The 288,358-nt window shown below is 44.2% G+C and overlaps 1 long non-coding RNA gene and 1 pseudogene across 1 annotated transcript; one reads left to right on the forward strand and one right to left on the reverse strand.

The window, feature by feature from the left end:
- Nucleotides 1-115,172: 115,172 nt before the first annotated feature.
- LOC123448642 lies at nucleotides 115,173-119,630 on the forward strand. The gene is made up of 5 exons (XR_006631878.1): nucleotides 115,173-115,495; nucleotides 115,590-115,884; nucleotides 117,000-117,129; nucleotides 118,830-118,910; nucleotides 119,265-119,630. It is a non-coding gene; the product is annotated as an uncharacterized LOC123448642 (long non-coding RNA).
- Nucleotides 119,631-273,263: 153,633 nt separating this feature from the next.
- LOC123446488 lies at nucleotides 273,264-273,966 on the reverse strand (annotated as a pseudogene).
- Nucleotides 273,967-288,358: the final 14,392 nt, after the last annotated feature.

Consider the following 288,358-nt stretch of genomic DNA (forward strand, 5'->3'; position numbering starts at 1 on the left):
GCTTATATAGAGTGCGCTGCCCTTCATAATGGCCCGGTGGACAGGGGTGGAATAGCGATGAATAAATGCTTACATTACAGGTAACGTAAGCCTTAAATGTTAATAATGGTGTATGAAAACGTGTGACCATTGCCCTCCTGGGAGGTTACGATGTACAGAGTGGAATCCAGTCGGTACGTTAAATACGCTCCGAGTGCTCGTCACCGACTGGATGATGGGGGAGTCCTTAGTTCAGTCGGAACTGTCTAAGGGCCTTGTCCTTTATGAAGGGTAGTCCTTGGGTAGGACTTATAGGGCAGGCCTATGACCCTACCCTAGGACTATAACCCCATCATTAGTCCCCGAATGGATCGGGGTTGGAACGATGAAGTGATGTCTGGAGTATGGATCCGACTGGTATGGATGTGACTTTGGCGTTGTTTGCCTCGATCCATTTTATCCTTCCAACCAGTGATTCGAGTGAATATACCAATGAAACGAACCGTCAGGGACTGAGTGCTTCCGCGGAATCTTTCGATGTGACCGGTCAAACTGACAGTGGCGGATTTTCCGGGATCCTCAAATTTCGGTTGCCGCACGCTCAGCGGGGATGACGACATCGCCATCGAGTAGGTTTTGCCGCCTCGATTACCGCGCCTTTATCTTCTCCTCTAACATCGCAGTAGCCGGTCGGGGAGATAAGATTTCGGGTCCACCTTTTAGCGACTCAGTCGGAAGCCTATTTAAGCCCCTCCGGAGGGGATTTCCTGTTGCGCTGCTCATCTTCCTTGCATTAACCTCGCTCCTCCCGCAGCTCCCTGCGCGCCCCAAGCCTCCTCCTTCCTCTCCTCCTCTGCGGATCTGTTGCCTTCGCCATGACGAAGGGGTAGACCAGCAAACTCGAGTCGTAGAAGAAGAAGAAGAAGGGGACGGCCCCTGCTCAGCGGCGACAGCGGGCATTGCCGGCGGGTTGGATCTAGGGGGATTTCCTCCCCTCCACGGTGACGCAGGACGACTTGCTGGAGCTGGTGGAGCACGGCATGATCGTCAACAAGTCCTGGCGGCTGCCGGAAGGCGAGACGGAGCTGGCGCCGAAGGAGGGGGAGCGCGTCCTGCTGCTCAGTCATGTGTTCAGGGGCTTCTCCTTGCCTCCCCACCCCTTCTTCCGAGGTATCATGACCTACTTCAGGGCGCAGCTCCATCATTTTCCTCCAAACGCAATAGCCAACCTTGCTGCATTCGTCACCCTTTGTGAGTGCTTTATTGGATGTCCCCCTCACTGGGTGCTCTTTAAGTACGTCTTCTCCGCTAGATCCCAAACCGTCAAAAAGCTTAGCCAGTCGGACGATAAGACCCTTCTCCTCCAGCTCTGCGGGGGTTTAGGTTTCCAGAAGAAAACAAAGAGTAGCTACCCCCCCTCTAGTTGTCCGAGTCAGTTAGGAACTGGCAATCGACCTGGTTCTATTGCCAGGACATTGCCTGTCCGAATGCCTCGAGCGGGTTGCCACCTTTTAGCCTAGACCGCCCGGGCCCTCCCAGGAAGCTTGCGCTCTCTAAGGGGGAAATGATCCAGATCTAGCCTTTGGTCGACGCGCTGATAGCTGTCGTCCGCAAGGGAGTCACCGGCACGGACCTGCTGGAGACTTTTCTGGGTCAGCGCATCCAGCCGCTGCAGGCCCGACACCACGCCATGTGGAACTACACGGGGCCTTCGGACTCCACTCGGTCTCATCCATAGTGCGTGACCGGGGAGACTGTGAGGGCGTGGGTCCGCGGCATCACCGGCGCGTGTGATAACCCCCAAGGAGCCCGGCGGGTGAAGCCCTTCCGCGCCGACAATCCTCCTCGGAACGAGGTAAGCACATCTTGTCGAGTGCTTTTAATCTTCTTAGATTTATTACTTTTCTTGTCCTGCTGATTGCCGTTGCCGACTCTATTTTGTGCAGGAGTGGACTAACTGGTATTCTCCTGTCTCGAACGAGAATCTAGCCGAGGAAGAGGAGGGCAGCATGGATAGCGCCGAGTACGTCTCCGACAGTGGGGAGACGGAGGAGGAGTCGGAAGAGGAGGAGGAGGAGGAGGAAGGGGAGCAGAGCTCGCCACCTCCACCACCAGAGCACCGAACTAAGCGCCGTCACGATCCTGCTGCTCCGGTGGCTCCTCCGGCGGCCCCGAGAGCTCCGCCAGCCCCTCCCGTGGCTCCGAGTGCTCCGCCAGCCCCTCCCGTGGCTCCGAGTGCTCGGAGTGTAAAGAGGACCGGGGACGCGGCTGCCGAGCCCACGGACCAGCCGTCTAAGGTGGCCAAACCCAGTGGGCCTAAGCCTCGGAAAGCTTTGCCTCGGATGAGGATCGCTGTTCCAGTCGCCTCAGCGTAAGTTTCTTGTTCTTCTATCTTCCTTCAGTATCTGATTGAACTCATGCTTACTTGTCGAGTGGATTTCACTCAACAGAGCTGCTACCTCTGCCACCTCTCTTCCGCGCCAGGACGATGACCCCATGGACACGGATAACGCTGCCACGTCCCAGCAAGGTACGTTGTCATGACTCCGAGAGTTTGTATTATTGATTCTTGAGTGCTGTCTTTGATCTTGACCTTTTTCTGTAATTTCATTTTGTTCAGTCAAGCTTCCTTCGGAGGTGATCCATCTGGAGGACGACGACCAAAGGGGGTCGGAGCCAGCTTTGGCGCCTGTCCTTGAGGTTGTCCCATCTATTGCTGCTCCCACCATGACTGTGCCGCCGACTGAGATGGTGCCCCTCACGGCGGGACCGACTGGAGTTGAGCTCGGGATGCCCAGGGAGTCTTCTGTCGCGCCAGGTCCGTCAACCGTTCAATATGACGCCCGACATCTCCCGGAAGACTAGGTGGGGGCCGCCAAGGACGCCATGGTGCAGGTGGAGCTGATGGTGGGTGATGCCAAGGGAGCGTACGACTCCATCGCGTCTTTGTACAAGAAATGCTTGGAGCTCCGGGACGATATCCGAGTAAGTGCGGTAGTAAGTGTTTACTTTCCTCTTGTCACCCACTGGGGGGTTTCAATGATATACTCGGATATAGTAGGATGATTTTGCAGTGGGTTCACTCCGAGTGAACCCAGTGGGTGTAGTCCCCGAGAATTCTGTCGAGTGCTTGCACCGGCAGTTGTCTTCATATGTATTTTCCGTGACCTGAACAGATCAGAGCTGATCTGCCCGAATGGTACCAGTGGGGGCGCTCCGAGTGCACCCACTGGGTGTAGTCCCCGAGAGTAGTGTTACTCAGGTCGGGTAATAGTAGTCTCATAGATTTGTCTGTTTGTCATGTAGCTCAATAGGGCCGACCTATTCGAGCTTCATGCCAGTGGGGTCACTCTTAGTGAACCCACTGGGTGTAGTCCCCGAGACCGCTATCAATTGCTTGCATCGGTAGGGGTCTGAAGAACTTTGAGCTTTGATTGTTTTGTCATATGTGTCTCTACTTTTTCCTTGTGGAATGTGTCTGATCCTCCCTTTACGCTTATTTGGCAGAAGACTTGCGAAATGGGATCCGCGTACAATGCTCTGAAGCCTGAAAAAATTCAGCTTGCTGCGGACTTGGAGGCGGTGTGAGTGACCTGGCTGGTGTGAAGGGGGCTCTCGCTGACCGAGAGAAGTCTTTGGAGGAGTCCCGGGAGACCAACAAGGCATTGGTAGCCGAAACTGAAAAATTGAAGAGTAAAAGAACCGAACGGATGGGCTAGCTGAAGTTGATGAACACTCGGTGCATGGCGCAGGAGAAGTATGTCAGCGACTGGGCAAGGAAGATGGTTGCACTGCTTGGTGGTAAGTCTTTTGCCGAGTGCTTCTTGACTTTGGAGTTCATTCTGCGCTTACTTTCTGGTTGTCTTTTCTTTGCAGATTTTTGTCTGGACGCTGAGGCTGAAGCAGCCGACATTGAACGGTCGGTTGTTCCGAACGTTCCACTCGGTGACGAAGCCAACCGGGACTTGCTTCGAGCGCATATTCGCCTTGGCAGAGTGGGACCTTTCATTGGCCGCCTGAGAGAAGTCATCGGTCGGATCGCCAAGGAGCTGTGGCCCGAAGACGATTCCGGCAAGAAATAGATGGGTTGATGACTCGGCTGGAGGACGTCCCGAATAGAGTGCAGGCATGGAAGAAGTCTGCCGCTCGTTGTGGTGCGGACGTGGCGCTATCTCTGGTCCGAGTGCACTGCAAGGAAGCTCGCGAAGAAAATCTGAAGACGTTGCAGGTCACCAACACCAAGAATCTTCGATTCGAAGATTTCATGGAGACCTTCCTCGACACAGCCACTCGCATCGCAGACGGGATCGACCTTGACACCTTTGTGGATCCTGCCAGTCCCGGTGACGCTTGAAAAATTTATGGTGAACGCACATTTACCTCGGTATGCCGAGTGGTATCTGTATCAAACTTTGGCCACTGCTGTTGGCCGTCACATTCGTGGTTCCAACTTTGAACTCGAATCGAATATTTCGCTCTTCTTTCGCTAAGTTTTTTTGACACGATTTTGGCTCGTGGTTTTCGTTTGGCGTTTCTTGGTGAAGTCGATGACAAACATGTGGAGCATGTAGTTTTTAGTTGTCTTCACATCCACATGAACCTCAATGAGGGTCTGCTAAGCCTCTGAGTGGATCTCGAGAATACACTCGGAGGAAGCTTTTTTACTTTGGCGACTCTGAGTCGCAGCTAAGTCCCCGAGTGTGACTTTTCGTGCGCACTCGGAGTGAGTTGATACTCATGTAGTTGTCAGTTGTCTTCACATCCACATGAGCCTCAATAGGGTCTGCTAAGCCTTCGAGTGTATCTCGAGTACACACTCGGAGGAAGCTTTTTACTTAGGCAACTCTGGATCGCAGCTAAGTCCCTGAGTGCGACTTTTAGTGCACACTCGGAGCGAGTTTGTACTTAGGCGATTCTGGGTCGCAGCTAAGTCCCCGAGTGCAACTTTTAGTGCACACTCAGAGCGAGTTTGTACTTAGGCGATTCTGGGTCGCAGCTAAGTCCCCGAGTGTGGCTTTTAGTGCGCACTCGGAGCGAGTTTGTACTTAGGCGATTTTGGGTCGCAGCTAAGTCCCCGAGTGCGACTTTTAGTGCACACTCGGAGCGAGTTTGTACTTAGGCGATTATGGGTCGCACCTAAGTCCCCGAGTGCGACTTTTAGTGCACACTCAGAGCGAGTTTGTACTTAGGCGATTCTGGGTCGCAGCTAAGTCCCCGAGTGTGACTTTTAGTGCGCACTCGGAGCGAGTTTTTTACTTAGGCGATTCTGGGTCGCAGCTAAGTCCCCGAGTGCGGATTTTAGTGCGCACTCGGAGCGAATTTTTTAGACCGGAGTCTGCAAACGTGGAAGAATTTTGAACCCGCAAGAAATCAATCTGCTTTGTATTACTTCAATGATACTTGTTCTTTACATTGTCTCCGTCGGTGGTCACGTGTAGAAGCGTTTCAGGAGATCTCCATTCCATGCTCGCGACTCGTCCGTTTCCCTGTCGAGGTTGTAGAGTTGATACGCTCCATTGTTCAGCACCTTAGATATGATGAAGGGTCCTTCCCAGGCGGGAGCCAACTTGTGAGGTCTCTGCTGATCCATTCGGAGCACCAGGTCGCCTGCTTGGAATGTGTGACTGGTGACGTGCCGCGCGTGAAATCGCCGTAGATCTTGTTGATAAATTGTTGAGCGAGTTAGTGCTATCTCGCGCTCTTCTTCTAGAAGATCTACTCCGTCTTGCCTGGCTTGCTCTGCCTCGGCTTCGGAGAAGAGTTCGACTCGTGGAGAGTTGTGAAGCAAGTCACTCGGAAGGACTGCCTCGGCTCCATAAACGAGGAATAACGGGGATCGCCCTGTAGATCTATTCGGAGTTGTGCGGAGGCCCCACAACACCGAAGGCAGCTCGGTGACCCATGCGCCGACGACATGTCCAACTTCTCGCAGGATTCGAGGCTTCAACCCTTGAAGAATAAGTCCATTCGCCCGCTCTGCTTGCCCGTTTGTCTGGGGGTGCGCCAAAGATGGAAAATCTAGTCGGATACCTTGGCATGTGCAAAAACCTTTGAATCTGTCCGAGTCAAAGTTTGTGCCATTGTCGGTGATTATGCTGTGCGGAACCCCGAATCTGGCGATGATGTCTCTGACAAATTTGATGGCCGTAAGGGCGTCGAGCTTCTTGATGGGCTTAGCTTCAATCCACTTGGTAAACTTGTCGACTTCTACCAACAGATGAGTGAATCCCCCTTGGCCTGTTCTGAATGGTCCGACTGTATCTAATCCCCACACCGCGAATGGCCAAACAAGAGGGATTGTCTTCAGCGCAGATGTTGGCTTGTGGGACTTGTTTGAATAGAACTGACAACCTTCGCATCGGTCGACCATATCTTTTGCCATTTCATTCGCCTGCAACCAGAAGAAACCATCTCTGAATGCTTTGGCGACGATTGCTCTTGAGGAGGCATGATGGCCGCAGGTTCCCGAGTGAATTTCTTCCAAGATTAACTGTCCCTCCTCAGGGGAGATGCACCGCTGAAGGACGCCTGAAACACTTTCCTTGTACAACTGGCCATCAATGACGGTGAAGGACTTCGACCTGCGGACGATCTGCCTAGCTTGGACTTCGTCTTCTGGTAACTCTTGCCTCAGGATGTACGCAATGAACGACACAGTCCATTCGGGGACAACGGCAAGAATCTCCATAATCAAATCAACCACAGCGGGGACCTCGACTTCAGTCAGATCTGTTGAACTCTTCGGTTGTACTTGTTCCTGTGTAAAAGGATCTTCTTTCACTGAGGGGAGATGTAGGTGCTCGAGGCAGACATCACTCGGGACTGGTCTCCGAGTGGATCCAAGTTTTGCCAATTCATCAGCTGCTTGGTTTTTCAGTCGGGGAACATGGTGAAGTTCCAGACCTTCAAACTTCTTCTCGAGCTTCCTTACTGCGTTGCAGTATGCAGTCATGGTGGGGTTCCTTACATCCCATTCCTTCATCACTTGATTAACCACCAGATCTGAATCGCCATAGACCATCAGGCGACGGACGTCGAGTGTGATGGCCATGCGCAATCCATAAAGGAGAGCTTCGTACTCTGCCTCATTGTTGGAAGAATCGAAATGTATCTGCAACACATACTTGAGTTTATCACCTTTTGGCAATATGATCACTACGCCGGCGCCGGAGCCATTCAACATCTTGGACCCATCGAAGAACATAGTCCAATGGGCCGAGTAGATGTGAGTCGGTTGCTGTTGTTCTACCCATTCCGCTATGAAGTCAGCCAGAGCTTGAGACTTTATAGCTTTCTTGGCTTCGAACTTGATGTCGCAGTATAGCATCTCCATTGCCCACTTTGCCACTCGGCCCGATGCATCTCGATTGTGGAGAATTTCCGACAACGGAGCATCATATATGACAGACACCGAGTGGTCTTGGAAGTAATGAGCCACCTTCTTTGCAATCATGTAGATCCCATAAATAAGCTTCTGATAATGGGGATACCTCTGCTTGGAAGGAGTCAGGACTTCGGAGACATAATATACTGGCTGCTGAACCTTGTATGCTTTGCCTTCTTCTTCGCGTTCGACTGTCAGAACGGTGCTGACGACTTGATTTGTAGCCGCGATGTATAGAAGAAGGGGTTCTTTATTGAGCGGGGCAGTACGAACCGGCTGGGTGGAAAGCAGGGCTTTGAGGTCGTCGAATGCAATTTGGGCTTCGTCTGTCCACTCGAAGGTATCTGATTTCTTCATGAGTCGGTACAGAGGTAACGCCTTCTCGCCGAGTCGAGCGGTAAACCTGCTCAAAGCCGCTAGGCAACCTGTGAGCCTTTGAACATCATGTATTCTTACCGGCCGTTCCATTCGGACGATGGTACCGATCTTTTCGGGGTTGACATCGATCCCTGGTTCGGAAACGAAGAAACCGAGTAACTTCCCGCTGGGAACACCGAATGAACACTTGGCTGGGTTGAGCTTGATATCGTACCTACGTAGGTTGGCGAATTTTCTGCCAAGTCAGTCAGCAGGTCGGAACCTTTGCGCGACTTGACTACGATATCGTCCATATATGCCTCCACATTTCGACCGATCTGGTCAAGGAGGCATTTTTGGATCATGCGCATAAAAGTTGCTCCTGCATTCTTCAAACCGAATGGCATAGTGATGTAGCAGAAACACCCGAATGGGGTGATGAAGGCTGTTTTTAATTCATCCGGACCATACAGACGGATCTGATGATAGCCCGAATAGGCATCAAGGAAGGATAAACACTCACAACCCGCAGTCGAATCGACAATTTGATCGATGCGGGGGAGCGGGAAGTGATCTTTCGGACAGACCTTATTGAGATGCTTGAAATCAATGCACATACGGAGAGACTTGTCCTTCTTGGGCACCATGACCACATTAGCGAGCCACTCGGAGTGGTGCACCTCCCGAATGAAGTTGGCTGCCAAAAGTTTAGCCACCTCCTCTCCGATTGCCTTCCTCTTGTGCGCGGCGGACCGACGCAGGCGTTCTCGGACGGGCCGAGCAGCAGAATCTACATGCAGTCGGTGCTCAGCCAACTCCCAGGGTACACCTGGCATGTCAGCGGGCTTCCATGCGAAAATTTCCCAGTTCTCACGGAGGAATTGGATGAGCTCGGCTTCCTATTTTGGATCAAGGGTGGTCGAGATGTTCGTCGGGGCAGTGGTGTCGTCTGTCGGGTGGATGCTGACTTTCTTTGCGTCGCCCGCTGACTGAAACATGGACTCGGAAGCTGGCTTCTTTGAACGCATCAGGTTAGCGGGGTCGGCGGTCTTCTTGTACTCATCCAGCTCGAGAATAGCCATCTGCTGATCGGCAATCCTCGACCCCTGCTGCAAACACTCCTCAGCTCGCTGCCGATTGCCTGTAACCGTGATCACACCTTTGGGACCTGGCATCTTCAGCTTCAAATACACGTAACATGGACGGGCCATGAAACGCGCATATGCCGGACGGCCCAGAATCGCATGGTATGCACTGTGGAAGTCCACCACCTCGAATGTCAGCTTCTCCTTACGGAAGTTCTTGTCAGAGGCGAAGACGACATCCAACGCGATCTGACCGAGTGACTTGGCCTTTCGTCCTGGGACGACTCCGTGGAACTGCATAGTGCTCTCGCTAAGTTTGGACATCGGAATGCCCATTCCCTTGAGAGTGTCGGCGTACATGATGTTCAAACCGCTGCCGCCGTCCATGAGAACTTTGCACAGTCGGACTCCTTCCACCACCGGGTCGACGACCAGAGCTTGCCTCCCTGGGGTGGGTATGTGTGCTGGGTGGTCCGACTGATCAAAGGTGATCGCAGTCTGTGACCACTTGAGGAACGTGGGGGTGGTAGGGGTTTCCATGTTCACCTCCCGGTTCACCAGATTCAGTCGACTTTTGCTTTCCACATCAGCAAAAATCATCAGCGTTGCATGCACTTGGGGGGAACGGATCCTCCTTGTCCTCATCATCCTGCTCGGTGTCCTTTTCACTCGGCTGGCCCTCACCGAATCCTTGGATCAGGAGGCGACATTGCCGAGTGGTGTGCTTCAGGAATATGGCGTTGCCTTCTTCGTCCATCTTCGTGTGGATTGGACATGGCTGATCCAGGATGGAATTCCCGAACTGTTTCTTCTTGGGGGTGTACTGAGCTTTCCCCTTGCCCTTGAACTTGGCATTTGTAACGGCTGCTGCCTCTGCCTGCGGAGTGGATGGAGCTTTCTGCTTCTGCTTCCGATTGCTGTTCCCATCTCCATCGGCGACTGCCTTATGCTTGCCGCTACGTACGCGGTCCTCCTCTTCGCCATTTGCATAGCGTGCGGCTATCTCCATCATCTTGCTCATGGAGATGTCGCCTGTCCGACCGAATTTCAGGTACAGATCCCTGTACCGCACGCCTGCCTTGAAGGCGCAGACTGATTGATGCTCCGTGACGTTCTCCACCGTGTGGTAGAGGGTCGTCCAGCGCTGGATGAAATCGCGCAAGGGCTCGTTCTGCTTTTGGATGCAGTGTTGGAGCTCCACGAGACCAGCACGGCGTTTGCACGTGCCCTCGGAGGTCCTGATGAAGACTCAGGACAGATCTTCCCAGCTGTAGATGCTTGACGGAGCCAACTGGTTCAGCCAAGCTCGCGCCGAGCCGTCGAGCATCAGGGGGAGATGTTTCATGGCGACCTGGTCATCTCTGCCACCGATCTGGACCGCCACTCTGTAGTCGTCCAACCACGTTTCTGGCTTGGACTCTCCCGTGAACTTGCTGATTACCGTCGCCAATCGGAAGTTGGGAGGGATGTCAGCTGAACGGATGGCCCGACTGAAGCACTCGGGACCAGATACGATGGTCCTGCTTCCACTCGGACGGTCTCTATCGTGACCATCACGGTGGGCTCGACTCCTGTCGACCTTCCTCTGGGCGATGTACCCTCTTGCGTCGGGCCTTGGATCATGCGCGTCGCCGACTGAACGACGATCATCATGATGCCGCAGTCCGTAAAGTCCACCCCGCGGAGGGGTGCGAGAACGGCGACGATCTTCGGGATTCCTGGAACGGCTGCCCCCTCTGCGTCGCTGATGAGAGTCGGGGCTGAAAACCAACCGATGCGTGCTCGCGTGAACAGAACTGTTGTGGATCATGTTGTGCGACTGGGAAACCGCCGAATTTTGCTGCTGCGCCGTATGCAACAGGGCACGGATCTGCTCGATCCCTCTGCCAGCCTCCGAATCAGTCGGCTGGAGAGAATCGACTATCCTGGCAGCCGCAGCCAGATTGAGGATGGGTGTGCGGAACACCTCGACGTCGCTCTGACGAGTGCGTCGACTGGCAGAACGACGGTGTTGACGACGAGCGCCGGATGATTCTCCGACCCCATGCTCGTTCCGACCAGTCCGGAGGGGACTCTTATGGGGATTGGCCATGAGAACTTTGGCTGTAGGCCCGCGACCCAGGTACTCGGAAGGTAGCTCAGTCAGAACTGAGTCCAAGCATTGGGACGGCGGCGCGACCACAACTGATTCGAGCACCGCCACTTGCGAGGACGTGCTCTATCGCGCCTGGGCCTGTCGCACCCAACGCTGGAGCTGGGGGCGACGGGACCGCTTGTTGCGGCGCGTGACGAGGGCGAGGATCGACACCGGGGCCGATGGTTGGAGAAGAAGAATGCCGTGGGAACCGACACGGAAGTGTGTAGCCCCGCGACCGGGGAGCGCCTCGACGTCGAGAGGCGCGTCCCGAAGCCATGCCGAATCGTCGATGATGAAGGAGAGTGCGCCAAAGAGGATCTCGTGACCCATGCATAGATCTCCGCCGAACGACATGATGAAAATATGAAATCGCAAACTCGCTGGAAGTCGCTTAGACGCCTGCCCCACGGTGGGCGCCAACTGTCGTGGGTATAAGTCTGACAGTAGAAGTGTTGGGTACGAAAGGATGGGCAGAGCCTTAGCTACGGCGAGGATGTATGAGTTCAGGCCCCTCTACGGTGGAGGTAAAAGCCCTACGTCTCAGTGCTCTTGGGAGCTTAGTGTCGAGTGGAATATAGGATTACAGTAAAAGCCAACCCCTGCACCAGTGAGGAAGGGCGGCGTATATAGAATGCGCTGCCCTTCATAATGGCCCGATGGACAGGGGTGGAATAGCGATGAATAAATGCTTACGTTACAGGTAACGTAAGCCTTAAATGTTAATAATGGTGTATGAAAACGTATGACCATTGCCCTCCTGGGAGGTTACGATGTACATAGTGGAATCCAGTCGGTACGTTAAATACGCTCCGAGTGCTCGTCACCGACTGGATGATGGGGGAGTCCTTAGTTCAGTCGGAACTGTCTAAGGGCCTTGTCCTTTATGAAGGGTAGTCCTTAGGTAGGACTTATAGGGCAGGCCTATGACCCTACCCTGGGACTATAACCCCATCAGCGTGGTTGCAACTTGGATCGAGACCACGGAGGAGGATGTCTTGTCTTTCTTCGACTGCTTGTTGGAGAAGTGTAACGACCAAGATGCAGTCGTTTCCGATCTGGGGGTCGAGGCCCCCGAATAGGAAAGAAGCGCATCTAAGCGTTTCGCAAGCAAGTAACATAGCACAAATAATAATAAAAGTAGACAATTCGGGATTCAACTGTCTTCTTAATAATAACTCAGAGTACAACACAGATACAATCAAGGTAGTTCCGCTACGGACTAGAAAACATGGAAATGCTATGCTACCCTGCCTGCAGGCCCACGATCACGACCACGCCTCAGTCCTCTAGATAGTTCACGTAGAGGCGGTCTGTCTCCTCGTCGTACGGCCACGCTAGCTGGGTGCCGTCGGGATCATCTGCCTCTGCGGTACCTATACCTGCTGGGAGTTTTCGGAGGAATCCGTGAGCCACGGGGACTCAGCAATCTAAGACCTTGGTGCCAGAACTAGTCACGTTATTAGGTAGGGTAAGGGTGAAGTGTATCAGGCTGTAGCATGCCAAGCTTGAGAAGGTGGCTAACTTACGCAAAGTAGAAATGAAGGTGGTCTACACTAGCGGTCGGGACTACTTGATCACTAAGTGATCCTGAACACCTACCTACGACATTCATAACCCCACCGTGTTCCCGATCGAAGAGAGATCTTCGAAGGGACAGTCACGGTTACACACACAGTTGGCAATTTTATTAGTTTATGTTTAAGTTCTCTAATATCGGATGTTAACAAAATATTCCAAGTTGCAACATAACCGCGGGCACGGCTTTCCGAAAGATTAAACCCTGCAGGGGTGCTCCAACTAGTCCATCACAAACGAACACAAGCCGCAAAGGCATCCTCTATCACGAATCTCGTGATCTCGTCGGATTCCTTAGAGGAAAACCTCATCTCTGGGGGAAACCAAAGCTTCACTGGGATTCCTATACGCAAGATATACCGCTAAGGTAAGGCAAGGCTAGCAGGACCTCCCGACGTGTCGACGACCCCGATAAGAGCCGCGTATCTTAGTCTCAGGACACACCGGATGAGCTACGCATACAGTGGCCTGATAGAAATCTCTCAAGTTGCCCTGAGTTGGCCCCGCACAGTGCTCAGTTTGGACCAACACTCATGAGGAGCACTGGCCCGGGTTGTTGATTAAAGTCCTTGGGGTAGCTATTCCCTATGCAGTTTATTATTAAGTGATTAGCAAATTATCACCAATGTTGGGTCCTGCTGGACAAGCCTTAGCACTACGCGATTTATCGAGGGGGTCCCCATAACAACCCCGAACGTGTTAGGAGCGATCATTATGGAATCAAACACCGGTAACCGGTGACTAAGGCAGCAATAACGGAACAAAGCACCCGGAAAAAGGCTAGGCCTCCCGTCATTTACCAAGTATATAGGTGCATTAATTGAATAACCGAATTTAAGATAATGATATAAAAGCTCATGTTATCACATGAGTCAAAGCACCTGCATCTAGCAACGCTAACATTAGTAGCTGAGCAAGCCTACTTAGCCATACAAGTTTGCTAGGAAGGAGAACGGTGTTTGGGCTCATGGCATTTCAAGAGGCAATTTAATTCAGTGGTAGGCAGCGAGCAACATGACATGGAAATGAAAACTATCATAACAAGTCTAGAGATGGAATCAAGGTCATATCATCTTGCCCGTGATATCCTCAGCTTGGAATGGTTCTGGTTCGTCCTGCACGTACTCTCCTGACTCCACGTATTCGTTCTCCGATCCCGGTGCTACCCAACATAAGAATAACAGCCAATAAACAGCAGCACCACAAGATGCAACAATCACATGATGCATGAGATGAAAAATGGGCATGCATCACTAATTCTATCACTAGCACAAGCAAATTAAACTACTGCAAGTTTCTGGACAGAACTGTACACTAAGCTATTTTGACATGCATGAGGATGACATGAACAGATGCGGCTCGCGAAAACGATGCAAAACTATATAAAGAACATTGCAAACGGAGCTACGGATCAACGGGAATCAACGAAACAAGATATGAAGCTCTACGTGGAAGAATCAACACCACACTCACAATTGGCACTAATCTGGTATTCCCAAGTTGCCAAGACATGTATCATACCAACATGAATGGAATGGAGCAAGGAAGAACACCACAACATCAACTAAACACCCACAATCATCAAAATGACAAAACTACATAAGCTGCCATAATCTGCATCTTAGCACTTTGTGAGCTACATGCAACATAGCTATAGGCCTCCAAACATGACAAATAATATATGTGGCTGTAGCCAACCAAGAACACTACTAGCACCAGCAAGAATCACAGAAAAAGGAATTCAACTCTAGAAGATACAAGGCCACAAACTTTCCCAAAACCATCAGATCTCAGGGACTTTGTGAAAATTCCTGCACCTGAGTTTCTGTCTTTGTTCTGAAGCTTTTTGACAGCAACAAGAACACAACCTACTGGACTCCAAATGATTTGAAATTTTACAGGGAGCTTCACAAACATACCAGGTTAAAATTCCTTGCACTGAACTAAGGATAGTTCACAATACAATAACCAGCACATCCTCATCTATAAGAGAAGAAAATGTTTCCAGAATCCCAGACTTAGTGAAATTTCAGATTTCACTAAACTGGAATTTTTCGGCCACATGCCCACTTTGTCTAGGCATAGTTTGCACACACATAACACCAAGTGATAAATGACACCACTTTGATGTAGAGCAAAACCCCTACTACTTCCACACAAAAACTCATGCCCTTGGGCTCCACCTATTCCATGGAATCAAGGAACAAACTTGCAACAAATCTGAATATGTCAACTCCATAAATTACCCTAATAGAAAAAAAAAGTTCACCACTGGATTCCTTGGGAGATTCTACCCCAAAATCATATATAATATGTGGGCACTTACTTGGAACAAGTGACCACAAATTTAAGGGAGCGTTAACTACTCCAAATCATGCCTAGGGAATGGGCATCATTTCATGTAATTCCTACTAAGACAACAACTACAAAGGTGGTGTTCATGTGGACAATGGCAAAGTGACATGGGGGTTTGAACCCCATGTTTGTGTCATGCACATCAACTTCACAACCCCTACTACCAAGCTATCCACACAAACAACATACCATGCCCTCTCACATATGGTCATGTGAAGGTGCAAAGCTTGCTTGCAAAGGTGGAATGCCTCTCACCACACATCTACTCCACATCACCCACAATCACATCTTGCTCTAGACCAAAGCACATACCTAAACATGTTATTCTTGCAATAAACTCTAGAACAAGCTCACACATACAAGATATATGTGGTGAGGGAGGGAACCCCTTCACTCACACACAAACTTGCACAAGGCCACCATCATGAGGATGACTAGCACCCACATGCTCTAGCCTAGCAAGGAACTCAAGTAAACTCACAAGTAAAGCACACACTTGCATACTTATACTAGCAACACCTCATGTGTGTGCAACACTCTCACACACATGCACATATCTTGCCACCTATCTAGACAAACAAGCAAAAGAACACACCCCATCTACACTTGCAACAACTACAATGGAGGCACCACACACACTTGCACATTTGGCAAGCATCAAGTGGGTGCACACACACATGCACATTCTCTCACAAGAACACATACACACATCACCTCAAATGGCCATTCTATAGCAGTAAAGAAAAACAATAAAATGCCCTCTGCCATCTAAGTTTAATGCACAAACATCAACTAAGCAAAAGAGCAAAAGGAAAAAAAAATAACAGGGAAAAAATAAAATAGAAGGGCATCCTGGGGGTCGAACCCCTGTGCCTCTGGTGTGCAACTCCGCCGCACACCACTGGGCTGAGAGGCCCTGCTCGACAGAGAAGACTAACTAAGCAGGATAATCTGCACTGCTGCTGTAAACACTACTGTCAGGCAAAAATGGAAAAAGGGGGAGGTATATCCCGTGGGATTCGATCCCGGCACCTCGCGGGGACAACCCCAAGACGTCAACCACTACGCTACGCTGCTGCTACTAACAGAGAGGAGGGGGCCCCTCTGAAGATCAACGTCTCTACTATGAACGTCTCGCCGGCGACCGAACCAGAGGCGGACGGCGGCGCCCACCACGCAAGCCTACATGCACACATCACTACGGGGTTGGAGTAGGATCCAAAGGGGATCCATTCCCGCCTCTAAAGGCACCTGCCGTTGCATCTAACGACGAGCACAACCGCTTCTCTACTGCACTGCTAGCTGCCGTTGCACCAGTGCACAGCACCTCGGTGACGAGCTCGAGCTACTCCTGGCTAGAGAGGGAAGTTGCGGGACGACGACTGCTCACCGAGGGGGAAGGAGAGGAGAGAACCCCGGCGTCGTGGAAGAAGACGCAGCGGTGCTGGTCGACGCAGGAAGACGCCGACCGACCCGAGGAAGGAGGTGCACGTCGGGGACGTCGAGGAAGAAGCTCCGGCTCCAGCTCCGCGCAAAAATGGAACCCCTGCTGGGTCCTCTTGCTTGCGCAGGTGCGGGGAGACGACGAGGTTGGCGTTACACCGGCGACGAGGTTGACCCGGAGTTGATCATGGCGTTGGGAACGACCTTGAGGTCTCTGGCGGCGCGGGAGGAAGAAGAGGAGGGAGAGGAGGAACCCTAGCTACCTAGGGGAGAGGGAGGAGCGTTATATGAGCCTTGGGGGACGAGCTTGAACCGCTGGATCAAGCTTACGCTGATCGGGGGGCTGCCAATTGATCGTACATGCATGACGTCGGGAGGAAGAAGATGCGTCTCGCCTGGGATGCTACAGGGAAGGGTTTACTGGGCCTGGGAGGAGTTGGGCTCTTGCTGCCAGGAAGAGAGGGAGAGAAAATCTGAGGCCCTCTCTAATTAAAGTACAACATCACATGCCACTAAATTCCTAGGAAAAACTAAGGGCATAACATTAGAGATAAAATATCCATGGGCATAAGGGAATTATGCCCCAAATAAATAAAATACCAAAATGGCTAATTGGGCAACTAAAAATAATTGCCAACCAGATTTAAGTAAATCTGAAATAAAGAAAAACCTCAAGCAAAAGAGGTTTTAAAAACCCCTCTCCTACATGCCCACACTTCAAATAAAATGGACTAAAGGTGTAACATTTTTAAAACAGCCTAGGAGCAATTAGGTTTTGAACTTGAGAATTAAAGAGAGAAAGGTTGGAACTAACAAGGGGTTGAAAACAAAACAATGCCAAACACCACACTCCACTAAATCACCCCACAACTTCACTTATGCAACCACACATGTAATCACAAGATCACAAAATCACACCTAGCAAGATATGTGCACACAAGACATGACATGGAGCATCATGGTTTGCATGCATGCAAGGGAAACTAAAAATAAGAGACACATGAAATCACAAGGACAAGGAGATGACATGATATGTTTTGCTATGCATGCATGCAAGGAAGATATGCAAGGGACACAAGGTGACATAGGAAATCATAGACACAAGTGACATCATCATATCTCTGGCAAGGTGGACCCACATGCAATAGGTTCCAAATATGGCAATTACACACTTGGGGCATTACAAACTCTCCCACACTACAAAGAAGATCTCGCCCTCGAGATCTAAGACTGAAATAAATCGGGAAATTCGGAACGAAGGTGATCCTCGCGTTCCCACGTAGCCTCTTTATCGGAATGGTGAGACCACTACACTTTGAGAAATTTGACAGTCTTGTTACGGGTCTTGCGCTCAGTCGCCTCGAGAACCACAACTGGATGCTCACGATAAGAAAGGTCAGGCTGAAGGTCGATATCTTGAAGATGCAGAATGCGCTCGGGGGTCTTGAAACACCTCCGAAGATGAGAAACATCGAACACATCACGGACATTTGCAAAGGTTGACGGAAGCTCGAGCTGGTACGCATGGTCGCCCCTCTTGCCAACCACTCTGAACGGGCTAACGAAACGAGGCGCAAGCTTGCCTTTGATGCCAAAACGCTGCATACCCTTCATAGGCGACACCTTGAGATAGACAAAATCATCAAGCTCATACGACATGTCACGGTGCTTGCTATCGTAATAGCTCTTCTGACGGGACTGAGCTGCTCTGAGGTTGTCGCGAATGATCCGACACATCTCCTTAGCTTCTTCTATCATATCATTGCCAAGGATTTGACGCTCGCCTGTCTGGGACCAGTTGAGCGGAGTACGACACTTCCTGCCATAGAGAATTTCAAACGGAGCCTTGCCAGAACTAGCTTGATAACTATTGTTATACGAGAACTCCGCGAAATGCAGAGAATCTTCCCACTTCATGCCAAAAGATATAACACAGGCTCTCAGCATATCCTCAAGAACATGATTCACTCTCTCCACTTGACCACTAGTCTGAGGATGGAACACTGTGCTGAAGCGGATCTTCGTGCCCATAGCAGACTGAAAGGAGTCCCAGAACTTGGAAGTGAAGATACTTCCGCGATCTGACGAGATCATCATAGGTACGCCGTGCAAAGAGACAATCCTGGAGGTGTACAACTCTGCCAACTGAGCTGCTGGAATGGACTCCTTGACTCGAAGGAAATGCGCTACTTTACTCAATTTGTCGATGACGACGAAGATAGCGTCATTGCCCTTCTTGGACTTCGGAAACTCGGGAATCGGAAAAGGCTGCAAGAGGCCCGCTGGTCTTCGATGTTCTGCTTTCACACTTCGACATACATCACACTCGTTTACGAATTGTGCAATTTCACGTTTCATACGAGTCCACCAGAAAGTCTGCTTCAAGTCATGGTACATTTTGGAACTTCCAGGATGAATAGAGAGCAGAGAGTTATGAGCTTCTTCCATGATCACCTTCCTGAGATCACCTTTTGGGACGACAAGGCGATCCTCGAAAAACAACGTGTCCCTGGCATCAACAGTGAAATACTTATACTTGGGAAGACTCTTCCCACGCCAATCTGAAGGTTCGCAAGAAAACCCTGAGGAACTAGCTGGAGATTGAGCTTCCTGAAAGACTTAGAAAGACCCGGCTGGAGAGGTTGCAGAATCAGACTGTTGCAATATGCCTTCCTGCTCAATGCATCTGCCACAACATTTGCCTTGCCTGGCATGTACTCAACACTCGGATTAAACTCCTGGAGCATTTCCACCCAACGTGTTTTCCGAAGATTCAAGTTAGGCTGAGTGAAGATATACTTGAGACTCTTGTGATCGGTGAAAACTTCAACCTTACGTTCCAACAAGAGATGTCTCCAAGTCATCAAGGCGTGCACAAAAGCTGCTAGCTGGAGATCATGCACAGGATAGTTCTTCTCCGCAGGCTTCAGCTGCCTGGAGGTATAAGCAACCACCTTCCTATCTTGCATCAAGACTGCACCGAGACCCTGGAGAGAAGCATCGCAAAAGACCTGGTACGGCTTGGAATCATCCGGAGGGGCCAAGACCGGAGTGGAGATAAGCTTCTCTTTGAGTGTATCGAAAGCCAGTTGACACTCTGGAGACCAAACATACTTGACACTCTTCTGAAGAAGACTAGAGAGCGGTTTGGCGATTTTGGAGAAGTTCTCAATGAATCTTCTGCAATATCCGGCAAGCCCGAGAAAGCTTCGAAGCTGCTTCACATTTTGCGGAGGTTCCCATTCAACAATGGCTTGAACCTTGGACGAGTCAACCTTAATGCCCTCGGCAGAGATAATATGCCCAAGATAAACCACTTCTTTTAGCCAGAACTCGCACTTGGAAAACTTGGCATACAACTTGTATTCTCTCAGTTTATCAAGCACCAACCTGAGATGTTTCTCATGTTCTTCCTCATCCTCAGAAAAGACCAGAATGTCATCGAGATAGAGAAAGACAAATTCATTCTTGTATGGTGAGAAAATATAGTTCATCAATCGACAAAAAGTCGGAGGAGCATTAGCCAGACCAAAAGACATGACCGTATACTCATACGAGCCAAAACTAGTCCTGAATGCCGTCTTCAGAATGTCTTCCTCGCGAATGCGAATCTGATGATAGCCCATTCTGAGATCAAGCTTGGAGAATACTTTAGCACCTTTCAACTGTTCGAACAACTCAGTTATGTTCGGAAGTGGATATTTGTTCTTGATTGCCTTCTTGTTCAATGGGCGGTAATCGACACACAGCCGGTCCGAACCATCCTTCTTCTTGACAAATAGAACACCACATCCCCACGGAGACGAGCTTGGTGTGATCAAACCCAAACGCTCCTGCTCATCGAGTTGCCTCTTGAGTTCCTTCAACTCTTCTGGACCCAGCTTGTATGGCCATTTGCACACTGGCTCTGTGCCTGGCTCAAACTCAATGACGAACTCAACTTCACGGTGCGGAGGCATACCTGGCAGCTCTTCAGGAAACACATCTTGATATTCGCAGACTACTGGAACTTGCTCAATAGGATTGATCTCACCCTTTTCATTCAAGGAGAACAAACGGATTGTGTCATCGCGCGCCGCGAATATAATCACATCCTCCGAAGAGTGGGTAAGCTTGACTTCTTTAGCTTCACAATCAATTGACGCCTTGTTCATGGCCAACCAGTCCATACCAAGAATCAAGTCGATGTCGGAATTGCCCAAGACAATAGGAGATGCCAGAAAAGCATAAGCACCCATCTTGACAGAAACATACGGAATCACCACATTAGAGCTCAACAATGCTCCCGGGGAAACCACACGAAAAGGTTTGTCCAAGGTCTGAGATATGAAATCATGATTCCATGCAAATGGTCTAGACATGAATGAATGAGAAGCACGAGAATCGAATAACACTTTAGCAGGAATATCATTGACGAGGAGGTTACCCGTGATCACATCAGAGGAGTTGTCTGCTTCAGCTGCATTCACCATGTTGACTCGAGCTGATCTGGGGTTGAATTTGACAAGAGCGTTGCTTGGAGGTTTGCCTGGAGGAGGAGGCGGCAGACGGAGCTGAGAAGTACATTTGTTGGCATAGTGACCCTTCTGCCCACATTTCTCACAAATGACATCTGCTGGCTGCTAGAACTGAGTCTGAGGAGGCCCTTGCTTCTGATGCTGGTATCTCTGCTAGAAGCCAGGGTTGGCTGGGTGGGAAGAACCACGTCCACCTGAGTGCTTCAGCTGCTGTGAGTGCCAAAGAGGAGGAGAAGAAACCCAAAACTTCTGTTGCTTCTGAACCACTTGAGTCGAGGAAGAGCTGGAATCTCTGAAGCGCTTCTTGGAGCTCTCCACCCTGAGCAAGGCTGCCTCTTCTTGGAGAGCTAAGTTGTAGAACTTGTCAAACTCCTCAGGATCGTGCAAAGCAAGCGCTAATTGCAAGTCCTCCTTTAAGCCACCCATGAACTGATAGATCTTGCTCTTCTGATCCGGGACATCCTGCAACGCGTAACGGGACAACTCGTGGAACTCGACATTGTACTTGTACACAGAATTGCTGCCCTGCTTCAAACGCCTGAACTTCTCACGCATCTCCTCAACAAAACTGCAAGGGATGTAGCGGGACCTGAAGTCACGACAAAACTCGTCCCAAGACATCACCCTGTCACCTGTGGAGTCCTTAAGCTGCTGCCACCAAATAGAAGCCTGACCCTTCAACTGAAACGTTGCAAACTTGACATAATCCGCAGGACGCACATTGCTACACTCGAAATGCTTGTTCATATCACGGATCCAATCTTCCGCATCGAACGGCTGGTCGCAAGAAGTGAACGTCTTAGGCTGGTTTGACATAAACTGACTCAGATTGGCGAAGTGATTGCCACCCTGCTGGAAATTGCCCTGCTGATGATTGGCTCTCTCCTGGATCAACTGCAACAACATCTGAGTGTTTGCATTAGTAGCTGCCATCATCGCCTACCAGGCCTCTGCAGGAGGAGGCGGCGGCGGAGGAGGAGGAGGAGGTGGAGGCGGCACATCCTCACGCCCTAGGGTCTGACGAGTCGGTGGAACCATCCTGAAGATGGATAGCATATTAGTCCATAGAATAATTGAAGATACTGCTGAATCAAAAGACAGAATATCTAAACAGAATTTAGCATTGCACTCGAATAACATAGCAAGAGTGCATCCTCAAAGTAACAGACGACAAAATCCCGATAAGGACCACTTCAAACAAGTGTGAGCTGGAACTGCTCGGAACAACCATATGACCGAGATTTCCCAAACCTCAATCAAGCGTCTATAGGAAGATAGTCCTATAAGATACTACTAGATATCCCACCTATGAATTCCCGAAATAACTGGTCATGCAATCAGGTACACGGATACAAGGAGTATTTCACACAACTCCTAAACTAACCCGTCACCTGTTTCACATCCTTCAACACACAACCAGCATCTCGGACCTTCATCTACAACAGATCCTCGTGATCACAACGATACCAAGTGTGGTAATACCCCCGAACAATCTACACTAGTACTGGGGAGATCGGGGTTATCTCACCACTACCTGTATTGAAGCAATAACGAACACCCTTCGTTCTTAGATACTCAGAAATCTGAATGATGGTGATGTGCGCAAGAATCCGTGGAGCTCAACTCCCCTGATACTTAGAGCAGATAGGAGGCACCAGGACAGGATTCCGTCACATCGAAATCATATAGATTTCACAAATACCCGCGTGATCCTAAAAAAAAATTTTGAGCGAGAAAAAGGAGTAGAGTTAAAGATTTCCTAAGACGGAAACCTCACCAGAGCATAGAAGAGGAGAAAAAAGAATCCTACTCTCTGATATAACTAAGACTCAAAACATTTTCTAGACTTGACTCGGCCAAGTACGATCACACAAAGGATCCTATGGTCGTAAGGCTCTGATTACCAACTTGTAACGACCAAGATGCGGTCGTTTCCGATTTGGGGGTCGAGGCCCCCGAATAGGAAAGAAGCACATCTAAGCGTTTCGCAAGCAAGTAACATAGCACAAATAATAATAAAAGTAGACAATTCGGGATTCAACTGTCTTCTTAATAATAACTCAGAGTACAACACAGATACAATCAAGGTAGTTCCGCTACGGACTACAAAACATGGAAATGCTATGCTACCCTGCCTGCAGGCCCACGATCACGACCACGCCTCAGTCCTCTGGATAGTTCACGTAGAGGCGGTCTGTCTCCTCGTCGTACTGCCACGCCAGCTGGGTGCCGTCGGGATCATCTGCCTCTGGGGTACCTGTACCTGCTGGGAGTTTTTAGAGGAATCCGTGAGCCACGGGGACTCAGCAATCTAAGACCTTGGTTCCAGAACTAGTCATGTTATTAGGTAGGGTAAGGGTGAAGTGTATCAGGCTGCAGCATGCCAAGCTTGATAAGGTGGCTAACTTACGCAAAGTAGAAATGAAGGTGGTCTACACTAGCGGTCGGGACTACTTGATCACTAAGTGATCCTGAACACCTACGTACGGCATTCATAACCCCACCGTGTTCCCGATCAAAGAGAGATCTTCGAAGGGACAGTCACGGTTACGCACACAGTTTGCAATTTTATTAGTTTATGTTTAAGTTCTCTAATACCGGATGTTAACAAAATATTCCAAGTTGCCACATAACCGCGGGCACGGCTTTCCGAAAGATTAAACCCTGCAGGGGTGCTCCAACTAGTCCATCACAAACGAACACAGGCCGCAAAGGCATCCTCTATCACGAATCTTGTGATCTCGTCGGATTCCTTAGAGGAAAACCTCATCTTTGGGGGAAACCAAAGCTTCACTGGGATTCCTATACGCAAGATATGCCGCTAAGGTAAGGCAAGGCTAGCAGGACCTCACGACGTGTCAACGACCCCGATAAGAGCCGCGTATCTCAGTCTCAGGACACGCCGGATGAGCTATGCGTACAGTGGCCTGATAGAAATCCCTCAAGTTGCCCTGAGTTGGCCCCGCACAGTGCTCAGTTTGGACCAACACTCATGAGGAGCACTGGCCCGGGTTGTTGATTAAAGTCCTCGGGGTAGCTATTCCCTATGCAGTTTATTATTAAGTGATTAGCAAATTATCACCAATGTTGGGTCCTACCGGACAAGCCTTAGCACTACGCGATTTATCGAGGGGGTCCCCATAACAACCCCGAACGTGTTAGGAGCGATCATTATGGAATCAAACACCGGTAACCGGTAACTAAGGCGGCAATAACAGAACAAAGCACCCGGCAAAAGGCTAGGCCTCCCGTCATTTACCAAGTATATAGGTGCTTTAATTAAATAACCGAATTTAAGATAATGATATAAAAGCTCATGTTATCACATGAGTCAAAGCACCTGCATCTAGCAACGCTAACATTAGTAGCTGAGCTAGCCTACTTAGCCATACAAGTTTGCTAGGAAGGAGAACGGTGTTTGGGCTCATGGCATTTCAAGAGGCAATTTAATTCAGTGGTAGTCAGCGAGCAATATGACATGGAAACGAAAACTAGCATAACAAGTCTAGAGATGGAATCAAGGTCATATCATCTTGCGTGTGATATCCTCAGCTCGGAATGGTTCTGGTTCGTCCTGCACGTACTATCCTGACTCCACGTATATGTTCTCCGATCCCGGTGCTACCCAACATAAGAATAACAGCCAATGAACAGAAGCACCACAAGATGCAACAATCACATGATGCATGAGATGAAAAATGGGCATGCATCACTAATTCTATCACTAGCACAAGAAAATTAAACTACTGCAAGTTTCTGGACAGAACTGTACACTAAACTATTTTGACATGCATGAGGATGACATGAACAGATGCGGCTCGCGAAAACGATGCAAAACTATATAAAGAACATTGCAAACGGAGCTACGGATCAACCGGAATCAACGAAACAAGATATGAAGCTCTACGTGGAAGAATCAACACCACACTCACAATTGGCACTAATATGGTATTCCCAGGTTGCCAAGACATGTATCATACCAACATGAATGGAATGGAGCAAGGAATAATACCACAACATCAACTAAGCACCCACAATCATCAAAATGACAAAACTACATAATCTGCCATAATCTGCATCTTAGCACTTTGTGAGCTACATGCAACATAGCTACAGGCCTCCAAACATGACAAATAATATATGTGGCTGTAGCCAACCAAGAACACTACTAGCACCAGCAAGAATCACATAAAAAGGAATTAAACTCTAGAAGATACAAGGCCACAAACTTTACCAAAACCATCAGATCTCACGGACTTAGTGAAAATTCCTGCACCTGAGTTTCTGTCTTTGTTCTGAAGCTTTTTGACAGCAATCAAAACACAACCTACTGGACTCCAGATTTGAAATTTTACAAGGAGCATCAAAAACATACTAGGTTAAAATTCCTAGCACTGAACTAAGGCTAGTTCTCAATACAATGACCAGCACATCCTCATCTATAAGAGAAGATAATATTTCCAGAATCCCAGACTTAGTGAAATTTCAGATTTCACTAAACTGGAATTTTTCAGCCACATGCCCACTTTGTCTAGGCATAGTTTGCACACACATAACACCAATTGATGAATGCCACCACTTTGATGTAGAGCAAAATGCCTACTACTACCACACAAAAACTCATGCCCTTGGGCTCCACCTATTCCATGCAATCAAGGAACAAACTTGCAACAAATCTGAATATGTCAACTCCATAAAATATCCTAATGGCAAAACAAACTTCACCACTGGATTCCTTGGGAGATTCTACCCCAAAATCATATATAATATGTGGGCACTTACTTGGAACATGTGACCACAAATTTAAGGGAGAGTTAACTACTCCAAATCATGCCTAGGGAATGGGCATCATTTCATGTAATTCCTACTAAGACAACAACTACAAAGGTGGTGTTCATGTGCACAATGGCAAAGTGACATGGGGGTTTTAACCCCATGTTTGTGTCATGCACATCAACTTCACAACCCTACTACCAAGCTATCCACACAAACAACATACCATGCCCTCTCACATATGGTCATGTGAAGGTGCAAAGCTTGCTTGCAAAGGTGGAATGCTTCTCACCACACATCTACTCCACATCACCCATAAGCACATCTTGCTCTAGACCAAAGCACATACCTAAACATGTTATGCTTGCAATAAAATCTAGAACAAGCTCACAGATACAAGATATATGTGGTGAGGGAGGGAACCCCTTCACTCACACACAAACTTGCACAAGGCCACCATAATGAGGATGACTAGCACCCACATGCTCTAGCCTAGCAAGGCACACAAGTGAACTCACAAGTAAAACACACACTTGCATACTTATACTAGCAACACCTCATGTGTGTGCAACACTCTCACACACATGCACATATCTTGCCACCTATCTAGATGCACAAGCAAAAGAACACACCCCATCTACACTTGCAACAACTTTAATGGAGGCACCACACACACTTGCACATTTGGCAAGCATCAAGTGGGTGCACACACACATGCACATTCTCTCACAAGAACACATACTCCCATCACCTCAAATGGCCATTCTATAGCAGTAAAGAAAAACAATAAAATGCCCTCTGCCATCTAAGTTTAATGCACAAACATCAACTAAGCAAAAGAGCAAAAGGAAAAAAAATAACAGGGAAAAAATAAAATAGAAGGGCACCCTGGGGGTCGAACCCCTGTGCCTCTGGTGTGCAACTCTGCCGCACACCACTGGGCTGAGAGGCCCTGCTCGACAGAGAAGACTAACTAAGGAGGATAATCTGCACTGCTGCTGTAAACACTACTGTCAGGGAAAAATGGAAAAAAGGGGGGAGGTGTATCCCGTGGGATTTGATCCCGACACCTCGCGGGGACAACCCCAAGACGCCAACCACTACGCTATGCTGCAGCTACTGACAGAGAGGAGGGGGCATCTCTAAAGATCAACATCTCTGCTATGAACATCTCGCCGGCGACCGAACCAGAGGCGAACGGCGGCGACCACCACGCAAGCCTACATGCACACATCACTACGGGGTTGGAGTAGGATCCAAATGGGATCCATTCCCGCCTCTGAAGGCACCTGCCGTTGCATCTAACGACGAGCACAACCGCTTCTCTACTGCACTGCTAGCTGCCGTTGCACCAGTGCACAGCACCTCGGCGACGAGCTCGAGCTACTCCTGGCTAGAGAGGGAAGTTGCGGGACGGTGGCTGCACACCGAGGGGGAAGGAGAGGACAGAACGCCGGCGTCGTGGAAGAAGACGCAGCGGTGCTGATCGACGCAGGAAGACGCCGCCCGAACCCGAGGAAGGAGGTGCACGTCGGGGACGTCAAGGAAGAAGCTCCGGCTCCGGCTCCGTGCAAAAATGGAACCCCTGCTGGGTCCTTTGGCTTGCGCAGCTGCGGGGAGACGACGAGGTTGACGCTACGCCGGCGACGAGGTTGACCCGGAGCTGATCATGGCGTTGGGAACGACCATGAGGTCTCTGGCGGCGCGGGAGTAAGAAGAGGAGGGAGAGGAGGAACCCCAGCTGCCTAGGGGAGAGGGAGGAGCGTTATATGAGCCTCGGGGGACGAGCTTGAACCGCTGGATCAAGCTTACGCTGATCGGGGGGCTGCCAATTGATCGTACATGCATGACGTCGGGAGGAAGAAGATGTGTCTCGCCTGAGCTGCTACAGCAAAGGGTTTACTGGGCCTGGGAGGAGTTGGGCTATTGCTGCCAGGAAGAGAGGGAGAGAAAATCTGAGGCCCTCTCTAATTAAAGTACAACATCACATGCCACTAAATTCCTAGAAAAAACTAAGGGCATAACATTAGAGATAAAATATCCCTGGGCATAAGGGAATTATGCCCCAAATAAATAAAATACCAAAATGGCTAATTGGGCAACTAAAAATAATTGCCAACCAGATTTAAATAAATCTGAAATAAAGAAAAACCTCAAGCAAAAGAGGTTTTAAAACCCCCTCTCCTACATGCCCACACTCCAAATAAAATGGACTAAAGGTGTAACATTTTTAAAACAGCCTAGGAGCAATTAGGTTTTGAACTTGAGAATTAAAGAGAGAAAGGTTGGAACTAACAAGGGGTTGAAAAGAAAACAATGCCAAACACCACACTCCACTAAATCACCCCACAACTGAACTTATGCAACCACACATGTAATCACAAGATCACAAAATCACACCTAGCAAGATATGTGCACACAAGACATGACATGGAGCATCATGATTTGCATGCATGCAAGGGAAACTAAAAATAAGAGACACATGAAATCACAAGGACAAGGAGATGACATGATATGTTATGCTATGCATTTCATGCAAGGAACATATGCAAGGGACACAAGGTGACACAGGAAATCATAGACACAAGTGACATTATCATATCTCTGGCAAGGTGGACCCACATGCAATAGGTTCCAAATATGGCAATTACACACTTGGGGCATTACAAGAAGCCCATCAGAGAAGAGACCGGCCTCGTCCGTGAGACCACCGACCAGGAGATGGCGTACATCGCGAGCCAGGCCGAGGCGCGGGCCCTTGCCGAGGCGGTGGGGAGCGTCGGCTTCTATGATGAGGGAGGGCCCGATGAGGAGGCGCTGCAGGAGGAGGAGGTCACCGGAGTGCCCAGCAGCTTGGCGACCAGGGGCCCTTCGGAGGGACGGGCGCCCGATGCAGAGGAGGAGGAGGAGAAGGAGGAGGGGCCTCTAGATCGCAGGAGGTCCAGGCAAGTGCTTCGACACGCTGGCTCCAACATCCCCGTTCGGCAAACTCTGCCTGCCGCGCCCGCCAAGCGTCCCCGATCCGCGTTTCCCCCAACAGATGCCGAGGAGGACGTGGATTTTGATTTCTCGGCCTTCAGCTCGGGGGAGGAGGAGGAGTAAGTGTTTGACTTTCACCCCCTTCGAACCCCTTGCCTCGGGATCTTACTCATCAGGTGCCGGTTCTTCTTCTCAGGGACACAAAGACGTTGGCCCTGAGGATGGCGAAGAGGGCCAGGGTGTCGGCAGGTGGCGGTCCTTCAACAAGCGCCTCAGAGGCGCCACCGGTAGCTTCCATGCGCGAGTGTCCAGCCCCCGACAGAGCCCCAGGGGGAGTCGCCGAGGCCTGTGACGCTCGAGGACGAGCCCCCGGCAACCGATGTTATCGGAGAGGGGACAACTGCCCCTCACCATCTTGACGAGGGTGAGTGTTCAGGCAGAGGACGTCTGAAAGTTTCTCCACCTGTTTTCTTGGATGTTTGCCTCGTTCTAATCGTCCTTTTCTTTATCTTGTACCCCAGGCTTCTCCTCGGCGAAGGAGATGAATGTCGACTTCGTCATGGAGGAGACCACGCGAGATGCGGCTGCTGAGGTCGATGAGGTTGCCGTGAGCGAGTCTGCCATGGAGGCGCGGGACCGGGCTACCCAGGAACCAACAGGGGAATTCGCCAAGGGCCCCGGGGCGCGCACCGGTGATCCTCCTGCAGTTGAAGGTTTGGGGGCAGCGCTGGATGAGGGTCCCCATCTTGCCGGTGAGGATGCTGGTGGCGACTAGCCTCCCACGCCAGGGCCTCCTCCAGCCAGTGAGGATACTAACAGCGACCAACCTTGCACGTCTGGGCCCCCGCCAGCCAGCGAGTATGTTCGCGCTGGCGAGGGTCGGTACATCAATCTGCTGGGGGTGTGCCGTACCAGGATAGCCGTGGAGGGGGAGAGCTTTGACGCCAAAGTCTCCACCAGTGTAGGGCTTGGGATCGTGGACGGACCGGGGGCCCACGACAGGAAGCTCACCGAAGAGTAGCTCTTCCAGTCCACGAGGGACAACGTCAGCCATCTCCAGGCCCTTTACTAGGCCTGGAAGGAGAAACTGGACTCCTAGATGACGTTCGTAGAGGCAACAGAGAAGGCCTTCGAGAAGCACTTCGAGGAGATGCGGGTCCACTTCGCTGAGGCTCACCAGGGGTTGAAGGCGGATTGCGAAAAGCTGAGGGCCGACCAGGATGAGCTTCTCCTGAAGTCGTCTGACATCCGGAAGGAGGAGGAAGAGGCTCAGCGCCGTATCTCCGACGAAGACGCTCACCTCAACGCGCTTCGGATCAGCCTCGAGTCCCATGAGGAGGAACTTGTCGATCGCGAGAAAGCGCTCGATGGCAGGCTCCGCGCCAAGGATGAAGAAGTTGAGAAGCTCGTGGCGGGGCGCACCCAAGAGCTCGTGGACCAGCATAAGGACGCCCTTGCCGCCCAGGCCTCGGAGCACGCGGTGAGTTGTAGGAGGTTGTCGGCAAGGCTCCCAGCGCCGAGGCTGCCAGGGAGGAGCTTGCCGGCAAATTGAAGAAACTGGAAGAGGATCTTGAAGGCCTCGGCAAGAAGATCTCCGCCCTCATAGTAGAGAGAGAACAAGCTCTCTCTAACTTGGTGGAGACCCAAGCTATTGTTTTCGACAAGAGTGCTTAACTCAGCTTCGCCAACGCCTCCCTTGTCGCCTTGCACGATAAACTAGCTCCTCTGGAGCGGGCTCTTGAAGAAAGCAAGGCCCGCGAGGAGGTCTTGTCTCAAAAGCTCCTTGACGTGACGAAGCAGCTTGAGGCCGCCTCTGCCGCCAGCGAGGGTTATACGCGCGGCGTGGAGCTGTGGACCGAGCGTCTTGTCAATGCCGCGGAAGGGATCAGCGCGCAGCTGTCTTCTGTGGATCTCCAGGGTTTCGGCTATTCCCCTGACCCGGAGGTGTATTCAAGCGCCAAGCTGACCCTGTTCTTCGAAAGCGTGATCGACGCTTTGAGGCAGATTCGGGCCGGTGAGGCGACGCGCCTGCCGAACGAGTCTCGAAGGTTGTGACGAGGCGCCCTCCTCAAGGTCCTGACCAAGTTGGCGTACAAGAATCCCGGCATCGACCTCTCACTGGGGCATCTGCCAAAAGAGGTGAACCTCAAGGAACTCGAGAATCTGGTCATGCCTATTGTCGACAAGGTGGACGAAATCAAGAGGCAGGCCCCGCGTCGGGATTAGTTCTTCTTCTGCTGCGAGAGCTGTTGTACCTTGTTTAATACTGTTAGTATTGTAATATACATTTTTCAATGAGTTCTTTTTGCATGGTTCGTTCTTGTGTTCCGCTGAGGGTTCGCTAGCTCAATTGGCTTTGCCGCAAGCGCTCCTGAGGGGTGGCTCTTGCCGGAGTCGTCAGTGTCGGTAAGGTGCTTTGCTTCCCTCTGGGTTTTCCCATAGGTTGTCGAGCATACTCCCTAAGCGAAAAGGGCACGCGAGGTGGGCCGCTAAAGCTATCGGGCGCGCTTCGAGACAACGTTTAGGAGGCTTGCGGTGGAGTTCCCACGCACACAAGTTTCCCATACAAAAAATGCGTTGGTGACATGTAAAGGGCAGGGTCGTGTCTACCCAAAGACTTACTTGAAGTTTTCGCAACTTATCTTTAGGCCGCAACTCTTCTTTCTATCTTGGGTAGACCGTCCTTGTTCTTTCTGTTGCCGTGGGCGTCCCCACTATCTCCACCCCGACAAATTTGTGCGCGGGGTTGCATCTGTATTTTAAGAAAAAGAAAGAAGAGAAAATATGTGTCGGGACCTTGGTAGTTCGTTAGCTCAAGCGTTTCACAAAATCTCAGATTATGCATGCATATGATCTAACATGAAAATCTAGATGATGCTGCGGAACGCTATGTTTTATTCAACTACGCACAGGGTCTTCGTCTGGCTTTGTACAAAGGATCACATGCAACTTCGGCAAGACTTGTACAAAAAGTGGTCGCCGGGAGGCCCGACAACCTCTCCCTACAGGTAGAACTTTCGAAGATGTTCAATGTTCTAGGAGTTGCTCACCGGTGTGCCATCTTCGGTCTCCAGGCGGGCAGCTCCATGCCTGGTGACTCGTACTACCCAATATGGGCCTTCCCACTTTGGCGTCAACTTGTTTGAATTCTTGGCCGACCGAACGTGCCGAAGAACAAGGTCGCCTTCCTCAAGACTTTTGGCTCGGACCTTGCAGCTATGATAGCGATGCAAGGCTTGCTGATAGCGAGTAGCCCGTACAACTGCCTAAATCCGGGTTTCCTCGAGGAGCACTGCGTCGTCTTGGCACAATTGCTCTTGCTCAAGCTCATCATAAGCGAGCACTTGGGGTGACCCAAAGATGAGTTCTGCTGGAAGAACTGCCTCCGCCCCGTAGACCAGGGAGAAGGGTGTCTGACCAGTGGCTCGATTTGGCGTCGTTCTGATTGACCAAAGAATCGCCGATAGTTCATCAATCCAGTGCTTTCCATGCCTCCTCAGCTTGTCAAAAGTTCTTGTCTTGATCCCCCAGAGTACCTCGACATTTGCTCTTTCAACTTGGCCATTGCTACTTGGATGGGCAACAGAAGCGAAGCTTATTTTGCTGCCGAGGTCTTGGGCGTAGTTCATGAAGGCATGGCTCATGAACTGGGTGCCATTGTCCGTGATGATCCTGTTCGGGACTCCAAAACGGCAGAGAATTCCTATGAAGAACTTGATGACTGACTGGGCGGTCACCTTTCTCACCGGCTCCACCTCTAGCCACTTTGTGAACTTGTCGATTGCGACATACAAGTACTCAAAGCCCCCGACAACGCAGGGAAAGGGGCCGAGAATATCGAGCCCTAGACCGAGAATGGCCAGGATAGAGGGATTTTCTGGAGAGCTTGGGCTGATTGATGAAGCTTCCTTGAATGAAACTGGCACGCTTCACACTTGGTTACTAGTGTAGTCGCATCCTGGAGGGTCGTGGGCCAGAAGAAGCCTTGCCGGAATGCCTTGCCAACAAGGGCTCTCGGCCCTATGTGGGAGCCACATATCCCCCATGTATCTCGGCGAACAACTCCATGCCTTCCTCTTGCGGAATGCACTTCAGTTTCACACCATTCAGTCATCTTCTGTATAGGGCATCATCCACGAATTGATACATGCTGGACTGACGGGCTACTCTTTTTGCTTCTTCCTGTCCTTCAGGCAGGTCCCTAGTCTGGAGGTACTGGACTATGTGGTGCGCCCATGCCAGAGCCTGAGGTTCAACGGCTAGGACTAAAGGCATCTCCTTTGTTGGGATGGTGTCTTTCCCAGCATGCTCTGTATCTCTCCCGTCTGCTTCCTTTCCGGCAAGGTCCTTGCCGGGGTCTCTTGGCAGGTCTGCGGGAAAGTACTTGCCAGAGTTTAGCCTTCTCCTCTTTTCCGGCTTGATGGATGGTGATACACAAGGTTGAGTCGGTCATAGCACGAAAGTTCCTGGTTCCATAGGTAACTTAAGGGTTGCGCGCTTCGATAGGTCGTCGGCGATGGTGTTTTCGGCACGAGGGACGTACTCTGCCTGTAGACCATTGAAGCGCTCTTCCAACTTCCTCACTTCCTCGACGTAGGCTTCCATCAACGGGCTCTGGTAGTCCTTGTTGACTTGCCTGACTACCAGTTGAGAGTGTCCCCTGACGACGAGCTTCCTGATCCCTAGGTCTTCCGCAATCCTGAGGCCGGCAAGAAGCCCTTCGTACTCAGCGATGTTGTTGGTGGACTTCTCCCAGGGAAAGTACATCTATATTACGTACTTGAGGTGTTCTCTAGTAGGTGCAACTAGTAGCACACGGGCTCCAGCACCTTGAAGTGAGAATGGTCCATCAAAGTACATGATCCATTCTTGGTTGGATTCTTTGCCGGGGAGGGTTGATTCTGGTATTTCCTCGTCTGGCGTTGGGGTCCATTCGGCAATGAAGTCTGCCAAAGCCCTACTTTGGATGGTTGACGTGCTTTCGAATTTGAGGCCGAAACTAGACAATTCCAACGCCCACTCCACGATCCTGCTAGTTGCATCGGGGTTCCGCAAAACTCTTTGCAGCGGAAAGCGGGTGACGACGGTGATCTTGTGTGCTTGGAAGTAGTGGCCCAGCTTCCTCGAGGCCATGAGAAGGCCGAAAAGCAGTTTTTGCACCCTAGAGTATCTCGATCTGCCCCCTGTAGGAGGCAACTAACGAAATAGACCGGGCGCTGCACCATCTTCTTCTTCTGCACTAGCTCGCTTGTTGGCGGGGGTTCCTTCTGATTACCCCTGGATTCTGCCGGGGCTCCTTGGTTGCCGGTGTGCGCTTCCTCATCTGGTGGCGTCGCCTTAGCTGGGGTACCTTTGTCGTCTTCCCTCTATGCCACCAAGGTGGCGCTAACCACCTGGTTGGTTGCCGCTAAGTACAGGAGCAATGGTTCTTGTGATTTGGGTGCTACCAGGATTGGCGCAGAGGAAAGGTATCGCTTCAGGTCTTGTACATTCTTTCCGCCTCGGCGGTCCACTCCATTGGTCCCGCCTTCTTCAAGATTTTGAAGAAAGGCAGGGCGTGTTTGGCGTACTTGGAGATGAACCTGCTCAGGGCGGCTACACAGCCGGCAAGGCGTCGCACATCCTTGACGCGCTTTGGTGCCTCAATTTGTTCAATGGCCTTGATCTTGTCGGGGTTAGCTTTGCTCCCGCGTTGAGACACAAAAAACCTGAGAAGCTTGCCGGACGGGACACCGAAGACGCACTTTTCGGGGTTGAGCTTGAGGTTAATCTTGTGCAGGTTGGCAAATGTCTCTTCCAGATCTTGCACGAACGTTGACCTCTCTTTGGTTTTGACCACTATATCATACACGTAGGCTTCTAGGTTCCTTTGGAGTTGGGGCTCAAAACCAATCTGGATCACTCTTGCAAAGGTAGAGCCGACATTCTTCAGCCCGAAGGGCATGCGTACAAAGCAGTACGTGCCACAGGGGGTGATGAAAGTGGTTTTCTCTTCATCTTCCTCGGCCATGTAAATATGGTGATACCCTGAATAGGCATCGAGGAAGGATAGCAGGTCGCAACCAGTGGTGGAGTCGACAATATGGTTGATGCGCGGCAAGGGAAGAGGGTCTTTTGGGCAAGCTTTATTGACATCGGTGAAATCGATACAGAGCCGCCACTTCCCGTTTGCCTTGCAAACTACAACCGGATTGGCCAACCAGGTGGGATGGATGACTCCCTTGACAAGTCCTGCTGCTTCTAACTTCTTGATTTCCTTGGCGATGAACTCTTGCTGCTCCAAGGCTTGCTTCCTCACTTTCTGTTGACCGGCCGCGCGTGGGGGAAGACAGCGAGGTGGTGCTCAATCACCTTCCTGGGAACACCGGGGATATATGATGGTTTCCATGCAAAAACATCGAGATTCGCCCGCAGGAAGGCGATGAGCGAGCTTTCCTATTTGCTTTGAAGGGCGGAACTTATGGTGAAAGTTCCACTCATGCCGTCCTCCCGAGCAGGTACCTTGTTGGTCTCTGGTGGGGCAACCTTGGACTTCTTGTTCTGGGCAGTAGAGCTTTCCGGTGCGTCTTTAGCGGCAGCAGGGTACTTCGGAGAAACGTGCTTGCCGGGATCAACGCGGGAAGCCCTCTTGCCGGGATTCTTCTCTCCAGGGGACAGTGCCTTGGCGGCAGGCGCTGCCACCGCCTCTCGGTAGAGGCGGTTGGCACACACGAGCGCGTCCTTCTTGTCTGCGTTGATGACGATGACGCCGATCGGCCCGGGCATCTTCAGGGTGTTGTAGGCGTAGTGGGAGGCTACCATGAACTTAGCCAGTGTAGGGCGCCCTAGGATCCCGTTGTATGCGAACGGATTGCCAGCAACGTCAAAGACGATCTTCTCCGTTCGGTAATTCTGGTCGCTGCCGAAAGCCACCAGCAACGTGATCTTCCCCGTTGGTTGGATCTTCCCTGGGTTGATCCCTTGGAACGCTCCCATTTCCTTGAGATATTCGTCGGGGATCTGTAACCTCCGCATCACGTCGGGGGAGATGAGGTTTAGACCCGTCCCGCCATCTACCAACATCTTCGTCACTTTGAGGTTGCGGATCATTGGGGAGACCAACAACAACAAACATCCGACCGCTATAACGCGGTTTGGGTGATCCTCTGAATCGAAGATGATCGGTGTGTGTGACCACTTCAAGGCCCTATGAGTGCCGATAGAGGGATCCACCGTTCTCACCTCACGCGCCCACTACTTCAGTTGACGGTGGGAAGAGTGAAGTGATGCCCCTCCAACGAGGCACATCATGTCTGTGGCCTTCTGGAACTCATGGTCACTGGAGTCGTCGTCTCGGCAATCTACATCCTCCTCTTCCTCCTTCCTTTCCTGCGCTGGCGCGGGCTTCGCCTTCTTGTTCTTGAACTTGCCGGGGGGCCCCCTTGGCCGCCCTTCTTCCTGTCTGATCCTTCACCACCATCTCGGGCCTTTTCTTTGTCGCACCTCTGGTACTCTGCTATCTGCTTCTCGGCAAGTTGTTCGACTTGCCGGCAGTGTTGGAGGTCATGACCCTTGGTGCGGTGGATCTTGCAGTACTGGGCGTCGGAGCCCTCCTACTTGTCGACGGCCGCCAAGGCTTGGCAAGAGCCGCATCCATCAGCATCTTTGCCGGAAGCCTCGACCTTCATCTTCTTGGAGGCATCCGCGCTGCCGGATGTTTCGACGGTGAACACAGCTTTCCCCTTCCGTTTCTTGTTGCGCCGCTTCCCCCTCTTCGTGGGGGCGTCGTCGTCTTCATCTTCGGAGTTGGCCTTCGCACCGGCGTCTTTGCCGGGAAGCCTTCTCCCTTCTTCCACTTGAGCACACTTGTCCGCCAGGGCGTAAAGCTCGGCGACATCGCGGGCCTTATTCATCGCAAGCTCCTCACACATTTTCTGGTTCCGCACGTTCTGATGGAACACGCCGATGACTGCGGGTGGGTGAACATTCGGGATGTTGTGCTATATCTGGCTGAATCTATGGATGTACTTGCACAAAGTCTCGCCCTCCTTCTGGGGGGTGATGTGCAAGTCGCTCTCCTGGCCAGGGGCCCGATGGCTGCCCGTGAAGGTGCCAACGAAGTCCTGACACAACTCCTTCCAGGAGGAAATGGAGTTCTTGCGTAGGTGCATCAATCACGACCTGGCGTTGGGCTTGAGCACCAATGGGAAGTAGTTGGCCAGTATCTTGTCGTCCCGTCAACCAGCAGCATGCACCGTGATGGTGTAGATGCTTAGGAACTCGGACGTGTGGGTCTTGCCATCATACTTCTCCGGGATTTCTGGCTTGAAGGTACGGGAGATGGGCCACTGGACCTGCCGCAACCCGTGGGTGAATGCCGGACATCCCACCTTGTAAGGTAGGTTGCCAGGATATCCAAACGCGGGAGCGTCTGCAGCGGCTCCTGCTCGTCTTTCTGACTGTCGGTGCATTTCTCGCCGTCGCTCGATGAGAGTGCGCATCTTCCTTGCACCGCTCGTGAAGGACATCACGTTGATCGCGGCGGGTCCGTGGGTCGGATGACCCGGTCCAATCGTGAGAGACGATAACCCTTTGCCGCCGCCGTGGGGGAGAGTGCACCATGGCGGTGGCAGCTCCGGCCTTCTCAGTGCGATCGTGGGCGCGTTTGCTGGAGGGTCGTTTCGACATCCCCGCCTGCTGGGGCCCATCCCCATTGGCAAGGGCGACGAGACTCTGGATGGTAGCCCTCCACTCCTCGAGCCCGTCCGCTGTTGGTGAGAAGTCCAAGAGTAGTTGGGCTCGCTTCAGGGCTTCCGCCGGTGTGGGCGGCGGCGATATGTGCGAAGACCGCGAGGGGCTCTTACTTCTACCCACGTTAAAAGGAGCACCCCCTTGGTCCCGCGGTGGCGCGCTGCCCTGGCCGGTCGCGGAGCGTGTGTGTCGGCCCTGCGAATCTTGGGAGCGGGGTCCCGGAGTCCTTCATGGGGGCGGTGACCCGTCGCCGCTCCGGCGTGTTCCGCCGTGTGCGCCCTGGGAAGGGCGTGGCGTTTCCATCCATGTCATTGTCCTTAAGGATGTCCTCACATCCTTCGGCGTAGCGGCACCACCCGTGGGCTGCGCAGCTGCATCTTTCGATGTTCCGGCACGTGGACGGTCGCCGTGGTCACGGATGATACCACTCGCGTGGGTCTGTTCTCCAGAGTGTTGCGGAAGTTTGGGACCTCTGCCTCCTTGTCCTGCGCCCTCACCCTCGCCTGCCCGCGCCGGGGCAGGAGCGTTGGGCGCGGGTGTGTGTGTCACCGGAGCACCCCTCCTCTTGGGGGCCATGGCGGTGAAGAGGAACTAGTGTGCTGACGGCTAGGTCAGATCAACGGAACCTTCTCCCCCTACCTGGAGCGCCAAAGATGTCGGGGAAACTGACACCTATGGGAAACTCGAGGAGTCCCTTGATCGTTTGGCGGGGAGATAGAGGTACGGCGTCGAGAGCGGAACTAGCGATCAACACCGACAAGGTCCTTTTTACCCAGGTTCGGGCCGCTTGGCGCGTAAAACCCTACTCCTACTTAGTTTGTATTGTGTGCTTACTATAGGGTGGTTTTGCTGCAGTAACTTAGTAGGTGATTAGGGAGTCTTTGGTCTCCAAAAAGTCCAACCCCTAGGAATGAACCTTGGGCCTCCTTTTATAAGCAAAGGGGTCACCAATAGTGTGCTCACGGGATGTACAATGAACAGTGTTCACCGCTCTACTTCTTCGGTGGTGTTAGGGGCAGTAAATGCCTTGTCTCACTCCTGACCTGCCGCAAGATGGTTGCGACACGTACCCAGGTGAATCAACACCTAGGCCTTGTGTTGGCACATGAGGGATGTGCTGGAGCGGTCGGATTGTGGTAGAAACTGGGGGGGCACGAGGCGAGCGAACAGGGGCTTGCTGGCCTGGAGTCCCTGTCGGGTGACTTGGCCACCTTCCCGACAAGGAAGGCTTGCCGGGGGCTTGAATACTTTCTCGGCAAGGAGGGCTTGCCGTGGGCGTCGCCAGTCTATGCAAGCCTTCCTAGAAAGGGAAACTTGTCGGGGTCTTTCTATTCTTCAGGTAGTCTTCCTCGCGAAGCGGGCTTGCTGGGGCCTTGGGAATCTTCCCGGCAAGGAGGGCTTGCCGGGGCCTTGCGTCTGGAGCCTTTATACGCCACTCCCCTGGAGAGGGGGAAGCGCGTGGCCTTGGTGGGTCTTGGAGTGCCTTCCTACTAATCTTTCCGATACGCTGTTGTTGGGGGCGTTGCCGATGCGCGTGCACAAGTCTAGGGCACAAGGGACCCCAGTCTCTAGTGCACCGACACTCAGGTTTACTAGCAAACAATCATCTCCTTTTGAAATAACAATGCTAAATAGTGCTACAATATCATATAGCCTATCATGCTTAGTCTTCCTAGCATAAAGTATACATCATGAGCACCCCGGTGTCAAACCAAGCATTTGGATCGTACTTTTTAACACGCTTCAAGATTTTATACCTCACACAATACATGGGCATGAACCATGTACATAGCATATAGGTGGAATAAAGTATGGTGGTAGGTTTCAGAGGAGTAAAAGTGGATACGGAAGTATCGCATCAACTAGGCACACCAATGGGCTGTGGAGATGGCCATAATAGATATCGATGCAATGAGTAGGGATTGTCATGCAACAGATGCACTAGAGCTATAAATGTATGCGAGTTCAACAGAAGATAAGTGGATGCGCATCCAACTTGCTTGCTCATGAAGACCTCGAGCATTAGAGGAAGTCTGTCATCGGAATATGCAAGCAAAGTTCTATGATGTAGAAAATCTCACTAGCATATGAAAATGACAACTCATTAGACTCTCTATATGAAAATCATGGTGCTTTCTCTAAGCACAAGTGTGGAAAAAGAGTTAGTAGCATCGTCCCTTCTCTGTTTTCTCTCATTTATATTTTTTCTTCTTCTTTCTTTCTTTTTTTATTTTTTTCTTTCTTTCTCTCTTTTTTTCTTAATTTTTCGTGTGGAGTCTCATCCCGACTTGTGGGGGAATAATTGTCCCCATCATCCTTTCCTCACTGAGACAATGCTCTAATAATGATAAACATCACACTTCTATCTACTTACAACTCAACATGAAAAACTACTAAACAAGATGACTCTATACGAATGCCTCTGGTAGTGTACCAGGATGTGTAATGATCTAGCATAACAGGTAAACAATGATGAACGGTGGCTTTGCCACAAATACTATGTTAGCTACATGATCGTGCAAAGCAATATGACAATGAACAAACAAGTCATATGATGTAATGCTGGAAGTTGCATGGCAATATATCTCGGAATGGTTATGGAAATGCCTTGATAGGTAGGTATGATGGCTGTTTCGAAGAAGATATAAGGTGGTTAATGTGCAACAGAGCATATCATGTTGTGGGGGTTTGGATGCACCAGCGAAGTTTGCACCGATCCTCGAGGTGAGAATGGGCAATGCACGGAACTGAAGAGGCTACCAAATATGTGGAAAGGTGAATGTGCGTACATCCATGGATTCACATTAGTCATAAAGAACTCATATACTTATTGTAAAGCTTTATTAGCTCTCTTGAAGCAAAGTAATACTAGCATGCCCATAGGGAGGATGTTGGTAGGAGTTAACCATCACCCCCCGATTATAATAGCGCAAAGGATTTCAATGAAAGATAAATTATGCTCCAACTTCATTGCATAACTTGAGACTATACGTGCATGCTTCGGGAATTATAAACCTTAACACCGATATTCCTACTAATCTACAATCATCCACTTGTGCACCCACATATTACTATCTTAATTTCACAAAACTATTGCAAGGAGTCAAACATATCATATTCAGTGATCTACACGTTTTATGTAGGATTTTATGACTAACCATGTGAATGACCAATTCCTGTTAACTCTCTAAATAGGTATAAGTGAAGCATGAGAGTTTAGTTACTTTCTACAAAATACCACGCTCTAATAAATATAAGTGAAGGAAAATAGCACTCTAAGAATAACGGTTTTATGTATGTAGAGAAACAGGCATCCAACTTCAAATGATATAAGTGAAGCACACAAAGCATTCTATAAAGCCATACTCAAAAGATACAAGTGAAGTGTATGAGGTATACTATAGATCAATCATGGACTTTACTATACAATCATGGTTCATTTATAAAACAAAAATAAAAGGCACACGATGCTCCAAGAATTTGCGTGTATCATGTGAACAAAACAAAAACCGAGACATATCGATAATTGTTGAAGAAGAAAGATGAGACGCCTTCCGGGGCATCCCGAGCTTAGACACTCGAGTCTCCTTAAATATTTACCTGGGGTGTCTCAGGAATCCTCAAGCTTAAAATCTTATCTCTCTTTATTCTTCTCATATCGATACATCCTCAATCTTTAAACACTTCATCCACAGAAAACTTGACAAAATATTTATTAGAAAGGTTAGTACGTATAACATAAAATCTCATCATGTCCTGCCATAACATTATTATATAATTATAATCCAACATTACCTACTTTATGCTATCAGAATTGTATGGCTCCCATGTCAGTGGGGCTCAAGAAGAACAAAAACATAAAAAAAACAAAGCAACTATACCAACAATATGTGAGAAACAGGACACTCTATAAAGATGCTAATGAAACTTATACTTATGTAACTCGGAATATTCTGAAAATAATAGGATGTGGTAATTTTTTGCATAATAGTATTGTGTAAAAATTCCACAATTTTTTGACGTTCCAGTGAAATAGGAAAATCCAAATACTACAACAAAAGTTTCTGTTTTTGCACAACACATAACAAAGAAGCAATTTGATAATCCTAAAGGTAAATCTTTGCACATTATTTTTATAATACAATGGATTTGTACAAGGGAATAATTATTTTTGCTGAAAATTTTCTGTAATCAAGATTCACAAAGTTTCCATGTGCACGAACAAAGTTCAAGGCTAGCCCCACTTCAACGGTGCTCGACCTTCTCACTTTCACTTTTCTTTTTGAATTTTTTTATGTTCCCCAGTTTTTATTAATTATATTAAAAGTGCATAACAGAATAAAATGACTCTCTAAAACTTCCACGTTATCTCCCCGATAATGCTTTTTTAAAGCCATTAAGCTAGGCATATAGTGCTCAAGTAATTGATCCACCCAGATCCCAAGGTATGACAAAACCAATTTTAATTAACAATGATTTATAGTTAAGAAGTGAGCACAAAGTGATATATATCATGTGACAACGAAGTCTAACTCTCTCCCTATGCATTTGCATGTCATAAAAGAACAATTCATTCACACAAAGTAAAGGCCAATACATAACATAAGTAGTTTCTTGCAATTTTATCGTATTGGAAACATAGAGAGGTGAAGATTTGGTTCCTTTCTCATAATAATTGCAAGTAGGAGCAGCAAGCACATGCATATTATATTCAACAAAGTCATCATGTGTAATGGTAAAATGCAACCCATCAATATAGTCCATAATAAGTGAAAACTTCTCCGATTTGGTGTAGTTGTGAGAATTCAAAAAGATAATAGAAGTATAATGTGTGGGTGCAATAGCAACAATTTCATGTTCAAAATAAAGAACTATAGCAAGTTAATTTGCATAAGAATAGTTCATATTGTGATCATGGCCACAAGCATCAAGTTCATAAAAATGGATATTTCACTCGAATCCAAGGGATCACATCAATTATCATAACAATTATCCTTTGGTAAGCACGAATGGAAATTAAACAATGTATAAGTTAAAGAGTTACTCTCATTAGAAAGTGGGCATTGGTAGCTATTCCTCTCTTCCTCCTTTTTTCCGCTCTCCTCCTCTCCATTTTCATCTAATGAGCTCACAATTTCAGCACATTCTTCTTGCATCGATTCCTACAAGATGTTAATACTTTTCCAAGGCAGCAACCATTCCGTCAATAAATTCATCAATATAGGCACATATTCATAATTATCATAGAAATATTTAAGTGTGGCAAAAATTTCAGATTTGTAAAGAACAATATCATACTTTTCAATCAAAGAAGCAATTTAATATGCACCCCTAAAAGCAGCAAATTCTTCTATTTGTTCCACATCATAGTAATCATAAATACCATTAGCATAAGAATCCAATGTTTCATTATCACTAAATTCACTTTGAAAGGGAAGGTGTGGAGCCTCTATCTTAGAGCGACAAGTATAATTACTTGTCAAGAATAAATTCCAAGCATACCAACACACCATTTTAATTTGACCGTGTAAGTGTTTCCCTTTTCGAGTCAAGAGATAATCCCTAAAGTACTCACGTTGATCCAACGTGTCTCCCATTATCAAGTTGAATGGTGATTCTCAGGATTATTAAAGTAGTATTTAATGTTCTCCACATAACCAATATCGAGGGTTTTAGGAGGTTGCCCATCTCCATGAGTAGCAACTACAACTATTTATTGGTGTTTCACATTCCATATCTATAACTAAAGATTTAAAACTACTTAAAACAGAAAATAAAATTACTTAGTGAAAAGCAAACAAGCACACACGAGAATGTCAACCCCACAACATTGCTCCCCGATAACGGCGCCAGAAAAAAGGTCTTGATAACCCACAAGTGTAGGGGGTCATCCGTAGCCTTTTTTGTCAAGTAAGGGCGTCAAACCCAACGAGGAGCTAAACGTAGAATTAATATTCTATGAAGTTCTATCGACCACTGATACAACTCTACGCATGCTAACACTTACTTTACCTATACCAAGTATGAAACTATTTTGCTGGAATAAAACGAGAAGTACTTTGCGAGAATAAAACTACGGATACTTTGCAAGATAATAAAAGCTAGTTGTTTAGTAGGAAGATTTTTGTAACACAAGAGAAAGATTATCCATGGGCAATTGAATATAACACGCTAGATACTTATCATATGCAATGAGGGAGAGGCAGACACTAACACACTTTCCGTACTTGGATCATATGCACTTATGCTTGGAACTCTAGCAAGCATCCACAACTACTAAAGATCATTAAGGTAAAACCCAAGCATATCATTAACACATCAAGTCCTCTTTACTCCCATAGGCAACAACCCCCTTACTCGGGGTGTAAGCTTCTGTCACTCTAGCCACACACTATAAGAAAATCATGAACATATTGCAGCACCCTCCAGCGGGAATCCCTCACATGTGTGCGGCATGGAGGGCACCTTAGGACAACACAACATTAACATACAACTCATATCAATGACACATGTAGCGACCCGACCTAAAACGGTCAAGTCTGTGGTGTTTCCGTACCATCCCAAGATCATGCTAGTACACACATAGTACATCAATGTATATATCGAGAGTTCAATCACAACTACTTTATTAATCGAAATATCATATCGAGTCCTTTATTACAATAAAGTGGCTGAAGGCCAACTCATGAGATAAAACTAATCGAAAACTAGCGGAAGCTTCAAAGGTAGTCGAGTCCATCTGAGTCCAAGGGCATAATACCAAGCGTTGAGCATGTCCTCACTCCTGGTCGAAAAAGTGCTCTACAACCTGACACGTTGCAGCCATGTAGGTCAGCATATTGAATATGCAAGCAAGTCACAAAAGATAGGGATGGAAATATCATCTATGCTATATGCATATTTGGAGGTGGGGCTGTAAGTTTTAGCGAAAAGAAATTTTTTTCCAACAACAAGAGAGGGGAAAAATAAAAAATAAATACTACATTGTGGGTTGTTTAATGAGAAGGTTCCACAAACCATTTCTCATACCCAAGTTAACAATAATACCCACATCATTAAGTTTATTTGTGTTGAGATTTCCTGATAGTTTCAGTTCCTTTGGCTCAACTTGTCCGTAACCGGGGACACGGCTAATCGATCAGGTTTGAGTACTCTCAGTTTTTTGCACACGTTCCCGACAAGATTCGACCGCCTCCGTTACAGTCCTCACATTGAATGGTGTTTGAGAACCGAATGATCGAAACATGCTCTTCCACAGGGTTCATCTGAGCCACTGTCGGTGCCCATCCAATACTACCATTCTTCTACATCTCGTACCACCGCCCGTTGATAACCCACAAGTGTAGGGGACTGCAACAGTCTTCGCGGGTAGGATACCCCAAATTATTGATTCAACACAAGGGGAGCCAAAGAATATTTATAAGCTTTAACAATTGAGTTGTCAAGTCAACCGCACCTGAAAGATACTTGCTTGGCAACGAAATATTAGTAGCAACGGTGATATGGAAGTGATGATGGAAACGGAAATAATAGTGGCAAAGCAACGAAAGGAAAACAACAAAAGTAAATCAACTCATAACCAGCAGGATTAAAACACTGTAGGCTAGGGAGATGGATGGTCGGTAATGGATGAGAGATATCATGTATTTAACTTGGGGCAAGGCACATATAAAAGTAATGATCACCTAGGCAAATACCAAACATTAGGCCTGTATCCCCAGGTAGTCGTGCGTGCTTGAAGTAAGAACTTGCACAACATCTTTTGTCCTACCATACCGCTATCAACGGGGTCAAAAGGAATTTATGGAGATTAAGGTGCTCCTGTCAAAGAGCACCGGAACAAAGCATTAACAATCAATGGATACCGGGAATCCTCATATTATAGTCTATCCCCTTTGGTGTCCCAACCTGTCACCATTGGGATCGCCGGTTCCGGATTATAATAGGTGCATACTACTCATAGATAGGATCAAGAAAACAAATATATTCATGAAAACATAAGGTATTCATATCTGAAATCATGGCACTCGTGCCCAAAGTGACAAGCATTAAGAGTAACAAGTAGTAGCAAGGATGATAGACACCATAGTAAATGATAGGCATCATGCCCCCAACAATCTGACGAACTATTACATGATCTAACTCATCCAATCCCTACCATCACGTTCACCTACAATAGGGAATTACTCACACATGAAAGGGGAAGCCATGGAAGGGTGATGGAGTGACAATGGTGATGACGATGGCGACGATTTCCCCTCTCCGGAGGCCAAGGCGGCCTCCAGATTAGCTCTCCCAGAGAAGAACCGAGGGTGACGGCGGCTCCATGTCGAGCATCAGTCTGGGTTAGTTTCGTTGAAATCATGCAAGAATGAGGCTAAAACAGTAGCAACAGTGTTTGGAAAAGTCGATACATTTGAGACGTATCAGCTCCCCCAAGCTTAGCATATTGCTTGTCCTCAAGCAATTCAGTTCAACAAACTCGATGCGAGAAAGAAAACTTTGCCAAACTCTTTTGCTTCATGAGATGTATATACGCATGCACTACAAACAAGTCCAATAAGTATTGAAGCAATGCTACAAAGACAATGCACGAAGCAATCCTTCGATCATGTGAAGAGTTTCAAACAACTAAAAATGAATAATATGCAACTGAAAATCATGACGAGATCACAATGCACATGACTTGGACATACTAGAGTGGTATCTCGCTAGCCCCCATGAGTGAAGCAAAACATAAATGCAGACGCTCCTTTGGAGTCTTAAAGGAGACTAGAAATAAATTCTTCAGAATGAGTAATATCACAATCATGTAGAAGACAATGTGGTACTTTGGGATAATGCACATTACACTCAGAATGAGAATTATGCTCTCAATAGTTGGTGATTTTTTATAAGAAGAGGGTGACTCAACAGTAAAGTAAAATTGATAGGCCCTTCGCAGAGGGAAGCATTGATTTGCAGAGGTGCCAGAGCTTGAGCTTTTAAAACAGGGATGAATCAAAATATTGGGTGGTATGCTTTCATCGTCAACGTAACAACTAAGAGATCTCAATATCTTCCATGCTAAATACATTATAGGCGGTTCCCAAACAGAATAGTAAAGTTTTTACTCCCCCTCCACCAATTGATCACACTCCACGGCGGGCCGGATCCACGGGTACCGTCCATAGAAACAACAATCCTGGGGGAGTTTTGTTTCATTAAATCTGATTTGACTTTTAAGCATGGAACTGGGCATCCCGGTTACCAGCCACTTTCTCGTGAATGATAGTGAATCAACACATATCTTGAGAATAACCCACTTAGCGTGGAAGATACTGATAGCCCCTAGTCACTACGTGAGCTATTCGGGCATACAAAAAATATATTTATTTGAAGATTTAGAGTATGGAGCATGAAAATTTACTTAGGACGGTACATAAATACCGCATATAGGTAGGTATGGTGGACTCATATGGCGCAAATGGTTTCAAGGATTTTGGATGCACAAGCAGTCAGTCCTCTTAGTACAGGTGAAGCTAGCAAAAGACGGGGAAGCGACCAACTAGAGAGCAATAACAACCATAATCATGGAGAGAGATAAAGCAACATTGAATCAGGCATGAAAGTGATATAACTATTCTGAAATAAAAGTATCATCAAGGCTTGATAGACTTCTAGTCATAGACATGTGTAAGCATGTGCCAAGTCAATCAAAAAAATCTCCGAAGGGAAATACCACTTCAATATGCCAAACCATGAACAATGCAATGCATGCAAATCATTTCAATATAACATTATGCACTCCATCTATTTGAGACAAGTCACAAAGAAAGCATGAACTACTGGGAAAGCATTGTAAACATAGCACTATGTCGCTATGAGCTGGTCTCTAGATCATAAGTACATGCATATGTACAAAAGTAGAAACAAATAGAGTTCATACCGGCTTTACTTGTTGCATCCCTTTCGTCGATCTTCGTCATTATTGCATCGTCACTTGTACGATCGAACGTAGAAAGATATAATCAAGTGCAATTGCAACCATGGACGTGTGCTGAACTTTGCAAACAAAGCAAACTAAAGAGAGAAAAGGAATCTTTTTGGGTTTTCCAAAGGTTAAACGAAAGCAAAAGAAAAGATAAATCTTTTTGTTGTTTTTGGAAAGAACGAACAAAGAAGAACAGGCAAAAACTCCAAAAAGATTAAAAAGGAAACCATAGATGATACAATGAAAGGGGAGAAGGATACGTACTCCCCCAAGCTTAGGCTTTTAGCCTACGTTGGGCTTGGCTACTGCGGGCTCCAGGAGCTCCCTCCGGCTCCGTGGTGGTACTAGTAGCTCCAAGAATCGTACGGGGCCTCGGGCGCGTAGACTCATGTCCTGCTATCCTCCCAAGAAGAAGGCTGCTCTTCCTCGGGAACAACTCCCCTCCATGGGGTTGTGGAACTACTGCTGGATTACGAACTTGTCCAGCTCAATCGCGGTGAAGAACCATATGTTCCTGCTAGTATAATCAAACAAAAGTGGTGTAGGTAGACAGACCTCGCGATTAGTAAACTCGCCAAACCTCATAATATAAACAAGGTTACCAAACTCGTTAGTCCTAGTAACAAACTCATGCCTCTTCATAGCGGTAAGATCAAAGCTTATGAAGGGAAAAGGCGCATCATCCGCGCGTACAGTGCGCTTGATATGCTCGAGGATAAGCATGGCATAAATGCCACCAAAGTGAGGCCCTTTGCCGTTGTTAGCGACGAGGTGACGAGCAATCAAACCACCAATATTATACGTGTTATCTCCTAAGAGGGTGGCTGCCAAGATAGCAACATATGGAGCCGAAATGTTGCTCGTGTTGTCACGAGATAACACCCCTCGAGCAATATAGTATGCCAAATACCTGATGTGGGGAAACAAGATGCTGGAAATCTTCCCCCGGTCAATGTCTCGCAGATCCTTCCTACAAAGGGAGGCGAATAGGGATTTCAGCTCGTAGGGCTGAACTTTCATTTTGGTCTTGTTCCCGACATTCCGCACACCTATAACGTTAGAAAATTATGCCAAAGACATGGTAAAGACATCCTCATATAATCTGAATTCAATCATGGAAGTTTTATCATTATATCTAAACCAGTTGACAAAATAACAGGTGAGTTTTGGGTACTGTGGCACACGTCGTGTTACGACACGTGTCAAACCTGCAGCTGCACAGAGGTTATCAAACTCATCCTTAATATGTGCCGCCACAAGGAATTCTGAACACGGCTATCTCATGGCACGTGCCGCGTCCGTCTCGTGGAGCAACTCCGGTGGCACGATATCATCATTGTAACTTGTCCTCACAGTAGAAGGTGAAGTTGCAGCTCTAGTTAGTCTATCGGTAGGCTCAGGTCTCTTCTTCCCAAGCCATCCTTTTGCTTTTCCAAAGAAGCTCATTTCTGGAAAGGGGACTCTGTGGGCCCAGGCACCAGGCCGTGCCACCTGGCCGCCTGGACTAGGGGTGGCCACCCCTGGTCAGCCTCAGGTGCCCCTGTGTCTCTTTTTGGATGGAAATTTTTATTATAATTTTTTTGGAATTTTTCTGACAACTTCACTTTTGAAAATATTTCGAAGTACCGAAAGGTGCAAAACTTCCAAAAGCTCGAAGCAATGGTTAAACATATGAATATTCAAAAACATAAAGCTTTGGTACAACAAGGAGGATGAAAGATAAAGGAAATGAAAATATGACAAGCTTCTCTTTTTACTCATATAAAACATGTTTGTTAGCAAGGTTGATCAAGTCTTACTAGGAAACATGTGTTATATTGAGCAAAAAAGTTTCACTTCTTATAAAGCAATCATGGTACCTTTATTTTAGTGGATATTGTCCCCACCATAATGGTTTTACATTTGTGGCGCACATATAGAGGACAATTTCACTCTCCAATCTTCACGGTCTCAATATTCTCAATAGAATTAAGGCCATGCCTTTTATCAATCTTCTTCGGAAAATATATCGTGTGCTCCATCTCATTAACATTTAAAGTCACCTTTCCTTTATTTCAATCAATAATAGCAGTTGCGGTGTTAAGAAAAGGTCTAGCAAGAATAATAGACATGCTCCCATCCTAGGGCATGTCAAACACAACAAAGTCAGTAAGGATCAAGCAATTAGCAACTTCAACAGGAATATCCTCACCAATACCAACAGGAACGACTGTTGACTTATCAGCCATTTGAAGAGATATACTGTAGGGATTAGTTTATCTAGACAAAGACTTTTGTAAAGATAGAAAGGCATAACACTCACTCCTGCACCAAGATCACATAAAGCAGTTCTGACATAATTATTTTTTATGGAGCAAGGAATGGGGGCTATACTTGGATCACCAAGCTTCTCACGAATCTTACCACTAAAAGAGTAATTAGCAAGCATAGTAGATATTGCCTCATTAGGAACTTTTCTTTTATTAGTAACAATATCTTTCATAAACCTCGAGTACGGAGGCAACTTAATAGCATCAGTCAAAGGAATTTGAAGAAAAAGAGGTTTCATCCATTCACAAAATTTATTATAATGCTCTTCTTCTTTGGTTTTGAAAGACTTACCTGGGAAGGGAATTGATTTCTATACCCATGGTTCTCTTTCCTTCCCATGTCTTCTTGCAACAAAGTCTTCTCTAGTATATCTCTTGCGCTTTTCGGGTGCTTCTTCTTCTTGTACTTCAGGAGGATCATTCTTCTCATTATCTTTATCAGGTTCAACACCATCTTCAGTTTCAGCATCGGAAATAGATATATTATTAGGATCAACAATAGGTTCTTCATCAATTATGGGATCATTGGAGTTGTCAGCTTCATTGTGTTTCTTCTTCTTCTTCTTCTTCGGGGAGCTGACAACATCTTCTTCCTGCAATTGAGAATCTTCCTCGGTCCTCTTTGGATTCCCCTCTGGATAGAGGGGGTCCTGGGGGTGTGTACCACCTCGAATCTTTATACCATATGCCTGTGTATCAACTTGTTTGGCATTGTTAGCAAGAAAATATTTTTGCACATTAGAAATTTGTTCAAGCTGAGTTTGAACCATATGAAATTGCTTAACAAGACCTTTAACATCATTAACTGTTCTACTTAAAACATCAAGCAAAATTTTGATAGCAAGGGAATTATCATGCAATTGGCTTTGAATCCTATCATTAAAGTGACTTTGCTTGACAATGAAATTATCAAGCTCATCTAAACATTGATCAGGGGGCTTACCATGAGGTATGTCACTTGCATTGAATTCTAAAAGAGAGTGTACCTATACCATAGGTGGGTGAGTGGTAGGGTCACATAATTTCTCAATAGGAGGTAGATTCTTCACATCTTCAGCTTTAATATCTCTCTCTTTAATAGACTTCTTGGCTTCTTGCATTACTTCGGGGCGCAAGAAAAGCATACCCCTCTTCTTTGGTGGTGGAGGTGGTTCAGGAACGAACCAATCATCATGATTCTTAGCTATCTTGCCCATTAGTTCTTCAACATCGTCCGGTGTTCTATCCCTAAAAACACAACCAGCACAACTATCCAGATAGGTTCTAGATTCATCGGTTAGACCAACATAAAATATATCAAGCAATTCATTCTTAGGGACGCCATGTCCCGGTCTACCCTTGAGTAAAGTGCAATACCTCCCCCAAGCTTTAGGGAGGTGCTCATCCTCCAACTGTTTAAAGTTATATATTCTTTGTAAAGCATCATGTTGCTTATAAGCAGGAAAATATTTAGCAACAAAATATTGAGCTAAATCTTGAGGAGTCTTAATGGAACCACATGGTAGTGCATCATATCATGCTTTAGCATCTCCCCTCAAAGAGAAAGGAAGTAGCTTAGTAACACAATAATTTCTCTTCTTGTCCTTTGTAGTGAATAAGCCACCCAACTCAGTGAGTTTGGTAAGGTGTGCAATAGCGTCGCCATTTTCTCTGCTATAAAAGGGGTCAGCTTCAACTATGGATATAAGTGAAAGATCGACAAAGAAATCAAAATCAGCATCCTTAATGCAAATAGGAGATGAAGCAAATTCAGGATCATGAGTAAATTTGTTCTTCATAGAATGCTTTTCAAGCAGCTTCTTAACAACAACAGGGTCAGAGTCAGCACACTCTGTAAGCTCCCTGGATAAATCATCATCAAGTTCAATATAATCATCATCAATAAATCTTTCCTTGAGACCACTCAAGTCTGGGTAACCAAAGGATCTACTAATGTGGTAGCATGTAACAAGAATTTCAATTCCAGACTACTTCGCAACCTTAGCAATCTGAAACTCAATAAAATAACCAAGTAAACCAGTCTCATCAATAGTAGTAGAAGCATCATCAAAAGTATCAAACATAGTGACTGACTCGGTAGAAGCAGCATGTGGTGGTGGTGAAGCAAACTTACTCATAACGGAAGGTGAATCAAGCGCATCACTAGTGCTAAGAACAGTACCTTTTCGTGTAGCGGATGGTAAAATTGGAACCTTGGGGTCTCCTTTCTTACCCATAGTGGATAAATCGCAACAAGCAAAATAACTCCAAGTAGACTTGTAAATAAAGCTATGCTCCCCAGCAACGGAACCAGAAAATAGTCTTGATGACCCATAAGTGTAGGGGATCGCATCAGTCTTCACGGGTAAGATAACCCAATTTATTGATTCGACACAAAGGGAGCCAAAGAATATTTATAAGCTTTAACAATTGAGTTGTCAACTCAACCGCACCTGAAAGATACTTGCTTGGCAACGAAATATTAGTAGCAACAGTGGTATGGAAGTGATGATGACAACGGAAATAATAGTGGCAAAGCAACGAAAGTAAAACAGCAAAAGTAAAGCAACTTGTAACGAGAAGGATTAAAACACTGTAGGCTAGGGAGATGGATGGTCAGTCATGGATGAGAGATATCATGTATTTAACTTGGGGCAAGGAACATAGAAAAGTAATGATCATCTAGGCAAATATCAAACACTACACATGTATCCCGAGGTAGTCGTGCGTGCTTGCAATAAGAACTTGCACAACATCTTTTGCCCTACCACCCCTCTATCAACGGGGCCAAAAGGAACATATGGGGATTAAGGTGCTCCTGTCAAAGAGCACCGGAACAAAGCATTAACAACCAATGGATACATGGAATCTTCAAATTATAGTCTATCCCTTTGGTGTCCCAAGCTATAACCATTGGGATCGCTGGTTCCGGACTATAATAGGTGCATACTACTCATAGATAGGATCAAGAACACAAATATATTCATAAAAACATAAGGTATTCAGATATGAAATCATGGCACTCAGGCACAAAGTGACAAGCCTTAAGAGTAACAAGTAGTAGCAAAGATGATAAACACCATAGTAGATGATAGGCATCATGCCCCCAACAATCTGGTGAACTATTACATGATCTAACTCATCCAATCCCTACCATCCCCTTCACATACAGCAGGGAATTACTCACACATGAAAGGGGAAGCCATGGAAGGGTGATGGAGTGGCGATGGTGATGACGATGGCGACGATTTCCGCTCTCCGAAGGCCAAGGCAGCCTCCAGATTAGCTCTCCCGGAGAAGAATCAAGGGTGGCAGTGGCTCCGCATCAAGAATTGGCAAAACGAGTTCTGTTCTGGAATTTCTTTGTCTCGGGTAAAAATAGGAGCCAAGGTAGGGCACCAGAGGAGGTGGGCCCTGAAAGTGTGTTATATCGACTAGACGGGGGTGAATAGGCGATTTTTAGAATTTCATCCCTGAGGAAATTCCTTTTGAGGAAATTCCTCACTGATGAATAACTTGCAGCGGAAACAACAAAGGGTCAGAAGTGCAAAGACTACAACAACAATTTTCTCGATGAGGATTATGAAAAACAGTTAGCACAATACGCAAGCACAGAGTAAGCAGGTGAGGATTAACGGGTGTGAAGAATTTGGGTTGAGGAAATTCAGAGAAAATCTTCAGCAAATTCTTCAAACAGAGACAACGAAAGTCTTCAACATACATTATTGAGGAATTGAAAGAGTTGAAGAAATAGAACCCGTATCACAGTGAAGACAGTTGTTGATGACCCAGTTCCAACTGCTCTAAGAGTCATACGTATGGTTTGGAACGGCTTGGTATTGAAACCAAAGGACACACAGTCCCGATACACACAGTCCCTATCGTATTCTCCTTGAGCTAAGGACACACAGTCCTCACCCGACATTCGTGGTAAGTCTTCAGGGCAGACTTCCAAACCCTCACAAACTCGGTCACCCGGCGATGCACAATTTATTGCTGGATTGCTCTAGACAATGACGCCTAACCGTGTGGAGGATGCACAGTCCTCAAAGGTAAAAGGCTTCAGGTCCACACAGGAACAAATTCTTAAGTGATGCTCAATCACTTGGTTTTAGGTTTGTGGTTTGGTGTTTGGGGTATTTCCTCACTGATGATTTACTCTCGAAGACTCTAAGGAATTTGGGTTGCTCTAAATGACAAGTGTTAGTTTCTCGCGGAGCAGCCAACCGGCTAATGGTTGTGGGGGGCGGCTATTTATAGCGTGGGAGCATCCCGACATGATTTGACATAAATGCCCTTAAACATTATGACCGTTGGTGTGGATAAGATCGGCGAGGTGGCGCGAATCGCGGCAACGGTCGGGACCCTCAACTGTGAGATACCTCATGTCTCTCATATTCCTCACTTGAGGCTTTTGTAGGATTAGGTTTGAGTTGAGCACCATGAGGAAATTCATTCCATAGTATTACCTCGACCCCCTTTAACAGTATGGTGTTCCTATGACTCAAGAGTGAAGAAAATGAAACAAAAAGAATATATCTTCACGCTTCAAAATCTTCGGATTGATTTTCTTCAGGACACACCGAATTCCTCATCTTCAATATCTTCATGAGGAATATCAATTTCATCGCGATCAAAATCTTCAGCATAATACCAATTTCTTCAGCCGAAGATATACATTTTTAGTGGTCGATATTCATCGTATAGCTCAAACTCCTCTGCGACTTATAGATCATGTGTACACTTATAAACACATTAGTTACTTAACCTATAAGTCTTCAAACCACCAAAATCACTAAGGGCACTGGATGCACTTACAATCTCCCCCTTTTTGGTGGTTGATGAAAATTAGGTTAAGTTTTCAACGGGGATAAAAATATGAAGTGTAAATACTCAGTTTGAGGAATTTGAAATCAAGATACTGAGAGACCCCCTGAAGATGTGCATATTTTGAGGAAATTGCTTTTCACAGCAGATGCACATTGATGATTTATATCATGGAGATCTCCCCCTGTATCTTGTAAATCATGCATACATATGACATATAATATGAAGAATTTGAGAATGCATGATGAGAAATGGTATGTGACGAATTTCAGCATGCGTGCATTAATATTATGAGGAATAAGCATGCGAAGAAAAACGTTCAAAAGCGTCAGAGTACCATCGGGCTTAAGTTACAACTCATTAAATAAAACACTTCAGACGAACCAAGAGTTTGTAACTTAATAAAGTTCATAAGCCCCAAAATATATCCCGCGTGAAGACTAACTCAGATTTCTCCCCCTTTGTCATCAAGTGACGAAAAAGAACAAAACTAAGGACTAACGCCCTATGAAGACTTTCACTTCTTGGCCGATGAAGAGGCGTGAGGATTCTTGGCGACGGGCTTCTTCCTTGGGCCAGTAGCAGTGTCTTCTGGTTCTTCATGAGATTCTGCAGTGCGGAATGAAGAAAAAGAACTGTCCTCAAGGTGAGGAACTGGAATTGGCTTGAATTTCTTCTTGGGAGGCCACGACCAGTCAAAGTCCCGAGTGAACTCCAATTCATCAAGTTCCCCTTGAGTCTTCCGATGAGCCAAGGTGGCACAGGTATGATCAGACACCTGATGAAGATAATAGAGATTTTTCTTCACTCCATTCTGAGTCTCGTTGAGGGTTTTCACAATGGCAGTGAATTGACGTTTTACCCATTTGTGATTGCGATCGACCTTCTGATGAAGACTGAGGAGTAGCTCTCTGTTATTCATCACTCTTGGGGCAACAGGGCTTGGTGGGTCTTGGGTAGCAGTGTCATCATATGAAGAATATGACTCTACTTCACGGAACTCGCCATCTAGGGGCATATTTCCTTCATCAATGACAGATTTTCCTTTGCCTTCATCTGGCACAAATGTCTTCTTGATGACTCTAACAGGCGGAAAGTACCCAATGTGGTTAGGAAAATCAGCAAGGTAGTTGATACCTGACGTGCTTCTGATGAATCTCATGATCCAAGGAGCATAAATCTTCATGTCGAAGGGAGACACCACTACTGGAAAACAGTTATTTGCCATCTGCTGCTTCTTTGCCGTCTGCTGGCTGATGGCAAAGACCCTCTTTGCCATCAGCTACCAGAAACGAGACGGCAAAGAGCAGGCTGATGCCAAAGGTACTATTTGCCATTAGCCAGCTCTTTGCCGGCTACCAGCTCACGGCAAAGAGCATGCAGGCAGACGACAAAGAGCATGGGCGGCCCACCCCGCAGCCCCTCTCTCCCCCCTAACGACCACTTTCTTTGCCGTTTGCCTGCATGCTCTTTGCCGTCGGGAGGCGGACGACAAAGAGGGTGCCCCCCCTAACGGCCGTTAGCCCCATCCCCACGCGCCTCTCTCTCCCCCTAACGGCCACCTCGACTCCCCTCTCTCTCACCCCCGACACCACCACCGCCGCCACGCCCTCCTCCGGCCTCCCTGCGCCGCCCTGCGCCCTCCTCCTCCCCGGCCGCCCTGCACCCTCTCCACCGCCGCCCAGCGCCCCCTCCTCCACCCCGGCCGCCCTGCACCCTCCTCCACCGCCGCCCTGTGCCCCCTCCTCCTCCCCGGCCGCCCTGCACCCTCCTCCACCGTTGCCGTGCGCCCCCTCCTCCACCCCGACACCCCTCTCTCTCACCCCCGACACGACCACCGCCGTCGTGCCCTCCTCCGGCCTCCCTGCCCCACCGCCGCCGCCGCCGACGCCACCCCCACCCCAGCGCCCCACCACACCGCCGCCGCCCTCGTCACACCCCTCACTGTGCCCCTCCTCCCCCTGCTGCCCTCCTCCCCCTGCGGCCTCTCCTCCCCCTACGGCCCTCCTCCCCCCGGTTAGTTTTCTTTCTTCTTTTTTAATAGTTTTTGTTTAATTAGTTATATGTTTTACTGATTTTTGGCTTAGTTTTAGTTTAGTTTAGGTTCGTTTTAGTTTAGGTTTAGTTAGGTTAGTTTCCTGTTTAGTGAAGGAGAAAAGGAGAAGAAGAAGAAGGAGAAAGGATAAGAAGAAGAACGAGAAAGGAGAAGACGAAGAAGGAGAAAGGAGAAGAAGAAGAAGGAGAAAGGAGAAGAAGAAGAAGGAGAAAGGAGAAGAAGAAGAAGGAGAAAGGAGAAGAAAAAAAATAAGAAGAAGAAGGAAAAGAAGAAGAAGGAAAAGGAAGGGAAGGAGAAGAAAGAAGAAGAAGAAGAAAAATAGGAGAGGAAGATAAGAATAAGAGGAAAAAAGAAAGTAAGAAGAAGAAGAAGAAGAAGAAGAAGAGAAGAAGAAAACAAGAAGAAGGAGAAGAAGAATAAGAGGAAAAAAGAAAAAAGAAAATAAGAAGAAGAAGAAGAATAAGAATAAGAAGAAGAAGAATAAGAAGAAGAGAAGAAAAGAAGAAGAAGGAGAAGAAGAATAAGAGGAAAAAAGAAAAAAGAAAATAAGAATAAGAAGAAGAAGAAGAAGAGGAAGAAGAAGAGAAGAAAAGAAGAAGAAGGAGAAGATGAATAAGAGGAAAAAAGAAAATAAGAAAATAAGAATAAGAATAAGAAGAAGAAGAATAAGAGGAAAAACGAAAAAAGAAAATAAGAGTTAAGTCTCATATTTTTTGATTATCTTATAAAAACATCATATTTGTGTTGATCGGGTGAATTTCAATGTGCAGTTGTTCCATGACCTCCACGTGCGTTGGACGAGCTTCGCCCCTACGTTTGTTGGTGAGCACAAATGACTTCTCCTCCTACCCCCTTAATTTTCTCTGTCCCGGTCTTCGTGCCGATGAAACTTGCTAGCTATACATAGGTTTCTTCAATCATGAGTATGCGTGACCAGTATGCGTCTCCCGTTCGAAAGGGCGACATCTATAAATATGCATGTCTTTGCATATTTATAACCGCCATCCTTTCGAATTGTCCAACATTATCCATGGACAGCCCGAGTATGTGCAGATTGGGTTCGTTTTCCCGTATGCTGTGCTCTGGATCCGATGCGGAATTTAGTCAGTGCCTCCCTGTTGTTCTCTGGATGCACATCCTCTCTATTTATTGCGAAGACGTGTATCAGGAGAACAACGGGGAGGTGCTGCCGAAATTTTGCGTTGGATCCGGAGCAGAGAATGGGAAAACAAAACCAATCTACACATACTCGGGTGGGATTAGGACCTATCTTTACCTATTAGCGTGTAGGTTGCCTGGACTTAATAAAAATGGCGAACCTGATTAACCGATGAATATAAATGCTAAATTATATATAAATAGATTTATTTTGTCTTTAGTAGCTACGCAAGAATAGTGATCGTGCATGGATGTATACCGGTCACCCTAGTCAGAAAGAGATGACGAAAGAATGGTTTGTAAAAACAAAGGAATTTGTGAAAGCCGTATTCGCAAATGGCCAGGAAAGAAACTATCGCCCCTGTCCTGGATGCGCCAACTATAAAAAGACGACAGAGGCTGTAATGATTAAACACCTGTAGAGGAGGGGTTTTAAGCCTAATTATACGGTGTGGACATTTCATGGTGAGTCTATACAACGCACAAGAGCTGAGGTGGTCCGTCGTCGCACGGACGAGCATGGTACCGGGATCGAAGACATGGTGCAAGACTTTGATGATGCTCGGGATTCGGAAGATGAGATGGAGGAATCTGCAAAGGCCTTTTATGAAATGTTGGAGTCTTCAAAACATCCTCTCCATGAGCACACTGAGCTCTGTCAGCTGGATGCAATTGCACAAGTAATGGCTCTGAAGGCTCAGTTCAACTTGGGAAGAGAATGCTACGACGCGATGATGACACTATTTGGATGCTTCCGACCCAAAGGCCACGTCATGCCTGCAAATCTGTACCAGTCGGACAAAATACTTCGTGTACTTAAGATGCCCTATGAGAAGATAGATGCATGTGAGAAAGGATGTGTCTTATTTAGGAAGGAGTATGCACACTTGGACTATTGTCCCAATTGCGAGTCTTGCAGGTATCTTGTGGTAGACAACGGTATGGGTGAGAAGAGGCAGACCAAAATCGCAGTTAGTGTTCTTCGGTATATGCCAATCGCACCAAGACTTCAACGTCTTTTCATGGTCGAAGAGACAGCCAGACAGAAGACATGGCACAAATTGGGCAAAAGAACCGAACTAGATGCGGATGGGAATACGATGATGGTACACACATCAGATGGGGAAGCGTGGAAACATTTCGATGGATTGCATCAGGATAAAGCGGCAGATCCAAGGAATCCTCGAGTCTGCGCCGCCACGGATGGTTTTAATCCCTTCGGCATGACGGCAACCCAATACAGTTGTTGGCCTGTATTTGTCATTCCACTCAATCTCCCCCCCCCGGGCAGATTATGCAAAGAAAGAACATATTTCTGACGTTGATAATTCCAGGGCCCAATTATCCGGGGAAGAATACGAATGTGTACCTGCAACCGCTTAAGGATGAATTGGAAGAAGCTTGGGATAATGGGGTCAAGACATACGATGCCGCTAGAAAAGAAAACTTCAAAATGCATGTGTGGTACATGTACTCTATGCATGACTTGCCAGCGTATGCGCTATTCTCTGGATGGTGTGTGCATGGAAGGTTCCCGTGCCCCCAATGCAAGGAAGCTCTTTAGTTTCATTGGTTGCAGGGGGGTCGGAAGTATTCTTGCTTTGACTTGCATAGACAGTTCCCGCATCCTGACCATCAGTTCAGAAGACAAGAAGAAGTTTACCAAAGGTAAAGTTGTCAAAAACTGGGCACCACCTGCGTTCACAGGCCAACAGATCCTGGATCAGTTAAACGCCCTCGAGCCTGATCCAGAGCGTCCGGGGTATTTCAAGGGGTATAATTCAAAACACGCCTGGACTCACAAGCCATGCTTCTGGGATCTGCCTTACTTCAAAGACCTCCTTCTTCCACACAATATCGACATGATGCACACTGAAAAGAATATCGGAGAGGCTATTTTTGGTACATTGTTCGACATAGATGGGAAGACAAAGGATAATATTAAGGCTAGAGTCGATCAAGAGACACTATGTCATAGACCATTACAAAACATGCGAGAAAACAAAGGAAAGCAGAAGTGGTCGAAGCCAAAGGCCTGGTTCAATCTTGGAAGGCCATCTATGAGGGAAATTATCTTGTGGGTCAAAATGCACTTGATGTTCCCCGATGGGTATGCAGCTAATCTAAAGAGGGGAGCGAGTCTTGAAAAATTAAAAATCTTTGGTCTCAAGAGTCATGATTGGCACATATGGCTAGAGCGGGTAATGTCGGTGATGTTACGTGGCTTTCTTCCCGAGGATGAATGGCTAGTACTGGCGGAGCTGAGCTATTTCTTCCGTGTTCTTTGTGCGAAAGAATTGTCGCCTGGCGTGGTAGAAGACATGGAGAAGTTTGTGCCGGAGTTGTTGTGCAAGTTAGAGAAGATCTTTCCACCGGGCTTGTTTAATCCAATGCAGCATTTGATTTTACATCTACCGACCGAGGCAAGATTGGGTGGGCCCATGCAAGATCGTTGGAGCTATGCAACTGAGAGGATACAGAAGACCCTTCGAGCTGAATGTAAAAATAAGCGTAGAATTGAAGCATCGATGGCTGAGGCATTCATTACTGAGGAGGCGGCAAACTTTGTGACAGCACACTACGAAGACAAAAATCATCATTTGCATAATCCGAAGCCTCGACACAATGATGCAGACCCTAAAAAAGGTGGGTCCAACCTCAGCCTATTCAAAGGGAAGCTCGCACCAGCCGGTGCTTCGAAACCAATAACGTTGGATGTCCAAGAATGCCGGAACATTTCGTTGTATATCTTCAACAACCTAACAGAAGTGCGGCCTTACATCGAGTGAGTTCTCGGCACATTTTCCCGTAACTTCTAAATCATTTGAACTGCTCTTATTCCCGGATATTTCAAACAGCCGTTACGTCACCAAATTCTCGGATGGAGCGGTGATCGAAAATGATTCCGTCGAAGAGTATGAGCTTCTGTCAAAGACAGAGGCGGCTATCCGCGTTTCATCTCTTGGTTCAAACAAACAGTAATTATCGATAATGGACCATTTCATTCTTGGTCTAACTTGCGGCTAATGCAACAATCGTTTCGTATTAAACTTGTAGGCTAATTCAGAGTCTATGGACGCCGAATTGAGACAAGTCGCTAATGGTTTTGACTATAAGGTTCCTTCATTTGAGAAATACAACATCAACGGGTATCTCTTTCGTACCTTTGGTAAAGAGCTAGCAGTGACCGACCGGAAATCTACAAATTGTGGTGTCTCTGCTATCGGCGAAGGTGTTATCGAGTATTATGGAAGAGTTGAAGCAATTTATGAACTTCAATTCTATGGTGAAAACCCACCGAACGTCGTAGTCTTCAAATGTTATTGGTTCCAGCCGAAGAAGACTAGAAGGACTCATGAACATATAGGACTAGTCGAAATCAATCCAAACACCCATTTAGATGTTCCTGATGTCTATATTACGGCTCAACACGCGACCCAAGTTTTCTATCTATCGTGGGCATGCCAAACGGATAAGAATCTGGAAGGTTGGTATGTTGTTTATGAAGTGCCGCCACATGTCAGACCACCTCTCCCAAATGAACAGGATTATGAACCTCACATTAACCCAGACACATATGATGGAGAATTCTTCCAAGAAATACGTCTTTCCAAGAAACGTTTCAAGAATCGCTGTGCTTCACCCAAGAACATGGAAGTAGATAGCGACAATGAATCCGACTCCAGCCCTGAGCCGGAACTAGAAGACCTGGAACTCATAGAGGTTACTGATGCGGATAACCTGTCAATGCTCCAACGATTAAAGGAAGGCCTTTCCCAACTTCACGCCATTGAACCCGACGAGCACGTCATTCATGAAGACATGCGTGATAGTGATGATGATGATGCATTTATTGATGACGATGATTATTAGTTTGTAAAATTCACAACTTAAATTATATATATTTTAATCTTTATTATTCATGTACATATTATTATTCGTGTCAGTTATTCAATTTTTTTATGTTGTACTAATTTCTTTTAATGTTTATCATGGCACGTCACCAGGTGTGGAAAGATGGTGGGTGCTGGTCCAGATCGCTCGACGGGTTCTTCCCAGGCGCCCCACACGAGGGGTGGTACTTCCCTTCCACCCCTATCTCTCCGTAGAGCCTTGGCAGACAGTCTGTCAACACCACCCGTGGGTTCTTCTTCGTCGGCGGCATTGCCCACTGGGAGAGGTGTTGGTCGGGTAGGGAAGAAGGGGAAGGGTACATGGAGAGGTGGTGGCCGCGGAACATCCAGGAGGACTATTGAGCCGTCCTCGCCACCACCACCAGCTCATTCACCCGAGCATAGGACTACTATGGTCGACCCGTTTGCGGAGGAGGCTACGGGGACTCTGTTCCACGAGCCTGTTGTTGACGGGCATTCGTCCCATGAGACTCGGGTCCAGGAGCAGCCTCGGGTCGAGGTGCATTCGGCCCAGGAGCAACCGGAGGAGACTATGGTTCCGGAGGCTTCACCCGATGTGGAGAGGCCCGGATGGGAGACCTGGCTGGATCGTACCGAGTTGCCGGATTGGACCGAGGGTCCGGGTGGGTCGGGGGGCGGGGATGAGCTTTCGGATAGTTAGGGCGATGTGCAGGTGGACGGGGCCACCGTGTACAAGCGTGGTAGTACACGTCTCCCGGTCGCGCCGGCTACCTGCGAGCAGAGGCCGGTGATTAAACCTGAAGGAGGTAGGTAAGTACATTTACTCTTTTTTTAGCTTTTGCCTTCAAGTTTGTTCAAATATCTAATGCGCGGACCTTATCATACTGAAGGGGATGGGTACACCCTCTTGGAGTCCGCAGGACGAACTCCGTCCTTGGTGTGCTTTGCCGGATGGGTATCCAGGGTTTGTCACGTTGCGTGGTGAGGGTGAGGTTCCTACACTAGGATTTTCCTGGGAGCACTACCAGGCTGCACAGGCCCCGCCGGAGGAGATTATAGATGGTGTCTTGTGCCACACGAGGACCGAGATGGTGATCAAGAGCTTTTGGGTAAATTATCTTTTTATAGAATCTAAAATTAATAATATAGCTAATTATTGTACTAATCGGTGTTTTCACGTTTGATTGCAGACCTTCTATAGGTGTGAGGATGGATATGAGGAGGAGGCGGCCAGGGTTCTCGAGGCCGAGTGTAGGCGGTTACTACAGAACTTGCGCCACGAGGCTCGGCCGCAGGCTATTCGAGATTACTACGCCACACGTGGTATTAAGAAGCAGAAGAAGGATTGCCGCGGAAAGTTTCTGAAGAAGGAGCAATACATGAAGGTAATTACCTATTCTTAAGTCCTTCTACGTAGTTTTCTTGATTTCATTCATAGGCGTAGCGCTGAAAATTCTTTCTAATAACTTACAGGTGCCCCCGAGATGGTGTGCGGATAAGATGGATTGTTGGGAGGCGTTGGTTGATGAGTGATGCACAGGCAGCTAGTGAGCCGTCCACGAGAATGCGAAGGATTGGCGTAGCCAAATGGTTGCTGTGCCACACCATCAAGGCAGCGCCAACTTACTCCAGTTTGGACGAAACTGCCTATGTGATTTGCTTCATGATTCATGCAATTCATTCTTGATGCTAATATTTTGTTCCTCTCTTTTAGGCGCATCACAATAAGACGGAGATGCCACACTTGTACGACCTTTATGGCATGGCCCATACTGCCTCGTACAAGAAGGCGAAGGCATTCTCTGAGTCTGACCTGGATGATCCCAATAACTTCACCAACATATCATCCCACCAGAAGCTCATGGCATACAGGGACGCGGGGAAGGCTATGAAAGGGGATGACTTTAACCCTAGCCAGGAACCTTTGGATCCAGAGCTGGTGATGATATCTGGTGGCGGGAGGCCCCATGGCTCGATAGCCATTGGTGATGGGATAATACGTTGTCCACTCACTCTCCCGGAGATCAAGGCGCGCCAGTCGAGCAGCTGTCCTGAGATAATGCGTCGTCCACGGCGAGTCGAACTTGCCATCGAGGTTAGTTGTACGGACTAAGAACACTTTCATCCATTTCATTATGTGTGTCACCATAGATCATTATTGTGGTAACGAGGAATGGTGTTTCAGGCTGCTCTTCAGAAAGAGAGATTGGCAAACCAGGCTGCTCTTGAGAAAGAGAGATTGGCAAGCCAGGCTGCTCTTGAGAAAGAGAAATTGGCAAGTCAGGCTGCTCTTGATGAGAGGGACCACACCATGGCACGATTGATTGAGGAGGAGAGGTCCCGGAATGAGGCGGGTCAACGGGCCCTGTACGAGCTTTTTGTGGTAAGTTTTTTTCACATTAGCCAAATCATGTGTGTAATGTCTGTTTCATTACTAACTAATACGACCCACTCTTCAGGGTCTGTGCAAGAAGAGCGGTCAAGTCCCTCCGCCGATGCCCGTCTTCTCTTCGATTGGCACGGTGAGTTTCATTATAAACTAGTATTAATAACTGAGTGTCATCATGCTAACTGAGACATTGCAAAATATCTATTCTGCAGAATAACTCCCGAGCGGCATCGCACGACCCTTCTCCAGGTGTTTCTCCTCCTTGATGACCACTACGGTAAGTTTCTCTTCTCCTCTTTCATATTCTCCTTGCCTTAATTTCCCCCAACAATGACATAGTTAGCCCATTTAGCTCCAAAAAGACATAATTAGCCCATTTAGCTCCAAAATGCCATAATAACCTCAAAATGGCATAAGAACCTTTGTTAGCTCATTAATATTATATAGTTAGCTTGTTTTCCTCTAAAATGGGATAATGTTGGGACCCCGATCCTAAGCCATAGGAATCCAGCCTGTAACACATCGCATCTCTTTGTGGTCTCATGCACGGTTAACCCCACGGCTGCATCCTTACCTTAGCCGGGACCGTATGCGCCTTTTGACTCGCGTATGCAATTGTGTCGCTAGCAATCCAATGACAAAGAACCTGGATCGACATGTCTAGTCATAAACCAAAGTGGTAGTTCCGCATAGGGACAGGCATACATGACCCAGCAAAGCAGGTGTCGGTCACCAGCGAATGTAGACGATTCGTAGCAAGCTAGAAGGACTCCATTACATCGCGTGACATTTCCCCAAAGGGGAGAGACACATCAGCTAAGAAGGACACACGCCGGTCAACCAATGTGTTCGGAGCAGTAGCGAGCTACCATGGCTCGTTGGATCACAAAGGGGCATTTCCCTGTAAGGAATGCTACTAAAGTCTACGGCTAGGTAATCGAACCCCATACATATCAAGCACGGCACACGTACGCATGGCATACCGATATGTATAGATACATTGATGGAATCACAACATAACCATAAACATACAAGCTTTATTTCAAAGGCTCGGAAGAGCCACACACATAATATTACACAGTAGGGGTCTCACGACCCATCATAGCAGTCATTCAAGTTACAAGCCAGCGGAAGTAGACAAATTGCTGAGTACAGACATATGAAACTAGAAGGCACATGGCCTGGCTATACTACAGACCCACCCTAGGGCTAGATCGTAGCTGGGATACCAAATACTAGTCGTCGTCGATGTCTAGGAAGAACCCTCCATTAGGGTCATTAACAACCTCTGCAACAAATATTAAGCAAACATGAGTACGGAGGTACTCAACAAGACTTTAGGATAACTATCTACTCATGCAATGTATCAATAAGGAATTGTGGGGTTTCATGCGGAAAGCGAGCATTTGACTCATGGCTAGACAAGTTGCAATTTTAAATAATTTTGACAACTTGATTTCTCGCACACGAGTCCACTAACACCACAACAATACTCCATCGTGGAATCATTCCTTCTCCATACGGAAATGCCGTCCACGACACTCACGCTTAACTTGACAATTTTATGAGTAGCCATTGAAGTTATCTATGAACAACATATGTCTCCAAGTAGTCCATATCCGCGGACGCGGCTATTCGAATAGATCATAACACTGCAGGGGTGTACTTCGTCACACATGCTCTCGCCACTTATCGCCATGTGCACGTCATGCACCTCGGCAACCTTCAAGCGGAAGCCCAGCGAGGGAGTCGGCCACGACCGTTAACCACGCTAATACTTAGTCCAGGTCTATCGCCTATCTGAGGGTAACCCGCAGGAAGTCCGGCCGAGGTTTCCGCCACGGCCCCAAACGATGTGCGTAGGGTTCCCAAGCCCACCATCCGGGTGCCACTTGGTACACCGTGCCACTGCCTACCGCATCACAGCCCACCTCTCAGGTCAGCGCTATGCACGGCCTCCAGCATGACTATAGACACCAGAAACTACTTGCAACTCGTGGACCGAGTACTAAATGATTAATAAGTCGAGTGGGTCAATTAAGTATCCCAACGTGTGGTAGTATCTAGTCTTGGATTACATACACGGAACTCAGTTCCTAAGGACGGTTCCAATGAAACAACACGCCATGTACTCCTACATAGCCTTTCACCGGTACCTTTACCAAATCAGGTTCAACACACAACCCTTACCTACTGAACACATTCTCACAATTCTGTTCATCTCCCACATGACAGACCATACACAACTCTAAGCATAGCATGCATAGCAGGATAAGGCACATCATGGCTCAAGCATCTATCAAGTATGCTAGGCTGCAAGGTTTAGCTATTTACTGTGACAAAGACAGGTCATGCAAAGGAAGTGGGTTCAACTAACGTGGCAAAAGCGTTTGAAGCATTTGATCCTAATGCAATAATTAAGTGCAGGAGCGAGAACATGGGATTTATCGGGATGATCAAAATGGTTGCTTGCCTTGTTGCTCAGAGGAGGGACAATATCCGTCAGTCGGATATTTAGTGGAATCCAGAGGAGCGGAGCCTACCGAAAGAAATGACAACAATCAATAACAATCATATGCAACAAGATGATGCATGAGCATGGCATGAGGATGCAAGGTGGTATGCTAATATAGCTAACATTTATTAGGTTTGAAGTTGATTTGAATCAGATTCAAATATCACTTCAAACGAGGTATTCTCGAATACCATTTTAATTGATTCGACCTGATGCTCAGATCAACTTGTTTTTAACATGCATGGAAATGACATGTTAAGTTGCTGGTTGTGATTGAACAATGTTTGAACATAGTATTTGAAGTGGAATTCAAATGATTTTCAAATTCCATCTCCATAGCATTTATTAAATTTAACTTATTGATTATTCTACATGTTTGGTCCAGTAATATTTTCAAACATGTTTGAAAATGACATATTCATATTCTTTGGATTTTTCTGATACTTTTTCATATATAAATTATTTTCTTTGGAGTTACAGATTAATTTCTATGATTTTTAGAACTTTTGGAATTTTTATGGAATTCTTTAAAATCAGAAATCCACTTATTGCGTCAGCCCTACGTCATAATGGCATCAGCCGTCGGCTGACCTGATCAGGTCAAACCCGATAGGGGGACCCACTGGTCAGCCTCACAGGGATAATCCCTCGCTGACCAGCCCCTGTTTGCGTTTGACTTGGCTTGGGGCCCACTTCCAGCGACTGCATAGAGTTTTAAACAGTAGATTAGAGAGGCCAGGTCATCCCCTGTCAGAGACTGACCGGCGGCGACCAAAACCGCGGCGGATCTGTGCCGAAGTGTCGCCGGAGATGTCTGTAGTGTTCGGGATCGAGAGCCAAGAGCACTGAGAGGATCCCCAGGCTCGGCCTCATCTAGTACTGGCCTCAGGGAGGGCTCGGGAGGACCGGAGGTCACCGGCGACGAGCGGAGGCGACGGCCGGAGCTCAGGCTCGTCGGTCCAGTGGCTAGGGAGCACGAAGCCGAGGAGAAGAAGAGGAGAAATGATCACAATCTCACGGGGAGTGCAGTGGAGGGCTTAGACAGCTCGGGGAAGCGCTGTGGGCGACGAATCGAGCGAAGGTCGCCGGCGGCCGAAGCTTGAAGACGACGGTGCCGTCGGCGTTGCAGGGCTCGGGGAGGCTTCTACTGCTGCAAGGAGGACCAACTCATCGAGGCGGAGCGAATGGGGCACTCAGGGGAGAGAACTAGTGGCCATAGGCACGGCCAGCTCGAGCTCGAGCTCCTGTCAATGGCGGCAGTAGGGGAGGAAAGAGTCGAGAGGAGAGGGGGGAGATGGAGCGCGGGAACGGATAGGCCAGAGCTCGGGGAGGTTATCCTCGCGCGCGCCAGCGCGTAGCAGCGGCCAGGCAGGCAGCGAGCTGCGTGGAGGCGCGCGGCGTCGCGGCGGCCACCTCCTGCTCCTACTGGCGAGGAGGAAGACGACACAGGGACTGGGACTGGACCAGGTGAGCGTCAGGTAGGCGTTTCTTCCTTTCTTTCTTGTTTTGTTTTCTGTTTTACTAATAGTTTTGGTTTGCTATTTATTTCAGCTCCAAAATAGTTTACCAAAAATATTTTGAACACACCAGAATATTTGTTGGAATATATCCAACCATTCCTGAAGTTTTCAACATTTTTGAAAACTTAAAGTTTTTGAATTCAAATTTTAAACTTGAAACCAGTAGCCTTTTGCATTTATTTAAAATTCCAAATGTGTTATGAAAATGGTTTTCTTCATTGCTTATTTTCTTCCATGAATTATCAGAAAAGTTGAACTTTTCTTGAGGCCATTTTGGGTTCATTAATTTGAACAAGTTTATAATTTCTTTGAATTTGACAAGTGGCTATGGTTTTTTAATTTCTTTGAATTTGAGAAGTGGCTAGGGTTTTTTGAGTTTTTCTTCACCACTTGCTTTGATCTTGTTGCAATTTTCTTGGATGCAATGCAAAGAAGATATGAGCACAATGCTATACTTGATTAGGGTTTCAGGGATGTGACAACTCACCCTCACTCAAAAGAATCTCGTCCCGAGATTTAGAAGTCGTCGGGAATAACGCGGGATACTCAAGTCAGAGACGATCCTCTCTTTCCCATGTTTCCTCCTTTTCAGAATGATTTGACCATTGAACTTTAAGAAACTTGAGGTTTCGACGTCGAGTGGTACGCTCAGCTTGATCAAGAATACGCGCATGGTATTCTCGGTATGAAAGGTTATCTTGGAGATCAAGCATTTCGTGGTCCACTTCACGGATAGGATCCGAAAAGCAACGCCTGAGTTGCGAGACGTGGAAGACATCATGAACCTTGGAAAGATGTGGAGGAAGTTCCAACTGGTAGGCAACTTCTCCTCGTTTGGCAAGAATGCGAAAAGGACCAATGTAATGAGGAGCCAACTTGCCCTTGATACCGAATCGATGGGTACCCTTCAAAGGTGTAACCCGAAGGTAAGCCTTCTCGTCAACTTCAAAGGTCACAGCCTTATGATGACGATCATATTGGCTCTTTTGACGATACTGGGCTGTTTTCAACTTTTCACGAATAATGTGAACCTGCTCTTCTGCATCCTGGATCATATCCGGGCTAAAGAGTTGCCTCTCTCTGGTTTCTGACCAATTAAGAGGTGTTCGACATCTTCGTCCATAGAGAACTTGAAAAGCTTGATTGATAACTATTGTTATAAGCAAATTCGGCGAATGGAAGGCACTTCTCCCAATTCATACCGAACGATATAACACAAGCTCGGATCATATCTTCTAGGATTTGATTCACTCTTTCTACTTGACCACTTGATTGAGGATGGAAAGCAGTGCTAAAAGATAAGTGAGTCCCCATGGCATTCTGAAAACTTTCCCAGAAGCGAGAAGTATAGATACCCCCACGGTCTGAGTTAATCTCCAGGGGGACACCATGAAGAGACACTATTCGAGAGAGATATAACTCTGCTAGCTGGCTAGCTGTTATACTCTCACGAACTGGAAGAAAATGAGCTACTTTGGAGAGACGGTCAATGACCACAAAGATAGCATTATTTCCTTTCTTGGTCTTCGCAAATCCGGTAATGAAATCCATACTGACTTTATCCCATTTCCATTCAGGAATAGCTAAAGGTTGAAGGGTGCAAGTAGGCCTTTGATGTTCTGCCTTAGCTCGACGACAAACGTCGCAGTTGGCAACGAACTCAGCAATTTCTCTCTTCATCCTAGTCCACCAGAACCTCTGGCGTAGATCCTGATACATCTTAGTACCGGGATGAATGGTGAGAGGAGAATCATGAGCCTCCTTAAGGATCAATTTCCGCAAACGTTTGCTCTTAGGAACCACTAAATGGTTCTGAAAGAACACAACACCTTTCTCATTGATGGAGAAATCCCTAGCGTTACCGCTAGCAATATTCTCCTTGATCCGGGATATACACTTATCATAAGCCTGCATGGATATGATTTGATCCCTAAGAGTAGGCTTCGCCACTAGGGTAGAAAGGAATCCTTGAGGAACAATATGGAGATTTAACTTCCGAAATTCCTCATAGAGATGTGGTTGACCTCGTTGTAGCATCAGATTGCTACAATAAGATTTACGACTTAGTGCATCAGCCATAACATTGGCCTTCCCCGGGGTTTAAGTTATCCCTAAGTCGTAATCCGAGATCAACTCAACCCATCGTCTTTGCCTGAGATTCAAATCCGGCTGGGTGAAGATATATTTCAGACTTTGGTGATTAGTGAATATTTTGCAACGATTACCGAGGAGGTAATGTCGCCAGGTTTTTAGTGCATGGACTACAGCTGCAAGCTCAAGATCATGTGTGGGATAATTATCCTCATGTGGACGCAACTGTCGAGATGCGTATGCAATCACATGACGATCTTGCATGAGAATGCAACCTAATCCTTGTCGCGAGGCGTCTCAATAAATAACAAAGTCCTTAGAAAAATCTGGTGGTAGCAACACAGGTGCGGAAGTCAGGCGTCTTTTCAGTTCCTGAAAACTATGCTCACACTGTGGTGTCCACTCGAACTTTTTATCCTTCTTGAGGAGTTCAGTTAGAGGATTTGCAACCTTGGAGAAATTCTCGACAAAGCGGCGACAATAGCTCGCTAGACCAAGAAAACTCCTAACTTGCTTAACCGATTCAGGTTGAGTCCAATCAAGGATGGCTTGAACTCTCTCGGGATTGACAACAATACCCTTACCAGAGATTACGTGACCTAGATAGGTCACTTCTGGTAACCAAAATTCACATTTTGAAAACTTGGCATAAAGGCGATTCTCTCGAAGTTTCATCAATACCAGCCTTAGATGCTCGGCATGTTCTTGTTCGTTCTTCGAATAGATGAGAATATCATCGAGGTATACCACGGCGAATTTATCCAAATACTCCATGAAGATTGAATTCATCAGACGAGAGAAGTTGGCTGGGGCCTTGGTTAAACCGAAGGACATGACGGTGTACTCGTATTGGCCATAACGAGTAACAAAAGCCGTTTTTGGAATGTCCCCGTTCTTGATCTTGATTTGATGGTATCCCAACCTCAGATCCATTTTTGACAAGACTGAGGATCCAGCGAGCTGATCATACAGGTCGTTGATCCTGGGGAGCGGATACTTGTTCTTTATGGTGACCAGATTAACTGGTCGGTAATCTACAACCATCCGATCCGTTCCGTCTTTCTTCTTGACGAATAGGACGGGGCAAGCCCAAGGAGAAGAGCTAGGACGAATGAAACCTTTATTCAAGGCCTCATCTAGTTGTTTCTTAAGTTTGGCTAGCTCCAGGGGTGCCATCTTATATGGTCTTCTGGCTATTGGAACAGTTCCCGGAACAAGATCTATCACGAACTCTACATCTCTGTCAGGTGGAATTCCTGGCAGTTCCTCTGGAAAAACATCCGGGAAGTCACGGACTACCGGAATGTCTTCAAGTTCCGGAAGGGGGTTGGCATTGAGGGAATAGAGTTGACATTGGCAACTCGAGTAGAGACATTGACTATCTCACCCAATGGATGGGTAAGCTAAACATTTCTAGAATGAGTATCAATCTTGGCATAATGAGCTGACATCCAGTCCATACCCAAGATGATATTAATATCCGAAGATTTCAGGGCTATCAATGAGGCTAGAAAAACTAGCCCGTCTACTAGAATTTCATTGTCATAGGTTATCCTAGAGGTTTGCCACTTACTACCAGGAGTTTGGACAACCAATGGAATTGGCATATCACAAAAAGACATGTTATGCAACTGTGCATAACTTTCTGAAATGAAGGAATGAGAAGACCTAGTGTCAAAAAGAACAGACGCTGGGTGATGATTAACAAGAAGAGTACCCAGTATGATGTCGGGATCCTCTGCAGCTTCTTCTGCTAAGACATAGTTCACACGACCACGTGCAGGAGTTGGCTTCACATAGTAAGCTTTGCCCGACTTGCCTTGCCCGACGGACTTTCCGGGTTGCTTGGCACCCACATTCTGAGGACACTCTCCGGAATACTGCCCGGGTTCTCCACACTTGTAGCATATCACTTGGTTGGCACGTGGTGCAGCATTGCTAGCTGGACCACCATAGGTTTTTGCTGGAGGGTTGGTCTGATTTGTCTGAGGCGCCACGTAGAATGGCCTCGGAGTGTATCTTGGCGGCAGAGAACTGTTTGGAACCCACAGCCTGCGTTTTGAAAACGTGGAAACAGATGACGAGCCAAAGTCACCGGAGTGCTTCTTTGTGGCTTCGAAGTCGGTGTGACCAGTCTCGGCACTGATCGCCTTGTTGACCAGGGCTTGGAAGCTTGCACACTCGTGGAGGCGCAAATCACGATGAATCTCAGGGCTCAGACCTTTACGGAATCTTGCTTGCTTCTTGGCATCAGTAGACACCTCCTCTGTTGCATAGTGGGCGAGGTTATAGAACTCGCGGCTATAGGCATCCACGGTCAACTTTCCTTGGGTGAATGCACATAACTCCTCTCTCTTTCTGTCCATCAGGCCTTCTTGAATATGGTGCAGACAGATGGCTACACTAAAGTCTGCCCATGTGGCTTCTGGTTCAGCAGGACGCTTAGCTTCAGAGTTCTCCCACCACAGATTGGCGGGTCCTTCCAGAAAATACACCGCAAAGGTCACCTTGTCGGCCTTAGAAACATTCTCACAGCGAATCTTACGTGCAATACTGCACAGCCAATCATCAGCGTCGAGGGGATCGACGGAGTGATGGAACTTTGGAGGATTCAGCTTCACAAAGTCATTGAGGGACACTGCAACATTCCTAGGCTGACGAGCCGTATTCTGCTCAATACGCTCTAACAGTCGGTTGGTCTCCCTTTTGTTTCTCTTTGCCTCAAGCATAACTTCCGCCAGAGAGGGCGGGTGAGGCAGGTCTTCCTGCGACGCTTGACTACCCTCGCCTTGCTCATGAGAAGGGGCACGGTTCAACCTGGTGAACACCATCCTGACAAACAAACTCACAGCTTAGACCAATATCATCATCAATGCTAGCTAAGGATTAAGAATGCACTGAACACATGGAAGGCGGAAATGAATATCCGAACAACATGGTAACAAGCAACTGCTATACATACACCATGGTTCATACACACCCTTACATAGTTCAGTACAACCTTAACCAAAGAGCAAACTACTGAAATTATGAAACTACTCATCGGAGGCTTACAAGCTTCCTATACATTATTTATCTAGGCCTCCGGAATTCATTTCACATCACACGCATACTTCACAAGTCACACAGGACTGTGAACGTACAACTACTACCATACTATCCTTCCACTCACAGCTCAGGCATCCGCATAGAACATCTCATAAAGATTGCCTCCATGGCCTAGAAGCTCCACCTGCGGATCAGGAAATACTCTAGCCTGAGATCCCTGGGATCCATAAGGACACGGATGTGGCCTTGGTCCCCTGACTGGTGGTAGTAGGGGTCCCCGAAGAGGGGTGACTCCTCCTATAGTGGGCCAGTCAACATGGGCCGGAAGATTGGTTCTAATAGAGTTCAGCATCTCCATATCTCCGTACCCTGTCTGGACTACCGGTGCCAGCTGTGTCAAAGCCGTCCATAGACGGGCACGTGTAGAATAAATCTCCATGCGGAGGGCACGAGCATCCCTGTCTCTGTTCTCTAGCATCTCAGCAGTGGACTGCAATAGCGGATCCTCCATAGAGGAATCAAAATAGACCCCACTGAGGTATCCCTTTTCACCTGGCTGAGAGGCAGGAACATAGCAGAACTCTGAATTCTGCAGCAGTGCATGCCTCGCCCTCATAATGGTCAACATTGAATAGGCAGCATCTTGTACTGCCATGTCAACAGTGACTCCCAACCCATAGGACCAATGGATTGGCTCCTCAGCTCCAGGGTAGTCTGGAAATACCCTAACAGTGCAGATATACTAGCTCTGGTTGAAGTCTCGGTACTGTTCCTCCACTGTGTACTCTGGGTACCAGCGGTAGCCACACACCGACATCACACTGACCAGCATGGCCGTATGACCCGGCACATCAATGCACCTGGTCAGACGAACCACCTGACGAGAAGGACGGCCAGGCATCTGAAAATAGAGAGTAATGCAAAAGCATTAGAGCTCTGAATGCAAAATTGGGCAGCATAACGGCTGTAAATGCTCAAAAACAATTTTGAGACAACCCAAAAATAAATAGCGTAACCACTCAACTATCAAGTTCAATTCTCTGATCATCAAACTTACTTCCTTTTTCCTAGGGATAAAAAAACCCAAAATCTCTCGACCCGTAGTCTTATAATCTACCGATCAGAAACACGAGCCTAGAAGAAGATGAGTAAACTAGTCCTTAATTCCCGCAGAAAAGACAAGGATGACCAGAATAGAATAACTTGAGAAGAGAACAAGAGTCTTACGTTCCCTTCCACAAACAATTCCCTTATATATAACTAAAGCAATTCTAGACTCAACTTCGACCAGTTTGGCTTAGTAGTCCTACAGTCAGTCAGGCTCTGATACCAACGCTGTCGGGACCCCGATCCTAAGCCATAGGAATCCACCCTGTAACACATGGCATCTCTTTGCGGTCTCACGCACGGTTAACCTCACGGCTGCAGCCTTACCTTAGCCGGGACCGTTTGCGCCTTGTGACTCGCGTATGCAATTGTGTCGCTAGCAATCCAATGACAAAGAACCCGGATCGACATGTCTAGTCATAAACCAAAGTGGCAGTTCTGCACAGGGACATGCATAAATGACCCAGCAAAGCAGGTGTCGGTCACCAGCGAATGTAGACGAGTCGTAGCAAGCTACAAGGACTCCATTACATCACGTGACATTTCCCCAAAGGGGACAGACACAACAGCTAAGAAGGACACATGCCGGTCAACCAATGTGTCCGGAGCAGTAGCGAGGTACCATGGCTCGTTGGATCACAAAGGGGCATTTCCCTGTAAGGAATGCTACTAAAGTCTACGGCTAGGTAATCGAACCCCATACATATCAAGCACGGCACACGTACGCATGGCATACTGATATGTATAGATACATCGATGGCATCACAACATAACCATAAACATACAAGCTTTATTTAGAAGGCAAGGAAGAGCCACACACATAATATTACACAGTAGGGGTCTCATGACCCATCATAGCAGTCATTCAAGTTACAAGCCAGCGGAAGTAGACAAACTGTGTGAGTACAGACAGATGAAACTAGAAGGCACATGGCGTGACTATACTACAGACCCACCCTAGGGCCAGATCATAGCTGGGATACCAGCTACTCGTCGTCGTCGATGTCTAGGAAGAACCCTCCATTAGGGTCATTAACAACCTCTGCAACAAATATTAAGCAAACATGAGTACGGAGGTACTCAACAAGACTTTAGGATAACTATCTACTCATGCAATGTATCAATAAGGAATTGTGGGGTTTCATGCGGAAAGCCAGCATTTGACTCGTCGCTAGACAACTTGCAATTTTAAAAAATTTTGACAACATGATTTCTCGCACAAGAGTCCACTAACACAACAACAATGCTCCATCGTGGAATCATTCCGTCTGCATACGAAAATGCCGTCCACGACACTCACGCTTAACTTGAAAATTTTATGAGTATCCATTGAAGTTATCTATGAACAACATATGTCTCCAAGTAGTCCATATCCGCGGACGCGACTATTCGAATAGATCATAACCCTGCAGGGGTGTACTTTGTCACACACGCTCTCGCCACTTATCGCCATGTGCACGTCATGCACCTCGGCAACCTTCAAGCGGAAGCCCAACGAGGGAGTCGGCCACGACCGTTAACCATGCTAATACTTAGTCCAGGTCTATCGCCTATCTGAGGGTAACCCGCACGGAAGTCCGGGCGACGTTTCCGCCACGGCCCCAAACGATGTGCGCAGGGTTCCCAAGCCCACCATCCGAGAGCCACTTGGTCAACCGTGCCACTGCCTACCGCATCACAGCCCACCTCTTAGGTCAGCGCTATGCAAGGCGTCCAGCATGACTATAAACACCAGAAACTACTTGCAACTCCTGGACCGAGTACTAAGCGATTAATAAGTCGAGTGGGTCAATTAAGTATCCCAACGTGTGGTAGTATCTAGTCTTGGATTACATACACGGAACTCAGTTCCTAAGGACGGTTCCAATGAAACAACCCGCCATGTACTCCTACATAGCCTTTCACCGGTACCTTTACCAAATCAGGTTCAACACACAACCCTTACCTACTGAACACATTCTCACAATTCTGTTCATCTCCCAGATGACAGACCATACACAACTCTAAGCATAGCATGCATGGCAGGATAAGGCACATCATGGCTCAAGCATCTATCAGGTATGCTAGGTTGCAAGTTCAGCTATTTACTGTGACAAAGACAGGTCATGCAAAGGAAGTGGGTTCAACTAACGTGGCAAAAGCATTTGAAGCATTTGATCCTAATGCAATAATTAAGTGCAGGAGCGAGAACATGGGATTTATCGGGATGATCAAAATGGTTGCTTGCCTTGTTGCTCAGAGGAGGGACAATATCCGTCAGTCGGATATTCAGTGGAATCCGGAGGAGCGGAGCCTACCGAAAGAAATGACAACAATCAATAACAATCATATGCAACAAGATGATGCATGAGCATGGCATGAGGATGCAAGGTGGTATGCTAATATAGCTAACATTTTTTAGGTTTGAAGTTGATTTGAATCAGATTCAAATATCACTTCAAACGAGGTATTCTCGAATACCATTTTAATTAATTCGACCTGATGCTCACATCAACTTGTTTTTAACATGCATGGAAATGACATGTTAAGTTGCTGGTTGTGATTGAACAATGTTTGATCATAGTATTTGAAGTGGAATTCAAATGATTTTCAAATTCCATCTCCATAGCATTTATTAAATTTAACTTATTGATTATTCTACATGTTTGGTCCAGTAATATTTTCAAACATGTTTGAAAATGACATATTCAGATTCCTTGGATTTTTCTGATACTTTTTCATATATAAATTATTTTCATTGGAGTTACAGATTAATTTCTATGATTTTTAGAAGTTTTGGCATTTTTCTAGAATTCTTTTAAATCAGAAATCCACTTATTGCGTCACCCTACGTCATAATGGCGTCAGCCGTCGGCTGACCTGATCAGGTCAAACCCGACAGGGGGGACCCACTGGTCAGCCTCACAGGTATAATCCCGCGCTGACCAGCCCCTGATTGCGTTTGACTGTCAGTGACTGCTAAGAGTTTTAAACGGCAGATTAGAGAGGCCAGGTCATCCCCTGCTGGAGACTGACCGGCGGCGACCAAATCCACGGCGGATCTGTGCCGAAGTGTCGCCGGAGATGGCTGTAGTGCTCGGAATCGAGAGCCGAGAGCACTGGGAGGATCCCCAGGCTCGGCCTCATCCAGTACTGGCCTCAGGGAGGGCTCGGGAGGACCGGAGGTCACCGGCGACGAGCGGAGGCGACGGCCGGAGCTCGGGCTCGTCGGTCCAGTGCCTAGGGAGCACGAAACCGAGGGGAAGAAGAGGGGAAATGATCGCAATCTCACGGGGAGTGCAGTGGAGGGCTTAGACGGCTCGGGGAAGCGCTGTGGGCGACGAATCGAGCGGAGGTCGCCGGCGGCCGAAGCTTGAAGACGACGGTGCCGTGGGCGTTGCTGGGCTCGGGGAGGCTTCTACTGCTGCAAGGAGGACCAGCTCGTCGAGGCGGAGCGAATGGGGCACTCGGGGGAGAGAACTAATGGCCAGAGGCACGGCCAGCTCGAGCTCGAGCTCCTATCAATGGCGTCAGTGGGGGAGGAAAGAACCGAGAGGAGAGGGGGGAGATGGAGCGCGGGAATGGATAGGATAGGGCTCGGGGAGGTTATCCCTGCGCGCGCCAGCGCGAAGCGGCGGCCAGGCAGGCAGGGAGTTGCGTGGAGGCTCGCGGCGTCTCGGCGGCCACCTCCTGCTCCTACTGGCGAGGAGGAAGACGACACAGGGACTGGGACTGGACCAGGTGAGCGTCAGGTAGGCGTTTCTTCCTTTCTTTCTTGTTTTGTTTTCTGTTTTACTAATATTTTTGGTTTGCTATTTATTTCAGCTCCAAAATAGTTTACCAAAAATATTTTGAACACAACAGAATATTTGTTGGAATATATCCAACCATTCCTGAAGTTTTCAACATTTTTGAAAACTTAAAGTTTTTGAATTCAAATTTTAAACATGAAACCAGTAGCCTTTTGCATTTATTTAAAATGCCAAATGTGTTATGAAAATGGTTTTCTTCATTGCTTATTTGCTTCCATGAATTATCAGAAAAGTTGGAATTTTCTTGAGGCCATTTTGGATTCATTAATTTGAACAAGTTTATAATTTCTTTGAATTTGAGAAGTGGCTAGGGTTTTTTAATTTCTTTGAATTTGAGAAGTGGCTAGGGTTTTTTGAGTTTTTATTCACCACTTGCTTTGATCTTGTTGCAATTTTCTTGGATACAATGCAAGGAAGATATGAGCACAATGCTATACTTGATTAGGGTTTCAAGGATGTGACAGATAATTAGCCCATTTAGTTCCAAAAAAACATAGTTAGGTAATTTAGATCCAAGAAGAGGAGAAGAGGAGAAGAAATAGGAAAAATGAAAAGAAATAACAAGAAGAAGAAGAGAAGAAGGAGAAGGAGGAGGAGGAGGAGGAGGAGAAGGAGAACGAGGAGAAGGCCAAGGACCTTCTAGTCCTTCTCCTCCTCCTCCTCCTTCTTCTTGATTTCTTCTTGTTCTCCTCCTCCTCCTATTTCTTCTCCTCTTTCATATTATTCTTGCTTTAATTTCCCTAAAAATGACATAATTAGCCTCCAAAATGCCATAATAAGCTCAAAATGGCATAAGAACCTTGGTTAGCTCATGAATATTATATACTTAGCTTGTTTTCCTCAAAAATGGGATAATTAGCCCATTTAGCTCCAAAAAGACATAATTAGGTAATTTAGCTCCAACAAGAGTAGAAGAGGAGAATAAATAGTAAAAATGAAAAGAAAGAAGAAGAAGAAGAAGAAGAAGAAGAGAAGAAGGAGAAGGAGGAGGAGAAGGAGGAGAAGGCCAAGGACCTTCTAGTCCTTCTCCTCCTCCTCCTCCTTCTCCTCCTTCTTCTTGATTTCTTCTTGTCTCCTCCTCCTCCTCTTTATTCTCCTCTTTCATATTATGCTTGATTTAATTTCCCCAACAATAACATAATTAGCCCATTTAGCTCCAAAATGCCATAATAAGTTCAAAATGGCATAAGAACCTTGGTTAGCTCATGAATATTATATACTTAGCTTGTTTTCCTCTAAAATGGGATAATTAGCCCATTTAGCTCCAAAAATACATAATTAGGTAATTTAGCTCCAACAAGAGGAGAAGAAATAGGAAAAATGAAAAGAAAGAAGGAAGAAGAAGAAGAGAAGAAGGAGAAGGAGGAGGAGGAGAAGGAGGAGAAGGCCAAGGACCCTCTAGTCCTTCTTCTTGATTTCTTCTTGTTCTCCTCCTCCTCCTCTTTCTTCTCTTCTTTCATATTATCCTTGCTTTAATTTCCCCAACAATGACATAATTAGCCCATTTAGCTCCAAAATGCCATAATAAGCTCAAAATGGCATAAGAACCTTGGTTAGCTCATGAATAATATATACTTAGCTTGTTTTCCTCTAAGATGGGATAATTAGCGTTTTTAGCTCCAAAAAGACATCATTAGGTAATTTAGCTCCAACAAGAGGAGAAGAGGAGAAGAAATAGGAAAAATGAAAAGAAAGAATAAGAAGAAGAAGAAGAAGAAGGGAATAATGAGAAGGAGGAGGAGAAGGCCAAGGACCTTATAGTCCTTCTCCTCCTCCCCCTTCTCCTCCTTATCCTCCTTCTTGATTTCTTCTTGTTCTCCTCCTCCTCCATTTATTCTCCTGTTTCATATTATCCTTGCTTTAATTTCCCCAACAATGACATAATTAGCCCATTTAGCTCCAAAATGCCATAATAAGCTCAAAATGGCATAAGAACCTTGGTTAGCTCTTGAATATTATATACTTAGCTTGTTTTCCTCTAAAATTGGATAATTAGCCCATTTAGCTCCAAATTTACATAATTAGGTAATTTAGCTCCAACAAGAGGAGAAGAGGAGAAGAAATCGGAAAAATGAAAAGAAAGAAGAAGAAGAAGAAGAAGAAGAAGAAGAAGAAGAAGAGAAGAAGGAGAAGGAGGAGGAGCAGGAGGAGAAGGCCAAGGACCTTCTAGTCCTTCTCCTCCTTCTTCTTGATTTCTTCTTCTTCTCCTCCTCCTCCTCTTTCTTCTCCTCTTTCATATTATCCTTGCTTTAATTTCCCCAACAATGACATAATTAGCCCATTTAGCTCCAAAATGCCATAATAAGCTCAAAATGGCATAAGAACCTTGGTTAGCTCATGAATATTATATACTTAGCTTGTTTTCCTCTAAAATGGGATAATTAGCCCATTTAGCTCCAAAAAGACATAATTAGGTAATTTAGCTCCAACAAGAGGAGAAGAGGAGAAGAAATAGGAAAAATAAAAAGAAAGAAGAAGAAGAAGAAGAAGAAGAAGAAGAGAAGAAGGAGAAGGAGGAGGAGAAGGAGGAGAAGGCCAAGGATCTTCTAGTCCTTCTCCTCCTCCTCGATCTCCTTCTTCTCCTCCTTCTCCTCCTTCTTCTTGATTTCTTCTTGTTCTCCTCCTCCTCCTCCTCTTTATTCTCCTCTTTCATATTATCCTTGGTTTAATTTCCCGAACAATGGCATAATTAGCCCATTTAGCTCCAAAATGCCATAATAAGCTCAAAATGGCATAAGAACCTTGGTTAGCTCATGAATATTATATACTTAGCTTGTTTTCTTCTAAAATGGGATAATTAGCCCATTTAGCTCCAAAAAGACATAATTAGGTAATTTAGCTCCAACAAGAGGAGAAGAGGAGAAGAAATAGGAAAAATGAAAAGAAAGAAGAAGAAGAAGAAGAAGAAGAAGAAGAAGAAGAAGTAGAGAAGGAGAAGGAGGAGGAGGAGGAGAAGGCCAAGGACCTTCTAGTCCTTCTCCTCCTCCTCCTTATCCTCCTTCTTCTTGATTTCTTCTTCTTCTCCTCCTCCTCCTATTTCTTCTCCTATTTCATATTATCCTTGCTTTAATTTCCCCAACAATGACATAATTAGCCCATTTAGCTCCAAAATGGCATAAGAACCTTGGTTAGCTCATGAATATTATATACTTAGCTTGTTTTCCTCTAAAATGGGATAATTAGCCCATTTAGCTCCAAAAAGACATAATTAGGTAATTTAGCTCCAACAAGAGGAGAAGAGGAGAAGAAATAGGAAAAATGGAAAGAAAGAAGAAGAAGAAGAAGAAGAGAAGAAGGAGAAGGAGGAGGAGAAGGAGGAGAAGGCCAAGGACCTTCTACTCCTTCTCCTCCTCCTCCTTCTCCTCCTTCTTCTTTATTTCTTCTTCTTCTCCTCCTCCTCCTCTTTCTTATCATCTTTCATATTATACTTGCTTTAATTTCCCCAACAATGACATAATTAGCCCATTTAACTCCAAAATGGCATAAGAACCTCGGTTAGCTCATGAATATTATATACTTAGCTTGTTTTCCTCTAAAATGGGATAATTAGCCCATTTAGCTCCAAAAAGACATAATTAGGTAATTTAGCTCCAACAAGAGGATACGAGGAGAAGAAATAGCAAAAATGGAAAGAAAGAAGAAGAAGAAGAAGAAGAAGAAGAAGAGAAGAAGGAGAAGGAGGAGGAGGAGGAGGAGGAGGAGAAGGAGAACGAGGAGAAGGCCAAGGACCTTCTAGTCCTTCTCCTCCTCCTCCTTCTCCTCCTTCTCCTCCTTCTTCTTGATTTCTTCTTGTTCTCCTCCTCCTCCTATTTCTTCTCCTCTTTCATATTATTCTTGCTTTAATTTCCCTAACAATGACATAATTAGCCTCCAAAATGCCATAATAAGCTCAAAATGGCATAAGAACCTTGGTTAGCTCATGAATATTATATTCTTAGCTTGTTTTCCTCTAAAATGGGATAATTAGCCCAATTAGCTCCAAAAAGACATAATTAGGTAATTTAGCTCCAACAAGAGGAGAAGAGGAGAATAAATAGGAAAAATGAAAAGAAAGAAGAAGAAGAAGAAGAAGAAGAAGAGAAGAAGGAGAAGGAGAAGGAGAAGGAGGAGAAGGCCAAGGACCTTCTAGTCCTTCTCCTCCTCCTCCTCCTTCTCCTCCTTCTTCTTGATTTCTTCTTGTCTCCTCCTCCTCCTCTTTCTTCTCCTCTTTCATATTATGCTTGATTTAATTTCCCCAACAATAACATAATTAGCCCATTTAGCTCCAAAATGCCATCATAAGTTCAAAATGGCATAAGAACCTTGGTTAGCTCATGAATATTATATACTTAGCTTGTTTTCCTCTAAAATTGGATAATTAGCCCATTTAGTTCCAAAAATACATAATTAGGTAATTTAGCTCCAACAAGAGGAGAAGAAATAGGAAAAATGAAAAGAAAGAAGGAAGAAGAAGAAGAGAAGAAGGACAAGGAGGAGGAGGAGGAGAAGGAGGAGAAGGCCAAGGACCCTCTAGTCCTTCTCCTCCTCCTCCTTCTTCTTGATTTCTTCTTGTTCTCCTCCTCCTCCTCTTTCTTCTCCTCTTTCATATTATCCTTGCTTTAATTTCCCCGACAATGACATAATTAGCCCATTTAGCTCCAAAATGCCATAATAAGCTCAAAATGGCATAAGAACCTTGGTTAGCTCATGAATATTATATACTTAGCTTGTTTTCCTCTAAGATGGGATAATTAGCGTTTTTAGCTCCAAAAAGACATCATTAGGTAATTTAGCACCAACAAGAGGAGAAGAGGAGAAGAAATAGGAAAAATGAAAAGAAAGAAGAAGAAGAAGAAGAAGAAGAAGAAGGGAATAATGAGAAGGAGGAGGATAAGGCCAAGGACCTTATAGTCCTTCTCCTCCTCCCCCTTCTCCTCCTTCTCCTCCTTCTTCTTGATTTCTTCTTTTTCTCCTCCTCCTCCTATTTATTCTCCTATTTCATATTATCCTTGCTTTAATTTCCCCAACAATGACATAATTAGCCCATTTAGCTCCAAAATGCCATAATAAGCTCAAAATAGCATAAGAACCTTGGTTTGCTCTTGAATATTATATACTTAGCTTGTTTTCCTCTAAAATGGGATAATTAGCCCATTTAGCTCCAAATTTACATAATTAGGTAATTTAGCTCCAACAAGAGGAGAAGAGGAGAAGAAATCGGAAAAATGAAAAGAAAGAAGAAGAAGAAGAAGAAGAAGAAGAGAAGAAGGAGAAGGAGAAGGAGGAGGAGGAAAAGGCCAAGGACCTTCTAGTTCTTCTCCTCCTTCTTCTTGATTTCTTCTTCTTCTCCTCCTCCTCCTCTTTCTTCTCCTCTTTCATATTATCCTTGCTTTAATTTCCCCAACAATGACATAATTAGCCCATTTAGCTCCAAAATGCAATAATAAGCTCAAAATGGCATAAGAACCTTGGTTAGCTCATAAATATTATATACTTAGCTTGTTTTCCTCTAAAATGGGATAATTAGCCCATTTAGCTCCAAAAAGACATAATTAGGTAATTTAGCTCCAACAAGAGGAGAAGAGGAGAAGAAATAGGAAAAATAAAAAGAAAGAAGACGAAGAAGAAGAAGAAGAAGAAGAAGAAGAAGAAGAGAAGAAGGATAAGGAGGAGGAGAAGGAGGAGAAGGCCAAGGATCTTCTAGTCCTTCTCCTCCTCCTCGATCTCCTCCTTCTCCTCCTTCTTCTTGATTTCTTTTTGTTCTCCTCCTCCTCCTCCTCCTCTTTATTCTCCTCTTTCATATTATCCTTGGTTTAATTTCCCGAACAATGACATAATTAGCCCATTTAGCTCCAAAATGCCATAATAAGCTCAAAATGGCATAAGAACCTTGGTTAGCTCATGAATATTATATACTTAGCTTGTTTTCTTCTAAAATGGGATAATTAGCCCATTTAGCTCCAAAAAGACATAATTAGGTAATTTAGCTCCAACAAGAGGAGAAGAGGAGAAGAAATAGGAAAAATGAAAAGAAAGAAGAAGAAGAAGAAGAAGAAGAAGAAGAAGAAGAGAAGGAGAAGGAGGAGGAGGAGGAGAAGGCCAAGGACCTTCTAGTCCTTCTCCTCCTCCTCCTTATCCTCCTTCTTCTTGATTTCTTCTTCTTCTCCTCCTCCTCCTCTTTCTTCTCCTCTTTCATATTATCCTTGCTTTAATTTCCCCAACAATGACATAATTAGCCCATTTAGCTCCAAAATGGCATAAGAACCTTGGTTAGCTCATGAATATTATATACTTAGCTTGTTTTCCTCTAAAATGGGATAATTAGCCCATTTAGCTCCAAAAAGACATAATTAGGTAATTTAGCTCCAACAAGAGGAGAAGAGGAGAAGAAATAGGAAAAATGGAAAGAAAGAAGAAGAAGAAGAAGAAGAAGAGAAGAAGGAGAAGGAGGAGGAGAAGGAGGAGAAGGCCAAGGACCTTCTACTCCTTCTCCTCCTCCTCCTTCTCCTCCTTCTTCTTTATTTCTTCTTCTTCTCCTCCTCCTCCTCTTTCTTATCATCTTTCATATTATACTTGCTTTAATTTCCCCAACAATGACATAATTAGCCCATTTAACTCCAAAATACCATAATAAACTCAAAATGGCATAAGAACCTCGGTTAGCTCATGAATATTATATACTTAGCTTGTTTTCCTCTAAAATGGGATAATTAGCCCATTTAGCTCCAAAAAGACATAATTAGGTAATTTAGGTCCAACAAGAGGAGACGAGGAGAAGAAATAGGAAAAATGGAAAGAAAGAAGAAGAAGAAGAAGAAGAAGAGAAGAAGGAGAAGGAGGAGGAGAAGGAGGAGAGGGCCAAGGACCTTCTAGTCCTTCTCCTTCTCCTCCTTCTCCTCCTTCTTCTTGATTTCTTCTTGTTCTCCTCCTCCTCCTCTTTATTCTCCTCTTTCATATTATACTTGCTTTAATTTCCCGAAGAATGACATATGTAGCCCATTTAGCTCCAAAATGCCATAATAAGCTCAAAATGGCATAAGAACCTTGGTTAGCTCATGAATATTATATACTTAGCTTGTTTTCCTCTAAAATGGGATAATTAGCCCATTTAGCTCCAAAAAGACATAATTAGGTAATTTACCTCCAACAAGAGGAGAACAGGAGAAGAAATAGGAAAAATGAAAAGAAAGAATAAGAAGAAGAAGAAGACGAAGAGAAGAAGAAGGAGGAGGAGAAGGAGGAGAAGGCCAAGGACCTTCTAGTCCTTCTCCTCCTCCTCCTTCTCCTCCTTCTTCTTGATTTCTTCTTATCCTCCTCCTCCTCCTCTTTATTCTCCTCTTTCATATTACTCTTGCTTTAATTTCCCCAACAATGACATAATTAGCCCATTTAGCTCCAAAATGCCATAATAAGCTCAAAATGGCATAAGAACCTTGGTTAGCTCATGAATATTATATACTTAGCTTGTTTTCCTCTAAAATGGGATAATTAGCCCATTTAGCTCCAAAAAGACATAATTAGGTAATTTAGCTCCAACAAGAGGAGAAGAGGAGAAGAAATAGGAAAAATTGAAAGAAAGAAGAAGAAGAAGAAGAAGAAGAAGAAGAGAAGAAGGAGAAGGAGGAGGAGAAGGAGGAGAAGGCCAAGGACCTTCTAGTCCCTCTCCTCCTCCTCCTTCTCCTCCTTCTCCTCCTTCTTCTTGATTTCTTATTGTTCTCCTCCTCCTCCTCTTTATTCTCCTCTTTCATATTATCCTTGCTTTAATTTCCCGAAGAATGACATAATTAGCCCATTTAGCTCTAAAATGCCATAATAACCTCAAAATGGCATAAGAACCTTGGTTAGCTCATGAATATTATATACTTAGCTTGTTTTCCTCTAAAATCCGATAATTAGCCCATTTAGCTCCAAAAAGACATAATTAGGTAATTTAGCTCCAACAAGAGGACAAGAGGAGAAGAAATAGGAAAAATGAAAAGAAAGAATAAGAATAAGAAGAAGAAGAAGAAGAAGAAGAAGAGAAGAAGGAGAAGGAGGAGGAGAAGGAGGAGAAGGCCAAGGACCTTCTAGTCCTTCTCCTCCTCCTCCTTCTCCTCCTTCTCCTCCTTCTTCTTTATTTCTTCTTCTTATCCTCCTCCTCCTCTTTCTTATCCTCTTTCATATTATCCTTGCTTTAATTTCCCCAACAATGACATAATTAGCCCATTTAACTCCAAAATGCCATGATAAACTCAAAATGGCATAAGAACCTTGGTTAGCTCATGAATATTATATACTTAGCTTGTTTTCCTCTAAAATGGGATAATTAGCCCATTTAGCTCCAAAAAGACATCATTAGGTAATTTAGCTCCAACAAGAGGATAAGAAATAGGAAAAATGTAAAGAAAGAAAGAAGAAGAAGAAGAGAAGAAGGAGAAGGAGGAGGAGGAGGAGAAGGAGGAGAAGGCCAAGGACCTTCTAGTCCTTCTCCTCCTCCTCCTCCTTCTTGATTTCTTCTTGTTCTCCTCCTCCTCCTCTGTCTTCTCCTCTTTCATATTATCCTTGCTTTAATTTCCCCAACAATGACATCATTAGCCCATTTAGCTCCAAAATGCCATAATAAGCTCGAAATGGCATAAGAACCTTGGTTAGCTCATGAATATTATATACTTAGCTTGTTTTCCTCTAAAATGGGAAAATTAGCGTTTTTAGCTCCAAAAAGACATCATTAGGTAATTTAGCTCCAACAAGAGGAGAAGAGGAGAAGAAATAGGAAAAATTAAAAGAAAGAAGAAGAAGAAGAAGAAGAAGAGAATAAGGAGAAGGAGGAGGAGAAGGCCAATGACCTTATAGTCCTTCTCCTCCTCCCCCTTCTCCACCTTCTCCTCCTTCTTCTTGATTTCTTCTTGTTCTCCTCCTTCTCCTATTTCTACTCATCTTTCATATTATCCTTGATTTAATTTCCCTAACAATGACATAATTAGCCCATTTAGCTCCAAAATGCCATAATAAGCTCAAAATGGCATAAGAACCTTGGTTAGCTCATGAATATTATATACTTAGCTTGTTTTCCTCTAAAATGGGATAATTAGCCCATTTAGCTCCGAAAAGACATAATTGGGTAATTTAGCTCCAACAAGAGGAGAAGAGGAGAATAAATAGGAAAAATGAAAAGAAAGAAGAAGAAGAAGAAGAAGAAGAAGAAGAGAAGAAGGAGAAGGAGGAGAAGGACAAGGACCTTCTAGTTCTTCTCCTCCTCCTCCTTCTCCTCCTTCTTCTTGATTTCTTCTTCTTCTCCTCCTCCTCCTCTTTCTTCTCCTCTTTCATATTATCCTTGCTTTAATTTCCCCAAAAATGACATAATTAGCCCATTTAGCTCCAAAATGCCATAATAAGCTCAAAATGGCATAAGAACCTTGGTTAGCTCATGAATATTATATACTTAGCTTGTTTTCCTCTAAAATGGGATAATTAGCCCATTTAGCTCCAAAAAGACATAATTAGGTAATTTAGCTCCAACAAGAGGAGAAGAGGAGAAGAAATAGGAAAAACTAAAAGAAAGAAGAAGAATAAAAAGAAGAAGAAGAAGAGAATAAGGAGAAGGAGGAGGAAAAGGAGGAGAAGGCCAAGGACCTTATAGTCCTTCTCCTCCTCCTGCTTCTCCTCCTTCTCCTCCTTCTTCTTGATTTCTTCTTGTTCTCCTCCTCCTCCTCTTTATTCTCCTCTTTAATATTATCCTTGCTTTAATTTCCCGAACAATGAAAAAATTAGCCCATTTAGCTGCAAAATGCCATAATAAGCTCAAAATGGCATAAGAACCTTGGTTAGCTCATGAATATTATATACTTAGCTTGTTTTCCTCTAAAATGGGATAATTAGCCCATTTAGCTCCAAAAAGACATAATTAGGTAATTTAGCTCCAACAAGAGGAGAAGAGGAGAAGAAATAGGAAAAATGAAAAGAAAGAATAAGAAGAAGAAGAAGAAGAAGAGAAGAAGGAGAAGGAGGAGCAGAAGGAGGAGAAGGCCAAGGACCTTCTAGTCCTGCTCCACCTCCTCCTTCTCCTCCTTCTTCTTGATTTCTTCTTCTCCTCCTCCTCCTCCTCTTTCTTCTCCTCTTTCATATTATCCTTGCTTTAATTTCCCCAACAATGACATAATTAGCCCATTTAGCTCCAAAATGCCATAATAAGCTCAAAATGGCATAAGAACCTTGGTTAGCTCATGAATATTATATACTTAGCTTGTTTTCCTCTAAAATGGGATAATTAGCCCATTTAGCTCCAAAAAGACATAATTAGGTAATTTAGCTCCAACAAGAGGAGAAGAGGAGAAGAAATAGGAAAAATGGAAAGAAAAAAGAAGAAGAAGAAGAAGAACAAGAGAAGAAGGAGAAGGAGGAGGAGAAGGAGGAGAAGGCCAAGGACCTTCTAGTCCTTCTCCTCCTCCTCCTTCTCCTCCTTCTCCTCCTTCTTCTTTATTTCTTCTTCTTCTCCTCCACCTCCTCTTTCTTATCCTCTTTCATATTATCCTTGCTTTAATTTCCCCAACAATGACATAATTAGCCCATTTAACACCAAAATACCATAATAAACTCAAAATGGCATAAGAACCTTGGTTAGCTCATGAATATTATATACTTAGCTTGTTTTCATCTAAAATGGGACAATTAGCCCATTTAGCTCCGAAACGACATAATTAGGTAATTTAGCTCCAACAAGAGGAGAATAGGAGAAGAAATAGGAAAAATGAAAAGAAAGAAGAAGAAGAAGAAGAAGAAGAGAAGAAGGAGAAGGAGGAGGAGAAGGAGGAGAAGGCCAAGGACCTTCTAGTCCTTCTCCTCCTGCTTCTTGATTTCTTCTTCTTCTCCTCCTCCTCCTCTTTCTTCTCCTCTTTAATATTATCCTTGCTTTAATTTCCCCAACAATGACATAATTAGCCCATTTAGCTCCAAAATGCCATAATAAGCTCAAAATGGCATGAGAACCTTGGTTAGCTCATGAATATTATATACTTAGCTTGTTTTCCTCTAAAATGGGATAATTAGCCCATTTAGCTCCAAAAGGACATAATTAAGTAATTTAGCTCCAACAAGAGGAGAAGAGGAGAAGATATAGGAAAAATGAAAAGAAAGAAAGAAGAAGAAGAAGAAGAAGAAGAACAAGAGAAGAAGGAGAAGGAGGAGGAGAAGGAGGAGAAGGCCAAGGACCTTCTAGTCCTTCTCCTCCTCCTCCTTCTCCTCCTGCTTCTTGATTTCTTCTTCTTCTCCTCCTCCTCGTCTTTATTCTCCTCTTTCATATTATCCTTGCTTTAATTTCCCCAACAATGACATAATTAGCCCATTTAGCTCCAAAATGCCATAATAAGCTCAAAATGGCATAAGAACCTTGGTTAGCTAATGAATATTATATTCTTAGCTTGTTTTCCTCTAAAATGGGATAATTAACCCATTTAGCTCCAAAAAGACATAATTAGGTAATTTAGCTCCAACAAGAGGAGAAGAGGAGAAGAAATAGGAAAAATGAAAACAAAGAAGAAGAAGAAGAAGAATAAGAGAAGAAGGAGAAGGAGGAGGAGGAGGAGAAGGCCAAGGACCTTCTAGTCCTTCTCCTCCTCCTCCTTCTCCTCCTTCTCCTCCTTCTTCTTGATTTCTTCTTCATCTCCTCCTCCTCCTCTTTATTCTCCTCTTTCATATTATCCTTGCTTTAATTTCCCCAATAATGACATAATGAGCCCATTTAGCTCCAAAATGCGATAATAAGCTAAAAATGGCATAAGAACCTTGGTTAGCTCATGAATATTATATTCTTAGCTTGTTTTCCTCTAAAATGACATAATTAGCCCATATAGCTCCAAAAAGAAATAATTAGGTAATTTAGCTCCAACAAGAGGAGAATAGGAGAAGAAATAGGAAAAATGAAAAGAAAGAAGAAGAAGAAGAAGAGAAGAAGGAGAAGGAGGAGGAGGAGGAGGAGAAGGCCAAGGACCTTCTAGTCCTTCTCCTCCTCCTCCTTATCCTCCTTCTTCTTGATTTCTTCTTGTCCTCACCCTCCTCCTCTTTCTTCTCCTCTTTCACATTATCCTTGCTTTAATTTCCCCAACAATGACATAATGAACCCATTTAGCTCCAAAATGCCATAATAAGCTAAAAATGGCATAAGAACCTTGGTTAGCTCATGAATATTATATTATTAGCTTGTTTTGCACCAAAATGACATAATTAGCTCAAAAACATCATATTTTCTTCTTCCGACTTTCTTATTCACATTTTTGCAGATTGGATATACTACATGCATGGAAGCTGGCATTCATGGAGTTGAACAATGTCGATGGATGAACTTTATATGTATATCATCTAGTTTTCATTTGAGTTGATGAACAATGTCGAACTATATGTATATATGGATAAATAGTGCAATACTTTGTATGTTGGTTCTTTCGATATATGGGGATGTAAATTGATTTATATGTATATCATATATGTGTGGTGAATTATATATATGTGTTGGCAAGTATATGTGTGGTGAACTATATATCATATATGTGTGGTGAATTATATAAATGTGCTGTCAAATATATATATATATATGCTGTGAAATAATATAAAAAAAAAATAGGTACTATATGGGCTCTTTGCCGTCTGCCAGCTGATGGCAAAGACCTGTGCCATCAGCTGGCAGATGGCAAAGGTGCCACATGGCACCCAACTGTGCATCATGGGGTGTCTATATAGGCTCTTTGCCGTCTGCCTCCAGGGTGGGCTGACGGCAAAGAAGAGGGCATAGGTGGGGGGGAGGAGGCAGACGGCAAAGAGTGGAGGGGGGAGGAAGAGGAGGCAGACGGCAAACAATAAGGGGGAGGCAGATGGCAAAGAGTGGAGGGGGGAGGAGGAGGAGGCAGATGGCAAAGAATAAGGGGGAGGCAGACGGCAACGCCTGTCGGCTGCCGTCTCGAGCACTTTGCCGAAAGCTCCTATGGAAAGCTGACGGCAAAGAGCTTTGCCGTCCGCTTTGGGGGGACAGACGGCAAAGAAGGTACGATGCCGTCGTAGGCTGACGCAGAAATTTTGCCGGCCGTGAGAATCTTTGCCATCTTTGGTAATGTCTTTGTCGTCCGGGATTTAGTCTTTGCCGTTTGTGATGGCAGACGACAAAGAAGCTGATTCCTGTAGTGACATAGCATTATCAGCCAAAGTCCTTAGGAAGAAGTCATGAAGGTTTATTGGTATGCCATGGATGATGTTGAAGAGGATATTCTTCATGATGCCTACGACATCTTCTTCATCATCATAGCCTTAGATTGGAGCGATGACATTGCACATGATTCTGTAGATGGTTCATGGTTCATACTTCAAGTCTTGGACCAGAAAGCTAGTCCTTGGAGGTTGGTGATACGTCCATTTTGCATCATGCTTTCATGTTGATATTTATCGCTTTATGGACTGTTATTATACTTTGTGGTACCATACTTATGCCTTTTCTCTCTTATTTTGCAAGGTTTATTTCAAGAGGGAAAATACCGGCAGCTGGAATTCTGGACTGGAAAAGGAGCAAGTCCGAGTCCTCTATTCTGCGCAACTCCAAAGGCCCTGAAAATCAACGTGGAATTTTTTTGGATTATATAAAAAATATTGGGCGAAAGAAGTGCCACAGGGGAGCTGCCAGGGGCCCACAAGCCTAGTGGCCACGGCCTACCCCCTGGCCACGGCTACAGGGCTTGTGGGCACCCTGGTGGCCCACTGGCCCCCTCTTCAGCTATATGAAGGGTTTCGTCCGGAAAAAAATCAGGGCGGAGCTTTTTCATGGATTCTTCGCCGCCACGAGGTAAAACTTGTGCAGAACCAATCTAGAACTCCGGCACGACGATCCTGCCGGGGAAACTTCCCTCCGGGGGGGGGGGGAATCGTCGCCATCGTCATCACCAACACTCCTCTCATCGGAGGGGACTCATCTCCATCAACATCTTCATCAGCACCATCTCATCTCCAAACCCTAGTTCATCACTTGTAACCAATCTCCGTCTCACGACTCCGATTGGTACTTGTAAGGTTGCTAGTAGTGTTGATTGCTCTTTGTAGTTGATGCTAGTTGGATTACTTGGTGGAAGAGTTTATGTCCAGATCCTTGATGCTACTCATTACACCTCTGATCATGATTATGATTATGCTTTGTGAGTAGTTACTTTTGTTCCTGAGGACACGGGATAAGTCATGCTAATAATAGTCATGTGAATTTGGTATTCGTTCAGTATTTTGATATGTTGTATGTTGTTTTTCCTCTAGTGGTGTTATGTGAATGTCGACTACATAACACTTCACCATTATTTGGGCCTAGAGGAAGGCATTGGGGAGTAGTAAGTAGATGATGGGTTGCTAGAGTGACAGAAGCTTAAACCCCAATCTATGCGTTGCTTCGTAAGCGGCTGATTTGGATCCACTAGTTTAATGCTATGGTTAGACATTGTCTTAATTCTTCTTTCGTAGTTGCGGATGCTTGCGAGAGGGGTTAATCATAAGTGGGATGCTTGTCCAAGTAAGGGCAGTACCCAAGCGCCGGTCCACCCACACATCAAACTATCAAAGTAAAGAACGTGAATCATATGAACATGATGAAACTAGCATGATGAAACTAGCAGTACCCAAGCACCGGTCCACCTCACTACACCATCACTTGTTACCGCTACTTTCAGTGCTTGCAGTTATTACCTTGCTTAAAACCGTTTATCAGAGCCTTCTGCTCCTCGTTGGGTACGACACTCTTACTTATCGAAACGACTACGATTGATCCCCTATACTTGTGGGTCATCAAGACTCTTTTCTGGCGTCGTTTCCGGGGAGTGAAGCGCCTTTGGTAAGTGGAATTTGGTAAGGAAACATTTATATACTGTGCTGAAATTTATTGTAACTTGTCACTATGGAAACTGTTCCTTTGAGGAATTTGTTCGGGGTATTTCACCACGAACGGAAGCACGAAGAGGTTATCCTCAACCTAAGGTACCTACTGAAAATATCTTTTATGAAATTCCTTCGGGTATGCTTAAGAAACTGCTGGCTAATCCTTTTACAGGAGATGGATCATCACATCCATACTTGCATCTAATCTATGTAGATGAGGTTTGTGGTTTATTTAAGCTTGCAGGTTTTCCCGAGGATGAGGTAAAGAAGAAAGTCTTTCCTTTATCTTTGAAGGATAAGGCGTTGACATGGTATAGGCTATGTGATGATACTGGATCACGGGACTACAATCGGTTGAAATTGGAATTTCATCAAAAGTTTTATCCTATGCATTTAGTACATCGTGATCGGAATTATATTTATAACTTTTGGCCTCGTGACACGGAAAGCATAGCTCAAGCTTGGGGAGGCTTAAATCAATGCTATATTCATGCCCCAATCATGAGCTCTCAAGAGAAATTATCACTCAAAACTTTTATGCTCGGCTTTCTCATGAAGATCGTACCATGCTTGACACTTCTTGTACCGGTTCTTTTATGAAGAAGGATATTGACCACAAGTGGAATTTATTGGAAAGAATCAAACGTAACTCTGAAGATTGGGAGCTTGAAGAAGGTAAGGAGTCAGGTATGAATTTCCAGTTTGATTGCGTTAAATCTTTTGTTGAAACAAACACTTCTAGAGATTTTAGCGCTAAGTATGGACTTGACTCTCAGATAGTAGCTTCTCTATGTGAAGCTTTTGCCGCTCATGTTGATCTTCCCAAAGAGAAGTGGTTTAAGTATCATACTCCTGTAGAAGTCAACATAGTTAAACCCAATCTAGTTGAAGAGAAAGTCATTGCCTATAATGATCCTATTGTTCCTTGTGCCTACACTGAGAAGCCACCTTACCCTGCTAGGAAAAAGGATTATTCTAAAGCTCCAATTGTGATACGTAGGGGTTACATTAGACCACTTGCACCCCCTGAGGAAATTAGAGTTGAACCTAGTGTTGCTATTATCAAAGATCTCTTAGCCCAAGACATAGACGGACAAGTTATCAAATTCTGTGAGGACTCCGCTAGAATTGCTAAACCTCACGCGAAAGACAAATACGGACCTGTAGTTGGCCTGCCCGTTGTTTCTGTCAAGATAGGAGATCACTGTTATCATGGTTTATGTGATATGGGTGCTAGTGTTAGTGCAATACCCCGGTCCCTATATGATGAAATCAAAGATGAGATTGCACCTCTGAGTTAGAACCCATTGATGTCACTATTACACTAGCTAATAGAGACACTATCTGTCCTGTGGGAATTGTGAGAGACGTAGAAGTCTTGTGTGGTAAGATGAAGTATCCTACTGATTTCCTCATCCTTGCTACTACACAAGATAGCTTTTATCCCATCATATTTGGTAGTCCCTTTCTCAACACTGTCAATGCTCATATTGATTGCATTAAACAGACTATCACTGTTAGTTTCGAGGGTGTGTCTCATGAATTTAACTTCTCCAAGTTTCGAAGACAACCCCATGAAAAAGAGTCGTCTGGTAGGGATGAAATCATTGCTCTTTCCTCTATTGCCGTGCCTCCTACGGATCCTTTAGAGCAATATCTTCTTGAGCATGAAAATGATATTCATATGGATGAAAGAGATGAGAAAGATAAAATTGTTTTAGAACAATATCCTATTCTTAAGAATAATCTACCTGTTGAACTTCTTGGGGATCCTCCCCCATCAAAGGTGATCCTGTGTTCGAGCTAAAACAGTTACCAGATACACTTAAATATGCCTATCTTGATGAGAAGGAGATATATCCTGTTATTATTAGTGCTCACCTCTCGAATCACGAAGAGAAGAAGTTATTAAAAACTTTGAGGAAGCACCGTGCTGCTATTGGATATACTCTTGATGATCTTAAGGGTATTAGTCCCACTCTATGTCAGCACAAGATTAAAACCGATCCTGATTCTAAGCCAGTTGCTGATCATCAACGGAGATTAAATCCTAGCATGAAAGAGGTCGTGAGAAAATAAATATTAAAGCTTCTCGAAGCATGAATCATTTATCCTGATGCTCATAGTGATTGGGTAAGTCCAGTACATTGCGTACCCAAGAAGGGAGGTATCACCATCGTTCCTAATGATAAGAATGAACTAATCCCACAGAGGATTATTACTGGCTATAGGATGGTGATAGACTTCCGGAAACTGAACAAGGCAACGGGGAAAGACCATTATCCTTTGCAGTTTATCGACCAAATGCTAGAAAGGCTATCTGAACACACACACTTATGCTTTCTAGACGGTTATTCAGGTTTCTAGCAAATACTTGTTGCACAAAGTGATCAGGAGAAAACCACTTTCACCTGCCATTTCGGTACCTTTGCTTATAGTCGTATGCCTTTTGGCTTATGCAATGCACCTGCCACCTTTCAAAGGTGTATGATGGCAATATTCTCTGACTTTTGTGAAAAGATCGTTGAGGTTTTCATGGATGATTTATCCATTTACGGTTCTTCCTTTGATCATTGCCTCAGCAACCTTGATCGAGTCTTACAGAGATGCAAAGATACCAACCTCGTCTTGAACTGGGAGAAGTGCCACTTCATGGTTAATGAAGGCATCGTCTTAGGACACAAAATCTCTGAGAAAGGCATTGAAATTGATAAGGCTAAGGTTGATGCAATTGAGAAAATGCCTTGCCCCACAGATATCAGAGGTATACGAAGTTTCCCAGTTCATGCTGGTTTCTATAGAAGGTTCATTAAAGACTTCTCTAAGATTTCTAGGCCTCTTACCAACCTCTTGCAGAAGGATGTTCCTTTTGTTTTTGATGAGGATTGTGAGGAAGCTTTCAAAATACTTAAGAAGGCCTTGATAACCGCACCTGTTGTCCAACCACCTGATTGGAACTTGCCCTTTGAAATCATGTGCGACGCTAGTGATTATGCTGTTGGTGGTGTTCTAGGACAAAGAGTTGACAAGAAGTTGAATGTTATTCACTACGCTAGTAAAACTCTAGAAAGTGCCCAAATAAACTATGCTACTACGGAGAAGGAATTTTTAGCAGTCGTGTTTGCATGTGAAAAGTTCAGATCTTATATAGTTGACTCCAAAGTCATTATTCACTCAGATCATGCTGCCATTAAGTACCCTATGGAGAAGAAGGACGCTAAGCCAACGCTAATCAGATGGGTTCTCCTGCTACAGGAATTTGATTTGCACGTTGTTGACCGAAAGGGTATTGATAACCTTGTAGCAGATAACTTGTCTAGGCTAGAGAATGTCCTTGATGACCCACGACCTATTGATGACAGCTTTCCCGATGAGCAATTGAATGTCATCCGCACTTCACATAGTGCACCGTGGTACGCTGATTACGAAAACTATATTGTACCCAAATACATACCACCCAGTTTCACCTACCAGCAAAAGAAGAAATTCTTCTTTTATTTGAGACACTACTTTTGGGATGATCCTCACCTTTATAAGGAAGGAGTAGATGGTGTTATTAGATGTTGTGTGCCTGAATAAGAACAGGGACATATCCTGCAGAAGTGTCATTCCGAAGCCTACGGAGGATACCATGCTGGAGATAGAACTGCTCATAAGGTATTGCAATCAGGTTTCTATTGGCCCACTCTCTTCAAGGATGCCCGTAAGTTTGTCTTATCTTGTGACGAATGTCAAAGAATAGGGAACATCAGTAAACGTCAGGAAATGCCTATGAACTATTCGCTTGTCATTGAACCATTTGATGTCTGGGCTTTGATTATATGTGACCCTTCCCGAGTTCCAATGGGTATACTCACATCTTAGTTGCTGTTGATTACATCACTAAGTGGGTAGAAGCTATCCCCACTAGAAATGCAGATCACCACACCTCTATTAAGATGCTTAAAGAAGTCATTTTCCCAAGATTTGGAGTCCCTAGATATGTGATGACTGATGGCGGTTCACACTTCATTCATGGTGTTTTCCGCAAGATGCTCGCTAACTATGATGTAAACCATAGAGTTGCATATCCTTATCATCCTCAGTCTAGTGGTCAAGTGGAGTTGAGTAATAGGGAGATCAAATTGATCTTACAAAAGACAGTCAATAGATCTCGAAAGAATTGGTCTAGCAAACTTGACGATGCACTATGGGCTTATAGGACTGCTTATAAGAATCCCATGGACATGTCGCCATATAAAATGGTTTACGGTAAGGCCTGTCATTTACCTCTTGAGCTAGAACACAAAGCTTATTGGGCAATCAAAGAGCTCAACCTCGATTTCAAACTTGTCGGTGAGAAGCGGTTGTTTGATATCAGCTCATTAGATGAATGGAGGGCCCATGCATATGAGAATGCCAAGTTGTTCAAGGAAAAGGTTAAGAGATGGCACGATAAATGAATACAAAAACGTGAGTTCAATGTAGGTGATTATGTCCTTCTATACAATTCTCGCTTAAGATTTTTCGTAGGCAAGCTTCTCTCTAAATGGGAAGGTCCCTACGTTGTCGAGGAAGTATATCGTTCCGGTGCCATCAAAATCAATAACACAGAAGGTAATTTTCCTAGAGTGGTAAATAGGCAAAGAATCAAGCATTATATCTCTGGTACTCCCATAAATGTTGATACCAATATCATCAATATCATAACTCTAGAGGAGTACATAAGGGATGTTTATCAGCCTGTTTCAGACTCTGAAAACGAAGAGGTATGTGTTTTGGTAAGTAATTGTACTCCAAAACTTTTCCAGTAGGAAATATTCTCCGTTTTGGAATTTATGGAAAATAGAAAAATAAAAAGCACTCCGGAGAGCGCACGAGCCGGCCACAAGCTTGGTAGCCGCGACATCCCCCTGGCCGCGGCTACACGGCTTGTGGGCACCTCGTGTGCCTCCCGGACTCCGTTTTCTTGCGGAGCACTCCTTCTCGTCCAGAAAAAATCATTATATATACGCCCGAGGGTTTTGATCTTCGTATCACGCAGTTTTCCTCTACTTTCGTTTCGAGCCTGTTTTTGCTGTAGATCTAGACTGCTATGGCGTCCCCAAAAGCTCCGAAGGACAAGGTCTTTGAGAAGGTTATCAATCACTACCTCGTGGAAGTGTTGAAGCACCCTCAATCTATCAAGATGAGTGAGGGGATGTTGCACATCTGTGATGTTGAGGGGCCTAAGAAGACCGTAAGCATGGAGGCGAGGCTCGAAGCAATGGAGCAACAAGTCTTCAAGTGCCAAGGGATGGTGGAGCGTGGACTCAACGCCAACCACATGATGATCACGGAGTTCAACAACAAGCACAAGATGGATGCCAATGACATTGGGAAGCACCTCTCCAGGCTCTATGATAGGGTTGATCAACTTCAGGGCCAGATCTATGACCTGCAGAACCAAAACTGTGAGTATGAGTATAGATTTAAATCAATATGGTTGGCTGCAGATTTGAGGATTCTGGCGACTCGTCCATCCTGCCATGATGGAGCACCTATGCCTTGGAAGACGGAGGATCAGACTCATGTTGCAACTCCTCCACCACCACCAAAGGAAGACAATTCAGCATTGGTATGGGCAATCCCCTTGGATTTTTCCAAGCTTGGGGGAGTTGCCCTGGTATCGTATCATGTTATATCTTTTGCTTTTACCTTTGCTTTAGTTCTTTCTTTTTCAGTTTTTACTTTCTTCTCTTAGTGGGATAAGTCTTTAGTGTTTAGTTTGAGTCTTTTGCCTTGTGTCTCCCCCGATGTATTCGAGCTTGCGAGCTATATAATAAAGAGTATCTTAGTCAAGGGCTTTGTTTTGTGTCGTGATCAAAAGTATGAAAAGAACGATAGCATGAAAGATCATGAGATGATCTTATGGAAAGTGGTAGCTTCACATATAACAAGTATGATGATTGAAACTTGTTGAGAATAGACCAACATAGACCCCAATCATCGTTGCAATTAATAAGAAGTAATAAGGAAAGAGAGCTTCACATATAAATATATCATCTTAGACACTTTTTACAATTGTGAGCACTCACCAAACTATTACATGCTTAGAAGTAGATGTTGGACAAGAAAGACAACATAATGAATTGTGTTTGCTTGATTCCAAACAATGTTATATTTCTAGTGATCCGTTAGCATGTGACGATTGCTTCCACCTCATATTAGCCAAAACTCCCGCACCAAGTAGAGATACTACTTATGCATCCATAAACCTTCAAACCAGTCTTGCCATGAGTGTCCACCATAACTACCTATGGATTGAATAAGATCCTTCAAGTAAGTTGTCATCGGTGCAAGCAATAAAAATTGCTCTCTAATATGTATGATCTATTAGTGTGTGGAAAATAAGCTTTATACGAACCTGTGATGAGGAAGACATAAAAGTGACAGACTGCATAATAAAGTTCTTTGTCACAGGAGGCAATATAAAGTGACGTTCCTCCGCACTAAGAGGACACACATCCAAACCTCAAAAGCGCATGACAACCTCTGCTTCCCTCTGCGAAGGGCCTATCTTGTACCTTTACTTTTGTCCTTGTGAAAGTCTTGGTGATCAACACCAATTCCCTATTCCATCTTCATCTTGGTGAACGTCATATGCTAGGGAAAGATCTATATTCATATATCAACTTGGAGATGAGTACTTATGCTTTATTATTGTTGACTCTACCCTTGAGGTAAATGGTTGGGAGGCAAAATTATGAGCCCCTATCTTTCTCTGTGTCCAACTAAAACTTTGATACCATGAGTGCCACGTGAGTTGTAACAATTGTGGAAAACAAAAGAGATGATTGAGTATGTGGATTTGCTTTACAAGCTCTTATTTGACTCTTTCTGATGTTATGATAAATTGCAATTACTTCAATGACTATGGACTGATGTTGCCTACTTCTCAGTAAGGTTTTTGTTTCATGCTTTGCTTTGTGAAGTAATTGTTACTTTCCTATAGGAATCTTTATGATATATTGTTGTTCTATGTGTGATCATGATGCCCTCATGTCCGTATTATGTTTTATCGACACCTTCATCCCTAAACAAGTGGACATGTTTATGGATCTTGGTTTTCGCTTGAGGACAAGCGAGGTCTAAGCTTGGGGCAGTTGATACGTCCATTTTGCATCATGCTTTCATGTTGATATTTATCGCTTTATGGACTGTTATTATACTTTGTGGTACCATACTTATGCCTTTTCTCTCTTATTTTTGCAAGGTTTATTTGAAGAGGGAGAATACCGACAGCTGGAATTATGGACTGGAAAAGGAGCAAGTCTGAGTCCTCTATTTTGCGCAACTCCAAATGCCCTGAAAATCAACGTACAATTTTTTGGGATTATATAAAAAATACTGGGCGAAATAAGTGCCAGAGGGGAGCTGCCAGGGGCCCACAAGCCTGGTGGCCGCGGCCTACCCCCCTGGCCGCGACTACAGGGCTTGTGGGCACCCTGGTGGCCCACTGGCCCCCTCTTCTGCTATATGAAGGGTTTTGTCCGGAAAAAATCAGGGCGAAGCTTTTTCGTGGATTCTCCGCCGCCGCGAGGCGGAACTTGAGAAGAACAAATCTAGAGCTCCGGTAGGACGATCCTGCCGGGGAAACTTCCCTCCCGGAGGGGGAAATCGTCGCCATCCTCATCTCCAACACTCCTCTCATCGGAGGGGACTCGTCTCCATCAACATCTTCATCAGCACCATCTCATCTCCAAACCCTAGTTCAACACTTGTAACCAATCTCCGTCTCACGACTCCGGTTGGTACTTGTAAGGGTGCTAGTAGTGTTGATTACTCTTTGTAGTTGATGCTAGTTGGATTACTTGGTGGAAGAGTTTATGTTCAGAACCTTGATGCTACTCATTACACCTCTGATCATGATTATGATTATGCTTTGTGAGTAGTTACTTTTGTTCATGAGGACAGGGATAAGTCATGCTAATAATAGTCATGTGAATTTGGTATTCGTTCGGTATTTTGATATGTTGTATGTTGTTTTTCCTCTAGTGGTGTTATGTGAACGTAGACTACATAACACTTCACCATTATTTGGGCCTAGAGGAAGGCATTGGGGAGTAGTAAGTAGATGATGGGTTGCTAGAGTGACAGAAGCTTAAACCTCAGTCTATGCGTTGCTTCGTAAGGGGCTGATTTGGATCCACTAGTTTAATGCTATGGTTAGATGTTGTCTTAATTCTTCTTTCGTAGTTGCGGATGCTTGCGAGAGGGGTTAATCATAAGTAGGATGCTTTTCCAAGTAAGGGCAGTACCCAAGCGCCGGTCCACCCACACATCAAACTATCAAAGTAAAGGACGCGAATCATATGAACATGATGAAACTAGTATGACAGAAATTCCCGTGTGTCCTCGGGAGCGTTTTCCCCCTATAAGACTTTGTTTAGGCTTGTCCCTTACTACAAAAGGGATTGGGACACTTTGTTGCACTGTTGCTACTACTTGTTACTTGTTACTTTTCACCCGCTACGTTTCACCTCACTACATGTCACGCCCAAGATGCGACCCCATCCTCAATTTGGCACGAAGGCCTTGTCAGGGATAGAAGCGCATCTCGTCATGTCACAAGAATGGATATCGTTACAAGTACATGTACTGAAAAAAGAAGAGATATATAAAGAGAGTTGGCTTACACTCGCCACAAGCTACATCAGAGTCAGACATAACCCCACCGTGTCCTCGATCGGAGAAGGAACTCACGAAAGAGACAGTCACAGTTACGCACACAGTTGGCATATTTTAATTAAGTTAATTTCAAGTTATCTAGAACCAGTGTTAAACAAAGTTTCCACGTTGCCACATAACCGCGGGCACGGCTTTTCGAAAGATTTAACCCTGCAGGGGTGCTCCAACTAGTCCATCACAAATTACCACAAGCCGCATAGAAATCCTCAATCGCGAAGCTCGCGATCTCGTCGGATTCCCTAGTGGAAAACCCCAACTCTGAGATTACCCAAAGCATCACCGGAATCCCGATGCACAAGATATCTCGTGAAAGGCAAAACTAATCCAGCAAGGCCACCCGGTGTGTCGACGAACCCGATAGGAGCCGCGTATCTCGTTCTCAGGACACACCGTCTATGCAAAGTGGACGGAAACCAAACCTCGAGTTGCCCCGTGGTGGCACCGTCGACTGCTAGGTGGGTGGACCAACACTCATGAGGAGCACTGGCCGCGGGGGTTGATTAAATTAGTCCGCGGGTGCCGGCGGGTCCCTATGCATTATTATTAAGTTATTAGGCAAATGTAGTACCAAAGTTGGGCCTTGCCAGACCAGCTTTAATCTAAAACAAATTATCAAGGGGGTCCCCATTACAACCCCGATCGTGTTAGGAGCGCTCATTTATGGAACATAACACTGGTAGCCGGAAACTAAGGGGGCAAAGGTGGAACAAAACACCAGGCTAGAAAGGTCGAGCCTTCCACCTTTTACCAAGTATATAGGTGCATTAAATTGAATATCATTAATATGATGATATAACAAGGAACCCATGCTTTCACATGGAAGCAACTACACCTGCAACTAGCAACGCTATCAACAGGGTTAAGCAAGCAGTAACACAGCCAATCAGTGGTTTGCTAGGTCGAACAGGTTGAAGGTTAACATGGCATTGTTGAGAGGCTGATATTTAACATGTGGTAGGCAACGAGACATAAACGGTAGCAACGGTAAAACTAGCATGGCAATGATAGTAATGGTATATGGGGAAATTCTCATCTTGCCTGAGATCCCGCTTGGAAGAAGAATGCCTCCGTGAAGCAGACGAACCGACGTAGTCGAACGGGTCCTCACATCCGACACGCTTGCGGAACTCTATCGAGACGAAGCAAACCGGAACACAAATCAACACACGAAATTCACCACACGATGCACAACACATATGATGCATGAGCAATTGAATACATGCAAGTCACGGCATGACAATTCACACAATCAAACACTACACATTAAGTGAAGTTCAATATGCAACGAGTTGCATAGTGACGAAACTCCAGATATGAATTATTTAGTTCTATCCCAATTAAATACACGGCAATATTAAATGTGGCTAAACATGGCAGGAGGTGAAGCATAAATAAACTACCTATCTAGGCATTTTAAATGAGGTCGGAAATGTCATATAGCACCTCCGAAACGACCTCACATGTTAATTTACAATTCTGTCCAGATCTGAATTAACACCTTTAATTAGTTGTTAAACAGCAAAACAAATAAGTTCACGTGATTCTACGCGTCATTTCAAGCAAACTACACATAGAGAACATCTCCAACGGTGCTACGGATCAAAAGATACGGACACCGCAAGATATGATGGCATGAATGCAAAATGTGTGCAACAACGGTGACGAGCACTTCAAGACATACAAACAGTAAGATAAAATGAATCTACATGAGATTCTAAGCAAGTTTCATGTAGGGCATGATCAAAACGGAACTACGGTTCAAAAGATACGAGCAAATCAAGAACTCACTACAATCTGCCAAAATCAGCCACATAGCACTTTCTACGCCCCACAACTATGGCTACACATCTCCGATAAACTCAAGCAAGGCATGGCACGAAAGAGGGCAAGACGCTCTACTACAAACAACTAACAACAACTAGCATGGCAGCAAGGAACACTAGGACAAGAAGACACAAAACGGCATCTCACACACTATTTCAGACTTAGTGAAAATTACACCTCCTGAAAGTGCAGTTTTCGATCTGAAGCAATATTGACAGAAGCAAAATCCTAAGCTACAGGACTCCAAATGGCATGAAAATTTACAGCATGCTAGAGAAACACAAGGGCTACAACTAACTCCATTGGACCAACCTCAAAAGAGCTACAGATCACAAGATGCAAGCAAGACAAGACAGCAACAAAATAATAACAGATTCCAGACTTAGAAATATTTCAGCTCCTCCAAATCAGCACTATTTCTAGCAACTTGAGAGCAATCAAACAACACCTAAACATGCATTTCTATTGCAACTAAAAATACCAGGGGCTAGTCTAAACATCTAAGAAGAACTCCCTAGTTGACAACTAATTCAAACAAGGCACGGAATAAATCCTACGAATCAATCAAAAGGGCAACTTAGCAAAATATCTCGCGAACTAACTTGCTCTAATGCTGAAACTAATTGCACAGAAAAATCCCTTGGATTTTTCTACCCTGGAAACATATAAAATACGTGGGGTTGCAACACAAAATAAAGCCACACATTAATGCGGGAAAATAACCTATATACGGGAAAATAAACTAGAGGGAATTCCCTACACGCAAAAATACAAATGACTGCTCTAAAAAGCATTGAAAAATGGTCCCTAGAACATGGGCATTTCTAATACGGCACTCGAGCAATCCGGACATGCACGAAAATTAAATACGGGACGTATCCTATTGCAACAGCACACAAAACTAGGCGTTTGGCACGTTAAACTTCGTCCAATGATTATGCAAGTTGTAAATTCGGATTCTACGCGAAATTCTACATGAAATACATATCTAATACATCGCGATCCGACATACGGATAAAAATCTACGGGCGTTTAAATATTCGTCTACTTCCTAAAATCTATTTAATTCGGAAACTCCAGATAAAACTATTGGGCCGAAACTATCTTATGGGCCTAAACATCCACGGGCGCAACTTAGCTTCATGTTGCCTAGGCGAGGAGTAGGAGGGCAGGGGGGAAGGGAGGCTCACCTTGGGCCAAAGGCCGGCCTGGAAAGGAGGAGGCGGCCCACGAGCGCGTGGGAGGAGCTGGGCCGTCGGGGGAGGCCGCTGCTAGGCCTCGCGCCACGCTGCAGGAGGTCGCCGGCCCAGGCACCAGCCGCGGGAGGTCCAGGAGCGGGCGGATCTGGTATCGCTGGGGGGCTTCGGTCAACGCGGGGGCGCAGGGATCGAGCCACCGCTCGATCTGGCAACCGCTGCCCGCCGGCGCTCGCACGGGAGAGAGGCTGGGCGACGCGGGAAGGAGCCGCGAGCAGGCGGGACGACGTGGGCACCAGGGCGCGAGGAAACGGGAACCGGTGGGGGGCCGGCCGGATCTGGTGGATCCGGGCACGGGAGCCCCATTCCCGGCAGCGGCTGCGAGCTACTCCAGTGGTCGGAGCTCCGGCGACCGGTGGGGAAGGCGCCAGGCACGAAGGAAGCTGGATTGGGAAGGATCTCGGGAGCCTGGACCTAGGAGCGGGGCTCTGCAGCACGGTGGTCGCCCAGACAATGTCCGGCGGCCATGGACAATGTCCGGCAGGGCTAGGAGACGAAAATTAGGCCTCTAATTGTGGATTTGAGGGCTGAAAATGAAGGGGAGGAGTGGATTTCGGGATTGAAAGAGGTGGGACTTGAAGTTGGAGTTTTGCTTGGGGGTGGCTGCAATTTTACATGGGGGAAAACCTAGAGAGTGAGAGAGGTCTCTCTAGGGGGTGGAGCTTATACAGGGTTGGTCTTTGGTGGGGCGGACCTCGTCCGTCCGATCGCGATCCGATGACCACGAACGGAGGAAGTGGCTAGGTGGAACTAGTGGGCTGTGTAGAGCGGATATCCGGAGATGAGAGGGAAAACGGGCGGCGCAGCAACGTAATTAACAACACCGAAAGACGTCCGAGGGTAGACCGAATACGGTGCCGCTACGGTCGACCGTTCGGGTTCCGGACGGACTCCGATTGCGACGAAACTTGACAGGCGGCCTACCTATATTAAAATAACACCGCACGTCAAATCTCAACCCAATCTGAGAAAGTTTTACGCACACTTTAAAAACAGGGTTTCGACGGTGCCGCGGGCGCGTGCGTGTGCGGTCGGGCTCAGAACGGACAACAACGAGAACCGACAACTAACAATGGACACAAGTTTTGAAAACTAGTGGCAACGGAGATGCCGATGCAATGCTGATGATGCGCATGATGCGATGATGATGCGGCAAAAGAAAATAGACACACGACGAAAAACGGAATAAAGGGGGAATCTTCTAGAACGTTGGCATCGGGCTGTCACACTACACCATCACTTGTTACCGCTACTTTCAGTGCTTGCAGTTATTACCTGGCTGAAAACCGTTTATCAGAGCCTTCTGCTCCTCGTTGGGTTCAACACTCTTACTTATCAAAAGGACTAAGATTGATCCCCTATACTTGTGGGTCATCAGTTGGTCCTTGGCTAAAGGCTTCATGAGGACTTCCATCAGTCTGTTGGGCAACTCCCGTTCATCATACATCGTTCATCAAAAGGGAATTGAGACTGGAAGCGCACGAAGCACTTCAGTGGCAGGTGATTTGTAGTGCGTTTTGCTAAGCTATCCAGTCCAGCACCCAAGTGTTGACTTCCTTCGGGTCTCCAGAGATATGCGAAGTAGCGTAAAACTGAAGAATTATGTCGCTGTTCCAATCACCTATGTTAGTGCAGAGAGGCAGCAGTCCAGTTTCGTGAAGAACATTTAGGACTGGGACGAAGCAAGGAATTTCTTCCATGTCAACATGAGGAATATTCTTGTGCTGAAATATTTTGTTCCTTCCGCAGAGCACAGAGGCATAGTAGTTGAGCTGACTCCTCTTCTAGAATTTGCGATGCCTGATCCGAAGCTTATCATATGGATTTGCGCCAGTGAAGTACATCCGTTCTTCATAAAAAGCTTCCTTTTGAAACTTTGGCCTCCTTGACAAAGGCTGATTTTGCTGCCGTTGAAGATTATGCTGCTATTCTTGAATAGGAGTTACTATCATTGCTATTTCTGGGTTGACCACAACAATAGTAGTTTTGGTATTTGGTGCAGGAGCATTTTCTTCATTTTGACCTTTTTCCTCTGGTTGAGGATTTTCTTTAGCTTGAGGATTTTCCTCAGACTGAGGAATTTGCTTGGTGGAGGAGGCAAAATGATCAGCTGATGCAACTGATCCTTGAGCAGATTCATCACAGACGGTCTTCCCATGAGACCGTGTGAGGATTTCTGTTGCAGCAGGAGTAGGAGGGACTTGGGTTGTATCTTCCTAGAAGTCATCACTGAAAACTGGAGTGGTGCAATCAATATCATCAGATGTCTTTTGAGGAATGGAGGACTGAGGAATATCATCAATTTTTATTTCCTCATCCATGATTTCTTCAGATTCAGCATCTTTCATTTCCTCATCTTCTTCAGGAATGACATAGTCAATTCTGAAGGGAACAAGTGCATAGGATGGAGCTATATTCAGAGGTGTAGCATCCACTGGGGCAGTTGAAGACTCTGTCTCAGTGACCTTTGGGCGCTTAGCCTCTGATGATTCTGAGGTCATTGAAGCTTTTCTTTTCTTTGCTTCCTTTTCAGCAGCCTTGGTCTTCTTCATGTCTGATGCAGACGGAACCATTTTCTGCACCTTTGAGGGTTGAGGTGAAGGAATTCTTTCTTCAGTATCTGGTGCAGTCTCAGTCCTGGCAGTTTCCTCAGCTGGAGCATTTTCATCAGTTGGAGCATCTTGAGGCATTTCCTCAACAACAGGTTCATCAACTTCATCTTCTTCGGTTAGCTGAACTGAATAGCTGGACTCAGGTAGGTTTTGCTTCACAGGAGGAGGAGCCTTCTTGTTGTATTCATCAACTGCATAAGTTGCAAACTTGATGAAATTCACCTTGAGACTTTGATGATCAGATAGGTTCGTGTACTTGTCAGTCAAAGTCTTCAGTTCAGCCTGGGTGGACACAAGAGCTTCAGGCATCAGATTGAGGAGATTCTGCCTGAGGAATTTCTCCTTCTTCAGTTTTGCAGCCTTTGCTTGCTTGGCTTGATGCTCTTTCCATTTCGCCTCATTGATGAATGTGGCAACCATGTGGCTGAGACCAGGAGGAAGCTTCAAATCATCAATGTGAGTGTTTGGGTCTTCATACCAGACATTGATGAAATCCAGCAGAACCTTGGGGTCCATGGCAAGAGGAATAGAGCTGCCCGAGGCTTGCGCAACTCGTTCCTGCTTGTTTTTGATGATTGCTTGAAGTGTTTCATCATCGAATTTCTCACTCCCTTCTGATGCACAGGGGATGTTGATGACTTTGCTTGGGCTGGGCCTGATGCCTCTTCCAGCAGTCATTTATTTACAACCTCGGAGCATCCCGACATGATTTGACATAAATGCCCTTAAATACTATGATTGTTGGTGTGGATAAGATCGGTGAGGTGGTGCGAATCGCGGCAACGGTCGGGACTCTCAACTGTGAGAGTCCTCATGTCTCTCATATTCCTCACTTGAGGCTTTTGTAGGATTAGGCTTGGCTTGAGCCTCATGAGGAAATTCATTCCGTAGTATTACCTTGACCCCTTTAACAGTATGGTGTTCCTATGACTCAAGAGTGAAGAAAATTAAACAAAAAGAATAAATCTTCATGCTTCAAAGTCTTCGGATTTATTTTCTTCAGGACACAGCGAATTCCTCATCTTCAATATCTTTATGAGGAATATCAATTTCATCGCAATTTCTTCGCGGTCAAAATCTTCAGCATAAGACCAATTTCTTCAACTCAAGATATACACTTTTAGGGGTCGATATTAATCGTATAACTCAAACTCCTCAGCGGCTTATAGAGCCTGTGTACACTTATAAACACATTTGTTACTTAACCTATAAGTCTTCAAACCACCAAAATCACTAAGGGCACTAGATGCACTTACAAGCCCCACCCAGGCGACCTCCCTGCGCAGCCAGGGGGCAGGCCGCACCACCAGGTTGCGTGGAGGCCTGGTGGCCCCCCTCTCGCCCATCTTCTGGTTAGGGGTTCCTCCCCGTGCTTGTATTTTCTCTATTTTTTATTGGAATTTTTGGGACACCTAAAAATCCATTTTCCTGCACACAAGAAAACCATACACGCAGCTCTGATGAAAACAACGTCAGTCCGGGTTAGTTTCGTTCAAATCATGCAAGAATGAGGCCAAAACAATAGCAAAAGTGTTTGTAAAAGTCGATACATTTGAGACGTATCACCCGTCCAGAGTAGCCATGATATCTAACAAAGATAGAGCCCATAATGGCTTGTGGCTGTGCATGTAAGCCTCGGTTCTTGAAGTATCCATCCATCTCTTCGTTCTTGGGTGGAACTTTACACGTGAATATTGGCTCTTCTCCAGCAACACCTAGGCTATCACTGGGTCCTCGAGGGTGCCATTCGACCAATTTCCACCTATAGGTATATTGCATCATGAGGTATTGAGTAATCTTGAAGTCTTGAGGGTTTTTTTCACAAATTAAGTCTCACAACTCCCATGATAAACACTCAATCGTACCCCGTCTACTAAAAGCATAGCATAATAAAATAACGTTTCCTGGGGCCAAAGTGACAAGGGTTTATGGGTTCCTACCACATGATACTAGTCAAGAACCAAATTTCCATGTACCTACTTTGCATGCAATGGTGGAAAAGGTTGTACTAATGCAAATAAAACCGTAGTAATACATGATCAATGTGAACTTGCCTTGCTGACGATCTTCAAACTCAAGTGACTTTAAGTAGCAAGCCTCGCACTCTGGATGATCTAATAAAACTACCAACTCACACAATAAGCACAATATAAACATAACAAGTAAAACTAATCATACTAAAACAATCACTAACACAAACGAAGACATGAGAGTAAAAGAAAATAAAGAATTCATCCAAAATCCTTGGCAAAGCTTTTCATAAAACAAAACATACTATAAATAGTTTTCAGCAACTAATAATATCTTAACATAAGAAAAACTAAGTTTAATGAAATTAACAGAAAGTATTTAACCTAAACTTTTCTACACAAAATGAATCAAACAAAAAGGTTTTATAAAACAAAAGTTATGGCCTATTTAAAATAGATCTTGAATTTGTCGAGAACAAAATTTTGTTAAAACAAAAATTATTTTTTTAGTCCTCTGGATAGATATAACATATAGAAAATAGTAGCAAAAGGATACACTTCAAAGCTTTTTAAAAAAATTATACCTTCAATAGTGTTTAATACAAATCTGTTTGACCTCGTAATTTAAAAAGCTCAAAAAAAAATCGTTGGTTCCAAGGGATAGAGTTGATTTTTGTGAATCAGTAGCAAAAATAATCACTAAAATCGGAGTTGTAAAACTAAATATACAAAAAAACCAAAACACATCTAATCAGAAAAACGGGAATTTTTAAAAGGGTGTGGCCTCATAGGGTTAGCTCACTCTGTTCGCTGCCGAGATTAAACACTAGGTGATCTCTACTTAACCGTTCGGGAAGTTACAATTAAAAAAACTGTGAACTGGTTCGATCTAAAGTGAAGTAACATGTACTAAATCGATCTAAAAGAAAAACCTAATGTTTCAATCTAGGGGGGTGATCTGCGCCGGCGCGCTGGCCCAGATTTTCGGCCGGCCGCGCGCGGGTCGCAGGATCCAACAACCCCACGTCGTCCGCACCGTTAGATCCGCATGCAACATTTTTCTCCCTATGCAGCAAAATTTCGATGCCATGCAGCAAAATTTTCAACGGTTACAACAAAAAAAAATTATAGAAAAAAATATCTACGTGATCGTAGCAAAAAAAGCGAAGCTGATGGTACGTGGTAGCAAAAGTCAAACGCCGGTTGTAACAAAAATTTACGTGACATGTACGCAACTTTTTAGTAAACGGTTGCAGCAAAACATGATGCCGGTTGTAGCAAAAATTAACACGGTTGTAGCAAAAAGTAAAAAACATCGATTGTAACAAAAAATCCGACGAACTAGAATTGCAACCAAACTTATATGCAGCTTTTTTACTGAGACAAAATATAGTAAAAAACGCTTGCTGCAAAAATAACGCATGTTCCAACATTTTTAGATGAAAAATGTTGCATCCATTGACCGAAGAAGCACGCGGCTGGGAAAAATGTTGCAAGGCCGGCGCGCGCCAGGCGGCGACCGGCGCGTCGGTTCGGCCGGCGCGCGGGTGGGAAACGATTCCCTTCAATCTATTGAAAAGAAAAGAAAATCTAGCGAACGGAAAGCGCTCATGCTTACAAAGAAGAAACATGTGGTGCCACGAAAGAAGATGGCGGTCGAGCGGCAGCTGCGGCGATCAATAGCGTCGGCGAGGTTGTCCAATGGATGCGGGACGTTGGGGGTGACCGATTTTTTGCTGAAGGTGAAGGTTGGTGGTGACCGAAACTAGGAGGGCATCGAGGTGAACTCCGTGAACTACGGCGGCGTTGCGAGCTCGACGTGGTCGTTGTAGATGGAGAGAGATCATAAGATTATGTCAAAAAGAATCTAGGGATCAAGAGTAATCGAATTACAAAATATGGAGTCTCAAGATGGCTCACGGTCATCGAAATCCGGCAATCAACCACAACTTCTGCAGCAAGATCCAAATGACGAGAGCTTCGAGTATAGATGGTTTCAGGCGATGTGGTTTAGGGGAATCGGTCGAGGAAAACCTCGGGTATTTATAGAACATATTGCTTGGACGAGGGGAATACTAGAGACATAATTTGCAAGATTTTGAGCCAAAGTTGGCGTCTGTTCATGCGTCCGTACAGGAGTTGGAGTCTGCCTTGTTTTCCTGCTTGGGAGAAGATCCCATGGGCCGCAGCAGTCAAAATAAGAAGAAAGAAAAAAATATGAGAGAGAGAAGAGATCAAGAGAGAGAGAGGATGGTGGCGGCGCTAGGAGGATTCTCTCGTGCGTGCAAGCCATGGTAGGGCTGCTACCCTTGTGCGTTCCAGCGTTGGTGGGGTGGCTCGCTGGTTGGATGGCTTTTTTGTTCTTTTCAGAATCTAAACGAAAAAAATATTAGACCTAAAAATAAATATAGGATATTATATACCAAAAAATCGAAAAATTAAATCCTATAACAGAGGCATTTTTTAGACGCAAAATCAAAACTTAAAAAAAAATAGTTTTTTGTAAAAATTCAAATAAAACAAAATTTGACTTTCAAATGAATTGACACTATTTTCGTCTGACTTTTGGGGTGTCATGTTACCTCCTCTCATACTCTTTGGTCAAAGTATTATGTCAAGGATTTGTAAATGAAAATCAAACGCCAATTGAGATGAAGCCAAATTCAAAATGAAAATTCAATTACCTCATTTATTTCAATCAAAATGCATAGATGCTTAAGTATAATTGTAAAATATTATAAATTGAAAATTTGGGATGTTACAAACCTACCCAACTTAAGATGAATCTCGCCCTCGAGATTCTGGTTGGCTAGAAAATAGGTGCGGGTGGTCTCAACGAAGATATTCTTCTCGTCCCCACATGGCTTCTTCCGCGGTGTGATGACTCCACAGAACCTTGAAAAACTTGATGATCTTGCTGCGAGTAACTCTGTTGGCAGTCTCGAGAATTCTGACGGGCTTCTCCTCATACATCACATCACTGTCAAGCTGTATGGACTCTAGGTACAATGTGTCTCTCAAATTAATATCAGCCATCTCAGCATGTCATTTCTTCAACTAGGAAACGTGGAAGACACGGTGAACTCCCAAAAATCCTTCCGGAAATTCCAACTTGTATGCAATTTTGCCTCTACATTCAAGAATTTGGTGGGGGCCTATAAATCTGGTGCTAACTTTCATTTAACACCAAACCTCTTGATTCCTCAAAGTGGGGACACACACCGAGATATGCTCGGTCTCCCACTTCGTATGTCACCTCCTTGCGTTTACTATCAACATAATTCTTCTGGCTAGACTGGGCTATCTTGAGTCAGTCACGAATCAACTCGACATTCTCTTCAGAATTCGGATAAGATCCCACATCAATGGTGCTCTGCACCTCTTCCCGTATAAAGCTTCAAAAGGGGCCATCTTCAGACTAGTCTGGTAGTTGTTGTTGTATGAGAACTCTGCGAGGGAAGTTATCGTCCCATCTAGACCCATAGTCTAGCGCACAAGCTCTCAACATGTCCTCCAAAATCTGGTTGACTTCTTAGTCTGTCCATCTGTTTGTAGATGAAAGGCTGTACTAAACACCAACCTCGTACCCAAAGTTTCATGTAATTGATTCCAAAACTTTGAGGTAAACTGTGTTCCTTTATCTGATACGATACTCCTCGGAACTCCATGAAGACATATGATCCTGGTCATATATATCTTGGCCAACTTAGTGCTAGTGTAGGTGGTCTTCACGAGAATGAAATGAGCCACCTTGGTCAAGCAATCAACCACTACCCAGATGGAATCATAATCTGAACGAGTCCTGGGTGATCTTGTGATGAACTCGATTCCAAGTTTTTCCCATTTCCACTCGGGTATCGGCAAAGGTTGAAGTAACCCAGCTGGCTTCCGATGTTCTACTTTTACTCGCTGACAAACATCGCATACAACTACATGCTCGATGATATCCTTCTTTATGCATGTCCACCAGAAACTTTCCTTCAAGTACAGATACATCTTGGTGTTGCCTGGGTGTATCGAGTATGGTGAATCATGGGCCTCCTGAAGTATTAGCTTCCCGAGTTCAGGGTTATTGGGCACATAGATACGGTCCTCAAACCATATAGTTCCGTGTTCATCCTCACAGAAACCTTTAGCTTTCCCATCTTTCATTCTTTGCTTTATCTCAACTATTTCCTTGTCCACCTTCTGGGCTTCACAAATGTGGACCGAACCTCCAATGTGGCAACGTATCCTCTTGGAACTATCTCCAATTTGAGCTCTGTGAGATCATCGACTAACTCTCGGGGTAATCCTCCCGCTATGAGTGTGTTCACGTAACTCTTACGACTCAAAGCATATGCTACAACATTTGCCTTCCCTGGGTGATAATGCAATCTCATGTCATAATCCTTGATCAACTCTATCCATCTCCTCTGTCTGAGATTCAACTCCTATTGCACGAAGATATACTCCAGGCTCTTGTGATGAGTGTAAATATCACAAGTATTTCCGATAAGGAAATGTCTCCAAGTCTTGAGTGCATGCACTATGGCTGCTAACTGCAAATCATGTGTGACATAGTTCAACTCATGAGGTCATAACTGCCTGGACGCATATGCTAAAACTTTTCCCTCCTGCATGAGCACTCCTTCAAGTCCTTGACGTGAAGCGTCACAATAAACTTGGAAGTCCTTCCGAGTGTTCGGCAAAATCAACACTGGGGATGTAACCAAATGTCTCTATAACTCGTGAAAATCGTGTTCACATTCCTCGGTCTAAATGTACTTGGACTCCTTCAATAACTTTGGCATGAGCTTGGCAATCTTCGCGAAGTTCTTTATGGATCTACGGTAATATGCGGAAGTCCGCGAAAACTATGGATCTCCTTAACTTAGGTGGGTGCCTTCCATTCGGTGACTGCTGCAACCTTGGCGGGATCCACTACTATTCCTTCTCCAGAAATAATGCGTCCTATAAATCCGACATCTACTACAAGAAATATGGCCATTTGTGACAAAAAATAATGACGGGGGCTAAATTGGTCATAGATCTATGACCAAAATTTACAAAATGGCGAGAGAGTGTCTAGGAGGGTCCAAACCCCCCAATCTTGTTGACCATATATGTTAAAAGGTCATAATCATGTTGTACAAAATGGTCATAAGGATGTATAACATTGTTCATAGACAATTTTTCGATCGACTTTGAACAAACGACATCATCATAAGATCTGTGCGGCACACGAGGCATGCCCGCTAGACACAAAATTTGGCAACTGTGCCTAAGTGCCATGTGTGCATGTCGATTCTGCTTGTGTGTCGAGACCTACCTAATGGAGATAGTATTGACTAGTGGGACCACAAACATGTGTCCCCGCTTGAGCCAACCAAGCAATATTATGTGTTGGCTCTAGGTACAAAATTTACGCATTCACTTCGTAATGTCATCAGTTCATCTAAGTATTTTATCTAAAGACCATTACCAATTCAAATATCACATGTTAAGCCAATTTTTTTATAAAATATTTTTGCTACTTCAAATATGTTTAATGTAGATGTATTTGTATATTTAACCTTGTTTCATAGCTTTCTAAAGCATACCCCTTCAAGGCGTACTCATAATAAAAAAATTTAGGAGGGGCTATACAAAATTTTACTTGTACACAAATGCCATATGGCTCTTATTTAAATTTCACAAACATTTATTTTAAAAAATATAGTGAATTTTTTCTCAAGCTATGAGGAAATAATTTATAATTTTATTTTCATGGCAAACAAAATTTTAACCCATTTTTGTTTTGACTTTATGCATAGAAACTCCTCATACTAATTTCATTTATTTATTTTTCGATAAAATCAAATAGGATTAATAAGAAATGGATTTTTTTCCCTGTGTAACGAGAGCCTACCCATTATTTTTGCCTCCCGCGCATATTTTTTCTGATTCCCTCCATCATTTTCACTTTCGTGCAATTTTTCTCGAGCCGCGCTGGATGCCATGTCTCGCAAATTCTAATCCTAAGTGTTTCCTCTCCACCCCTCCTCCCCTCATTTGTAGCCGCCGCCGCCACTTCTTCTGCCAACATCGCCCAGATCCACCGCTCACCTCTGCCCAGCGCAAGCCCTTCCGGCTCCCAGCCAATCCCCCACCGCCCCCTGACTCTCGAGACGGTGGTGTGAAGCCTCCCGGCCTTATTCCCAGCCAGATCACGGGCTTCTTCCATCACGCCACCCCCGCAGAAGCACCAACTCTTAGCAGTCACGGCCGGCGTCCTAGTCTTAGCAGTCTATGCCACGGCCACAGTGTCCCCAACGATCGCGGCTTCATCGTCCCCTCCCTGGTACCATCCCTTCACCCCAGCTCGCCGTCTTCGATTTCCATCCGAATCGCTAAATCCAATCCGAAGCTTCGGTTAACTCCTCTGGTTCTGGCAGGAGAACGGCACGAAGCCGGAGTTTGGGATGGCGTCGCAGGCCGTCGAGCAGGCGCGCTCCGTCGGCGAGTCACCCCGGAAGGTACGGGGTCGAGATCGAATTTGTGGCCACTTGGATCGGGATATGATGTAGGGATTGGGGGAAGTGACCGATTCTGTGCGTGCATGAGCTTGAGGAGATGGGTGTGCTGGTGGACTCTGTCAAGATCCGGTATTCGCTGTTCTCCCGGATGATGGAGACTGCCAGGGTGGTCGCCGGCATGCTAGGCGTCCCATTCGAGGGTCCTGGCTGGAAGGTGAGTGGCTTAATCCTACTAGATGGAACCTTGTTCAATTTTAAATCAGATGATGGTAATGGGTCACATGTTAGTTTTAAGTTTCTATATGTCTTCCCTGCATGTGTGCACAACATAACCATCTGAATGTGTTAGGAAGCAAAGTAATTTCAATCTCATTGTCCTTCATGTTGGTAGTTTGTCTTGTGTACGACAAACTATCCGTACCTCTGAAAATTCCACTTGTGATGCCCCACCTAATAAAGGAAAAAATGCAGAGTTTGTGTTTCTTAGTATCAAGAGCTACTAATCCTGCCACCTCTTATATTTATAAGGGCGGGTCGACTCATAGAACAGTCCATTGTCTCTTCGGTAGCCGTACCAAAAGACGAAATTGACGTCATGTTTGCATTCTGTACCTCAGCCCATAGAACAGTACGTACATAGTTACTACATTGTGCCTCACATTGCAATTCTTTTATACTGTATAGAAATATTTAGTTACAGTATATAGCTGATGAAACTTGCACAATATTGTCATTATAAATTCAGTTTAGTTGTAATTTCTTGTGTACTAGGCTGCTGGCAGTGGTAAATTCACCTTACTTGCACTTTCTTTCCCCCTCACGTGGGTCTCTAAATCCGTGGGTCTTGCCTTCGTTCTTTCCCCCTCGCATGGGTCTCTGAATCCGTGGGTCTTGCCTGAATATGTGCGAAATACCCTCTCCATATAAGCAGTACTGCATATAAGTGATGTATTACATCAAGATGACATATATCTGATTTTCCATATTCTACATGAGATGGCTTTCGTATATATATCTGATATTGTATAACTCATTTTCACCAGTTTTGAGAAAATTTTCTTAACAATATAGGCATGGATAAGTGGTGACCTGCAATGTTTATCAAGCAACTAGATGTAATCTTCTCAAGAAAGAAAGAAAAAGTATTGCATTACCTGTCTATAATCGGGGTACATGTGCATGAACCTATTATCGGTTATTATCTGGTACCCTTTTTTATTATATGTGACTCGTTGTATATAGGCTTATCTATGCATTAGTATTTGATGCTCTATCATGTTAGTTTCCTTGTTCTATTTTTTGAGCCTTAACATCATTTTTTTCTTGCAGGCGGCGATGGCGGGAGTTCCGTATTAGGCAGAGGAAAAGGACGGGAAGAAAGAAGGCTTGGGCATGACTGGTTATTGGGTGGCGGTGACCTTCAAGTACCTGCCTCATGGCACCTCACTCTACAGTCGTGGTAAGTGTGTTTGACTTCCACAACTCCAGCCTCCTTTATGTTCATGTATATACGCCATCGACCACAAACCCTATATTTATCTGATAAATGATGCTACCATCTTTGAGAATAATAACCGAATATACCATAAATGTAGGAAATATTATAAGTCACCATCATGACAATATGAAATATATGATGTTCACCAACTTCATCTATTTATAAGTCACCATCAGGACAGTATGAAATATAAGTGTCTTTCCTTACTTCATCATAATTGTGTTTTACGTGAACTCGTCATTTAAGCACTAATGATAGGTATTGCCTCCAGCAGTATTTTATATTTGTGGGCCAAGAGAAAAACATACATGTACTTTTTTGGCTCCAGTACGTTACATGCTAATAAAGAAATAGCCTTCTCAAAGAAAATTCAAATGAACTAGCCTTGAACTCTATTTTTCGGATGCCAGCACTTGCTAATCTGCATGAAAGAGCTAACTCGATACGTATGCTAATTATACTTAATAGTCTCATGAAACAACAGTAAAAAAACAGCGACCAACTTTTTGTTATGTAACACTTCTTAATTTGTTCATACCTGCCAAATAAATATTGTATGGAGGAGCGAAAAGGATTCATGCATCCACACTAATTACTATTGATGACATCATACCAGCAGAAACTGTAGGAGGGCCAACTTTTTTTGCTCATTAGCCATGAGCATAGGGTCTAATTGACACATAATTTAGTGACTAGGAGGATGAAGTGGAAGCAGAATATCAGAAGAAGAAAACTATAATTGTGCAATTGAAAATAATAATAGATGGAGAAATTTGAAATATTGGTAAATATTATAAAAGCATATAAATAGGCTTTTTTGCGGCAACACATAGGTGTTTAATACTATACAATAATTAAAGCTACACGGAGTTAAAACTTGTTGAACAAAAAAAATGCAAGAACAGATCCATCATGTATTTTCTCATGATGTCTTTTTGACATATATTCATTGGTGGCATGAAGTTTCTATCTAAGAAACTACAAGAACGTCCTGCTTTCTCATTTGCTAGAATAATTGGAGAGTGTAATAATATTTCTGTATATGATGCCAAATTTTTACCTGCTGAAAGCAACATGGGGCAATATGGTGAGTGGAATTATGTGGTGCATGTAGAAAATAGAATACGAGCAGACAACAGGTTATTTGCATGTAAAATTAATCCTACCGAACTATTATTTCTAGGATTTCAGCACCCTGCCGTACATAAGCAACCTTCTCTGTATTTGTTGCTTCCCTTGCTCTAAACATTGTTACTCCCCTGAAGGCCGAAGCGCGGCGCAGTAAGACCATGTTTTCCTTTGTTTTAATCTTTTGTTGTTACTATTATTACTACGTCATATGATCTTTGACAGCGTTTCCCTGTGGACTCACGTATTCACCATATGACATCATGTAATGTTTTCTTTTGCTTATTTATAACATGTGATTGTCTTTATTATTTTCATGTGTTCTGCAATCTTATAGTTTTCCTTTTCTTATTTATAATGTATGCTTGTTGTATGTGCTTTTGCTCGCAATTTATTAGAGCATATGATTGTTTCTATAGCGTTTTGTCCATGTCTAATTAAATCTTGATCCCGCAGTACTTGCTGTTTGAGAAATAGACATTGAGGATCACTTTTTACATATATTTTATAAACCCTGTTGGGATGCTTTGCAGGAGATACTGAACATAATTCCCGACCCGTGACAACCTTTTTTGGCCTTATCTCCATCTCAGAGATCTACCTTCTATCAACAGGTATCTATCAACCCCTTCTACTTGCAAAACAGAAATAATATATGTAGTTCAAATGGTGAAATCCATATAAGTTTTAAGATTATGTCCTGTTAATTGTTCCATTTGCTAGAGAGAGTGATAACTTTAAACTGCTATGGAGCTGATGTAAATTTAGTTGGCCACAATGGCTCATAAGTTTATTCCTTACTACATATATAGGCCAGTTAATCTTAATTTAGTGCAAGCTACTATTTTCTCTAGATTGGAGTGCTGATGAGTCACCCAAAAGGTGTTTGCATTCATGCAGTAACTTTCCAATTGATACCTACATTATATTGGATCTTTTGATTTTGAATGTGTGTACATGAATTTTAGATGGAAATTTATCGGACTGGGCTGGGAAGATAATGGAGACTGCTACACATGTTCCTTCGTTCCTCCGGAGCAATAAAGAAGATATGGAAGTTGGGTCTTCAATTGTATCACCCACACTTAGTATACACATATGAATATAGTTACAAGTCAAATCACATATTGTGTTCATTTCACAATGTAATGTAGGACCAGTTAACTATTAGTCATTGTAACTTGTTTGACTGAGATGAAGCTTCATTGCGCCTTTTATTCTCTTTATTTGCTCATTTTAGTAATAGTTACTAGATTCTAGGGCTGGAGTTGTAACTGGATGAAGCTTCATTGTAACTGGATTTGTAGTGAAGTTGAAGGTCGAACTATTTTATATGGTGCATGCTTGTAAAGTTTCTACAATGGTGCTTATTGCTTAAATGACCGGGACTATTTAACATAATGTTTTTTCGTCGGAATTATCTACTATGCCTAGTGTATGAAAACTGTGCAAAAATAAGTCCTACTAGATAAAAATAGTAATGGGCTGAAATATCAAATATTGATCTGAATTGTTGGGTCTGGCCCATTTAGGTGTCTGACTTTTTATTGGGCTAGTAAAATAATGACCTTATTTTTCAGTCATTGGTGATCTGCCACATCATCAGCTTAGCCACGTGGCTGATGCCATGTCAGCTCCTACGTGGTTTAGGTACACATGTAATGACCAAAGCAATTGGTCAAAGATTTTATGCCGTAAGTTTTTTGGTCAAAGAATACTTGACCAAAATACTGAAAAGGTCATGGTTGTTCGTTCTTGACGGCCAACTGTTGACCCTCTGAATTTGGTCAAAAAAAGGTCATAACATGATACCAATGATGATTCTTTGACCAAAATGGTGGGTCATTATCGATCATATTTCTTGTAGTGATCCTTCAACCAAAATTCACATTTGCTGAACTTGACATATAATTGATGCTCTCTGAGCTTTTGTAGGACTAAACGCAAGTGTTCCTTGTGTTCTTCCTCGCTCTTGGAGAATATCAATATATCATCGATGAACACCATGACAAACTTGTCCAGATATTCCATAAATACCTTGTTCACCATACTCATAAAATATCCAAGAGCATTAATCAAACCAAATGACATGATGGTATACTCGTATAAACCATACCTTGTGGTAAAGGTTGTCTTGGGTATATCCCATTCACGAATTTTCAACTGATGATAACCTCTTCAAAGATCGATCTTGGAGAATACTCTGGCTCCAACTAGCTGATCAAACAATTTGTTAATCATTGGCATAGGGTACTTGTTCTTGATAGTCACCTCATTCAATGCATGATAATAAACTACCATCCTCAATGTTTTATCATTCTTCTCTAGCAAGACAACTCGGGCTCCCCAAGGTGACGAACTTGGGCGAATATAGCCTTTGTCCAACAACTCCTTGATATGCTTCTTGAGTTCCTCCAAATTTTTTAGGGTCATCTAATAGGGTCTCTTGGATATTGGGGCTGTCCCTAATAATAACTCAATAAGGAACTCAATTTATCTATCCGGTGGCATGCCCGACAATTCCTCTAGAAATACATTGGGAAAATCTTGTACGATCGACACTTCCTCCAGGACAACTCTCGTGAGAGAATTCACCCGAGTACTCTTAGATGTGTGCCTGGATACATACTTAATCCTCTTCTGCTCCGAGGTGGTGAGCAAAATTGTCCTACGGGCACAGTCGATGTTTCCTTCATACTTGGTTAACCAATCCATGCCTAGGATTACATCCAATGCGTGTGACTCTAATACAGGAATTCATGGTTTCCGATGTTGACGTTCATAGTGTGGCATCCTATCCCTACGGTCATCTCGGCTCCAGGGGAACTAACTTGAAGGGGTCGACTAAGGGTTCTAGTGGGCAAACCATACTTTTCCACAACTAAGCTTGATATGAATGAATGCATTGCACGAGAATCAAAAAGTACCGGTACTGGACGTGAATTTAACAAAAACTTACCAACCACAGTCTCACGCTGACCATGGATCTCCTCCACATCAATGTGGTTCACATGATCTCGAGGAAAAGGGTTGGATTCTTCGATGCTGATTTGTCGTTGTCGTTGCCATTTCCATTTCCCTGCTTGTTCTGGGACATTCAGTGGTGTAGTGCCGTGTATTGTGGCACTTGAAGCATGTAATATGGCTTAGATCCTTCTGAGTTGGAGCGGGATGGTGCTGGCTGCCATTTCCTCCATTCCCATTCTTGAAGTTGTTGTTGCGGTTGTTCAAATTTCCTCCATGGTTGTGCATGGCATGGGTGTGGTGGCTCTATCCTCCAAACTTACCGGATCCTGATCCGGTGTTCCTTGTGTAAGGGGAGTAACGGGGCTTCTGATGAGCTCCACAGTTGTACTTCCCCTGTCCATATTTCCTCTTGCGGTTCTTGATCTCCTACTGCTTTCCTTCCAAGATGAGGGCCTTGTCTACCAGCTCCTAGTAGTTGTTGGAGGTAGTCATCGTCAGTTGAATGCTCAAATCATCATTGCATCTTTCCATGAACTTTTCCTGCTTGGCGGCATCATCGTCCACATCTCCAGGCGCATATCAGGCCAACATGCTGAATTCATCCACATACAAGGCCACGAAGCAATTTCCCCAGCGTAAGTTGCGAAACTCACGCTACTTCAGACTCATGGCTTCAGCTGAGACATGAGCGGTGTGAAAAACATGTTTGAACTCCTCCAAACTCACACCGGCAATGCATATGTGGTGGAGTAATTCTCCCACCAAGAAGCCACGGGTCGTTCTGCTATGGCGACAGAATCCTTCTATTGTCTCTTGAGCTTGCGTTGGTTTTTCCCTTGAAGAGGAAAGGGCGATGCAGCACAGGAGCACTAAGTATTTCCCTCAGTTTGAGAACCAAGGTATCAATCCAGTAGGAGAATCGCGTCAAGTCCAGAGTACGTGCACAAACACAAAAGAGCTTGCACCCAACGCTATAAAGGGGTTGTGAATCCCTTCAAGATTGATTGCAAAGTGAGATCTGAAGGCGGAAAGTGCAACGAAGTAAAAGTGTAAGGCTTAAAATATGGTGTGAAGTAGACCCGGGGGCCATAGTGTTCACTAGAGGCTTCTCTCAAAATAGCAAATAATACGGTGGGTGAACAAATTACTATCGAGCAATTGACAGAACCGCGCAAAGTCATGACGACATCTAAGGCAATGATCATACATATAGGCATCACGTCCGAGACAAGTAGACCGATAATTTTTGCATCTACTACTATTACTCTACACATCGACCGCTATCCAGCATGCATCTAGTGTATTGAGTTCATGACGAAAAGAGTAACGCTTTAAGCAAGATGACATGATGTAGTGGGATAAACTCAAACCAATGATGAAAACCCCATCATTTTACCCTTGATGGCAACAACATGATGCGTGCCTCGCTACCCCTTCTGTCACTGGGTGAGGTCACCGCACGGTATGAACCCAAAACCAAGCACTTCTCCCATTGCAAGAATCATAGATCAAGTTGGACAAACAAAACCCACAACTCGAACAGAATTACAAGGATATGAAATCATGCATAAGAGAGATAAGAAGAAACTCAAATAAGATTCATAGAAAATCTGATCATAAATCCACAATTCATCGGATCTCGACAAACACACTGCAAAGAAGATTACATCGGATAGATCTCCATGAAGATCATGGAGAACTTTGTATTGAAGATCCAAGAGAGAGAAGAAGCCATCTAGATACTAGCTATGGACCCGAAGGTCTATGGTGAACTACTCACGCATCATCGGAGAGGTCATGGTGTTGATGAAGAAGCCCTCCGTATCCGAATCCCCCCTCCAGCAGGGCACCAGAACGTGCCCTAGATGGGATCTTGCGGAGACAGAAGCTTGCGGCGGCGGAAAAGTATTTTCGGGGATCTCTTCTGCAGTTTTGGAATTTTTCTGAATTTATAGGCGGAAGAGGTAGGGCAGACGTGCCACAGGGGCCCACAAGCCTGCTAGGCGCGCCCCCCTTGGCCGAGCCTAGGGGGCTTGTGGGGTCCCCTGCTGGCCCCTACCTTGGTTCTCAAGTCTGGTGCGTATCTTCTGTTCCAGAAAAATCTTTTCGGAAGTTTTATTCCGTTTGGACACCGTTTAAAATCCTCCTCTGAAAAGGGTCAAAAACACGGAAAAAACAGGAACTCGCACTTGGCACTGAGTTATTAAGTTAGTCTCAAAAAAGATATAAAAGGCATACGAAACATCCAAAGTTTGACAAGATAATAGCATGGAACCATAAAAAATTATAGATACGTTGGAGAGTATCAAGCATCCCCAAGCTTAACTCCTGCTGGTCCTCGAGTAGGGAAGTGATAAAGACTGAATTTTTGATGTGGAATGATACCTAGCATAGTTGTCCTTTGTAACTTCTTTCATGTGACATTAATGTTCAGGTCAGTAAGATTCAAAACTATAGTTTGCTATTGACATGAAAACAATAATACTTCAAGCAAACTAGAAAGGTAATCATGAACTTTCTAAATAACAAGGCCAAAGAAAGTTATCCCTAGAAAATCATATTGTCTCGCTATGCTCCATAATCCTCACACAACTAATGTAAGTCATGCACAACCCCGGTATTGGCCAAGTAATTGTTTTCACACTCTTACTTTCTCAAACCTTTTTCAACTCTCACGCAATACATGAGCGTGAGCCATGGATATAGCACTATAGGTGGAATAGAGTGTGGTGGTGGTTGTGAGACAAAAAGGAGGAGATGGTCACATTGACTCGGCGAATCAAAGGACTATGGAGATGCCCATTAATAGATATCAATGTGAATGAGTAGGGATTGCCATACAAAGGATGCACTAGAGCTATAAGTATGTGAAAGCTCAAAAGGAGAACTAGTGGGTGTGCATCCAACTTGCTTGCTCACGAAGACCTAGGGCAATTTGAGGAAGGCCATCCTTGGAATATACATCACCCAAGTTATATAATGAAAATTCCCACTAGCATATGGTGGTGACAAAACGAGAGGCTCTCAATCATGAAGAACATGGTGCTATTCTGAAGCACAAGTGTGGAAAAAGATAGTAGCATTGTCCCTTCTCTCTTTTTCTCACTTTTTTTATTTGGGCTCTTTGACCACTTTTTTTTCTCTTTTTTTATGTGGGCAACTTTGGCCTCTTTTTTTCCACATGGGACAATGCTCTAATAATGACGATCATCACACTTTTATTTGCTCACAACTCAAAGCTTAGAACGATGATGACTCTATAGGAAATGCCTCCCGCAGTGTACCGGGATGTGCAACGATCTAGCTTGGCGTATGACGTTGAAACATCTCGCTAGCTATCTTACGATCATGCAATGGCAATATGAGAGTGACGGCACAAGTCATGAGACGGAACGGTGGGAGTTGCATGGCAATATATCTCGGAATGGCTATGAAAATGCCATAGTAGGTAGGTATGGTTGCTGTTTTGAGAAAGGCAAATGGTGGGTTTGTGCACCGGCGAGAGTTGCACGGTACTAGAGAGGCTAGCAAAGGTGGAAGGTGAAAGTGCATCTATACCATGGACTCAATTAGTCATGAAGAACTCACATACTTGTTGCGAAAGTTTTTATTAGTAATCAAAACAAAGTGCTAAACGCATATTCCTAGGGGAAGGGTTGGTAGGTGTTAACCATCGCGCGATCCCGACCACAACACAAAGGATGACAATCAATAGATCAATTATGCTCCGACTTCCTAACATAGCGGTTCACCATACGTGCATGTTACGGGAATAACTAACTTCAACATAAGCATTTCTAGATTCACAACACCCTACTAACATGACTCTTAATATTACCAAATCCACGTCTCAAAACTAATTGAGAGGAATCAAACTTTTCTTTCTACTCAATGCACATGAAGATGGAGGTTTTGTTGTATCCTCTTTGGGTACCTATCACCTTTGGGACTACTTTCATAGCACAAGCCAACTACCAAGTTATGCACCGCCGTGCTCTAAAAGATCTAAGTGAAGCACATAGAGCAAAATGGTCTAGCTCAAAAGATATAAGTGAAGCACAATGAGCATTCTACCAAAATCACGATGAGTGCATGCCTCTCTCAAAAGGTGTGCATCAAGGATGATTGTGACACAACAAAAGGAAAAGACTCCTACGATTCAATACGCTCCAAGAAAAACACATATCATGTGGTGAATAAAAATATAGCTCCAAGTAATGATACCGATGGATTGAAGACGAAAGAGGGGATGCCTTCCCGGGGCATCCCCAAGCTTAGGCTTTTTGGTGTCCTTGAATTTGGCATGGGATGCCTTGGGCATCGCCAAGCTTGAGCTCTTTCCACTCTTTATCCCTTTGTCCATCAGAACATCACCCAAAACTTGAAAACTTCACAACACAAAACTTAAACAGAAACTCGTGATATCATTAGCACAAGAAAACAAACTACGACCTCTTTAGGTACCGTAGCAAACTTTATTTCTATTCATATTGGTCTTAGATTACTGTATTCTCACTTTTCCATGGCTAGTACCCCCCGATTTTATCCATAGTTTCATCAAAACAAGCAACCAACTCAACAAAAACAGGTCAAAAACAGACCAGTCTGTAGCAATGTGTATACTTCGTATACTTCTGTTACCTCACAAATTCTGAAAAATTACGACTGCGTGGGAAAAGTTATATCAACCAGCAGAAAAATGAATCAACTCAAAATATCTTTCTGAATAAAAATGAAAAATAATCTCGTGAGCGAAAAGTTTCTATCTTTTTCCAGCAGGATCAAACAACCATCACCAAGACTACTCATAAAGGTTTTGCTTGGCTCAAACACAAAAATAAACACACAAAAAAACAATCATATCAGAATTATGATGGTGTGGACGCAACAAAACAGAAAGAAAAAGATAAATTCATTGGGTTGCCTCCCAACAAGCGCTATTGTTTAACGCCTTTTAGCTAGGCATTAATAATTCAATGATGCTCACATAAAAGATAGCAATCGGATACGAAGAGAGCATCATGAAACATGTGAAAATCACATCTAAGTCTAACATACTTCCTATGCATAGGCATTTTATAGGAAAACAGATTGTCAAGACAACCAATAGTTACCATATGCAAGGAAGAAGAAAGAGACAATAGCAATATCCACATAACGAGAGGTAAATTGGTAACATGAAAGTTTCTACCACAATATTTTCCTCTCTCATAGCAATTACATGTGGGATCAAAATCAAATTCAACAATATAGTTATCACAAAGGATATTATTTTCATAACCCACACGCATGCAAAGTTGACGCTCTTCAAAAATAGTGGGATTATCATCGACTAAAGTCATGACTTTTCCAAACCCACTTTCAATATTATTGCAAATATCATATTCACCATGAGGCTTAAACAAATTTTCAAGATCATAAGAAAAATCATTACCCCAATCATGATCATTACAACATGTAGTGGACATAGCAAAACTAGCATCCCCAAGCTTAGGGTTTTGAATATTTTTAGCATGATTGTCATTAATAGAATTTATAATGAAATCATTGCAATCAGGCTTTTCATTCAAGGAGCCCTCATGAATTAATTCATAAATTTCTTCATCACGATTTTCAGATTCACGCATCTCAAGCAAAACTCCATAAAGATAGTCAAGTGCACTCAACTCACTAGCAATTGGATCAACATAATTGGATCTCCCAAAGAGATTAGCAAGAGGATGAGGATCCATATCAATAGATTTTCAGCAAGCGAAGATGCAAGCATATTGAAGGCACATAGCACACAAGCAAAGGAAAGGCAAACGAAAAAGGCAAATATTTTTGTAAATTTTTGTTTTTCAGAAGTAGGGGAGAGGAAAACGAGAGGCAAAAAAGTAAATGCAAGAGATGAGTTTGCGACACTTACTTGGATGAGCTTCACCTAGAATAATCCCCAGTGCTAGAGATTGACACGTTGACGGGAGACTATTCTTGACTTGATCCTCCCCGGCAATGGCGCCATAAATTGGCACGTTGACGGGAAACTATTCTTAACTTGATCCTCCCCGTTAACGGCGCCAGAAATTCTTCTGCTACGGCGACAGAAATCCTTCTGTCGTCTCTTGAGCTTGCGTTGGTTTTTCCCTTGAAGAGGGAAGGGCGATGCAGCACATGAGCAGTAAGTATTTCCCTCAGTTTGAGTACCAACGTATAAATCCAGTAGGAGAATCGCGTCAAGTCCAGAGTACCTGCACAAACACAAAAGAGCTTGCACCCAACGCTATAAAGGGGTTGTCAATCCCTTCAAGATTGATTGCAAAGTGAGATGTGAAGGCGGAAAGTGCAACGAAGTAAAAGTGTAAGGCTGGAAATATGGTGTGAAGTAGACCCGGGGGCCATAGTGTTCACTTGAGGCTTCTCTCAAAATAGCAAATAATACGGTGGGTGAACAAATTACTGTCGATCATTTGATAGAACCGCGCAAACTCATGACGATATCTAAGGCAATGATCATACATACAGGCATCACGTCCGAGACAAGTAGACCGATACTTTTTGCATCTACTACTATTACTCCACATATTGACCGCTATCCAGCATGCATCTAGTGTATTGAGTTCATGACGAATAGAGTAACGCTTTAAGCAAGATGACATGATGTAGAGGGATAAACTCAAACCAATGATAAAACCCCCATCTTTTTACCCTTGATGGCAACAACACGATGCGTGCCTCACTACCCCTTTTGTCACTAGGTGAGGTCACCGCACGGTATGAACCCAAAACCAAGCACTTCTCCCATTGCAAGAATCATAGATCAAGTTGGCCAAACAAAACCCACAACTCGAAGAGAATTACAAGGATATGAAATCCCGCATAAGAGAGATTAGAAGAAACTCAAATAAAATTCATAGATAATCTGATCATAAATCCACAATTCAACGGATCTCGACAAACACACCGCAAAGAAGATTACATTGGATAGATCTCCATGAAGATCATGGAGAACTTTGTATTGAAGATCCAAGGGAGAGAAGAAGCCATCTAGCTACTAGCTATGGACTCGAAGGTCTATGGTGAACTACTCACGCATCATCGGACAGGTCATGGTGTTGATGAAGAAGCCCTCCGTATCTGAATCCCCCCTCCAGCTGGGCACCAGAACGTGCCCCAGATGGGATCTTGCGGAGACAGAAGCTTGTGGCGGCGGAAAAGTATTTTCGTGGATCTCTTCTGCAGTTTTGGAATTTTTCTGAATTTATAGGCGGAAGAGGTAGGGCAGACGTGCCACACGGGGCCCACAAGCCTGCTAGGCGCAGGCCTCCTGGCCACGCCTAGGGAGCTTGTGGGGTCCCCTGCTAGCCCCTGCCTTGGTTCTTGATACGTTTCCAACGTATCTATAATTTTTGATAGTTCCATGCTATTATCCATGCTATAATTTTTGATGGTTCCATGGAACCATCAAAAATTATAGATACGTTGGAGACGTATCAAGCATCCCCAAGCTTAACTCATGCTCGTCCTCGAGTAGGGAAGTAATAAAGAATGATTTTTTGATGTTGCATGCTACCTAGCATAGACAAGATAATAGCATGGAACCATAAAAAATTATAGATACGTTGGAGACGTATCACGTTCCAGTTGATGTGTGGCAAAGCGCGCCGTCTGAGCTTTAGTGCTTCCAGTGGTGATAATTTCCCTCTCCATCCTGCGGAGCCAGCCATCTACGACAATGGGCTTAGTGCTACTAGAGAAGGTCGGGGGATTCAGCCTCAGAAATCGGGTGAGGTTGTTGGCCTGGGGTGGAGGGTGGTTGTTGTTATTGCTGGCCTAGTTCTGAATGACCAACTACATTAGGGCATTCTGCTGTTGGATCAGCTGAGTGAGTTTCGACGGGAAGTTGGTGGCAGGGTCACGTCTCAGAGGCATCTAGTGTTTTAGAGTGATGAGAATTACAATAGAACAAGGGTCTAAAGAGAACATGCACTACACAGATAAATGCAACAAACATTATCAGACCAGACATTCATTCATTTAATCAACTCAAAAGGTTCAAACTCAAATACCAGTCTTGCGATAAACCTAAACATCAACCTAAATGTTTAACGATAAAGTATAGATAACTTGGTGGTATTGACTATGTGTCCTCCTCCAAAGTACATGGTGGTGGGTCCTTCGTAAGATCTCTCCTTGTAGCCATCCTCATTGCTGATCAAGGGAGCCATGTCGCCTTCTAGGTGAAGATTTTGTCCCATGTCCAATTGCTCCTCCAGGTTTGCAACACGGGTATTCATCTTCTCAATCCTCTCCAGGAAGTCCTTCACTTCATCTTCGTTCTCGTAGTTGTCTTCTCGTGCTTGTTCTTCGAGTTCAAGTTCACAGAGCATCAGTTGCTTGATCTTCTTCATGTCTTTGTTTACACGGAGCTACAGGGTCCCGACGTGTGTCTGCAATGTTTGGACATAGGAACGGAAAGATTCTTCATTCCTAGTGCTCATGATTTCTCCTTCTACTCCTCTGCGGGAGACCATGTAGAGGTCCAGCGAAATGGGACAGCCTTTGTATATCTCCTTGATACGTGTGAGGACACAGTGAATCGCCATGTCCCTCCCGAGAACCCAGCTCGGTGCAATAAACTTGAAGTCAATGGGCTCTATGTGATTCCCGAAGGTCCTTCCGGGGATGTGCACCTCAATCCTGTAGCGAGCGTGTGCTGGGAAAGACATGATAGTTTTCCCGGTGATGGTCGGTAGAGCAATCCTTATGTCCTTGATGATCTGCACCACCTCTTTGCCGAAAGGCATTGTTGCGTTAGGCTGGCAAAACTCCATGACCAAAAAAGGGTTGAAGGTGGCCATCTAGAAATATTGGAAATCAGAGAGAAGTGAGAAATGAGCAGATGGGAATCTAGAAATTTTAAGGACATAAGTAAAATAGTTTTCTTCCTAAGGATTTTCCAATCATAGAGGTTACGTCCTATGGTCAGCTTGTGCTCTGATACCATATCTGTAGCAACCCGACTAGAAACGGTCAAGTCTCTGGTGTTTTCATACCATCCCAAGATCATGCTGGTACATGCACAATACATCAATGTATATATCAAGAGTTCAATCACAACTACTTTATTAATCAAAATCTCATATCGAGTCCTTTATTACAATAAAGTGGTTGAAGCCCAACTCATGATATAAAACTAATCGAAAATTAGCGGAAGCTTCAAAGGTAGTCAGTCCATCTGACTCCAAGGGCATAACACCAGCTAGAGCGTAACCTCACTCCTGGTCGGAGAAGTACTCTACAACATGACACGTTGGGGCCATGTAGGCAGCATATTGAATATGCCGGCAAGTCACAAGAGAAGGGTGAAAATATCATCTATACTCGATGCATATTTGGCAGGTGGGGCTGTAAGTTTTAGTGAAAAGCAATTTTTCCTACAATAATAGAGGGGGAATAGCAAAAATAATTATTACATTGTTGGTTGTTTAATGAGAAGGTTCCACAACCATCTCTCATACCCAAGTTAACAATAATACCCACATCATTAAGTTTATTTGTGTTGAGAATTCCTGATAGTTTTAGTTCCTTTGGCTCAAGTTGTCCGTAACCGGGGACACGACTAATCGATTAGGTTTCAGCACTCTACATAGTTTTGCACACGTTCCCCAGAAGATTCGATCGCCCCCATTGAATTCTTCACACTGCATGGTGGTTGAGACCCGGATGATCGAAACATGGTCTTCCAAAGGGTTCCTCTGAGCCACTGTCGGTGCTCATCCAATCCTACCGTTCTTCTACATCTTGTAGCACTGCCTGTCCAGAGTTGCCATGATGTCCAACCAAGCGAGAGCCCATAGTGGCTTGTCGCTGTGTAGGTAAGCCTCGGTTCTTGAAGCATCCATCCATTTGTTCGTGCGTGGGTGGAACTTTCCGCGTGAATACTAGCGCTTCTCCAGCAACACCTAGGCTAGCACTAGGTTCTCTAGGGTGCCGTTCGACCAATTTCCACCTAGAGGTATATTGCATCATGAGGTCTTGAGTAATCTTGAAGTCTAGAGGTTTTGTTCATAAATTAAGTCTCACAACTCCCATGATAAACAGTCAACCGAACCCCATCTATAAAAAGCATATAATAATAAAACAATGTTTCCCGGGGCCAAAGTGACAAGGATTTATGGGTGCCTACCACATGATACTAGTAAAGAACAAAATTTTCAAGTACCTACTTTGCATTCAATTGTGAGAATTTAAAAAGATAACATGACTATCACGTGTGGGTGCAATAGCAACAATTTCATGTTCAACATAAGGAACTATAGCAAGTTCATTTGCATAAGAGTAGTTCATATTGCCATCATGGTCACAAGCATAACAAGAATCAAGTTCATAAAAAGGTATATTTCAATCGAATCCAAGGGATCATAACAATTATCATAATAATTATGCTTTGGTAAGCACCACTACTGGAATTCAGAAATTTGCCTTCTGCTGACACATGGCAAAGAGCTTCTTTGCCGTCAGCTGGCACAAAGCAGACGACAAAGACAACACCTAAGGCAAAAGTTTTCTTTGCCGTCGGCCAGCGGACGGCAAAGGAACCACAGGCGGACGGCAAAAGGTTGGCAGACGGCAAAGGGGGCGCCACCCTAGCGGCCGGAGGCCTCCCCACCCCACCCACCCCTTTGCCGTCTGCCACCCAGCCTTTGCAGACGGCAAAGGGAGCTCCCTCTCTAACGGCGCGTAGCACCCCACCCCTCCCCTAACGGCTCTCGTGCCCACTGCCCACTCTCTCTCTCGCCCTGCCTTCTCTCTCTCGCGTGCCCACCTCCCGCCGCCGCCGTCGGAGCCGTCCCGCCCCTGCCGCCCCCCAGCGCACGCCCCTACCCCCCTGCCGTGCGCCCCCTACCGCGCGGCACTGCCTTCCCCTGTCGCGCGCCCCGTGCCGCGCGCCGCCTGCCGCGCGCCCCGTGCCGCGCGCCCCTGCCCCCGTGCCGTCGTCCACCGCCGCCGTCGCCGCCCCTGCCGCCGTCCACCGTCGCCGCCTCCACCCCCTGTCGTCGTCCACCGCCGCCCACACCACCCCGCCGGTGAGTTCTTCTTCTTTTTCTTTTTTCATAAGTTAATTACTTTAGTTAGTTTATTAGGTTAGTTTTTTTATTATATATAAGGTAATTTAGTTAGTTTATTTGGTTATATTATTAGCTAATTAGGTTAGTTAGTTAGGTTAGAAGAAAAAAGAGGAAAAGTAGAAGGAAAAAATGAAAAAGAAAAAAGGAAAAGAAGAAAATAATTAGAAGAAGAACGAAAAGAAGAAGGAGAAGAAGAAGAAGAAGAAGAAGAGGACGAGGAGGAGGAGGAGAAAAGAAGAAGAAGAAGAAGAAGAAGAAGAAGAAGAAGAAGAGGAAGAAGAAGAAGAAGAGGAATAGGAGGAGGAGGAGGAGGAGAAAGAAGAAGAAGAAGAAGAAGAACAAGAAGAAGAAGAAGAAAAACTCACCGGCCGTCTCCCTCTCCCTCTCACTCTCATCCGTCTCCTCCTTACTCTAAGCCGCTCGACCCCCGCCCGCCGGCCGCCTCCCCTCCCGTCGGCCGCCTCCTCCCCCGCCCCTCCTCCCCTCCCGCGTCACCCCTCCTCCCCGCCCGTCGACCACCTCCCCTCCCGCCGCCTCCTCCCCGCGGCCTCCTCCCCGCGCCCTCCTCCCCGCGCCCGCCAGTGGCACCCCTCCTCCCGCCCACCGGCCGCCTCCCCTCCCGCCCACGGCACCCCTCCTCCCCTCCCGCCGGCCGCCTGCCCTCCCGCCCGCGGCACCCCTCCTCCCGGCCCGCCGGCCGCCTGCCCTCCCGCCTGCGGCACCCCTCCTCCCGGCCCGCTGGCCGCCTGCCCTCCCGCCCGCGGCACCCCTCCTCCCCGCCCGCCGGCCGCCTGCCGCGCGCCCCCTGCCCCCCTGCCGTCGTCCACGGCCGCCGCCGCCCCCTACCGTCGTCCACCACGGTGAGTTGAGTTCTTCTTATTTTTCTTTTTAAAAAAGTTAATTACTTTAGTTAGTTTATTAGGTTAGTTTTTTTATTATATATAGGGTAATTTAGTTAGTTTATTTGGTTAGATTATTAGGCTAATTAGGTTAGTTAGTTAGGTTAGAAGAAAAAAAGAGGAAAAGCAGAAGGAAAAAAATGAAAAAGAAAAAGGAAAAGAAGAAAATAATTAGAAGAAGAAAGAAAAGAGGAAGGAGAAGAAGAAGAAGAAGAAGAACAGGAGGAGGAGGAGGAGAAAAAAGAAGAAGAAGAAGAAGAAGAAGAAGAAGAACAAGAACAAGAACAAGAACAAGAAAAAGAATAGGAGGAGAAAAAGAGGAGGGGGAGTAGGAGGAGAAAAAAGAAGAAGAAGAAGAAGAAGAAGAAGAAGAAGAAGAAAAGATGAAGAAGAAGAAAAAGAGGAGAGAGGAGAAGAAGAAAGAAGAGGAAAAGGGAACCCTGGCACCCCAAAACTGACCCTCGACCCACGACCCGTGACGCCGGACGCCACTGACCCCCGACCATCGACCCCCGACGGCACTGACCCCTGACCCCCGACCCCCGACGCCACTGACCCCTGACGCCACTAACCGTTGACCCCCGACCCAGACCCTCGGCCCACGACTCCCGACCCCCTACGCTCGACGCCACCAACCCCCAACCCCCGACGCCACTGACACCCGACGTCACTGACCCTGGACCCCCGACGCCACTGACCCCCCATAACCGACGCCACTAACCCCCCGACCCCGATGCCACCGACACCCGACACCACCGACCCTCAACAACACTGACTCCTGAGGCCACTAAGCCCCGACCCTCGACACCTCTTCTACCTTCTTTTCAACGAGAAGGTGCTTTTCGGTCTTCCAGAGGCACACGAGGTCATAGTTTTGTAAATTATGAGTTAGGTCACATATTTTCCAATTATGTTAATTATAAAAACATCGTATTTGTGTTGATCGTGTGAATTTCAATGTGCAGTTGTTCGACGACCTCCACGTGCGTTGGACGAGCTCCGCCCTTGCGTTTGTTGGTGAGCACAAATGACTTCTCCTCCTACCCCTTAATTTGCTCTGTCCCGGTCTTCGTGCCGATGAAACTTGCTAGCTATAGGTTTCTTCAATCATGAGTATGCGTGACCAGTATGGGTCTCCCGTTCGAAAGGGCGACATCTATAAATATGCATTTCTTTGCATATTTATAACCGCCATCCTTTCGAATTGTCCAACATTATCCATGGACAGCCCGAGTATGTGTAGATTGGGTTTGTTTTCCCGTATGCTGTGCTCCAGATCCGATGCGGAATTTCGTCAGTGCCTCCCCTGTTGTTCTCCGGGTACACATCCTCTCTGCTTATTGCCGAGACGTGTATCAGGAGAACAGCGGGGAGGTGCTGCCGACATTCTGCGTCGCATCTGGAGCAGAGCATGGGAAAACGAACCCACTCTACACATACTCGGGTGGGATTAGGACCTATCTTTACCTATTAGCACGTAGGTTGCATGGATAATAAAACTGACAAACTTGATTAGCGTATGAATATAGATGATGAATTATATATTTATTTCTTGTGCCCTCATAGGTAGCTAGGCAACATGAGTGATCGTGCTTGGATGTACACTGGTCACCCTAGTCAGAAAGACATGACCCATGAATGGTTAACAAAAACCAGGGGGTTTGTGAGAGCCGCATTTGCAAATGGCCAGCATAAAACATGGTGCCCCTATCCCAACTGCGACAACTGGAAAAAGCAGACAGAGTTTGAAATGGGTAAACACCTACAGAAGTGGGGTTTTACGCCTAATTATATGGTGTGGACTTTTCATGGTGAGTCTGACCAACATGCCAGAGCTGAGGTGATTCGTCGTCGCACCGACGAGCATGGTACCGGGATTGAAGACATGGTGCAAGACTTTGATGATGCTCGTGATTCGGACGATGAGATGGAGGAATCTGCAAAGGCCTTCTATGAAATGCTGGATTCTTCAAAACGTCCTCTCCACGAGCAGACTGAGCTTTGTCAGCTCGATGCCATCGCACAAGTAATGGCTCTGAAGGCTCAATTCAACCTAGGCAGAGAAATCTACGACGCGATGATGACGATATTTGGACGCTTTCTACCCAAAGGCCATGTACTGCCTGCAAACCTGTACCAGTCAGAGAAAATCCTCCGTGTACTTAAGATGCCCTATGAGAAGATACATGCCTATGAGAATGGATGTGCCTTATTTAGGCTTGAGTATGCGGCCTTGAACTATTGCCCCATTTGCAATTCTTCCAGGTATATTGTGGTAGACAACGGCATGGGTGAGAAGAATCAGACCAAAATCCCCATTAGTGTTCTTCGATATATGCCAATCGTACCAAGACTTCAACGTCTTTTCATGGTCGAAGAGACGGCCAGACAGATGACATGGCACAAATTGGGCAAAAGAACCGAACTAGATGCGGATGGGAACAAGATGCTGGTACACACTTCAGATGGTTTTGCGTGGAGGCACTTCGATGTATTACATAAGGATAAATCAGAAGATCCAAGGCAACCTAGAGTTGCCATCAGCACGGATGGGTTCAATGTGTATGGTATGACGGCAGCACAATACAGTTGTTCGCCTGTATTTGTCATTCCACTAAATTTGCCACCCAGAGAGATTATGAAAATAAAGAACATATTCCTAACGTTGATAATTCCAGGGCCCAACTATCCGGGGAATAATATGAATGTGTACATGCAGCCGCTTAAGGATGAGTTGCAAGAAGCCTGGGATAATGGGATCAAGACCTACGACGCGGCTACGAAAACAAATTTCAAAATGCATGTGTCGTACATGTACTCGACGCATGATTATCCGGCGTTTGCGCTATTCGCTGGGTGGTGTGTGCATGGAAGGTTCCCGTGCACCACATGCAAGGCAGCTCTTCAGTTCCGTTCGCTGCAGGCTGGTCGCAAGTATTCTTGCTTCGACATGCATAGACAATTCTTGGATCTTGACCATAAGTTCAGAAAAGACAAGAAAAATTTCATCAAAGGTAGAGTTGTCAAAAGCACTGCACCAGCTGCGTTGACAGGCCAGCAAACCCTTGATGAGTTAAACGCTCTCGAGCCTGATCCTTTGCGTCCAGGATACTTCAAAGGGTATAATACGGAACACGCCTCGACTCACAAGTCATGCTTATGGGATCTCCCTTACTTCAAAGACCTCCTTTGCCCACACAACATTGACGTGATGCACACTGAAAAGAATATTGCGGAGGCCATTTTTGGTACATTGTTCGGCATAGAGGGAAAGTCAAAAGATAATCCTAAGGCTAGAATCGACCTGGAGGCTCTATGTGATAGACCGTTGCAAAACTTGCGACAACGGAAAGGAAAGCAAATCATAGCGAAGCCAAAGGCATGGTTCAGTCTTGAAAGGCCAGCTATGAGGGAAACGCTATTGTGGGTGAAAATGCGGTTGATGTTCCCTAATGGGTATGCTGCGAATCTAAAGAGGGGAGCGAGTCTTGAGAAATTGAAAATATTTGGGCTCAAGAGTCATGATTGGCACATATGGATTGAGCAGGTAATGCCGGTGATGTTGCATGGCTTTATCCCTGAGGATGAATGGCTAGTACTGGCAGAGCTGACATAATTAGCTTAGTTAGCTCCTAAATGGTCTATTTAATAAAAAATGACCTATACTTAGCTAATTATCCTCGAAATGACATAATTAGCTCCAAAAAGGCATTCTTAGCCAATTTAGCCCGAAGAAGGAGACGAGAGGAGAAGAAAGAGGAAAAATGAAAGGAAGGAAGAAGAAGAAGAGGAGAAGAAGGAGAAGGAGAGGGAAGAGGATAAGAAGAAGGAGGAGAAGGAGGAGAAGAAGGAGAAGGAGCTCCTCCTTCTCCTTCTTCCTCCTTCTTCCTCCTTCTCCTTCTCCTTCTTCTTTTCTTCTCCTCTTCCCTCTCCTTCTCCTCCTGCTCCTCCTTCTTTTACTTCTTCTTCTCTTTCTCTTATTCTACGTAGCTTAGACTTATCCAACAAAGCCTAAATTGGCTAATTATCCATCTAAATGACATAATTAGCTTAGTTAGGTCCTAAATGGTCTATTTAATAAAAAATGACCTATACTTAGCTAATTATCGTCGAAATGACATAATAAGTCTTACGTAGCTGCAACATGACCTATTCCCCCTAACTTAGGTATTAAATGGCCTATAATTAGCCTAGCTAGATAAAAAATGGCTTAATAAGCATAGTTTGCTCCGGAATGACCTGTTTTACCCAAGTTAGCTCTGAAACGACCTATAGTTAGCTAGGGTTCTACCTAAATGACATAATTAGCTTAGTTAGCTCCTAAATGATCTATACTTAGCTAATTTCTCTCCGAAATAACCTATATATACACTACTTCATCTACTATCATTCTTCTAACTTTCTTATTTGGCATTTTGCAGATTACCTTCACTTCACGGGAAGCTTGGCAAATATTGATGGAATGCTTGAAGATGATTTCTTGTAACATGGGTTGTATTGAAACTATTGTAGTATATGAATATATGAAACTTTGTATGCTCGTGGATGAAACTGGTGTAATATATGAAACTTTGTATGCACATGGATGCCACTTGATAGCTGGATATAAGAGGTTATTTTAATATGGTTATGAGTACGGAAAGAAATTTATTTATGCCAAATATATATATATATATATATATATATATCCTGATTATTGTTAAAAATGCTGGATATAACAAAAAATAAATAAAAAAGGGGCTGGTTCCCCTCTTTGCCGTCTACCCCCCACATGGCAAAGGGGGGGAGGCAGACGGCAAAGGGGGGAATCTGCCCCTCTCTCTCCCCTCTTTGCCGTCTGCCCCCACATCGCAAAGGGGTGGAGGCAGACGGCAAAGGGGGGAATCTGCCCCCTCTCTCTCCCCTCTTTGCCGTGTGCCCACGCACGACAAAGGAGGGGCGGCAGACGACAAAGGCAGACGGCCTGCCGTTAACACTTAACGGGGACGTTGCAACCTTTGCCGTCCCAGCTAATTTGCCGTTAGCCCACTCATGGCAAAGATTCTTTGCCGTCCGCTTTGGGAAAGCTGACGGCAAAGAACCTCTTCACCGGATTTTTTTACCGTCTACTTTGCCGTCTGCTGACCGACGGCAAGCCTTTGCCGTCCGTGGTTGCACCCTTTGCCGTCCGCTTTGGCAGACGGCAAATTTATGAATTTCAGTAGTGCACGAAGGGAAATTAAACAATGTATAAGTTAAAGAGTTACTCTCATTAGAAGGTGGGCACTGGTAGCTAGTCCTCTCTTCCTCCTTTTTTTCTCCACTCTCCTCCTCACTATTTTCATCTAATGAGCTCACACTTTCAGCACATTCTTCTTGCATCAATTGCTACAAAATATTAATGTTTTTCCAAGGCAGCATATTTTCTGTCAATAAATTCATCAATATAGGCACTGTATTCATAATTCTCATAGCAATATTTAAGTATGGAAAATTTATCAGATTTGTAAAGAATAGGATCATACTTTTCAATCAAAGAAGCAATTTAATATGCACCCTTAAAAGCAACAAATTCTTCTATTTGTTCCACATCATAGTAATCATAAACACCATTAGCATAAGAAGCCAATGTTTCATTATCATTAAATTCACATTGAAAGGAAGGTATGCAGCCTCCATCTTAGAGCGACAAGTATAATCATTTGTCAAGAAAAAATTCCAAGCATACCAACACAACATTTTAATTTGACCGTGTAAGTGTTTCCCTTTTCGAGTCAAGCAATAATCCCTAAAGTAGTCACGTTGATACAACTTGTCTCCCATTATCAAATTGAGTGGGGATTTCTTAATATTATTAAAGTAGTATTTAATGTTTTCCACATAACCAATATCGAGTGTTTTAGGAGGTTGCCCATCTCCATGCATAGCAACTACAACTTTTTTTGGTGTTTCACGTTCCATATCTATAACTAAATATTTAAAACAACTTATAATTGAGAATAAAATTACTTAGTGAAAAGCAAACAAGCACACTCGAGAATGTCAACCCCACACCATTTCTCCCCGACAATGGCGCCAGAAAAAGGTCTTGATAACCAACAAGCTTAGGGGGTCGTTCGTAGCCTTTTCTGATAAGTAAGGGTGTCGAACCCAATGAGGAGGTAAAGGTAGAATTAATATTCTCTCAAATTCTATCGACCACTCATACAAATCTATGCATGCTAACACTTACTTTACCTAGACCAAGTATGAAACTATTTTGCGGGAATAAAACTCGAAGTAGTTTCGATAATAAAACTACGGATATATTGCAAGATAATAAAAGCTAGTTGTTTAGTAAAAAGCTTTTTGTAACACATGACAAACATTGTCCATGGGAAGTTGAATGTAACAACTCAAGAGGAAGAGACCATTAACCACTTAATATTTAATTGCCCATTCACTCAACATTGCTGGGACAAGATTGGTATATCTTACAACTCTAATACCTCAAGGATTGAAGCCACAATTAGAGCAAAATAAATTTATTCTGGTAGACTATTCTTGGAAATCTTTAGTATTACTGCCTGGAATATTTGGAGAGAGAGGAAGAATTTTATCTTCAATCAGATCAATCCTACACATAACGCTTGGCTTGAAAGGACTAAGGTTGATCTTAGTTGGCTTAGATATAGAGTGTCTACTGATGTCAGTGATTATATCACTTCCCTTGTAAACAATCCCCAGACTCTCATTGTTTTTTCTGTTCTTGTTTTGAGGACTTTTCTCCTCTTCATGTAAATATTATTTATTCTAATATAGCATAGTCGGAGCCTATCCTACTATTTTCCAGTAAAAAAAGAATATAACACGCTAGATACTTATCATATGCAATCAGGGAGAGGCAGGCGCTAACACAGTTTCCTTACTTGGATCATATGCACTTATGCTTGGAACTGTAGCAAGCATCCACAACTACTAAAGAGCATTAAGGTAAAACCCAACCATATTATTAACACATCAAGTCCTCTTTACTCCCATAGGCAACAACCCCATTACTCGGGGTGTAAGCTTCTGTCATTCTAGCCACCCACTATAAGAGAATCATGAACATATTGCAACACCCTGTAGAGGGAATCCCTCACATGTGGGCGGCATGGAAGGCACCTTAGGACAACACCATATTAACATACAACTCATATCAATGACACATGTAGCGACCCGATCTGAAACGGTCAAGTCTGTGGTGTTTCCGTACCATCCCAAGATCATGCTGGTACACACACAGTACATCAATGTATACATCAAGATTTCAATCACAACTGCTTTATTAATCAGAATCTCATATCGAGTCCTTTATTACAATAAAGTGGCTGAAGGCCAACTCATGAGATAAAATTAATCGAAAACTAGCGGAAGCTTCAAAGGTAGTCGAGTCGATCTCACTCCAAGGGTATAACACCAAGCGTAGAGTGTGTCCTCACTCCTGGTCGAAAAAGTCCTCTACAACATGACACGTTGCAGCCATCTAAGTCAACATATTGAATATGCCAGCAAGTCACAAAAGAGAGGGATGAAAATATCATCTATACTATATGCATATTTTGAGGTGGGGATGTAAGTTTTAGCAAAAAACAATTTTTTTCCTACAACAAGAGAGGGGGCAAAATCAAAAATAATTACTACATTATTGGTTGTTTAATGAGAAGTTGTCCGTAACCGGGGACGCGACTAATCGATTAGGTTTAAGTACTCTGTAGAGTTTTACTCTGTTGAAGTCCTCGCATTGCATGGTGTTTGAGAACCAGATGATCGAAACATGGTGTTACAAAGGGTTGCTCTCAGCCACTATCGGCGCCCATCCAATCCTAACGTTCTTCTACATCTCGTAGCACCGCCCATCCAGAGTTGCCATGATGTCCAACCAAGCCATAGCCCATAATGTCTTGGATGTGCAGGTAAGCCTCGGTTCTTGAAGCATCCATCCATCTCTTCGTGCCTAGTTGGAAATTTCCGTGTGAATACGTGTGCTTCTCCAGCAATACCTAGGCTACCACTAGGTCCTCCAGGGTGTCATTCGACCAATTTCCACCAAGAGGTATATTGCATCATGAGGCCTTGAGTAATCTTGAAGTCTTGAGGTTTTGTTCATAAATTAAGTCTCACAAATCCGATGATAAACACTCAACTGAGCCTCGTCTACTAAAAGCATAGCATAATAAAATAACGTTTCCCAGGGCCAAAGTGACAAGGGTTTATGGATGCCTACCACATGATACTACTAAAAAACCAAAATTTCAAGTACCTACTTTCCATGCAGTGGTGGAAAAGGTTGTACTAATGCAAATAAAACCATAGATAATACATGATCAATGTCACGATCTTCGAACTCAAGCGACTCTAAGTAGCAAGCCTTGCACTCTGGATGATCTAATGAAACAACCAATTCACACAATAAACACAACATAAATATAACAAAAAGTAAAACTAATCAAACTAAAACAATCAATAACACAAACGAAGATAAGAGAGTAAAAGAAAATAAAGAATTCATCCAAAACTCCTAGGCAAAGCTTTTAATAAAACTAAACAAACTATAAGTAGTTTTCTGCAGCTAATAACATCTTACCAAAATTAAAAATAATAAGTTTAATGAAAATAACATGAAGTATTTAACCTAACTTTTTCTACACAAAAGGACTCAAGCAAAAAGGTTTTATAAAACAAAAGTTATGGCTTATTTAAAATAGATCTTGAATGTGTCCACAACAAAATTTTGGTAAAACAAAAAATATTTTTATTAGTCCTCTAGATAGATATAACATATACTTCCTCCGTCCGAGAATTCTTGTCTTAGCTTTGCCTAAAAATGGATGTATCTAAATACTAAAACTTGACTAGATACATTCATATCTAAACAAATCTAAGACAAGAATTTTGGGACAGAGGGAGTAGAAAATAGTAGCAAAAGGAAACTCTCAATTTTTTTTTTTTGAAGTTATACCTAAATTAGTGTTTAATATAAATCTGTTTGAACTCGTAATTGAAGAATCTCAAAAATAATTTTCATTGGTTCCAAGTGATAGAGGGGATTTTTGTGAATCAGTAGCAAAAAGAATCACTAAAAAAGGAGTTGTAAAACTAAATATACAAAAAAGTATCTATTGTGAAAAAGGGGAAGTTTCTAAAAAGCGTTATATTGTGGTCGTTCGCGACTATGGCATCATGTGGCTTGATAAGGTTGGATGGCTGTGTTCGCTGCGGAGATTAAACGGTGGACAATCTCTACTTAACCATTCGGGAAGTGGCATCTAAAAAAACCATGTACCAGTTCGATCTAAAGCGAAGTAACGTGTACTAAACCGAACAAAAAGAAAAACGTAACGTTTCAATCTATAGAAAAGAAAAAAAAACTAGCGAACATGGAGAGCGCTCGTGCTTACAAAGAAGAAACACGACGTGGCACGGAAGAAGATGACGGTGGGGCGGCGGCTCCGGCGATCAATGGCGTCGTCGAGGTTGTCCAACGGATGTGGGGCATCGGGGGCAACTGATTTTTTCTGAAGGTGGAGGTTGGTGGTGACCGAAACTAGTGAGGCATCGAGGTGAACTCCATAAACTACGGCAGTGTTGCAAGCTCGATGTGGTCGCTGTAGATGGAGAGAGATCACGAAATCATGTCAAAAATAATCCAGAGATTGAGAGTAATCGAATTACAGAAGATGAAGTCTCAGGATGGCTCATGGCCGTCGGAATCCGGCAATAAACCGCATCTTCTGCGGCAAGATCCAAACAATGAGAGCTTCGAGTATAGATGGTTTCACGCGATGTGGTTTGGGGGAATCAGTCGAGGAAGACTCCGGGTATTTATAGTACATCTTGCTTAGACGAGGGGAATACTACAGATAGAACTTGCAATATTTTGAGACAAAGTCGGCGTGTGTTCTTGCATCCGTATGGTAGTTAGAGTCTACCCGGTTTTTGTGTAGGGGAAGAAGATTCTGTGGGTCCCAGCAGTCAGAAGAAGAAGAAAGAAAAAATATGAGAGAGAGACGAGATCAAGACAGAGAGGGGATTTTTTTCACTGTCTTGACCCACGAGACGAAAAAATTCACACAATGAACTCGATTTCAAAGTTTTTCACGATCTGGCCCTTTTGGAAACGCCAGAAATCGTGGCGTTGCAGGCCTTATGAGAAACGCCAGTCTACTGGAGGTTGCAGGCCTCATGTGCAACGCCAGTCTACTGGACGTTGCAGACCTTAACAGAAACGCCAAAGAGGTTGGCGTTGCAGGGGGCTCCGAAACGCCAAGGGCGCTGGCGTTTCTGGAGGGCTATGTAACTGCCCAGCGCGTGCCCCTTCGTCCACCTCCTGTTCTTTCCTTCTTCCTCTCCACGAAAAAGGTATCCCTCCTCCTCCAGATCCCCCCTTCAATCTCCCTCCTCCCCCAACCGTTTTGTTGGTTCTTTGGGGCAAATCGAAGAGGCCGGTAAGCTCCTCCAATCCGTCCAATTAGTTTTTGCAATGACTTTGTATGTGTGTAGCTTTTTCTTGCACTAGGTGTACGTATGTTTTGAAGTAAAATTTATTTTGTGATTGTTAATAGGTGTAGTTTATCGTGTGTCTAGGTGTAGTTTTTGGTGGCTATAGGTATACCCTAGGTTTTGTTCATATTATTCGCATTAGGTTTATGCCTAGGTTTAGTTCATATTATTCAAAGAGGCCGGTAAGAATTTTGTTCGTATTATGTAGGATGTTTCAGCCGAATAAATATCCGGGTCTTGATGAGTACTACGAGCAGAAGCATCGTGCGGTGCTAGTTGAAAGAGGAGAGGTAATTATGATGGTGTTGATGATTATTTTTATATACTCCATGATTTTTATATTCTGACAAGTTGACTCAATTAACAAATTATGCGTTTGTTTGTTTAGGTTCCTCCCCTACTTCATTTGAGGGGGCACAACCCGAATGAAACTCTTTTATATGACCCTCGTTACGAGCCTTATTTTAGAAGAATGGATCTTCTTCAATTTGTGCTCAACTTTAAAGGCACACCACCATGGTTGAACACCACGGTCCTAACCGCACTTACAGATCGTTGGAGGCCGGAGACGCACTCTTTTCACCTTCCTCTTGGTGAGATGAGCATAACCTTGGAGGATATTGCTATGATCACCGGGCTTCCTATCGAGGGCAGGGCTCTTACATGGAAGGTTAGGTCAGGTGGGTGGCGACAACGGGTTGCAACATTGGTTGGTGTTGAACCTGAGCCATGGACTGATGAAACTAGGAAGGATCCTAGGCCATCCAGTGTGTTGTTCTCTTGGATACAAAGACATTTTCGCAGATGCCCAAAGGATGCTAGTCCGCTTGTTGTGGAGAGGTTCGCGAGAGCTTATCTCTGGAATATTTTGACCCAAGTGGTGTTTCCGGATGGCACTGGGGACACAGCCTCTTGGATGTTCTTGGATCCTCTTCGTGACTGGGATGTTAAGTGGAGTTGGGGTTCGACGACACTAGCCTTCTTGTACCGTCAGGTATGGCTTAATATCATGCATTTTCATTTTATTCAATGGGATATGATGCATTTTCATTTTATTAAACCTATAGTTGGATGGAGCATGTATGAGGAGTAAGCTGACGTCCAATATTGGAGGTTTCGTCTGGGCCCTACAGGTTTGGATGTGGGAGCGTATCCTGTTGGCCGGAACTTCAGCCTTGCTCCAGAAGAACCCTGGAAGTACCCGTTTGACGGGGATGAGGAGCGACACCCCACTATCGCATACACATGGGCTAATGTCCAATGGACGAGTATCACTGCTATGGGGCGGTATAAGGCATACATAAGCGAGCTTGACATGCTAACTTACGAACTGGTAAATGCTTTATCAAATTTGCTGATTTTTTTTCATGGATGGTTGAGTGACTTGTTGTTATGTAGGTTAATTGGAGGCCGTACACGGTACTTAGGCAGTTCCCTCTGAGCAACATGTGCCTTCGTGACCAACATCTTTGGCGTGTGCGGTGCCCGATGATATGCTTTTATGCGGTGGAGTGGCATCTTCCTCATCGTGTTTCAAAGCAGTTCGGGGTAGAGCAACGCACCCCACCGGATTACGTCGAGACAAGTGTGAAGCTACATAAGTGAGTATTTTGTATCACGTGTTTTTCCTGTTGATCAATGTCTAACATGAAACAATGAAACTGATGTAGTATTCTAATGCTTTGTAGGACAAACCGGCAAAGCAATAAGACTGTCATCAATTGGGAGGAGCACCACATGACTTGGGTGGACATGTGGAATGCTCAGAGACAACATCGAGTTGAAAATGATCAAACACCCGACACTGACGAGGCGGCATACTTACGACATTTGGAGTGGATGCGTACAGAGTACATAGTTATCCATAAGGCTGCCTGGACTCGTTCGGATTGCTTGGACTTATTGCCGAGTGAGGCTGGTGATGCTACATTCAACAATTCAATTAGGGAGACAGTTGGAGCGCATCTTGACTATGGTCCTCTCCATGACCGAGTGGTACGTCCCTCCTTTAAAATATAAACAAGTGTCGTTTATTCATGGGTGGTATGTCACATGTGTTTTATCCAGGGCACGGAGCTATGGAGATGTATCAACGAGAGTAACGTGGTCCTTGGTCGTGCCCCATGTCCACAAACGGACGGACTTGTTAGAACTACGCTGCAGGTTTGATGCCTTGTTAACCTTTGTGTTTGTCGTACCTTTGTTAGCATATTAACATGTCATTATCTTTTCCTTGCGTAGAAGGTCGCCAATCGGTGCCGCACACTAGCGGCTTTACTTTCTTGCCACGGTGTTTCGTCCACCGATGTGAGGGCACGTGCACAGTACACGATGGATGTGCAGTCTTCCGCTCGTCCGTCTTCCAGCCGGCCACGGGCCTCTTCCGCTCGTCCGTCTTCGAGTCGAGCACATGCTTCTTCTAGCCGAGCACATGTTGAGGAGACTAAAGAAGAAGAGGAGTCAGACAACGAGGCCTCAGATCCGGACTTCATTGAGTTTGGGGCTTCACATATGGAAGATGCTCCGCAGCCAAGTCAACCCACTCAGCCGACGGAAGAAACACGTCGAGCTAGCTCAAGGAACGTCACACGTCCTGGCTCGCAGAACACTCTAGAGGGCTACGTTACTAAGGGCAAGATGGCTGCGAAGAGAGGGAGGAAGTGAATTGTTATGACCTATGTAGTATTCTGAGTGTTATGATGTTGTCTGTTGAACTATGAAGTTTTTATCTTCTTAAGTATGAAGTATGAAGTATGAACTATGAACTATGAACTATGTCTGTTGAACTATGAACTATGATGTTATGTTGAGTGTTATGCTTTGAATTATGGTGTTATGCTGTGAATTATTTCAAGGAGAATTCTTTCTATGCTGTGATGTCTGTTGAACTATGAACTATGATCATTCTTTGCCAAGGAGAATTCTTTCTATGCTGAAGTGTTCTGTTCTAAGGAAACGCCAGCCAACATGGCGTTTGGATGTGAGGAAGAAATGCCAGGCACCTTGGCGTTTCAAGGTGATCCAAAAACGCCCGAGGGCATCGACGTTGAGAGCTTCTGTCGTTATGAAACGCCAACAGAGATGGCGTTGCAGCTCTTCTCAGAAACGCCAAGCTGCGTGGCGTTTCAGGGAAATGAAAACGCCACGGTAGACAGACGTTTTGGTGGTGGTAGGAGACGCGGCACTAGAGTGGCGTTTCTTGGTAGGGCAGAAACGCCACGGCTCATGGCGTTGCAGAAAGGGTTAGATCGTGGAATCTTTTCAAACTGGGTTCATTTTGTGCTCAACTTCAAACCATAGATCAGAACCGTGAAAAAATCCACATAGAGGATGGTGGCGGTGCTGGGAGGATTCTCCCGTGCGTGCAAGCCACGCTAGGGCTCCTGCCCTCGTGCGTCCCAGCACTAATGGGCTCGTTGGCTGAGAGCGCTGGGTGGGTGGATGGCCTTTTTTCGTTTTGTACACAATCAAAACAGAAAAAACATATTAGACCTAAAACGAAATATAGGGTATTATATACCAAAACGACCGGAAAATTAAATCCTGTAATATGGGCATTTTGTCTATGCAAAATAAAAATTTATAATTTTTTTTTGAAATAATTCAAATAAAATAAAGTTTGACTTTCAAATGAATTGGTACTATTTTTGTTTTACTTTTGGGGTATCATGTTACCTCCTCTCATACTCTTTGGTCAAAGTATTCTGTGAGGGATTTGTAAACAAAAATCAAATGCCAATTGAGATGAAGCCAAATTCAAAATGAAAATTCAATTGCCATATCTATTTAATCAAAATGCATAGATGCTTAACTATAATTGTATAACATTTCAAATAGAAAATTTGGTATGTTACAACACCATACCACAATTCACCCATAGGACAAAAGAAATCTACTCAAACATCGTAGGATAGCCACACATCATTAGGTAATGATATGAAGAATTAAGTACCATTTTTACGTAGAGATTACAGCGGGGAAATGGTTTTTACACTGCTGCATAGACGGGGACAATGTTGGTGGTGACGGTGACGAAGTCGTTGCTGTAGGTCGTCGTCACGATGGTTGCCCCGATGGTGCTCCGGCGCCACCGTGGGAGAGGGGGAGAGACCCCCCCTCCTTTTATTTCTTCATTGGTCTCTCCCCTATATGGGAGGAGTGTTTCCCCTCTAGTCCATGACCGCCATGTCTCTCGGAGGGTAAGAGCCCCTCTGAGATTGGATCTCTCTCTATGTGTGTGTGTTCCTCTTATGTTTTCACGACTGTTTTGTGACCACTTCACTATTTCTGAAGTATCTGGAGATCCGTAACTCCGATTGGGCTGAAATTTCAAGGGGATTTTATCAGGAAATAATCTTTCTTACGGCGAAAGAAGGGACCTATTGACTTTTGGGGTGGCATGGAGCCATGAGGATGCGTCCACCCCCTAGGCGAGCCCTATTGGCTTGGGAGCACCTCATGCACCATGTTGCACTGATTCTTCTTCACAAAATTCACATATATTCCAAAAAATATGTGTAAATTTTTATCATGTTTGGACTATGTTGTATTTTCTACAAAACAAGCAAAAACAATAGGAGCAGGCATTGGGCAGTGGAAATATTATGTAATGTTGCAAAAACTATATGAAAGTTGTAGAGTATTAGCCTAAAACAATCAAAATTTATAGATACGATGGAGACATATCACCCCCATTATGGTTCTAACTCTAGGGAAGCTCGTATCCTGGCAAACGTAGGGCATGGAGTGGGGCAATCCAGAGGAGGTCGCTTCTTTCCAAGAGAGGATTCAGACCTTCAAGATGCAGATTGAGCTGGTGAATGTGATGTTGCATCACTGCGTCCTGCCACTCGAGGTGTGGACTAACCCAATGTGGCTGTACAATCCCGAGGATGTCCCAACATTGCAGAACTTATTCCCAAGGATATCGATGGTATGTGGTCGACTCTTTTCAAGCCGTCCCTTATGAACTTCCCATCGGATGGACCAGATAGCGGCTACAAGGCACTAGAAGAAATATGCTAACTTGCGACCATCAATGTTGGTCACTGAATGGTTGTTATTTTTCATTTACGACTTTTTGTGACAAAAAACAGTTAGTCAAAAGCTGAGCGTCTCTAATGAACTATAACGACCAAAATGAAAGGTCGTTGGTTCTACGACCAATTTTTTGGTCAGTGGCAATCTGCTCACACCACGTCGGATCTGACATGGCAAGCTCACGTGGCAAAGTTGTAACCAAATGAAAAAGGCTGTCGATTAGAATCAGCCCGATCCAATTCGATGTCTATATGGGCCGAGCCCAGTAATTCATCCTATTTATTGTATTTTTTTCCTGATAACTTTTGTTAGCTGCATGGGCCTGGCCCAATATTTCTGTGTATTATTTTGTAGGATGCGGCCTTTCACAACCAAGTTCCTTTTTTTACAATCCATTTGTTTCTGGTCTCAACCTTTTTACTGTCCAATTCTTGTTTGGGCTTCACCTTCATACATTCCATTTATGTTTTGTGACTTGGCCTTTTTCATTAAGTTGGTCCAACTTGGTAGCTTTCTATTTCTGACATTTTCACAGTACACAAAAGATAAACATTTCAAATGTTACACAAATAAAGTCTTGAAATGATAACCAAAATTAATGTGTTACAGTCTTTGCTACCTATTACAATAGAACTAGCGATGAAGTACAACCACAACAAGGGCCCTTGAGAAAGATCGATCGGTAGGTTCCTCATCATCCATTATTGAGTTTGTGGAAAATCAAAAAGAACAACAATCACAACATATTATATTGAGATAAGCATCATTATTTCATTCAGTTTTAGTACTAAGATAAGCTGTATTTTTTCAGTTAACAAACAACAACGATTTCACAGAAAAGGCATGTACATATGCAAAAAAGGAAGCACCAGAACCTCTCTATGTTGAACTGAACGCTGCCATCAGTACATTTATAGGATTAGGCTTCATGTCCACATTAGTTCATAAACTTAAACTAGTCATCATGGCATGATAACCATAAATAAAAATTGCAGAGAACTAGCAAATGTGCAGGTTTCTTGTCCTCTCTAATTTGTTGTTACTAAATCAAACAATTGCTGAGATGGGATGTTGTATACTTGTTACTAAATCAAACACCATTGCAAAGGAGCTATATATACTTCCATTTTATAAATGAGAGCAAAGATAAGCTACAATTTTAGAAGTGTGGGTATGTTTTAGGACCAAGAACATCTTAAGCCAAAGCAAATTTCGGCAAAATGTTAGTATGAATATAAACAACCACGTATAAGAAAAAAGTTCGATTTGACAAACACAACATTGTTTTGTCACAAATTTTTTCCTATTGGTGTCATGGATGATGTAAAAGCATAGATACATCCATGATCTATCTGAATCACCTCGGCAACTAATGACTCTGTTTTCAATGCGTTTCCAAAACAGAAAGCATCAATTGAAAAATGAGCCCGTGTGGCTACCGAATCAAGAAAACCTTTCATGGCACAGATTATCATCGCCCTCGGAATACCCAGAACCTAACATGGGATCACATTCCATCCGTAGGCCATGCAAACCCATACGACGACTCATATCTACAGTGCAGTATATTGTTTGTTGAACTGAAGCAAATGAGCAGGAGAGGAGAGTCTTCAATACGAGTTACCCGTCGAGGGCATCAAGGTAATTCTGCTTGCAGATCTCAAAGAATATCTTCATGGAGTAGCAATTGTCCTCCACCTTGGTGAAGCCGCTGAGGTACCTCTCTACCTCGTCCCACTCCCCACCCTGGACCAGTTCCTTGAAGTGCTTCATGTTGAAGTAGAAGCCCGATTCCTGCTCCAGCCCACGCGATGAAAATGGACGTGGGTTAAAAAAACATGCTTCAACAACTCAGATAGCTCCAAAACTTCCTCTTGATCAACCGGCGAGAGAAAATAAAAGAGGTGAGGGGAACATCGTGCACAGGATCCATGGCAGCCAGCCAGCACCATCGCCTCTCCCCGTCGATCCACCGTGTCCCGTCCTGTCCAATCGGCGTCTTCATGGCGGACGCGGACTCGGCGGCAGCCTACGCGTTCCCACTGTCGCCGGCGGCCCTGGAGATGCCGTCCACGCAGAAGCGGAGGCAGCACGACCTCGTCTCGCGGGTCTGGAAGGGCATCTTCGGCCACCGTGAGGATGTCGAGAAGCTACTGCAGGCACTCTCCAACGAGGAGGACGCCCTCCGCTCCCACGTCCACCGCCGCACCCACGTATCCCGCACCGTGAGGATGGCGATGGGACTGGGAGAGGAGATGAGAGGGAGGTGCGCGGATGGAGCAACCCGAGGCTGCTGGATGGGGAGCAAGGACGACAGAGAGAGGGTGTAGACAGGTGGTGTGGGGAGAGGGAGGTGGGTGGCAGATCTAGGGATGTGTGTATCTAGGGATGACCAATAATTTTGATTTGGGGGGGTCATTTTCTTTGCGCACGAGAACCATTTTCTATTTTCCGAATGCCCTCAACGAGTTTCTTTGTGAAGGACCTACAAAATCTTTGTTGCAAAATGGCAGCTAATCATTTTTGAAGGTATCTATTTAATCAGAGAAACACCAAAAAAATTCAAAGATTTAGCCACTAGTTAGGAACGGTCATTCTTCTCTATTTGACCGTGTGTTGAAATGGGCATGAAAAATTCAAAAAAAAAATCAATAATTTGGAAAACTTTCGCATTGTGTTATTATATGTGACCAAGTTACCAAGAAAATTAATAAACTTGTAATCTGGCAATTATTTAAAAAATGTGTTCTTAGAAATGAGCTATCTTGTGTGAAGATTCACGACTTTCAAGCCAAAATGATCAATCTTATAGCCACATTCATGCCATAGTATGCTCAAATGATCTCATATTGTGCACAAGGGTGCATATTGGAATGACAAGCAATGTTGCTTAAGGAACTTTTCATTTTCTTTGGACAGAAAATTCATTTTCCATTTTTCGAGTGCCTAAAATGAGTTTTTTTGTGAATGACCTACCATATATTTGTTGCAAAATTGGACCGCATCTTTTTTCTAAAATATTAGATCATATTTAATGTACAATTGATCAAATGGTTGGGTGTCAAAAACTTTTAGCCACCTCTCGTGAAAAAGACAAATTTCCCCCGATTTACTTGGACCCGGGTCAAATTTGAACAACACCTACATCATAGATTGCTTTTTATTCTTTACAAAAATCATTTCTATGTACAAAAGTGTCCATTTAATCACATAAACACAAAAAAAATTCCAAGATTCAACCAGTAGCTAGGAACGGCATGCCCGTCTTTTTGACCGCATTTTGAAATGGGAATGCAAAATTCAGAAAAAATCAAAAAAATTTAAAACCTTTGCATTGTGTCATTACATGTGACCAAGTTATTAGGACAAATAAGAAACTTGTAATACAACAATTATTTAAAAAAAGTGTTCTTAGAAATGAGCTATCATGTGTTAAGATTTATGGCTTTTAAGCCAAATGATCAATCTTATGGCCACATCCATGGTATACCTTTTTCATATGTTCCCATATTGTTCCCAAGGGTGCATGTTGGAATGAAAACAATGTTTCCGAAGGAAGTTTTTATTTTATTTGGACGAAAAATTCATTTTCCATTTTTCAAGTGCCCAACATGAGTTTTTTTGTGAATGACCTAGCATATATTTGCTGCAAAATTCGACCAAATCATTTTTCTAAAATATTAGAACATATTTAATGTACAATTGACCAAATAGTTGGGTGTCAAAATCTTTGAGCCAACTCTCATGAAAAAGACAAATTTCCCCCGATTCAGTAGGAACTGGGTCAAATTTGAACTGCTGATACATCATAGATTGCTTTTTTATTTTTCGCAAAAATCATTTCTAGGTACAAAAATATCCATTTAATCACATAAATACCAAAAAAATTCCAAGATTCAACCACTAGCTAGGAACAGGCGGGCCCGTCGTTTTGACCGCATTTTGAAATGGGCATTCAAAATTAAAAAAATCAAAAAATTGTAAAACCTTCACATTTTGTCATTATATGTGACCAAGCTACCAGGAAAAATAATAAACTTGTAATATGAAAATTATTTTAAAAAAGGGTTCTCAAAAATGAGCTACCGTGTGTGAAGATTCATAGCTTTCAAGCGAGATTATCAATCTTATGGCCACATTCATGACATATTTTTTTCAAATGATCTCATATCGTGCACCAGGGTGCATATTGAAATGACAAACAATGTCGTCTAAGGAAGTTCTCATTTTCTTTGGACGGAAAATTCATTTTCCATTTTTCGAGTGTCCAAAATGTGTTTTTTTGTGAAGGACCTACTTTTTATTTGTAGCAAAATTAGGTCAAACCATTTTTATAAAATATTAGATCATATTTAATGTACAATTGACAAAATGGTTGGGTGACAAAATCTTTGAGACACCTCTCATGAAAAAGACAAATGTCCCCGATTCAGGTGGAAGCACGTCAAATTTGAACTGCAGGTGCATTATAGTTTGCTCTCTTTTTTCACAAAAATCATTTATAGGTACATAACTATCCATTTAGTCAGATATACATGTTATGGTGGCAATACGTCGAGGTTTGGATGGTGTCCGAGGGCCCCAACTCCACAGCGCGCAAACTGGCACGCCAACCGCGTGGTCACCGCGTGACCTTGGCGTTGCCACGTGTTCTGGGTGGCCTAGGCATGTCTGATGTGTCAGACACTCCCCCGGTATGTTTTAGGAAGAAGAATACAACATAAGAATCTTACAAGGAGACGAAACTAAGCTCAAATATGAATTAGAAGCCAAGTGTTTGATTAGCGGTGGGGGAAATGAACATGGCCAATGAGCCTGAGTTATGGTTGAGGATGATCATCAACTAAGGAGACTCTCTTGGCAAATTTTCAGCTCAAACGGAGGAGCCTAGGTGCACTTGCTTTGCAAAGTATCACACTGGACAAAAATTTGAATCTTGAAGCTGGCCTCAAATGAACGAATGGATTGAGCTGAAATTGGGCAAAGGATGTTAATTTGGGTGTAGGTAGGTACTGTACAAATTTGATACCATTTGGATGTGCCAAAGGGGTACTTTCTTCACAATGCTCTTCTCTGAACGGAAACTTGGGAAAATTATTGAGAGAAATTGGCTAAATGAAATGAGCTAAAATTTGGTGGAGATAAGATATATAGGTATCAACATTCCCTCATAAAGTTTCATAAATAATTAAGTAATATAAAATATAGTTGCTTCACAAACTAAAATATGACCAGAATAAAAGTTTGGATGATGAGGTCACATGGATTGCTGGATAAATTTAAATTTTGCGGAGGGTGATTATTTGAGCATATGAAACATTTGGAAACATCTCATATCATTTAAATAATCCTAGCTAGTACTTCCTTCACAAAGCTTCTTTTTGGATAGAAACTTTGGAAATTTGCTAATGAAGCTTTACTAGGCAAATGGAGCTGAATATTGGCATGTAGAAATGATTTGAATATGTAAGAGAGACCGAAAAGTCTGAGGGAAATAGGAGGGTTCTAGATAGAAGTTGCTTTGCAATGTGCCAATTTGGACAAAAAATAGATATTGATGTTGGGCTCACATAGATGATTGGATTGAGCTCTAATTTGGAGAAGGATGATAATTTGGGCATATGAAGGCGTTGTAAAAATTTCATAAAATTTGGATAAATAAAAATGTTCCTTCCTTCACAATACATTTAAAAAGGAGGTGGCCTTAAGTACCAATGCATCCACGTTCACAACCTCATGACCATTTATATTTGTCGTAATGTGGTAGAAATAAGGTTGTTGACCACTGTTGTCTGCTTTATGACCATTTGGTGTAAGGCAATTTCAGGGTTTGAGGCCTTCCTAGCGAAATGGCCGTGGATTTACGATCAATTCAACTGGGATCACTAAGAGAAGGTCACAAGTTGACATATTTCTTGTAGTGAGGCCTCACACGTCCCTTCCCACGTAACCATCATTGCTTGTGTTTTTAGTAAATCTACACTTCATATCCGTCTAAGTCTCCCCCTTGTTTCTAGAAATGGGCATCCAGGGCGTCTCACATCAAGTGCTCGACACTGCAGCCCGAAGACGACACGACCCCCGAGCTCTACTCCCTCCTTGCCGTGGTGTGACCAAAGGACCTGTGTAAGGCCAAGAAGGGGCCTGTGAAGAAGAGGGAGGGTCTCTAGATCCGATATCCCTCGGACGCTAAGTCTGAGGACGTCAAGGTCATCTCCTCTGACGAGGAGGAAGAGGAGGAAGAAAAGGAGAAGGGGTACAAAGGAACTTCGTCCCCCAAGCAAGAGGGAAACGTCTCATACATCTCCAACGTATCTCATTTTTTGATTGTTACATGACATTATATTATGATTATAGATGCTTTTTAAGCATTTGATTTTTGATTTATATTATTTTTGAGCACTAACCTGTCACATCCCTAGCTCCCATTTGATGTTTAGCAAGAATGTGCTCATGTTTTATTCTTGCAATAAAAATGAAAATAGAAATCAAAGAAAAACCCTAGTACTTATATATTCAACTCAATTCAAATCTTGTGATAAATCAATGAACCCAAAATGGCCTTCATAAAAGCCCACCCTTTTGGATAAATATTGGAAACAATATTTTAGGGGTGGAACTTATTTTTAGAATACATTTGGTATTTTCTTTAAATCACAAAAGCCACTGAAATCACCCAAATATGTGATTTTAAATATTTCTGAATATCATAAAATGTTGAATTATTTATATGGGCTTCGATATAACTCAAATACCACCCACAACCATTTTCACTATTTATGGGAATAGTTTGGAGCCAAAATAAAATGAAAAAAAATGTCAGAAATGATTTAACATAAATCAGAAAGGAAGAAAAGAGAAAAGAGTTACATGTCACTCACCTTGACCCAGCCCAGCATCTCCCTGTCGTCTTCCCCTTGCCAGTCGGCAGTAGGAGGTGGCCGACTGTAACACCCAAGAAGCGATCCTATCCTTTATTTGGCACGAGGGCCTCGACAGGGATAGAAGCGCATCTCGTCATTTCACAAGAATGGATATCGTTACAAGTACATGTATTGAAAAGATGAGATATATGGAATTGGCTTACACTCGCCACAAGCTACATCAGAGTCACGTCAGTACAATACATAAACATCATGAAGAAGAGCAGGGTCCAACTACGGACGAAAACAAACGAGAAAAGAAAACGACGTCCATCCTTGCTATGCTAGGCAGCCGCCCTGGAACCCATCCTAGATCGATGAAGAAAAGGAAGAAGAAGCAACTCCAAACAAACGCGCTCGCATCAAATAACCTTTACCTGTACCTGCAATTGGTGTTGTAGTAATCTGTGAGCCACATGGGACTCAGTAGTCTAATTTCCAAAGGTATCAAGACTAGAAAAGCTTAATGGGTGTGGTATGGTTAAGTAGTTAGGCTGCAGCAAGCGACTAAGCATATATGAGGTCGCTAACTTACGAGTACAAGAATAAAGAGGGGGAAGATCTACGTATAACGGACGTGAACTACTGATGATCAAATGAATGATCCTGAACACCTACTTACGTCAAACATAACCCCACCGTGTCCTCGATCGAAAAAGGAGCTCACGAAAGAGACAGTCACGGTTACGCACACAATTGGCATATTTCAATTAAGTTAACTTCAAGTTATCTAGAACTAGTGTTAAACAAAGTTTCCACGTTGCCACATAACCGCGGGCACGGCTTTCCGAAAGATTTAACCCTGCAGGGGTGCTCCAACTAGTCCATCACAAATTACCACAAGCCGCATAGAAATCCTAGATCACGAAGCTCGCGATCTCGTCGGACTCCTTAGTGGAAAACCTCAACTCTGAGATTACCCAAAGCATCACCGGAATCCCGATGCACAAGATATCTCGTAAAAGGTAAAACTAATCCAGCAAGGCCGCCCGACGTGTCGACAATCCCGATAGGAGCCGCGTATCTCATTCTCAAGACACGACGGATGAGCTAGATGTCGGGATAGCTAAACCCTCGGTGACCAGGGGGCGCCGGACATCGCTCAAGTGGGACCAACACTCATGCGGAGCACTGGCCCGGGGGTCGATTAATTATCCTCGGGTTCCGGAAAGTCCCTATGCAATTTTATTAGATTATTAAGCAAATGTAGTACCAAAGTTTGGCCTTGCCAGACCAGCTTTAATCTAAAACGAATTATCAAGGGGGTCCCCATAACAACCCCGATTGTGTTAGGAGCACTCAGTTATGGAACATAACACGGGTAGCCGAAACTAAGGGGGCAAAGGTGGAACAAAACACCATGCTAGAAAGGCCGAGCCTTCCACCTTTTACCAAGTATATAGGTGCATTAAATTAAATAGCATTAATATAGTGATATAACAAGGAACCCATGTTATCACATGGAAGCAACTGCACCTGCAACTAGCAATGCTAACACATGGTCAAGCAAGCATTAACATACCAATCAGTGGTTTGCTAGGTGGTGAACAGGTTGAAGGTTTTCATGGCAATGTTGAGAGGCTAAGATTTAACATGTGGTAGGCATAGAGACATAGCGGCAAAAACGATAATACTAGCATGGCAATGATAGTAATGGTATCTAGGAAAATGGTCATCTTGCCTGAGATCCCGCTGAGAAGAAGAATGACTCCGTGAAGTAGACGAACCGATGTAGTCGAACGGGTCCTCACTTTCCGAGACGCTTGCGGAACTCTATCGAGACGAAGGAAACCGGAAACAAGGATCAACACACGATATTCACCATGGCACCAGCACGACAAGATGCAATTCACATATGATGCATGATCAGAATAAGATATGCAAGACATGGCATGACAATTCACAACAAACAAACACTACACATTAAGTGAAGTTCAATAGGCAATGAGTTGCATATTGACGAAACTCCACATATGGATTATTTAGTTCTATCCTGATTAGGTACACGACAATATTAAATGTGGTTATACATGGCAACATGTGAAGCGTAATTAATCTACCTATCTAGGCATTTTAAATGAGGTCGGAAATGACATATAGCATCTCCGAGATGACCCCATACGTTAATTTGTAATTCTGTCCAGATCTGAACTATCACTTTTAAATATTTGTGAAACAGCAAAATAAATAGGTTCACGTGATTATACGCGTCGTTACAAGCAATTTACACATAGAGAACATCTCCAACGGAGCTACGGTTCAAAAGATACGAGCATCGCAAGATATGATGGCATGAATGCAATATGTGTGCAACGACAGTCACAAGCATTTCAAAACATACAACCAGCAAGATAATGTGAAACTACACGAGATTCTAAGAAAGTTTCATATAGGACGCAATCAAAACAGAGCAACGGTTCAACAACTACGAGCTAAACAATAAATCACTACAATCTGCCAAAATCAGCCACATAGCATTTTCTACACCCCACAACTATGAGCTACACAAAACCAATATACTCAACCAAGGCATGAGACGGTATAGGGAAAGAAGCACTACCACATACAACTAATAACATCTAGCATGGAAGCATGGATCACTAGGAAAAGAAGTCAGAAAATGGCATGTCACACACAGTTTCAGAGTTAGTGAAAATGACAGTTTATGAATCTGTAGTTTTCAATCTGAAGGCATATTGACAGCAGCAAAACCATAAGCTACACGACTCCAAATGGAATGAAAATTGACAGCATGCTACAGAATCCTAAAGACTACAACTAACTCCATTGCATCAACCTCAAAAGAGCTATAGATCACCAGACAAACTCATGCAAAGACAACAACAAAAAATTAACAGATTTCAGACTTAGAAATATTTCAGCACCTCCAAACAACACTATTTCCTAGCAAGTTGAGAACAAGAAAACCACACCTAAACATGGATTTCTATTGCAACCAAAATACCAGGGGATAGTCTACACATCCAAGGGCAAAACTCTAGTTGACAACTCCTTGATATCATGCACGGATTAAATCCTACAAAATAAACAAAAGGGCAACATGGCGCAATATCACGCGAACTAACTTGCTCAAAAGCTAAAACTAAATGCACAGTTAAATTCTATGGATTTTTCTACCCCGAAAACACATATAACATGTGGGGTTGCAAAATAAAAACAACGCCACATGTATATGCGGGAATATGTCCTAAACGCGAAATAATAAACTAGCGACTAACCCTACATGCAAAAAATACAAACCACTACTCTAAAATACATGGAAAAAGAGTTCCTAAAACATGAGCATTTTATCTACGGGGTTTGAGCAATCCGGACACGCACGAAAAATTAATACGGGACAAAACATAATAGGACAAGACACATTTCTAGGCATACGGCGGTTCAAATCACTCCAAACATGCATGCAAGTTATAAATTACGAATCTACGTGCAAAACTACTCAATATCCCTATACAATACGTTCCGATCCAACATACGGATTAAAAGTTAAGTACGTTTTAAATATCTAATAATTCCTGAGATAATAAATCCGGATTTAAATCCTAAAATAACTACTCGGCCGAATCTAGCTACAGGCACAAAATAGGACATGTGCGCAATTTAACTAATAAACGCTGAGGGCGCACAATAGAGGGGCCAGGGGACGCAACATAGCAGGCCGATGCCCAAGTCGCGGTGGAGGAGGCCGGCTGGGGGAGGCGGTGAGGAAGGCTTGGAGGAGATCGGATCTGGCCTGGAGCTGGGCCGGGGCAAGACAGCCGGTCGGGCGGGCTAGTGGCCAACTGCTGGGCCTCGGGCACGAGGCCAGCCCAGAAGCCGGTCGGGGCGAGGGAGCATCTGCTCGTCGTCTCATCCCTTCTGCTCGACCTGGCGAGCAGAGGTGTCGGCGGAGCAAAGCATCGGCGACAGTTCCTCGCGGTGGATCCAGCAGGGAACCGGCATGGGGCGACGCAGGTAGCCGGATCTGGCGACCGGACGGCGGACCGGACCGACGGCGACTAGTGGCGCAGTGAAGAAGCTCCGGGCGAGGCGGCGACCGACCGCGGGCTTCAAGCAACGGGACGGCTAGGAGGACTCGGGCTGGCCTGGGAGCTCCGGCGGGGCGGCCTCAGATCCGGTGGCCGGCGGAGACAGCGGGCCCCGGTGGCTCGCGGCGGCTGCTGCTATCTATGCCTATAGGGATTTCCATGGGAAATATGCAAAGGATTCCCCCATGACCTTGGAGCCTTGCGTAGGTCTTCCCTTGAAGGGGAAACGGTGATGTAGCACAACGGCGGTAATTATTTCCCTCACTTTGAGAACCAAGGTATCAATCCAGTAGGAGGATCGCGTCAAGTCACAAGTACCTGCACAAACACAAAGAGCTTGCACCCAACGCTATGAAGGGGTTGTCAATCCCTTATAGATTGTTTGCAAAGTGAGAACTGAAAGCAAAAGGTAAACAAAGCAAAGTAAAAGTAAAAACGGAGATGATAATTGTGAATAAACCTGGGGGCCGTAGTGTTCACTAGTGGCTAATCTCATGAAAGCAAGTAGACGGTGGGTGAAGAAATTGCTGTCGAGCAATTCATAGAACCGCGCAAAGTCATGACGTTATCTATGGCAATGATCATACATATAGGCATCACGTCCAAAACAAGTAGACCGATACTTTCTGCATCTACTACTATTACTCCACACGTCGACCGCTATCTAGCATGCATCTAGTGTATTGAGTTCATAAGAACAGAGTAACGCCTTAAGCAAGATGACATGATGTAGATGGACAATCTCAAATCTATGATGAAAGCCCATCTTGTTACCCTTGATGGCAACAACATGATGCATGCCTTTCTGCCCCTTCTGTCACTGGGAAAGGTCATCGCACGGTATGAACCCTAAACAAAGCACTTCTCCCATTGCAAGAATCATAGATCTAGTTGGCCAAACAAAACCCAAGACTCGGAGAGACTTACAAGGATATCAAATCATGCATATAAGAAATCAACAAAGACTCAAATATAATTCATAGATAATCTGATCACAAATCCACAATTCATCAGATCTCGACAAACACACCACCAAAGAGGATTACATCGGATAGATCTCCTTGAAGATCATGGAGAACTTCGTATTGAAGATCCAAGAGAGAGAACAAGCCATCTAGCTACTAACTACAGACCCGTAGGTCTGAAGTGGACTACTCACGAGTCATTGGAGAGGCAATGATGTTGATGTAGAAGCCCTCCAGCTCCAAAGTCCCCTCCGGCAGGGCACAGGGAAGGGTCTCCAGATGAGATCTCACGGAAACGGAAGCTTGCGGCGGTGGAAAAGTTGTTTCGTGGATGCGCTGGTTTTTTCTGGGATTTTAGGGAATAAATAGGCCAAAGAGCTAGGGCAAGAGAGTTCCAGTGGGGCCATAAGCTTGGTAGCCGCGCCCCCTGGCCGCGGCTACAGGGCTTGTGGGCCCCCTGTGGGCCTCCTGCCTTGGCCCTCAAGTCCCCCGATCTTCTTCTGTTCTGGAAAAATTTATTTCGTGGATTTTATTCCGGTTGGACCGTTCCAAAATCAGATCCGAAAAGAGTAAAAAACACAGAAAAAACAGGAGCAGACACTTGGCACTGAATTAATAAGTTAGTCCCAAAAAATATAAAAAAGGTATATAAAACATCCAAAGTTGCCAAGATAACAACATGAAACCTTCAAAAATTGTAGATACGTTTGAGACGTATCAAGCATCCCCAAGCTTAACTCGTGCTCGTCCTCGAGTAGGGAAGTGATAAAAAATGAATTTTTTATGCTTTCATGCTACCTAGCATAGATGTCCTTTGTAACTCCTCTTATGTGACATGAATGTTCAGATTCGTTAGATTCAAAACAATGGTTTGCTATTGACGTGGAGACAATAATACTTCAAGCAAACTAGCAAGGTAATCATGAACTTTCCAAATAACAAGGCCAAAAGAAAGTTATCCCTACAAAATCATATAGTCTGGCTATGCTCTGTCATCCTTGCACAACGAATTTAAATCATGCACAACCTCAGTATTGGCCAAGTAATTGTTTTCACACCTTTATTTTCTCAAACCTTTTCAACTCTCACGAAATACATGAGCGTGAGCCATGGTTTTAGCACTATAAGTGGGATGGAGTGTGGTGGAGGTTGCAAGGCAAACAAGGAGAAGATGGTCAGATTGACTAGGCATATGAATGGGCTATAGAGATGGTCATCAATAGATATCAATGTCAATGAGTACGGATTGCCATACAAATGATGCACTAGAGCTAAGAGTATGTGAAAGCTCTTAAAGAAAACTAGTGGGTGTGCATCCAACTTGCTTGCTCACGAAGACCTAAGGCAATTTTGAGGAAGCCCATCATTGGAATATACAAGCCAAGTTATATAATGAAAATTTCCCACTAGCTATGTGGTGGTGACAAAACGAGAGACTCTCAATCATGAAGATCATGGTGCTTAATAAGCACAAGTGTGGAAAGATAGTAGCATTGTCCCTTCTCTCTTTTTCTCTCATTTTTTTGGTTGGCTCTTTGGCCTTTTTATTATTATTTTTGTGGGACTCTTTGGTCTCTTTTTGTAAATGGGCTTCGCTGGCCTCTTTTATTTCCTCACATAGGACAATGCTCCATCAATGATGATCATCACACTTACAACTCAAAACTTAGAGAAATGATGACTCTATATGGAATGCCTTCGGTAGTGTACCGTGATGGCTGCTGTGTATCCCTTGCAACGGCGCCAGAAATAGTTGTGTCGACGGCACTAGGAATCCTTCAGCTGCGGCTACGCCTTAAGGGACTTCCTAGGCATGTATGCAAAGGAGTTTCCCCGTGGCCTTGGAGCCTTGCGTTGGTGTTCCCTCCAAGCGGAAAGGGTGATGTAGCACAGCGACGGTAAGTATTTCCCTCAGTTTGAGAACCAAGGTATCAATCTGGCGGAAGAGTATCTCAAGATCCTGCGCAAACACAAAAAGCTTGCACCCAATGCTATGAAGGGGTTGTCAATACCTTATAGATTGTTTGCCAAGTGAGAACTGAAAGCAACAAAGTAACAAAGCAAAGTAAAAGCGGAGTTGTAAACGATGGATGTGAATAGACCCGGGGGCCGTAGTGTTTACGAGTGGCTTCTCTCATGAAAGCAAGTAGACGGTGGGTGAACAAATTACTGTCGAGCAATTGATAGAACTGTGCAGAGTCATGACGATATCTATGCAATGATTATTTCTATAGGCATCACGTCCGAAACAAGTAGACCGATACTTTCTCCATCTACTACTATTACTCCACACGTCGCCGCTATCCAGCATGCATCTAGTGTATTAAGTCCATAAGAACAGAGTAATGCCTTAAGCAAGATGACATGATGTAGAGGGATAATCACAAACCAATGATAAAAACCCCATCTTTTTACCCTTGATTGCAACTGCTTGATGTGTGCCTTGCTGCCCCTACTGTCACTTGGAAAGGTCACCACATGGCAGAACCCAAAACCAAGCACTTCTCCCATTGCAAGAATCATAGATCTAGTTGGCCAAACAAAACCCAAGACTCGGAGAAACTTACAAAGATATCAAATCATGCATATAAGAAATCAGCAAAGACTCAAATATATATCATAGGTAATCTGATCACAAGTCCACAATTCATCGGATCTCAACAAACACACCGCCAAAGAAGATTAGATCGGATAGATCTCCATGAAGATCATGGAGAACTTTGTATTGAAGATCCAAGAGAGAGAAGAAGCCATCTAGATACTAACTACGGACCCGTAGGTCTGAAGTGAACTACTCACGAGTCATTGGAGGGGTAATGATGATGATGAAGAAGCCCTCCACCTCCAAAGTCCCCTCCGGCAGGGCGCCGGGAAGGGTCACCACATGATATCTCGCGGAGACGGAAGCTTGCGGCAGCGAAAAAGTATTTTTGAGGCTCCCCTGATTTTTTGCAGAATATTTGGGAATATATAGGCGCAAGACCTAGGTGAGGGGCAGCCAGGGAGGCCACAAGCCTGCCCACCGCCGCCTCCTCCCTGGTGGCGGAGTGGGGGCTTGTGGGCTCCCTGGAGCCCACCTAGCTTGGCCCAAAATCCCCCTGGACTTCTTCCGTTCGGGAAAAAAATCATTTCGGGGTTTTTCTTCCTTTTGGACTCCGTTCCAAAATCAGATCTGAAAAGAGTCAAAAACACGGAAAAACAGGAACTGGCACTTGGCACTGAATCAATAAGTTAGTCCCAAAAACGATATAAAAAGGTACATAAAACATACAAAGATGGCAAGATAACAGCAGGAAACCATAAAAAATTATAGATACGTTTGAGACGTATCAAGCATCCCCAAGCTTAACTCCTACTCGTCCTCGAGTAGGGAAGTGATAAGAATGAATTTTTGATGCTTTCATGCTACCTAGCATAGGTTGCCTTTGTAATTCCTCTTACGTGACATGAATGTTCAGATCCATTATATTCAAAACAATAGTTTGCTATTGACATGGAGACAATAATAATTCAAGCAAACTAGGAAAGTAATCATGAACTTTCAAAATAACAAGGCCAAAAGAAAGTTATCCCTACAAAAGCATATAGTCTAGCTATGCTCTATCATCATTGCACAACGAATTTAAATCACGCACAACCCCGGAATTGGCCAAGTAATTGTTTCACACCTTTACTTTCTCAAACATTTTCAACCCTCACGCAATACATGAGCGTGAGACATGGTTATAGCACTATAGATGGTGTGGAATGTGGTGGAGGTTACAAGACAAAAAGGAGAAGATAGTCACATTAACTAGGCATATCAATGAGCTGTGGAGATGCTCATCAATAGATATCAATGTGAATGAGTAGGGATTGCCATACAAATGATGCACTAGAGCTACAAGTATGTGAAAGCTCTTAAAGAAAACTAGTGGGTGTGCATCCAACTTGCTTGCTCACGAAGACCTAAGGCAATTTTGAGGAAGCCTATCATTGGAATATACAAGCCAAGTTATAAAATGAGAATTTCCACTAGCTATATGGTGGTGACAAAACGAGAGACTCTCAATCACGAAGATCATGGTGCTCAATATGCACAAGTGTGGAAAAAGTGGTAGCATTGTCCCTTCTCTCTTTTTCTCTCTTTTTTTTGGTGGGCTCTTTGGCCTCTTTTTTTATGGGCTTCTTTGGCCACTTTTATTTCCTCACATGGGAAAATGGTCCAATAATGATGACCATCACACTTTCAGCTCAAAACTAAGAGCAATTATGAATCTATATGGAATGCCTTCGGTAGTGTACCATGGCAACGATCTAGCATGGCATAGACATCAATGGAAATATCATGCTAGCTATCTTACGATCATGCAATAGCAATGTAGACGTGGTGGCACATGTCATGGTGGTAGTTGCATGGCAATATATCTCGGAATGACTTTGCAAAGCCATAATAGGTAGGTATGGCGGCTATTTTGAGGGAGGCTAATGGTGGGTTTTGTGCACCGGCGAAAGTTGCGCGGCACTAAGAAGATAGTGATGGTGGAAGGTGAAAGTGCATCTAAACCATGGACTCAACATTAGTCATGAAGAACTCATATACTTGTTGTAAATATATTATTACTAATCGAAACAAAGCATTCAACGCATACTCCTAGGGGAAGGGTTGGTAGGTATAAACCATCGCGCGATCCCGACCGCCACGCAAAGGATGACAATCAATATACTAATCATGCTCAGATTTCATCACACAGCGGTTCACCATACGTGCATGCTACGGGAATCACTAACTTCAACACAAGTATTTCTAGATCCACACCACCTTACTAGCATGACTTCAATATTACCATAATCACAACTCAAAACTAATTGAGTTGAATCAAACTTCTCTAACTATTAATGCACATGAAGGTGGAAGTTTTCATATCCCTTTGGATAACTACCCCTTTTGAGACTACTTTCAAAGCATAGATCATCTACCAAGCCACGCACCGCTGCGCTCTAAAATATATAAGTGAAGCACACAGAGCAAAAGTATCTAGCTCAAAAGATATAAGTGAAGCACATGTGAGCTGAATTGTCTACCAAAAGATATAAGTGAAGCTCGACAAAATCATGGTGTGTGCATTTCTCTCTCTCTAGGTGTGCAGCAAGGATGATTGTGACACAAAAAAATAAAAATAAAAGACTCCTACGATACAAGACGCTCCAAGCAAAAACACATAACATGTGGTGAATAAAAATATAGCCCAAAGTAACGTTACCGATGGATTGAAGACGAGAGAGGGGATGCCTTCCCGGGGCATCCCCAAGTTTAGGCTTTTACGGCATCCTTGAATCTCTTCGGGTGCCTTGGGCATCCCCAAGCTTGAGCTCTTGCCTCTCTTTATGTTTTTGTCCATAAGAACTTCACCCAAAACTTGAAAACTTCACAACACGAAACTTAAACATGAACTCGTGATATCATTAGTACAAGAAAGCAAACCACCACTTCCTTAGGTACTGTAGCAAACTTAAATTCTACTTGTGCTGATGTTGGGTTACTGTACTTTCAATCTTCCATGGCTAATACCCCCCGACACAATCCATAGTTTCATCAAAATAACCAACCAACACAACAAAAACAGAATGTGTTAACAGCAGACCAGTCTGTAGCAATCTGTATGTTTAGTATACCTCTGTTACTTCAAAAATTCTGAAACATTACAACAGTCTGCAGAATGTGCTTAGAAATCAGAAGCAAAAAGAATAAACTCAAATTATCTTACATAAAAAAAATGAAAATTCTTTTCGTGAGCAGAAAGTTTCTGTCTTTTCCAGCATGACCATACGATCATCCTCAAGACTAATCATAACGGTTTTGCTTGGCACAAACGCAAAAAGAAACACAAAAAATACAATCATAACGTAATTATGAAAGTGTGGAAAACACAAAACAGAAATAAAAATGACATATTCGTTGGGTTGCATCCGAACAAGCGCTTTTGTTTAACGCCCTTAGCTAGGCGAAAGTGATGAAATCACGTATAGTCATCTTTGGTGCTCAAACCATAAGTAGCCCTCATCATAAATTCGTAAGGCAATCTTATTTTCTTTCTAGGAAAGTGCTCCATGCCCTTATTTAAGGGAAATTGAAATCTAATATTCCCTTCCTTCATATCGATGATAGCACCAATAGTCCTTAGGAAAGGTCTCCCAAGAATAATGGGACATGAAGGATTGCAATCTATGTCAAGTACAATGAAATCCACGTGTACATAGTTCTTATTTGCAAGAATAAGAACATCATCGATCCTCCCCATGGGCTTCTTGACGGTAGAATCCGCAAGATGCAAATTAAGAGAACACTCTTCAATCTCATGAAAACCAAGAATATCACATAAAGACTTTGGAATCGCGGAAACACTAGCACCGAAATCACACAAAGCATTGCACTCATAGTTTTTGATCTTAATTTTGATAGTAGGTTCCCACTCATCATGAAGTTTTCTAGGTATAGAGACTTCTAGTTCGAGCTTCTCTTCAAGAGATTTCATCATAGCATCTACGATATGCGCGGTAAAGGCTTTACTTTGGCTATAAGCATGTGGAGAGTTTGCAATGGATTGCATCAAAGAAATGCATTCAAACAAGGAGCAATTATAGTAATTGAATTCCTTGAAATGCAAAGTGGGAGTTTCATTACTACCCAAAATTTTGACTTCTTCTACTCCACTCTCCACACCTTTATCATCAAGATAGGTGGACTCCGAATCATTGGGGCGTTTTTGAACCAAAGTGGATTCATATCCAGCCCCTCCATAAGTAGGTTTGACATGCGAAAACAAATATTCAAGAGGAGACACACCAAGCACTTTAAGATCTTCGTGATTTGCATCACTAGAACGCACCCTTTTAAACCATTCATGTCTAGCGCGAATTTGGGCGGTTCTTTCTTTGCTCTCATTCATGGAGATACGCATAGCTTTCAAAGTTTCATCCATGTTGATCTTGGGGGGAGCACATCTAACTTTCAAAGCATCAATATCAAAAGACATCCTATCAACGCTATTAGCCAAGTCGTCTATTTTGAGTAGTTTTTCCTCTATGGACGCATTGAAAATCTTTTGAGAGTTGATGAACTCCTTGATACTACTCTCTAGATAAGAGGGTAATTTGTTATGATTTCCATAAGTGTTGCTGTAGGAATTGCCATAATTGTTAGAGGGGTTACTAGGAGAAGGCCTAGGAACATAGTTTCCTCTAAAAGCATTGTGTTGCCAAAATTGTTCCTACCAACAAAATTCACGTCCAAACTAGCGTTGCTACTCTGAATCAAAGAATATAGTGGCATGTCATTAGGTTCTACGGTAGCGTTTCTATTAGCAACCAAATTCATCAACTCGTCCATCTTAGCACTAAGCGAGTTAATCTCTTCTATAGAGTGCACCTTTTTGCTAGCAGGCGACCGTTCAGTGTGCCACTTAGAGTAGTTGGTCATGATATTGTCTAGGAGTTTTGTAGCTTCTCCTAACGTGATTTCCATGAACGTTCCACCTGAGGCGGAGTCCAAGATATTGCGAGAAGCGAAATTCAAGCCAGCGTAAAAGATTTGTATAATCATCCACAAACTCAAGCCATGAGCGGGACAATTTCTAATCATAAGCTTCATCCTCTCCAAAGATTGTGCAACGTGTTCATGATCAAGTTGCTTGAAATTCATGATATCGTTACGTAAGGAGATGATCTTAGCCGGCGGAAAATACTTGGATATGTAAGCATCTTTGCACCTATCCCAAGAATTGATACTATTTTTAGGCAAAGAAGAAAACCAAGTTTTTGCGCGACTCGCAACGAGAAAGGAAAAAGTTTCAACTTAATCACGTCATTATCCACATCTCTTTTCTTTTGCATATCACAAAGCACAATGAAGGTATTGAGATGGGATGCGACATCTTCACTAGGAAGGCCAGAGAATTTCTCTTTCATAACAAGATTCAGCAAAGCTGCGTTGATTTCATACGATTCCGCACTAGTGGCGGGAGCAATCGGAGTACTAATAAAATCATTATTATTAGTGCTTGAGAAGTCGCAAAGTTTGGTGTTTTCAGACATGATGTCTTCAACAAACATACAAGCACACAAGAAAGCAACAAACCGGCAAAGGAAAACGGCAAGGGCAAGAGAAAACGGCAAAGGAGAAAGGCGAATGAAAATGGCAAATGTGACATGGGGGAGAGGAAAACGAGAGGCAACTGGCAACAAAAGTAAATGCAAGGGAAGAGTTTGTGAGACTTACTTGGATAGATCTTGATTTCTCCTCCGCGGCAACGGTGCCAGAAATACTTCTGATGGCTGCAGTGTATCCCTTGCAAAGGCGCCAGAAATAGTTGTGTCGACGGCACCAGGAATCCTTCAGCTGCGGCTACGCCTTAAGGGACTTCCTAGGCAAGTATGCAAAGGATTTCCCCCGTGGCCTTGGAGCCTTGCGTTGGTGTTCCCTCAAAGCGGAAAGGGTGATGTATCACAACGACGGTAATTTCCCTCAGTTTGAGAACCAAGGTATCAATCCGGCGGAAGAGTATCTCAAGATCCTGCACAAACACAAAAAGCTTGCACCCAACGCTATGAAGGGGTTGTCAATCCCTTATAGATTGTTTGCCAAGTGAGAACTAAAAGCAACAAAGTAACAAAGCAAAGTAAAAGCGGAGTTGTAAACAATGGATGTGAATAGACCCTGGGGGGGGGGGCGTGTTTACTAGTGGCTTCTCTCATGAAAGCAAGTAGATGGTGGGTGAACAAATTACTGTCGAGCAATTGATAGAACTGTGCAGAGTCGTGACGATATCTATGCAATGATTATTTCTATAGGCATCACGTCCAAAACAAGTAGACCGATAGTTTCTGCATCTACTACTATTACTCCACACGTCGACCGCTATCTAGCATGCATCTTGTGTATTAAGTCCAGAAGAACAGAGTAACGCCTTAAGCAAGATTACATGATGTAGAGGGATAATCTCAAACCAATGATAAAATCTCCATATTTTTACCCTTGATGGCCACTGCTTGATGTGTGCCTTGTTGCCCCTACTGTCACTGGGAAAGGTCACCACATGGCAGAACCCAAAACCAAGCACTTCTCCCATTGCAAGAATCATAGATCTAGTTGGCCAAACAAAACCCAAGACTTGGAGAGACTTACAAGGATATCAAATCATACATATAAGAAATCAGCAAAGACTCAAATATATATCATAGATAATATGATCAGAAGTCCACAATTCATAGGATCTCGACAAACGCACCACCAAAGAAGATTACATCGGATAGATCTCCATGAAGATCATGGAGAACTTTGTATTGAAGATCCAAGAGAGAGAAGAAGCCATCTAGCTAATAACTACAGACCCGTAGGTCTGAAGTGAACTACTCACGAGTCATTGGAGGGGCGATGATGATGATGAAGAATCCCTCCACCTCCAAAGTCCCCTCCGACAGGGCGCCGGGAAGGGTCTCCAGATGAGATCTCACGGAAACGGAAGCTTGCGGCGGCGGAAAAGTACTTTCGAGGCTCCCTTGATTTTTTGCGGAATATATGGGAATATATAGGCGCAAGACCTAGGTCAGGGAGCGGTCAGGGAGGCCACAATCCTGTCCACTGCCGCCTCCCCCCTGGTGGCGGAGTGGGGGCTTGTGGGCTCCCTCGAGCCCACCTGGCTTGGCCCAAAATCCCCCTGGACTTCTTCCGTTCGGGAAAAAATCATTTCTTGGTTTTTCTTCCGTTTGGACTCCATTCCAAAATCAGATCTGAAAAGAGTCAAAAACACGGAAAAACAGGAACTGACACTTGGCACCGAATCAATAAGTTAGTCCCAAAAAAGATATAAAAAGGTACATAAAACATACAAACAAGGCAAGATAACAGCGTGAAACCATAAAAAATTATAGATACGTTTGATACGTATCATACCGTGACAATGATTTAGCATGGCATAGACATCAATGGAAACATCATGCTAGCTATCTTATGATCATGCAATGGCAATGTAGAAGTTGTGGCACATGTCATGGTGGTAGTTGCATGGCAATATATCTCGGAATAGCTTTGAAAAAGCCATAGTAGGTAGGTATGGTGGCTGTTTTGAGGGAGGCTAATGGTGGGTTTTATGCACCGGCTAAAGTTGCACGGCACTAAAGAAGATAGTGACGGTGGAAGGTGAAAGTGCATCTAAACCATGGACTCAGCATTAGTCATGAAGAACTCATATACTTTTTGCAAAAGTTTTAGTAGTAATCGAAACAAGGCATTCAACGCATACTCCTAGGGGAAGGGTTGGTAGGTATAAACCATCGCGCGATCCCGACCGCTACATAAAGGATGACAATCAATAAACTAATCATGCTCAGACCTCATCAAATAGCGGTTCACCATACGTGCATGCTAGGGGAATCACTAACTTGAACACAAGTATTTCTAGATCCACAACACCTTACTAGTATAACTTCAATATTACCACAACCACAACTCAAAACTAATTGAGATGAATCAAACTTCTCTAACTACTCAATGCACATGAAGGTGTAAGTTTTCATATCCCTTTGTATAACTACCCCTTTTGAGACTACTTTCCCACCATAGATCAACTACCACGCCACGCACTGCCGTGCTCCAAAAGATAGGAGTGAAACACATAGAGCAAAACCAACTAGCTCAAAAGATATAAGTGAAACACATGTGAGTTGAATTGCCTAACCAAAGGATATAAGTGAAGCTTGACAAAATCACGGTGAGTGCATGTATCTCTATCTAGGTGTGCAGCAAGTAAGATTGTGACAAAACAAAAATAAAATAATCCTATGATACAAGACGCTCCAAGTAAAACACATAACATGTGGTGAATAAAAATATATCCCCAAGTAACGTTACCGATGGATTGAAGACGAAAGAGGGGATGCCTTCCCGGGGCATCCCCAAGCTTAGGCTTTTTCGGCATCCTTGAATCAACTTGGGGTGCCTTGGGCATCCCCAAGCTTGAGCTCTTGCCACTCTTTATCTCTTTGTCCATAAGAACTTCACCCAAAACTTGAATACTTCACAACACGAAACTTAAACAGAAACTCGTGATATCATTAGTATAAGAAAGAAAATCACCACTTCCTTAGGTACTGTAGCAAACTTAAATTCTACTTATGTTGATGTTGGGTTAGTGTATTTTCAATCTTCCATGGCTAATACCCCCCGTTACTATCCATAGTTTTATCAAAATAAGCAACCAACTCAACAAAAACAGAATCTGTTAACAACAGACCAGTCTGTAGCAATCTGTATACTTCGTATACTTCTGGTACTCCAAAAATTATGAAAAATTACGACGGTCTGAAGAATTTGAGTAGAAATCAGAACTAAAAAGAATCAACTCAAAAGCTCTCACAGAAGAAAAACGAAAATTCGTTTCGTGAGCAGAAAGTTTTTGTCTTTTCCAGCATGATCAAACGATCATCCCCAAGACTAATCATAACGGTTTTACTTGGCACAAATGCAAAAGAAACACAACAAAAGACAATCATAACAGAATTATGAAAGTGTGGAAAACACAAAACAGAAAGAAAAAGGATAGATTCGTTGGGTTGCCTCCCAACAAGCGATATTGTTTAACGCCCTTAGCTAGGCATAAGGTGATGGAATCACGTATAGTCACCTTTGGTGCTCAAACCATAAGTAGCCCTCATCATAGATTCATAAGGCAATCTTATTTTCTTTCTAGGAAAATTCTCCATGCCCTTCTTTATAGGAAATTGAAATCTAATATTCCCTTCCTTCATATCGATGATAGCACCAATAGTCCTTAGGAAAGGTCTACCAACATTAATGGGACATGTAGGATTGGAATCTATGTCAAGTACAATGAAATCCACGGGTACATTGTTCTTATTTGCAACAATAAGAACATCATTGATCCTTCCCATGGGTTCCTTGAAAGTATAATCCGCAAGATGCAAATTAAGAGAACACTCTTCAATCTCATGAAAACCAAGAATATCACATAAAGACTTTGGAATCGCGGAAACACTAGCACCCAAATCACACAAAGCATTGCATTCATAGTTTTTGATTTTGATCTTGATAGTAGGTTCCCAATCATCATGAAGTTTTCTAGGTATAGAGACTTCTAATTCGAGTTTCTCTTCAAGAGATTTCATCATAGCATCTACGATATGTGCGGTAAAGGCTTTGCTTTGGCTATAAGAATGTGGAGAGTTTGCAATGGATTGCATCAAGGAAATGCATTGAAACAAGGAGCAACTATCATAATTGAATTCCTTGAAATCCAAACAGGGAGTTTCATGACTACCCAATATTTTGATTTCTTCTACTCCACTCTCCACACCTTTATCATCAAGATTGGTGGACTCTGAATAATTGGGGCGTTTTTCAACCAAAGTGGATTCATATCCAGCCCCTTCATTAATAGGTTTGACACGCGAAAACAAAGATTCAAGAGGAGGCACACCAAGCACTTTAAGATCTTCATGATTTGCATCACTAGAGCACACCCTTTTAAACCATTCATGCCTAGCGCGAATTTGGGCGGTTCTTTCTTTACTCTCATTCATGGAGACGCGCATATCTTTTAAATTTTCATCCAAGTTGACCTTGGGAAGAGCACGTCTAACTTTCAAATCATCAATATCAGAAGACATCCTTTCAACGATCTTAGCCAAATATTGAGTTGATGAACTCTTTGTTATTACTCTCTAAATCAGGGGGTAATTTGTTGTGATTTCCGTAAGTGTTGTTGTAGGAATTGCCATAGTTGTTAGAGGAGTTACTAGGAAAAGGCCTAGGAACATAGTTTCCTCTAAAAGCATTGTTGTTGCCAAAATTGTTCCTACCAACAAAATTAACGTCCAAACTAGCGTTGCTACTCTCAATCAAGGAAGATAGTGCATGTCATTAGGATCTAAAGGAGCATTTCTACTAGCAACCAAATTCATCAACTCGTCCATCTTAGCACTAAGAGAGTTAATTTCTTCTATAGCGTGTACCTTTTAGCTAGCAGGTGACCTCTCAGTGTGCCACTGAGAGTAGTTGGTCATGATATTGTATAGGAGTTTTGTAGCTTCTCCTAACGTGATTTCCACAAACGTTCCGCCTGAGACGGAGTCCAAGATATTGCGAGAAGAAAAATTCAAACCAGCGTAATAGACTTGTATAATCATCCACAAACTCAAGCCATGAGCGGGACAAGTTCTAATCATTAACTTCATCCTCTCCCAAGATTGTGCAACGTGTTCATGATCAAGTTGCTTGAAATTCATGATATCGTTACGGAGAGAGATAATCTTAGCCGGCGGAAATACTTGGATATGTAAGCATCTTTGCACTTATTCCAAGAATCGACACTATTTTTAGGCAAAGAAGAAAACCAAGATTTTGCACGATCTCGCAAAGACAACGGAAAAAGCTTCAATTTAACAACATATTTATCCATCTCTTTCTTATTTTGCATGTCGCAAAGTTCAATGAAATTGTTAAGATGGGATGAGGCATCTTCACTAGGAAGGCCAGAAAATTGCTCTTTCATAACAAGATTCAGCAAGGCAGCGTTGATTTCATATGATTCCGCACTAGTGGCGGGAGCAATCGGAGTACTAATAAAATCATTATTATTTGTATTCGAGAAGTCACAAAGTTTGGTGTTTTCAGCCATGATGACTTCAACAAACAAACAAGAACACAAGCAAGCAAGAAAACTGGCAAAGGAAAACGGCAAAAGGCAAAAGAAAACGACAAAGGAGAAAGGCAAATGAAATCGACAAATGTGAAGTGGGGGAGAGGAAAACGAGAGGCAACTGGCAAAAAAAGGTAAATGCAAGAGATGAGTTTGTGACACTTACTTGGATAGATCTTTACATGATCTCTCCTCGGCAACTGCGCCAGAAATCGGCGTGTTGACAGGAGATTATTCTTGACTTGATACTCCTCGACAAGCGATCCTCCCCGGCAACGGCGCAAGAAATCCTTCTACTGCTGGCTACGCCAATAGGGATTTCCTTGGCATATATGCAAAGGATTCCCCCGCGGCCTTGGAGCCTTGCGTTGGTGTTCCCTTAAAGAGGAAAGGGTGATGTAGCATAGCGGCGGTAAGTATTTCCCTCAGTTTGAGAACCAAGGTATCAATCCAGTAGGAGGATCGCGTCAAGTCACAAGTACCTGCACAAACACAAAGAGCTTGCACCCAACGCTATGAAGGGGTTGTCAATCCCTTATAGATTGTTTGCAAAGTGAGAACTGAAAGCAAAAAGTAAACAAAGCAAAGTAAAAGTAAAAGTGGAGATGATAATTGTGAATAGACCCGGGGGCCGTAGTGTTCACTAGTGGCTTCTCTCATGAAAGCAAGTAGACGGTGGGTGAACGAATTACTGTCGAGCAATTGATAGAACCGCGCAAAGTCATGATGTTATCTATGGCAATGATCATACATATAGGCATCATGTCCAAAACAAGTAGACCGATACTTTCTCCATCTACTACTATTACTCCACACGTCGACCGCTATCCAGCATGCATCTAGTGTATTGAGTTCATAAGAACAGAGTAATGCCTTGAGCAAGATGACATGATGTAGATGGACAATCTCAAATCTATGATGAAAGCCCATCTTGTTGCCCTTGATGGCAACAACATGATGCGTGCCTTGCTGCCCCTTCTATCACTGGGAAAGGTCACGCACGGTATGAACCCAAAAACAAGCACTTCCCCCATTGCAAGAATCATAGATCTAGTTGGCCAAACAAAACCCAAGACTCGAAGAGACTTACAAGGATATAAAATCATGCATATAAGAAATCAACAAAGACTCAAATATAATTCATAGATATTCTGATCACAAATCCACAATTCATCGGATCTCGACAAACACACCGCCAAATAGGATTACATCGGATAGATCTCCATGAAGATCATGGAGAACTTTGTATTGAAGATCCAAGAGAGAGAAGAAGCCATCTAGCTACTAACTACGGACCCGTAGGTCTGAAGTGGACTACTCACGAGTCATTGGAGAGGCAATGATGTTGATGTAGAAGCCCTTCAGCTCCAAAGTCCCCTCCCGCAGGGCACCGGGAAGGTTCTCCAGATGAGATCTCGCGGAAACGGAATCTTGCGGCGGCGGAAAAGTGGTTTCGTTGACGCCCTGATTTTTTCTAGGATTTTAGGGAATAAATAGGCCAAAGAGCTAGGGAAGGGGAGCTCTAGGGGGGCCACAAGCTTGGTAGCCGCGGCCCCCCTGGCCATGGCTACAGGGCTTGTGGCCCCCCTATGGGCCTCCTGCCTTGGCCCTCAAGTCCCCCGATCTTCTTCTGTTCTGGAAAAATTTATTTCGGGGATTTTATTCCGTTTGGACTCCGTTCCAAAATCAGATCTGAAAAGAGTCAAAAACACAGAAAAAACAGGAACTGGCACTTGGCACTGAATTAATAAGTTAGTACGAAAAAAGATAGAAAAAGGTATATAAAACATCCAAAGTTGAGAAGATAATAGCATGAAACCATCAAAAATTGTAGATACGTTTGAGACGTATCAGCGGCCGAAGGCGGGGCACGGGAGCTCGGGAGAAGAGGAGGCATAGGAGCACGGGCACATCTGGGAGCGGGTGATCCGGGCCCGGATGGGCTCGGGCGGGCTCCAATCGGGCTCCGGAGGCCGGCGGCTCGTGGTGGGAGGAGAGAGGAGTTGGGAGTGACTGGCTAGGGTTTGGTGGGGCTGCATGGAAAACGAGGAGGAGAGAGGTGGTTGTCTAAAACAATAACATCGGGGTCTGTTTATAGACAAAGGGGGCTAGGTTTAGCAGTCTTTCGCCCCGATTTCAACCGCGCGGTCGGAATCGAACAATTCCGAACGTGGGATGGGCTAAGTGGACGTGTAGAGTAGGTTAGCTGGAGAAGAGAGGGAAACGGTGCGGCGCGGCAACGCGATTTTAAAACACCAATAAATGTCCGACGATAGACCGAATACGGTGCCGCTACGGTCGACCGTTCGGGTACCAGACGGACTCCGATTGCGACGAAATTCGACAGGCGGCCTACCTATATGAAAATAAGACCGCACATCAAGTTCCAACCCAATCAAAAAAGTTTAACACACACTTTTAAAACAAGGTTTCGACGATGCCGCGGGCGCGTGCGAGTGCGGTCGGGCTCAGAACGGACAACGACGAGAACCGACACCTAACAACGGATGCAAGTTTGAAAACTGGCGGCAACGGGATGCCGATGCAATGCAGATGATGCGCATGATGCGATGATGAGGCGACAGATAAAATAAACACACGACAAAAATGGAAAGAAAAGGGGAATCTTCTAGAACGTCGGTCTCGGGCTGTCACACCGCTGCTTGCTCTGGCGCGGCCACGCACCTGGGTGCCTGTCTGGCCGCCCCGTCGCGCTGGCCGTGAAGGGATAACCCTCCTGAGCCCATTCCAGGCGCTTCCCCCTCCCCATTCGCTGTCCTGCTGCTCTCTCTCTCGGCCGCTATTAGAGCCGAGCTCGAGCTCGAGCTAGCCGTCGCCTCCGGCCACCGCAAGCCTCCCCGAGCACGCCATTGTCTCCGCCTGGTCGAGTACGTCGTCCACGCCAAAGGAAACGAGCACCCAAGCCCTTCATCACTCTCATCACTGTCGTCTTCCACTTTCGACCGTCCGCAAGTCGTTGTCGATTCACCGGATTTAGCGCCTCCCCGAGCAGCCTGAGCCTCTCATCGTCATCACCGTGAGCTCCGGAGTGTTTCCCCCATTTACCCCTCTCTCTCCTGCTCTCTAGCCCCGTGGTCGTGGAACCCGATCTCCGGCTGCCGCCATGGATCATCGCCGATTATCTACGGCCACCCCTAGCTCCTCTCGCTGCCCCTGTTAGATGAGGCCGATCCTGGGCTTCCTCCGAGTGCTCTCGGTAATCAAATCTGAGCCCCATAGCAAGTTTTAGAGAAACTCCGGCGAGGATTCGCCGCGGGTTTGGTGGCCGCTGGCGAAGCTCCGGTGGGGCCGATGTGGACAGCTCATTAGAGCCCAATCCACCCCTAGAGCCACTGACAGTGGGACCCAGGGTAGGTCAAACCCCACTTAGCCTGTGGTCAGCGCGAGATTAGCCTCTGAGCCACTAACCAGTGGGCCCTACTGGTTAGGTTTGACCTGACCAGTCCTTTGTGACCCTGATGACGTCAGCCTGGCGCAATAATTCTATTTCTGTGATTAAATTAGTTGCAGAAAATGCTGAAACTTTGGAAATTCATAGAAAATTAAATATAACTCCAAATTTGACAAACAATATATGTTAAATGATCAGAAAAGTTCAATGAACACAATGGTGCCACTTTCATGCATGACAAACAAAGTTATGAAACAACATCAGGTCAAATCAATTATAGGAATTTAATAAATGTCCTATTTTAAATAATATATGAACTAGAATTCAAATCAGTATCAAACCAAAGGTTTCATAGCCACGCTAGCTCATGCTACATTTCATTTCATGCCATGATCATGCATCATATTGTTGCATATGAATGATATTGATTGTCGTTATTATTTTGGTAGGCTCTGCCCTTCCAGATACGTCCGAATATCCGACTGACGGATTTAACCCTTCTGCTGAGCAACAAGGCAAGCACCCTTTTGATCATCCTGATATAATCCCATGTTCCTGCTCTTGCTCCCACTTATTGCATTAAGACAAAATATTTCAAATACTTTACTTCGGTAGCTGAACCTATTCCTTTGCATGACTTGTCATTGTCATAGTTAATAGCCAAACCGTGCAACCTAGCATACCTGGTAGTTGCTTGAGCCATGATGTGTCTTATCCTGCTATGCTTGCTATGCATAGAGTTGTGTCAGGTCTGTTTCATCTGGGTGATGAACAGGAATGGATGAATGTGTTCTATTGACAAAGAATAAGTGTGGAACCTGATTTGTTGAAGGTACCGATGAAAGGCTATGTAGGAGTACATGGTGGGTTGTTTCATTGGAACCGTCCTTAGGAACTGAGTTCTGTGTATGTAATCCAAGACTAGATACTACCACACATTGGGATACTTAATTGACCCTCTCGGCTTATTAATTGCCTAGTACTCGGTCCAGGAGTTGCAAGTAGTTTGTGGTGTTTATAGTCATGCTGGAGGCCGTGCATAGTGCTGACCTTAGAGGTGGGCTATGATGCGGTATGCAGTGGCACGGTGTAACAAGTGGCACCCAGATAGTGGGCTTGGGAACCCTGCACACATTGTTTGGGGCCATAGCGGAAACCTCAGCCAGACTTCCATGCGGGTTCACTCTCAAATAGGCGATAAACCTGGACTAGGTGTTAGCGTGGTTAATGGTCGTGGCCGACTCCCTCGCTGGGCTTCCGCTTGAAGGTTGCCGAGGTGCATGACGTGCACATGGAAATAAGTGGTGAGAGCGTGTGTGAAGAAGTACAGCCCTGCAGGGTTATGATCTATTCGAATAGCCGCGTCTGCGGATATGGACTACTTGGAGACATATGTTGTTCATAGATAACTTTAATTGCTACTCATAAAAGTATCAAGATAAGTGTGAGTATCATGTATGGCATTTCCATATGGAGACGGAAAGGAATCCATGATAGTGTATTGTTGTGGTGGTAGTGGACTCGTGTACGACTTATCAAAGTTGTTTAAAAATATTTAAAATTGTAGTTTAGTCTAGCCAAGAGTCAAAGATGGCTTGCTGCATGAAACCCCACAACCCCCTTTATTGATACATGTGCATGAGTAGATTGATGTGTTCTTAAGTCTTGCTGAGTACCTTTGTACTCATGTTTGTTTAATAAATGTTGTAGAAGATACCCAGGAGCCAACAGGTGGGTTCTATCTAGACCTCGATGATGACGAGTATCTGGTGTCCCAGCTACGACCTGACCCTTTTTAAGAAGGGATCTGTAGATAGTGAGGCTCTATGCCTTTTCCTTTCAACTGTCTATACTCAGACATCTTTAATGCTTCCGCTTGGTTTGTATGACTCTACTTGTATGACTTGAGTGTCGGGTCATGTGAACCCTACCTGTATGAACTTATTATGCAAGACTCTTTCGAGTCTTCTATATAAATGTTGTGATGTTGTATGGTTATGTTGTGATGCCATGTTTGTATCTATGCATATTGAGTATGTCATGCGTACGTGTGATGTACTGTGATATATATAGGATACGACACCTAGTCATATGCCCTTAGTAGCTCTCTATACAGAGAAATGCCCCTTTGTGTTTCCACCGAGCCTTGGTAGTTTGCTACTGCTCCGGACACATTGGTTGACCGGCATGTATCCTTCTTAGTTGTTGTGTCTGTCCCTACGGGGAAATGTCACGCGGTGTAATGGAGTCCTTGTAGCTTGCTACGACTCGTCTACACTCGCTGATGACCAACACCTGCTTTGCTGGGTTATGTATGCTTGTCTTTGTACAGCTGAGCCACTTGAGTTTATGACTAGTTATGTCGACCCGGGTTCTTTGACCTTGGAATGCTAGCGACACAATTGCATACGTGAGTCAAAAGGTGCAAACGGTCCCGGCTAAGGTAAGGTGGCAGCCGTGGGGTTAACCGTGCGTGAGACCGCAAAGGGATGCAATGTGTTACAGGCTGGATTCCTATGGCTTAGGATCGGGGTCCCGACATAACCTATTAATCCGTTGCTAAGTGCGAGTTGTTGTTGTGTGCATGTTTTCGGGTTTTCAGGGATACTGTGCCAAACAAAGTCCAAACACCATGAAACTTTTTGAGGTTTTTTTTCTGGACCAAATAAGAACCTGGAAGCTTCGGAAGGAGACCGGCGGCCCCATGGGGTGGTGCCAGGCTAACAGGGAGCAGCGAGGGGGTGGTTGCGCCGTGATGGCTTGGGGCCACCTCCCTTGGCCTATGGTGCCCCTTTTTGTCCTATAAATTCTAAATTATCCCAAAAACCCTAGAGAGCTTCCTGAAACACTTATTCCATCGCCACAAGTCTCTGTTCCGCCGTGTGCCCGTCTGGAGCCCTGTTCCGGTGCCCTGTTCCGGTGCCCTGTTCTGGTGCCGGGGGGGTCGATCACGGAGGGCCTCTACATCAACCTTTCCACTCCCATGGTGATTCATGAGTAGTTCACCATAGACCTATGGGTTCGTAGTTAGTACCTAGATGGCTATCTCTCTCTATGTTCTTCATTGCCATGATGACTGCGATTCTTGCGGTGATCTATCTTATGTAATCACTCTATGCGGTGCATTTGTTGGGATCCGATGAATTGTGGATTTATGTTCTGATTATTCATGAAATATATTTAAGACTTCTATGAATTATTATATGCATGATTATGATAGCTTCACAATTCTCTCTGATCTATTGATTTGGTTTGGCCAACTAGAATGATATGTCTTCACTAAGAGATGTGCGTTCTAGTGGGTTTAGTCTTGCGGTGCTCTATATCTCTGTGACATAGTAGGGGACAAGAAAAGTATTTGTATTTCTGCCACTAAGGAGAAAACAATGAGGTTGATTCATATTAATTCCATTTTGTTTGTCTACATCATGTCATTGTTCTCCAAACATTACTTTGTTTTACTTAATACTCTAGAGGCATGTCGTATAGCGATTCATGTGTGGAGTAATAGTAGTAGATGCAGGAAGGAGTCGGTCTACTTGCTTACGGACGTGTTGCCTATATGTAATGATCATTGCCACTAATAAATATTGCATAACTATGCTCTTTTCTATCAATTTCCCAACAATAGTTTATTTACCCACTGTATGCTTTCTACGGGAGAGAAGCCTCCAGCGAAAACTATGCCCCCAGGTCTATTCACAAATATATTTACAAAAATTCTAAATACCTTGCTACCTTTTATTATTTGCATTTACTTTTTACATTTAATATATTTTAGCTATCTATCTATCATTACTTATTTCTTGCAAGTAATGAGTTCAAGGGGATTGGCAACCCTCTTTCCCGCGTTGTGTGCAAATGTGTGCTCCTTTGTGTGTAGGTGCCGAAGACGGTAAAACCAAACCGTACATGAGATTTTCACCTCATACGGCTCCTTGGTCAATTCTTTTGAATGGATCCTTTTCCTCGTTCAAGAGTCTCCACCCTTCTTCCACTCCGTCTCGAAGACTAACTAAGACTAATTGAGTGACGTTTTCATGTTCTAATTGAACACTTTCCATTTATGATATGATTAGAGGAGAATATTTTTCTTTTACCAAACATATGCAGATCAAATCACATCTTGTAATAAGAAGAAATATTTCTCGGTATCAATCCCCTTTCCCTTTATTCTTAGAGAATCATAAGGATCCTTTTCGAGTTTCCATTTCTTCTTGATGTTAATCCCAGTACCTTGGAAGATTATAAAACTTGCATGTAGATGGATCATGGAGAGAATATTTTATGTGAAGGATATATTGTTGAAATTTCTTATGATCCTACATGTAATTACTTTTATAGGAAAAATTGGTTATAGAAATCTTCATGTCACTAATTACCTCTCTTTGTGTTGAAATTATTTGTGCTTCAATTCTTGTCTTGTATGTGAGCATCATTGTTATTCCAAGCCTATCTTAATGGCTATAAAAGAACGAGATTGATAGGAGACAACCCAATAGTTATATTATTTTCTTTTTCGATTTTCTATTTGTGTGTGATAACATTATTATTGCTACTATAATGATTGTGTTTTTATGTTTAAATTAGTGTTTGTGCCAAGTAAAGCCTTTCGTATGATTTGAATGATGAGTAGAATTGATACGGTGCAAAATAAGAAAATTTTGCGTCCAATGAAGAATTTCTCTGATTTTACTGCAATGTATTTTTGATCTGATGTTTTTTTACATAGTATGCTATACAGATTCCTCAGATTATCCTAATTTTTCAGAATATTTGGAGGTACAAAAGTAGGGTGTCTTTGCTAATCACTACAAACTATTTTGTTTTAGACAGATTCTATTTTCACTTGCATAGTTTGCTTGTTTTGATGATGGTCTGGATTACATCACGGGGTATAAGTCATGGATAAGTTAGAATATAGTACCTTATGAAATAATGAAATATTAATCAATTTATAACAATACCTAATGTTTATGGTTCACCTATCCTACTAACGGATCTCACAAGTTTTCTGTTGAGTTTTGTGTGCTAAAGTTTAGAAGTTTCGGGTACTGTCATGATGGATGAAGGAATAAGGAGTGGCAAATATCCAAATCTTGGGCATGCCCAAGGCACCCCAAGTCAAATTCTAGGAATACTCAAGTGTCTAAGCTTGATGATGCCTCAGAAGGCATCTACTCTTTCGTCTCAATCCATCAGCATGTCACTTGTAGCTTAATTTTTTTAATCACATGTTATGAGTTTTTCTTGGAGCGTCATGTATTATAGTTTGCTTATGTTTTAGTTTTACATAATCATTATTTGTTGGACATACCCACTTGAGAGAGACACATGTTCACCATGATTTGTCACAATACTCTATGCGCTTCACTTATATCTTTTGAGCTAATCAGTTGCTCTAGCGCTTCAATTTTATCTTTTAGAGCATGGTGGCATATAGATTTCATAGATATAATTACACTCTTGTTCTTGACCTAATTGTTTTTAAATTTAATAAATAGTGACGGTAATATTCCTGGCTTATAATACTAGTCCAAAAATAATAGGTATTCAAGGAGTGCATAATCAAAACCACATGTAACACATAAAAGAGAAATTGTGGGTTAATGGCATTGATGTGCTAATATGAAAGGGTGTGAGTGCATATTGTTGCTTATTAAAATATTTATAGTTAGAGTATGTTAATTTGTTTTTCATCTAAATATTGGTTATGGCATGGTGATGATGTGTGAGCATTCTTATTCCTCATTGAAATCCTAGTGTTGTTTAATTCGGGGACATGCAAGTAGTACTTTGCTTCAAGAGAGCTAATAAAACCTTGAAATAAGTATGTGAGATATTTATGACTAATGCAAATCCATGGATGTTCGCACTCTCACCACCTCATATTTTCTACCCTCTTTGGTAACGTGCATTGCCCATTCTCACCTCCAGGATCGGTGCGAACTTCGCCGGTGCATCCAAACCACGTGACATGATACACTCTATTGCACATGAGCTACCATATATCTTCCTCAAAACAACCATCATACCTACCTATCATGGAATTTTCATAGCAATTTCGCAATAATTGCCATGCAACTTCCACCGTCACATCATATGACTAGTACACTCATTGCCATATTTCTTTTCATGATCATGTAGGTGACATAGTATTTGTGGCAAAGCTATCGTTCATAATTATTATACATGTCATGCTAGATCATTGCTCCTCCTGATAGACACCTAGAGGAATTCATATCGAGTTATATTCTTTATTAGTTTTTCATATCGAGTTGTAAGTAAATGTAAGTGTGATTCTATTAATTATTAGGGCACTATCTCAGTGAGGAAAGGATGATGGAGACAATGATTCCCCCAGAAGTTGGGATGAGACTCTCAACGAAAAAAGAAGGAAAAATAAAAAGGAAAAATGATAAATGAAAAAAAGGAAAAAGAGAAAAATAAAAAAGAGAAAAAATAAAAACAAAAAAGAGAGAAAAGAGAGAAGGGACAGTGCTAGTACCTGTTTTCCACACCATGTCTTTCGTATAGAGAGTCTCATGTTTTATCACTTTCATATGCTAGTGGGATTTTTTTTCATTATAGAAGTTGGCTTGTAGATTCCGATGACGGGCTTCCTCAAATGCCCGAGGTCTTCACGAGCAAGCAAGTTGGATGCACACCCACTTAGGTTCAGTCAAGCTTTCCTACACTTATAGCTTTAGTGCATCCGTTGCATGGCTATCCCTACTCCTCGCATTGATATCGATTGATGGGCATCTCCATAGCCCATTGATCTGCCTAGTTGATGCGAGCCTTTCTCCTTCTCCACTTTTACCCCTTTGAAACCCATCATTATATTCTATTCCACCTATATGGTATGTCCATGGTTCATGCTCATGTATTGAGTGAGTAATAAAAAAAACTAAAGCGCGATAAAAAGTACGATCCAATTGCGTGGCTTAAAATCTTGGTGCTTGACATTTGTATTTATGTAGTCAAGACAGAGCCATGACATGATAATATGAGAAAATGAATGGGGGGTAAACATTCTTGAAGGATCGTATATTTTGAAAATTTATGATTATGTTACTCATGTTCGTGGATATTACTATGTTGATGTTGGTTAATTCATCATTTCTCAATGATCATACATGCAAGAGATTCCATGTCGGGTAGTGATACATCTCCATCGTATCTACTTTTCTGAACTCTTTTGCCCTTGTTTTGGACTATAATTTGCATGATTTGAATGGAACTAACTCGGACTAACGCTGTTTTTAGCAGAATTGACATGGTGTTGTTTTTGCGTAGAAATAAAAGTCCTCGGAATGACCTGAAAATATACAGAGAATTTTTGTGGAATATATGAAAAATACTGGCGCAAGAATTAGCGGAGGAAGTGGAGCTGTGAGCCCACAAGCCCACCAGGCGCGGGCCCACCTGGTCGCGCCTGGCAGGCTTGTGGGGGCCACAATGCTCCACCGCCTCCAAATCCAGCTCTATTTAGTCCGTTTCGTCCGGAAAAAAATCAAGGAGAAGAGTTCATCGTGTTTTAGATACGGAGGCGCCGCCACCTCCTGTTCTTCCTCTGGAGGGCAGATGTGGAGTCCGTTCTGGGTTCCGGAGAGGGGAGATCGTGGCCATCGTCATCACCAGCCTTCCTTCATAACCAAATCCATGATGCTTTTCACCGTTCGTGAGTAATCTCATCCTAGGCTTGCTGGATGGTGATGGGTTGGATGAGATCTATCATGTAATCGAGTTAGTTTTGACGGGGATTGATCCCTAGTATCCACTATGTTATGAGATTGATGTTGCTACTACTTTTCCATGCTTAACGCTTGTCACTAGGGCCCGAGTGCCATGATTTCAGATCTGAACCTATTATGTTGTCGCCAATATATGTGTGTTCTTGATCCTATCTTGCAAGTTGTAGTCACCTACTATGTGTTATGACCCGGCAACCCCGGAGTGACAATAGCCGGAACCACTCCCGGAGATGACCATAGTATGAGGAGTTCATGTATTCACCAAGTGTTAATGCGTTGGTTCGGTTCTTTAGTAAAAGCAGAACCTTAATATCCCATAGTTTCCATTAGGACCCCGCTGCCACGGGAGGGATGGACAATAGATGTCATGCAAGTTCTTTTCCCTAAGTACGTATGACTACATACGGAATACATGCCTACATTACATTGACAAACTGGAGCTAGTTACATATCTCTCCGTGTTATAACTGTTGCATGATGAATAACATCCGACATAATCATCCATCACCGATCCAATGCCTACGAGTTTTTCCTACTGGTCCTTGCTACGTTACTTTGCTGCTACTGCTGTCGCTGCTACTACTGTTACTCCATTGCTACTGCTGCTATCATACTACTCTGCTACTGATACTTTGCTGCAGATACTAAATCTTTCAGGTGTGGTTGAATTGACAACTCAACTGCTAATATTTGAGAATATTCTTTGGCTTCCCCTTGAGTCGAATCAATAAATTTGGGTCGAATACTCTACCCTCGAAAACTGTTGCGATCCCCTATACTTATGGGTTCTCAAGACCTTTTTCTGGCGCCGTTGCCGGGGAGGGACAACTATATTCTTTGAGTCACTTGGGATTTACATCTGCTAGCCACTATGAGGAATCCGATAGATCCAAGAACTAAAGTCTTGCCCTCAACTACGAGGATAGTTAAGGAACTGCCATCTAGCTCTGCACTTGATTCACCTTCAGTTATGAGTAAGTTTGCGACACCACCTCCTGCTAGAAATCTTGATATGTCGCCTGTGCTTGATGATGCTAATTTTGGTGCCCACGATGTTTATGATGATGCTATGCTTGATACTTATTTGCCACTAGGTGCATTCCTTGATGCACAAATTGCTATAGTTGCTCCTAGATGTGATGATACTTTTGAAACTGCTGATACTATTGAAGTAGTACCTGCTATTTTGCCTGCTAGAACTAGCTCTCCTAGATATGAATTGCCTGATATGCCTGATTGTTATGTTATGGAGGGAGAGATAGCTGAGGACTTTCTTGCTTGTAAGGATAGCTATGATGTTGAGGAATTACCGCTCAAGTGGAAAGAAAAATCTTTGAACGCTAGGATGAAATACGCCCCGAAGTTTGCTACTTCGCCTATCTTTGTGACCGATAAGGATTATGAATTCTATGTTGACCCTGAGTTAATCACTTTGGTCGAATCTGATCCTTTTCATGGTTATGAGTCTGAAACGGTTGTAGCACATCTTACCAAACTGCACGATATAGCCACCCTATTCACGAGTGAGGAAAAGATCCCCGACTACTATATCCTTAAGCTATTTCCTTTCTCGCTAAAGGATGATGCTAAGCCTTGGTTCACTTCTCTTGCTCCTGGTTGTGTGTGTAGCCCCCAGCATATGATCTACTACTTCTCTAAAAAATATTTCCCTGCCCATAAGAAGCAAGCTGCCTTGCAGGAAATATACAACTTTGCTCAAGCTGAAGAAGAGAGTCTCCCACAAGCTTGGGGGAGGCTGTCCAGCTACTGAATGCTTTGCCTGATCACCCTCTTGAGAAGAATGAAATACTTGATATCTTCTATAATGGACTTACCGATGCTTCTAAAGACCACCTAGATAGTTGTGCCGGTTGTGTTTTTAGGGAACGTACTGTAAAACAAGCTGAGATCCTATTGAATAATATCATGTGCAATGAGAACACTTGGACTATTCCCGAACCACCTCCTAAGCCAACCCCGAAGAAAAGAGGTATTCTATTCCTCAGTCCTGAAGATATGCAAGAAGCTAAGAAATCTATGCGATAGAAAGGCATTGAATCTGAAGATGTAAAAACTCTACCACCTATTGAAGAGATCCATGGTCTTGATAACCCGATACAGGTAGTAGAGGTAAATTCTCTTTGTAGATTCAATGAGAGTGATATTCCTTTTGATAAACCTGCTAGCTTATGCCTGGATGAATTTGATAACTTTGTTGCCAAACAACAAAGTTTCAATGATTATGTTAACAAACAATTGGAACAGAATGCTCGTATTCTTAGTCATTTAAGTGCTTGTGTGGACAGAAACGTCAATGATCTTAAGCTCGTGAGTAAACATGCCTCTATGGTTACTACTCAAGTAGAACAAGTACTTAAGGCTCAGAATGACTTTCTCAATGAGTTGAATGACAATTCTGTTAGAGTCGTCACTAGAGGCGGTAGAATGACCCAGGAACCTTTGTATCGTGAGGGTCATCCAAAGAGAATTGAACAAGATTCTCAAGGAGTTAGCACTGATGCACCTAGTCATCCTAGGAAGAAGAAGAAAGATGATAGGAACTTGCACGCTAACAACCCTGTTGCTGATACACCTGAGAGCCCAAACGATGTCTCTGCCTCTGATGCCGAAACACAATCTGGTGATGAACATGAGCCTAATGATAATATCAATAGTGATGTTCATGATGATGCTCAACCTAGCAATGATAAGGATGTGGAGATTGAACCTGTTGATCTTGATAACCTACAACCTAAGGCTAGGAGATACGATAAGAATGACTTCGCTGCTAGGAAGCATGGTAAAGAAAGGGAACCATGGGTTCAGAAACCCATGCCCTTTCCTCCCAAACCATCCAAGAAAAAGGATGATGAGGATTTTGAGCGATTTGTTGAAATGATTAGACCTATCTTTCTGCAAATGCATTTGACAGATATTCTCAAAATGTCTCTGTATGCTAAGTACATGAAGGATATTGTTACTAATAAGAGGAGGATACCTGAGGTTGAGATTTCCACCATGCTTGCTAATTACACCTTTAAGGGTGGAACTCCCAAGAAATTAGGTGATCTCGGAGTGCCCACTATACCTTGCTCCATTAAAGGAAACTATGTTAGAACTGCTTTATGCGACCTTGGAGCCGGTGTTAATGTTATGCCTCTCTCTCTTTATCGTAGACTTGAACTGGATAAGTTGACACCCACTGAAATCTCTCTGCAAATGGCCAACAAATCAACTGCTTTCCCTATCGGCCTTTGCGAGGATGTGCCTGTTGTGGTTCCCAATGTTACTATCTTAACAGACTTTGTTATCTTGAATATTCCTGAGGACGATGCCATGGCGGTCATCCTTGGAAGACCCTTTTTAAACACTGCAGGGGCTGTTATAGATTGCAACAAAGGCAATGTCACTTTCCATGTCAACGGTAATTTGCATACGGTGCACTTTGCGAAGAAAAAATATCGAGTACATTGCATCAATGCTATCGAAAAAACTTCATCGATTCTTATTGGGAGCTTTGAATGCCCTATACCTCCTGTCAAGATGAAGTATGATTTTCTTGTTGGGGAAATACACATCCCCATTGAGGTAACCTAGTGACTATTCGAAAATTCTCTGTCTTCTTTTGCGATTCGAAAAGGTTTGTCGAGGAGACTTGATCAACCTCATTGATAGATTTCCTTCCATGACCATGAGATGGATGAACCGAGGAGTCACAAACCTTTGTTCCAAGCTTTCACCTTCGGTTGCTTAGAAGAAAAATGATAGGTTTAGTTTCGTTTTCCCTGTTTTCTGTTTTACCGTCCCGTAGAAAAGTACCCCAAAAATAAAAGTTCTCCGAACGTCCTGAAAATCAAGTATGATTTTTTCTGGATTTTTTGAAAAATACTGAAACGAAGAGCTAATCTGGGGGTTGCACCAGTGGTCCAAAAGCCCTAGAGGCGCGGGCACCCCCCTGGCCGCGCCTACTAGGCTTGTGGGCCCAGGTGCACCCCCTCCACTCATTCTAGCTCCCATCTGCTTCTCCTACCTCCAGAAAAATTGTTTCGTAGCTCAAACCCGTGTTCTTGCTCTTCTTGCTGGGATTTTCGATCTCCTTGTGCAAAGCACCATTCATCAAACTGTTTTGGGGAAATTACTCCTTGGTAAGTGACTCCTCCATTGGTCCAACTAGTTTTTGCTCTAGTTCCTTATACTTCGCGTATTTTTGCTACCTTGGTGACCCTGTTCTTGAGCTTTGCATGCTAATTTTAGCTGGTCCCAAGTAGTTTTGATGCGTAATATGGCCTCCAAGCACTTGTGAGAGTAGTTGCTACGAGTTTCGCTGGGCCTTATTCAATTTCCCTTAGAGTCACTAAAATTTCAGAATTTTCCAGAGATAGAAAAGGGAAAAGATGAGGAGGTTCTTAAGAGGCTCTTCAAGCCGTAACCCCAAGGATGATGGGAATGAGAAGAAGAAACCCAAGTATCCGGTCCCCCGAGTTGCAAAAGTTCGAGCGTGCGAGTGGCCAAGCGATGTGTTCTTACGCGCCGCCGGACTTTATGAGGACTTTTATTACTTGGTGGAGAACGCATGCCTTACCGCCTTCGTTGAAGATAAGTGTCCGCAATACCTCCTCCTCACTAATATCTTCGTGCAAATCTTTAATTTCTATCCAAGGACGAATCCTCCTATGGTTGAGTTCAAATTATATGATATCCCCCAGCGCATGTCACTCCAGGATTTTTGCAATGTTTGCAAATTAACTTATGTTGGGGATATTCACGAACCTCGTCCACGGGACTTGGAAGCTTTCATCGATACTATTGTTGTAGGAGAGGAGAGAGGAGTGTCTTGCGCTAGAGCTGCTAGCATACATTTTCTCGTGCTTCGGTACTTCTCATTGTTTGTGGTAAAATGTTTGATTGGCCGTGGGAAAGCTGGGTCCCTTAGCTCCCCAGACCTTGCGGTCTTGCACGAAGCCCTTTATAATCATAAAACTTATAGATTGGGCGCTATAGTAGCTCATTGGTTGAACACAAACCGTTCTAAAGGTGTTGGCTATGGAGGTATCTATGCTACCCATCTTGCTAGACATTTTGAGATACCTATTAGACTGGTCGAGGAAGAAGAGATTCTTCTTCCCGAGAGATATCTAGATTATGATAGCATGGTTCGCCATGACTTTCTTGATAGAGATATAAATAGAAGGATGATTTATAACCTGGTATTTAGTCAGGGTACTCATGAGACTATTACTTTGCCTGCTCCTTCTTTGTTCAATCTTCATGCAGGCAGGTACATTATTATGCCCTCGGACATCTACGCATATTGGGGCATAGCCCAACCACATGTGACCGTGCCCGAGCCACCAGTCGAGTACTAGACGCCAGTTTATCAGTGGGAGCCAGAGGAGATCAAACAGCAGTGGCACCCTCAGGACACTCCGGAGTACCCCGGAGCAGGTTATTTCCCTCCTTGGGAGTAGACCAACTTAGGCCAAAAGCCAAAGCTTGGGGGAGTACGTGTTTCTCACCGACTTTATATTATTGCTTACACTTTCACTTTGTTAGTCGGTGTTCACACTTTGCCACTCTATCATCCATGCTAGTTTATTTCTTTTTCTCGTTTTCTTTTCGTGTGTCTGTCTAGTTTGAGAAAACCCAAAAAGATTTTTTGTTCTTCTTTTGCTTGTTGGGAGCTTTCCCGTGTAAATAGTTTTCTTTTTCTTTGGGTCAAGGTAGAAGACCATGGTTACAATGTTTAGTGGCTGTCGCATGCATATCTGTTTATCTGTTAAAGAGCCATATTACTTTGTCTTCTCCTTTGTGTTTGCTTGCAGATTCTATCTTAGTCCAATGCACGAGTACTCTTATCATTGTCCACATCGTTCGGTCGTTCAAGTGAAAGACAATAATGACGATATATGATGAAGGGACCGAGCCTGAAAAAGCTGGTATGAACTCGATCTATTTTGTTTTTGTAAATATGACTAGCTCATCGTTCCTGATTCATCTTTGTTGTGAGAGAAACATGTTTGCAATGACAACTTAGAGATCATAGCTTCTCATGCCATGCTTAATTAGCTAGGAGCTTATAATGGTTTGTCTTGGATGCCAACATGAATCTTGAGATGACTATGATGTAGTATGATAGGATGGTATCCTCCTTTGAATGATTCAAGTGGCTTGACTTGGCGGATGTTTACGCATGTAGTTGAAACAAAATCAACATAGCCTCTATGATATTCATGTTCGTGGTAATTTATGTCCTACTCATGCTTGCACTCAATGTTAGTTAATCTCAATGCATTTTGATGACTGTTGTCGCTCTCTAGTTGGTCGCTTCCCAGTCTTTTGCTAGCCTTCACTTGTACTAAGCGAGAATACTGCTTGTGCATCCACTTCCATAAACCCAAAGTTGTTCCATATGAGTCCACCATACCTACCTATATGCGGTATCTACCTGCCATTCCAAGTAAATTTGCATGTGCCACTCTCTAAACATTCAAGAAATAATCTGTTTTGCATGCCCGAACCGCTCATGTGGTGACACGGGACTATCAGTATCTTCCATGCTAGGCGTGTTATCCTCGATATGTGTTTATTCACTATCATTCACGAGAAAGGGACCGATAATTGGAATGCCCAGTTCCATGCTCAAATTGAAAAGATAATTGGAAACAAAACTCCCCCTGGATTGATGTTGGTATGGACGGCACCCGAGGATTCGGCTAGTCGTGGAGTGTGATTGATCGGTGGTGGGGGAGTCAAAACTTTCCTTTTCTGTTTGGGAACCGCCTATAGCATGTGTAGCGTGGAAGATGGTGAAAACTCTTAGTCATTGCATTGACAATGAAAGCATGCCACCCAAAATTATTACCTCTCATTTCAAAGCTTGAGCTCTGGCACCTCTGCAAATCAATGCTTCCCTCTGCGAAGAGCCTGTCTATTTATGTTCCTGTTGAGTCATCCTCGTCTTATAAAAGAACCAATTAGAGAGCACCTCTGTCGTTTTTATGCTTTGATTTTAACTGTGATTGAGTATGACTATGAGTGGACCTTCTTTGCCATGAATTAAAATGTTTAGTCATCCCTTGGTCTTTGAAGGTGCTTTGCATTTATGTTTTGCGGTCTCAGAAAGAGCTAGCGAGATACCACCTGTTCGTACTACTTCATGTTGTTTTGATTGAAGTGTTGACGTTTGAGTCTTATTATTATTTGCTCTCTAGTTGATTATGCCATTGATATGAGTTTACCGTGAGACCTAGACGTCATTTTATTATGTGGTTTGCTTGTGATCTTGCTGAAATTCTGGTTATGAGTTAGACATAGTTGCATCAACAAGATCACACAGAGTTCGTAAAAGTTTTCTTTTATCTCTTTCAGTTTGTCAACTGAATTTCTTGAGGACAAGCAAGGCTTTAAGCTTGGGGGAGTTGATACGTCTCCATGATATCTACTTTTCCGAACTCTTTTGCCCTTGTTTTGGACTCTAATTTGCATGATTTGAATGGAACTAACTCGGACTAACGTTGTTTTCAGCAGAATTGCCATGGTGTTGTTTTTGTGCAGAAATAAAAGTTCTCGGAATGACCTAAAAATTTACGGAGAATTTTTGTGGAATATATGAAAAATACTAGCGCAAGAATCAACGGACGAAGTGGAGCTGTGAGTCCACAAGCCCACCAAGCGCGGCTCCCCTGGCCGCGCCTGGCAGGCTTGTGGGCCCCACAACGCTCCACCGCCTCCAAATATAGCTCTATTTAGTCCGTTTCGTCCGTAAAAAATCAAGGAGAAGAGTTCATCGCGTTTTACGATACGGAGGCGCTGCCACCTCCTGTTCTTCCTCTCGAGGGCAGATCTGGAGTCCGTTCTGGGCTCCGCAGAGGGGAGATCGTCACCATCGTCATCACCAACCTTCCTTCATCGCCAATTCCATGATGCTCTTCACCGTTCGTGAGTAATCTCATCGTAGGCTTGCTGGACGGTGATGGGTTGGATGAGATCTATCATGTAATCGAGTTAGTTTTGACGGGGATTGATCCCTAGTATCCACTATGTTGTGAGATTGATTTTGCTACTACTTTGCCATGCTTAATGCTTGTCACTAGGGCCCGAGTGCCATGATTTTAGATCTGAACCTATTATGTTGTCGCCAATATATGTGTGTTCTTTATCCTATGTTGGAAGTTGTAGTCACCTACTATGTGTTATGACCTGGCAACCCCGGAGTGACAATAGCCGGAACCACTCCCGAAGATGACCATAGTATGAGGAGTTCATGTATTCACCAAGTGTTAATGCGTTGGTCCGGTTCTTTATTAAAAGGAGAACCTTAATATCCCGTAGTTTCCATTAGGACCCCGCTGCCACGGGAGGGATGGACAATAGATGTCATGCAAGTTCTTTTCCCTAAACACGTATGACTACATACGAAATACATGCCTACATTACATTGACGAACTGGAGCTAGTTACATATCTCTCCGTGTTATAACTGTTGCTTGATGAATAACATCCGACATAATCATCCATAATCGATCCATTGCCTACGAGTTTTTCCTACTAGTCCTTTCTACGTTACTTTGCTGCTTCTGCTATCGCTGCTGCTACTCTTACTCCGTTGCTACTGCTGCTATCATACTACTCTGCTACTGATACTTTGCAGCAGATACTAAATCTTTCAGGTGCGGTTGAATTGACAACTCAACTGCTAATAATTGAGAATATTTTTTGGATTCCCCTTGAGTCGAATCAATAAATTTGGGTTGAATACTCTACCCTCGAAAACTGTTGCGATCCCCCATACTTGTGGGTTATCAGGTAGCGCGTCACATCAATTTTTTTGTTCTTATCATTTACTTACTCGAGGATGAGCACGAACTAAGCTTGGTGATGCTGATACATCTCGAATGTATCTATAATATTTGATTGTCCCATGCTATTATATTATCATTCTAGGATACTTTTTACGATTTACTTGCTCATTCTTATTATATTTGAGCACTAACCTATTAACCCAGTGCCAAGTGCCAATTGTTGTTTTCTACATATTTTTGGCTTTTCAGGAATACTGTACCAAACAAAGTCCAAATACCCCGAAACTTTTTGACGATATTATTGGATAAAATAAGGACGTGGAAGCTTTTGAAGGAGACATGAGGCCCCATGAGGTGGCTCCAAGCCAACATGGCACGCCAAGGGGGTAGCCGCGCCCTGATGGCTTGGGGCCACCTCCCGTGGCCACCGGTGCCCCTCTCTATCCTATAAATTCTCAATTATCCCAAAAACCATAGGGAGCCCCCGAAACACTTTTTCCACCACCGCAAGTCTCTGTTCCACCATGTGCCCATCTTCAGCCATGTTTCGGTGCCTTCCTCGATGGGTGAACGATCATGGAGGGCCTCTACATAAACATTGCTGCTCCTATGGTGATGTGTGAGTAGTTCACCACAGAGCTATGTGTCCTTAGTTAGTACCCAGATGGCTATCTCTCCCTCTATGTTCTTCATTGCCATGATCACCGCGATTCTTGCGGTGATCTATCTTATGTAATCATTTTGTGCGGTGTGTTTGTTGGGATCCGATGAATTGTGGGTTCATGTTCAGATTGTTCACGAAACATATTTGAGTCTTCTCTAAATTCTTATATGCAGGATTATGATAGCTTTGTAATTGTCTCCGATCTTGGTTGGTCCAACTAGACTGATCTATCTTTAGTGAGAGAGGTGCTTGTAGTGGGTTATATCTTGCGGTGCTCTATATCCCATTGATATAGTAGGGGACAAGACATGTATTTGTATTGTTGTCAGTAAGGATAAAATGATGGGTTGATCCATATTAATTGTATTTTCTTTGTCTACATCATGTCATTGTTCTCCAAGCATTACTATGTTTTATTTAATACTCTAGATGCATACTAGATAGTGGTTGATGGGTGGAGTAATAGTAGTAGATGCACACAGGAGTCGGTCTACTTTCTTACACACATGATGCCTATATGTAATGATCATTGCCACGAATAAATATTGCATAACTATGCGCTTTTCTATCAATTTCCCAAAATTAATTTGTTTACCCACCATATGCTTTCTGCAAGAGATTAGCCTCTAGAGAAAACTATGGCCCCCGGGTCTATTCAAATATATTTACAAAAACTCTAAATACCTTGCTGCCTTTTATCATTTGAATATACTATTTATATTTAATATATTTCAGCTATCTATCTATCACTACTTATTGCTTGCAAGTAACGAGTTCAAGGGGACTGACAACACTCTTGCTCGCGTTGGGTGCAAGTGTGTGCTCTTTTGTGTGTAGGTGGTGAAGACGGTAATTTGCCTGGTTCTCCTATTGGTTTGATAACCTTGGTTCTGACTGAGGGAAATACTTATCTATACTGTGCTACATCATCTATTCCTCTTCGGGGAAAAACCCAACGTAGATCATAATTATCTATGTGCGAAGAGGCCGACCAACACTAGTCGTACCCGAAGATGCCTTGTGAAGGCCTCGAATGTCGTGCCCCACAAGGCTCCTTCCAAGGCCAACATCGTTCTCTCCGACTCAGAGGACGATATGTTTGAGCCCCGCAGGGTCAAACAACTACCGAGGATGTACCATTTTTACTCTATTTCATTTTTCATGTACTCATTCCATTATTCCATAAGTTTAATTGGTCTTTTGCTTGTTTTATAGCTCACAAAGATCCAGAATAAGAGAAAAGGAGCCATCAAGTGGGATTCCTCCAGTCATCGCATCAGGGGAGCACCACCCTTCCCCTACTTCCATGATGGGTTGGGGGAGGCGACTGTCAAACTCTCGAGGGAACGAGCGTGAAAATTGTACGATGGGTATGAATGAGGGGGTGGGGCCTAGCTACGATGCAGGTCTAACACTCGGATGTACGAGTTCAGGCCCCACTTGGAAGTGGTAAAGACCCTACATCTCGAGCCTAGAGGCTAGTGTTTGCTTATTGGAGATATGAATATACAGGGTGCTTAACCCTTTCCCCAGAGCTCAAGGAAGACTTATATAGAGTACGCCTGTGCCCGTTGAATGCCATTACAAGGGTATGTTAATGCTAATAACTACATAAGATACTAGTACCAACAGCTCCAACTACAACATTACTGGGAACGCCACTCTTCACTGTGCCTTATGTAAGATGTTAAGTCTCTTAGCTGTTGCACCTCCTTCGTTGTCCATGCTTGCCATGGTCTGAGTGCTCGCTCATGCCCGACTGACATCATGATGATCGAGTTACTCCATACGTCCAGGTGAAACCCGAGTTGCATCGGTAGTCCTGGGACTAGAATGACTATGTGCGGCCCTAGTTAGGTCCTGGATAGCAGGTCCATGACCCTACCCTTAGTATGTAACCCCATCAGTAGCCCCCGAATTGGTTCAGGTTGAATTGATCGAGTGAAAGACACTTCGTGGTGCCTCCGGTATCTCGGGGACGTCCGAAAAGTAGCTCGGGTTGTTACCCTCAATTCCAAAATAAAGCCGCAACGGATTAAGGATTGAAGTATTCCGAGTGATCTGACTGGCTCGGAGGTCCTCATTCGATAACATTTGATCATCTCTTAGAGAGACATCTTAATGACTCGGGTATATGCAAGCCAAGGTCTCTAAGTGATCAGGGGAGAGTTAGGACTGATCCCAGAAGAACTCTCCTGATCACACTTGCGCATATCCGATTAAATTGAGTCCTTTAGAGGGACATCATGTTCAGCAAGCCGAATCACATCATTTTTCGTGCATGAAACCAACGATGTTGTGGTTAGTGGAGAAAGTGGAACAACGCCTCGATAACTGCACCAAGAATTACACCATGTGCTGCAGGAGCACTCTTCGTGGGATCTTGCACATCTCCTTCTGACTACTGACTGACGGCTGAAGATTTCCTTGTGTGAGCTATAAATAGGGGTGATTGGAGAATGAGATGAGTCTCACATCTGGTTCTGTCCTCCCTCGCAATCTCCATCATTCTGCCCAAGTGTTCCGATGCTCTGCCCTCACCAACCACACACCCCGACCGAGCCTTGCCGAGCAAGATGACGAGGAACATGGTCGTGAAGGCTGAGCGGGCAAAGAAGGGTTCACGCAGGTCTTTCGCGAGTGCTGGAGCGCCACCGACAAGGTGGATCTAGGGTGACTAGCTATCGTCCCGCGTCACCAAGAATCGCTTGCTCGAGCTAGAGAGTCAGGGGCTTGTGCTCGCCAGGAGCTAGCGACTGCCGGAGGAGGGCAAACACGAGCTCTCACTGCGAGGAGACGAGCGAGTGCTCCTTGTCACCCATGTCGAGTGAGGTTTCTCTATGCCCACACATCCTTTCTTCCATGCCTTCCTTGACTTCTACGGAGCTCAACTCCACCATCTCCCCCAATGCCATTTCGTATTTGGCTGCTTTTGTTTCTTTGTGCGAGAATTTCCTTGGCTGTCATCCCCATCTGGGGTTTTTCGAGCACCTTTTCACTTGTTGAGTGATGAATGTGAAGAAGTCTTCTCAGTCGGGGGAGAAGACAAACGTAGTTAAGATTTGTAGGGGGTTTAGGCATCCAGACTAAAGGGAAGAGTACTTCCCGCAAATGTCATTTCCAGACTCTATCAAGGGCTGGCAAGACTCCTAGTTTTATTGCGAGGACATCCCAATCGACGGCGTTTAGTCGGGCCTCCCACCATACTTGGAGGAGCTAGTACAGTTGGCGCCTTCCCTGACCATGTCTAAGAATGAGCGAGTAGATGTTGTTATCTTGGTGATTGCATTGGTTGCGTTGGTGTAGACGGGCATCATCGGAATGGACCTGTTGGAAGTCTTCTTCCAGCAGAGGATTCAACCCCTCCAGTCTAGGGCTCATCCCGTCTAGATGTACGAGGGGCCGAATGACTCCATGTGAACTCACCCGGAGGAGCTCGGGGTGAAGGCGGTGGAGGAGAAGCTCATGGCTATCACCCTAGCACGCGACAACCCTAGGGGGACCAAGATGGTGCCTGATTTCTCCATTGAGAATCTTCTGAATGAGGTAATCTGTAGTTTAGTTTGCCTGAGTGATTTCATTACTGTTGTTTTTCTGCTATTTGACTTCATATCGGTCTTTTCATTCGGCATGCCTTTAGAACGATTATCATCCTGGTGCCGGTAGTCGACCGCACGCCCGTCGACGTCATGAGCGACACCAAACATCGAGATGGCTTGGCAGACAAGGATGATGATGATGACGATGAAGAGGAGTCCGAGGAAGGTGATGACGATACGGGGGATGGGGATGAGGCGGAGTCCTCCACATCCGAGGGTGTCGTGGTTGAGACCCGATCCAAGGCATGCCAAGACCCCAGGGCCTGTGCTGGCAGCATCAAGGTCCCGAGTGCCGCCAAACTGACGACGTGAGTAGTCCCGACTCGCAGCTCCATGCAAGAGCGAAGTGAGCTTGCGGCGTCGCTGGATAAGGTCCCCAAACAACCCAAGACGACGATCGTCAAGCCCCGGAAGGCCGTCCTACCTTGGATCAAGGTGAACGTGTGTGTGTGGCGTCTACGTAAGTGCTTTTGCAGCGTGACATTTCCACTCCGACTGCTTATTTTTTATTGTTGGCTGAATGATATAACTTTCCAAATGACTTTGTTGCAGAGCTGGTACTTCGACCGATTCACTCAAGCCCACGACCCGAGGGAAGTGTTGGAAATATGCCCTAGAGGCAATAATAAAATAGTCATGATTATATTTCCTGTTACAAGATAATCGTTTATTATCCATGCTATAATTGTATTGAATGAAAACATAGATACATGTGTGGATACATAGACAAAACTATGTCCCTAGCAAGCCTCTAGTTGGCTAGCCAGTTGATCAATGATAGTCAAGGTTTTATGACTATATGCAAGTGTTGACACTTGATAACTGGATCACATCATTAGGAGAATCATGTGATGGACTAGACCCAAACTATGAACGTAGCATATTGATCGTGTCGTTTTATTGCTATTGTTTTCTGCGTGTCAAGTATTTAATCCTATGACCATGAGATCATATAACTCACTGGCACCAGAGGAATACCTTGTGTGCATCAAACGTCGCAACGTAACTGGGTGACTATAAAGGTGTTCTACAAGTATCTCCGAAGGTGTCCATTGAGTTAGTATGGATCAAGACTAGGATTTGTCACTCCGTGTGACAGAGAGGTATCTCGGGGCCCACTCGGTAATACAACATCACACACAAGCCTTGCAAGCAATGTGACTAAGTGTAAGTCATGGGATCTTGTTTTACGGAATGAGTAAAGAGACTTGCCGGTAACGAGATTGAAATAGGTATGCGGATACCGACGATCGAATCTCGGGGAAGTAACATGTCGAAGGACAAAGAGAATGACATACGGGATTATATGAATCCTTGGCACTAAGGTTCAACTGATAAGATCTTCAGAGAATATGTAGGATCCAATATGGGCATCGAGGTCCTGCTATTGGATATTGACCGAGGAGTGTCTCGGGTCATGTGTGCATAGTTCTCGAACCCGGGGGGTCTGCACACTTAAGGTTCGATGATGTCTTAGTATAATTGAGTTATATGTGTGGTTACCGAATGTTGTTCAGAGTCCCGGATGAGATCATAGACGTCACAAGGGTTTCCGGAATAGTCCGGAAACGAAGATTGATATATAGGATGGTTTCATTTGGTCATCGGGAAGTTTCGGGCAATTCCGGCAGTTAACCGGGAGTGACAAATGGGTTCCGGGTGTTCACCGGGAGGGGCCGATCCACCCGGGAGTGTGCCCAAGGCCCTAGGGTGGCACCACAAGTCCTTATTGGGCTGCTGGAGTCAGCCCAAGAGGGCTATGGCGCCACATAATTAAATTCCAAAAGAAAAGAAGAAAAAAGGGAAAGAGGTAGGTGGGAAGGAAGAGGAGGACTCCTCCCTTCCAAACCGAATTGGAGGAGGAGTTCTCCTCCTTGCGGCCGGCGCACCTTGAGGCCTTGTGCCTCAAGGCTAGCCCTCCCCCTCCTCCTATATATAGTGGTGGTTTTGGGCTTTTTGAGACACAACTTTGCCACGTGCAACTCTAGCCTATTCCACATAGTTTTACCTCTAGATTGGATTTCTGCGGAGCTCGGGCGGAGCCGTGTAGGAGTAGATCATCACCACCACTAGAGCGCCAAGACGCTGCCGGAGAACTCATCTACTTCTCCACCTTGCTTGCTGGATCAAGAAGGCCGAGATCATCGTCGTGCTGTACGTGTGCTGAACGCGGAGGTGCCGTACGTTCGGCGCTAGATCGGAACGGATCGTGGGACGGATCGCAGGACGGTTCGTGTGAGGGTTCAAGGGACGGAAGACGTTCCACTACATCAACTGCATTTCTTAACGCTTCCTGCTGAGCAATCTACAAGGGTACGTAGATCTAATCTCCACTCGTAGATGGACATCACCATGACAGGTCTTCGTGTGCGTAGGAAATTTTTTGTTTCCCATGCAACGTTCCCAACAGTGGCATCATGAGCTAGGTTCATGCGTAGATGTTATCTGGACTAGAACACAAAAGGTTTTCTGGACAGTGATGTTCGATTTTCTTCCCTCCTTAGTCTTTTCTCGATTCGGCGGTATTGTTGGATTGAAGTGGCCCGGACCGACATAACTCGTACAGTTACGAGAGACTGGTTTCATCGATTGACATGCAACCTCGTTGCATAAAGATGACTCGCGGGTGCCTGTTTCTTCAACTTTAGTTGAATTGGTTTTGACCGAGACGGTCCTTGGAGAGGTTAAATAGCAATTTGCACATCTCCATTGTGGTTTTTGCGTAAGTAAGATGCGATCATACTAGATACCCATAGCAGCCACAAAAAACATGCAACAACAAATTAGAGGTCGTCTAACTTGTTTTTACAGGGTATGCTTGTGATATGATATGGCCAATGACGTGATGTGATATATTGGATGTATGAGATGATCATGTTGTAATAGTTAATATCGACTTGCACATCGATGCTACGGCAACCGGCAGGAGCCATAGGGTTGTCTTTAAACTAACGTTTGTGTTTGCAGAGGCGTTTACTATATTGCTAGGTCGTAGCTTTGGTAGTAATAGCATAGATAGCACGACAATCTTGATGGCGACACGTTGATGGAGATAATAGTGTGGCACCGGTGACAAGAATATCATGCCGGTGCTTTGGTGATGGAGATCAAGGAGCACAAGATGATGGCCATATCATGTCACTTACGAATTGCATGTGATGTTAATCCTTTTATGCACCTTATTTTGCTTAGAATGACGGTAGCATTATAAGGTGACCTCTCACTAATATTTCAAGACAGAATTGTGTTCTCCCCGACTGTGCACCGTTGCGACAGTTCGTCGTTTCGAGACACCACGTGATGATCGGGTGTGATAGACTCAACGTTCACATACAGCGGATGCAAAACAGTTGCACACGCGGAACACTCAGGTTAAACTTGACGATCCTGGCATGTGCGGACATGGCCTCGGAACACATGAGACCGAAAGGTCAAGCATGAATCATATAGTTGATATGATTAGCATAGAGATGCTTACCACTGAAACTATTATCAACTCACGTGATGATCAAACTTGAGTTAGTGAATTTGGATCATGTACCACTCAAATGACTAGAGATATATATTTTTGAGTGGGAGTTTATTAGTAATTTGATTAATTAAACTCTAATTATCTTAAACATAGTCTAATTCCACTTTGCAATACTTGTGTTGTAGATCAATGGCTCACGCAACTGTCACCCTAAATTTTAATACGTTCCTAGAGAAAGCTAAGTTGAAAGATGATGGAAGCAACTTTGTCGACTGGGCTCATAATCTTAAGTTGCTCCTTCAAGCCGGGAAGAAGTATTATGTCCTTAATGCTGCGCTAGGAGATGAAGCTCCCGCTACGGCTGACCAAGATATTAAGAACGCCTGGTTAACACGTAAGGAGAACTACTCAGTAGTTCAACGTGCAGTCTTGTATGGCTTAGAGCCAGGACTTCAACGTTGCTTTGAGCGTCATGGAGCATATGAGATGTTCCACGAGTTGAAGTATATCTTTCAGAAGAATGCCCGGATCGAGAGGTATGAGACGTCTGATAAATTCTATGCTTGCAAGATGGAGGAGAATTCATCTGTCAGTGAACATGTGCTCAAAATATCTAGGTGCTCAAACTGTCTAGCTGAGCTTGGAATTGATCTCCCGCAAGAGGCTATCACTGACGGAATTCTTCAATCACTGCCACCAAGCTACAAGAGCTTTGTGTTGAACTATATTATGCAAGGGATGAACAAGTCACCCGACGAGTTATTCGCGATGCTGAAAGTCGCAGAGTCAGAACTCCGGAAAGAGCATCAAGTGTTGATGGTCAATAAGACCGCTAGTTTCAAGAGAAACGGCAAACGAAAGAAGGGTAACTCCAAGAAGAGCGGCACGCCTGTTGCCAATCCGACGAAGAAACCCAAGGCTGGGCCTAAGCCTGAAACATAGTGTTATTATTACAAGGGACTGGGTCACTGGAAGCGCAACTACCCCAACTATTTGGCTGATAAGAAGGCGGTCAAGGAAAAATCAGGCATTTTCGATATACATGTTATTGATGTGTACTTAACCAACTCTCGCAGTAGTGCCTAGGTATTCGATATTGGTTATGTTGCTCATATTTGCAACTCGAAACAGGAACTGCGGAATAAACGAAGGCTAACGAAGGATGAAGTGACGATGCGCGTGGGAAATGGTTCCAAGGTTGATGCAATCGCTGTCGGCACAGTTTCACTTTAGTTACCATCAGGATTAGTTATGAACTTAAATAATTATTATTTAGTGCCTACGTTCAGCATGAACATTATATCTGGATCTTGTTTATTGCGAGACGGTTACTCGTTTAAGTCAGAGAATAATGGTTGTGCTATTTCTCTGAGTAATATCTTTTATGGTCATGCACCCAATGTAAGAGGATTGTTCATATTGAATCTTGATAGCGATGATACACATATACATAACATTGAGACCAAAAGAGTTAGAGTTAACAATGATAGCGCCATATTTTTATGGCACTGCCGCTTAGGTCATATTGGTGTAAACCGCATGAAGAAACTCCATACCGATGGACTTTTGGAGTCACTTGACTTTGATTCACTTGACACGTGCGAACCATGCCTCATGGGAAAGATGACTAAAACTTCGTTCTCCGGAATAATGATGCGTGCAAGTGACTTGTTGGAAATCATACATACCGATGTGTGTGGTCCGATGAGTGTGGAGGCACGCGGCGGATATCGTTATTTTCTCACCTTCACTGACGATTTGAGTAGATATGGTTGTGTCTACTCGATAAAGCACAAGTCTGAAACATTTGAAAAGTTCAAACAATTTCAGAGTGAAGTCGAAAATCATCGTAACAAGAAGATCAAGTTCCTATGGTCTGATCGTGGGGATGAATATCTGAGTTTTGAGTTTGGTGCTCACTTAAGACAATGTGGAATTGTTTCACAGTTGACACCGCGTGGAACACCACAGCGTAATGGTGTGTCCGAACGTCGTAATCGTACTTTGCTAGAAATGGTGCGATCTATGATGTCTCTTACCGATTTGCCATTATCGTTTTGGGGTTATGCATTAGAGACAGCTACATTCACTTTAAATAGGGCACCGTCAAAATTCGTTGAGACGACACCATACGAACTGTGGTAGGGCAAAAGACCGAAATTTTCGTTTCTTGAAGTTTGGGGATGTGATGCTTATGTCAAAAAGCTTCATCCTGAAAAGCTGGAACCCAAAGCGGAAATGTGCGTCTTCATAGGTTACCCAAAGGAGACAGTTGGGTACACCTTCTATCTCAAATCTGGGGGCATAGTGTTTGTTGCTAAAAACAGAGCTTTTCTTGAGAAGGAGTTTCTCTCGAAAGAATTGAGTGGGAGGAAGATAGAACTTGATGAGGTTGTTGAACCTCTAGTCCCTCTAGATGGTGATGCAGGGCAAGGGGAAACCCCTGTCGTTGCGACACCGGTTGAGGAGGAAGTTGATGATGATGATCATGAAACTTTAGATCAAGTTCTTATCAGAACTCGCAGGTCGACAAGATCACGTACTACTCCTGAGTGGTATGGTAATCCTGTCTTATCAATCATGTTGTTAGACAACAATGAACCTGCGAATTATGAAGAAGCAACGGTGGGCCCGAATTCCAACAAATGGCTGGAGGCCATGAAGTCCGAGAAAGGATCTATGTATGAAAACAAAGTGTGGACTTTAGAAGTACTACCTCAAGGCCGCAAGGCGATTTAGAACAAATGGATCTCTAAGAAGAAGACGGACGAAGACGGTAATGTGACCGTTTATAAAGATCGACTTGTGGCAAAGGGTTTTTCACAAGTTCAAGGAGTTGACTAGGATGAGACGTTCTCACCGGTAGCGATGCTTAAGTCCGTCCGAATCATGTTAGCAATAGCTGCATTTTTCGATTATGATCTCTGGCAGTTGGATGTCAAAACAGTGTTCCTTAATGGTTTCTTAAGGAGGAGTTGTATATGATGCAACCCGAAGGTTTTTTGATCCAAAGAAGGCTAAGAAAGTATGCAAGCTCCAGCGATCCATTTATGGACTGGTGCAAGCATCTCAGATGATCAAAGCATTTGGGTTTATAGAAGTGGTTGGAGAATCTTGTATTTACAAGAAAGTGAGTGGGAGTTCTATGGCGTTTCTAATATTATATGTGGATGACGTATTGCTGATTGGGAACAACGAGGAGTTTTGGGAGGATTACTTGAATAAAAGTTTCTCAATGAAGTACCCAGGAGAAGCTGCTTACATTCTAGTCATTAAGATCTATAGGGATAGATCGAGACGCCTCATAGGACTTTCACAAAGCACATACCTTGATAAACTTTTGACAAAGTTCAAAATGGAACAGTCCAAGAAAGGGTTCTTGCCAGTGTTACAAGGTATAAAATTGAGTAAGACTCAGTGCCCAGAAACTGCGGAAGATAGAGAACAAATGAGTTCCGTCCCCTATGCTTCAGGCATAGGTTCTATAATGTATGCAATGTTGTGCACTAGACCAAACGTCAGCTTGGCCATAAGTATGGCAGGCAGGTTTTAGAGTAATCCAGGAGTGGATCACTGGACGACGGTCAAGAATATTATGAAGTACCTGAAAAGGACTAAGGAAATGTTTCTCGTTTATGGAGGTGACGAAGAGCTCGTCGTAAAGGGTTACGTCGACGCAAGCTTTGACACCGATCCGGATGACTCTAAGTCACAAACTGGATATGTATTAATTCTTAATGGGGGTGCGGTAAGCTGGTGCAGTTCCAAGCAAAGCGCTGTAGCAGATTCTACATGTGAAGCGGAGTACATGGCTGTCTCGCAGGCAACAAAGGAGGGTGTCTGGATGAAGCAGTTCATGACGGATCTTGGAGTTGTGCCGAGCGCACTAAATCCAATAACTCTGTTATGTGGCAACACTGGTGCCATTGCTCTAGCAAAGGAACCAAGGTTTCAGAAGAAGACCATGCACATCAAACGATTCTTCAACCTCATCCGCGACTACGTCGAACGAGAGGACGTGAATATTTGCAAAATGCACACGAATCTGAATAAAGCAGATCCGCAGACTAAACCTCTTCCATGGGCAGAACATGATCAACACCGGAACTGTATGGGTGTAAGATTTATTACAATGTAAATCGCATGGCGATGTGAGGACTAAATTATTGACTCTAGTACAAGTGGGAGACTATTGGAAATATGCCATAGAGGCAATGACAAAATAGTTATTATTATATTTCCTGTTACAAGATAATCATTTATTATCCCTTCTATAATTGTATTGAATGAAAACATAGATACATGTGTGGATACATAGACAAAACTATGTCCCTAGCAAGCCTCTAGTTGGCTAGCCAGTTGATCAATGATAGTCAAGGTTTTATGACTATATGCAAGTGTTGACACTTGATAACTGGATCACATCATTAGGAGAATCATGTGATGGACTAGACCCAAACTATCAACGTAGCATATTGACCGTGTCGTTTTATTTCTATTGTTTTCTGCGTGTCAAGTATTTAATCCTATGACCATGAGATCATATAACTCACTAGCACCAGAGGAATACCTTGTGTGCATCAAACGTCGCAATGTAACTGGGTGACTATAAAGGTGTTCTACAAGTATCTCCGAAGGTGTCCGTTGAGTTAGTATGGATGAAGACTAGGATTTGTCACTCCGTCTGACGGAGAGGTATCTCGGGGCCCACTCGGTAATACAACATCACACACAAGCCTTGCAAGCAATGTGACTAAGTGTAAGTCATGGGATCTTGTATTACGGAATGAGTAAAGAGACTTGCCGGTAATGAGATTGAAATAGGTATGCGGATATCAACGATCGAATCTCGGGAAAGTAACATACTGAAGGACAAAGGGAATGACATACGGGATTATATGAATCCTTGGCACTGAGGTTCAACCGATAAGATCTTCAGAGAATATGTAGGATCCAATATGGGCATCCAGGTCCCGCTATTGGATATTGACCGAGGAGTGTCTCGGGTCATGTCTGCATAGTTCTCGAACCAGCTGGGTCTGCACACTTAAGGTTCGATGATGTTTTAGTATAGTTGAGTTATATGTGTGGATACCGAATGTTGTTCCGAGTCCCGTGATGAGATCACGAACGTCATGAGGGTTTCCGGAATAGTTCGGAAATGATGATTGATATATAGGATGGTTTCATTTGGTCACCAGAAAGTTTCGGGCAATTCCGGCAGTGTACCGGGAGTGATGAATGGGTTCCGGGTGTTCACAGGGAGGGGCCCACCCACCAGGGAGTGAGCCCAAGGCCCTAGGGTGGCGCCACAAGTCCTTATTGGGCTGGTGGAGTCAGCCCAAGAGGTCTATGGCACCACATAAGAAAATACCAAAAGAAAAGAAGAAAAAAGGGAAAGAGGGAGGTGGGAAGGAAGAGGAGGACTCCTCCTTCCCAAACCGAATTGGAGTAGGAGCCCTCCACCTCCTGGCGGCCGGCGCACCTTGAGGCCTTGTGCCTCAAGGCTAGCCCCTCCCCTCCTCCTATATATAGTGGTGGTTTAGGGCTTTTTGAGACACAACTTTGCCACGTGCAACTCTAGCCTATTCCACATAGTTTTACCTCTAGATCGGATTTCTGCGGAACTCGGGCGGAGCCGTGCAGGAGTAGATCATCACCACCACCGGAGCGCTGTCACGCTGCCGGAGAACTCATCTACTTCTCTGCCTTGCTTGCTAGATCAAGAAGGCCGAGATCATCGTCGAGCTATACGTGTGCTGAACACGGAGGTGCCGTCCGTTCTGTGCTAGATCGGAACGGATCATGGGACGGATGAGGGGACGGTTCTTGGGATGGTTCGAGGGACGTGAAGACGTTCCACTACATAAATCGCGTTTCTTAACGCTCCCCACTGAGCGATCTACAAGGGTACGTAGATCTAATCTCCACTCATAGATGGACATCACCATGATAGGTCTTCGTGTGCGTAGGAAATTTTTTGTTTCCCATGTAACGTTCCCAACAGGAAGGGCCAGACCGATGTTGATGTCACGTCTTCTAAAGCTAACATCCAAACATGTTTAGATTTCATTCGGAAGTCTTGTTTTCTCCCGCCATTAATGACCGACTGATCTTTAATGTTTAGAGGGCCGCATAAAGTGATTGAGTTTGACCTGCCAAACCCTTCAGTCGTCGAGGATGTCGTGATGCATGACATTACTCCCACCTGAGTGACCAAGACTTCTCCTGCTAAGACCTCGACTCTAGTGCAAGGCACCACTCTGAGGGCTAGAGCCTCACTCGGAGCCGACCTATCTGCTTCTCCACCAAATCCTTCGGTAGCCAACATCTTTGCACTACACCATGTCCCAGAGAACCAGGAGTGCGTGAGAAAGCATGCCCTGATCCAGCTAGAGCTTATGAATGACTGACTGTAGGAGGTGTATGACACCAGTGAAGCACTGAAGAAAAACTTTCGAGTAAGTACTCTCGTAAGTACTAGGTTTAGTCGGGATTTCTAGTTTGCAAGTGTTGTTTGTTTGTTTTGTTCCTCGAGTGGGTTTGCATGGGGCACACCTACTGGGTGTTCTTCCAGTGGGGGCACGTTGAGTGCAACCACTGGGTGTAGTTTCCGAGACTTCTATCGACGTTAGTCTTAGTTTCTTTGTTGGTTTTGACGTGGACCGTCACGACGCAGAACCTGTTGCTTGTCTTTCTAGTGGGGGCACACTGAGCGCACCTTCTAGGTGTAGTCCCCAAGACTATCATCGACTTTTGCAGTCAGCATGATTCTTAGAGTTCCTCTCACTAAAGTTTGACTCATGTCTTTTCTTGTCTTTCTATTTCCTAGTTACCCCACATGTTTGATATACTATGATGCGGTAGTATATATACTAATACGTTATTCTAATTATGTTTATATACTATATATAAGATTTTTTAGAGTGAGTTACATGAAAAAATTACAAGTTAATCCATAGTTTTATTGTATTCGTGAAATAAGTATATACATGTCCGTAAAAAAGAGCATAAATAAAAATATGATACATACTACCAAAAAATTATATATATATATATATATATACCACCTAAACATTATTATATACTACATACTACGCATATATACTCTTCAATTTGATAGATACTACATACTACGCGTACAAAACGCAAGTGGTGGTAACTACCACCGGTGGTAGATAAAACTTGTCGTATATATATATATATATATATATATATATATATATATTCCGCTTGCTGAATTCGAATTATGCGGGTACAAGTTGATTGGAAATAAGGAACCCTCTTTGCGGTTTATGAGCTTTACAATGTCTTTTTGCCTCCTCCTTTTATGGAACTGCTTTTCCGAACACCAACACAAGCCTATTTTTATGCACATATTGGATATTAGCGAAAATTATGGGGGGCTTGGCCGTCACGATCACCCTTAGAACCATTACAACACTACTTAGCATTCATGTGTTGTCACACCCTTTTCACTACCACTTTCTTTGTAATGCAAAAATCCGAGCTTGTTAAAACTTTTTCAAACTACTGATGTGAGTGCCATGATTGTCATTGAATGCTTGTGTGTTTGATCACGTGATGATAAAAACCCCATTTCACAATATTGAATTATTTCCAAAAACCCTTTTCTGATTTCTGATTAAGGTAAAAACCTACTTTGAGTTGCACTACATAACCTTGATGGCAAGGAGTGTTCTTACCCAAAGTTGGTGATCTGATTTTAGCTTTACTTTAGTGCTCCAAAACCACAAAATAATTATTTTTATAATTGTTTTCTTAATTTATTTACATGTCCATTTCTAAGTCCAGAAATGGTATTCCTACAAGGAAAAATACTTTTCTGCCTTAGAAAAATCTTATTAAATTTGGAGATGATCAGAATGACATATATTTTCCATGCATAAGATTTTAAACCCCTATTTATATTATAATTATTTCAGTAAAACCCTGAAAATCATTTCTCTCTCTTTTGACCTTTTGAGATGTTTGCAAAGGAAATATTTTAAATAAAATCCTAGAAAATTCCAGTAGTATCCGTAAGCCATATTTGGTGTCCACATAAAGTTTCACCTTGATCCATGGTGATTAAGGACCCCAAATAACTATAAAACCCCTTGTGCCCAGATTGAAGTTAGAGCAACTCTACATAGCAAAGTTTGTACAATGATGATGAAACTTTCCAGGAGTGCCAAATACCTCAAATGAGGGTTCTACACCAAAAAAGGGATTTGTGCGACTTAGTTTGCCCACACTATCTTTAGAAGGGACAGATCTGGTCAAAATGGTGGTGTTTTCATGTTTAGAAAGCTAAACTTGTCCAATGGAGGTCAAACTTGATGAAACACCATGTTTTAGCACCAATCAGTGGTCGGGTGCAACCCCCTCAAACCACTTTCGAGCACCTTGTGCCAGATGGGTAAAAGCCCTCTTAGCCACAGCTAAACCCAACCCCTTTTCTCCAAACTCTCAGCTTAGGTGGCCAGTATCAATGCCCAGCCACAGTCAACTGGCCCCTCTCTGGTTCAAAGTAGAAATGCCAAAATCTCCAATCTAAGCTTCAGCTCAAAGCTGATAGCACCTGTTTCTCTTGTCTTCCTTGACCCGCCGAAGCTCCCACTAGACTTCAATGGCTAGCCTCACCCCAGCCAGAGCTAGGACATGCTAGACACGTCCAAAGCACCTCAGAGCACACCAGCATGTCGTGGCATGCCAAAACCGCGCTCTGGGCACGCTACACGTAGCCACCGAGGTGGGGGCGACGCCCTCGGCCAGTTCCAGCTTCCCCCGAGATGTCCAACACCATCCTCGACAACCCGTCTGCATCGAGCAATTGTCAGGGCCCCTCCTCTCCCGCGCTATAGCTTGTGCGACACGTGCCCGTGCGCACCAGAACCGGCCAAGCTTGCGCGACCACTGATGCTCGACTCCCGTCTCTCTCCCTCTATTGTAGATGGTTCTGGCAGTACAAAACCACGTCCAGAGACCATGGTTTCGACACCAGCTCTTCTCTGCACCCCCATGCGCACCACGGTGAGTCACCAGCGCTCCCGAATCGGCTCACCGTCGCGAGCCTATTTATAGCCCTCCCCCTCGCTCCAGCTCCCCTCAGACAGCTTCGCCACGACCACTAGCACCTCCCTAGCCTCCCCAGCAAGCCAGCAAAGCACCGGTTCTCGAGATCGTCCGAGGCCCCTCCGCCTCGGAGCTCCGGTCGATCTCCGGCTACACGACGGCTCCTGTGTCCCTCGACCCACGAAACCACTCCCCTCGGCCTGAGGAAGCTTTCCCCCAACTTTCCCAAGCATTTCCGTGCCCCTAGGTACCTCTCGACCACCTCCCGAAACTCCTCTGCCACGCCCTCCTCGTTGCCGGTGAACCCGAGCCTCTTTGTCGTTGTTCCGACCACCAATAGGTAGGCGGCGACAAGCCGAACCCATTTCTATCTTCGTTGGAGCCCGAGGACGTCGGCAGACTCGCAGGCGTACTCCTCCTCCTCTCTGGCTAGAGGTAGGAGACGACCCCGATAGGTGTGCCCCACCTGTCGGTGACCCAACCCCCTCTCCCTCGCTGCCCGCAGCCACAGACCGCAGGGCCCCGCACATTAGGTTCAAACCTGACGGTGCGCACGCGTGGGCAGGCTGTCGTCTAGCCTTTGGGCCGGCTCAGTTCCAAGCCGAGCCAGGCTAGGGACTTAGCCCATTTTTCTTTTGTTTTAAAACTAGTTTTTCAAACATTTTTATAAAAATATTTAACCAGTGTAAAAATATAATTTTTCCACTGATATCCTTCTAAAAATGTGAAGTATTTAGTAAGACCATTAGTTGAATTTTTTCAGAAACTATTCTGTTTTATAATAATAAAAAGGATTAAGTTGGAATAGTTTTGCTTCTGTTTAGGTGATTTTAAAAATGTTCCTTCATTGGAATCAGAGGCAAATATTTTTTTAAATAACAACTTGGATTTTTCAGTAATGAAGAACATTTTAAAAATGACTTTGTGATCTGTTTTTGAGTGAGCTATTCTTATTTATTATGTTGACGATGATTGAAAATCCGTGTGACGAGGGAACCGGAGCGGAAGACCTCGAAGACTCTGGATACCTAGCTGACCAAGTCAAGCAGCCCTTTGACCACGACTGAGCATATGTTATATTGCATGTTAGTATAGCAAGTATGCCGTTGCATATGATCATAACTGCCGGTAAATCATTGATGTGATGTTGCCGATGACTCCTCCGGAGCACATGCATTGAGTTTGATCCTACCACCTATGATGGTGATGCTTGTATCATGTTGACAAGTAAACCTAGAGTAACAATAGCAAGAGCATGTTGTGGGTATAAATCAAAGATTTACGAAAACCTCGTCGGGTGCCACTAACGCGAGAGGGTGATGATGAGCAAGGTGGCCACTTTTGGTGAAGTGGTGCACCGTGTATTGGTGTGAGTATGGTTTCGGAAATGGAAATAGATTTATGATGTGTCGATCGTCCCAACATTACATGTACGACCACGTTACCCTTATGGGACGGGGCTGTGTTGATTACCCTGGTCGGTGCTAGAAAAGAGCCACATTACTAGTGGCGGGAGTGATGTGTGGTCACTCTCGTGATGGGGTCGTGCCAGGTAGGGCGACTATGTAATTTTTATGAGTTCTAGGCACACCGTTGGTCCCCGCATGGTTGATACTTTCCAAAGTCGGTGCTCATAAGACGTACAACATGTGGGCTGGGTACCAATCGAGTGGACCTTTTTGTCTAGTATCGTCAGGGGGAAAGGCATTGATCGGGTACTTACCTCGGGTATGTTATATACCGCGAGTCATGGAAGACACTGAAGTTTCCCGAATCTCGTGGGTCTAGTGTACTGCCTCTGCAGAGTGTAAAACTATTCGAATAGCCGTGTCCACGGTCAAGGACAGTTGGGTAATCCTGCTTAAACTACGTCTAGTTGTTTCCGCATAAACCAAGTGTGTGTGAGTTAAAAAGGAGTTATTATGAGAGTAATGATATGACCAAGTTCGGTGACTTGGCATATAGCGTGAACCCGTATGGTTAAGCCCTCGACTTGGCATATATTGATATCTGTAACTTGTTCTTCAAAACTAGTTCTTAACTTATGATGCATACCGTGATCATGTTTATTCACTACCAAGTAGATATCCACCAAAGAGCATGTTATTGTTATCCTTCACTGTCATTGTTCATATCATGGGCTGTTTGCGAGTACATTCAAAAGTACTCATTGGCTTGCCACTAGTTATTATATTGACCAGACATGGAAGGACCGGAGTTTGGAGACTAGTTGATGGCATGGGCACCCACTTAGCCCCTATGATTTCCATTATTAGACGTATCAGTATGTTTCGGCCTTAGGCCCACCCTTGTGAACTTGACCGTTTGGTCATGTGATGTAATAATTCGGTACTTGGATGTAAGACTCTTATTATTCAGTATCTGTGTGTTCGGTGAACAATGATCTCTGGGATCACTGAGCACGTTCTTTCGGCTATCTCGAGTTGTAAGTCGGGGTCCCCACAGAGCTGGTATCAGAGCCATCCTAACTATAGGAAGTCTTAGGTAGCATGGATGATAGCCGAGACGATTAGTGCACATAGAGCATAACCAGAAATTCTACGCCCAATAAAACTTTCTAACCCTCTCCTCTATATCTTGTAGATGGCCGACGTACCTGAGACGCTTCTGGAGACGAGCTTTCCTCTACTTTTGAGCGATAGCCTCGAGAAGTGCCAAGTACGCCGCATGCCCATCTTCCTATACCACGAGAACTAGGTCAACGCCTACACCAAGGAATATCACCTGGACGTGATAGTGAAGGCTAATGACTCCCCGACTAGCTGGTTCCTTGAACGACCACAGATGGAGGATCTGATGTTGGCAGTGGAGACAGCAGCACGAGAGGCGCTCGTGCGACTCCGTGACATCCTTCTGGAGATGGATGACGAGCCAGCTTCTCTTCACCTACCCTTCGTTAAGGATGGGATAGACGGGAGTTGGACACTCAACCCATCTTATGAGGACGGGACGTCAGTGAGGTTTCGGATCTACTTCAGTCTCTCCTTCGACACTTTGACGCTCCTTTTGATCAAAGAGTCGACAAGGATTCGCCAAGAGCTGCACCAATTCAAGGATCTACTTCGCATGGAGAAGATGAAGAACCGCAAGGTGAAGAAGGAAGAAGCACCCGAAGGAGCACCTGACATCTCTTTTCGAGGAGGTATACCACCACTTCAGGTCACTCCTCTTCAGAGTCGCCGCCTGACCGCAGAAGAGTACACCGAACTCTTCGCTACCTCGCCAACCAAGAGACGCCGCTATGGAGCACATCCTTCTCCTACTCCTTCGAAGAAGGGAAGCACTGATAAAGATGAAGATGAAGATGAAGACGAAGATCCCGCAGAACCCACCTATGAGACCGTGCAGTCTGCCGCTTAGTATTATCAACGTAGGCAATTAGGAGTTACTCCCCGAGCGTAGGAGTTCATGTATCATTTCAGTGAACCATGAGTGTTGTGTAAGCATGTTGGATGCAAGTCGCATTCTGCTTTAGGCAGCTTATGAGCGACTACATTGCTTGTTTTAATCTAATGCATTAGCTCTTTCAAAAACCTTTGGCTTAGATATTTCACATTAGCACAGCACCAGACCGCCTATTTACTAGAGCATCATCCCTTATGATTTCGCCCACACTTTCATAATTCTGTTGTGATTGTGTTTTTTGTGTTTCTTTTTGTGTTTGAGCCAAGCAAAACCTTTATGACTAGTCTTGGTAATGGTTGTTTGATCCTGTTGGAAAAAGACAGAAACTTTTTGCTCACGAGATGATTTTTCATTTTTATTCAGAAAGAGATTTTGTGTTGATTCTTTTGTCTGCTGATTGATATACTTTTTCCCCAGGCCATCATAATTTTTTAGATTTTGTGAGGTAACATAAGTATACTAAGTATACAGATTGCTACAGACTGGTCTGTTTTTGACACATTCTATTTTTGTTGAGTTGGTTGCTTGTTTTGATGAAACTATGTTTAGTATCGGGTGGTACTAGCCATGGAAAAGTGAGAATACAGTAGCCCATCATCAATATAGATGGAATTCAAGTTTGCTGCAGTACCAAAAGAAGTGGTAGTTTGTTTTCTTGTACTAATGTTATCACAAGTTTCTGTTTAAGTTTTGTGTTGTGAAGTTTTCAAGTTTTGGGTGACGTTCTCATGGACAAAGAGATAAGGAGTGGAAATAGCTCAATCTTGGGGATGCCCAAGGCATACCAAGTCAAATTCAAGGACACCAAAAAGCCTAAGCTTGGGGATGCCCTCGGAAGGCATCCCCTCTTTCGTCTTCAATCCATTGGTAACATTACTTGGAGCTATATTTTTATGCACCACATGATATGTGTTTTGCTTGGAGCGTCTTGTATCTTAGGAGTCTTTTCTTTTTGTTGTGTCACAATCATCCTTGCTGCAAACCTTTTTGAGAGATAGAGAGAAATGCACTCATCGTGATTTTTCTAGAATGCTCATAGTGCTTCACTTATATCTTTTGAGCTAGATACTTTTGCTCTTGTGTTCCACTTATATCTTTTGAGCTAGATACTTTTGCTCTTGTGCTTCACTTATATCTTTAGAGCACGGTGGTGCGTGATTTGGTAGTTGGCTTATGCTATGAAAGTAGTCCCAAATGTGCTAGGTACCCAAAGAGGATGCAAAAACCTCCATCTTCATGTGCATTGAATAGAAAGAGAAGTTTTGGTTCCTCTAAATTAGTTTTGAGACGTGGATTCGGTAATATTAAGAGTTATGTTAGTAGGGTATTGTGAATCTAGAGATACTTGTGTTGGAGTTAGTGATTCCCGTAGCATGCACGTATGGTGAACCGTATGTTAGGAAGTCAGAGCATAATTGATCTATTGATTGTCATCCTTTGTGTTGAGGTCGGGATCGAGCGATGGTTTATACCTACCAACCCTTCCCCTCGGAGTATGCGTTTAGTACTTTGTTTCGATTACTAATAAAAACTTTCGCAATAAGTATGTGAGTTCTTCATGACTAATGTGAGCCCATGGTATAGATGCACTTTCAACTTCCACCATTGCTAGCCTCTCTAGTGCCGCACAATTCTCGCCGGTGCACAAACCCACCAAATACCTTCCTTAAAACAGCCACCATACCTACCTACTATGGCATTTTCATAGCCATTCTGAGATATATTGCCATGCAACTCCCACCGTTCCTTCTCATGACTTGTGCCGTCACTCTCATATTGCCATTGTGCTAGATCGTTGCACATCCCGGTACACTGCCGGAGGCATTTCCTATGGAGTCATCATCATTGTGATCTTTGAGCTTTGAGTAACTAAAAAGTGTGATGATCATCATTATTAGAGCATTCCCCCATGTGATGAAATTAAAAAAAGAGGCCAAAGAGCCCAAAAACAAAAAAATAAGAAAAAGAAAATAAAAAAAGAGGCCTAAGAGCCCAAATAAAAAAAGAGAAATGAGAGAAAAAGAGAGAAGGGACAATGCTACTATATTTTTCCACACTTGTGCTTCATGTTAGCACAATGTTCTTCATGATTGGGAGCTTCTTGCTTTGTCACTACCATATGCTAGTGGGAATCTTCGTTTTACAATTTGGCTTGTATATTCTGTTGGAAATATTCCCTAGAGGCAATAATAAATTAGTTATTATTATATTTCTTAGTTCATGATAATCGTTTATTATCCATGCTATAATTGTATTGATTGGAAACACACTGCATGTGTGGATACATAGACAAAACACTGTCCCTAGTAAGCCTCTAGTTGACTAGCTCGTTGATCAAAGATAACGGGATCACTCGGCAAGTGTTGTCACTTGATAAGCAAGTGTTGTCACTTGATAACGGGATCACATCATTAGGAGAATCATGTGATGGACTAGACCCAAACTAATAGACGTAGCATGTTGATCGTGTCATTTTGTTGCTATTGTTTTCTGCGTGTCAAGTATTTGTTCCTATGACCATGAGATCATATAACTCAGTGACATCGGAGGAATTCTTTGTGTGTATCAAACGTCGCAACATAACTCGGTGACTATAAAGATGCTCTACAGGTATCTCCAAAGGTGTTTGTTGAGTTAGTATGGATCGAGACTGGGATTTGTCACTCCGTGTGACGGAGATGTATCTCGGGGCCCACTCGGTAATACAACATCACACAAAAGCCTTGCAAGCAAAGTGACTTAGTGTAAGTTGCGGGATCTTGTATTACGGAACGAGTAAAGAGACTTGCTGGTAAACGAGATTGAAATAGGTATGCGGATACTAACGATCGAATCTCGGGTAAGTAACATACCGAAGGACAAAGGGAATGACATACGGGATTATATGAATCCTTGGCACTGAGGTTCAAACGATAAAATCTTCTTAGAATATGTAGGATCCAATATGGGCATCCAGGTCCCGCTATTGGATATTGACCGAGGAGTCACTCGGGTCATGTCTACATAGTTCTCGAACCCGCAGGGTCTGCACACTCAAGGTTTGACGTTGTTTTATACGTATTTGAGTTATATGGTTGGTTACCGAATGTTGTTTGGAGTCCCGGATGAGATCACGGACGTCACGAGGGTTTCCGGAATGGTCCGGAAACGAAGATTGATATATAGGATGACCTCATTTGATTACCGGAAGGTTTTCGGAGTTACCGGGAATGTACCAGGAATGACGAATGGGTTCCGGGTGTTCACCAGGGGGGGGGGGGGCAACCCACCCCGGGGAAGACCATAGGCCTCGGGGGTGGCGCACCAGCCCTTAGTGGGCTGGTGGGACAGCCTAAGAAGGCCCTATGCGCCATAGGAAGAAAATCAAAGAGAAAAGAAAAAAAAGAGGAGGTGGGAAAAAAGGGGAAGGACTCCTCCTTCCAAACCTAGTTGGATTCGGTTTGGAAGGGGAGGACTCCCCCCTTGGCTCGGCCGACCCCCTTGGGGGTCCTTGGACCCCAAGGCAAGGCTCCCCCTCTTCCCCCTATATATACGGAGGTTTTAGGGCTGATTTGAGACAACTTTTGCCACGGCAGCCCGACCACATACCTCCACGGTTTTTCCTCTAGATCGCGTTTCTGCGGAGCTCGGGCGGAGCCCTGCTGAAATTAGATCACCACCAACCTCCGGAGCACCGTCACACTTCTGGAGAACTCATCTACCTCTCCGTATCTCTTGCTGGATCAAGAAGGCCGAGATCATCGTCGGGCTGTACGTGTGCTGAACGCGGAGGTGCCGTCCGTTCGACACTAGATCGGAGCGGATCGTGGGACGGATCGCGGGACGGTTCATGGGACGGTTCGCGGGGCGGATCGAGGGACGTGAGGACGTTCCACTACATCAACCGCATTTCTTAAACGCTTCTGTTGTGCAATCTACAAGGGTACGTAGATCGGAAATCCCCTCTCGTAGATGGACATCACCATGATAGGTCTTTGTGCGCGTAGGAAAATTTTTGTTTCCCATGCGACGTTCCCCAACATATTCCAATGATGGGCTTCCTCAAAATTGCCCTAGGTATTCATGAGCAAGCAAGTTGGATGCACACCACCTAGTTTTCCTCTTGAGCTTTCACATACTTATAGCTCTAGTGCATCTCTTGTATGGCAATCCCTACTCATTCACATTGATATCTATTAATGGGCATCTTCATAGCCTATTGATACACAGAGTCAGTGTGACCATCTCCTCCTTTTTGTCTCACAACCACCACCACACTCTATTCCACCTATAGTGCTATATCCATGGCTCGCGCAAATGTATTGCATCATAGTTATAAAAAGTTTGAGAAAGTAAGAGTGCGCAAACAATTACTTGGCCAATTTCGGGGTTGTGCATGATTTACATTAGTTCTGTGAGGATGATAGAGCATAGCCACACTATATGATTTTGTAGGGATAACTTTCTTTGGCATTGTTATTTTGAAAGTTCATGATTACTTTGCTAGTTTGGTTGAAGTATTATTCTTTTCATGTCAATAGCAAACTATTGTTTTGAATCTTACGGATCTGAACATTCATGCCACATGAAATAAGTTGCAAAGGACAACTATGCTAGGTAGCATTACACATCAAAAATTCATTCTTTATCACTTCCCTACTCGAGGACGAGCAGGAGTTAAGCTTGGAGATGCTTGATACGTCTCCAATGTATCTATAATTTTTGATGGTTTCATGCTATTATCTTTTCAAACTCTATATGTTTTGCATGCTTTTTATTTATTTTCTGGGACTAACTTATTAACTCAGTGCCAAGTGCCATTTCCTGTTTTTTCCATGTTTTTGACCCCTTTCAGAGGAGATTTTGAAACGAATTCCAAACAGAAGAAAATCCCCGAAAAGATTTTTTTTGGAACGGAAAAAGACCGAAGAACTTGGGAGCCAAGCTAGAGGAGCGCAAGGGGCCCCACAAGCCCCCACCCCGCGGCCAGGGGGGCCGCGCCATCCAGGCTTGTGGGCCCCCTGGAGGTCCCCTAACCTAGATCTTGCGCCTATATATTCCCAAATATTCCCAAAGAATTGAGAGACGATCGCAATTCCTTTTCCGCCGCCACAAGCTTCTGTCTCCGCAAGATCCCATCTGGGAGACGTCCTGGTGCCCTGCCGGAGGGGGATTCAGACACGGAGGGCTTCTTCATCAACACCATGACCTCTCCGATGATGCGTGAGTAGTTCACCATAGACCTACGGGTCCATAGCTAGTAACTAGATGGCTTCTTCTCTCTTTTGGATCTTCAATACGAAGTTCTCCATGATCTTCCTGGAGATCTATCCGATGTAATCTTCTTTTGTGGTGTGTTTGTCGAGATCCGATGAATTGTGGATTTATGATCAGATTATCCATGAATCTTATTTGAGTTTCTTCTGATCTCTCTTATGCATGATTTCATATCCTTGTAATTCTCTTCGAGTTGTGGGTTTTGTCTGGCCAACTAGATCTTTGATTCTTGCAACAGGAGAAGTGCTTGGTTTTGGGTTCATACCGTGCGGTGACCTCACCCAGTGACAGAAGGGGTAGCGAGGCACGCATCATGTTGTTTCCATCAAGGGTAAAAATACGGGGTTTTCATCATTGGTTTGAGATTATCCCTCTACATCATGTCATCTTGCTTAAAGCGTTACTCTGTTCGTCATGAACTCAATACACTAGATGCATGCTGGATAGCGGTCGATGTGTGGAGTAACAGTAGTAGATGCAGAAAATATCGGTCTACTTGTCTCTGGCATGATGCCTATATGCATGATCATTGCCTTAGATATCGTCATGACTTTGCGCGGTTCTATCAATTGCTCGACAGTAATTTGTTCACCCACCGTGATATTTTCTATTATGCGAGAAGCCTCTAGTGAACACTATGGCCCCGAGGGTCTACTCCACACCATATTTGCAGCCTTACACTTTTTACTTCGTTGCACTTTCCGCCTTCGGATCTCACTTTGCAAACAATCTTGAAGCGTTGGGTGCAAGCTTGTTTGTGTTTGCGCAGGTACTTTGGACTTGACAAGGCCCTCCTTCTGGATCGGTACCTTGGTTCTCAAACTGAGAGAAATACTTACTGCTCCTGTGCTGCATCACCCTTCCTCTTCAAGGGAAAAACCGACGCAAACTAGAGAAGTAACAAGAAGAATTCCTATGCGCCAGGGAAGGACTTTTGTTGCCGCAACAGCGTGCTCCTCCTCTTCTCTCGCCAGAGGTAGGAGACGACCCCGACAGGTGTGCCCCACCAGTCAGTGGCCCAACCCCCTCTCCCTCGCTGCCCATAGCCACTGACCGCACGGCCCCGCACGTCAGGCTCAAACCTGACAGCGCGCACGCCTGGGCAGGCTATTGGCCGGCCTTTGGGCCGGCCTAGTTCGAGGCCGAGCCAGGCCAGGGACTTAGCCCATTTTTATTTTATTTTAAAAGTAGTTTTTTCAAAGATTTTTAAAAATACTTAACCAGTGTAAAAATATAATATTTTCACTGATGTTCTTCTAAAAATGTGAAGTATTTAGTAAGACCATTAGTTGAATTTTTCAGCAACTATTCTGTTTTATAATAATAAAAAGGATTAAATTGGAATAGTTTTGCTTCTGTTTAGTTGATTTTAAAAATGTTCGTTCATTGGAATCAGAGGCAAATATTTTTTCAAGTAACAACTTGGATTTATCAATAATAAAGAACATTTTTAAAATGACTTTGTGATCTATTTTTGAGTGAGCTATTCTTATTTATTCTTTTGACGATGATAGAAAATCCGTGTGACGAGGGAATCGGAGCGTAAGATGTCGAAGACCCCGGATACCTAGCTGACCAAGGCAAGCATCCCTTTGACCATGACTGAGCATATGTTATATTGCATGTTAGTATAGCAAGTATTCCGTTGCATATGATCATAAGTGCCGACAAATCATTGATGTGATGTTACTGATGACTCCTCCGGAGCACATGCATTGAGTTTGATCCTACCATCAATGAGGGTCATGCTTGTATCATGTTGACAAGTAAAACTAGAGTAACAGTAGAAAGAGCATGTTGTGGGCATAAATCAAAGATTTACAAAAACCCCGTAGGGTGCCACTAACGCCCGAGGGTGATGATGAGCAAGGTGGCCACTTTTGGTGAAGTGGTGCACCGGGTATTTGTGTGAGTATGGTTTCAGAAATGGGAATAGATTTATGATGTGTCGACCATCCCAACCTTGCATGTACGACCAAGTTACCCCTTATAGGACGGGAATGTGTTGATTACCCTGGTCGGTGTTAGCAACGAGCTATATTACTAGTGTCGGGAGTGATGTGTGGTCACTCTCGTGATGGGGTCGTGCCAGGTAGGGCGACTATGCCATTTTTATGAGTTCCAGGCACACCGTTGGTCCTCACATAGTTGATACTGTCCAGAGTCGGTACTCATAAGACGTACAACATGTTGGCTGGGTACCAATCGAGTGGACCTCTTTGTCTTGTATCGTCAGCGGAAAGACATTGATCGGGTACTTACCTCGGGTATGTTATATACCGCGAGTAATGGAAGACACGGAAGTTTCCCGGATCTCGTGGGTCCAACGTACTACCTCTGCAGAGTGTAAAACTACTCGAATAGCCGTGTCGACGGTCAAGGACAGTTGGGTAATCCTGCGCAAACTACGTCCAGTTTTTTCCGCATAAACCAAGTGTGTGTGAGTTGTGATAAAAATGAGTTATTATGAGAGTAATGATATGACCAAGTTCGGTAACTTGGCATATAGGGTGAACCCGGATGGTTCAGCCCTCGACAGATATATTGATATCTGTAACCTGTTCTTCAAAAGTAGTTCTTAACTTATGATGCATACCGTGATCATGTTTATTCACTACCAAGTAGATATCCACCAAAGAGAATGTTATTGTTATCCTTCACTTTCGTTGTTCATATCTTGAGTTGTTCGCGAGTACATTCAAAAGTACTCATTGGCTTGACACTGGTTATTATATTGACCAGACATGGAAGGACCGGAGTTTGCGGACGAGTACGTCTTCGGAGACGCCCATGCGAACTAGGACGCTTCCGAGTGAGAATGCTTGTCGGTGTAGGCTTGATGGCATGGGCACCTGCTTAGCTCCTATGATTTCCGCTATTAGATGTATAAGTATGTTTTGTCCTTAGGCACAACCTTGTGAACTTGACCGTTCGGTCATGTGATGTAATAGTTTGGTACTTGGATGTAAGACTTTTATTATTCAGTATCTGTGTGTTCGGTGAGCATTGATCTCTGGGATCATTGAGCACATTCATTCTGCGATCTCGGCTTGTAAGTTGGGGTCCCCACATGTGTGTAGAGCCTTGTATTTGCGTTATATGCATTGGTTTCGAATTATGTCTTGGGTCAAAAGTTGGGTTGCCCCGCTCATGTGCTTACTCCTTGTACCACCCGTTGTACTAAAGGGGTAAAGGGAGAACCACTGTGATTGTACTTCCAGCTAGCCTGGCTAATTACCTAAGTGGATAAAGCTAAAAAATAAGTTCCATAATAAGCGAGAGCTGGTCTATGATCCGAACACTGGTATTAAAATAAAGAACCGCAGGGGGTTCATCGCGTTATGCGAAATGTTTGAAACCTTTCAAACCAAGTGATAATAGGTTTTTACACCATGGTTTAGCTGAATATCATGCGTTGTAAGGGGGCTCTAGTTGGCCCCTGCAGTTAAGCTCCTCTGGGTAAGTGAAAGTCTTAAAGCCACATAGTCTGATTGCCTGGTTTTCTCTCACATTACCGCCATAGGGTGCCAAGACGTTGGCTAAGGGTAAAGAATGCGGAAACTTTCAGGACTAAAAGCAACCACACAGGAGTTGTAATAAAAAAGGCATGATATACCATGCAAAAGTAAAACAACAATATATCATACAACCACTTCTAGAAGATAAGGTTTTCATTCAAGGATTAAGTCTTTGGAGCACTGAGCTTCTACAACGTGAGTACCTTCCATTGAAGTGGATAAGTACAACTCTGGGCATCTATGCTCCATTCTAGGCGTCGGAGGTGCGGTGGCCATCTTGAAAGGCTCCACTTTTGGCCAATGCATCATCGTTTTCGAAAATGCCATCCAAGCTCCCTCTATGTAGATAGAGCACTTCATGATATCAATCTGGGGCGCAACTACAATCCACTTTTGCACCAAACCAAAATAGCTACTGGGTAGCGGCTCTGTCGGCCAAAGCGTGATGCAAAGATCCTTCACTGCTGACACTGTCATCTTGTGAAACTCCATGAATTGTTTCAACTGATCCAAGACAAGAAGGGGTTTCTCACGGGATTGAAATTGTGCCCAAAAGAACCTTTGTTGGGCGTCAACCTCGTGAGACACATCGTATGTCAAAGCATCCGCCACACTCTTTGGGAGATCCACAACCGCGCTTCGAGAACGCCACACTCGAGTAAGCAATGCAATTTTTTGTCCGCTGGATGTACATTGTAGTAAACATCTCTTACCATGTCCAATTTTCTTGATCTGGTGGATCTCCTTCGAATGACTATGTGCCTCCTTGCACTCTTCTTGGAGTGCGGCAGTTACGGAGGTATTCTCAGAAGATTTTTCCTTACTCTTCTTCTCAAGTGCCTTGTTTTACGTGGCGACTTCCCTGAGCTCTTGCAAGACCTCATTGACCCTGGCCTCAAACCTCTCACTAGCAGACTTGGCATGTTCAGCCACCGCTCTTTGTTCGGCAGCCTCCTACTTGGCCTTGTCCAGTTTGGCTTTGAGCCGCTCGAAATTAGCACCAAGAGCTATGATGGTCAAATAAATCACACTTAGAGACAAGAGTATGAAAAACCTCACTTTTATGAGAAAACCAAGGTTTCAACGCTTACCTTGTGCATCCTCAAACCGCTTGTTGATGTGGTCGAGCTCTTCCACGGAAACCTTCAGTTTCTGGTTCATTTCCGCCAACTCCATGGAGTTGGGGGCTGCGACCGGGTGGAAGCTTGCAGATAAGCATTTTTAGACTCCCACCGTTCTTTGATTTTTTTCAAAATCCTCTTCTAGGGTGTTTTTTATCGTCCTACCTGAGTCTTTCAGGCTACATGCAACTTTTTTTGAACTATTTTGACCCCCGCATGAGTTTTTCTTAACTCACACATGGCTCGGGGCTACTGATCATAAGATTGCTTATAGATAATACAAACAACTCAATTACTTTGAGAAGAAAAAAGAGTGTGTGGATTACCTTGATACCTGCCAACAACACGTCCAAGGCATCTTTCAGACTTTTGTCAACGGACTAAATGTTGTTCAACACCACACTGAGATGAGTGCGACACTCTTCTATAATGGAAGATTCATTGAGAACCTCCCCCTCATGGACGATCACTCAATTTGGAGTTGCTCTATTGTGGACGGCGCCGGTGCGGTGTAACAGTCTCTCTTCATGGTGAACTGCTACTGACGGTGCCGGAGATGGTGGGGCCTCCAAAGTTATGTTCACAAGGGACCAAGAATGTCCGGATCCTCCTTCCTTTCTTGCCAGGAGGGATTAATCCTCTTCGTACTTTGTGGCCGAGGTATCAACCTCGGCCATGATATCGTCATCCCCGACCTTGGTTTCTGTCTCGGGGGGGGGGGGACTTCTCATGATAACACTTCCCCGATCTCCTCGGTGGCGGGGGGAGGTTTGTGGGGTGAGCCAGTCCTGCTTTCAGCCAGATTGGCTAGCAAAGAACCCCCCTACGAAATCTAATCGGTGGGGAAGTCATCTTGTGGGCTGCAAGCGAAAAGTAGGCCTAGTCATTAGAGCCACGGTATTTAAAAAAGAGTAATGTGTTTGGATTTTTGATAAGTACCTTCGTGCTTGGGGTTTCACCCTAAGGGTCCTTCGCTGGACCAGTGCGTCATCCTCGGACTCCTCGTCTGACTCGGGAAAATCTTCAAATAGGGCCATGGGAGCCCTGTGTTGCTTCTTCAAAGCAATGGGAGCTGGATCCCCCTCGACGTCTTCGGATGCCGCTCTCTTCCTTGTATGAGAGGAGATACTCTCCTCCTCCTGATTATCTCTTTCCTCTCCCTCCAGATTGGAGGGAGCCAGTGTCTCCTCGGACCTAGTGTTCGGTGGACCATTGGACCAGAGACCCTCTCATATCTTTTTCTTCCCTCTCTTCTGCTCCTCCTTCTCCCTCGAAGCCGTATACGGCTTCTCGACCAACATGGCTTCTAGTAGGGGCATCATGTTGTCCTCGGGCAAAGGCACCGGATAACTGATCTGCTAAGAGTTTTTCATACGGACCTGTAAGTGTGGGGGATGGAAGAAGTTAGAACCTTGTTAAAAGGAATAGATGAAAAATGAGGATGCGATAAAAACCTTACCGGCCCGGGAAGATTAAGGACGGAAATGCCTATGTCTTCCTCCTCAGGTGGCCAAGCCTTCTATGGCTTGAAAAGCGCCTTCCACAACTTCTCGAGGGTAATGCGGAAAAGTTCCACATAGTGCGTGGCACAGTGTCCGGATTGTCCAGATTATGATCCCACATTGGGTGGACTGATGTTGGCAGGGAAGAAGATGGTGATGCACCATCACCTGGATCACGTTGGTGAGCTCGATTTTCTTCTCCATTAAAATGGAGATCTTCTTTGTGAGCTCCTTCACCTCTGAGGCCTCCCCCCAATACATGACCTTTTACATCTAGGACATAAGACGGGTGGGAGGGTCAGATCTAAATACTGGAGGAGCAGCCTATCCCGCATCGCACGACTCCTGATGTAGAACCACTCTTTCCGCCACGCCTTGCCAGTATCTATGAATGTTCCCTTTGGCCATTTGACCCTAGCAAGCTTGCTCATCATCGCTCGCCTGTAGTCAGCCTGCTCACCGTAGATGTATTTGGGCTTGACGTTGAGAACTTTCATCCATGGGCCAAAGTGTGTCTGGATCCGTAAAAATGCTACAGAGACTATGATGAAGGCTGAGAGTTGTGTACTGGAGTAGGGGAGAACGTGGAAGTCAAGTCCATAGTAGAACATAATACCCCGAACAAAGGTGTGAAGGGGAAAACCGAGACCCTGAAGAAAATGACGACTAAAAACTATTCTCTCCCCATCCTTCGGTGTAGGGATAATTTGACCCTTCTCCGGAGCATGATGGACTAAGTTCTCCGGCATGTAGCCGGAGCTCTTCAGCTCTAGGATGTCTTTCTCGGTGAAACAGGAGGCCTCCCACTTGCCCTATGAGCGTGAGCTGGCCATCGCCTAATTGAGGGAACGATTTGAGGGAACAAGGGGAGAAGGAGGGCTTGAGCGCTGGAGCTTTGCAGGCAGAGAATGGCAACAACTATGCGGGATCTAGAATGCATGAGTGGGCTACGGTGGCGGTTCTACCTTTTATGACTCACTGAAATAACAAAATTCCAACAACTGCGCCATGAACTTCGCCATTTCCCGATAAAATCGTGCGGTTATGGGAGCATGGGATAACCCAAATCATAAACCATATCCTTGGAAAAGAGGGACACGATGTCCGAGATGGAAGGTGTGAGTAAAGACGGTCTCGAACCGCTCTTTCATAAAGGGTTATAGGCCTTGACCAACCGCGGCCTTTTGAATAGAGGAGGAAAAATACTATTCAAGGTCGAACTGTCGGCCTGGAAATTGAGATTTATTTATGTGTGTGTGTATGTGTGTGTGTGTGTGTGTGTGTATTTTTTGAAGGAAGGAAAGTCATCGGCAGCCGAACTATCATCAATTAAAATAAGATGGGAACTCACCTCGCAAGCCGAAGACTCTATGTATATGAAGCAGCCGGAGGTTAAACATTTCGGCATTAGAGGCCAATTCGGGAGCTACTAAGGGAGTCCGGGACTAAGGGCTCCTCGGGCCACTTATCTGTTCTCCTAGGCCGGACTCCTGGGCCGTTCAGTCATATTTGGTCGTACTATAATCGAGATGGACTCTTCCAAATACTTGGCGTAAAATCCAAGGCGATGTGGTAATCGACATATTCCTTTCTTGATGTAAGCTACTTTGTGTAACCCTAGCATCCCCGGTATCTATATAAACCAGGGATGTTGTAGTTCATAGGACACACTAAGCTCATTGCCATTAGGCTTTTAGACCACAATAGTCGATCACAAGGTCGATCAACATTGTACTTCGTACTACTTCATCAATGCAACAAGAGCATGATGTAGGGTTTTACCTCTATCAAGAGGTCTCAAACCTAGGTAAACTCCGTCTCCTTTGTTTGTTGTTACCCATCGACTCAAGATCCATAGTTCGGACCCCTACTCGAGATCAGCCGGATTTGGCACCGAGAGTGTCTCCTGGTTTGGTTAGGCGTCGCTTGGGAGCTTCCTACTTCGTGTTGTGGAGTTGAACAAACAAGTTTGTAAGGGCAAGGAGATCACGTACTTCGCGAAGATCTAGCCCGAGTGAGGCTAGTACTTCGTGGCTGTAAGCGGCGATAGAATAGACAAGGTTGCTTCTCTCTGCACCCTTCATTTGTTGAGCCCTACATGGACTCGTGGAGCCGTTACCCTCCGTGGATCGAAGTCTCCATCAATGTGGACGTATGATAGCAGCACCTATCGTAACCACGCAAGAAATCATTATGTCCATATTTGCGTATGATCTTCCTAAACTCTACTCCTTACTTTGCCTATGCATGTCTTTACTTTCCATTGCTATACTCGTAGAATTGCATGGGTAGGGTGTGCTTGACTTGCTATAAATGCTAAAATCTACCAACCCTTCAAATTGGGAAAAGGATAGTTTTTAATTTGTCAATTAGTCAACTCACCACCCTCTATACACCCCTTCTAGTGATCCCACAATTGGTATCAGAGCATTGTCCTCCTTATCTTTTGTTTAATCACCATGGAGGACGACGTATTTGTCTAGTTTAGGGAATCTTAGTTGTAGAGTGCCTATTCTCAATGAGGAGTACTATAGTCAATGGAAAGGTGAAATGCTTGATATATGTAACGACCAAACCTCGAAGGATTTGAGTCTCTGTGCTTTACTGTGCTAGTCCCTGGATCGACTCGCTAACACACACAGTATAGATGAAAACCAGATATAGCAAGTGCATCAGTTATAATAACGTATGATCCAGAATTTATAAAATATAACAATCTGCATAGCACTTAGCTAGCTTTATTCTAATAAACAGCGGAAAAGTAGCAGAATAATAACGATGAGTCCCATCATAGCCCACTGGCGGTGTTGAGTGAAGACTCGCGACCCTAACGGTACCTTACTCCTCGTCTGAAAATCCTGCAACATGATACGTTGCAGCCATATAGGTCAATACTTTGAATGTATTGGCAAGTTACACAGGAAAAAAAATATAACAGACCTACATGTATATGCATAGTATAACAAGAGAAAGGCTGATGGTTATTTTGCAGAAAGCTGATTTTATCCTCATAGCTACCTAATAGTCAAGTTTTAGTTAGCTTGCTACAATAACTTACATATGGTTGAATTGGCATCTCCAACTCCAACCTATTACCATTATTAAGTTTCCCACCAAGTTTTATTAAGTGTGTCATCTGTCAAGATCATCCAACAACTGTAATGGCCTAGCTGCTCAAAATTGTCCATAACCGGGGACACGGCTAATCATGATTAGTTTATACACTCTGCAGAGGTTTGCACACTGTACCCACTAGACCCAACCCGAAGATTGAGACGAAGTCTTTCAGAAGCAGTCACCTCCACCCAACGGCAAGCCGGTACACCTATTTATATCTACATCTGCTAGCTTTGCCCAGGCAAGGCTCCCACAACCTACTCAACTAAGCTAGAGCCCATATAGCTAGTGGTTGCGCACGGAAGCTACTAGTCACTAAGTCTGTCTGATCTTTTTGAACCTGGGCGGCATTCCACTTACATTCAGAGGGTAGAAACCATGATGTTCTTGAAACCACCCAGCAATACCATATCCGCCCAGAGGTGTATTATTTCCTTAATTACTACTCAAATTTATTTTGTAGTAATCCTCACATAATCTCAATGAATACAGGAACCAATCCCCGTCTACATAGCATAGCAAAACTACAAATACCACGATCTTCAATGACAAGGGGATATAGCTCAATAGCATAGCAATAATAATCTTCCTATACATGCATAATTTTCACAGGGTGATATAATACTACATGCATAGAAAAATAATAGGTAAAGGATGATCAACATGTAACTTGCCTTGATTCTGATTCAGAAGGTCACACTCCTGACAATAGTTTGCGTCGCACTCCGCACAATCTACACGTTGCAAACAATCACACCAATCAATCACCACAATCACATAACACCAAATAAAATCATCGGCAATAAAACAACTTGTTTAAAACCAAAGCATAAATAGCATGGAAGCAGGTATAAAATCATCTACATGCTGATACGATGTCGACGCAAAAAGAATTAACTAAACCGGATGAACGGTTTGCAAAATATGGCCTCCGGTAGGCTTAAAATAATCTGTTTTAACAAAAAAATAAATTTTCGTAAAACTGAAAACTACTGGTTCTAACATGTTCTACTCATCCATACGAGATCATAGGAAAAAGAATTTCCTGAATCGGAGTTACGAGTAAAAAGATAAACGCGTTTCAAAATTACACCGAGAATCTGACAGAGCTAAAAACAAATTAAAAACAGGTTGAATTTCGTCCTGAAGCTGTTCATCGGGGTTTGATGAATCGCTCGTGCGTGCGTTCTCACCAGAACAGCGGGGAAAAACGGAACCGCCTCGGTGTGGCTCCTCCGATGGTGCTCCGGTGGCGGTCGAACGGACTCCGGTGACGACGGCTCCGCAAACTCCGGCGAACACGGATGAACTCCGGTGATGCTCCGGTGGACGGGGCTCCGGTGGTGGTCGAAATTGAGGCAGCAAGAAATTTAGGTTGTGGAGAGAACGAATCTGGAGAAAGAAAAACAAATCGGGACAAGGCTATGGCTCGTGGTAATATTTCCTAGCTATGGGAGTCCGTTCCTAGCTAGGTTGCTGGGTGTGCTGGGGCAATCGTGGCTAGGAGTCCTGGGGCAAAGGGGCTCGCTGGCCAGGGAAGGCAGCAGTACTCGTGGCCTGGGACCTCGCTGGAGGCTGCGCTCGGTTCCTGCTAGCTCGGCCGGGCTGGCTGGCTTAGCTAGCTGGCTCGGCCCAGTTAGTTTTTTTTGAAAGTAAAAAAAAAACCAAAAAATAAAAGTATTAAAAAATAATATATATATATATATATTTTTAAAGAAAAACAAACAGAGAAAAATAACAATAATAACGATAATATACGTATACAAAAATACATATGTATATTAAAACCAAACGCATATAGTAATATATATATATAGGTATATATAGATACATATGTTAAAATCTAATATAGATATATATATATAAGTATAAAATAAATATCCTGATAAATAATAAAGGAAACCTAGTTCCACCTAATGCAATATTTTGAAAATATTTTTAATGCAATAGGCCACACAAATAGCATTTAAAAACTTAACTAAAAATAATTTCGGGCATTATAAAAACTTGCAAAGTCAAATCGGATAACCCCGAACGACATTTTAAATATCACAAACTTTTTATTTCACACCGGAGAAGTCATATTATCTCCACTCAAATAAATTGCCCGAAGTTGCAAAATGAATAAAATTCTCACAAGAGCAAATAATGCATAAAAATATGAGATGCATATGAATGATCTATTAACATCCGAATTTAGGAAAATTGGGATGTTACAATATATTTGGTGAATTCCATTTGGGCAAGTACATTGGAAAACCCTATGTGCCTCCCATTGATCCCTTACGTCTTTCTCATGATGAAGTAGTTAATATGCTTGGCAATCTTAATTGTGTCAATCTCATCATTACAGGACTACCAAGAATTATGCTTAATCAAATGAAGAACTTTGAGTGTGCTATACTTTGTGGAAAGATTTGGAGAAAAGATGTCCTGACTACTCCTTGAAAATATAGATGTCATTTTCCAAAAATATGTTGTCTTTCACAAAATGAAGCCCAATGATCCAAACTTTGATAATTGTGTATTTGAGCTTCATGACCTCATGCGTGTTAAAGGAGATGTCATTACCATCAATAACATCATTGTTGAAGTCATTCGCTTTATAAACTTGAACATTGTTATGGTCAAAATTCTAACGAATCTCTTGATTATTATGATGAGGATACTCCATTGGACGATGACAATTTGGAGCACGACTACTATGATGTAGACGAGAAGTTTGACATCGAATATGAGAAGACCATGAGGAGCCTAAGTCTTATGGAAAACCTTAGGGACTACTTGGTCGTAGGAAAGGAGTGGATGCACCGATCACATGACCGGGGATAGAGACATGTTTCATGAGATCACACCAAACCATGGATCAATAAGATATGTGACTTTTGGAGAAAACTCCAAGGGTAAGGTACTTGTTCTTGGTAAGATGGCCATATCTCACTATAGTTCCATTCAGAATGTCATGCTTGTCGAATCCCTTGGCTACAATCTTCTTTCCGTATCTAGATAAGCGTACTTTGGTTTCAATGTGCTATTTACGGAAGTTGATTGCCAAGTGTTTCTAAAGATAATCATAACATGATCTTTACCGGTTTTCGTAGAAGTGATCTATACATTGTCAATTTCACAAAATCCAAACCTTGTGCATGTCTTATTGCAAAATCTTCTAAAGGTTGGTTATAGCATCGAAGTCTAGGACATGTTGGTATGCGTAATCTTGACAGGCCTATCAAAGGTGGTCATATTCTTGGTCTTAAAGATGTTATCTTTGACAAAGATAGATTTTGTAGTGCTTCTCAAGCAGGAAAACAAGCCCGTGGAAGTTAACCCGTGAATAACATCAAGACTACTAGAAGACCACTCAGTCTGCTTCACATGGATCTATTCGGTCCCAACGCTTACAAGAGCCTCGGTGGAAATTCTTTTGGTCTAGTTTTTGTTGATGGTTTTTCCAGATGTACATGGGTATTATTTCTTGATGACAAGTCATAGGTACAAAATATCTTCAAGAACTTTGGTTGGAAAGCCAAAAATCAGTTTGAAGTGAAGATCAAGAAATTTCAAAGCGACAGTTGAACAACACAAATGTGGATACTTTTTTTATGAAGAGGGTATCTCACATGAGTTCTCGGCAATGTACACGCCTAAACAAAATGGAGTTGTTGATAGGAAGACCGGACTCTCATAGAGATGGCTAGAATTATGCTCGATGAATACACGACGCCAAAACACTTTCAGGCAGAAGCGGTGGAAACATCTTGCCATGCCACAAACCAAATCTACCTACACAAGCTACTCGGTGATACGGCATACGAGCTACTCACCTGTAAGAAACCCCAAGTTGGGTACTTTCGAGTATTTGGCTCAAAGTGCTACATTCTTGAGAAGCATCACCGTTCTAAATTTGCTCCTAAATCTCATGAAGGTTTCCTACTTGTTTACTGATCAAGCTCTCACACTTATCGTGTCTACAACAAGTTCACTCGAAAAGTTGAACATACGGTATATGTGAAGTTTGATGAATCTAATGGTTCGCAAGTCGAAAAATTGCCAACTGATCTAGGAGATAAGGAACCTTGAGAAGCCATTCAAGACTTGTCCATCAACAAGATTCGTCCCAAGGAGGTGAAAGAAAGTACTTCATCAACACAAGTGGAAGCTCCTACTTCGTGTGAAGGTGAACCACAAAATGACATGGAGGCATCCACAAGTGGTACACAACATGATGAAGGGGGGGGGGAGAAGTACAATGTGATGATCCACCTCAACCTTCTTCAGCACCACCTCAATGAGATGACACCTTCGATGACAACAAATAAGAAGATGACGAGGAAGATCCACCATCCAACAATAAAAATCGGTCACGAGTTCAAGCACAAGTGAAGAAGAATCACCCACTAGATCAAATATTCGGTGATATACAAACCGAGAGAATCACTCGCTCTAAAACTCATTTAGCTAATCTTTCTGAGCACTACACGTTTATCTCTAGCATTGACCCTATGAAGGTAGAAGAAGCACTTCAAGTCCCAGATTGGGTGAATGCCGTGCACGAAGAGCTACACAACTTCGAGAGAAATGAAGTTTGGACACTTGTGGAGAAGCCCAAGGGCAAGGACGACATCATTGGTACAAAATGGGTGTTTTGGAACAAGCAAGATGAAGGTGGACAAGTAGTACACAACAAGGCATGTCTCATAGCTCCAGGTTACACGCAAGTCGAAGGTATATGAGACCAATGCCCCCGTTGCTAGACTTGAAGCCATTCATATTATTCTCACTTATGACAATCACCATGATATTAATCTTTACCAAATGGATATCAAAAGTGATTTTCTAAATGATGAAATTGTGGAGGAAGTTTATGTCAAATAACCTCCCGACTTTGTGAACAATAAGAAACCTGATCATGTTTATAAACTTCATAAAGCTTTATATGATCTTAAGCAAGCCCCTCGAGCTTGTTACAAATGCCTAACGAAGTTTCTCATTGAAAAGGGTTTTGGGATTGGAAAAAATGTTGCAACCTTATTCACTATAAGTGTTAATGGTGAACTATTCATGTCCCAAATTTATGTGGACGATATTATATTTGTATATACTAACCCACATTTTAGTGAGAAGTTTGGAAGGTTGATGTCTCAGAAGTATGAGATGTCCATGATGTGTGAGCTACAATTCTTTCTTGGTTTGCAATTCAAAAAACGAAAGAAGGTAAATTTATCTCTCAAACCAAGTATACCAATTACTTAATCAAGAAGTTCAACATGCAAGACTGCAAAGGTATGAAAACTCCCACTTCTACTTGTGGACATGTTGACCTCATCAAGGAGGACAAACCGGTTGATCAAAAGGTTTATCGATTAATGATTGGTTCATTTCTATATCTATGTGCCTCCCGTCCCGATATCATGTTGAGTGTTTGCATGCGTTCCTGATATCAAGAGGCACATAAGAAGTGTCATCTAAAATCCGTGAAAAGAATTGTGAGATACTTGATAAATACACCAAACATTGGCATATGGTATCCCAAGGGATCTTCTTTTAATCTTGATGGCTATTTCAACTCGTACTATGCCGGAGACAAGGTTGATAGAAAATCCACCTTGGGTACATGTCAATTTATTGGAAGATCTCTTTTGTGTTGGTCATCTAAGAAATAGAACTCGATTTCTCTATCTACCGCCAAAGTGGAATACATTGCTGTCGGATCATGTTGTGCACAATTGATATGGATGACGCAAACTCTTAAGGATTATGCCATTCATGTGAAACATGTTCCATTTTTGTGTGACAATGGAAGTGCTATTAAAGTTGCCCATAATCTCGTGCAACGTTCTCCAACTAAACATATTCAAGTTTGAAATCATTTCATTCATGATCATGTTGGTAAAGGAGATATTAATCTCAAGCATTTTCGTACCAACAAACAATTGGACGATACCTTTACCAAGCCACTTGATGAGAAAGTGTTTTGTCACTTGAGGAGTGAGTTGAACATCATTGATGCTTCAAACTGGAGCTATACTCACTAGGATGCATGCAAGGGCATGAGGTTACTTGATTATTCCATGATGCTATTGATTTGACACTATATTATATCTTGGAAAACTATGCTCCTTGTATTGCATCTAACCTTTTGTAGGTACTTGGATGAACTACACTTCACAAGATTTCCATCAGATCACATCAAAAGCAATGTTGCCATGGCCAAGTATCAACAACCCTTTCTTTGAAGATGAAGGAAGAAGATAACAAAAGCATATCTTTGACAACCATTTCATGAATAAATTCACTTTTGTTATTTGCGTATATTATGTTCTTCCTTTCATGACTAACCTATGAAGGTGAAAAGTAAACCGAAACAACAAGGATTGCTCCCAACTCAAGATGATCTTCATCAACATTGATCATCAACAAACAAGTTCACCTACATCTTTAGAAGGTATGTACTCCCTTCGTCCCTAAATAAGTGACGTAAATTTAGTACTAAGTTAGTATAAATTTTATACTAAAGCAGCGACACTTATTTTGGGATGGAGGAAGTACTCATATCATTCATAAAGCTTTACACCAATTCATGAGGTAAAGAAACTCAACTGATACGTGGACTTTAAAATGCGTAACAAAAAATGGCAACCCCATTTCGAGCTTAACGATGAGTATGACCTATGATCCATCATTTTTTGCTTGTCTCCTCAAGTCAATATACTCTAATATACGTGGCCTAATCACCGACCAACATATGGATGAAGTTTCTTGTATGGTTCATATTTTTTGGCATCCATTCTTCGAACCATTCAATTCTCATCTAGTTGTGAAAATTCCTTGAAAATCATTTGAATACTTACTGAGAGCTTTGGCCAAAATATTTGAGAATTTTATTGACAAAATGGCCAGGAAGGATTTACGTTTGTTCTTAAGAGATCCCATTCTTCAAGTAGCCAAGTCTCTGTTTGCAACCCGGTCTCTATGAATTGGGAATCGGTCATACCAACTTCCCCAGCGGCCCAAGTTCATTATCGGTTCTTCCAAACCACTTTGCCTCGGAGACTCCAAATTTTGATGCTACATGTGTTTTTAATGATTATTTAATTTTTTGCTAATGGAGAATTCCTTTGAGAAAGTTCTCAAAATTTCAAAGGGGGGAAACATCTCAGATCCCTAGTGAAAGGAGGAGTAATTGCAATGAAAATTTACCTACTGAAAGGAGGAGCAATTTCAAGGAACCCATACGCACTGCAAGTGTGAGAAGTTTCAAGGAACCCTTATCTATACTCAAGGGGGGAGAAAAAAAATCAAGGAACCCTTAACAAGTTAAGAATAGCCTAGGATCCCTTACTCTCAAGGAACCCTTACCCTCTGACCTTTTTGGAAATTAATGCCAAAGGTGGAGAAATATGTCAACTCTTCTAAGCTCATTAAGGGGGAGTGATATCATTAAGGGTAGTGATATCCTTAAGGAGGAGAGATATCATTAAGGGGGAGATATATCCTTTAGGGGGATAGATATCAAATTGTTACCTAAGCTTACGCTTACCCAAGTTATGTAAGCTTATGCTTACCCAAAGGAGTTATTGAACTTGTCTCACCCAACCTACTACCAATATCTACATGCTATGATTCAGGGGAGACGAAATCTTACTCAGTCATACTTAGGGGATAAAGTTCTAACTATTCTCGGAGAAATATTTATCATCATATCCTACTTTCAGTATGTTTTCCGTGTCTTGGTACTCTTGAAGCTCTTTGGATATTCACAATAGAAGACTCCCGTGTTACCTAACAATTGTTTTCTCAAGTGTATTTCTATTCATAAGATCTTCAAGAACCTCAAGGTAAGTATATGCATCATATCCTTATTCAGGATGATCTCTTGTCTCTTGCACATATTATTTGCAAGAGTGAGTCTTGAACATGGAAACCACTCATTCACATATGTTTTATGCATATAGCCAAGATCCACATGACTTTTCTTGTCCCTTCTACAATGTGTGTGCCCACGCAGTCCAAAGCACACATATCCTGAAAGGGGATTGCACACATTTAGGGTAAGCTTGCATTAGTCATATATCTTACAAAGCTGTCATATTGTAATGTCTATCTCTATGTGAAGCTTTGATCATATGTTGTCATGAAATACCAAAAAGGGCGAGATTGAAAGCACATATTCTCCCTTGGTGGTTTTGATAATTCATGACAATATACATGGTCTCTTAGAATAATACTTTGACCTATTATATTTCAGATATAGTCTATAATGAGGATTGACTAATGATTGTGTGGAGAAGCCCAAAGGAAGTAAAGGAATAGGATTGGACAAGCTTAAGGCTTCAAGACTCTATATTTATATGTTGTGAGAAGTCACACTTGACTCCATCGAAAAACCAATACTATTAAAAGGGGATGAGGTGACTATGATCAGCTCGTTGCTCAAGTGGTTAGAGATAGCGACAAAAAATACTCATGAAATTCTTCGACAAATATTCTATCAAAATCCACAAAGTCCAAAATTTGGTGCCATCAACTTTTTCCATTTGGCCCTACTTAGTTCTACCTCAGACAGATCCCATGCCAAACCCTAGCATCTCGGTGACACCAAGTGCCATTTCGGTGGAAATGGAAACACTCCCCCGGCTCGGATAACCAACTTCTCAAAATCGGAATTTTTGAGTTTTAAGAATCGGTCTCACCAAGTTGTGGAAACTAACAAGGCCAGCTAAAATCGATACCACTAAGATTCATTTATCGGTCTCACCAAAAAGACAAAATTTGCCACAGTTTTTACTAGTCGGTGCCACCGAGTTTCATTTTGGTTTCACCGAGTTGGGCAACAATGTTGTAACGGTTGTAATTTTGGAGATGCTTATATATACCCCTCCACCACCTCTCATTCGCAGAGGAAGCACTCAGAATGACCCAACACTTGCCAGATTCATTTTTCTGAGAGAGAGCCACCTACTCATGTGTTGAGATCAAGATATTCCAATCCTACCATTTGAATCTTGATTTCTAGCCTCCCCATGTTTCTTTCCACCCAATCAATCTCTTCTAACCAAGCCAAAATCTGTGAGAGAGTGATTGAGTGTTGAGGAGATGTAAGCCGTGATGGAATAGAAAATGTTGCTTATCCGTGTCGGGACCCCGATCCTAAGCCATAGGAATCCAGCTTGTAACACATCACATCCCTTTGCGGTCTCACGCACGGTTAACCCCACGGCTGCCACCTTACCTTAGCCGGGACCGTTTGCGCCTTTTGAATCACGCATGCAATTGTGTCCCTAGCATTCGAATGTCAAAGAACTCGGGTCGACATAACTAGTCATAAACCCAAGTGGGTCAACTGTACAGAGACATGCATACATTACCCAGCAAAGCAGGTGTCGGTCATCAGCGAGTGTAGATGAGTCGTAGCAAGTTACAAGGACTCCATTACATCGCGTGAAATTTCCCCGTAGGGACAGACACAATAGTTAAGAAGGATACATGTCGGTCAACCAATGTGTCCGGAGCAGTAGCGAACTACCAAGGCTTGATGGAAGCACAAAGGGGCATTTCTCTATATAGAGAGCTACTAAGGGCATATGACTAGGTGTCGAACCCCATACATATCACAGTACATCACACGTACGCATGACATACTTGATATGCATAGATACAAGAATGGCATCACAACATAGCCATACAACATCACAACATTTATTTAGAAGACTCAGAAGAGTCTTGCATAATAAGTGCATACATGTAGGGGTCACATGACCCGACACTCAAGTCATACAAACAAAGTCATACAAGCCACGCAGAAGCATTAAAGCTGTCTGAGTACAGACAGTTGAAAGGAAAAGGCATAAAGCCTGGCTATCTACAGATCCCTTCTGAAAGGGCCCTGGTCGTAGCTGGGACACCAGCTACTCGTCATCATCGAGGTCTAGGTAGAACCCACTTCTTGGCTCGTGGGTGTCTTCTGCAACATTTATTAAACGACATGAGTACAAAGGTACTCAGCAAGACTTTAGAACAGATATATCTACTCATGCACATGTATCAATAAAGGGGGTTGTGGGGTTTCATGCAGCAAACCAGCTTTGACTCTTAGCTACCCTATACTACAACTTTCAATAGTTTTAAACAACTTTGATAAGTAGTACATGAGTCCACTACGACCACAACAATACACTATCATGGATTCTTTCCCGTCTTCGTACGGGAATGCCATACATGATACTGACACTTATCTTGATACTTTTATGAGTAGCCATTAAAGTTATCTATGAACAACATATGTCTCCAAGTAGTCCATATCCGCGGACGCCACTATTCGAATAGATTATAACCCTGCAGGGGTGTACTTCACATATGCTCTCACCACTTATCGCCATGTGCACGTCATGCTCCTCGGAAACCTTCAAGTGGAAGCCTAGCGAGGGAGTCGGCCGCGACCGTTAACCATGCTAATACCTAGTCCAGGTTTATTCCCTATTTGAGAGTGAACCCTCACGGAAGTCCGGCCGAGGTTTCCGCTATGGCCCCAAATGATGTGCGAAGGGTTCCCAAGCCCACCATCTGGGTGCCACTTGGTACACCATGCCACTGCCTACCGCGTCACATCCCACCTCTAAGGTCAGCACTATGCACGGCCTTCAGCATGACTATAAACACCAGAAACTACTTGCAACTCCTGGACCGAGTACTAGGCGATTAATAAGCCGAGAGTGTCAATTAAGTATCCCAACGTGTGGTAGTATCTAGTATTGGAATACATACACGGAACTCAGTTCCTAAGGACGGTTCCAATGAAACAACCCGCCATGTAGTCCTACATAGCCTTTCATCGGTACCTTTACCAAATTAGGTCCTACAGTTATTCTTTTGTCACTAGAACACATTCTTCTATTCCTGTTCATCACCCAGATGAAACAGACCTGACACAACTCTAGGCATAGCAAGCGTAGCAGGATAAGACACATCATGGATCAAGAAACTACCAGGTATGCTAGGTTGCTAGGTCATGCAAAGGATTGGGTTTAGCTACCGAAGTAAAGCATTTTAAATATTTGGTCCTAATGCAATAAGTGAGAGCAGCAGCGGGAACATGGGATTTTATCGGGATGATCAAAAATGGTGCTTGCCTTGTTGCTCAGTGGAAGGATTAAATCCGTCAGTCGGATATTCGAACGTATCCGGAGGGGTAGAGCATACCGAAATAATAGCGACAATCAGTATCATTCATATGCAACAATATGATGCATGATCAGGCATGAAATGAAATGTAGTATGGTTTAATGTGGATAACGACACCTTAGTTTGATTCTGATTTGAAATAAAAATTCAAACATTATTTAAAACAGGATATTTATCAAATTCATTTAATTGATTTGCCCTGATGGTGTTTCATAACGTTGTTTGTCATGCATGAAAGTAGCACCATTGTGTTCATTGAATTTTTCTGATCATTTTACATATATTATTTATCAAATTTGGAGTTATATTTTGTTTTATATGATTTTTCAAAGTTTTCGGTATTTCTGGAATTACTTTTAATCACATAAATTGGTTTATTGCGTCAGGCTGACGTCACTGGGTCAACAGAGGCTGGCCAGGTCCAACCTGACCAATGGAGGTCACTGGTCAGTGTCACACGGACTAATCCCGCGCTGACCAGCCCCTAAGTGGGGTTTGATCGACCCTCGGGCCCACTGGCAGTGGCTCTTGGGGGTTGACTAAGCTTTAATGAGCTGGCCACAGTGGCCCCAACCGGAGGGTGGTCGCTGCCGACCTTAGCCGCGGCGGAGGGCTCATCTGAGTCGCTCTGGCTTGTGCTACAGTGGGCCAAATCATGAGTTGAGGGCACCAGCAGGTAGCCCTCGCTCGGCGTCATCTACCAGGTGCATAGGGAGGGGCTGACGGTGGCCGGAGGGCACCGGCGACGAGCCGTGGCGGCTGCCGAAACTCGTGTCCGATGACCATGGTGCTAGGGAACGCGAGGGGTTCTATTAGATGGGGGGAAATGATCCGCAGCTCACCGCGGTGCTGTCGGAGGCAACGGAGACGAGGAAGGAGGTCGGGGATGGCTGGATCGATGGCGAAACCTCGGTGGCCGGAGATGGGGAACGACGGCAATGGGGCGATGCAGGGCTCGGTGGCTCGATTCCTTCGGCATAGACGACGAGCTTGACGAGGCAGAGGCGATGAGACGCTCGGGGAAGCCTGTTGTGGCTGGATACGACGACGAGCTCGAGCTCGAGCTCGGCTCCAATGGTGGTAGAGAGAGGAGAGGGAATGATCCCGAATGAGGAGGGGAAGGAGCTTGGAATGAGTTGTGGGGGAGCTTATCTCCCTCGCTAGCACGACAGGGGGGCCAGGCAGGCACCCAGGTGCGTGCCATCACCGGAGGAAGCGGCGGCCACCTCGTGTTGCTCACTTGAGAGGAGGAAGACGACATGAGGGGTAAGTGGGCTGGGCCAGGTGAGCGGTAGATAGGTTTTTTCTATTTTTTCTTCTTTTCTGTTTTCTGTTTAACATTTCTGAAATTATTTACTTTATTTTTGGCTCCAAACTATTCCTATAAATAGTCAAAATAATTGTGGGTGTTTTTTCAATTATTTCCAAGTCCACAAAAACTTTCAACATTTTATAATATCTTGAGATATTTAAAACCACATATTTGGGTAAAATCAGTGGCTTTTGTGAAATAAATAAAATGCTAGAAGTATTTTTAAAATAAATTCCACCCCTGAAATATTGTTTCCAATATTTATCAAAAAGGGTGGGCTTTTATGAAGGCCATTTTGGGTTCATTGAAATCACACTCTTTTTATTTTTGTTTAAACAAGGTGAGGTGCTAGGGTTTCTTTCATCCCAATTTTCTTTTTTAATGCAAGAAATCTAGGGATATGACAATCTGTGGACCCTTCGTGGGTTGAGCCCTCCATGGACTCGTGAATCCGTTACCCTTAGTGGGTTGAAGTATCCATCAATGTGGACGTATGATCACACAACCTATCGGAACCACGCCAAAAATCACCGTGTCCATCTTTGCATTTGATCTTCCTAAACTATACTCCTTACTTTGCATATGCATGTCTTTACTTTCCACTACTACACTCGTACAATTGCATGTGTAGGGTGTGTTTGACTTGCTATAAATGCTAAAATCTGTCACCCATTAAAATATGGAAGAGGCTAGGTTTTAATTTGTCAAGTACTCTATTCACCCCCTCTAAATATCCCTTCTAGTGATCCCATAGGAAGGGGCTCGGGGCACGCTTCAATGGTCGTAGGGGAAGGCTCGGGAAGGGGTTGAGTTGGCACTGAATCTCCAAGATTCTGGCGATGTAACGGCGCTCCGACGGGCATCTGTAGTCGGCATATCCATCCAGGGGATAGAGGACAAGCCAGGCATGGTTCCAGACAATGTGTGCAAGCTTGTGGCACGCGAGGGCGAGCTAGGCGATCAGAGAGGGGCCTCTCGAGGGGTCTAGTGCCCAGAGCATGCCCTCTACAAGAAATGCACACATTCTATGCATGGTCAACGCGTGCACCTGGCATCACCACACCTTGTGGGTGGAAAAAAAATATTTGGGAGGTGGGGTAGAAGCCAGTCAAGTGAATCATGAGCTATAGAAAAGATAAGGGGTAAATCACTGCACTAATTTGAGCTAACACTGATCCGGGACAACAAGTGTTTGTTGCATACCGGGGAAGGTTCACTTGGTGAAAGATGTTGAGATTAGGTCGGGGTTGATAAATCGCTATGAAGACCATCTTGGAAAAGTATGAGCTCAAATGGAGGGGTCTATATAACACTTCCTTCACAAACTGCCGCATTGGACAGAAAATGGAAATTAAAGTTGTCCTCAAATGGAGTGTTGGATTGAGCTGAAATTTGGTAGAGGATTATGATTCGGGTATAGGAAGGTACTGTAAAAATTTCATACCATGTGGATTAATGAGAATGGTACTTCCTTCACAATGCTTTCCTCTAGACATAAAGTTGGGGAAATTTTTGACAAATAGTGCGTTAATGAAATGAGCCCAAATTTTTTGGAGGGAAGTTATATTGGTAGGAGAATGTTCATGTAAACTTTCAGAAAATATGGAGCAATATAAAATATAGTTGCTTCACAATCTAAAATTATGACCAAAAAGAAAGATTGGATGGTGTGCTCACCATGAGCATGGAATCTTGAATATTTTTACATATCAAAAGATCATATGAGTCAAATGAATTTTGATAATTTTGCAGGAATTAAAGGCATGTCACAAATATAGGTTACTTCACAATCTCGGACAAACAGGGTTATTCTTTTAATAGAGAAAGGAATATTCCTAAGAAATAAATATTGGGGTTGGGCCAGATGGAAATGAAATGATCTTGGGAAGTATTTGAGAGTGACAAGCCTCTCGGGAGAGGAAGAAGGGATGATCTTCCCCGGTTTCAAGACCACGGAGCTAGAGAAAAGGAACTCCAAAGTAAATCCAATTAATATGAATCAATCCCATCGTTTTATCCTTAGTGGCAGCAATACAATACGTGTCATGTCCCTTTCTATCACACTCGTATTGAGCACCACAAGATTGAACCCACTACAATGCACCGCTCTCACTAGAGATAGATCAATCTAGTTGGCCAAATGAAATCAATAGGTCGGAGAGAATTATGAAGCCATCAAAATCATGCATATAATAATTCATAGAAGACTCAAATGTATTTCATGAATAATCTGAACATAAACCCATAATTCATTGGATGCCAAAAAACACACCACAGAAAGTGATTACATAAGATATATTACCGCGGGAATCACAGTGATCATGGTAATGAAAAACATACAGAGAGATAGCCATCTAGGTACTAACTATAGACCCACAGGTCTGTGGTGAACTACTCACATAGCACCATGGGAGTAGCAAGGTTGATGTACATGCTCTACATGATTGATCTCCCTCCGGAAGGGCACCGGAACAAGGCTCCACATGGGCACTAAACGGAACAGAGTCTTGCCATGGCGGAAAAAGTGTTTCGAGTTGCTCCCTAAGGTTTTCAAGGAATAAGTTAATTTATAGGATAGAGAGGAGGGCTAGAGGCCTTCGGAGGTTGCCCCAAGCCATCAGGGCACGTCGACCTCCCTAGGCACGTCCTGTTGCTTGGCGCCACCCCGTGGGGCCTCTAGTATCCTTCCGAAGCTTTAAGGTCCTTATTTGTCGAGGAAAAAATTTCAAAAAGGTTTGAGGTATTTGGACTTCATTTGGTACAGTATACCTAAAAAGAAAAAAACATGTAGAAAACAACAATTTGCACTTAACACTGGGTTAATAGGTTAATGCTAAAAAATAATATGAAACAACAATTAAGTGCTTAAAAAGTATCCTAGAATGATAATATAATAGCATGGAACAATCATAAATTATAGATAGTTGGAGGCATATCAAGACCGCTGGGATGATGAAGATGGATCCGGTGATGATCGCTCCCTCCGTAGTGGAGAAAAGAGGTTTTAGAAGGCAACATATAGGGGAAGAGAGTTCTTTCAGAGGTTATGCATGAATTCTTAGGCTTCATCGCATGAATTCTTTCCTCACTACTTCCAATGAAAAACTTGAGTCTCTTGAGAAACTGGTGACTTAACTTTCAGAGGTTATGCATGAATTAACGGAGCCTCGAGGGTCCGATAAGATTCCCGCTAAAGTAGCTAAGGTGGATGACAAAGATAACGACACTCGATTTGATGCATCATGCCTTGCTAGCGGCGTAAAATGATAGCGCTTGTTGGGAGGCAACCCAATAGTTATCTTATTTTTTGTGTTCTACTTTCTATTATTTTTTGTTTACATGATTACTTATACTTTAATGATTGTGTTCTTGTGTGATTTGGATGATAAGTAGATTTGATTATGTGCAAAAACAGAAACTTATATGTTGACTGAAGAATTTCTGCATTTTTACTGAAATGTATTTTTGATCAAAATTTGTTACACAAAATTTATATACAAATACCTCAGGTTGTACTATTTTTTCATAATATTCCGAGCTACAGAAGTATTGTTTTAGTGCTGATCAGTACATATTTTTCAATTTTAGATAGATTCTATTTTTGCTTGCATAATTTGCCTGTTTTGATGATGTTATGGATTGTATCGGGGGTATCAGACATGGAGAGTTTAGAATACAACACCTTATGAAATAATTAAATATTAATCAATTTATAACAATACATAAAGTTTATGATTTATCTACTGATCTCACAAGGTTCCTGTTGAGTTTTGTGTGCTAAAGTTTTCAAGTTTTGGGTGTGATCACAATGGATGAAGGAATATGGAGCGGCAAGACCCTAAGCTTGGGGATGTCCAAGGCACGCCTAGGTAATATCCTAGGAATACTCAAGTGTCTAAGCTTGGGGATGCCCCTGAAGGCTTACCTTCTTTCGTCTCCATTCCATCGGTATGCCACTTACAGCTATATTTTTATTCAGCACATGATATGTGTTTTGCTTGGAGCATCATGCATTCTAGTTTGCTTTTGTTTTAGTTTTATAAAACTCTTGTTTGCTAGAAACACTTATTTTAGAGAAACACATGTTCACCATGTTTTTTCATAATACAATACCTTATGAAATAATTAAATATTAATCAATTTATAATAGTACCTAAAGTTTATGATTTGCCTACTGATCACACAAGGTTTTTGTTGAGTTTTGTGTGCTGAAGTTTTCAAGTTTTGGATGTGATCAGGATGGATGAAGGAATATGGAGCGGCAAGAACCTAAGATTGGGGATGCCCAAGGCACCCCAGGATAATATCCTAGGAAGAATTGAGCGTCTAAGCTTGGGGATGCCCCGGAAGGCATCCCTTATTTCGTCTCCATTCGATTGGTATGCCACTTAGAGCTATATTTTTATTCATCACATGATATGTGTTTTTCTTGGAGCATCATTATTGTTTGTTGGAAACACGTATTGTCACAGCCCTAGCTTTCATTTGTTGCCAAGCATTCATGCATGAATTATAAAAACTTTGATGTTTAATGGGAAGTGATCAAAGCCCCAAATGTTTTGATCAATTGACAAGAAGGCAACAAAAATTTAATACCTTAAAAGGAACAAGAAAAATGTTCCAAATTCTTGGCAAAATAGTGTCATAAGGTAAATTTGTCAAACCAAAATTCTAGGCCACAGGAACTTTCTAAAAAGGATTTTTGAGTTGACTAAATAGCTATTTGGAATGGAATTATTTTGATTCCTTCTATTTTAAAGTTTCAAAAATGTTGAAACTTTTATGTGGCATTGGACATTATTGTCTCTGTCACATAATAACATTTTTGGGTTTTATATTTTGTCAAACTATTTATTTTCAATCCTAAAAGTAAATGCCAGAAAGAAATAAAAGAGAAATGAAAAAAACAAAAAGAAGTTACCTGTCGCACCTCCTCGCCCAGCCCACCACAGGGGGGCTCCCCTGTCGTCTTCCTCCTCGTGCCAGAAGGCAGAGGAGAAGGAAGGCACGGCGCCCTCGCCACCTCCTGCTCGCGTGGAGTCCCCTCCTGCCTCCACCGCGCCAGCGCACGAGGACGTCCCTCCTTTATCCTCTCCTACCCTCCCCCCTGCGCTCTGCCTCTCCTCTCGTTCTCTGCCCCCCGCTCTTCTCGCCGCCATTGCCGGTCTGCCCAAGCATGTCGCAAGCTCCACCCCGGCCACCCCTCGCCTCCCTGAAGAGCTCCACTCCTCCGCCTCGACGAGCAGCATCCCTTCATCAACTTATCTGAGCACCCGAGCCCCCGTAGCGTCGCCATCGTCGCCGTTCTTCCTCCGGCCACTGGATCTCGCCGTCGTCGAAGCGCCGGCCAGATAGCCCCTCCAACCTCGCCGATGCCAGGAATGGAACCCCCGTGAGCCGCTGACTCTTTCCCCTCTCCTCCCATGCTCTGTCGTGCCCCGTAGGTCGTTTCGGCGATCGCTCCGCTCGTCGCCGGCACCTCTCCCGGCCACCCTAGCCCCAGCCGATGCTCCCGTTAGATTGGGTGCTTCGTCAGCTCTCTGTAGCCGTCAACCATGCTCGATAGCGCAAGATAGCATAACTCCGGCGAGCCCTCCACCGAGGCTCAGTCGCCGGCGACCACTGTCCGGTAGCCGTCGACGTGGCCGATCATTAGCATGTAGCTAACATCCCCCCAGTCGCTGACAGAGGGCCCCACCAGTGAGTCAAACCTCACTTGGTGCGGGTCAGCGCGGATTAGTCTTCGGGTCACTGACCAGTGGACCCCACTGGTCAGGTTTGACGTGGACCCGGCTGGTTGACCTGCTGACGCAGGGATGACATCAGCCTGACGCAGTAATAGTTTTCTAGTTTAATTTAATTTCAGAAAATTGCTGAAACTTGTAAAAATCATAGAAATTAAAATATAACTCTGATGAAAATAATTTATATATGAAAAAGTATCAGAAAAATGCAAGGAATCCATTGGTGGCAATTATACACATGTTTGGTCAATTTAACCTTGCTGAATATGACAAATTCACAATAGGCTTATAAAGGATATAATTGGATGTTGAAAATGAATTATATAGATCAAATAAACTTATTTCAACTTGTGATCACTTGCATTAGATGAAATCAGCATCATGATAACTTGGCATGCTCATGCATCATTGTGAAGCATTTGTCGTGATTAATTTCTTTCGTTTGATCTATCAATAGACCTTGCGAGATGTAGTTATCACTGGCATCAAAGAATAGCTGAGTTCTTCCGATCAACAGGCAAGCAAAACCCCTTTGGAAATTCCGACGAAATACTATTCTCTCGCTACTACTCTCTTTTCTATGCATTAGGACAAAATGATTAAGTTGATAGTTGTATTACGATAGCTGCACCTATTCGTTTGCATGACCTGATTTTGATCACAGTAAATAGCTAAATCAATGCAACCTAGCATACCTGGTAGATGCTTGAGTCATATGTGCTTTACCCTATTATGCTTGCTAAGCTTAGGTGGAGTTTGGTCCGAGCATCAGAATGATGTATTGGAATGATCATGTCCTACTGATGAGAGTTAAAGATGCGAAACTGTTTTGGTAAAGGTAGCAATGAGAGGCCATGTAGGAGTACATGGTGGGTTGTCTCATTGTCGCCGTATATAGGACGTGAGATCTTGTATTGGTGTTCCAAGACTAGCTACTACCGCACATTGGGTTCGGGTAACTCGACCCCTCTCGGCTTATTAAATACTCTATTCTCAGTCCAGAAGTCGCAGTAGTTCGAAACACTCATAGGTTGTGGCACGGCTTGCAAAGTGGATGAACGGCCCAGTCGGGACCGGCTTGGGGCCCTGCTCACATCGTTTGAGGCCATGTTGGAAACCTCGGCCGGACTTCCATTATGGGTTCCAACTCAGATAGGCGACTGTCTTGGGCTTGAGTCTTAGTAGGTTAACGTTCGTGGCCAACATCCTCGCTGGGCTTCCGCTTGAAGGTTGCCGAGGTGCTGGTTTTATGTGCACTTGGCGATAAGTGGCGGAAGCATGCGTGACGAAGTACACCACTGTAGGGTATTTATCTATTTGAATAGCCGCGTCCTCGGTTATGGACTGCTTGGATACTTACATGGTTCATAGATAACTTTAATGGTTACTCTAAAATGGTCCAGATAAGTGTGAGTGCTATGGATGGCCTTCTCGTAGGATGACGAGAGAGGATCCATGGTGGTGTATTGATGTGATGGTTATGTGGACTCGTGTGCGCTCTCTCGTAAGGAGACGAGAGAGATATTAAAACTATGTGGTAGAATAGGTTAGCCAAAGGTCAAAGATGGCTTCTCTGCAATAAACCCCACAATTCCGTTCATTGATACTTGATGCATATGTAGTTAGCACTGATGTAAGACTTGCTGAGTACCTTCATACTCACTGTTTCTTATTTATATTTTTTGCAGAATAGACGCCGCTCTCTCTACGTTATCTCTTGACGTTAACATCGATGGTTTAGCTTGGGAACCCAGACAGTGATCTGGCTCCTATGGTAGGGTCGTTGTAGCTTTTAGGCTCTTCCAGCCGCTTTTAGTAGATGTCTGTACCTAGACATGTAACTTCCGCTTGATGCTTGTATGCTCTGAATGTTGGGTCATTTGACCGCTTCTGTTTGTAACATTAAACTATGTTGGCTCTTCGGAGTCTATTAAATAAATGATGTGTTGTAGAGTTATGTTGTGATGCCATGTTGTATCTACACATATCGTGCATATTGTGTGTATGCTTCCAATGCATTGGTATGTGTGGGATTCGACACCTAGTTGTGTGCCTTGAGTAGTACTCCATACTGGTAAATGCATCTTTGTGTTTCCACTGAGGCTTGGTAGCTTGCTACTGCTCCGGACACAATGATTGACCGGCATGTATCCTTCTTGGTTGTTGTGTCTGTCCCCATGGGGAAATGTCACGCGGTGTAATGGAGTCCCTGTAGCTTGCTACGACTCGTCTACACTCGCTAATGACCGACACCTGCCTTGCTGGGTTATGTATGTCTGTCCCTGTACGGATGTGCCACTTGGTTTCATAACTAGCCATGTCTACCCAGGTTCTTTGACATATGATTGCTGGCAACATAGTCATATACGTGAGCCAAAAGACGCAAACGGTCCCGGCCAAGGTGAGGTGGCAACCGGGGTGATTACCGTGCGTGAGGCCACAAAGTGATATGATGTGTACATGCTGGAGTTGTATGGCTTAGGATCGGGGTCCCGACACCTATTTTTGAGAAACACATGGTCACCATGATTTGTTAGGATACTCTATCTGCTTCACATATATCTTTTGAGCTAAGGAGTTGCTCTAGTACTTCACTTATATCTTTTTAGAGCACGGTGGCGCGTAGATCTTATAGAAAAGTTTGTACTCTTGTTCTTCACTTATATTTCTTTGATAGTCTAATAGGGGTAACAGTAATTTGCATGGGTTATAAGACTAGGTCAAATATGATAGGTATTCAAGGAGGATATAATGAAACTTTCATGTAGCACATGAAAGAAAAATTGTGGGTTAATGCTATTGATGTAGTAATATGAAAGGGCATGAGTACATGGTTGTTGGTTACTAGAAATGTCGATAAATGAAGGGCGTTAACTCTCCCTTAATCTAAATATTGGTTATGGCGTGGTGATGATGTGTGAGAATTCTTATTTCTCGTTGAAATCCTAGTGTTGTTCAGGTCAGGGTCATGCGATGGTTAACTCCTACCAACCTCCTCCCTAGGGGAATGCGATTAGTACTCTGCTTCGAGAGGGCTAATAATGCTTTGCAATAAGTATATGAGTTCCTTATGACTAATCTCAATCCACGGATGTACGCACACTCATCTTTCCATATTTTCTAGCCTCTTCAGTACCGTGCATTGCACATTCTCACCTCGAGGACCCGTGCAACCTTTGCTGGTACATCCAAACCGCGTGACTTGTGTGTTCATCATCATATTGCTTTGTATGATCATGTATCGGACATAGTATTCGTGGCAAAGCCATCGTTCATCATTATTTACATGTTATTCTAGATCATTGCATATCCTGGTATACTACCAGAGGCATTCATATAGAGTCATTTCTTTCATCACTATTGAGTTTTTATATCAAGTTGTAAGTAGATAGAAGTGTGTTGTTCATCATTATTAGAGCACTATCTTAGTGAGGAAAGGATGATGGAGACTATGATTCCCCCAAAGTCGGGATAAGACTACACACGAAAAAAAATAAAAAGAAAAAAAAAGAAAAAAAAAGAAAAAAGAAAAGAAAAAAATGAGAGAAAAGAGAGAAGGCACACTCACTTAAATGCCCGAGGTCTTCATGAGCAACCAAGTTGGATGCACACTCACGTAACTTCTATTGAGCTTTCATACACTTATTTCTATAGTGCAACCGTTGCATGGCAATCCCTACTCATCGCATGAATATTGATTGATAGGCACCTCCATAGCCTGTTGGTCTGCCTAGCTGATGTGAGACTTTCTTTTCCACATTTAATCCTTTGATACCTACCACCATATTTTATTCCACCCATATGCTATGTACATGGTTCACACTCATGTATTGACAGAGGTTGAAAATGTTGAAGCGCATTAATAAGTACGATCCAGTTGCGTGACTTAACACCATGGTGGTCAACATTTGTATTTACATGAAGTTGGAGCCATGCCATGCTAATATGATAGAATGAATGGGGAGTAACATTCTTTAGGGATGATATATTTTGAAAGTTGATGATTGCGTTACTTAGGTTTATGGATATTACTATGATGTTGTTTATTAGTTCATCGTATGTCTATTATCGTACCTGAATAAGATTACATGTTACATAGAATGTCACATCAAAAATTTTGTTTTTATGATTTACCTACTCGAGGACGAGAAGGAATTAAGTTTGGGGATGCTGATACGTCTCCAACATGTCTATTATTTTTAATCATTCCATGCTATTATATTATTAATATTTGATACTTTATATGCATTTATATGCTATTTTATATCATATTTAGGAAATAACGTATTAACCCAGTGCATAGTGCTAGTTGTTGTTTTCTGCTTCTTTTGACTTTTCAGGAAATCAGTATGAAACAAAGTGCAAATGCAAAAAAACTGATGATTTTTTCTGGACAAATATAAGATTGGGAAGCTTCAGAGGGAGACCGAAGGCAACATGGGGTGGCGCCAAGCCAACAGGGCATACCCAGGGGGTGGCCTCACCATGATGGCTCGGGGCCACCTCCTGCAGCCTCCTGACCTAACTCCGCTTCTATAAATCCTCTAATATGGGTAAACACTAGATATACAGCCGAAATACTATTTTTGCTGCTGCAAGTCTCCGTTCCACTGTGAGCCCATTTGGAGCCCTGTTCCGATGTCTTGTCGGAGGGTAGATCAATCATGGAGGGCCTCTACATCAACCTTGTCGTTTCCATGGTGATGTGTGAGTAGTCTACCACATACCTATCGGTCCATAGTTAGTACCTAGTTGGCAATATCTCTCAATGATCTTCAATGCAAAGATCATCGTGATTCCTACGCTCATCTATCCTATGTAATCTTCTTTGCGATGTGTTTGTTGGGATCCGATGAATTGTGGGTATATGATCAGATTATTCATGAAAATATATTGAGTATTCTCTAAATTCTTTATGAACGATTATGATCGCTTCGTATTTCCTCCGATCTATCAGTTTGGTTTGTCCAATTAGATTGATTTATATTAGTGACAGAAGGGGACATGCCACATATTGTATTTCTTCCATTAAGGATAAAAAGATGGGATTTGTTCATATTAGTTGAGTTTACTCTGTCTACATCATCTCATCTTACATCAAGCGTTAATCTATTTTCACTTAATACTCTAAGTGCATGCTAGTTAGCAGTCGGGGTGGAGTAATAGTAGTAGATGCACGTCGGGAGTCGGTCTACTTTGTTATGGACGTGATGCGACCTCTAGGAAAAACTAAGGCCCCCGGTTCTTCATAAATCATATTTCAAAAACACCAAATTATTCCTTCCATTTACTTTATGTTATTTTATTTTATTTTATATTTATATTATCTATCTATCAGTACTTATTGCTTGCAAGTAAGGATTTCAAGGTGATTGACAACCCTCTTGCCCGCGTTGGGTGCAAGTGTGTGCTCTTTTGTGTGTAGGCGCTGAAGACGGGAGTTTGCATGGTTCTCGTATTGGTTTGATAACCTTGATTCTCACTAACAGAAATACTTATCTCTTTTGTGCTGCATCTCCTCTCCTCTTTGAGGAAAATCCCAACGTAGTTTACAGGTAACAGGTCTCCATGACGAGGACGGAGGAGTTCATCCTTCAGGCTGAGGGTATGTAGAAATAGCTATGTGTTATCTCTCTCTCTCTCCCTCTCCCTCCCTCTCGCTCTCTCTCTCATTTTCACTAGATGCCATTATCTTGATGTATCACGGGCTTTCTTAATATAGTTGGATCATATGGTGTTCTTCCCTTACTATCTTGATGCGATGAATTGAGTCTTTCCCTTTGAGGTTTTGTTATGTCGGATTGAATATTAGATTTGAGACGACCTGATGTATGTCTTAAAGGTGGATACCCGTGGTGATAATGGGGTGTCGTATTGATTCACTTGAGATATATGTTGGTACTCAACTTGTGGATTCCCATGATGATAATGGGGTAATCTATGAATATGGGTTGATATGCGTTCTTGTCCTACTTTCTCCAATATAAATCTTGGGGGTACTATTTGAGGTTATGGTGTTGGATTGCATATGATGAATCTGAAATTGTTTGATGCATATTTAATAATCATGGGATAATTACATTTATGCCCCTAGTTGTGTACCACTCGGCTGTTTTACCCCTAATTTCAAAAAGTCACCGGTTCTGTCCAAGTCACTTCGCTCCTCTTATGCTTTTGCCCTTTGACTAGTTGACCGCTAGTTTGAAAACTTCATAACTAATTCATACTAAATTAGAAAAATGCAAATAAGATAAAAAAAAAGTTTGGAAAAAAATCACCTATATGCAGGTGTCATTTTCATTCAAGACAAAGGTGTTGGAAAGTGCCGATCTGAGTTTCAGCTCTTATGATACCATCATGAATAGTAAAATATAAAAAAATAAAAAATTCTAAAAAATATTTGGTGGCAAAGAATGACAAATGTTTTAAGTGGTTGCCAAGTTTCATGAGGGAACGACATTCGTGGAAATCATGGCAAAAACCAATTTATTTTGGAGTGTTGATTGTTTCTTTAGCCACAACTTCCACGAATGTCGTTCGCTGATGAAACTTGGAAAGCACTTAAAACATTTTTCATTCTTTGCCACCAATTGTTTTTAGAATTTTTGAATTTTTTTATATTTTACTATTCAGGGTGGTATCATAAGAGCTAAAACTCCGATGGGCACTTTAGAACACCTTTGTCATGAATGCAAATGATATGTCCTCACATATAGGTGATGTTTTTCCGAACATTTTGGTATCTTATTTGCATTTTTATGATTTAGTATGGATTATATATGAAGTTTTCACACTGGCGGTCAAATGGTTAAAGGGCAAAAACATAGGAGGAGCAAAGTGACTTGGATAGAACCGGTGACTTTTGGAAATTAGGGGTAAAACAACCGAGTGGGTGTCGGGACCCCGATCCTAAGCCATAGGAATCCAGCCTGTAACACATCGCATCTCTTTGCGGTCTCACGCACGGTTAATCCCACGGCTGCAGCCTTACCTTAGCCGGGACCATTTGCGCCTTTTGACTCACGTATGCAATTGTGTCGCTAGCAATCCAATGACAAAGAACCCAGATTGACATGTCTACTCATAAACCAAAGTGGCAGTTCCGCACAGGGACAGGCATACATGACCCAACAAAGTAGGTGTCGGTCACCAGCGAATGTAGACGAGTCGTAGCAAGCTACAAGGACTCCATTACATCGCGTGACATTTCCCCAAAGGGGACAGACACAGTAGCTAAGAAGGACACACGTCGGTCGACCAATGTGTCCGGAGCAGTAGCGAGCTACCATGGCTCGTTGGATCACAAAGGGGCATTTCCCTGTAAGGAATGCTAGTAAAGTCTACGACTAGGTAATCGAACCCCATACATATCAAGTACGTCACACGTATGCATGGCATACCGATATGTATAGATACATCGATGGCATCACAACATAACCATAAACATACAAGCTTTATTTAAAAGGCTCGGAAGAGCCACACACATAATATTACAAAGTAAGGGTCTCACGACCATTATAGCAGTCATTCAGTTACAAGCCAGCGGAAGTGTTTAAACTGTCTGAGTACAGACAGGTGAAACTAGAAGGCACATGGCCCGACTATACTACAGACCCAACCTAGGGCCAGATCGTAGCTGGGACACTAGCTACTCGTCGTCGTTGATGTCTAGGAAGAACCCTCCATTAGGGTTATTAACAACCTCTGCAACAATTATTAAGCAAACATGAGTACAGAGGTACTCAGCAAGACTTTAGAATAACTATCTACTCATTCAATGTATCAATAAGGAATTGTGGGGTTTCATGCGAAAAACCAGCATTTGACTCGTGGCTAGACAACTTGCATTTTAAAACAATTTTTGACAACTTGATTTCTCGCACACGAGTCCACTAACACCACAACAATACTCTATCGTGGAATCATTCCGTATCCATACGGAAATGCCGTCCACGACACTCATGCTTATCTTGACAATTTTTTGAGTAGCCATTGAAGTTATCTATGAACAACATATGTCTCCAAGTAGTCCATATCCGCGGACGCGGCTATTTGAATAGATCATAACCCTGCAGGGGTGTACTTCGTCACACACGCTCTCGCCACTTATCGCCATGTGCACGTCATGCACCTCGGAAACCTTCAAGCGGAAGCCCGGCGAGGGAGTCGGCCACGATCGTTAACCACACTAGTACCTAGTCCAGGTTTATCGCCTATCTGAGGGTAACCCGCACGGAAGTCCGGCCGAGGTTTCTGCCACGGCCCCAAATGATGTGCGCAGGGTTCCTAAGCCCACCATCCGGGTGCCACTTGGTACACCGTTCCACTGCCTATCGCATCACAGCCCACCTCTCAGGTCAGCACTATGGACGACCTCCAGCATGACTATAAACACCAGAAACTACTTGCAACTCCTGGACCGAGTACTAAGCGATTAATAAGTCGAGCGGGGTCATATTTCAGGTCCCAGCATGTGGTAGTAGCTCATCTTGGATTACATACACGGAACTCAGTTCCTAAGGACGGTTCCAATGAAACAACCCACCATGTACTCCTACATAGTCATTCACCGGTACCTTTACCAAATCAGGTTCAACATACGACCTTTACTTACTGAACACATTCTCACAATTCTGTTCATCTCCAGATGACAGACCATACACAACTCTAAGCATAGCATACTCCTAAGCAACTACCAGGTATGCTAGGTTGCAAGGTTCAGCTATTTACTGTGACAAGGACAGGTCATGCAAAGGAAGTGGGTTCAACTATCGTGGCAAAAGCATTTGAAGCATTTGATCCTAATGCAATAAGTAAGTGCAGGAGCGAGAACATGGGATTTATCGGGATGATCAAAATGGGTGCTTGCCTCGTTGCTCAGAGGAGGGACAATATCGGTCAGTCGAATATTCAGTGGAATCCGGGGGAGCGGAGCCTACCGAAAGGAATGACAACAATTAATAACAAACATATGCAACAAGATGATGCATGAGCATGGCATGAGGATGCAAGGTGGTATACTATTGTAGTTAACATTTATTAGGTTTGAAGTTGATTTGAATCAAATTCAAATATTACATCAAACGAGGTATTCTCGAATACCATTTTAATTGATTCGACCTGATGCTCAGATCAACTTGTTTTTAACATGCATGGAAAAGACATGTTAAGTTGCTGATTTGTGATTTGGACAATGTTTGATCATATCATTTGAAGTGGAATTCAAATGATATCCAAATTCCATCTCCAAAGTATTTATAAAAGTTAACTTATTCATTATTCTATATGTTTGGGTCCAGTAACATTTTCAAACATGTTCGAAAATAACATATTCAGATTCCTTGAATTTTTCTGATACTTTTTCATATATAAATTATTTTCATTGAATTTCTATGATTTTTAGAAGTTTTAGCATTTTTCAGGAATTCTTTTAAATCAGAAGTTCACTTATTGCGTCATAACTACATCATCATGGTGTGAGCAGGTCAACTCACCTGATCAGGTCAAACCTGACAGGGGGACCCATTGGTCAGCGTCTCAGGAGCTAATCCCGCGCTGACCAGCCCCTACTTGGGTTTAACTTGGCCTGGGGCCCACTGTCAGTGGCTGCTTAGCGCTAAAACACCGGGGTTAGGCCGGCCACGTCGTCCCCCGCCGGAGTCTGACCGGCAGCGACCAGATCCGCGGCGGAACTTTGCCGGAGACGCGCTAACTCGTGCTGTGGTGCTCGGAAACGGTTGCCGAGAGCACTGGGATGATCCCCAGGCTCGGCCTCATCCAGCACTGGCCTCAGGGAGGGCTATGGGTGGCCGGAGCAAGCCGGCGACGAGCCGAGGTGGCTGCCGGAGCTCGGGTTTGTTGGTCTAGTGAGTAGGGGGCACAAATCCGAGGGGAAGAAGAGGGAAATGATTGCAGGGTCACGGTGGAGGTGAAGCTAGGCTCAGACTGCTCAGGGAGGGGCTGTAGCCGGCGATCCACCGTCGATTTGCCGGCGGCCGAAGGTTGTAGACGATGGCGCTTGGGGCGTTGTAGGGCTCGGGGAGGCTTCGGCTTTTGCAGGGAGAACCAGCTCGTCGAGGCGGTGCTACTTGACTACTCGGGAGGAAGGTCCTGTGGCTAGTGGCACGGTAGCTCGAGCTTGAGCTCTTGGCAATGGCGGCAGGAGGAGGGAGGAGAGAACCCGAGAGGAGGGGGGAACTGGAGCACGGGAACGGATAGAGACGCGCTCGGGGAGGATAACCCTGCTGTTGCGCTGTCCTGGGGGTACCGGAAGTCGCCACGGCGAAGCAGGAGGTGGAGGAGCCGCCGTGGTCGATCTCTCCTCTGCCACGAGGCAAAGGAAGAAGACGACCCTGCCCGTGGTGGGCTGGGCCTCCTCAGGGCGACATGTAAGTTTTTCTCACTTTTTTTCTATTTTGTTTCTTTTTTATTTATTGACATTGCTTTCCATTTATTTTGGCTTCACAATCAAACTATAAATAGTTTGAAAAATGGTGGGGTGTTAGTTGGAATATTTCCAATCACCCATAATGTTTTCAGCATTTTTGGAAACTATAAATTTTTGAATTCAAATTTAAAACTTGAAACCAATAGTCTTATGCATTTATTTAAAATGCCAAAAGTATTAAGAAGATGGTTTTCTTCATTGCTTATTTGTTTTCAAGAATTATCATAAAAGTTGAACTTTTCTTGAGGCCATTTTGGGTTCATTGATTTGAATAAGTTTATAATTCCTTTGAATTTGAGAAGTGGCTAGGGTTTTTGAGTTTTCCTTCACCACTTACTTTGTTCTTGTTGAAAATTTCCTAGATGCAATGCAAAGAAGATATGAGCACAATGCTAACTTGATTAAGGTTTTAGGGATGTGACAACTCACCCCCACTCAAAAGAATCTCGTCCCGAGATTTAGAAGTCGTCGGGAATAACGCAGGATACTCATGTCGGAGACGATCCTCTCTTTCCCAAGTTGCCTCCTTTTCAGAATGATTTGACCATTGAACTTTAAGAAACTTGAGGTTTCGATGTCGAGTGGTACGCTCGGCTTGATCAAGAATACGCACGGGGTATTATCGGTATGAAATGTTATCTTGGAGATCAAGCGTTTCGTGGTCCACTTCACGGATAGGATCCGAAAAGCAACGCCTGAGATGCGAGACGTGGAAGACATCATGAACCTTGGAAATATGCGGAGGAAGTTCCAACTGGTAGGCAACTTCTCCTCGTTTGGCAAGAATGCGAAAAGGACCAATGTAACGAGGAGCCAACTTGCCCTTGATACCCAATCGATGGGTACCCTTCAAAGGTGTAACCCGAAGGTAAGCCTTCTCGTCAACTTCAAAGGTCACAGCCTTATGATGACGATCATATTGGCTCTTTTGACGAGACTGGGCTGTTTTCAACTTTTCACGAATAATGCGAACCTGCTCTTCTGCATCCTGGATCATATCCGGGCCAAAGAGTTGCCTCTCTCCGGTTTCTGACCAATTAAGAGGTGTTCGACATCTTCGTCCATAGAGAACTTCAAAAGGAGCTTTGCCCAAGCTTGATTGATAACTATTGTTATAAGCAAATTCGGCGAATGGAAGGCACTTCTCCCAGTTCATACCGAACGATATAACCCAAGCTCGGAGCATATCTTCTAGGATTTGATTCACTCTTTCTACTTGACCACTTGATTGAGGATGGAAAGCAGTGCTAAAAGACAAGTGAGTCCCCATGGCATTCTGTAAACTTCCCCAGAAGCGAGATGTAAAGATACTCCCACGGTCTGAGTTAATCTCAAGGGGAACACCATGAAGAGAGACTATTTGAGAGATACATAACTCTGCTAGCTAGCTAGCTGTTATACTCTCACGAACTGGCAGAAAATGTGCTACTTTGGAGAGACGGTCAATGACCACAAATATAGCATTATTTCCTTTCTTGGTCTTGGGAAATCCGGTGATGAAATCCATACTAACTTTATCCCATTTCCATTCAGGAATAGCTAAAGGTTGAAGGGTGCTAGCAGGCATTTGATGTTCTGCCTTAACTCAACGAGAAACGTCGCAGTTAGCGACGAACTCAGCAATTTCTCTCTTCATCCTGGTCCACCGGAACCTCTGGCGTAGGTCCTGATACATCTTAATACTTACGGGATGAATGGTGAGAGGAGAATCATGGGCCTCCTTAAGGATTAACTGCCTTAGATGTGGGTTCTTAGGAACCACTAAATGATTCTGGAAGAACACAACACCTTGATCATTCATGGAGAATTCGTTAGCGTTTCCGCTAATAATATTCTCCTTGATCCGTGATATACCCTTGTCACACTTCTAGCCAGCTATAATTTGATCCTTAAGGTAGGCTTCGCCACCAAGGTAGAAAGGAATCCTTGAGGAACAATATGAAGATTCAACTTCCGATATTCCTCATAGATATGTGGTTGACCTTGTTGTAGCATCAAGTTGTTACAATAAGATTTACGACTTAGTGCATCAGCCAGAACATTGGCCTTCCCCGGGGTGTAAGTTATCCCTAAGTCGTAATCCGAGATTAACTCAACCCACCGTCTTTGCGTGAGATTCAAATCCGGCTGGGTGAAGATATATTTCAGACTTTTGTGATCAGTGAATATTTTGCAACGAGTACCCAGAAGGTAATGTCGCCAGGTTTTTAGTGCATGGACTACAGCTGCAAGCTCAAGATCATGTGTGGGACATTTATCCTCATGTGGACGCAACTGTCGAGATGCTATGCAATCACATGACGATCTTGCATGAGAATGCAACCTAATCCTTGTCACGAGGCGTCACAATAGATAACAAAGTCCTTAGAAAAATCTGGTGGTAGCAACACAGGTGCGGAAGTCAGGCATCTTTTCAGTTCGTGAAAACTATGCTCACACTGTGGTGTCCACTCGAACTTTTTATCCTTCTTGAGGAGTTCGGTTAGAGGCTTTGCAACCTTGGAGAAATTCTTGACAAAGCGGCGACAATAGCTCGCTAGACCAAGAAAACTCCTAACTTGCTTAACCGATTCAGGTTGAGTCCAATCAAGGACGGCTTGAACTCTCTCGGGATTGACAGCAATACCCTTACCAGAGATTACGTGACCTAAATAGGTCACTTCTGGTAACCAAAATTCACATTTTGAAAACTTGGCATAAAGGCGATGCTCTCGAAGTTTCATCAATACCAGCCTTAGATTCTCGGCGTGTTCTCGTTCGTTCTTCGAGTAAATGAGAATATCATCGAGGTATAGCACGAAGAATATATCCAAATACTCCATGAAGATTGAATTCATCAGGCGAGAGAAGGTGGCTGGGGCATTGGTTAAACCGAAGGACATGACGGTGTACTCGTATTGGCCATAACGAGTAACAAAAGCCGTCTTTGGAATGTCCCCGTTCTTGATCTTGATTTGATGGTATCCCAACCTCAAATCCATTTTGGAGAAGATTGAGGATCCAGCGAGCTGATCATACAGGTCGTTGATCCTGGGAAGCGGATACTTGTTCTTTATGGTGACCAGATTAACTGGTCGGTAATCTACAACCATCCGATCCGTTCCGTCTTTCTTCTTGACGAATAGGACGGGGCAATCCCAAGGAGAAGAACTAGGACAAATAAACCTTTATTCAAGGCCTCATCTAGTTGCTTCTTAAGTTCGGCTAGCTCCAAGGGTGCCATCTCATATGGTCTTCTGGCTATTGGAACAGTTCCCGGAACAAGATCTATCACGAACTCTACATCTCTGTCAGGTGGAATTCCTGGCAGTTCCTGTGGAAAAACATCCGGGAAGTCACGGACTACCGGGATGTCTTCAAGTTCCGGAAGAGGTTGGCATTGAGGGAATAGAGGTGGCACTTGGCAATTCAAGTAGAGACATTGACTACCTCACTCGAGGGATAGGTAAGCTGAACATTTCTAGAATGAGTATCAGTCTTGGCATAGTGAGCTGACATCCAGTCCATACCCAAGATGATATTAATATGCGAAGATTTCAGGGCTATCAATGAGGCTAGAAAAACTAGCCTGTCTACTAGAATTTCATTGTCATAGGTTATCCTAGAGGTTTGCCACTTGCTACCAGGGGTTTGGACAACCAATGGAATTGGCATATCACAAAAAGACATGTTATGCAACTCTGCATAAATTCTGAAATGAAGGAATGACAAGACCCAGTGTCAAAGAGAACAGACGCTGGGTGATGATTAACAAGAAGCGTACCCAGTATGACGTCGGGATCCTCTGCAGCTTCTTCTGCTGAGACATAGTTCACACGGCCACGTGCAGGAGTTGGCTTCACATAGTAAGCTTTGCCCGACTTGCCTTGCCCGACGGACTTTCCGGGTTGCTTAGCACCCACATTCTGAGGACACTCACGGGAATAGTGCCCTGGTTCTCCACACTTGTAGCATATCACTTGGTTGTCACGTGGTGGAGCATTGCTAGCTGGACCACCATAAGTGTTTGCTGGTGGCTTGGTCTGATTTGTCTGAGGCCCCACGTAGGATGGCCTCGGATTATATCTTGGCGGCAGAGAACTGTTCGGAACCTAAATCCTGCGTTTTGGAAACGCGGAACCAGATGACGAGCCAAAGTCACGGGAGTGCTTCCTGGTGGCTTCAAAGTCGGTATGACCAGTCTCGGCACTGATCGCCTTGTTGACCAGGGCTTGGAAGCTTGCACACTCGTGGAGGCGCAGATCACGACGAAGCTCAGGTCTCAGACCCTTACGGAATCTTGCTTGCTTCTTGGTGTGAGTAGACACCTCCTCTGTTGCATAGCGGGCGAGGTTACCGAACTCACGGCTATAGGCATCCACGGTCAACTTGCCCTGGGTGAAAGCACAGAACTCCTCTCTCTTTCTGTCCATCAGGCCCTCTGGAATATGGTGCAGATGGAAGGCTGCACTAAGGTCTGCCCATGTGGCTGCTGGTTCAGCAGGACGCATAGGTTCAAAGTTCTCCCACCACAGATTGGCGGGTCCTTCCAGAAAATACGCCGCAAAGGTCACCTTGTCGGCCTCAGAAACATTCGTAGAGCGAATCTTGCGTGAGATGCTACACAGCTAGTCATCAGGGTCGAGGGGATCGACGGAGTGATGGAACTTTGGAGGATTCAGCTTCACAAAGTCGTTGAGGGACACGGCAGCATTCCTAGGCTGACGAGCCGTATTCTGCTCAATACGCTCTAACAGTCGGTTGGTCTCCCTTTTGTTCCTCTCTGGCTCAAGCATAACTTCCGCCAGAGAGGGCGGGTGAGGCAGGTCTTCCTGCGACGCTTGATTACCCTCGCCTTGCTCATGAGCAGGGGCACGGTTCAACCTGGTGAACACCATCCTGACAAACAAACTCACAGCTTAGACCAATATCATTATCAAGACTAGCTATGGATTAAGAATGCACTGAACACATGGAATGCAGAAATGAATATCCGAACAACATGGTAACAAGCAACTGCTATATATACACCATGGTTCATACACACCGTTACATAGTTCAGTACAACCTTAACCGAAGAGCAAACTACTAAAATTATGAAACTAATCATCAGAGGCTTGCAAGCTTCTTATACATTATTTTTCTAGGCCTCCAGAATTCATTTCACATCACAAGCATACTTCACAAGTCACGCAGGACTGTGAACGTACGGATACTACCATACTATCCTTCCACTCACAGCTCAAGCATCCGCATAGAACATCTCATAAAGATTACCTCCATGGCCTGGAAGCTCAACCTGCGGATCAGGAAACACTCTGGCCTGAGATCCCTAGGATCCATAAGGACACGGATGTGGCCTTGGTCCCCTGACTGGTGTTAGTAGGGGTCCCCGAAGAGGGGTGACTCCTCCTATAGCTGGCCAGTCAACATGGGCCCGAAGATGGGTCCTATCAGGGTTCAGCATCTCCATATCTCCGCACCCTGTCTCGACTATCGGTGCCAGCTGCGTCAAAGCCGTCCATAGACGCGCACGTGTAGCATAAAGCTCCATGCGGAGAGCACGAGCATCCCTGTGTCTGTTCTCTTGCATCTCAGCAGTGGACTGCAGTAGCGGATCCTCCATAGAGGAATCAAAATAGACCCCGCTGAGGTACCCCTCTTCACCAGGCTGAGAGGCAGGAACATAGCAGAACTCTGAATTCTGCAGCAGTGCATGTCTCGCCCTCATAATGGTCAGCATTGAATAGGCAACATCTTGTACTGCCATGTCAACAGTGACTCCCAATCCATATGACCAATGGATTGGCTCCTCGGCTCCAGGATAGTCTGGAAATACCCTAAGAGTGCAGATATACTGGCTCTGGTTGAAGTCTCGGTACTTTTCCTCCACTGTGTACTCTGGGTACCAGCGGTAACCGCACACCGACATCACCCTGACCAACATGGCCGTATGACCTGGCACATCAATGCACCTAGTCAGACGAACCACCTGACGAGAAGGACGGCCAGGCATGTGAAAATAGAGAGTATTGCAAAAGCATTAGAGCTCTGAATGCAAAATTGGGTAGCATAACGGCTGTAAATGCTCAAAAACAAATTTTGAGACAACCCAAGATAGAATAGCGTAACCACTCAACTATCAGGTTCAATTCTCTGATCATCAAACTTACTTCCTTTTTCCTAGGGATAAAAGAAACCCAATATAACTCTCGACCCATAGTCTTATAATCTACCGATCAGAAAAACGGTCCTAGAAGAAGATGAGTAACCTAGTCCTTAATTCCTGCAGAAAAGACGAGGATGACCAGAATAGAATACTTGAGAAGAGAACAAGAGTCTTACGTTCCCTTCCAGAAACAATTCCCTTATATATAACTAAAGCAATTCTAGACTTAACTTCGACCAGTTTGGGTTAGTAGTCCTACAGTCAGTCAGGCTCTGATACCAACGCTGTCGGGACCCCAATCCTAAACCATAGGAATCCAGCCTGTAACACATCACATCTCTTTGCGGTCTCACGCACGGTTAACCCCACGGCTGCAGCCTTACCTTAGCCGGGACCGTTTGCGCCTTTTGACTCACGTATGCAATTGTGTCGCTAGCAATCCAATGACAACGAACCCGGATCGACATGTATAGTCATAAACCAAAGTGGCAGTTCCACACAGGGACAGGCATACATGACCCAACAAAGCAGGTGTCGGTCACCAGCGAATGTAGACGAGTCGTAGCAAGCTACAATGACTCCATTACATAGCGTGACATTTCCCCAAAGGGGACAGACACAACAGCTAAGAAGGACACACGCCGGTCGACCAATTTGTCCGGAGCAGTAGCGAGCTACCATGGCTCGTTGGATCACAAAGGGGCATTTCCCTGTAAGGAATGCTAGTAAAGTCTACGACTAGGTAATCGAACCCCATACATATCAAGTACGTCACACGTATGCATGCCATACCGATATGTATAGATACATCGATGGCATCACAACATAACCATAAATATACAAGCTTTATTTAAAAGGCTCGGAAGAGCCACACACATAATATTACACAGTAAGGGTCTCACGACCCATTATAGCAGTCATTTAGTTACAAGCCAGCGGAAGTGTTTAAACAGTGTGAGTACAGACAGGTGAAACTAGAAGGCACATGGCCTGACTATACTACAGACCCAACCTAGGGCCAGATCGTAGCTGGGACACCAGCTACTCGTCGTCGTCAATGTCTAGGAAGAACCCTCCATTAGGGTCATTAACAACCTCTGCAACAATTATTAAGCAAACATGAGTGCGGAGGTACTCAGCAAGACTTTAGGATAACTACCTACTCATGCAATGTATCAATAAGGAATTGTGCGGTTTCATGCGGAAAGCCAGCATTTGACTCGTGGCTAGACAACTTGCATTTTAAAACAATTTTTGACAACTCGATTTCTCGCACACAACAATACTCTATCGTGGAATCATTCCGTCTCCATACAGAAATGCCGTCCATGACACTCACGCTTATCTTGACAATATTATGAGTAGCCATTGAAGTTATCTATGAACAACATATGTCTCCAAGTAGTCCATATCCGCGGACGCGGCTATTCGAATAGATCATAACCCTGCAGGGGTTTACTTCGTCACACACGCTCTCGCCACTTATCGCCATGTGCACGTCATGCACCTCGGCAACCTTCAAGCGGAAGCCCAGCGAGGGAGTCGGCCACGACCGTTAACCACACTAGTACCTAGTCCAGGTTTATCGCCTATCTGAGGGTAACCCGCACAGAAGTCCGGCCGAGCCCACCATCCGGGTGCCACTTGGTACACCGTGCCACTGCCTACCGCATCATAGCCCACCTCTTAGGTCAGCACTATGCACGGCCTCCAGCATGACTATAAACACCATAAACTACATGCAACTCCTGGACCGAGTACTAAGCGATTAATAAGTCGAGCAGGGTCATATTTCAGGGCCCAGCATGTGGTAGTAGATCATCTAGGATTACATACACGGAACTCAGTTCCTAAGGATGGTTCCAATGAAACAACCCGCCATGTACTCGTACATAGCCTTTCACCGGTACGTTTACCAAATCAGGTTCAACATACGATCTTTACTTACTGAACACATTCTCACAATTCTGTTCATCTCCCAGATGACAGACCATACACAAATCTAAGCATAGCATGCATAGCAGGATAAGGCACATCATGGCTCAAGCAACTACTAGGTTTGCTAGCTTGCAAGGTTCAGCTATTTACTGTGACAAGGACATGTCATGCAAAGGAAGTGGGTTCAACTAACGTGGCAAAAGCATTTGAAGCATTTGATCCTAATGCAATAAGTAAGTGCAGGAGCGAGAACATGGGATTTATCGGGATGATCAAAATGGATGCTTGCTTTGTTAATCAGAGGAGGGACAATATCCGTCAGTCGGATATTCAGTGGAATCCGGGGGAGTGGAGTCTACCGAAAGGAATGACAACAATCAATTACAAACATATGCAACAAGATGATGCATGAGCATGGCATGAGGATGCAAGGTGGTATGCTATTGTAGTTAACATTTATTAGGTTTGAAGTTGATTCAAATATTACTTCAAAAGAGGTATTCTCGAATACCATTTTAATTGATTTGACCTGATGCTCGGATCAACTTGTTTTTAACATGCATGGAAAAGACATGTTAAGTGGCTGGTTTGTGATTTGGACAATGTTTGATCATATCATTTGAAGTGGAATTCAAATGATTTCCGAATTCCATCTCCTAAGTGTTTATAAAAGTTAACTTATTCATTATTCTTTATGTTTGGGTCCAGTAACAATTTGAAACATGTTTGAAACTGACTTATTCAGATTCCTTGGATTTTTCTGATACTTTTTCATATATAAATTATTTTCATTGGAGTTACAGATTAATTACTATGATTTTTAGAAGTTTTGGCATTTTTCTGGAATTCTTTTAAATCAGAAATTCACTTATTGCGTCATAACTATATCATCATGGCATCAGCAGGTCAACTGACCTGATCAGGTCAAACCTGACAGGGGGGACCCACTGGTCAGCGTCTCAGGAGCTAATCCCGCGCTGACTAGCCCCTAAGTGGGTTTGACTTGGCCTAGGGCCCACTGTCAGTGGCTGCTTAGCGTTAAAACACCGGGGTTAGGCCGGCCACGTTGTCCCCTGCCGGAGTCTAACTGGCGGCGACCAGACCCGCGGCAGAACTTCGCCGGAGACGCGCTAACTCGTGATGTGGTGCTCGGAAATGGTTGCCGAGAGCACAGGAATGATCCCCAGGCTCGGCCTCATCCAGCACTGGCCTCTGGGAGGGCTATGGGTGGCCGGAGCAAGCCGGCGACGAGCCGAGGCAGCTGCCAGAGCTCGGGTTCGTTGGTCTAGTGAGTAGGGGGCACAAATCCGAGGGGAAGAAGAGGGGAAATGATCGCAGGCTCACGGTGGAGGTGAAGCTAGGCTCAGACTGCTCGGGGAGGGGCTGTAGCCGGTGATCCACCGTCGATTTGCCGGCGGCCGAAGGTTGAAGACGATGGCGCTTGGGGTGTTGCAGGGCTCGGGGAGGCTTCGGCTATTGCAGGGAGAACCCGCTTGTGGAGGCGGAGCTACTGGACTACTCGGGAGGAAGGTCCTGTGGCTAGGGGCACGGCAGCTCGAGCTTGAGCTCTTGGCAATGGCAGCAGGAGGAGGGAGGAGAGAACCCGAGAGGAGGGGGGAACTGGAGCACGAGAACGGATAGAGACGCGCTCGGGGAGGATACCCCTGTTGTCACGCTGTCCTGGGGGGCACCGGAGGTCGCCACGGCGAAGTAGGATGTGGAGGAGCCGCTGTGGTCGATCTCTCCTCTGCCAGGAGGCATAGGAAGAAGTAGAACCTGCCCCTGGTGGGTTGGGCCTCCTCAGGGCGACAAGTAAGTTTTCCTCACTTTTTTTTCTATTTTGTTTCTATTTTATTTATTGACATTGCTTTCCATTTATTTTGGCTTCACAATCAAACTATAAATAGTTTGAAAAATGGTGGGGTGTTAGTTGGAATATTTCCAATCACCCATAAAGTTTTCAGCATTTTTGGAAACTATAAATTTTTGAATTCAAATTTAAAACTTGAAACCAGTAGCCTTTTGCATTTATTTGAAATGCCAAAAGTATTAAGAAAATGGTTTTCTTCATTGCTTATTTGTTTTCAAGAATTATCAGAAAAGTTGAACTTTTCTTGAGGCCATTTTGGGTTCATTGATTTGAATAAGTTTATAATTCCTTTGAATTTGAGAAGTGGCTAGGGTTTTTGAGTTTTCCTTCACCACTTACTTTGTTCTTGTTGAAAATTTCCTAGATGCAATGCAAAGAATATATGAGCACAATGCTAACTTGATTAAGGTTTCAGGGATGTGACAGTGGGACACAACTAGGGGCATAAATCTAATTATCCCAATAATCAACTCATGGATACTTGTGGTGGCATTGGAGAATCTAGGTTACATTAGAGTTGGTTGATGCGTATGATAGGTGTTATTCTAGTACAAATCTAGGGTTGTTTGTGACACATATAGGGATCTCAATAGATTGATCAGAAAGGATAACTTTGAGGTTGTTCTACTACCAACAACAATTTCATATTGTGTTCTCTGTTAGATATGAACTTTGGACTGATTCTTTGTCGCACGTTGAGGGATGATCATATGACTCTGTTATGTTAGCATTGTTGAGAGATTGCACTATTGAAAATATGAACCCTAGGCCTTTTTTCCAAGCATTGCAATATCGTATATGCTCACTTCTATTACTTGTTAACTTGCTGTTTTTATATTTTTCATATTACAAAAACCTATATCTATCATCCATATTTCAATTGTATCTCCAACTCTCGCTGAATTATTGCACCTATACAACTTACCATTGTATTTTGTGAGTTGGGGACATAGAATATTTCTCGTATTTGATTGTAGTTTTGTTTGAGGACGACCATCTTCATCCTATACCTCCCATGGATTGATAAACCTTAGGTCATCCGCTTGAGGGAAATTTGTTGCTGTCCTACGAAACTCTATACTTGGAGGCCCAACAAGGTCTACAAGAATAAAGTTGCGTAGTAGACATCAATCCTCTTCTTATATGGGCTAGATTTCTACAATCTAGCACCGAACTCCATCATGCACCTCACGACCTTCATAATGGTGTGTGAGGCATTTTTAGAACTGGAGCTACACTTAGGCTTGTGGCTTTAAATCTTCTATGACAAGATGAAGAGTGATGGCGACGAATTCATCGAATGTGGGGGTGCTATGATGAGCAAAGTCTAAAAATCGGAGAGGCTGACATGCACCTTCATAGAGACAAAGAAGATCTAGCATCATGAGTGGTTCTACCTCACCGATCCCCTAGTCACAGGCAAGGCCGTGCCTCCCCCTTTATGGGTCTACCACCGAGGAAGCCGATGTCTTGGCAGAGGTAGAGCTTGGAATGGGAAAATTCAGTAGAGGTCACCTCCCTTAGGGAGATGATCCGGGATTTCAAGGCGAAGATTGAGTTGGTGGATGTGGTGAATGTGATGTTGTAATGATGCATCCTGCCACTCCAGCTCTGGGACACCCCGATGTGGTTGTACAATCCCGAGGATGTCCCGACACTATGGAGCTTATACCACACGGACATCGATGACATGTGGTTGGCCCTCTTCAAGCCATCCCTGTGGACGGACCATACCATGGCGACAAGGCCTCCTATCACTACAGGAATCAGCTTCTTTGCCGTCTGCCATAGCGGACGGCAAAGGGCCACTCCACGGACGGCAAAGACCTTTGTCGTCCGCCAGTGGATGGCAAAATTTCTACCATAGCTTTCGTCGGTAAAGGGCCTTCTTTGCCGTCTGCCGGTAGGAAGCGGACGGCAAAGGGCTTTGCCATCTGTCTGCCATAGCAAGCAGATGGCAAAGGAAGCTAGACGGCAGCCGATAGGGCGACTCCGTTAGATAGCTAACGGAGCATTTGCCGTCTGCCGCCCGGAGGGGTCTTTGCCGTCCGCCGGGGGCCCTTTGCCATCTGCCGGGGGCGGCCCTTTGCCGTCTGCTGGCTGATGGCAAAGGGCTTTGCCATGTGCTGGCAGATGGCAAAGAGCCTGTATTGCTCCTTTTTTATCTGTATTATTTTATTTCCCCGCATTTTCATACCACAAATATACATACATACATGCATACATATACATTTCACAGCATTTATTTCAGATATCTTCAACAAATATATTTCATAGCATATATATTTCCAACATCATCATAAAATATTGAACAATCTAGAGAACACATAGGCTAGCACAGTACATAGTTTCACATAGTTCATATATATATACATACATAAATCATACATTGTTCCTCAATACAAATGAAAAAAAATTAAACACTAGTAGTCCATCAATGCCAGCTTCCATGAAATGAATCAAATCTGGAAAAATTGGAGTAATTAAGAAAATTAGAAGAAGAAGAAGAATAAGAAGAAGAAGAAAAAGACTAATTAATGCACAAAATTTCGCCATATAAATCTAAGACGTTCTATACAAGCATCACTTCCAGGAGTAGAATCCTAACTACAAGAGCATCAAATAGTAGCAGGACTATAGGAACCACACCATTTAGCATACAAGCATCACTTAGACCATACCATGTCCAGGAAGGAAACAAAACATGATACAAGGACATTATAAACAGAAGTGTAGCTTCAAGTATGTTTTGGTTCTTTTTTGAACCAGAAATCTTATCAAATACACCAACCAATCATGTCTTAATACCAAAAAATAAACAAAAGTGTTGCGACAAGTAGTGCAGTAGGACTATTCAGTTCAACTTGATTTCAGTAGCTGAAACTTAGAAGTTTAGTTAACCACTTAGAGCACAAACTGAAGTGGGACTTATATCAACTAGCACCAAAAAGCGCGGCGACACGCCGCGCCCGTAGAGGCAACGGTAGATCGATAATGATAAATGAATGGTAAAATACAATGGTTACAATACTAATTCTGGAAGGCAAATTACAGTGCTCATTAGTTTACATGAGCGCAAACTCATGCACCAAAGCGTACACCAAGGCGATAATAATTAGCTTTAAACATAAATGATGTTGCTTGCATACAAATTAGTATTTTTTTCAAAAACTTCAGATTGAAGTTTGGAATTAAATAAAATGCCATACACATTGACGCATATTTATGGATCTTAGTTATTTGATGGGGAAGATAGACGTGGAGATAAATGACATTTGTATCAAGCTTAACAATGAACAACACTATTTCCCATAGTTGTTTGTGAGAGATATAGGTATTCAAATCACAATGTGTAAAAGAGGTGAACTAACAAAGGAAACCATCATACTTAAAAAACGTAAAGGTAAGCATGGAGATAATATTGTTTTTAGGAGCATTGCATATTACCATGATGTGAGAGGGGTCTAGCCCAGCCAAGTCTGCAACAGTTGCTTATGTTAGCTCACATGGATTCTGCTCCATCACTTGTGATTTAAGGTGATAGGGTGTTCTGCTGGTTGCATAGTTGCAATAGTAATTAGTTTGCAGACCTAATATAAATTTGTTACTACGAAATACTCCTCCGTCCCAAAATATGTGTCGCACATTTAACACTAAGTTATGCAAGAAGAATGATACAACTGGGACAATCCTAAACATCATCCAACTATGCAATTTTGGCATTGCTGAACCAGAAGACATACGTCTTCTATCGGTGCTAGCCAAAGAGATATCAATTTTATGCAAAAACCTATTTAGTAGATCATAAGAAGCCCATGACTCTAGCGCCTTCTTGCATAGAAAATTTTGATGTGAGGTAGTATACCTCTATCAGGACTCCGAGGTGTTGAGAGCTAACTTAGAGTGCAGTTTCAGAGGAGAAAACTGAATCATGTCCTACTAAAGAACTTCCCTATGTTGCAAAACAAACAACATGGTATCAACCTTTCTCACTGACACTAAAGAACAACAAATAATTTAGTTGATCAAACTTGTCCTGAATAAAAAAGTTAGTTGAAACCACACAACAAATTCTTGGAATTTTATTTGTAGCGTGAAGCAGTTGTCTGCACTCATGCACTGCTTGAGTGCATGACCATTCTAATTAACTATATACATATCAATCAACGAATAAATTGAGGGAGAATAGGGGTACTTTGCCTCACCTATGGGAGTATCTTCGTTGATGATTGGAGTGACAAGTTGAGGTTCCAACTCCAATACAGCTATGCTATATACTAAGTCAGCAATCCATGTTAAACTACGAAAGAACTCTGCTCCAAAGAAGCAAGCCCAAACAACACCACATTGTTTGCCCACGTACGTCATGTATTAAACTAAATGAAGGGAACATGATTTGTACTCCAGATATGGTTTGAACTAAACTACTCGAGTATATAACTAGATGAAGAAAAACAATTACATGCACTCAAGCAAACATGTCAATTAATCATGTACAGAGTCTAGCCCGTTGGAGAGAAACAAAGAATAATCTAGGGTATTGGACATAAACATGTGTACATACATTCGACACGAACAATAACCCTCTCAGCAAGACCAACCGCTGAAAACATTTGTCGCAGGTCAACGCCATCAGCTGGACATGTTTGTCCATTTAGCTATAATCAACATCTGCATTTATTTTTTAGTTTAATATAAGAATAATACTTGATTTGTATGTTCCATCATAATAAATATTTTTAGCAATAAACTTGATTTGTACTCCAGATATGGTGTGAACTAAACTACTGGAGTATATAACTACTGGAAGACAAGAATAGATGGCCGCATGCATCGATTGATGCAGAGGTCGGGCCTTTAACTCCTTTTCTAAAAAAAGGATTAGTCAGATATGGAACTTTTATGTGCAGGGCACTCGTGTGAACTAAACTTGATAGAGCAACAAGTACATGAATGTTGGTTTCTGCTTGACAAGGGTAGAGGGAAGGTACAGATATTCTGTGCAGTAGAATTGGGCATTTTTCAGGTGTAGCAGTTATCACAAATCCGTATTAAATTGAAGTAAAAGGGCAGGATAGAATATTGACACACTTTTCTTTATAAAATCTGCAAGAAAGGAATAAACGAGGTTCTAACACTTGATGTTGACATGCTTACTGACCAGAGAAAATGGGATCCTTCTTTTTTTTAAGTTGGCCTAAGAAATTTTGTATTCTTCTTTATGAACAATCTACTATCCAGTCATGTCCGGACATGACTCCACTAACTAAGCATCATGACAACGGCATGGTAAACATATCCACCAAATTTCCATCATGGCAATCGAACCGAACCAACTAGTTTTGCACCATGAACAACCAAATATGAATCCACCTTGTGGAACAGAAACTTCGCAGTTATGGAGACGGAAATGCATGATTTGGCACAGCCAGCCAAAATTTACCCATACCGGCAAGAAACCATAACATAATCCTTAGTTTAATTTGAGAGGGAACATCAAAATATGTGTTGGCCAAAATATACTGACCACTAATACTAACTTGTAAACTGTATCCATTTCTTTACAAAAGGGTTTCCCCCTGCTTTGTGGCCAAAATATACTGACCACTAATACTAACTCTGTATTTCAGTTGGTGCAGCAGCAACAAAGTGCCAATTCGGGAGATACTCTTACATGGCTTGAGCAATCCGAGAGTACTTGGCAGGAAAACAAGGTTGAAATTAAGGAGTGGGGAAGAGCGGGCGGGCAACAATTACTTGCGATGGAGTAGCTTTTCTCTGGCGTGGCGAGCCAAAGAGGAAGCAATCGGTGGCGCAGGTGTGGTCGCGGATGGCCTCGACGGCGGGCAGGATGTCTCGACGTCGGTGTTGAGTAGCGGCAGGGCGGAGATGTCCACGTGCTCCACGCGAATCCCCGGGACCCCGACTCCTCGCACACTGGCTGCACTGGCGTGGGAGGCGAGGAAGCCGCGGCGCTCGAGGTTAGTGATGCTGGTGATGACGACCTTGTCGGTGGATTCGGAGTCGGTTGGAGGAGGAGTTGGGGTCGCACGTCCAGGAGCATCCCGACGGTGATGTCCCAAGCATGGGCGATGGCAGCGATGAAGGTGAGGCCGGTGTTGGCGCGGACGAGGGTGTCGACATCGGGGGCGGCGAGGAAGGGCTTGACGGCGGCGGCGGGTTGGTGGTCATCTGAGTACTCGGTGCCGAGGGAGGATACGAGTGGGGATTCAGTGGATGGGTGGGTGGAGGGGGAGTGGAGGCGCACTGGCCACTAGTGGTGGTGGCCCTTGGTCTTGGCCCATACCAGCTCCTCGGTGGCTAGAGTTTGGGTCGGGGGCTCGTTCTACCTGTCGGATGGGGGCGGGGAGGAGAGGAAGAGGGGTGTGGATCTGGGAGAGAGAGAGAGTGGAGATCGGGGGGAGGGCAGATGGGGGTGGAGAGATGGCGCACTGTTAGAAGGCCATCCCCTTTGCCGTCCGGCTGGATATAAGATGACTACAAAGGGGTCGAGGCAGAAGGCAAAGAGGCCCTAGGCTGACGATAAAGAGACCCCTGACGGTAAAGAGGATTTTTTTAGCTACGGTGATTTTTTGCCGTCTGTCTGGACCATCTTTGTTATCAGCCATGTCTTGACTGTCTGCCTATTCCATCTTTGCCATCTGTCAGCAGACGGCAAAGAATGCACTCATGGGAAAGACTATCTTTGCCATCAGTTAGTTCTTTGCCATCTGTTTGCTGGTATCTGACGGCAAAGAGTCTCTTCGCCATCAGCCAGCAGACGACAAAGATCAGGCAGACGGCAAATTCCCTTATTACTGTAGTGTATGTCCCTTCCTAGCTAACAATCAATACCCCGATTTTCATAAATATGTATTTCTTCCATCTAAGCCTTTCCCTTGCTTCTAGAATTGGGTATCCCGGGCAACGCAGATCAAGTGCCCATCGCTACAGCCCAAGGATGACAAGACCCCTGAGCTTCAGTCCCTTCTAGTTGTAGCGCCACCAAAGGCCCCAGCCAAGCCCAAGAACAGGCTCGGGAAGAAGAGGGAACCCCTTCGGATCTGAGACCCCTTGGATGCCAAGTCCCCATTGACGAAGAGAGTAGCGTTCAAAGAGGCAGCAAGGGCCAACACCCACCACTCTCGGAGACGCCTTGTGAAGGCATCCAATGTCGCGCCCCAAAAGGCCCTAGCCAAGGGAAATGTCGCCCTATGTAACTCACAAGATGACCTATTCGAGTCCCGCGGGGTTAGACCATAGCCGAAGAGGTTATACTTTTATTCTCTTTCATTTTCCCATATTAAATTCTCCCTTTCATAAGGTTAATTTGTACTTTATGTGTTGCGTAGCCCGCAACACTCCCGGCTAAGCGACAAGGAGTCATTGAGTGGGCTTCCTCCAGGCATCGCATCAGAGGAGCATCATCCTTCCACTCATGCCCATGATGGGACAAGGGATGCGATTGCTCAAGCCCCTCTCGTCAGGTACACGGGGGACATTGCTAGTGCCCATGCAAACGAGGTGTATGCCTTGGTTAGTGAGGACCTGAAAAGGAAAGACCCTTCCTTAATTGAAGGGGAAAATTTGGGGCGGCCCACGTCCTCAGACCCCAGAGGTTCAGAGCTTCCACCACAGCCCTCCTTGGCGGTTGCTCCCCCAACGAAGAGGGCTGAGTTTCCCCGTTCATTCCCTCCTGCCGGAGATAAGGTGACACGGGGATATGCTCCTCCATCATTACAGAACACCGCACCCTTCAGGGTGCAACTCTGTGAAATTACCGGTTCACACAGACCGGTATCACGGAAAGCTTCAGATGCCTCTATCAAGGCCTTGAGGTAAGTCTTTAGTACTTTCAATAAAAGTCCATCTACTTCTTACAGTTGTATACTTTCAACAACCCTTTAAAATTTGGGATATTACATGTGTGCCCCTGGTTCCTTAGTTCTACTCGTTCATCCCCGCACACTTAACTTTTGCTTAGTTTTCCCTACTCCCTTGCCCGAAACCCTCAAAACTGGTCACAACGGACATTGTCGTCGGGTCAATGGCTTGACCGTTAACTCTGACATGTGGGGCCGCGCTGGACTGTGTCGTCCGTTGGACGTGACAAGTGGGGTCACGTTGGGTGGTGTCGCTATTGGCCGTTGGCGCGTGGTTTTGTTTGGCCGTCCCTTGCATGAAATGCCTGCGCGCGCCGCCATGACAGAAGCCTGCTATGCATGCACCCAACAAAGCCTACCTGCATGCGTTGATGCACGCCACCACGATGCACCGACCGAGCCTGCATGCGCCGATGCTTGCCTCCACGATGCACTCAACGAGCAGCTTTCTTGCACGCCAACCGCCACGGATGCATTGACGGTCACTGCCACTGGTTCCTCTCTTCTTGCTAGGTGGCTACATATTTGTGGCTTGTGTAAAAAAAGAGAATTGTTCGTTGTGGCTGCATGCACTAGGTGGTTACTTAAAAAGCGAGATATCTAAGAAAAACAATCAAGAAATATGTAGTCCCAATATGTAGATAGGGCCAACAAGCCCATAACACGGTCACATAGTACAAACTAGGAAGAACTTAATAATAGAATAGATAGAGAACTTAATAATAGGACTTAGTAAAAGGGCCAACAAGCCCATAGCATCTCCAACATAGTTCAACTACAACTTAACATAACATAGACTCAAAAAAACATAGAGGGTTTAGAACCCTAGCCGCCACCTTCTCCACCTTGCTCCTCCTATGGGCGCCCTTCACTGATCTTGTGGGGCGATGTCGATGGGGTATGGAAGAGCGTGCATGCGCGACATGGTGGGGAAGATGTTGGTGTACTCCGTGAACATGTTGTGGGTGGTGAAAGCCATGAACTCACAGCCACACTAAAACACCCGGTCGAGGAGGTAGAAGGCGTCGAATGTGTTGGTGAAGTGCGCAAGGAGAGCAACCACCACCCAATTTTCGATGACCTCCTCGACGCGGAACATCATTGGAGATCCCCATGGGATGTGGTTTTAGCCAGACGCGAGGAAGAACTCGATGAAGTTCCTTGTGCTCCTCCACCTTGATATCGCCCACACACGTAGTGTGCGCCCAATGTACACGCCGGTAGGGTAGAGCCTCTCCGGCATGGTTGTTGGGAAGCGGTAGGTTGGTCCGGTGTACTGCATGGCTGAGGGATATGTAGAAGAAGGAGAAGGGGTTGAAGAGCAAGAAGGGTAGATGGCAGAGGAAGGGAGATGGATGAGGGATGGCAGAGGCAGAGGGTGGCTTAAATAGCCGTAGTACTACGTGTTATTTCGCCATGGCAATAACGGGGTCAAATGTGAATCAACCCGTTTTCACAGCCACCGCGGCATCAGGAGTGTACACGCGTGGGAAACCGTTGTTTGAAAAGAATAAGAAAAAGAAGCTAATTGCACGTGTGGGAATCCGTTGTCATATATATGTTATATGAACAAAAGAGACAATTTTTGAATAGTTTGTGGCCATTTTGCATGTTAAAAATAAATTTGGCCCTTATAAATTTGGTCATTTTACATTTGTATTAAACAATGTGAGTCCATGGTATAGATGCACTTTTAGCTTCCACCATTGCTAACCTCTCTAGTGTTGTGCAACTTTCGCCAGTGCACAAACCCACCGTATACCTTCCTCAAAACAGCCACCATACCTACCTATTATAGCCTTTTCATAGCCATTCTCAGATATATTGCCATGCAACTCCCACCGTTCCGTCTCATGACTTCTGCCGTCACTTTCATATTGCCATTGCATGATCGTAAGATAGCTAGCGACATGTTTCAACATCATACGCCAAGCTAGATCATTGCACATCCCGGTACACTGCCGGAGGCATTTCCTATAGAGTCATCATTTTTCTAAGCCTTGAGCTGTGAGTAAATAAAAGCTTGATGATCATCATTATTAGAGCATTGTCCCATGTGAGGAAATAAAAAAAAGAGGCCAAATATGCCCACCAAAAAAATGTAAAGAGGCCAAAGAGCCCCAAAAAAAGGGGAGAAAAAGAGAGAAGGGACAATGCTACTATCTTTTTCCACACTTGTGCTTCAAAATAGCACCATGTTCTTCATAATAGAGAGTCTCTTGTTTTGACACTTCCATATACTAGTGGGAATCTTCATTATATAACTTGGCTTGTATATTCCAATGATGGGCTTCCTCAAAATTGTCCTAGGTCTTCGTGAGCAAGCAAGTTGGGTGCACACCAACAAGTTCTCCTTTTGAGCATTCACACACTTATAGCTCTAAGTGCATCCGTTGCATGGTAATCCCTACTCATTCACATTGATATCTATTGATGGCATGTCCATAGCCCGTTGATACGCCGAGTCGATGTGATCATCTCCTCCTTTTTGCCTCACAACCTCCACCACACTCTATTCCACCTATTATGCTATATCCATGGCTCACGCTCATGTATTGCGTGAGAGTTGAAAAAGTTTGAGAAAGTAAGAGTGCGAAAACAATTACTTGGCCAATACCGGGGTTGTGCATGATTTAAATTCGTTGTGTGGGGATGATGGAGCATAGCCAGACTATATGATATTATAGGGATAACTTTCTTTGGCCTTGTTATTTCAAAAGTTCATGATCACTTTGCTAGTATGCTTGAAGTATTATTGTTTTTATGTCAATAGTAAACTATTGTTTTGAATCGTACGGATCTGAACATTCATGTCACAAGAAAGAAGTTACAAATGACAAATATGTTAGTTAGCATTCCACATCTAAAATTCAGTCTTTATCACTTCCCTACTCGAGGACGAGCATGAGTTAAGCTTGGGGATGCTTGATACGTCTCCAACGTATCTATAATTTTTGATGGCTCCATGCTATTATCTTGTCAACTTTGGATGTTTTGTATGCATGAATATGCTATTTTATATCTTTTTTGGGACTAACCTATTAACTCAGTGCCAAGTGCCAGTTTTTGTTATTTCCGTGTTTTTGACCATTTTCAGAGGAGAATATTAAACGGAGTCCAAACGGAATAAAACCAGCGGAATGATTTTTTCCATAACAGAAAATAGGCAGGGAACTTGAGAACCAAGGCATAGGACCCCGGGCGAGGTCACAAGCCCTCTTAGGCATGACCTGGGAAGGGGTGCCTAGCAGGCTTGTGGGCCCCCCGTGGCTCCTTTGCCCTACTTCTTCCGCCTACAAATTCTCCAAAAATCTGAAACTGCCAGAGAGAGCCACGAAAATACTTTTCCGCCGCCGCAAGCTTCTGTTTCTGCAAGATCCCACCTGGGGAACGTTCTGGTGCCTTGTCGGAGGGGGGATTCGGATACGGAGGGCTTCTTCATCAACACCATTGCCTCTCCGATGATGCGAGAGTAGTTCACCACAGACCTTCGGGTCCATAGCTAGTAGCTAGATGGCTTCTTCTCTCTCTTGGATCTTCAATATAAAGTACTCCATGATCTTCATGGAGATCTATCCAATGTAATCTTTGTTTGCGGTGTGTTTGTCGAGATCCGATGAATTGTGGATTTATGATCAGATTATCTATGAATATTATTTGAGTCTCCTCTGATCTCTTATATGCATGATTTCATATCCTTGTAATTCTCCTCAAGTTGTGGGTTTCGTTTGGCCAACTTGATCTATAATTCTTGCAATGGGAGAAGTGCTTGGTTTTGGGTTCATACCGTGCGGTGTCCTCACCCAGTAACAAAAGGTGTAGCGAGGCACGCATCGTGTTGTTGCCATCAAGGGTAAAAATATGGGGTTTATATCTATTGCATGAATTTATCCCTCTACATCATGTCATCTTGCTTAAGGCATTACTCCGTTTGCTATGAATTTAATACAATAGATGCATGCTGGATAGCGGTCGATGTGTGGAGTAATAGTAGTAGATGTAGAAAGTATCGGTCTACTTGTCTTGGACGTGATGCATGTATGTATGATCATTGCCTTAGATATCATCATGACTTTGCGCAGTTATATCAATTGCTCGATAGTAATTTGTTCACCCACCATAATACTTGCTATCATGAGCGAAGCCTCTAGTGAACACTATGGCCCCGGGGTCTACTTCACACAATATTTTTAGCTCTACACTTTTAATTTGTTGCACTTTCCACCTTCAGATCTCACCTTGCAATTAACCGTGAAGGGATTGACAACCCCTTTATAGCGTTGGGTGCAAGTTTGTTTGTTTTTGTGCAGGTACTTTGGAGACTTATCTTGATACTCCTACTGGATTGATACCTTGGTTCTCAAACTAAGGGAAATACTTACAGCTACTGTGCTGCATCACCCTTTCCTCTTCAAGGGAAAAACCAACGCAGGCTCAAGAGGTAGCAGCGTCGGCACCACCCTTGCCGGCTGTACGCGAAGAAGGCTGACGGGGAAAGATAACCCCAGCTCACCAAGGCCACACCCCTCCAAGGGTGTGAAGAACAAGCCCAAGGCACAAGGCCCCGGCAAGCGCTACTTGCGGGAAGACCCACAAGGCCCCGACAAGCCCTCCTTGCCAGGAATACACGCAAGGCCCTCGACAAGCCCTCCTTGTCGGGAAGACGTCTAATGCCCCGACAAGCCCTGCTTGCCAAGAAGACGTGTTAGGCTACCGGCAAGGATGGAAGGACGGCAGGCTCCTTTCGCTGGCCAGGTGTCCTTCCTGCCATAGTGCCACCGACCGCCACTGCTCCAGTGCATCCCTCATGCGCCAGCACAATGCCCATATGTCAAAACACCTGGGTACATCTCGATTTCACCTTGATGCAGGTCAGGGGGCCTGACAAGGCATTTACTGCCACACTATGGTAGATAGATAGCAGTGAACCCACTACAGAGCACTATTGGTGACCCCTTTGCCTATAAAAGGAGGCCCAAAGCTCAGTTCTAGAGGTTGGACCTTTTGGGGTTTTAGACTCTTTGATCACCAGCCGAAAGGCAATTACTGTAGCAGGTGACCCTACAGTAAGCACCCAATACAACAAACAAAGCAGGAGTAGGGTTTTACACGCTAAGAGGCCCGAACCTGAGAAAAAGACCTTGCCGGTGTTGATCGTTAGTTCTGCTCTTGGCGCCACCTCTCTCCCTCCGCCGAATGATCAAGGGATGCTTGGAGGTTCCCATAGGTGTAATTTTCCCAACAACACGAGAGTGAGAGATTGAACACATAGCTACTGGTATATACCCTCATCCTCAGGGGTGAACTACTCCCTACTCGTCATGGCCTCCGCCAGGATGATGAAGATGGCCACCGATGATGGTTTTCCCTCTCTGACAGGGTACTGGAATCGCTACAGATTTGTTTTTTGGTGATACAAAGAGTTGCGTCAGTGGAGCGGAAGTTCTCTCTTTATTACTGAGGTTTCTAGGATTCATAGGATTTTTCAGCATTGGAATCATGCGCAATGGAACCACGTAGGCCCCACAAGCCATCAGGGTGCGGCCAAGGCCTAGGCCGCACCCTATTGGCTTGTGCCTCCATGGAAGCCCTCATCTGGTGGTTCTTCGCTCCAACGTTTCTCATATGTTCCAAAGAAAATCAGGAAAAAGTTCCGTGCAATTCCGAGAACTTTCATTTTCTGCACATAAAACAACACCACGATAATTCTACTGAAAACAGCGTCAGTCCGGGTTAGTTCTAAATAAATGATATAAAATGCATTAATACCATATAAAGTTAATATAAACATAAGCACATATGGCATGAATACTTCATAAATTATTGATACGTTGAAGACGTATCAACTTGTGTTTGGGATAGTTGCCGACATCGCATACGTTTAGTTATTCAAAACGTATGCATTCCCACTATCTATCCCCGACAGTTTTCGGGTCATGTGGGAAAGGCCCCCCTATCGCCCACACTCACTAGGCAACGGTTTAAAATGCCATCACAGAAAGGGGTTAAAAACTGTTTGTATAGCATGTCGTTGAACTAGTGTTTGTTCCTTCTAATCGAACTGTTTTGTTGCTCTCTTGGACTGGTTGGTTCCTTTATCAGTTATAATGTTGAGCGGATACCCAAAGAGGTATATAAGCTTCTTGAGGACTTTTACCACGGTTGCTACATCACAATTGTTGATTCGCTCTACTTCAACCCACTTAGTAAATTTATCCCATTACAACCAAAAGGTGAGTCTTTTCACCCTTGTATGGCTTAAAAGGACCGACCATGTCAAGCCCCCAGACTACAAACAACTAAGTAATTGGATTCATCCAAAGTTCCTTAGAAGGCACATGAGCTTGACGAGCAAATTTATGGCAACCATTACAACTGTGGATGATGTCATGTGCATCTACATGAGGTGTAAGCCAGTAAAAACCATTAGAAAAGCCTTGGCCACAATCGACCCTGAGCTGGCGTGATGACCACAATCACTAGAATTGATCTAATTGAGAATTTGACGACCTTCTTCAAGGGAAATACACCATTGAAAATGGCATGTGATACTTCTCCTGTAACTTGCCATTGACTATAGTCATAGATTTGGACCTCCCGTTAATATGCCGAGCGATGATTTCCTCTCCTTGGAGCTTGCCGAGGGTAAGATAAGACAAGTTAGGGAGTGTCCAATCTAGGAAAGCACAAACTCCAACCACCAAGTCTGATTCCGGGTCAGGGATAGCGATGTCTTCCTCTAATGTTAATCTCATCAATGGGCTATGCCAAACATCAAGGAAAATGTTGGCTGGAACAAGCTTGTGCCAGGAGCCAACACGAAATAAAGCATTTGCGACCTCATTTTGATGGCGATCAATGTGATCAACCTGATATCCCGTGAAGTGACCAACAATCATAGTGGAAGCATGCATATAAGCTGCCATTAGGGTTTCTATGGTGTCCCATGTGGGGACCCCGACTTACGAGTCGAGATCGCGGAATGAACGTTCTCAGTGATCCCAAAGATCAATGCTCATCGAACACAAATATACTCAATATTAAGAGTCTTACATCCAAGTACCGAATTATTACATCACATGACCGAATGGTCAAATTCACAAGGTAGGGCCTCTAAGGCCAAGTAAAACTAATACAACTACCGGTGGAAATCTTGGGGCTAGGTAGGTGCCCATGCCATCAGCCTACACCAACAGGCATTCTGACTGGGAAGCGTCCTAGTTTGCATGGCCGTCTCCGGAGACGTACTCTTCTCCAAACTCCGGTCCTTCCATGTCTGGTCAATAATATAACAAGTGGCAAGCCAATGAGTACTTTCGAATGTACTCGCAAACAGCCCATGATATGAATAATGCAATTGGTGTTGTAACAAGTATTATGCAGCATTGGTGGATATCAGCTTAACGGTAAATAAACATGATCATGGATGTGCAACATAAGCTAAATGTTGATTTGAAGAACATGTTACAGATATCAACATATCTTTCAATGGCTGAACACTCCGGGTTCACCCTATATGGAAAGTCACCAACCTTGGTCATATCAACTATTTTAAATTAACACCATTTACCACACACTCACACACACTTGGTTTATGCGGAAATGACTGGACGTAGTTTAAGCAGCATCACCCAACTATCCTTGACCGTGGACACGACTATTCGAATAGTTTTACACTTTGCAAAGGTAGTACGCTGGACCCACGAGATCCTGGAAACTTTCGTGTCATCCACGACTCGCGGTATATAACATACCCGAGGTAAGTACTCGATCAATGCCTTTCCCCCGGATGATACTAGACAAAGAGGTCCACTCGATTGGTACCGAGCCCACATGTTGTACGTCTTACGAGCGCCGACTCTAGACAGTATCAACCATGCGGGGACCAACGGTGTGCCCCGAACACGTAAAAACTGCATAGTCGCTCTACCTGGCACGACCCCATCACGAGAGTGACCACACATCACTCCCGCCACTAGTAATGTGGCTCTTTGATAGCACCGACTAGAGTAATCAACAAATCCCCATCCCATAAAGGGGTAACATGCTCGTACATGTAAGGTTGGGACGGTCACCACATCATAAATCTAATCCCATTACCGAAACCACTCACACCAAAATACCCGGTGCACCACTACACCGTAAGTGGCCACCTAACTCATCATCACCCTCGGGCATTACTCGCACCCGACAGGGTTTTCATAAACCTTTGATTTCATACCATCATCATGCTCATGCTACTATGCTTAGCTCTACTTGTCAACGTGATATTAGTGTGACCCTCATAGGTGGTAGGATCATGCTCAAAATGTCAGTGCTCCGGAGGAGCCATCGGTAACATCACTTCAATGATTTACCGATGCTTATGATCACATGCAATGGAAATATTTGCTTTACTAGCATCCAATGGTCAGACATGGTCAAAGGGTTGCATGCCTTGGTCAGCTAAGTATCCGGGGTCTTCGAGGTCTTCTAGTCCAACTCCTTCGTCACACGGGTTTTCTATCATCGTAATAAATAAAAACAATAAGTAGCTCACTCAAAAACAGATCAAAAAGTTACTTCAAAAATGTTGTTTAATTCTGATAAATCCATATTTAAAAAAAATATTTATCTCTATTTTTAGTGAAAGAATATTTTCTAAAATCAATATAACAAAAGCAAAACTATTCCAAATTAACCCTTTTAATTATTATAAAACAGAATAGTGGTTACAAAAATTCATCCATGTGTTCCCTTAAATACTACACATTTTTAGAAAATAACAGTGAAAGAATCATAATTTTTCCGTAGTTAAATCTTTTTATAAAAATAATTTAAAATCAAATACTAAATAAAAAGAAAAGGGCAACAGCCCCGGCCTGGCTTGGCCTCGGACTGGGCCGGCCCACTGGCCAACCAACCAGCCTGCCCAGGCGCACGCGCCGTCAGGTTTGTGTCTGACGCGCGGGCCCGTGCGGTTAGTGGCTGCGGGCAGCGAGGGAGAGAGAGATAGGCCACCGACAGGTGGGGCACACCTGTCGTGGTCGTCTCCTATCTCTGGACAGAGAGGAGGAGGAGCACGCCGGCGTGGCTACAGACGAACTCAGGCGCTAACAATGGCAGGAATCGGTCCGACTCGTCGTCGCCTACCTTCTGCTGGTCGAGTCGACAATGGGGGGGGGCTCTGGTTCACCAGCGACGAGGTGGTCGTGGCGGAGTAGTTTTTGGTGTCGGTGGAGGTGGCAGCTACGAGACCGGATTCGCTCGGGGAAGAGAGGGGAAAGCTTCCTGGGGTCACGGGGAGTGCGTAGGTGGGCAGAGGGACGCAAGAACCGACGTGTAGCTGGAGATCGACACGAGCTTTGAGGCGGAGGGGCCTCGGTCGATCTAGAGCACCGGGGCTCCGCTTGCTCAATGGGGTGGCTAGGGAGGTGATTGAGGTCTCCGTGAAGTGGAGTGATGAGTTCTGGAGCGAGGGGAGGGGCTATATATAGGCCCGTGACGGTGAGCCGACTAGGGAACACCGATGATCCACCTTGGCATGCATGTTTGTGCGGAGAGAGGCTGGGGTCGAAACCACGGTCTTAGGACGTGATTTTGGACCTCCTTGACTCACTGCGAGAGAGAGGGAGAGAGGTGTGGCACGCATCCGTGGCCGCGTTCCTTTGGCGCTTCTGGTGCGCGCGGGCACGCGTCACACCGGCTCTTAGCGAGAGAAAGGAGGACCACTGGGGGTTGCCTATTGCCGAGACGTTGTCGGGGGAGAGGAAAGACACCGCGGGGAGGCTGGAATTGGCCAAGGGAGTCGCCCCCACCTCGGTTGCTCTCTGTAGCACGCCTAGAGCGCAGCTTTGGAATGCCACAACATGGTGGCGCACTCTAAGGTGCCTTGGACGTGTCTAGCGTGCCCTGGGCAGTGGCTTAGATATGCCTAGTCGTTGGAGTCCCGTGGGAGCCTCGGTTGGTCAAAGGAAGAGAGGGAAATAGGTGGTGTCAGCCTTGGGCTGAAGCTCAAATTGAAGAGAGGGTTCACTTGACTGGAGTTAGGCACTGATGTCAACCACCTAATCTATCAGTTTGAGAGAATGGGATTGGGTTTAGCTGTGGTTAGGAGGGGTTTTACCCAACTGTCGGAAGATGCTTGACAGTGGTTTGGGGTGGTTGCACCCCATCACTTGCTATGCAACTTAACAGGATTGGGTTTGGTGCTACAATATGGGGCTACACCAAGTTTGAGCTCCATTGGACAAGTTTAGCTTTGTAAACTTGAAAACATCCCTAAATGACCAGATATGTTCCTTCCAAAGGGAGTGTGGGCAAATCAAGTCCCACAAATCCCATTTTTAGCATGGAGTCCTCATTTGAGGTGATAGGCACTCCTGCAAAGTTTCAACTCCATTGGATAAACTTTGCTATGTAGAGTTGCTCTAACTTCATACTAGACAGAAGAAGTTTTGGAATTGTTTGGTGACCTTAACCACCTTGGATCAAGGTGAAAATTCATATGGGCACCAAATATGGCTTAGGGAATCTACTGGAGTTTTCTAGGAATTTATGGAGAATATTTCCCTTGGAATATTTCAAAAGGTCAAAACATACAGAATAGGTTTTCAGGGTTTTACTCAAATATTTGTAATATAAATAGGGGTTGAAAACCTTATGTATGGAAAATGTATGTCCTTCTCAGTATCTCCAAATTTTCTTAGATTTTTCTAAGGCACAAAAGTATTTTTCCATATAGGAATATTATTTCTGGCCTCAAAAATGGACATGCAAATAAAATAGGAAAATAATTCATAAAATAATTATTTTATGGTTTTGGTGAGCTAAAATAGTTCTAGAACCAAATCACCAACTTTGGATAAGAACACTTCTTGCCATCAAGACTTGTAGTGCAACCCAAAGCAGGGTTTTGTATTAACCGGAAATAAGAAAAAGGTTTTTGAGTATAGTTAAGTTATGAAAATATGGTTTTTGATATCACACAACCAAGCATGCAAGCATACAATGACAATTATGGCATTCACATCATTACATTTGAAAAAGTTTTAATAAACTCAGATTTTTGAATTACACAAGAAGTGAAGTGAAAACAGGGTGTGACATCCCAAGAGCCGGAAACTTGTTGAGCCACTAGATCTGAGTCGCCGAGACATCTGACCCAGTTGAGATTCATCTTTTTGGCCATGCAGAGGCCGCAAAGCAGTTCCTCCTATTGAGCTGCATTTATTTAGGACAGTAAAACTACACCCAAACCGAGCCCTCTCACGACCTTACAATTTCTAACCGTCCATTCACGTCATCTTGCTGATCTGAATCATTAAATGTGGAGTAGTGACCTTCACCGCAGTTACATTTCCTGGCCCATTTGTCCTAATTGGCTGCTACTCCAGAAGAAAAATATAGGTCTGTGATTCTTTGGACCTTTCCTGGTGGTCCATTGGGCTAACACCATCGCACGCGAGACATAGGCTCTCTCCACCTCTAGGATCGACCCAGCAGCACCCACAGGTGATCGATTTCCGAGGGATCCAGCCCATGCGTACGATGCGGGTGACACAGAGGCGGCTCGATCCAGCTAAGAGATCAATGCTTCATCTAATTGAAACTGCTCCGCTCAGACTTGAAATAAGCATTCACACTTTAGTTTCTATTCACACAATCACGGCGGCTGATGTGCCGATTGTCTTAACTCTGAGTGGTTCAAGTACGTGTATATATGCTTCCTCCCTAAAACTTTTCACTCATCCTTTCCGTCACTTAACCTCCTGAAGAATCTTCGATCTAATCTAGTGTGTGTACTAGAGTCAATTAGGATCCACGCAATGCAGAGCAAGGCAGCGTGAAGCACGACGATGCGGGGTGATAGTGGCAACCGACCAAGATAAGTGACATAACACTAGCTGTGACAATCAATGCGGACAAGGTATCAAGGGCCAAAGTAGGGAGGTTCATCTTCCATTTATCAACAAAGTTTTTTTGAAAAGGAAGTTCACCCCGACCTCCACATCATGATGATGCATGTAGCACTTTTATTAAAATAAATAAGTTCCAAACAAGTGCAATATCCAATAAGAGCTCAAAGGGTCTCTTAATAGAAAGGAAAAAGGCATGCCACATCTGGCAAGGTAAAAATAGGCTACAATGACTAAACACCTTGCCTATTAGTGTGCCTCCATCCATATCAGTTCAAGATAGCTCATGCTGTCATCTCCCACTGGTTGCACCCACTAACCAAAAGCTCCTTGGATTCCACACGCGTCAGTAACGACCACATATGGATCCAAGCTGTAGCTCTATAGATGATCTGGGAAAAATTGGTGAAGTTATTCCTCTTAAATATCATATCTTTTCTGCAGTTCCATATAGCACAAATCATGGCACAAATTCCTATTTGAATGTGTCTAGCTATGATGATGTTCACTCCACAAAGCCACGTCCAAATAACGTGTTCATACTCATTGGAAGATTTATGTTGACGGCTATGTAAATAGTACGCCATAGAAGTCAAGCCAATGGGAATTCATTCTTGTGATCTCAATTGGGTTTTTATGAAGAGCAACGGGTGATGTAGCACAATATAAGTAAGTATTCCCTCAGTAGAGAACCAAGGTTTATTTTAGTAATAGGAGTAACAACCAACCCCCATCTTCAACGACTACACAAAAAAGAGCACACACTTGC

Source organism: Hordeum vulgare, chromosome 4H (genome assembly GCF_904849725.1).
Source record: "Hordeum vulgare subsp. vulgare chromosome 4H, MorexV3_pseudomolecules_assembly, whole genome shotgun sequence".
NCBI lineage: Eukaryota > Viridiplantae > Streptophyta > Magnoliopsida > Poales > Poaceae > Hordeum > Hordeum vulgare.